General features: G+C 41.5%; 1 protein-coding gene across 3 annotated transcripts; it reads left to right on the forward strand.

Moving 5' to 3' along the window:
* The first annotated feature begins 82,407 nt into the window (after window positions 1–82,407).
* Window positions 82,408–220,256, forward strand: SATB2 (SATB homeobox 2). 3 transcript variants are annotated; one of them, XM_021555445.3, is made up of 12 exons: window positions 82,408–82,580; window positions 88,511–88,589; window positions 92,178–92,396; window positions 111,610–111,786; window positions 147,312–147,438; window positions 149,483–149,606; window positions 154,347–154,449; window positions 167,005–167,477; window positions 178,382–178,594; window positions 183,156–183,311; window positions 194,921–195,118; window positions 217,262–220,256. In XM_021555445.3, exons 3-12 carry the CDS (start codon window positions 92,228–92,230, stop codon window positions 217,715–217,717), a joined length of 2,196 nt encoding a protein of 731 aa, XP_021411120.1. In that variant the 5' UTR covers window positions 82,408–82,580; window positions 88,511–88,589; window positions 92,178–92,227; the 3' UTR covers window positions 217,718–220,256. The 3 variants fall into 3 exon arrangements, with proteins under 3 accessions (XP_021411120.1, XP_021411118.1, XP_021411122.1); XM_021555443.2 differs by lacking the exons at window positions 82,408–82,580; window positions 88,511–88,589 and adding an exon at window positions 91,592–91,698; XM_021555447.2 differs by lacking the exons at window positions 82,408–82,580; window positions 88,511–88,589; window positions 92,178–92,396 and adding an exon at window positions 93,453–93,674.
* Window positions 220,257–282,649: the final 62,393 nt, after the last annotated feature.

A 282,649-nucleotide genomic window follows, 5' to 3' on the forward strand; every position in this document is an offset into this window, starting at 1 on the left:
AGGTGGACTAATGAAACATTCTCACTTCTGTTCCCTACTAGGTACTCTACTGAAGAAATACTAGATAAGATCTACAAAATGCATATGCATAAGAAGAAACTAGTGCTCTGCTTTTCTCATAGGAAGCAGGTAATTTTTAAATAGAGGAAAATGTCTGTGCTCTGAAAATCTGTATATTTGGACCTTGATTGCTAAAGTTTGTTTGCACAGACACAGCTCTATTACGATTATTGATACCTGATGAAAAAAGCAGGGATCCACTGGAAAGAAGTGGTCAGGCAAAAGAAAGTTTTCAATTTAGTAATTATTGTTGAGAAACAGGAATAATTACTGTCAGAACTATGAAGAAAAATCGGTACTCTTCTCCTGTGGGCTGTATTCTCTCCAGTGGTTTCTGCAGATGAGAGATTAGCTTGCCCAGTAGGGTTTACAGGCATTATTCACATTGTGGGGACAGTTACAGTAACCAAAGGCGATGCTGGTACTTCTGCCCAGAAATACTTAACCTTAGTGTGTTTGTGATGCAACTGGGACCAAGTAATTAAAGCTAATACATAAGGTTGTAGACAGGCTTTCATCTTCATCCAAAATGCTCCATGAGCTTTATGGAAGAGTATGGAAATTAGTCCGTATCTTAGTCAGAATTCAGACACACACCATGACTAAAACTGGGGAATGGACTTTCTTTTGATTATAGGAAATAATGGTGTACATGATCTGTTTTCCCCACTTGAAATAGAAAGCACCAATTTATTCCTACTCTCAAAGAGATCCAAGAAATCTTCTGTGATATATTATAAATTTTAATGGTGACTGCTCTAAGTTTGCTTACAATCTTTGTCATGTGACTGTTGCAATATGCAAGTAGATTCAGTAACTGAGTGCATTAATCCTTACTCATATCACCCAATGGAAGCACAAAATACTGTATTTTTGAGAGGCCTTGTTAGCCGTCATGTTTGTCCTTTTCTCTGTGGGGCTTCATGTCTCCATTCTTCTATTTACTAATTCTTTGCTTGCTATGCTCTCTATTATTGGAAAAGGAAAGACCTTTTCTTTTTACATGCTGCTTCTTTTACTGCATCTGCTCTTCTTTCCCCACAGCAGCCCTCACAGTTTTCATACACAAGATCAGTCACAAGCTGACCTCTGAGTTGCCAGTAGAACAGCCTGTCCAGCATGTGCAGTTCACTGCTCATTTTTCCCTCCTGTAGGTAGGACAGGAAAGTGAAATGTATAGCATCTTTTCAGATTTTGTGGATGTTTGCTCATACATCTCAGGGGGTTTGGCAGAAAGAATGTGTATTATGGTTGATTAGCAGTGATGAGAGACACCCATATAAAAGCTAATTCCTCTGGAGAGAACTAATGGCTTATTCACCTCTTCAGAGACTGAGTTCCCATACAGACCCTTGGGGCTGCCTGCAGGGTGCTTAATTCAGTTAACCTGTTGGAGGCAGACAAATCTGCAGTTTCTGAGCAGGAAGGATACACAGCAGAAGTTGGTTTTACTATATGCAAAGCACTTTTTCTGAAATTGGCTATGTTCCATTGCCTTTATAGCATGTATACTAATCCTGATCTTCCATTCAGGGCATATATAAACAGCATAGAATATAATTCAGGCTGTATACATTTTTTTAGACCAAGAAAACAACCTGTAGTTTGTTTTAGTCATAGCACTTAAATGACAGCATTTTAATAGGCGTTTCACCAAAAGTCTAGGTAAAGAACAACTATCTGCTGATGTGATAGCTTTAGCCAAGTATTTAAGGTATTTGAATTTCTATGTCTTCATACATAGGAGATGTAATATTTCAGAAGAACATGCTATAGAAAAACATGCTTCCTGTCCAACTAATGTGCAGCGTATATGTACACATATTTGAATATCTGTGTATTATATTTTAGTTTCCTTTCAAACATTTTTCAATGCATATGTGTTGAAATTGCTAGTTTGCATTTTGGCAGAGGATCGGAATAGCTGTGAAAGCACCTGTTAATAGTGATGGGAAACTCCTTAGCAGTTGATATCCACCTGTGTCTTTCACTACAGAGAGAAAGTGCCAGGCCTGGCTTGTCGTTCTTTCAGGTACAATAACACTTTCAGGACTGAGATACCTGCATCTGTGGTGAAGTGTGCACAGAGGAATTCTCAGTGGCTGCACAGTGATGAATGCCTAGGTCTTGGCTTGTAGTTCTATTAATGGCAACAGTTCAAGTGAAATTACAGCTATTATGCTGCATTGTATGTAATAAACAGTTTACTTCTGCTGAAATTCCTACTGACAGCTCTGCCTGCCAGCATCCATCTTTTGTGTGGGTATAAGATATTCTGGAGATCATAGCGCAGAATAAATCACTCTCTGGGCAATTTACTGAGTTGTATGAAAGTGAGAATAAAAGAATAATTTACTTCTCAGCATGAGAAGTAAATCCATGTTTCTTTTATGTCAGCTGTGTGGAGAAGCTGCTGAAAAATAGGATATAGGATCTCAGCTTTTTTAGTACTAAAAAAATCAGAGTGTATAAAGTATTTGGAAATACTGTGCTGTTTAAAACACCTTTTTCTCTTTTCTGTTTCCCTGTGGAAATTTGTTTTGTTTAATCTTGATTCTATCTACCTTTCTAATACTTTTCTATCAGTCATTTTCAATACTCTGTTGGCTGTTGTAAGTGAAGAGTAGAACTTGCAGAGCAAGTAATGTGGAAAGGTTAGGAAAATTGAGGATTTACTAGATTAGGATTATTCAAATTAATGCCTCTACTTAATGAAAGCTGGGGGAATTCAGCTTTTATACAACATGTTTGAACATAATAGGCTGAAAGTTCAGTATGGTAACTCTGTGTGCAGAGTCACACTGGACCCTGTCTCTGTCCTGCTCCGGTGCTCAGAAGATACAGTGTGCAGAAAGAACTGGAATTACTTTAATAGAAAAATTATGAGCAAAGGGCAGGAGTCCCTAAAAAAATATTGGTAGTTCTGCTGTTCATGACAAGATGAACAATGACAAGTTTCTGTGCTTTGGAGTTTATCGAAGTGTACAAAAAACTTGGGATTTAAGGAAGCTCTGTGATGCCTGGTGTAAATCAATATAAATTAGGAAATCTGTTTGAGATTTAAAAGAATGCACAGTGGACCAAGAAGTGTAATAAAAGGGGATTTTTTTGTTTAAAGAATTGGACAAAGCTCAGTCCCCTAATCATTTCTGCAGTCTGAGGTTTGGCAGTGAAATTTTGGCATGTGTGTGCTTGTATCCCAATTTCCCTTCTTTCTTCTTTTCCTTAGAATATTCTGGGTTTGTAGATGGGTATATTGCAATGCAGTCAACATGAGCCTAACTTCTGCCATTCCTTTTTTTTAACTTGGACTGCCACATGCACAGAAATAAGGTCAGAATTTGGCTGAAGTCAGTATCCTTGCACCATGGGTTTCTGGAATTTATACTGTATCCAGTTTAGCTTTTCCTTCCAAAAATGGTTTGAGATGATGCTTTCATGTACCTTGCACAAATAGTAGGCAAGTAGGTTCTCAACTTGAAATTACTTGTTTGTTAGAGAACAGTATTTTCTTAGAAGAGTACTGCATAAGCTCAGGACTCTGTGCTAGCTCATTTGTTTATGGGATGCTGATCTAAAAAAAATATTACTCAAATAGAATATGTTTATATGAAACAAAGGACAGACTTAGCCATATGATACCCAGTGGATACAGATTCTACAGCTTCCAGTTATATTCTCCCATATGTAATGACAATGGAAAGTATGTGACAGGCAATGTTTGTTACTTTATAGTATCAGGGAATTCTTCATTGATCTTAATGCAAATAATCCTGTCACGGTCAGTGCTTCTGTGGATGAGGAATATCCCTTTTACTTGTAGATAGACTTGGAAGATTTTAGCACATGTAATACATATAAGGCTGTAAGAAAAAGTATCGCTAACTTAAATTATTTCTAATTGAAGCATTGAAGCACCTTCTTTTGTTCAGCTTTATCAAAATACTTATTTTTATATGCAGGCAGAAAATTATATATGTGCTTGTGCAATATGGTGAATTGAAATTTTTGCTATTTACTGCACACTAGAAATCTCAAATTTTTATTCCTCTAGAGCACAAAAGTTGTCAGGTGGCAGTGGTAAGTACATATCCAGATGATGCCTTTAACAATCTGTTTTAAGTACAGAAATTCCTTTTGATTTTTTAAGAATGTATCTATTTTTTTTTTAAATATTCCTATGGAGTTTTAATATTCCTCTTGTCCCAGAAGGAACTTCTGTGATTAGAAGGTGAGGCTTATTTCCCACTTGTCTTATGCACAGGAAGCTACAATTAAATAAAAGGAAATACTTATTTACTGTAAAGGTGGTGAAACACTGGGCCAGGTCTCCATAATTGGAGATATTCAGATATCCTGAGCCATCTGCCCAAGCTGAACCTGCTATCAGAAGGTGACTTGGTCCAGATGTCTCAGAATGTCTCTTCCAGCTTCAGCCATTCTGTAATTCTCTAATTCATCTCAACCAAGCACATGTGAAAGCTAAGACTGAAAAGCATATTGCAGGCCTTGTTGACCTGAAGCAAAATCTTCTCTAATCTTCTTACTTGTTGTTCTAAGGCCTTGTGATGTACATGCAGAATGATGTTTTGTTCTATTAGGAGGTTCCTGTAACTTCACTCAGCTGCATTTGGAATAAAAGTCCATCTTCAGAATTTCCAGTGACATTCAGCGTTTCTAACTGATATAGATTTGCCCTTTTGTGCTTTTCTGAGAAAGAGCCAAATAAACCCACAAATCAAACAAACATTAAAAAAATCCAATATCACCAAACCAAAAAAAACCCCAAAGAAACAAAAACTCTCCTTAACTGATTATCAATATTTACTTGGTGCTACCTTGGGAAAACTTGTTTGTGTTAAATCTACCAGTGGAAGCAATGTGACTGATTGCAATATGAATTGACAAATTTTGGCAGGATGCTTTGGCAGAAGTGGCTGCTGAAAACCCCCACACAGTGGAGACAATAACAGGGTGGATGTTTTCTGCCTACCTGGGTTGTGGTTTTTCAAAGCCTCTACTTTGGCTGTGTTTGGCCTTGTATGGTCTTAAAAGTTCAGAAAAATAATTGCCAGGATTTTTGTTTTGTGCATATCTCTGAAAAAAGACTAAGCTGTAGGATGGTTTTATACAGCAGTAGCAAACTACAGAACTCTTCAATAGGAACAGGTGAGAGGACAATTTCATATAGTCCTACTATAGCCACTTGCAACAGACAGCTGAAATCCATGGATCCTCAGTGAAAAAAACATACCTTCAGATACTGATTTAGAGCCAGAGATCATTTTGGAAGACTGTATAATAAATGGATGCCTCAGTTTAGTGTGAAATTCTTTAAACTGCAGACAGTTTTCATTGTGTCCCTTATTGAAGTTAAGAAGCCTCAATTCTGTGATGTGTTTTTTTAAGATAGGAATTCTTAAACCTGAGTTAATAAATAAAGCTATAAATGCATCTAAGTTCCTGGACCATTTAGTACCAATTTAGTTAACCTGAAAAATGCTTGAGGAAAATAAGCAACAAGGGTACTGAACTATATTTCTCCCTTTTAATAAAACAAGAATTCCCATGTCCTTTAAAAATATATCCTCTCAAAAATTTAGTTTTTATTGAGAATTGTCAGTGTTTGGATCCATTTTAAGAAATGTTATACATAAATAACTTTCTGAGAGGAGAATACATTATTTTCTTCTGTAATCACTGCTTTTAATTTTCTTAATGCACTTTTCACTGTTGCTTTGTCTGAATGCATTTTATTTTTGTTCCTCTAGGCAGAATTCTGCCACAAGCATTTTTAAATCAGACATTAATAGCATAGTTCACAGTTGTTACTGCCAGTGCTCAAACACAAATACTGCATTTGTGTTTGGAGGAAAAAGCAAACATCAGATCTTAATTATGTGCATTTGTGCTTCTGTGCTTAAGCAAGCTGGCATAAGGAGTTTACATCACTATCAGTTAACTGTAGTCTGTAGCTATCAGGATCACCAGCTGGATGGTTTGCAGTGGTGGGGGGATTTGTCCTATTTTTTTTCCTGTTTTTAAATGACAGGATTGCCAGGGAAACTTGAAGCTTTGTGTTTACTTTATCCATAAGGAAATTAGTAGTACTTCAGTACTGAATGACTAATGAAAATAATTCTATTTATTTGCAGACTGTTTTCAAACAGTTTTTGGGTTTCTCTGTGGGATTTATTAGGAGTGAGTAGGCCAAGCATTAGAGCAGAGATCAGAATTGTATCAATCTGTAATATAGTCTCTTGTGTTTTTCATGAACAGACAAATGATGAGTGAATTGTCAGCCCTTTGCAGCATGCATTAAGTTTGTCTGTCACTATAGGACTCTCCTCCTGGCATTTTTAGGCACATTTCTAGTGATGAACTTTAAAACTTGAAAAGTGTACTTTAGTCATTCAGGTTTTGGATTGCTGGTCAGTTATTAAAACCATTATTGTTGCTCATCAGTCTTTGATAGATCACTAGAATCACATAATAATTATTCTTCTATTTTGTAAGGTGTGGGAGGTGCTGAATGTCAACATAAGTAAACTGTCTTATAAAGACATTTATTCTTTGCAAAGCAATAGAAACACAATATTTATATGCTGAAAAAGATAAGTTACACAAAAGGTTCTATTGTAGATCTCAGCCGGATGGCATTTGTAGAAAAATAACAGAATTGGGCCTTGTAAGAGTTAAGTGCTGGGGAGTGCTTAGAGAACCTCCAACAAGGACCTCTGATCAAACCACTGCTCAGAACAAAAGAAATATCAGCTAAACCTAGGAAGGATTGCCTGCCATGCAGGACCACAGGCCTTTATCAATAGAATTCTGGCAAATAAATCAGGAATCTGTTACTTGAGGTTACAAGTATATTAAATTGTACCACTGAACAAATTAAAACTTCAGTGTATGCTTTTGGGTCTACATAATGCCACTTTGTCTGTCATTTTAAAATCTGATCTTCTAATGTACTAGTATTTTCGTTTGGATTGATACTGTAAACAGTTGAAAATATTTTAAATTTTTTATATATTTAACTAAGAATGTGAATTTGATGTAGTTGGCAGTGAACAGCAGAACATTTAAATTGGTTGACTTATCCTGCTTTTCATATAAATAGGAGTCAGCATTTATTCTTTCAGTTAGAAGCTTGATTATAATCTGGAGACTCTTGTTAAATGCTTGCTAAAAGGAATGTTACAAGCAAGATGTTTTCATTTTGTGTGCAGCTAGGAAAGTTTTGTTAAACGTGCTGTTGTCCCAAAGCCATAGGAATAGCTGGGGTTTTGTTCTGCAGAGTGAAGTCAAGTCCAGCAGACTGAACTTTTAACATCTTATTCTTGAGCAACAGGCATTGGTGACTTGGAGAGAGAAGTGCTCATTAATTGTATTTCAAAATTTTGGAGCTAGAATCTTGAATATGGATTCAGTTTTGATCATTCTAAAATACAATGATACATAAATTTTATTGTTCTTGCCCGAAGAAAAGTATATGCCAATCATTATTTGCTGCTGAAAGGAATTTGTGTAGTTATCTCTAAGGCTCCATTTTTGAGTAGTGGAAAGTTTAGTCTTTCTGAAATCAGCTCATTTTTCTTGCTCTTTCATGCGGAACACACAACAGGAAGGCCAAGAGGCCCATCTTTGGAACATGAATTATTATTTAGGTGTTACTTTGTAACATGGACAATGATGTGGGTGGATAAAAGGGGACTAATGAAGTACATCTTATCTGTTTTCAGTAAAGACTTTTGTATTTGTAAAAGGCCTTCATTTTTAGCAACTGCAATAAAGGAGTAGAAAAGGTAGCAAAGGAAAAGAAATTAAGCATATACATATTGGATAGTTGTGATTAAGAAGTCACCTGGAGACAAGGAACTTACACTGACTACGTATGAAGACTGAATATTTTTTATACTGTGCTCTTGAAAATACCTCCCATGTGTCTGTTCTCAGTCAGCAGAGGTGGATTTTAAAGAATTGGCCCCTGACCATGGAAAGAAGACTGGATGGCACTAGTTGGAATCACTCTGAAGGACTGTAAGCTTTGTGTGCCTTATAATGAAATGCACTAGGTAATTTTACAAACAGGAGAGCAATTTCCATCTCACTTTATAAGATGCATGTATGTGTAATCATATGTCTTAAACATATGGATTTTAAATCTTGGCATTGAAAGCTTTCCTTTATTGAATTGTGAGGTGTATGAACATAAATAGTCCTAAATTGCTGTGTTCGTGGAAGCACAAATGAACAGTGTGAATCTAGAATAATTTAATGTTAATTACTGTGTTTTATTTGAATGGTTTAATTAGGGAATGGTGTCACATATTGCCATAGAATATCACAATTTACCTGCCCCCATCTGACAATCTTTTGGCTTTAGTAAGAAAGGAAAACATAGTCCTTTTTGGAATGGCTTTGAAGATGAGATGAAAATCTTATTTAAAGATGGATAAAATTAATATATCCTTTTGGAAATTCACACAATGAAGTTAACTGACCTTCTCAAGATAGATTAGCAAAGTGTGTCAGTAGTCAAGAGCATTTAAATTCCTGACTGTGTCCCTCTTTTTAAATCATTCTTTCCAGATCAGTCTACAGAATGCTGCTATCACCAGTGACTGAGGCAGTCAGCAGAACTGAATTACTGGGTAGATGTTTTTTCCTACAATGAGCTTTCTTCTTGTAAGTAATCTACCTCCTTAGAGTTTTCTGGCTTTTTTTTTTTTTTTTTTTTTTTTCTGAGAGGAAGAGGAATGGGGTAGACAAAAAGGGTGGCAAGTTAAATCTGAAAGAAAATTGTTGCATTTCTTATTGATACTTCAGAAGGAAATGGACATCACTGCAAGTTAACAAAAGGGAAATGTATGTATATTAAAAGGATTTTTTTTATTGTTTTTGACAGGAATAGAGTGCCTTGACTAACCATAATTGGTTTAATGTCTTGGAATTTGGGTCAGTGGCCAGGAAGAATTCTTACAAAAGATTTGTAAGAAATGTAATATTTTTTCTAGGTGTCAAATAAGCTCCATTGCTGATTTACTTTGTGGGATGCAAGGTTGTCAGTCTGTGCCTTAAATCCATGCTTTTTGGAGGTGTTTCTAAACCTTTGTTAGTTACAGTTAGTGTAGCAGTGCTGAATTCTTTGCTGCACAGCAAATTCAAGTTGCCGTCTAAAAATTAAGCTTTGAATTCTGGATGAATATCTGTGCAAGTAGGCCTTGTATGACCTGAAGTTCTTTCAAAAGATCTTATTTGCCCAAAATTACATGCAATAATATGGTTTTGCTTTAGGGACTCTGTGCCGTGTTGCTGTCATTTAGCTATTGCAGGAGATGTTCTTGAATTTACTGCTGAAAAACATTTGTTATAAATAATCCTGTGGTTTGTAGACCTCTAAGCCAGAGAGGGATTACAATTAGTCAGGTGAACCGGATGATGTATTAGCAAGGATACAATGACCCAAATTACATTTTCTATTGAACTACTGTCAAGGATTACTGTTTTCATCTGTACAGCAAACTTCAGACTGATTCAGATTCCAGTACAAAAATGCTATTTGCAGCATGGCTGGGAATTCTGATGACTTTTCCTTTGAGTACCTGTTATGCTTTTTAGTACTCCTGCTATTGATTAGTTTCTTTTGGTTGTGAATGTTTAACCTATTTTTGTGTACTTGTTATATGTATTTTGATGTTAAACACATCCCTTTGCAGCTACTTTTTAGCAAGCATTCAGCAGACAAGCACCAAGTGGAGTTAGTCCTTGTAACTGCCATGTAGCAAACCTCCCAGCATACCTTGGTGTCTGGCAAAGTTGGTGCATGCCAAGGCACAGGCCCAGAATTCATTGATCCCACTCATACTGATCTCCATGATGCTGTACCTCATGTGGGCTACTCCAATTCCTTACCATTTCACAACAGTTGAGCTTACCTGCTTCAGTATTGTTTCTGTGCCACCGGTACTAACTCAATTTTGTTTTTTATATACTTGTCTGGGTGTTTGAAATAAGAACCAAATAAAGGCTAAAGTAAGAGGCATGTTTACTAAGCTGATTTTGACTTGCAGTTTGCTTTTGTTTTGTCAGATCTGATGCAAGTATTTTTCCTGAAGTCCATTCTGTTTAAATGTAGCCATTACTCATATTTTCCACTGTAAACTTGGATAGTCATTATGGAACAAGCCACAGAAAATGTGGGTTTCATGACAAAATTGTAGACCAAGAATTTTAAAGTTTAGAAGTCATCTTGAGTGCTTAACTAGCATTAATTGAGGAGCCGGATTTCCAAATATTACTCTATTGTCTGGTAACTCAGGCATTTCTCATACAACATTATATGTTTGCTCCAAAACTGATCTGTGAAAAAGCATCTGAAAAATTGAAAAGCTAGGGTTGTAAAATGGATCTAAGTCATGGACTTGAAGTTTTACTTAGAATTCAAAACTCATTGAGGCAAATATAATCTTCTCAGGACAAATAAACCTCTTACTGAAATAATGCTTTTTAGAAAAGCACTGCCTTGAACAATATTATGCAGCTTCATGTACTTCATGGGTTTCATCTCTATGTGTTTAATAGTTAACAAGCTAACACAGATGAGCAAAGGCTGATATGTGCTTTTTGACAACTTGGGATGAAGTGAGTGAAAATCAGCGTAATTCATATGAACAGCTTACAGGGAGACTTTGAGTATTGTCATAGCTGTTACCACTTGGCTGATCTCAAGAGTTAGATCACCCTAACTTCAAGGGCTGGATGCATTTTGTGTCAGACATTCCTATTCTAGAAGTAACGTGCAGGTTACTTGTGTTCTCAGAGGAAATGAAGTTAGTGTTAGGGAAGAGCAGAGGAGTTTTTGTTTATTATATTTGATGTACAGCTCCTAAATTTCCAATAATACAATTTGTTAAAGGACTGGTCCCTTCTGGTAGTGCTACATTTTCTGAATCTTTATTTCATGCATAAAAGTTGTCTTGTTTGCAGGTCATGTTAATTTCAGTCATTTTTTCAGTTTATACTTGGAGCATGGATCTCTTAATTGGTTATTAATCTCTTCTAAAACTAACCTGACCAGAAGCATAATTTGTTGCTGTGATCTCCTGAGCACTTAAGCTTTTCTGCATCTTCAGTAAGGGAAGCAGAACCTGGCTTTTACCCTCTTATTCCCTAGCTTAATCAAATATACAAAGAAAAGCGAAGGAAGTGGTTACACTCACCCTAAGTGTGTGCTGTTAACTGCTCCAGTACTTTCCCCTGTACTCTGGCCTGTGTGGTTTTCTTTAAAACTGCATTGTCAGAGTTTGATTCATCTAAAATTGCTGCTATTTTTTGCAGTTTCTACTGCAGGATGTGGTTCCTTAGCAATACCTAAGTTAAAGCTGGTATAGTCCTGTGCTCCTATTTCCATTATTTTACTCTTTCCTGCCAGTGCTTCTGACATTTGTGTGATTAAGGCCTCATTCTGCTCAAGATTAGTCACTCTTTTATTGGTTAGTTTTCTCCATTAAAATTGAGTATGTTTCTTGGGATGGTGAAATGTGTGGGGCAGCAGCAGTTGAGATTAAACTGCTCTGGGACCTCTCACTGAGAACCCACTGCTGTTATAGCCATGGGAGGGTCTGTTGCAGGATGGTATGGCTCAAACATTAGAAGATTTATAACAGCCTCTTTAACTTTCACTGAAAAGGACTCTATTAAATTTGTACTGAGTAATTTGGACCTCCCAAATTTTGCTCAAAGAGGACTAAAAAGAATAATATTCAAGATACACAGATGGCAAAGCTGCATTTTGGAGAAAGGAATTTAGCTGTTCCCTCTTGCCAGATTGTGAGAAATTCGCTTTCTATAGCTTAATATTCAGAACTGTTAATCAAATAGCTGTGGGCATTTGTTTGTGGTAGGTATTTTGCACATGGGCATTTGCATGCAATTGAGAACTCAGATTCCGAGCTGATATTTTTTGACTGGGTGTTTTGGTCACTCAGTGTATTTCCTTTCTCAGACTGAATGACTTTCATTTATTTTAAAGATTAAAGTTTCCTCAGTAGATGTTTGGTTATTAAATGATCTAGAAATAATTCTTTATACTTATAAAATTCCCTGTTAATCACTTGCTGAAAATTGAAATTACTGCTAAGTATCTACAAGCAATAGCCATGACTGACAGTCTGAGACAAATTTGAGCAAATTTGTGGGTGAAAAATTAAAACAGATTTTCACTTGTCTCCACATTAAAGTGTGCTCTAGTACCACAGTGCATTTTTATGCAAAAATTTGTTTTTCTGTCCGTGGAACATCTGTGGATTATAATAATTTCATCTGAACCTTTCAGCTCAGCATTGATTTAAGATGAGAATATTACTGTTGTGGCATATGGTATAAATCTTGCTGTTATGCAGCGTGTTACATATATGCCTTGTGCATCTGCACATCTGCCGCTGATAATACCAAGCTCAGATATGAAAGGTGAGGAATCTCCCCAGCTCCTCCCGACTTCAGCTGGAGCTAACAGTACTCATGCTTTTTTAGACCACTGCAGGAAGGGCAGTGCCAAGCAAATCACCATTCTGTGTCTCACTGAAAGTCATCACTGTTTCACTGACTTCATAGACTTCAAAGTAAAGAAAATTTCAGTAAAGCATATAACAATGTACTGACTTAAAAAAGAAAATCTAAATTTATATACAGCTTTCAATTTGATATCAGTGGGATAAATAATTTCTAAAAAGGAAGAAGTACCAAAATGTATACACAATATTCTGCAGAAGCTGTAACTACAGGCCTAATTTTTTACCTGTCTTGCAGAAGGAATTTTGCACTATTTAGTAAATGTTTAAAAACCAAAATTAAACTTTCAGTTTTATTATAACAGATGGATACATTCTCACATGTGTCTCCAAGCAGGAGAGAATGCAAGGTCTCCATCTTATGATGGAAATCTGGTCATACAAGCCATTACTGTGACTCTTTGTTTGAGAACATAGGAAACTGCTGCCATCTTATTTTCTACCATACGTGCACGAAAGCAGACACTTGTTTTTGTATGGTATTTGATTTTGCTTTAAATTTTACTGTATTTTGATATTGAACTGTTTGTAGTAGTACTTGCAGGGCTAACATGGCTTAAAGCAAAACACTTTGTGGTAAAAGGATCGCTGTGTATTCCCCATAAAATAGTACACTTCCATCTCCTTCAGGAAAGGGTTTTTTTTCTCATTTGTATCTTATCAGCACAGGATCAGATGCACCCAGCTTTGCAACTCTGCCTATTACTCTGATTTCTAATTTTGAGGTTTGTGGAGTAAGGAACAAAGAGATGAAAAGCACTGGGCACAGCCCTGTACTTTATGAAATCATTAGAATATTTCATGTGAATGAAGAGTTGGACCAAGAGTTGGAACAGTTTTGCAGATGTTAAAGGAAATGTAATGACAGTGTCTGAATTAAATATGGCTCTATTTGCTGTTGTTGTAGCAAGTTGTTTACCACATTGCACTGCAAACAATGCTTGAGCTTTATGGAAGAAATCAAGGGTTAAGGAACAAGAGGAATGCCAGTCATGTTTACATTCTATATACTGGTTACTTTGAGTACTACAGCCTGTGAGGGTAGTGCATCTAGCTTGAACTGCAAGAATTAAGCATTTTTCTAAGAGGAAGAAGTGGAAGAAGAGAAATATATGCCCAGCTTAAACATCTTATTTTAACACTGAATTGTAGCAAGAGGCTTGGTTATGATCAATCTTGTGTATAGGCACTCCTTTTATTGTTATTTAGTTTACAGGTCCTTCAGATTTTCTCTGCTGAATCTTTATTTTCTTTTGTAGATATTTAAGTCTCATCCACATGTTACTATGCATAATGGCATTGTAGAGCTGTTTCCAATGTTACAGTAGTGCAACTTGAATGATTTTTGCTTTACGGGTTTGTGCAGTGAGATCAGACCTGGGCCACTACTCAAAGTGTTGTTTCTCACTGTGCTGCCTGAATTCAGTACAGAATAAGATACTGCAAGTAGCTCTTTAGCATCTGTTTGGAGGGAGGTTCATCAATTTGCCTTCTTTGTTCTTCCATTCTATTTGCAGGTAAGCTTTGACAAAAGCATCTGAAACCCAATATAATTTACTTTTTGTGAAGGCTTTTTTTGGGTTTGTGACCTCCATTAGTTGTACCTTACAGAACAATGCTGGTAGCAGGGGTCTTGGAGTTAGTTTTTTGGTACAGTACTCTGTGGTTCTGGGAAGTGGAAGAATAGGTGAGGAGATAGCCCTCTAGACCAGAAACTTTGTATTTTAGAATTTTTTCTTAATTCCCAAAAAATATTAGTAAGAAATACCTTAAAGTTTTCAGTAGCAAGAGGAGTTTGGTTTTGTTTTTATTTTAGAACAGATACTCTCCTTTATAATGAAAATTAATCCTTGCTTATGTTTTATTTAAAATAGGAGCCCATGGTCATGGATTTCATATAAAATTCCACATTTTAGGATTAAGCATTTAGACAAGTTCAGCAAGGATTCTTTGGTGTTTTCTTATTTAACTTTATACTTTGGCTTCTGTTTTGTCATCTGTGTTTTATTTACCTGTCCTTGTTCCACTTCTGTAATTGAATTGATTTCAATGCCTCCTCATTTATATCTTTGTAAATGAATTTTGGGACAGACTTTGAAATATTTTTGCATATGTTAGACTTCCTTAAGATTCTAAAAATTAGGGTTTGCTCTCATTTTGCTCATTCGTTATGTCTTTTCTGGAGCTGAGTAGCACTGAACACTTAACTAGGTATGTGGGAAGATGAGTAGCGTGCAACTTCAATGGCAACACAGACTGCAGTGCTCGCTTTGTCAGTCATTTTATAAATTGGTTTGTAGAGCTATGTGAAACTGTAATTACTTTCAGCTTCTCAGCATTTAGTAAAACTAGCAAATGTCATTATTCTGGGGTCTCAGCATTTACGGAGCTGCCTCTCCTTTCGTTACAGCAAAAGGCGGCAGCTGGCTCCTCATGTGTGAGTCGCACGGGTTTAGCAATCCTGCCTCTCCCTGTCTCCTTGCCACCTGCTGGCAAAAGGTGGAAGCCTGCAGCATGTGGAATCAAACTTCCTGCTTTTAGGGAGAGCCTCTCCCCTACTTACATGGCGTGCGGTGGACCGAGTCCTACCTCTTTCCCAGCAAATCTAGGCTCTTTGTCTCAAAGTATAGTACCGAATTTAAAATCAGCAAGGATTTCCAAAGGGATTCAAAGCTGTTAAGCCTCTAGCTTGAAAGAAAAAAAAAAAAAGGTTTCCTACCTCTTTTCTCAATATCAGCTTAAAATGATTTTATGTTCTATGTTTGAGGGGTGAGTCTATTTGCTGAAATAGAGAGTAAGACTTATGCCTTTGTGCGATTTGCATGTATTAGAAGTAAATATAAAGTTTGCTTCTAACAACTTCAATGTGGTGCAGAAAAGTGGGCACATTAACTATTTTCTGTTCATTTTTTTAATATTATCACATGTAGAAAAGCATTGAAAGAGTTTCTGTGAATTGAAACAGACAACAGTGCTGTGTGTTGGATACTGTATGCTGAGTTTGGGAGTGGGTTTTTTAAAATGGCAACCACCATAATACTTTAATGCTCATAACTATTTCTAAACTATTCTTAAATGCAGCCTTCAGTTCACCTTCAGTTCTTTATAGAGTAGTAGTGAATTGGTTTCTTCACACAGTTGGAACAAGTTCTGTAAGTGTAGAATAACTGTTCGAATATATTGTGACATTAAAAAATATGTAAAAAAAGGATCATGTAATTTAAAAAACAAAAAACCACAAAATTTTACAAACATTAAGTTTTAACTGCTGTTGGTACAGGAAAATAAGCTATATTATTTTATTAATCTATTTGCTATACTACATAACTAACACAGGCCTTATCACTTCCCTAAGGATACTGTAACCAAGGCAATTATAGGATATTCATTAGTGATTGCCAGTAGTAAATATATACTTATCTGATGCAATGTAAAAATAAAGCATGATGCAGCATCTCAACACTTTGCCATAAGCAGGGCTGCATTCTTTGAAATTTTTAATATAATGAGATGTATGGTGTAATATAAGTAGAACTTTTGCATTCATGTGTATGCATAAATACAAAGCATATGGGTATGTATACAAATATTCAAGCATACCTCCTTCAGTAAAAACTATTACTTCATCATATGCTCAAAAATGCTGCCTTTAGTTAATGCTGTTTTGCTGTTGGCTCTGTTGTGATGCTTAATTTTTAATGAAATTTAAATGTAAGTTACTTTATTCTTGGACTATCTCACATTGAATTCCTCAAGGAACTGTGCAAGGGCAACATTAGGTTTGCATTAGTGTTATTTTTCAGATCATGCACATTTTGCAGTCATTGAGAGTTCAAAGCCCATGGCACTTTAAAGAAGGTGGCCATTTAAATTGTAGACCTGAGAGCTTTTCAATTTTTAATGTTTGGTTTCTGACTAAAGATGCTGATATAATTTGAGCTATTGGATGGAACACAGTGAACTGCTCATGATGAAGTAGGCTTCACTGAGGTAACCTTGGCAGTGGGGCTGATGGGATTCATGCCAGTCAACCAGTCTAAGTATATGAATTGGAATCCCCAGTTGTGTGCTGAAACCTGGACATTGGCTTTGTATAATTGTGTCCAAGATCAGATAACTGGATAACAATTATCAGATAGACAGGTTTTCTAATTACAAACAATTACTGCCAGAAGGACATTCATTCTTCCAAAGTATATAGCCATGCTGTTAATCTGTTGCATTTGTTTGAACAAGGCTTTGGTGGCTTCTCAAAGTACTAAAAACATCTTCAGCCTGCAAAGTAACTTCGTAATTCTACAAACTGCTTAAGCTGACAAGAAGCAATGCTGCTGCTCAGAGGTAATTATACTGTCATTCCAGTCATTTCTCTCTCCCTTGCTCTATTTCTACCAACTGTTTAGGCACGTAGTTCTCTCTGAACTGATTTACTATCTTCAGAAAGAGTGAACTGGCTGATCGTGGTATAAAAGGAGCTGGAGAATGTAGAGCTTGTAACATGAATGAGGAGTTGCTTTCATCATGTGAAAACAGTGATATGGCAAATTTTTGAGTCATTTGTGTAATCAACAACCTCCTAAGATGGTATGATGATAAAACAGTATTCATCATGCACTTGAGGAGACACTTATTAGATAAATCACCTTAATATGAGTTTTCAGTAAATGCATTCAATAACTGACAGTTCAGTTTAATGCTGCAACTATTTAGTTTTGATATAGCAGGTCAGAGCCCATTGAAGGCATGTGTTACACTCTGTCACCTTAATAATCTGACTCCTCACCAGCAAAGTTAAATTTTTCTTGGTCTCTGAAAAGCGCAAAGGCAAATAGAAGTTCTGGTTTTTTCTTTGTATTTGCTGAGAGTGGGATGAAAACAAACACACGTGGTATACTGCAAGCTTGTGAGCTGCACTTTCATTGGCCATATTTTTCCAATATCCTTTTAAGTAATTAAAACTGGTATAACACAAATTAAATGACAAAACTGTCTAGTTCACTAGAGGCCACTGAATCGAATACCTGTTAAAGGAATAGCTCTGCTGTTCATTTTCACTGTGATTGGTTGGAGAATGTTCCCTACTTTCATGCCAATATCAACCACTTATTGTGCTTTTTATGGGTGACAAGGCACTAAAACCCATCTTTAAATGTCTGAAACACTCTTGCAAGTCAGTCCAGTTTCAGCGTAGAGTAAATTTGAAAAGTGAGCTGAAACCTTGCTCATTGTTGAGTTGTATCCCACATAATAAAGAAAATGCTACATTTCACAGAGAGAACAGTATGTAAAGATTAAAATCACATTGTAGAAAACTAACACTTGCATTTATTTGAATTGCTGTGCTCTGGTCATTTTTTGCACAAGAAAACTTGTGGGTTCGGAGACAAAACAGTTCAAAACCACCACGTTGGAGACTAGAAAATAATGAAAATACTGTCTTTAGTTTCAAATATGGATGAATAAGAAAGTATGTGGTAGTCTGAAAAGAAATAACTGTGATAGATTGAGAAGATAGACTCTTGTTTCCCATCTCTCATATTGAGAGGAATCTACTTAGTGTTAAGTGATGGTCTTAAAATGTATAATAGCAAATTTATAATTAAATCTTGGACTTGTTACATGGTACTGAACAACCTGAGTGTCAAAATCTGCAGCTCTTCTGTGGCTGCCAGAATTATTGTTCTATTGCAATGGGTAGGGGTACAAAGAAGAAATCCCTAGTTTTCAGGACATGAAAGGGATTTAAACTTTTACTGTAATCACCTTTTCCTGAAGTACTTTGAGTTCCAGCTACTACTAAACATAATTGCCTATCGCAAACATGTTTGAATTATTCCTGTGACAGTTACACATATAAATATCTCATTTTCTGGCTATGTGCTATTTCATTGCAATTGATTGACTTTTATCTCGACCCAAGCAATGAAAATAATCTATAAAACTGCATTTTTTGTATTTGAAAATTCATATTTTTCTTTATTTACATAATGTGATTTGACCCAATCCCATTCCTTCATAATTATGGACATGTGTGTGAATATACACTTACATTTGTTACATATCTTTGTGAGTATATGTAGTGTATATATATATTTATGTTAGTGTGTATTTATTTTCTTGGAAGTTATTAATGATTTGTTTATCATATCAAAGAGGAAATGAAGAGAGCATGTGATAGCTTTTTATATGGAGAAACTAGAAATGGAATAAATACCAAAGGGGAAAAGTTATTTCAACTGACAGAAAATGTTGGTAAAGAACAATATGGAGACAAGGAAGTTCTGTCAGGTACTTTGCAGGCGGCTACAAACTACCAGTAGAGTGAGGCTTTGGAATGGCATTGTTAGAGTAGTGGGAGAAAGGAAACCCTGCTAATTTGAGTTGAGGACTTGATGAATTCAAGTAGGATAAGATTAAATCAGCCATAGATTGAACCTGTAACTTAAAAGGTCCTCACCCCAGTCCCGTGGCCCTAAATTAATAGCTTCAAGTGCTTCAATATGATGTGGATGTAACATTAAATTCACATTACATTTTACTCTTATTGCTACTCTTAAATAAGTTGATGCAACATATTGAAGTGATAATTTCTCTTGAGAGAACTTGAGAGAACTGCTAGAACCACTCTAAAACTTCTGTGCAAGTTGCCATAGCAATTAAATCAGAGTTCTATCGTATTCCTTTTTTAAGTCTTAATTTTATTTATGATTTAAAATAATAAGCCAGTATTTAATATTTATTCTCATTTTTCTGGCTTGTTAGAGAATAGATTCAGAAATTCTTGATTTATTGTGTTCCTTACTCTAAATGTGCTAAAATATAGCAACTTTTTAATTTGCACATAGTTTGGATTCTTTGTCTGCTTAGATTGCTGGACAGCTCAGGGCAGGGCCAATAATTTCCAAAGGTCTGTAACAATTTGGGGATCTGTTCCTGTACTTTTCACATTGTCCCTCAGCATGGCTCTATTTGGCAGCATTCTAAGCTGTATTTCTAATTTAAAATAATAATTGGCATGCCTTTTTTCACCCTTTACTGTTCATTCTAACAATTATGAACCTGGGAACAATTTGCTAACAAGGCTCTGCTTAGATCTTTACTTATTGTAGATTTTCCCATAGGCTAAAAATTAGCACAGGAAAAAAAAAAAAAAAAAAGATAACTTCTCTCCTGGAATGATTTTAAATCATCTGAAAGACTGAGGGAGGGAGAAGGGAGAATGGTAATGTCTGTGTTCAGTCTTTTTGCTGGAATGACCAAGGGGAAAAAAGGCTTCCTTAGTTCAAACCATCTCCTATCCTGAGTCATGTACCCTTGGTCATGGAGACATGGAGCTCTGTGCTATGTGGACAGTCACTGTGGTATGAATGGGACACAAGCTACAACTGAGCATGGGCAAAGAGACTGAAAGGAGAGATAGTGGGGAATGCAGACTTTTTGTTTGGGAAAAATCCCCAAGCATTTCAGGATGCTGCCGGAAGTTTTGCTATTTGGGAGGAGGGGAAAAAAAAAGATAATATAAACTGTGCACAGAAAGGGAATTTTAGAAAATTAATATTCTTGAAAGCCCTGAACATACAATTTGTTTTTTTTTTCTTGTTACTGAAATGGAGCAGACAGCTGTCCCTAACTCCTGTGAGGCATCTTGTGAAATCTCCTTGCATAAACAGAGCCTCATAGCAAAACTGATTCTGAGGATCCCATTCTTGTCAGGTGAGCTGGTGGGAGAGTTGCCAGTGTTACAGCAGAACTTTGTTGAACATACAGTATGTTTGAGGAAATTATTTTTATAAATCATATTCTCCAATGAAAATCCACTCAATAAGAAAATTTCAAGTTATAATTAATTCCCAGTTGTAATTAGAACTATCCCTAAAGGCCATTCAAGAAATTTCTGTCAAGGTTGAGAACTGAAAGAAAATCTTTTTGGGGTTCTTGCCTTATTAGCAAGAAAAATTCCAAATGGGAAGTGAGAAAATAGCTGCTTCTCTTTGTATTCATAAGGTGATTAGTGATGACCTTTGTTAGAAAATGTGTAGAAAACCTTTCCAATCTTGTGTGGTAGGAAAGGAATATTAGGTTTTTTCCAGTAATTTACTTTGTACTCAGTTTTATTGAGCAGTTGCCTATGATGCTCCTCAAAACATGAATGGGTTGTTCAATTTCTCGTCCCATAGGTTTTTGGTTGAGAGATTGCATCTTTATAAATAACAGAGCTCTAATCTTGTTTTCTAATAAGCTACTCTGTATTGAAAATAGAAAGTACTTAATTTTGGATTTTGATTTAGAAATTTTTCTTCCCATTGGAGTGAGAGCCTGTCTGGAGAAGAGGCTTCCTTGTCTTATATCTGACCTACATCTATTTTTGGAATAGGTCAGATGGAAGTTCCTCTGATTTCCTTAGTTACTGAAAATGGCCTATGTATTCTGGCATGTCTGTGGACCTCTTTTTGGCTGTGGAAAAATGATTGTACTTTGCTCTTTTCCTGAGCCAGGCAGAAATTACTTTTTTTTTTTTTTATTATTTCTCTGTTTTGCATCTCAGGAGCTTGACATGATTAAGGAGCTTTTGTGGTTTCTGGCTCAAATGTTTCCAGGTATGGGCCTTTGCTAATCAGTCATGTCAATTGGGCAGTGGAGTAGGAAAGATGTGTTTTTCTTGGATAATGTCTTTAGGAGGAAGAATAACTTGTACAAACATTGAATTCTAAGCAAGAGGGTATCACATGCCCCCTACCCCCCAACCTGAGAAAACAGGCAGGGAAAGGCACCATGTTTTGCTTTTTGGAGGGCCTTTTTACAAGGCTGTCAGCTGCAGCTGGGAATCTTGGAAACTAAGCTAAAGAAGAAAAAGTGTGGTGGTGTGGTTGACCTTTGTAAGGTTAAAAATAGAAACCCTTTTTAAGGTCTCAAATGGAAACCTTGCACACTTGCCTATTTCTATACTTGTTTGTTGTAGGGCTTTTTGGAGTTAATATGCATTTTATCTGTAAAAGTTATCTGCAGTGCACACTCAGTGCTTTTTCTGGAGGCTGATGGTACAGATGTGTAGTGTTGTAAATATCAGTAATATATAAAAATAAACAAGCAGGGAACAATTTCAGTAGAACTGTATGTACACTACTCTAGCAAGAATCACATATATAGGATGGGTCCTGTTTTTATTGATGACATTTAGGAGAGACATGGGCTCCAGCTGGAAGCATATGAGTAGTCATCTCAACAACTCATGTCTGACAATATTTGGTTTACAAATAAGGCACATGCTTCTTTTCTAGCATTGAGTGATGATCAACACCAAAAAAAAAGGGGAAATTCAATTACTGGTTTTTTTTTTAAGTCCATCATTCTGACAGAAAAAACTGCTTTTTTCTGTCAGAATGAAGACATTTCCCCATGGCAATGCCAGAGAGAAATTCTTTTCTGAAGCTTGGGAAGTGGCAGTCACCAGCTCAAAACTGTGCTTCCATCATGTGGCCTCTGCTTTTGCCATGCATCTCAGAAGTTCCTCTTGCTGACCTCTTCCAGAAAATGACTTAGCAGCTTCCCTCAGCTTGGCCTAAGCATAGCTGATGTTGCAGTCCCTGCCCTGGCAGGCCTTCAGCCAAGATACAAAACAGCAAAACTGGTCTGTAAAAGTGGAATACCCTGTTAGCAGAAAACAGAATATGTAGTTACAAGACATCAAAACAATGTTGTCTTTTAATAAAATATCTCTACTGAACAGAGAAAAAAATCTTTGCAGAAAGTTTGGTTTTGGGCAGGTCCTAGACAGCTGAGGAGCCCAGATGCCTGAGCACTGTATATTGCTTATGTGTACATGATTATACATAGACTTACACATGTGCCTATATATGCACATACATGCAAAACCAGATATAAATCACCATGTGTATGTACTTAGGCATCATCCCAATCTGTTTTCCCAGACTTTTCTGGGAAGGAGTGGGAACTGAGTATGATTCTGATACTGATGGTTTGGAGGAGCCATCTGTTGGCTCCGATCCATTTTGTAAACACTTTTGCATTGTTGCTGTGCCAAATGTAAACCATGTGTTAAGAGAGTGACAATTGATATATTTACAGTAAGGACATTCTTATGCATGAACTCTGCTTACAGTTAATTTGGAAATATAAGACAATGTCTCTGTAGTCATCCAGTATAATTTTCTTAATCCAAATGAGAAATCATGTACTCCTCTATTTACACAGACTGTCAAAGGGCAGCTGATATTGTAGCACAAAGCTGATGGAGATGAGACACGTTATACTGGCTGAAGACCTTGTCTTCAGTTTGATGCCATGCCAAATGCTTGGGTTGCTGCTCACGAAATAATTCTTGTGCAGAGATGCAAGCTCCAAGAAATGTTTCATAGAATAGTCTTATGTACTAACTTTTGAATTACTAAAGGAGCATTCAGAACTACTTGTGAGCTCACATTGTTTTATTTGTATTCAAATGATACAGTTTACTTTGGCACTGTAGAGAGAGTGTCAATAGTGCATTGGAAGTGACAATGAACATTGAATAATTTCCAAATAATTCTTCATTTAACAGGACAGAGACAAAAGATAATTTGGAAAATACAAAAAAAGAAAACCACCAAAAATCCTATTGCTATAATATCCTTTCAGAGGTAAGAGCAAGTCATGCTTTTCAGAACACAGGAGCAGGCAAACAACAGGAAGTCACTTCCTTGAGCTAAACAAACCTTCTTTCAGCTGCCACCTCAAAATCATGAAGCTAATGGTTATTGAAACTACACTTGTCTCTAGGACTCTTTCTTTTCCTCATTTTTCATACTTTCCTTGTCTTATACCTTTATTCACTATTCAAATTTTGGATCAATTTTTCACTTGGTCTTGCACAATATGGTACCATACACTAAAGTTTGAAAACAATTTTCAAAGTAAAATGTAAAGAAATTACATTTCAACTCAAATGTAAAGAAGCATTACAGTTTCATAGCATGAGAACAGCAGTCTTAATTTCAGCACTGTTGATATCTCTCACAATGGCAATGTATTTTTGCAGGAATTTCTCAGTACTGGTGTAACAGTAAAATGGGAGATCTGGTGTTTTTGAGGAGTTTGCCTTGACTCACTTCAGACTGCAATGCCCTTCTGTATATGAAGCCAGAGCTTTGTTTTAAGGAAAAGCCTGCTGAAGTCTGTGATTTGAGGCATGATCCAAAGCCACATATCTTGAAGAAGTAACATTTGTCTGCAGAAGGCTTTGGGTCATGCACTTTAATATCTTGGAAGGGTGAAACTTGGTGCAAATTTTTAATTTGGGATGTCTGGTTTTAACAGATTCTTAAGATCTCCTTGGTCCTTCCTTTGTGCTACTGTAACTAAGTTGTGCTTTTCAGCATGCATTTTGTATTTATAGCATTATTTTTCCAAATGGTAGCTTAACAGCCAGCCCGTGTTGCATCCTTCAATGCACAATACCATAATTATTAAGCATTTTCAAGTTTTTTTCTGTTACTGCACAGTTCAGTAATGTGAGGATAGAAATAGTTGTTGCTGGCTGTAGAATCTGTGGTGATATGCTACAGGCAGCAGTGCCTTCAGCACCATGTGCCTCTGAAGTGCCTTATTGTTAGACTGGAACTGTCATCTCCATCGAACAGCTATTTAACTGTGATTAACAGCCACTACTTGAGATGTCTTGTTCAACTATGTCCTGTTGGACTTGTGACTGGCACATTATTTATACTGAATAAGCAAGTCTATAGTAAAGCTGTCATGGCTGATTTATTAATTTTTCTCCCAGTGAAGCTTGTACTCTTTTCAGTGAGCAGTATCAGGTGTTTAATGATGTGGAATGTAGGAATGAGTAATTTGTAAAGCAAGTGACTTTGGATTGCTAAAATACCATGGGCTGCTAATGCTTTCAAAGTACTAGGGAGTTTTGTGGTGGTGTACTCTACATGGCTGGTTCACATGCTTGAAAGTCTTATTAGTAAGCTTTATGTCCACAGCAGAGTGAGAAGAGAATAGAAATGATATGAATGATGATGTACTCATAGCTGGTATTGAGAAGCAACTGAAGCGGTATCAATGGCCTGATCTGACAGTAGCTTCAGAAAGTGATAATGTGCTTGGTTGTTCTACTGCTTGGGCCAAAGGAAATCTTGATTTGTCAGTCTACAGCAACAGAAGTTAACTCCCAGTAACCTGTTTTCAGAGTTTTAGCTCAGATTTTTGAAATCCTATATTAGTAAAATAGATTGTATAATGACAGTCCTGAAGTGCTGAGAACTGAAGATAGAAATTAATATTGCCTTCTTTTTAAAGACAGTTGGTTTCGAAACAAAAGATATTATTTCTCCATTCATGTTGTTCAGAAAAAAGGCATGCCTGATCATTCTCCACTACCATATTTTGGCCCAGTTTGAACAGCTGAAGGACCTTCCACATAAAGAATTACTGTTTTCTATGAATTCTGAAGAGCAGTAGGTCTTACTATCTATGTGATGAAGGGTAATTTTCAAAGTTGGCTGGGAGATGGGAACACTATAGGAAACCCATTCATGTTGTCTGGTGCAATGTAGCTCTTCCTGTCACACAGGCCATCAGGCACTGGCCTCTGGTGGTTTCACATCAGCTGGCAGCTAAGTACTATGCAAGCAGTGGCCACCAGCCATGGGGAGGTGAATCAGGAAAAATGTATAACTTGTGGGTTATATAACGTTTAGTACCTGAAACAAAACTATTCCAAAGATAATAATTGCAATTAAAAGGAGAGAGAGAATAATAAAACCCAAATGAAACAAGTGACCCCAAACACAGTTGTTTACCATCTGCTGGCTGATGCCCAGCCCATCCCTGAGCAATGATCAGACCCTCTTGGCCAACTCCCACAGTTTCTATACCAGGCATGGTGTTTTATGATATGGAATATCCTATTGGCCAGTCAGCTGTCTCAGCCATGCTCCCTCCCAGCTTCTTGCACATCTCCTCACAGCCAAAGCACCAGGAACTGAAGTATCCTTGATTTGGGTAAGCACTACCTAGCAACAACCAAAACATCAGTGTTATCAGTGTTTTTGTCATACTGAGTTCAAAATACAGCTCTGTGCCAGCTAAGAAGAAAATTAACTCTCTTACAGCCCAAATCAGGATGCCTGTCCTAGTGGCTTGCCCTTCTAGGGACTGTTCTCTTTTTAATTTGTAAACTAAAATTGTAGCCTGCTTTTTCTCGATTCTTTCACACTGCAAGTAGGAATACTTCAGCAGGCCTGATCCTTGTACAGTATATGAGGTTGAAAACAAGTACTGTAATTGTAAATGGGTCTATTAACTTGTAGGTTGTAATCAGCTAATAATACAGTATTAACCTGTTCTTCTGCGTGTGTGTTATATAAGGGTTAACAGTGATCAAGAGCTGTAGAACTTTTTCCTTAGGGCCAGTAAAGTTTTCAGCATCTAAGCATTGCTTGGATGAAAGTGGCTCAGAACTGTCAAAAAGAAGTCCCTAAATAAACATCCTTGTAAGTAATTTTCATATAGAATTATTCACTTTCGAAGCATTATAAATAATGCAAATTTAGTATCCATCTGGACACTAGGTTTTTGCCAACTGCTACCAGACCAGATGCAAAATTCACTGACTACAAGCTTTGCAGCTGCCATGTGCTGTCAGTGCCAAGAAGGAGCACACTTCAAATTCTCCTTTGAGTGCTTGAACTGGTATGCTGGACTGGAAAACAGGTTAACAAGGAGTGAGACATTAAACAGGGGAAGTAACTGCTTTAGGTGTGGGCATTGACCTTTGTTTTAAGAAGGCTGCTTGCAGAGATAAGCTGGCTAAAACCTAACCACCTTTGTTTGCAGTGGTCTTAATGATTCTTCTTTACTTGTTTCCTAATGTAATGCATATTATATGCACTTTATGTGGCATGTTGTAATAACAGCTACAAAAATGCATAGAATCTCTGCATACCTATAATTTTGATGCCTACATCTAGATGCTTTTGGTTTTCTGGTTTTTTTTCAGTCTTCCCTGACTTGTAGGCTGCTTATCTGAATTAACTGGTAGACATTCTCTCTTAAGGACAATTTCTTGTCAACATGCTCAGGCTGTTTTGGCCTCTATGGTTTTGGATTTATGTGGCACTCTTAAATTTTGAGGAAAGCCCCTATTTCCTTGAGTAACTGGTCTTTGTTTGTCACTCAGGATTTGTTAATTCTGATTTGTTCTTCTAACTGCCCAGTATTTTGGAATGCATGTCCCAGTAGACCTGAAGATGCTGATGAGGAGCCTGGGGCTAATGCTCTGTAAATTGAAACCCAGAGCTCATAGCAAAGGCGATTGAAACTCGGACAACAGGGGAAAACACAAGGTCTAAATTGAAGATGGATCTAAGATTATTGCAAGTTTTTTTTTTCATTAAGAAGGTTTTCTTTACCTTCAGGGAGAGTCCATGCTTTTTGACCATTGATATTAAGTTGGCTAATATATTTAGATCTCTCCAAACACAAAGCTTATGATTTAGACAACCACTGTATATATCAGTTTTATAAAACAGTGTTCAGTTACTCAAGGAATAGAGCTGTCTAATAAAGAGGTTAGCTGGACAATGGTAAGTACTGTAAATTGAAGGCATCTGATATTCATCCATGTTCTCAAACTACTTTAAGGTTCAGAGCAGTTTTCAGCTGGCAAAAATCAATGTCAGCTTCTTCTACTGTATTGGATCTATGTAGGTTAACATGAGTCGAGAAGCAAAGCATTACTTTGTTCTCTTGAGGTGTGTGGTCTGGGTGATGGTGCTGTGGTTCAGCACCCCTAGCACATCACTTGGGAGTTTTCAAGAGCAGGAGAGGCAAGGATCTTGATTACTTATTATGTCTTCTTCTAGATCACAGTGCATGATCTGATGGGAATTAGTCTTCTCTGCTGCAGAAAAGAGCATTGTAGAACATTAGTGGGTAGGCTTGCATAAATAGATATACTTAACTGTGAAATTCATAACTAATTCTTCAGCACTAAACTGTTTTAAAAGTCTGGATTCTGGGAAATTGGTATGTTACTGATAAGTGATTCACAATTTTTCTTAATGTCAGTCACATATTCATGGAAAGAGGGAACTAGAATAGGCTAGTATAAAGCTCTGAACATGTCAGGTTTTGTGTTCATCTCTCAGTTGCAGTGCTCTGGCTTTTCATACACAGGTTATGGGGGCTACCCTGAATCCTAGACTTCAGAAAACACAGACCATTACCTCATGTTCATGACTTGCCTCATTTCCGCATTTTCTTTTTTCTTTAGAAGGGTATTAATACTTCATAATGTGAATGCTTTACTGTGCTGCATTACTATTAATCAAATAATTTGTGGTCTTATATGGGAAATTTGCCATATAATGAATCTGGGTTTATTAATTTTAAGGGACCTCTTATAGCTAGAATTGTATTCTGAATGTCTAATTGAATTAGATAAATATTTTATTTCACTCTGATTGCATATGTCACTCAGAAAGTTCAGGTGTTTATTCAGTGTCAGTTGATAAGCAGAGGTGTAGAACAAATCTGATTTTACCAATACACAGAGCAAGGGCAAACTATGGGAAGAGTTGAGCTGTGTCAGTGTGAGAGTCCATGGCTTTAAAATTCAGGGTGTTTTTGTCTGCTGTACTGAATGGGAGCCCCAATTCTGCCATGCAGCTCAGGCATGTTGACTTCTCATTTGTGCAAGCTCAGTGAGGAGACCATATGAAGCATAGTCTGGGTAATACAGAACATGCATATCAAAATGGAAACCAACAAGCACAAAGCAAAAGTGATCTGTTGATACTCCAAATAGTACAATATGGGAGTATTAAGAAATCATTTTAGTAAAGTCAAATCTTTCATTAACTCTCTATAAATATAACTGTAATGTTTATTTATGTGAGCAGAAAAAAGGCAGGTGGAAAAATTTCCTTTATGCAAACTAAATTAGACTGTTTCAGATGAACATATCTCCTGCAATATGTATTATATTTGCCTGTTGTTGTAACAGAAGTGACTATAGGGAAAATGTTACTTTCTAATTGAGATGTTATAAAATTTTAGTTCTTCTATTATAGTAATATTATGTTATAGTCAAGTGAAAGCACCATATAGAAAATCAACAGAATTCTTTCAAAACTGAACAGCTTGGAAGCATTTATCCCAAAAGATAGGTGCTGGAGCTGATTGCCTTTAAAGATTCAGAACTTCAGTTATCTCCAGTTTTATGGCATTCCTGCTTACCTGTCCAGTGTCTATGGAGAATGAAATGTACTTTGGGCTGGTCATTCAAGTAGTTTAACTGAAGTTCAGTAACAAAACTACTAAACCCTGGGATCTGTGCACACTGAGATTTTACATAAACTTCCTGTGTTTATGATGGACTCAGCTAGCCCTCAGAACTGAATTTCCCAGATGCATTCAGCTTGGCCCAATTTCTATTAAAATCCATTTTGTGAGAACAGGTGCTAATATCAGCTTGTTACTAGGTACAACTAATTAGTTGGAGACACCCATCATGATGATGGGTTGAGTGTTGAAGTCCAGTCATATGCCATTATGGCCTCTAATATGTACCCTAGAAGACATTATTGCAGCTGTAAAAATAGGACTTTTAAAATGTGAAGCTTATTTCTAAGAATTTACAATTAGTCAAGGATTGCTTTTGAAGAAAATACTGCAACATAAAATAGCTAATTGAGCAATATAAGTTATAAACACCTCAGGGAAGCTCTTAAAGGACACTTTTAAAGCTGACTTAAGAAATCTGCTGTGCTTTTTTAAAGTATTCCTCCCTCTAGCAACACTTCTTTGAAAACTTCACAGGCAATGAGGGGACTGGAGACAGAACTTTATTTCCATGAAAGGAAGTGGTAAATTCCCTCTGACTCCTACTGCCGGTCTGCTTTCATAAAAACAAGGAGGTAGGGAGAAGGACTGACTGATACTGATGGAGTGAGGAATAGCTTTGGGAGCCTCAGGAGATTTCCTTTTTATGACTTTGTAAAATGACTTTTATAAAGTTATTTTCACAAGTGGCATGGTGAGGACAAAGGATGTATTTTTTCACTCCTCATTTTTGGACCCAGGTCTGTATGGCAATAGGCCCAGAGATGGTAATGAGATTTATATATCAGTTTGAGGAAATCTTGCCTTCATTGGAGTCATTGATGAAACTGGCTTGTCATCTCTGTAGAGCCAAGTGTCACCTTTAATGTTTGTACCTTTTATCAACTTGCTCAATGTCTGCCTGCAGCACGTGCAAAATGGAACAATATTTATGAAGTTCCCATGAACTAGGCTTGCTGGCAACATTCTCTGCAATCAATAGGTTGAAGATGCGACATTGTTTGCATTGGGGAGGTTTTGCCAAACAGACCATTCATTAATCTGAATCAGTGAAGTCTAAAGCTGCTCCAGGTTACCTACTATTTTCCTCAGACTATCTCTTCAACAGAGTGTATTGCAAAAATGAATCCAAGTTTTTAACATGTTCTTGTTTTTAAAGTATTTCAGAGTTGACTTCATGACTTTTAAAATATGTTTGCTAAAATTTTGCACTGTTCTCACTGTGTTTTTATTACGTTAAAATTTCTTAATTTTATATATTCCTTAACTACAGTGGGCTTTTAAAGCATATTTGCGAAGCAGTTTTGAATACATTTAAGTTTGAGTTTGGTTAGCACTGAATGAATATTTTTGGATCAAATTTATTCTGTTTTTGTGTAATATATGAGAAAAATAGCACTTCTACATCAAATATTTTTTATGATACTGAAACATGATGGGCAAAAGCATATTTTGAAAATGTTGACTGATATTGCTCTTTTCATTGAAAATCTTGTTCACTGTAGTGTGCCAAAGTGGTCACTTTGACCTGACTGCTTTTCAGGTTCTCAGTGTGGCTCCTCACAGAGACTTGAAAGGTTGTGTCATTCCCTGGTGAAGCAATTCTTCCAATAGTGATTATTATCACTCTTAAGGTTGAGATGTGCAAATCACAGAACACCCAGTCTGTTTGCATTCTTCCAGTTTTCGCTTAGTACAGGAAGGCAAAGAACATGTCTATGGAAATCATTATTCACACTTTAACAGCTGCTATATGGGCATGTTCAGAACACCAATAGAAGCTACTGAAGACCCTGTGATATTCTGGCTCTGGTGTGGTGGTTAAATAATTCACCATCAGTTTAAAGACCTGATTTGATGAACTTGAGGAACTACAGGGAAATTGCCAGTGTAATTTGACCCATGTAGTAGGATCAATTATAAATCCCAATCAATGTCTCTTTGGAGAGGATGCAAGTTTCAAATGGGCCCAAAATGAGGATTTGGGCTGAGATTTCCAATGCTACTTAAAGTATTTGTGAATTGAAATCCCATTGAGAAGAATAGAAACTGGGTATCAAACACTGTAGGTGGCTTGCAAATCAGAGTCTTGAATATTAACAGTGATCTTTCAGTCCTATTAAGACTTATAATAGGAGGTATTATAAAGGAAATAAATGGGCTCTGACCCAAGTCTGGCATCTTTGTTAAAACAGGCTATGCCACAACACATGTGCAAAATTGCAGGCTTTGCAATCCACATACTCTGCCTAATGGGTCAGCCCTTTTGACTTCCAGTGATGTACTGTCTTTATTACAAAGTTACTGCTTGGGCAAGGAGCTTTTAGATATTAATAATCAGTGCCTTAGGCCAGGTTATCAGGTGGCTTTTATTATGGCAGTCTGTGTGGTCCCACATTTAACTCCATGGGTAAAGAAGCAGAGAAACCACTCTCACTTTCATTTATTTCTCATATCAGATAGCTGAACAATTTCAGATCTCTGCTCCATTTCTTTGGGTAAGCAATTCCCTTCTGCATTATTTTAACAAATTTCTGGCTGCAGATGGTTAACTATTTGAATGCATACAATCCTGTTGTTAGCGTCAAAGAATTGTAATTATTGTCTTTATTCTCTCTTTATTTAATCCCCAAAAGCAATTTAGCAATATTTGGTTTTAGTGCCTCTTAGCATTGGAGTGGACTTCAAGAATTTATATTAATTATTGCTACATATATCATGATGAATTTATAGCTTGAAGGAAGCAGATCCTTAATGAAGCAGAAGCTTCATCCTGAAATATTTAATTAGAAAAAATAGCAAATGAAATTAGAAATAAGGTTAATTTTTAAATTAATGCAAAACAGCACAAAGTGCTGACATACTCGACTGCATTGCTTAAGAACAAATTTTGTGATATGGGGCAAACAGGATATTAACACATTTAACATGATAGTAGCTCAGCACTAGTAAAATAAGAGCATTTTTAAGCAAGGCTATTTCCTTTTTATCTTTACTGGTCTGGACAGGCATTTGGCCACATGTGCTGCACTTTGCTGTTTTACTGCCCTAAAAATACAGTATTTCATTGGTGGCGGTGTAGTGGTCTGCTCCTCCAAGTGCTTGCTGTGAAGAAAGTGCTCCAAAGAGATCAGGAAGCATTGGGATTATGTGGGATTGGTGAGGCTGAGTCCACCAAAATAAAAACATTTGTGTGCTTGATGAATAGCTCCCATGACTATATAGCCCATGGCAGAAGAACCTTGGTGATTTTGGCATATTATCAGTTTGTTTACATCTGAAACCCAAAGCAAATTTTGGAGGGTGTGAACATAAAAAAACCCCTTCATAGTACTTTTTAGGGAAGAATGACAGACATTAACAATTACTTCTAAAAATGCATTTCTAATAAATGCTGATTAAATTTATGTGAGATTAAAAATTATGTGACATTAAAAAGGAAAAGATTTTTTGTTTTTTTCTTATTTGGAGATTGCTGCATAACTAATCACCTTCCTGACATTTTTGGGTAGTGAATGTCATGATCTGCTATGTTCAGAAGAGGGCAGCATCAACCTAAACAAGTGGGAACACATTTAACTTGAGGATTTCAACATAAACGGGAGAAGCTCCAAAAGGTGACACAAATACAGTTGTTAAGTTTAAAAGCAGAATTTAGTTTATATTCTGATATTATAACATATCATATCCTTAATTCATAATTATTTGAGCATTGTAGTGTCTCTGCAATAATATATTTGTTGTCTTCCAATAGTAACACATTTTTCGGAATATTGGTTATTTTGACACCTGCAGCCTTCTACTTACAGGTATTTTGAACGAAAAATGGAACAAAATGAAAAAAAGGATCAAAACTCTGAGCATTTTGTGACTGAAATGCTATTGAGGTCACAGCTTATACAAACTAGGTACCTATACAGGTGATGACACACTGGTCCTGAGGATCTCAGTTCATAGGAAAGCTCAAGGATGTCAGTTTGGCTTTGGGTCTAAGATGAGTCAGCTGCAAGATTTGGACCAAAATGGGAAGTACTTGTGTAATTATATTATGGCCTAAGGCTTAAGGGAATTTTCTTGAAGTTTTGACTGACCAAGGACTTCAGCAAGTGCATAGTTATTAGGTTAGCTATTCCTCATCTAGCTGCATGTGACTAAATTCTGTCCCAATGGAATAGGCCCATGTCAGATTTATCCATTGTATCACATGATTTTACTTAAACAAAATGCTTGCAAATTTATGCACAAGTCCCACTGATGTCAGTGATGCTCCTGTGAAAGCTGTCTTGTTTTGCTGAGAGGAGAACTGCAAAAGGAAGTCTAAATCATTAGGTCATCAGTACAGGCAGGCTGTCAGCCTGCAGAGTGGCAATAGGTGACCCAGGCAAAACATGTGCAGGGGCTTTTCATGTAAGAGTAAACAAATTGTGTTCTGAATCAGGACACCAGGAGATAAAAGTGGATATTACAAACACTTTTTTTTTTTTTTTTCCTGCTGACAACATTTTTAAAGTATCTAGGTGATTACAGCTTTTTTCCCTGAATGTATTTAGAGTTCCTTGGCTAAGGAAAGTGCATCATATTTCATTTTATTCCTTTCTTACAGGCTAAAATAACTAGAATATGTAAGCTCTTCTATTTTTTTGAATCTCAAGGTGGATAATTTAACCTTGTATTGTATCAAAAATCCTGTTTCAGCATAAAGTCTGTGTGTGCATACACTTAATGAATAAGACCCTAAAGATTTGTAAAGAGCCTAAGTTTATATACTCCATTAAATATGATCTTCACAGGCTAATTAGTTAGAAATTTTACCCTTGCTTATAGTATACAGCATTTTATGGTCAATAACAGTAAAATCTATGTAAACCATGCTCTCTATTAATAAACATTATATGCTTCTGGCTTTCAAATAAGGAAATTGATTACTTGTTTTTCTCCAGTGACTGGACTGCTGGCAGAGTAAAATCCAAGCAATTAACATTATGGATAGATTGCTTCATATGAGACATGAAGGCATTACACATAATTTTGCTTTCTATAAAAATAAGGATATTAGTACTGTGAAGAAAACTTAGATCAGCAATATCCAAACTTGGAGATTTCAGGGAGGGTCCAAGGTCTTTGGGGGCTGATATTGCATGGTATTATTTCCCCTGTATGTTACAGGTTTGTATCCAACCATGATTAGTACTAGTTAGAACTGGTTATTAGGTACTTGTAGTTGGATAGCTTCTGTCCTGTTTTTAGCAGTAATGTGGATACCCCTAAAATCTCCCCTGTAAATGGCACTGTTGACCTTTTTAAAGGAGGCATTGAAATCGAGTGATCCGGGATGTGCACCACCCTCCCCATCCCTGCAGGGGCCTCTCTGGGTTAGCATTTGAAATACAATGGCAGAATGAATGATCTCTATGGAGCTGTAAGCTTATGTGATAAACTGCTGTTCTGCCAACACACACAGACATAATCATCTTCCATTCCAGTCCAAGAGCTCCCCAGATGATGTGTACTTTGGGGATGTATATAAATGAGCAGCTCATTTTGACTTTTTGGCTAATAGGATTTGCAGTATAAGCCAGGAGAAAGTACCTGTGCTCAAACCTTTATACCTCTTACTTTCCCATAGAGGGGCATTGCTGAAACAAAACAGCCTCTCATCCTAGAGCGACATGTTTGATATGTGCACTGTTGCACATAGGAGCCTAAAAGCCTAGGACAGAGAACTAATATAATAAATAAAGGTCTGCTGTGATAGAGGTCTCTTCTTTGACCGCAGTCAATAAACAGATGCTGAAAATATTTTAGTAATTTAGTTAGAAAAATCAACCTACTGGATCTTTTGTTTATGAATAAGAATTTAGATTCCGTCTGTACTTTAAAAATGTAGTTGTTTGGCTCCAGAGGAAGACTTTGGACTGAATGAAGAATTGTTTTTTCACAAAGAATATGTCATATTGGTCCTGTCTGAAGAAAGCAGAGTTTTCAACTGATTTTGTTTAAAATAGCAAGGCTAGCACACAGTGCTGTTTCCCTTCTCCTTCCAAAGGTGCTCCCTGGGCACCAAATATTGTTCATAAATATATGAAAAATATCTGACCCAATATCCAGCTGAAAACTAGTAACTTCAATGCTTAGAAATGGAGCTGTTGCATATAGGAGACTTCCCTCTCTCCTGTGTTTTTTTCTTCCATTTTTGCCTTTATCAAGCACAAAGTATATTTAGAAGGATAGCAGTTCAGGAAGATTTTCCTGCCTTTTTCTGTCCTCTAGAAGTTCCTCCAAAATACCTATGCTGAATTTAATTGACAGGTCACAACTATTACTGATTTGAGAATTTTGATAAGCATTAACTTTTTCCATGAGTGCTTTTCCCTTAACAACTTTTCAGTCCCTGGAGCATCTGAGGATAATTTTTTGCATTATGTTTTTCTAGGCTGTACAGTGGTCCAACCAAGAACTGACTCAAGCAGAAATGAAGATTTCACTCCTGGGTACTTAGAGCAGTGCCTAGTCGTGAAACTAGAATCTGCTTCTTGTATGATCTGTTCTCAAATTGGAGTGAGTCATTAATCAAGCTGATTTGATGATGCTCATCAGTTTTAAAGGAAAGCTGTTGATTCTGAAAACATATTTCCATAAGTAAATCACTTTTTCTCTAGAGAAGCAAAGGGAGGTGTTCAGCTCATGGAGTTGAACTTCCATTGTAGATGGAAGTTCTCTCAGTGTGCTAAAACATGAGGGTTGGGAGCTTGAGGGAATGATTTTTTTTCTGAACGTGAAAACAAAATCCTGTTGCTACTTAGATGGTAGAGTTCCCTTAGTAGGTGGCCACCATCTTGTTTACAAGGAAATCTCAACCATTAGGGTTTGAGCATGGTTGTCTTTAGCAGAAATGACACAAAGAACAAATGAGGCATATATTGGATTGAGGTAAACAGTCTCTGTTACCACAACAGTACTACTAACTTATGTTTAATTATTCAGCATTTATGAAGTTCATAGTTTATTGTCTTTCTTGCCACACAATAGGTTGGGCAAGTTAAAAAAGCTCCAAGTTTCAAAGGCTAGAGTTTTGGGTGCTTGCCAGCACGGATCTGTTTAGCAAACAGGCAGCAGGGTGCTTATTAGTCGGTTGTGGCTGGCAAACCCTGAAGTCTGTGGAGCCAGATGCGCTGATCAAGTAGTGAATCTATAGATCAGTAAGTGCATTAGATGAAAACGGGGAGCACCACTCAGTATAAATATATTTTTCATAGGCTTCAATTAGCTACCATAAATTACTTTTCTTACTCTATTGACCCAGCAGTCTAAATATTAAACATTAGTTTAAGCAACATTTGTTCCAAATTGCTTCTCTTAGAATTTCCCAATTACTTATAATTATATGCTACTTCATAGTTTAAAAAAAGTGCCAAATTGCTCTTATTATTTCTATTTACTTCAGTGTAACAAATAGTGCCTACTTGTAACTCAAGGTGCTTATATATTATTAATAAAAGCACAATAAAAATGGGCAGTGAATCAACCGCTGTGTAAGATCAGGTGATTAGCTGGTTTGAATCTCTGTGGTCCAGTGGAAGATAAGATAAGCCTAGGAGTTGCCTGAAGTCACTGAAGTTATGAATATTTTCTAGTTGTTAGAGATCCTACAAAAAGACTCTGCAAATGGCATTTCACTCATTGAATTTTCCTGCTTCAGTTGGAACAAATGAAACATCAGTTGCTGTAACTTTAGCTTGAAGTTTCCAAGAGCAGACTTTACTATTTTAATTACTTGAACTTCCATGACTGATTTTTAAAAAAAAATGTTTCAGCCTGTGAGTCACTTGTTAATTTCCTGGGATGCCTACTTTTAAAAGTAGTTGAAATTTATGGTGTACCTCATCACTTAAATCATGTGGCAGGATTCCTTCTTCCTAACCATTTACCTGCTGAACCCTGGAGTGACTTGAGCATTCCTAGTCCTGTTGCTTTCTAGGAATGTTCTTGTGAACACAGTTTTACTGCTATAAATCTCTGCAAGGGAGAAGTGAAAGATACTGTAATGCCACTAAATCATCACTTCTGTTAGGAAAAATTACTTGTTTTTGTAGAGAGGATCCAAGTCTGGTCTCAGTTGCCTCCTCCATGAAAGATCAATAGGAAAAAAATACCTGCAAGAATACTTTTAAGCTCAGTCTGAGATTATTTACATAATAAATAGGAAAAAGAATTAATTTCTGCAGCTGAGAATCTTCTGTTGATAATTCTCAGAAACATAGAACAAAACCAAAGTACTTTCCTCTCAGCTTCTTTCCACACTGTTGTCAGCATCTTCTCTTTGTTTCTTTTCTGTTGAGTAACTCAATGCTGCTCTAAATTTTGAGGAAAAAAAAAAAAACACAAAAGAAAACATGATGACGATATTTTTTCAATTATTTTCTCAAGCTTTGCATGGTTGATGTGAATTTAGTTAGTTTGAAGGTACTAGTCACTGGCAAGAAAGTCTTCCTCATCTGTGCTTTCCATGTGGATAAAGTGATGTGCTGCACCAGTTTGTAAAGGAATTGTTATAAATTATGTTATTGGTAAGGTATTTGGTTTCAGGTGTTTGCACACTGTAAGGGAAACATATCCATGTAATAGAAAAAAGTAATCAGAACCCATGAATTGATTTTGCAACTTATCAGGTTGAATCCATTTAAAAGTCTGCAATGACTTTAGTTGCATGCAGTAATTTTGGGTCTTGCACTGGCAAGATGCTTAAGCACATGGCAAGTGTTATGTATTTCAGTAGTTCCATGCTGAGAAGCTGAAGTAAATGATGTGTATAAAATTCAGTGTGTCCTTATATTGCTTAGGCTAGTGCAAACTAAGGTTTTACACTAGTGAAAGTGAGAGCATGTTTAGCCCCAACTCAGCAAAATTTGGAAGAAAAAGTCAGGTTGGCATTTTCAGAGTGTGTGATTTATTTGAATGTTTCTTACCCTTCAGTTACAAGTCTACTTTAAGTCATATCATCTAAGGGCTACATTAGCTCTTTTTAGGTGGCAAACCAGAGTCTATTGTTCTGAAACTAAATTAGGACTAGAGGCCAGATTAATAAATAATATGATTCACTTTCTGGAATTCCTAAATGTCACTAGGCAAGCATACATCTGTGAGGTATATTAGCCTCATTATTCCTATGCAGAACTGACATCTAAGAGCACAGACAAGAACAAAGACTAACTGAAAAAGAGATAATGCTAATGCAGAAATATTACATACCATTGAATATAGGGCAATCTAAAACCCAGAATCTACATTACGAGCATCTTTATTTTTCAAGGAGTAGCATTCCAGGAAACACAATTACTTTGTGACCCTTACATGAAGCTGGTCCTTAATTTAGGATATTTTGATTCCCATTTCCTCCTTTTGAGGGCCAAGGTCTATAACCCAACCAAAGCAAGCACTCCCTCATCCATGTGCTTGAATGCTGACAATCCTGTTTCCCAGTCCATTTTACAAGAAATCTGTTTTCAAAGCCTGTGAAGTTTCATATGCATTGACTGGGAGAAGGGTAAGAGCCAATAGGCCTTACTATATGATATCCCTTCTTAAAATATTCCCAAACAGAACTGGAGGAAATGACATTCTCTTTTGTTTATATCAAAGAGTGTCTACAGATGGAGAGACTTTCTGCTTGTGCAGCTGGAGTAAGAGAAAATCCTTACAAAATGGCTCTGCAGGAGTTAATGTTTTTCAGTTATCCTGGCCCACTGAAAAGTATACCAAAGAAAAAGCAGCAGTAGTTTTTCTTTGCTAGAATGTCTCTTCAGAATGCACAGGAGAACTTTAATCCTACACCTCTTCAGGCTCATCTCTATACCTCTGGCTGTGGCCAGCAGTTACTCCAGTATGAGAACCTCCATTTCAGTAAGAAAGAAATCAACCCATAGTCTCTCTCCTAGCTCAGGCTTTGTTTGCAAGACCCCACACCAGAAAAGGAACATAACTATTATGAGTGTTTGGATAGAAAAATCTAACACACTAACACTTGTAAAATCTGCTGTAGCCTATGCTAATTCAGACTCAGCTAAGTAACAGCCTTGATTTAAAATGCCAGAGAAAGAAATCATCTTGGTTTTTATCTTGGGGCAGTGCTTGCTTTGAGTGGCTCAATTATTTGTAGTTTAACTGATAACCTCAGTTTAAATCTTCGTTGTCTTGTTTTTGCTGCTGTTGAAGTCTCAGGTAGGAAGAGACTATAGCCTCAAGAAGGAAGTTCCAGCAACCCCAGATAACAACCTTTTTTATTCCCCCAACCCCAAGGTTTTTGGTTTTTTTCTTTCTGGTTGGGCATATCATTTCAACCAAATTTGCTAAGGGGTAAGTGTTTGCAGCTCCCAGGCATTTTTGCTAATTTGGGGATGCACAGGATTTCTGAGCTTCAAATCTTTAATGATGCATGGGAAAACCAAGGAAAACATTGACACTCTAAGAATGCCACATGCTGCATGTCTATAGAGAAAGAAAGATGAAAACTCTTTTCTTCTACTAAACCAGTGGATTATAGCTAATGCCATGAAACTGGACCAATGTTTTCCTCAAAACAAGTATTCTTCTTTGAATTCACGCCATCTTGCTTTGCCTCAAATGCTCTGTTTGGCTGAAGTTCAGCAGGGGTATTAGGAACTGCTGCTAGCTGAATGCAGAGCAAACTATCACAGCCAAAATTAAGAACAGTGCTGTCTTCTGCAGGGTTTTTAAAACCTAATTAAAGTAAATACTTTGGAATGATTAAAAGGCACACACCATTTTAAGATAAAAGTTTATTATAGTTAAAAAAGGAAGCTCTGTAATTTAAAATGGAAAGTTTATGAAGCTTCAGGATAAACCTCAGCTTGGAAAAATAACAGGTTTCAGATGTTCCAAATATCATACGTTAACCCCAAATGATCGTTCTATAACACCAGTTTCCTTAGTCCATGCTGGTTGGAATTAGAACACCCACTCTGCTTAAAGGCACAATGCTCACTGCCATCAGCCATTAATCATCCTGTTTCTGCCCCATGTCAAGGCTCCAGGCATCATGATTTAAAAAATGGGTGACTGTGAATCTATCCCAACTAGATCTGATTTCATCATCTAGGCCTGCTTTGAGCAGGAGGTTGGAGTACAGACCTCCTGAAGTCCTTTCCAACCCAAATGATCCTAGAGTTCTAATAAAACAAATGGCTGCTAGAGTTGTATCTAGTGAGACCAAACAGCTAGGAAATGGCATGTTTTGCAAGGTTTTTAGTATTCCAAATAATGCTTATGTATGACAGAGAAAGAGGGAGAGGATATACAAATGTTATTCACTTAAGAGTAGCTGTTATTTAATCTACAGAATCAGATTTATTTGGAGAGTTGCTATAATTAAATTTCAACAGACTACTAGAAGCATTGAAAGTTAACAACTATGTAATAAACTTTCTAGGCAACAATTAAGTGTGTTGGGGAGACAAGTTTACAAATCTTTTAAAGGTACTATGAGAAAGGAGATGGAAAAATATCAGAAAGCAGTATAGTTTAAACTATGAATTCAATTCTAAAAATCAGCCCTTAGTTTGACAGTGCAGGAGGGTGGTAATGGATGAACCTGCAACCACTGTTTGAGGCATCTGTTGTGCTGGGATTGAAATCTTGTAACATGTATCATTACTTGCTGTTTACTTGCTGTAAACAAAAAGGCATAGTTAACAGCAAATTTCTATTAGGTAGCCTACTCAAGGTATATCCTGGCTCAGAATTTACTCCATTGGTTTTGACCAGTAATGCCTGGCACTTCAGGTTGCAGGAATGTGCACAAACCATTTCTCTTTCTCCCTCTCCTCTTTACACTGCTTGAGTGAAAACCACCTCTCTGCTTTTAGCATTCTACCTACAGTTCTGTGAGGCCTGAACTCTTCTGATTCTACAATGGCATGCGATCAAATCTCTAAGGAGGTTTTCTGGTGACAGCCATTTGGTTTACCTTGCTTTGAGAAGATCTGGTAAGATAAGTAATTTGTTTCTCTTCCCATATACTGCTGGGGTAACACTTGGCTGCCTAACTCACTTGGAAATTCTTGGTGTTTCTGTATGGTCTTATGATTACCACAAGTGGGTTTTTCTTCTACCTTTGAAGTGGAGAAAATTGCCTACGCTAACACAAGCTTTTGCAAGAGTGGGATTTTATGAGTGCATGCCAGCTTTCAGCAGTTTTTTGCACTCATCTTCATTGTCCCTCATCATTGGTCCTTCCACTGACTATTTAATCCTGTGGCTGCTTGGCATTAGTGATTGTACAAACTCTTGTGAGGGTCATCCTCACAGTAGTGAGGGTCTGTATGAGCTGGCCTTCAAAATGTGATGTCCTTGTGGCTGCAATGTCATTCCATCTTTTTCTTCACACACTGTGCTGCTTTTCAAAGGAGTAATTCACTGTAACCCTTTGCAGCTACAGAATTCAATAATACATTGTCAGTAATCAATTACAAAATATTCAAACTCACTATTTGTGTCATTATTAAAGTACAATAAGCTCTCTTGCTCAGGGGTTAGTAATAGTAATGGCGTCTTTTTAGTCCAGCCATTGCATTCCTACAGTAATTCTTCTGCGCTGCAGTTCCTGGAAAATATACTGCAAATCAATTATCTTGAAGAAAGGGTATGCACTGTGCCAATATGAACTTTATCCCAGGATCAGACCTTAGTCACCTGAAATTCCTCATTTAAACTTTTAATTAAATGACCCCATTTTTTCCACAGTTTTAAACAATCAGTTAAGATCCTTAAGCCAGTGTATCCTGACCTATTGTAGCCACCTCCCAACTGAACTTTATGATGAGCCATGGTAATTATTTATTAAATGTGGGTATCAACACTTTCCAGCATGTGGAACTTGTGTGATGAACCCTGGAGGTGATATAATCACTTCACAACACTCTCTTAACCTGGTGAAGTTACCTATTAAAAGAACATTGCTGTTTCTTGGCTAAAACTGATAAGAAGCTTGAGCATTTTAAAGTATATGACAATACAATTAACTGCTATAAAGGCAATTCTGTGATTATCCAATAAGGCTACTCATAATTTGCCACTGAAAATTATTCCTGCTCAGAAAAAAAAAAAAAAAAATCATATAAAGCGAAGGACCAAGCAGGCTATCTGAGGTTTCTTCATACCTTTATGGATTATTTATTTTACAAATAAAATTTTCTATTTTAAAAATATTTTATCATGGGAAGATGTTCTGATCATTGCTAGTATACATAGTGAATGGTATATTACTGTGTGAATGAATCTATATAAAAGAGTGAAAAAAAGATCATCTGCTTTAATTTCAACTTAGACAAGTTCCTTATCAGAGAACCCTGCAAATGTCTCATGTACTCTTGTTTCACAACTGGCATATTTATATTTAAATGTTACACATAGTATAGGGGAAGATTTAGTCCTCTGCTTTGCTGAAAAACATGCAATGTTATGACCTCCTGTTTTTTCTCTGCATAAAGGTTTTACTGGTATCACTGTTTGGATATGCCTCTCAGAAGAAATGACACCAAGGGAACTTTTATTATTCTGTTTTTTAACTTGACTGTTCTCGGTTAAAGTTGTGTCTTTGGAAAATTGCCTGCTTGTCACTCAGCTACATTTCTTAGGAGGCAGGAAGTTAATAATTTTCAAAACTGCTTTGTAAGCTCCACTCTGAGGCTGTGCATAAGCATGTTTAGAACAACTGGTAGGTTAGATGAAATTCGGAAGTAGCTTTCCATTTCTCCCATTCACAACAAAGCAGGAGGAATTCACATGGAAGCACTTTCCAGCTTATGAAATGTAATCAGTTTACTGTTCACTACCTATCACTGCATATTTCTGTAGGCTGCTGACTTGAATTCTAAAATCAGCCTCTTTATTTTTTTGTCCTAAAAAAAAAGTCAAACTTCTCTGTCTCTTGAAAATCCACTTACCAACAAAAGGTCTCTGATTTTTCTTTCAAGAGCAGCTGCTGTGATTTCTTTAGTACTCAAGGAAATAACTAAAAACTATCTAGTTAGCCTACTTTGACCTAACCAGACCCTTCCCACAACTGCTTGCTTAGCAAACAGTTTAGCTGTTTAGAATCTAGTTTAATGAAAATGTGATGAGTAGGGGTTCCTTACAAACCATTTTAGAAAGACATTATTGTTTGATGGAAAGTCAGTATAACCATTATAAATATCTCCACTTGCTGTTAATTTCCTGAAGTGTTTGTCTTGTTAATGGTAACTTCTGTGTTTGTAGTTGTTGGTATGAGATTTTTGGCTACAGCATTTTGTTTCAAGTAGATCATCTATCAGCAGATGCTGCATGAGGGCATCACCAGTCAGTTATGATTCTCTTAGGGATCATTAAATTTTGGTACTTTGACACTATAGTGCATCTTTGGTGAAACAACCTAATAAACAAGATATGAGCAAATAAATTGGAAATAAGAAGTATCCACATTCATGAAAACAGAACTTTTCTAGGTTTATTCTAATGCTTGCTGAAGATGAGCTGGGTTGGCTTTTTGGACTATAACAACCGTAGCATTCTTTATGAATTATCTTCCTGAGCAGTTTGACATCATTTATGCAGAATTAAATAATGAAGTGTAATTTTCTCTGCATGTAATTTTGTATAATCTGATAATAAGCATAGTTTTAAAAATTGGCACATGCATCATGATTTCAGGAGTTCAAGTAGTTTTAACAGCACTTCATGACCTACCGTGAATTCCTCTGTGTCTGAATGTGACTAAGGCCTGTTTTATTCACAGGATCTCAAAACACTCTACAGTGCAGCACATTTTTTTAAAGTAATTTGATATGAACTGGGAACAGAACTCTAATCAACAGGCTTCTGAGTGCTCAGCTTTATCCACTTGACTTCTGTGTCTCTCATGGCCTTAAGCATAAGGAGGTTTATTGATTTCCTGCTAACAGCTTTGACACAGTTTGTGTTATCAGTAGTGTTCACTGTCTTTGTAGTGAACAGCAAAGTATTGACCTGAAGCAGAATGAGTGGAAAAGTCACTTCCCCAACTCACAGATTCATAAAGAGAGTTGAGCTTAAGGTTAAAGCTTACAATGTCTTTCTTCCCTTCTTGTTGTAATCATGGGCTTTATTCTAGTGACAGAAAAAGAGACAGTATTTCTGTCTCAGGAAAAGATTCTAGGCAGATTCTCTGTTGGCTTTGCTTTGATACACAGTGTTGGACTAGGTGATATCCTAAGGTGCCTTCCAACCTCACCCATTCTGTCACCCCTTACCAGGGAGTAGGGCTGACCAGTCAAGAAAAAGAACTTTGAACAAGCAATGACCAGGCTTTTGAGAGAATGAGTCAAAGAGAACATTTTACTGCCTGCAGCCCTCAAGACTACCAGATGATGCAACAGGAATCCTTTCTTCAAACAAAATGCTGCTATTCTTCCACTCATTAATTTACTAGTTTTCTGGTGCAAGGTTTCTTAACATGTTTTAATTCCGTTTATACTACAAGGTACCAGAAGTTCATTTGAGATCTAATTAAACCTGAAGTAGCCTATATCAATCTGGCTAGAGAAAAGTGAACCCCAAAGGAGCAGCAATCTTATGTTGCTATTTTCTTCTCTATAGGAAGATAACTCTTGCAAAGGAGCCACAGGAGCACTAGAAGTAGAAAGCAGAAACTCTTGTCTGCTACTGCTGACAAGGCATATCAGCCATTATGATGATGTCTTGTGTATTAGAAGCTGTGTAGCAACAGTGAGATGGCAGCTTTTGTGCTTTGCTGCCACAGAAAACTCCATCTAAATACCCATAGTTATGTAGACCAGTGTCTGAAGGGTGTCATGAGTGGCTTGCCATTTCTGTACTGGTTTTATGAGCTAAATGTATGTCCTTTCATTATAAATCTGTGCATTTATTTCTACAGTGTATTTATCAGAAAACAATAAAACAAGTACCATAAAAGAGGTCAGAGAAGGAAAAGGAAGCATTCCTAATTCCAAGAGGAAAATAATTATGGTTTAAGAAAGTTTAGGTCATAAGCTAGTTATTTGTTTGGGGATGTTTTTCAGGGACTTCAAAGTTTGAGAGAATTCTGCTTCAAAATTTCATGTTCTTAGCATTTCTTGTTTCATAGCACAAATGTGACTATGGAAAATTTGAAAAACAAAATACCACATTTTTGGAGAGAGAGAATGAATATAAATATATTCAATATAATGAATATAAGGCAGAAATGACTGGAGCACTTTAACTAATTTACAGAAACGTAATGTCCTCAATTATGGGGAAGGGAAATTATGAAATTAATGGTGAGGAAGGCAATCTGAAATGCTGAAAAATCAACAATATTTACAAGTTTCCTTCTGTCTGTAGTCTTCTGATCCCTGTAATATTATAAAGGAATTCCTTAATAATTATTTATTTACCGCCAAACACTAACAGTAGAGGGACATGATCTATTCCAGACCAACTTCCCTTCTTATTTCCAAGTGGGATGACACAGCAGGAGATAGCAGCAGTGAAAGCGTATCCAGCTTGGCCTATAGAGTTGCACTGATGATTTTGATTTAAATAAGGGTTTGTTAATTGACCTTAAAAAATAGCCACAAAGTTACATCTATGGAAGCTTATGGTTTCTGCCTTAAAATACTGGTAATTACTGTTAGCTTATCGGTTATTGTTTTATTTTGGTTGTGAACCTGGGAGGTTGTGAAGTTTTAGAAGTGGACAGCTAGATCCTTGAAATTCCTTGAAGCAGGTTATTGTTTTCTTCTGTACCAGTTCAAGACCTAACACAACATAGATCTCATACTTTGAGATCCTTGGTGACATGGCTGTGCCAATGAATAGTTGACAACAGCTGGTTTGCTTGCATTTGGAATGAGCACTTGGACTTAGTGGCTGGGGAGTTAGTATGTATGTTTGTGTGAAAATACAGGGCAAGCAAGATGGACAGCTGCATTTGCAAGTATTTTTTTAATAATATTGGGTATGGAGTCAAAAGAAGACTGAGCAAAGCCATACATACAAATTTCTGATGCAAGGATGCATGAACCTTGCCTGTACTTTTTGTATGTAACAGCAATTAGATTTTCCATCTGCTAATGCTCTTAACTCATTTGAAGAAGTAGCTCTTAACTGTGCTGTTGTTGAAAAATGCAGGATTTTTTAAAGGAAAGGATATAGTTATGAGGCTGTGGTTAAAATCTTACTAAATACTAGTATAGAACTGTTTATTTGGATGGAAAGAGAACTGGGAGTACAAGCTATTTGTTCTCACTGGAAACCCTCTGAAATCCAGGGTCAACATTTTATGGCCTTGGGCCTATGTGCAGTCAGTGGACTTAGGCTAATATGGAGGTCATGTTTTTTGGCAGAATGGTTTTGTGCTGCTTCCTTGCTGTCACAGAACCTGTGTAGTTCCTCTGTAACTCAACTTAGCAGGAAAGAGAAAGTCACTGTGGTTTTAAAATACTTTCCAGTTAAGAGTTTTCTTACTGTATAAAGTGAGCCATTGGTAGCAGTGGCTATCAGCCACAAGAGCAGCTACAAAAGATGTAGCTGCAGTCTTTGGCCAGAATGCACCCAGTTCAGCCTCATTCACTCCTCCTTCTGTCAGTGAGGGGTTTATTGCAGGTCTGTGCTTATGCTTATCAGTGGACCCTTGTGGGGGGGTGGGGGTCTTTATATATATGGAAAAGACCCGCACAGATACCTTGGTCCACAAGCAAAAAAAACCCAAAAAAACCCAAAAAAACCCAAACAAACAAAAAACCAAAAAAAATTACATTGCAAAAGAGAGACAAAAAGTGAACCCTTTCCATTTTGTATTGCTTTGTAACCAGGAACAGGGTAACTTTATACTGGATGAGGCTTGCTATTCCCACGTCCTTGATCCAAGGGTTAGAAGATTTTGAGAAACCGTGTGCTAGAATTTGCTAGTATTTAAACATCTCTTTCCATCTACGCATACTTTGCCAGAGAGATGATACTTTAAAACTGGTGTACATATGCTAGAAGGCACTGAGATTGATATGATGAAGACCACCTTGCAATTCAGTGGCAGAGAGAGGTTTTCTAATGCTTGCCACTAACATGCCCCATTTTTCCAAAGAGGCTCTGCTGGGGCTCTGTCATTTGATTGATCACTCAGTAGGTCCTTAATCTCTCTTCAGACTGGACAGGTGAAGAAACTGGAGTTCTGTGCCTGTTTCAGCAAACAAAAGCATTTCCTTACCCACAGCATGCCCTTAACCCTAGTGTGGAGGGGCCATTAAGGGCAATTTAATCTACATTGTGGATTTGATTTTTGGTTTCTCAGATGAGGCTGCCAAAGCAGGGAACAGTTAATGCCAATTATAGTTAATGCCAATTAGAGTCGTGGCTTTTGTGTGAAGAACATTAGTCCGGTAAGAGCTGTTCCAGGACCACCAAGCTGTTTTACAAGCAAAACAAGCCACCCAGTGGAAATAGCTTTTAGTTTTGAAAGTACAGTATCTAACCAGACTCTTTGAAAAAGCTGTCAAAAGCAAGAAATTCCTTGGTAATGTCTCCACCTTGATTTTTTTTCCTTGTAATGCACTTCTGTTTTTTTACAAGTACTTTAACATGATCTTCTAAAATGTGATTAACTTGTGTACGTGCTTGAGGCTTTCATGAACAAAACATATTTTAAAGTGACTTTTCCTGTTAACATAAAATTACATATAACTAAGAGGCTGCCACAGCGTATTGTGTGAAACCTTCTGTGCCAGGTATGTTCACATTTCACCAGGGTAGCACTGATTCCTTTTCACTCCTCAGTTTACATTTCCAAATATATCAATACACAAGTATGGGAGGATTAACTTCAGATCTTGTAAAGGGGTTGGCATTGTTCATGATAATGCACAGCCTTTGGTATAATTACAGCAAGTCATGAGAAGATTCAACTGTTTCATTAGCTGACTGGAAACAACAAAGTCTTGTGTTTCATTAAAATCAGATGTAATACTTGTGTTCTAAGATCAGTTGGAAACTAATAGGAATAATCTATCCCAACTAAGGCTGAACTGTGCTAATCACATTTGGGATCATACCACAGTGATTTTGCATTAAAATATGTCATATCACAAGCTCAGCCTCTATATTTCATCTCCTGGAGATGTGAAGAGCGAATGCAGTATAATGTGGGCTTTGCTTATGAAAGCATGGATGTGGAGATCTTTCCTGCCTGACAGATTACCTGAAGATGCACCAGCAGTTTGAGGGCTCCTTAGTTTGGAGGCTGCACAGAACTGATGCAGGTTTAACCCCATGAGAGAGGGAATCTGTACATCAGATCTTTATGTTTGAAAGTCTGGACCTCGGTAGCAACTCCTGATGATAAAAAAGAGGATGAGGGGTCTGGTTACTGTTACCCAAAACAGACAGGGTCACTTGAACAGCAGCAGTGCTCAGCATTAAGCTGGTAGTTCCCTTTGCTGGACCTTTCTGGAAGTCATACCTTTCACAACAGCATAGGAAGAGGATGCACAATTAAATGGTTATGATGGACTTTTTCAGCTGGATTTCTCTTGTCAGTGTCTACTAAACTGAGTCAAGAAATATGGTTAGGGGTTAAGCCAAAAATTTAAAAAGGTAACCCTTAGCTGGTTGCTACAGAAGAGAGAGCAAGGTCCAGTTTTCCAATCCCCATAGTCCAAGCAATGTTTATGCTCCCTTATAGAAGGCTTGGCCTGTGAAAAGGCAAGATTTTAAAGTAAAGAAAGCAAAAAGTTGTGGTTTTATTCCTTATATTTAAAAAAAAAAGTTTTACCCAGCCTGAAGGCAAGGCTATAATTGTGAAATGAATAAAATAATTACATATAATCTAAGAGGAAAAAAGAAAGAGCCCTTTAAATGTTTTGCTTGAGGTTTTTTTGAATATTTATTTAGCTGTAGTAGCTAACACAGTGGAGAAAAGAAGCCCTTGTTAGAGAGTGGAGAATGATTATCTCTTGAGCTAAGTTGTAAAAGCTTTCATTTTATATGTTCTGAGGAAATTCAGAGAATTAAGGAATCCTAGAAAATATGAATTAAACCATAACATGTTCAAAACTAAAAGTCATTCTGATAGGAAACACAGCAGTAATAGTAACAATGCAATGACATTTGGAACACAACAAAAATCAAGAAGCTTATGACCAACTTTTAGCTGCTCCTCTCAAAAGGTTTGTATGATTTAAAGGTTTGGCCTTTACTATCTGTTTACCAAAAAGGTTTGGCCTTTACTATCTCTTTTCTACCAAGAAGTCTCAAACGCTGAAGCAATGGAGGACACAATAATCTATTGACTTTTTATAGAAATGGATTGAGAACTCAGAAAACTGTCTGAAATCAAGAGAAAAAATTCTGAGAAACTGCAGAGGCTTGAATCAGATGCAAAATCATTTGGGGTCTTTCTTCCCAAAATGTAGGAGCTGGAATCTTGTATTTTCCTTATCTCCTGCTAGGAAAAATGCTGCAGTGAAGTGGAATGAAACACAAGAACAGGCTGTGTCTGAGCTTCAGCCAGACACCTTCTTTTGGATCCCAAGGGAACTTTGATGTGCTGGTGCAAAACTGATTTGTTAGAAAGTGTGGCTGTGATAAACGTATTTATATAGTGAAAGAGGCCTGACTGGGTTAGGAGAGAGCTGAGAATATAAAAGCAATGCAATGTAACCTGTGTTTTGATTCAAGACTCCTCTCATGGAATGAGCTGGAGGAATTAAATTTCACAAAGTGTTACAGCCTTAGTTGTGTCTTGGTACCTTTCATCACACAAAATGGTATTCAACCCAGAACTAAAACATTAAATTGGGAGATATGAAATGAAAAAATAAGCAGCAGAAAACATGACTTTTGACTAAATGAATTGGCTGTGAAAACAGGGGTGAAAATGTGGCATAAAATTATCAAAGCTCTCTGCAATTTTTGCAGCACTTTCTCAGCCACAAATATGCTTTCCCACATAAGACACTAACTTGTTTCTTTGTAGAGCTATCATTAAGTACAGCAGAATGCCAAGTCAATGTCAAAGCTTTGAAAGCAGACTATTAGTGTTTTATTTCGTCCTTCCTTCTTTTGGAAAAAAATGAGATATTTGTTTCAATTATGCATTTTTAACAGATTCAGATTACAAAACAATATATTCTACACACATATGAAAATGAAGATGCCAATAATTTCTTTCAATAAGATCTTTCCAAAAGATCTGTTCTTTCCTTCATCATTTCCTTCAGAATATGAGACCTTTGGAAAGGTGAGGAATATTTTCAGCATACAGATGGCAGGTTGCTTTCTAATTCTATTTTGCCTGACTGGCCTGGCTGAGCTTTCTTACTGATCAGTATGACTGGATCATGCATGAAAGTGTGCTAATGCACAGTGCTGAAGCAATGGTAGCTGACTGAGAACAGGGATTGCAACTGTACATCTGAGGGGTGTTTCATTCTGTGATTTTTTGGCCTTGTCAGGTTTCTTCTTCATAATTAGATTGTTGTGAGCAGCATGATTGATGAAACGTAATCATCATAACTCCATGTAGGACTGAGGTTGCATTACCAGAAATGTGAGTTATGAGTATATGACACAGTGCAGCGTTGTGTAGCTATAGCAAGTTAGCTCTGAGGACCAGAACTGTGGCCTTGTGAGCTGCAAATATCCCCCTGGTGCTGTGCAGCAGGGAGGGCTCAGGAATGCAGGCTGGTGGCAAAGTAGCTAGAGGGGGCCATAGTGGGCACTCTGTGTAGCCATGACCTCCCTCCCTCCTGCTGCTTTGTTGACTTGCACAACGATTTACTTTGATGTTTACAATCAGAGACAATGGCAGATAAACGATAGTTGTTCTTTCCACACTAAAAGTAAACCCTAATGCCGGGCATGCACTGAAAAGAGGTCTTCAAAAAGGTTGTATGACATAGTGCTCAAGAAGACAATTTTCTGGATTCGTGGCCTCTGTTCCGCATGTGTACTTTGTGTTACCAGGCCTCTAGGAATTGGCCTGGTAATTGGTAATGAAACATTACCTCTTAAGCTCACTGAAAAGTTCAGTAAAGTATGAGGATTTAAGTGTCTGCTACTGTCATATCTTTAGGAAATACATAAGGTGAAATCTTTAATTAATGTACTATTGGAGCTGAAAAATCTAGCTGCTTTATTCACTGCTGCATGTATAGCTTCAGACCTTAGACAAGGAATTGCCCTGCTGTAGAGTAGCCACTTTGGAACTGGGGTTTTTTATGCGTCAGGTCTCATCTGGAATATTTTAGAAGAGGATTAATCACTTCCCAGTTTTGTTGAACCTGAAACAAGACTTTCTGACTAAAATTCACGTAACTTAATTTTCCTGTGGCTGCCTTTAAAAACCACCAAGAAATCATGCCATCCAGCAAGGATACTTTAATTTGGTTTTAGGGAGAAAGAGACACAGTTTGGCACAGAGTCATGGTGTAGTGGAAATACACAAAAATAATAGACTGACAATTTTTTCTATACCATATGCCCCTTATGCAGTAAGCTTTTTACTTTTGCATGGACACTCTCCTCGTCTGAGGGAAGGTGGAATCAGTTGGCAACAATAAGAATTTTGCTTTTTCAGTTCCATATTTATTGCAGAAGAAGAAAAACAAGACTGATTCAGCATTAGAGTGAAGTAAGTGATTTGAATATGAAAATGAGGTACAGAAAAGAGAAAATAATTATCTTAATTTGAGAGCAGAACCTGAGTAACATGACAAAATGCTGTGGGGAAAAGGATGGTTTTTTCCCAGATTATTTGCTGGAGCCTGTCCTATTGCATGTTCACTGAGGAAAATGAGGGCCTGCCTGAATATGCCATTAGTTGCTGTAATCCAGCTGCAGTGGAACTGATTTACCCTCCACCCCCTCCATGGAGATGCACCAGCACACACAATAAGTCACACACACCAAGAGGCACATTAATAAGTTGACTCTCACCTCTTGTTTTTCTGTAGTTAGGATTTTATTTCTTTGGGGGTGCAGGGCAGAGGCACAGCCTCTTCTAAGGTGTCTTTTAATGGCAGAGCACAATTAGTGCAGGTCACTGAAACCCAGTGTCCCATGTGTGTTGCCCGTGGAGTCATGGTGCAAGAGAGAGGAGCAGAGCTCTCCAATGTCTAAGGCTGGAGGCAAATATCAGACTGTACTCAAAAGGTGTACTGACTAATACAATGGCCTTTTTTCTGTTACGTGAACTAATGTGTCAGATGCAGTAATCAGTTCAACAGGATGTATCACTGTCTTGTGTTGGAAAAGAATTCACCTTCTTTCTAAAGAGGAATTCAAAATCTGCTCTTGTTAAGAGTCATCATCATTTCATCAGGTAAACAGTCTTATCTGTTTATTCCATATCTCCTCTTGTCCACTAGTCTTGTGATGCAAAGAGGAAAAGCATATCAGAAGCATCAAAACAATCTCTCATGGCTGAAATGCTCAACTTGAGGCAGAAATTATTGCTGAAATGTGCTGAGATACTCTTTATGCAATGAAGCACACTACAAAATTGCTGGCTGCTCTCAGGCAGCAAATTCTTCACAAATAAAGGATCAATAAACTTCTAGGAGTGGAATTGGCCAACAGTTTCCTGTCAAAAGATTTTTAAACCTAGTATGTTCTATTTTTTCTTAACAAGAATTTTCAGTTTCTGTTTTTTTTAACAAAGAGATGAGGGTTTAAGGGAAAAAAAAGATCCTTGTTTTTCTAAAACAAATGAGTACAGGATGTCAAAACCTTTTCAGTGGAAAAAATGAAATAAAAAAGACAATTTGGATACTTTGGTTTCCCCTAAAATATAGAAGTGAAAATCCTGAGAAAACTGATTCTTCAAGTAATGCAAAAAGTATTTTCCATATTTGAACTTTTTCTATTACTCTGTTTGAGAGCAAGTCTTTATTTCATCATAAAAATCATCAACAGCCACATGTATGATAACCCAAGTGCCTTAAAAGCAAATAATAGCTTTTATATCTGGATAATATGTCATTAACAAAATGGTATTTTAAAAATTAATTCTTTTCCAATAGTTTTCTGTAATGTACCTGCTTCCATAAAACCCCAATAACATGTCAGTAACTCAGTTTCCACCTCTTCAGCTGCTGGGACATTTGTGGTTTAGTGTTAATAGCTTTATAGGCATAGAATTCTGACTCAAGCAAAGTATCATGTTAAAGGATTTATGCATTTAGTGTACTATCAAGTGCAAATACTGGCATTTAAACTTAGTATTTTCCAGACTGTCAGCCAAACCTGTATTTAAGATGTCTGGATATAGTCATGTTAGGGTTTTCCTACTATTTTGTCACAGATTGGCTTCTTTGACTGCTTGGTATGTCAATATAAACATTGTTCTTTAATTTTGGAATATTTGACAGCTGGATTTTAGACACCTGAAATAGGTGGGTTCACAGTATGATGAATATGGTGTGATTCTGAGTGTCACAACATTAATGCCGAATCAGACAGAACTTAAAATGTTTCAGATTGTCAACCACAAAACTGAAACACTAAATTCACTTCATACAGTTTCCATATAAAACATTGCCTTGATCTACTATCCTTGCTTTGAAAAGTCCACCTGGAATGAAAAGATAAAAGTGAAGCTCTGACAGCTGAAGGGCACATTCCAAACATAAACTCCTGTGGCTCAGGATAATCATGGCTGAAATAAGAACAGTTGGAGAGAGCACTTCATGAGGAATCAGCCTGAAACACAGATATGTTAAGGATTATACATATGTAAATGTTATTCCTTGTGTGTGTCCCATTGGTGATGAGGGCCTTCCTAACTTTCATGGTGGTGATCCCTTTCCAGAAGTCCAGAATGTGGAGAGGAGGGGTGTCCTGTGAATCTATCTATGTTGATTACTGCATCATATCAACTGAAAATTCCTGCTTTTCATATGCCTGGTATTCAGATAGTTCCATCAGACTCCCATCTACCCTCTGACTTTGCATAGGATATTTGAGGTACAGATATAGATGTGAAAGTATGGTAAATATTGTTTTTAATTTCATGAAAACTTGTTTTTCTGCACAAAAATAAAAATATAAATTTCTGTGGGACGCACTATATGCTTATTTTGCTTCTGCCCAAGTCCCTGGACAAGGTTGACTTTATTAAAGAATGCAACAGATGATACTTGGAAAAAAAAAGTTATAGCAGTTTTAATACCCAAGGATCTCAGTATAAATGCAAATACACAGCACTTCGCTTGTTCTCTGCCCTTTTTCCAAATTTTATAAGAGCTGCTCTTTTAATAAGCATTCTGTTAGTTGTAAATGGAAACCAGCATTGCAGAAGAGGATTATTTGTCTCTTTATACAATATATAATGAACATGATTCTCAAATGCCTTGATGTAGAGCCATAGTGCGTGGCTTCTTTACTGTGTTACAACAAACCCCTTGCATTGCTACTCCATTGCAAAGATGAGCAGGAGCCAGTACTGTGGCACTGCCTAAACACTGATCACAGCCACCATAGGGAGGTAAGAAAGCACCTCTGCCGTGTTCTCAGCTGTAATAGCAGAAGTGTGAGTTTGCTCATCAAATTCCTTCTGCAGCTGGTTCCTCAGGGGTGAGTGTGCTCCCCATCAAGTTTGCTAGTATTGACACAGCTGCTTTGAAAGTGGCAAATTAAAATATCTGCATGGAGTGGAGCGGACTGCCACCAGGGCACATGGTCTGCATGTGATGTTGTGGTGGTCTTGGGACCCCAGAGCCTTCTTTACAAGGTGGTAGCATGGGCAGTCCTCTTTAGAGCTGATGCAAGCAGGAGTATCTAATGCTTGCCAGAGAGCTTAAAGGCTAGAGAGAAATAAAAATGTCTGTGGCTTCCTGGAAAGTTTTCTGCGTTGTCCCTAGCTGGTCTGACAGACCTCCAATTGCTCCCTGGGAGGAATGGCAATGTTGTCCTAGCATCCAGCCTGCCTCTATGCTTGTAAACTTTTGCTAGAGCCATTAGCCAAATAGGAGGCCTCTAGAAAGTGCCAAAACCATGATTTCAAAAAATCCCCTTGGTTGCAGATATTGCAGATGCTTCTTCCTGCTGGAGGGCATGAGACATTTGTGATACCAATTCAGTGACACAAAAATACTTTTAACACCTAGAAAATATCATTGTCAATTACTTGTTGGAAATGTGTTTAGTATCAAATTAACTGTTCATGACAGTTCACCACAGGTTATTATATGTTATTTGCTGTCACTGCTACATTGCAAAAGCCTCACTGGTGGCAGAGTAACATGAATTCATAGCATTTGATACATAGAGTCTTTCAGAAGAAAGACATACAAAGATTGCTAGCTTTAAATTATTTCATTCCTGTCATTTTCTTAAACAGATATGTGAGATGAATTAATCCATTGTTCCTCATCAAATAATTTCTTGCTTTTCAGCTGCGGAATTTCAGGATATTAAGAAGCTTGTGAGACAGGGGTGTTGATTGCCAAGCCAGCGGAAACTTTAGAAGTCTATGTCAAAACTAAGCTTGTTTGACATGGTGGACCAAAACATTTACAGTTGTATAATGATGAGAAGGCTTTGGCTTTTGTTTTTAGTTTGTTTTTAAGTAGTTCTGCATAGCAGTTGAAGTCCTGTTTTGTAAGGCACTAATATTAGAGGTCACTTTGATGTGGGGAGGAGACTGCACTATTTCTTGGGCTGAAACCCTAGAGGCTGTTGCTTCATGATAATGAACAAAAAGGAATGAAAACTGGAGCAATCAGTGTGCTGGGATGGAGGTGTCAGACATATACAGTTCACAAACCAGCATATGCTGCTTTGAACATTGCTTGTTATTGTATGTGCACTGACTCACACATTCCATGTCTGCAGAGCTGACACCTGGAGGGTGGAGCTGGCACTAACTGAAGGACATGTCAGTTCCTTAATGGGATTGCCTAGGCTGTAGGTTTTTAGTAAGCAGCCATGAGGTGTTTTTCAGTATGCTAAGTCATGAGGATTCCTAGTGACTGACATGGAAAACTAGAAACTAGTCTGGCAATGGCACAAGAAACTCTGGTTTTGGGAATTTTGGCCTACTTTATTCAATTTTAAAATGAGTGCTTTTTTAAAATTGTAAACAGTTATGAAATTGTCTATCATAGCAGCTACTTATGAGATGCTACCTGGATTCCTGCATCACAGGAAGGACATAAAACAATTGGAGTGAGTCCAGAGGAGGCCACCAAGATTAGAGAAACGGAGCATCTCTCTTTTGAGGAAAGGCTGAGAGAATTGGGTTTGTTCAGTCTGGAGAAGAGAAGGCTTTGGGGTGACCTAACTGCAGCCTTCCAGCACCTGAAGGGAGCCTACAAGAGAGCTGGAGAGGGACTTCTTTATGTGAGGATGTAGTGACAGAACAAGGGGAAATGGCTTCAAACTGAAAGACTATATGTTTGTGTTAAATACTGGGACGAATTTTTTTACTGTGAGGGTGGTGAAGCACTGGCACAGGTTGTCCAGAGAAGATGTGGATGCTCCACAGGGCTGTCCCTGAAAATGCTCAAGACCAAATTGGATGAGACTTTGGGCCACCTAGTCTAGTTGAAAGTGTCCTTGTCCAAGGTAGGGAAGTTGAAACTAGGCAATCTTTAAGATCCCTTCCAACTCTGATTCTACTATGGTATATGTTCCAACACTACCTGTAACAGCAATTAGACCTGACACTTATTCCAGGTGACTCATGTATTCCAAGGGGAAGATGTTCTGGGAAAAGGAGAGGAGTAGAGGTGGATGTTATCCTGTCTTCATTGTTTCAAACAATGCTATCTTCAGACATATGACTAGAGGGATTGTTCTGCTGTTTTATCTTCTGCATTACCCTGTCTCCCCTCCCTCTCACCTCCTAAGGAGCCTTCTCTTGGTGAGCAACTTATATGAGGAAGTAGGAAAATCTATACCCAGCATTTGTTCCCCTTAGCAGCAATAAGCTGTCAATCCAAAGAAGCCACAGGCTTCTCAGGGCTCTCTCCTTGATGATGCTAGGAATAGAAAATACTCTCTACAGTCTTTCAAACATCAGTCACAGATCCATGGCTTCTAGGGTTGAGCTCTGTCTTGTTCTGGGTAGGGGTAAATCTTATCACTGCTGGCATCAAACTGATTAAAACTGTACAAAACAGCATGGCAGAGAGGTCCCCAGAAATGGTATTTCATCCAGCAGAAAATATATGGTCTTATATAAGCGCTTTAGTTAGTTTGTAAAAGGATAAAAAGTCATGCTGGTTAAACTGCTTCTGATTGCTTAAACAGAAGAAAATCTTTGTAGTTAAGTTGCTGAGGTAGAATTCAGAAGATCTGTATCCATTTTGTTCCACTGCAGAATTCCTAGGTGACCTGAACATATTCTTTAATCTCTGTTCCCCTCTAAAAAGATACAGTGATAAGGCTCTCTTTAAGTTTTCACGTATGAGGTTTGACAGCAGGTATTTGCCTCACCCTACAGGGATACAAGGACGGATGACATTCCCTTAGGAGGGAATGTCATTTCAGCTGAGCCTTACAGCTCTCCTTCTTTCTTACACAGCTAATAATGGTGCCTCTGAAATACAGCTGTCCTATTATATAAGTTTAGTTTTAAAGGAAAAAGATACATACTGACCCAAGGCTTTTCACACTGGCACGGGATTTATTGCACAATTCAGAAACCTATATTTTTACAAAACTGGCCAAAGCCAGAGCCTGAGAACCTGGAACTGCCCAACAGGGAAAAGGGGAGAATAGATTCTTGGATTTGAATAAATCCCATCATCTTGTCTGTGGCAGAAGAAGGGAACTGCTGTGCACACCAGAGCAGGTGGGTTACTGAATTTGATGCACCAAGAGTGGAGATACTGCTGGAAAAAACAAGCTCCCTTTCATATTTTAGGTGGTAAATGCAGATGTAATTTGAGAGTCAATGTGTGGCTTTTGATTGAACACAAAAGGGCAGACAGGTCCACTTATTTCTGAAATGAGATGCAATCATATCTCTGGATTGCCTGGTGGCAAATCACAGTAATCTGCTTTACAATGCATCATGCTGCCAAAGTGCAGAGTCCTGCAGCAGTAATCCCTCCTCACTGCCCTGAACTGTGTCTCCCCAAGGCATAGTCTGTACTTAAGCAGCAACATACAAAAAGGAGCTCTTTCTGCCACAGCAAAGAGTGGTCTTACCAGAGTCAAATCTCACTAATCGAGGACTAGTATTGTTTTAATTAGTTTGCATGGCTGCATTTCTGAATAGTTATTGTTATTACTGTTGTTTTTCTAAAGCTACCCTGGCATTTCCTAAGTTGGCTGTTTGGACATTAGTGGTGTACACTTCCAGAGTAAATTGTGCTTCTCCTGTATTAGCTGCCACTTCTGATGTCTGGAGAGGCTATGAGAACAAATGGTTAATGAATCCTGTGTGATCAAGTAGGAATAGGAACAGAGAATACCCCTACAATTATCTTTTTAGCTCCTTCCTTTTCTCAGAGAATTTATTCTTATTTAAATCATCAAAATAGCTAATTGAAGTCCATTAAGCAGAATGTAACTAAAATGAAAGCCAAGAGATGGCTAATGAAGATGGCAACCCTAAATAAGTGCCCTTCTCACCACTTTCACTAACTCTTTTAAAACAGCAGAATGATATGTAAGTATTAGAGCACTGAAAGGAAAAGAACAGACTGGTCACTTGATTTCAAAATCTTGTGTATGCATATAGTGTGTATGCAAACCCGAATTTTCTTAATAAAAAATCTTTTTTTGAGTTTTTGAACAAAACACTTCATTGCGAGGTAACTACATAAATTTCTGATCCTGAAAGTAAAAACAAGGTGTGCCAAGCTTGGATGAGTTTTTGACATGTGCTCCTCAATCAGATCAGAGGAAGAGTCTGGGGCAAAGCCTTGTATAACTCTCTGAAGGTGCAGTGTTGGCTGCTGGTAGGAAAGTGGATGGAGAGTGGATGGCATTTACTACAGCTGATAGGCATTGAGGCTTTATGCTCTTGGAGTGCTTTACTGAAACACTGCAAACTCATACACAGTGGTGTCAGGCAAGGCATGTTCTGTACTGGTGGGGAGCATTCAGTGCTGTAGCTGCTGGAGTAGCATCCTGGTGTAGAGATGCTGTCAGCTGGGAGGGGTGCACACTCCCTCTGCTGAGAATTTTTCTATAACAAGGCAAGCAACTATTTTATCTGTTTAACTACACAATGCAAGTGCCTCTTGCCAAGAGCCTGTCTTCTCAGTTTAAAGATGTGTTAATTGAGTAATAGACAATATTTGTCATGAGGGAACTATATGTCTCAGGAATGTCTGCCACTGAAACACGACAAGTTCTGCAAAGCTATATTTTTTCAAGTAGCACATCCTTGCTGCACTGTGTGGGTTCTGCTGTGGCTATTGTTCCAGACAGGACCCGCCATAACCCCTGGAATAGATCAGCAGTGTGAGTTTTGTTTTCTTATTGTGGTAACCCTTGTAACCTAAGAAGTCAATAGCTGACTTTTTAATTTTAATTTATCTTATAATAAAGAAATGGCAATGTGCTTCTGGTAAAGAAACCCAATTCTGTTTATTTCTTCCAGTCCATAAAGAAACATTGTGTTCACCAGATCTCACTTTTGCAATAATTTTGAGACTACAGTCTTGAGATTATGCCCCTCAAAACTCCTATGAATTGTTGCCCTGTCTAAAAACACAAAGTAATTATAGTATGTTTTTAGTGCCTGTCTCCATCTAGTATATCAATTCACTAAGGTTCAAGAACTTTTGGAAATCAAATTACAAAAGACTGTCTTGAGATGTCTTAAACAAGTTTGCATCTCTGATGATAGATGCTAAAATATAATACAATCAGTCTCCTTTCAGTTATATCAGATATTCAAAATGACTAGTGAGTTTGAAAGCTAGAGACTCTCAGTGAGTGCTTTTCCATGATGTATCATGTTGAAATATTACTTTTTAAAGCTCATAATAATTTAAGACATCTAGAATTATATGAGCCAATAGTTCATAAAAATGTATTTTAAAAATTGAATTTAAATTAAAATCAGACTACTTTTGCTCCTAACATTATAAAAGTATTATACTGAATTTCTGTGAGCAAAAGTCTCAGCTGATTTTGATGTTAGCTTCCTATCTGCTGTCTGGAAACACTGAGGTGTGTTTGCTACTCACTAAAAAAACCTTGATTGGCCCATGTAGCAAACTACCAACAAGTTAGTAGGTTTCAAAACCAAGTTGGACACACACAGGCACAGTTCTGAAGACCTGTGAGGAGACAGAAACAGAAAGCAGACTTGGGTAGGCTTTGCCTACAGCAGGAGCATTTGGTCAAACTTCACATCTTTTGTCACTGTTTCAATCATGAGGAGCTCGACAGTGCTTTAATTTCTGCAGGGATGTATCACTTGACCTTGGGTAAAATTTGATGATAGGGACGTTGAAGTAGAATCTTGTTGCTGGAAACAATGAAGGAAAACTCTTTTGATTAGAATCCAGACATGCTTCTACATGGCTGATTGTAAAACTGATTTGTTATTATGTACCTTTGATTTTGCCTTTTACCTAATGATTATTGTCCTAGAGAATGTAAGGTATTCTCATCTCTGATTTCATGGTGTCTCTAAGTGAGGGAAAGTTTTTATGCAGATGTTTAAATGTGGTTTTACAGAGAAAAAAACCCACAGTGAATATCTTTTAAAAGTTGGGTCAGCCATGGAAATTATTCTTAAGAATTTCCCCAAATCACAAACTTAGAGGTTCACCCATCTCTAATATTAAAGCTCTGGCTGGTCCACGGCTGAGTGTGTTCCTGGTTTGTGTCCTGCTTGACAAATTGAGCAAGAGCTTCACAAAGAAACAGCTTTAACGTATGACAATACACAATGCACTTTAACACGGCATGTTTTATATCTCCTCTTTTTGAGACATCTATTTTTCTTAAGAGTTGTCCAAAGACAATGAATATTCAGTTAAAATAATTAAGTCTGGAATGTGCTGATTATTTCTAGACTGTTCATAGCTAGACCTCTCAGTTAAACAATTATAAATTTGAAAGTGTGTAACCTCTCCCATTTGGTTTACCTGAAAAATGTACATATTGGTCCTAGTAACAATATCTCCTTTTTGTTTACTTATACAAGCTTCTTGTCTTTCAAAGGAAATTTCCTGAAAATGTGAATTCAACTTTTTTTTTTGTGGGAATGCAAGCCAACAGATCTCATGGCAATGAACATAGCATCTCAAGTGAAGGGTTGGATTGGTTGACAGTGGTTGGGAATGCATTTTGTGAAAGGAAAAAATACAGGGAAGTAGTTTTGTGCCGAGTCAGCAAGGTGAATTAGCTCAGCAAGGAGTTCACCAAAGGGTCCTTGGGCAAGAGGGAGAAAAGTCTGTGTGGTCAAGAGCACTGGCAGAAAGAAGCCTGGTGGATGTAGGATGAACAGTAACTTTCCTTTTCAGAGATGCAGAGCAACTAGAATGGCACAGCTTTATACTGTAGCCCTTTACACTGGTAAAACATAAGAAAAATAATAACTGATGGGAATCAATCCTAATGGAAAAAACAGTGACTGGAAATGTTAAGATGCTGGGAGAGCAGCATTTCCTAAGTGGCCATGGAAGATTCTTCCTAGTTCAGAATGTGTAAGGTGCCTGAAAACAGTGAATGGAGACTGGATCCACAGCCACTTCTCCCTTGATGGGCTTTGTTACTGCCATATTGATTATAGATATGAAAAATTATGTGGTTACAGATACAAATCTGGCACATGGAGGAAGCAGATTTAACTCCCTCTTGCCTCACATAGTTCCAGTGCTGCCTCGAAGAATTCTCACTTGTTCTTTGCTCCTTCCTTTGACAAAGGGTCAATAGAAACCATAAAAATTCCATATTTTGTGGAGTGTTCTGAAAAGAAATGCAGGAAAAGCAAAAGGTTCTCAGATCCTGTGCAAACAGTGACCATACTAGGACAGTAGATAGCTGGCATTATGCAGAAAATTCTGCTCAGCAATGCTGAAGAGGATTTATTTCTCTAATCCTTTCAGTATTTTACTTAAGTGTTCTGTTGTCTCAAAAATATGCATTTCTTTCCATCAAGACTTTCTAAGCTAAATGATTCATGGAGAAGAGGAACAAAACCCATATTTTAATATGATTATAGATAATCCAATTTCCATGCTGGTGATCAGCAATTAATTAGTAGCTGAAAACATTAATCCAGTCTGTGAACCACAAAGCTACAGTCTATTCCAATGGCTCCAAGATAGAGCAAATCTTTGGAGCCACTTTAGTAATATAAGTAGACCATAAATCTGACCAAAGCGATCTAATGAAAAGTTCAAGCACGACGCAATGGTCTCTAAAAAGTTAGAATTCCAGAATAATTGAATTCAGAGTAATTTTATCCATTTGTGTGGGCTTCTCTGAAGTGGGAGATGGACAAGAGTTTTATTTCATTTTGGCTCTTCTAAAGAAATCTTAGACGTTTCCTTACTGATCAGATTACTTTCAGTTTTCTGTATGACATTTTATTAGAGTTTGTTGGGATGTCTGCTATTGTTCCTCACGTAAGCTTATGGAAATTCTGGGCAGCGGTAAGCACAATGGTTGTGCCACCATGATTGGTACACATTTTCCACACATGATAAATGCAAGTGATTTGCTAAATGCCTGCCAATTAAATACTGTAACTTTCCCTTTTTACACAATTATTCATATAAGCTAGAGACTTCAATCATCACTAGTTCACAATTCTGCCTTTATAACAATTAAACCAGTTATGGTATTGAAATGGGTTCTTGTATATTCTACTGACAGCAACAATCTTGGTTAAAAGGATGGCAAATATAATCTATAACAGTTCCAAAAGCAGGAAATACTTCAAGCAAATTCCAGTGTAGTTTTTTGTCTGGTTATTTGTGAAGTTCCCAGCAACTTCCATCTGTCTCCCCTGGCTTGCATGTAGTAAGTTAATAGTGCAATAATAGCTGATGAACGGAGAGGGAGCAGAGGAAACAGCAGAGTTGTGCTAAGAATGGAACGATGTGCCCTTATGATGATAAACTGATCCCATTCCATTAAATCACAAAGCTGTCTCCACTCTTCTCTTCATCCCACATGAGCGGCTGAAGAAAAAATCATGGAATTGCTATCGCTCACTGCAGCTGTCAGGAAACGATACTAATTAGTTTAATTTGCAATAACACAAGCACTTAACTCTCCAAATAATCTAAGTTAGTAAGTCAGTTTTTATATTATGACAATGACATGCTTAAGAGCCTCTGGAGCAGTGATTTCTTTAACCTCTGACTCAAATGTCTTTCAAAGGAACGCAACAAAACTCTTTGTCCTATGTTATTCCAGTACCTGCTTGTCAGGGCAATTACTTGATAGGAAATTGTGGCAGCATTGCTTAAAGAGGAGAAAACCTGACAACTGGTATACACTGGTATTTCGCAAGGCAGTGTAATGAAACATTATTGAAAAAAAATAGCCTGTCCTTTGGAATTAATTGCCAGAGGATGATAAGGTGTCAAAACTGCCTTGGTTTCCTCCTTTCATGGCTTTGTGATGTTCCTTGATTTGGTAATTCCTTGTTTGTTTTATTTTCTGGCTGGCATTCACACACTTTTCTGTTATTGTGTATGAGTTTCTAATGCTTCTGGACAAGGCAGAAAATGTTGATGAAACATTTGGAAATACTAGTCACTTGAAAAAAGAAGAAATATCAGTCTATTGGCTTGAAAGTAATGAAATTTAAAACCCTACATCTATAAATAAAGTTGGGTTTGCTTGCTTTCAACATCTCATATTTCACTTTGGACAGTCACAGGAGGTGGTTTGACCTTCTGAAATTCTCTGATACAATTAGAAATTTAATGTAACATCAACATGCTAACTTTAAAGTTGTGGAGTAATCAAACATTGGAAATGAATGGGGCATTTGTACCTCTTCAAGCTTGTGTTTCAGGCTTTGTGCAAACTCAAATACCTTAAGGCACTGCTTCTGATTTTGGTGATTATTTTGTATTGGCTTAATATATTGATGATAATTATGGTGTTGAGAAAGCCATGACAGTGTATGCCCTTTCCTCCTCTATCTTCATTTTTTAATAATAACTTACATTTTGAAGCAGAGCTTTTTACAAAGATAAAAATTCAGTGATAACTTCCTCAGTGATGGAATTATGGAAATAGGTGTTTCCTGAAACCAAGCAGATTAAGCTGACTTAGAAGGCTTTACTGAATTGTGTTTCAAAGGCTTCAGTCAGACCTTGGATTTTAAGACCTTTGTGTAATCCATACAGTTCCATTGTACAGAATCCATCAGCTCGGGATCTCTTCTGCTTCCTGGACTTTATTTCGAGACATCACTTAGAGGCATACTCATCCCAGAATTTACAGTTAGTGAGGTTCTGAAAATCCTGAATGCCAGGAACAATTGTAACAGTTTTAAATGTGTATTAGTCTAGTGAAAAGGGAAAAAAGTCTCTGTAATCAGGGCCAGGGAGGGGAAGCATGAAAACAAAAGCTTATTGACTTAAAGAAAAAAAAAAAAAATCCTAGAACTCCTTGTTTCTTCAAACCTCATAATAGACTTTATCAACTGTCAATAACCAAATGCATGTTTCTCTTTTCCCAAGAGCTGATTAAAGCTGTGGTTGCCTCCTGTAATTCAGGGCATTCCATTGTGTTTGTTTCTCCTGGAATTTTCAGGCTCTATTACTGTAGCTAATATACCACTAACTCTGTACTGCAAGAGCCCTGACCTTTTGAATCTCTGCTTCTTAGCAGAAAATTGGCATAGAAAATTTCAACACAATAAATGCTTTTAATATTTTACTTTATTTTGGTCCACAGATACATATACATTATCTTATTAAGTTAGTTTGCCAACATTTTCTGATTGGGTTGGAGAGTTCTAAAGGATAGGAGATGGAAAAATATGAACTATTCCATTTTCAGTGGATTAGCAATAACCAGGAAAAGACCAAAAAACTTATTTCTTTTGGCTTCACTCTGAAATGGGACCATACTTGTGTGCAAGTATCCATACACACTGATCACAAGTCCTCCCAGAAGTTCCTTCCCTTTGGAAATATTCAAATTTTCATGTATTCTTCAGAAATGGGGAGAAGGGTTTTGTAGCTTAAAAAATTATTACCTGAAATGTGTTCTGATTATTCTTTGAATTCAAATCATTACATTAGCTCATTAAACCCTGCACAAAATGAGAAAGTATTCAAGTGACAGATGCTAAATATCTTTACCAGGCATACAGATACCATCTTCTTGTGGTCACTGGTACCACATCAAGACTTCTGCTTATGGCAGAGCCTCAGCAACAAGATGCTTCATGATATGAAAATGAGGCACTGGAGGTTGCAGAGAGGAGACTCTGTGTGGTAACTGGAGGATTCTTAAATGACAATTATTACAGCATGCTCATGTGCTGGCTGAATCAGTTTAGGAAGTCCATGTTTCTTGAGGCTGCTTTCTTTTTTTTCCTAGGTGTGAGGAAATATTGGTATTTTTCAAGTAGTTCCATAGTACATTGCTTTTGTAGACACACCCCACACTGAGACAAACACAATAAACTTTTGATAAAGGTAGAAAATACACAAAATGAAATTTCCCTTGGCCAGGGACTTCTGTGTTTTTTCAGGCACAATGACACATATTTTCCTGTGACTTTTGAATAGACTGCAGGCATGGTGTGTGGAGGAATATCTGAATGATGTCTGTATGAAAAAGCAACAGCCAGATGACTCTGGCTCTCTGTGCCAGCATAGAACCACAAGATCCTGTCAAGAGTAAAACCTGGCTCAGTATGTTACTTGGAACTTTCACACTAAAGGTGAGTTGCTACTGGAGGACCTCACTGCACAAGACCAAGAATAACAATATGCCACATTATTCCTAAAGAAGTAATTTCTGACACTATCCTCTTCAAGCTGAAGCTAGTAATTTCACATAGTCATATGTATAGGATTGTTAGTTTTCCCTCAAATCTCTTCTTATCCATTGTTGCTGATCCTCATCCTCAATATACCTATTTGCCATTACTGGCTTCAATGTTATAAAATATTTAGCTTTTTGATGCTAGATCAAATAGAACAAATAAAACACAGCTACTTTACAGCTAGACTATACAACTTCCTGTATAGATGGATGTTATGAAAGTAAGCAGATAAATCACTCAACAAAATTAAAAATAATAAGATTGTTGATCAACAACAACAAAAAAATCACTATTTAAATACTGGATTTTCAAAATTCTACATTAAGCAGAGTTGGGTATTTCAAGGGAAAAGCATTTAGTAGCCTTTGCATTGTTTGTACATTTAGTTAGAACCAAAGTGAAAAGCAGATTTTTTTACTGCATCTGTTCTCTGAGGACAGCAATGCTGCTGAATTGAAATACCCACATTCTTTCTGCTGTTGTTTTTTTGTTTTTTTTTTAATAGGTTGTTATGTTCTAAAACCACAATGAAAAGTATCTTCTTCTAAAGTGTGTAATTACCCTCTGTCGCTCTCAAATCTCCTCTGGTTTCTGAGCTCATTTAATAATAGTGAACAGATGAGCAAAAGTTACAAATGAAGGTACTATCAATTCGATGCTCAGCACATAAATACCTATAATGATAGTGTGCTTGTCAGCACCCATTGTTTCCAGTTCTGCCCATTTTCTATTTCTACAGGGATTTCCATCCTCTTATGCAGACAGTAAGAGACAAATAGGGATTTCAGACTAGGCAAAAAGGGCCCCAAGAATCAAAGAGTGTGTATTTTAGTGTCTGTATTCCCCAAGGTTTTAGATTGCTAAATCAAAAAGTTTTACCTTGGAGATTCACATCTGCACAGATACAAGTCTGGCAAGTCCAGATTGATTTGCCTACTAACAAGAAGTTTGGTGAGTGAATTGGGGCAAAAAGTATGGGCTTACCTCTACTTTGTCAAAAGCACAAGTCCATTTTGTATGTCCCATTCCACTTAACCAGTTTTGTATCTAAATGGACATACTATGAGGAAATGTTTTTAGAAGTACAGTGGAAACCTCTGAGAAGGTAACAGTGGGAAGATTCATGGACAGCATTATGTTGTATGGGAGGGAGGGAGTGAAAATATTTAAGTCAAAGGGTATGAAACAATCCCTCATTATCTCCCTTACAGATGTTCTGACCTATGACTATTGCTTTGCTCTTGCCACCTCTCAAAGTCTCCTGGCAGCCACTATGCAATTGTAGCAGTCAATTGTAGATATTAGAATAGTGGTTTTGTTCTAGTAGGTTGCTCCTCTGATAACTGTGGGCATGTTTGGCTTGTTAAGTGCCATTACAAATTAAAAAGTTACATAGGCATATGGGGTTTTTCTGTATGCCCAGTGCAGGGCTGGGGCACTCTGTGATGGAGGGAACCATGCTGCCTTGCAGATTATATGTAGAAGTAATGCTTTAGCCAATAGATAGACCTGGAAGGTTTTGTCAGGACACAGTTTCCCATATCCCATTTCAAGTGTCTTGGTCTAAGAGGCAGGCCTGATGAGGATGTTGGCCTCTGGGATGTCATCCTGGGAGTGCTGTACAGCTTTGAGTTTATTCTCCTTTATACTAAATTTACATCCATATCCTGCAGTCTGTTCTAAGAGGAAGCCTTAAGCTGCATTCCAGCATTTGCTGGAAGTGAAAAGACATCACAGACCCAAACTTATTTTGCTCTTACACTTTAGATCCAGTGGGTTCTGTGACAGAGGCACCATGGAACACACATATGGGTGTGCCTGGACCCTACCATATCCTAGACTTCTCTTGCTGGAAATACTTCTTGTGCCAAACCTCAGATCTCCCTGCATCCGGTAAGGAAAAAGATGGGCCAGGCAGGGCAGAGTTATTGGCTGCAATTCTAGTAGAAGCTGTGTGGTTTGTGTGAGTATGTGCAAAGTATGCTCATAATTTCTCCTGTCAATTCCCTGTTTTCCTGAACCTTTCCCTTCAAATGAAGACAGGCTCTGAATCTTTGCTGATCTGGCCCTGCTACATTTTTATTGGTAAAACACCACGTTGTGCTCTGCTTTTAATATATTCATTTCTTAACATTTTAAGTGGGAAAAAAAATTGCCACTGTTCTGTGTAACATTTAAACATCACTATTTACAGCACAGGCTTCTCCAAATGGGTTGCACTGATGTTGCCCTGAAAAAGCACAGTACAGATGGGACAAGGCTAGGCTGTGACATTTTTTATGAGCAGTGGGAAAATCCCCTCAGGGCAATCATTTGCTTTGCTACACAAAGGCATTCCAGGGCAGACTCAACAGCAGTCTCTAGAATACCTTCCTCTGGAATACATCCTAGTTATTTGGATGTAAAACTGAGGGCTTCATCAGTGCTATATAGGCAGTACTTCCATAAAAATATCTATCCATTGTTTGTTTCTATGCATTTTGTTTCCCATGCATCTTTGTTCTCAAAGGAAATCCAGATTGTCTTGGGTTGTTTGCCCTATTGTGTTTTCCAGAATTGAAGGTACTTTTCTCTTGCTTTTAGTAGCCCCTTATATGTTTGCTATAAATCCAACATTCCTGGAAATTAAAAAAAGGGTATGCCTGCCTTCTGCTTGAACCTGATCTTTCCATTGAAACCTGCTCTTATTCCCTACCCATCCTTTCTCTGGGTGTCAGAACTTCAAGCTTCTGATTTATATTGCAGGATTAAAGAAGGGTGTCTCAAAGAATCAGGCTTTGAATAAATACTTGAATTTTGATAGAGTGAGGACAAGGGCGATCCCTGCCCAGTAGCAGTCCTGCTCGCAGCCCTTGCTTCTCCCCCTTCTCTGTGAGGGCTCCTGTGTGTGAGAATGTAGACCCTTGAACATACATGCCTGCACCTTCACAGGAAAGTGAAGCTGTTGTGTTCTTCATTCACTGTATTCTACCAACTTTAATTTCATGAGGTACACAGAACAGATACGAATAATAAACTCTTAAGTTATGGTCACAAAAGAGAAGGAGGAATAGCAGCCTTTTTTCTGTTTCGCTGTTTTTTATATCTTCTCTGATTTTGTATCTTTCTTCATTTTGTTCAGATCAGGTATACTTTGTAAAACCACCCTCTGCTTTTTTTCATGTGTTAGTTTTATAAGAGAATAAACTCTTTGGACACTTAAGTGAGTTGGAGTGCAGTTTAAAAAAATTTAGTACTCTGTTTGCCTAATTGCTCTTATCAGAATAATTTTTCATTCAGCATCTGTCCCTGCTGGTTAGCACAGCAGCACCAGTGGCACAGGTCAGAGTGTGGAAAGGGTGGTAGAACCACACTATTCTTTGTGTACTGAGTCATACCTGCTGCAAACAGCATAAGCTGCAGTATATTCAGATGTAATGTGTGGGACAGCAGACTCTGAGACTAGATGAAATAAAGGAATGGGTTATGGTTTTTTATTGATTGAATAAATGTTTAATCAATATCTACCTGAGGCCAGATTTGCGTTGTAGCTGAGCCCACTGATTAGTATCACGGCTGTGAATGCCACAATCAAATTCTCACTGATTTTAGACAGTCCTTAAAAATAACTTGCGAAACTACAAGGTGATATTAGCTTCCTATAGATCTTTCACCTTATTAGTTTTTAGGTTTAATTATATCCCTACTTGTTCTCTATCTCTCCCAGGCCTGCCTCCCCCATCTCACAAACATGTGTACAAATGATGTACACAGTATATTGAAGACCCAAAGGTGCTTTGCAAGTTGTGAATTTTATTCTCTCTTTTAAGCCATTACCTTCCTGTGAAGGAACGTGATGAGCCGGCTAAGCCAGTTGTCTGGCTGTGTCACATAACTGCAGCAGTTCAAGGCATTCCAACTCAAGGAAGGTTTGGAGCTTCAAATCTCAATATCCTTTTCTCCTGCAAAACATCTTTTCCATCCCTATCCCAGAAATATGCCTAAAGAAGCAGCTAGAGCCTTTATATATATGCACACGTGGGAAAACAGATGCCGGGTAAAAAAATAAAAAAGCAACTGTGATGGGGAAAGTCATCTGTTTCTTGTGACCTTCTAATTCTGCTATACTAGTCCTCCGGAGGACGTTACTGTCAGTGGCATTTACATCTTTGAACTGAAGGGGGTGTGTGGCTGTGATATGAGGGCGTTCATCTCTGAACTGAAAATGTTGGTGGACTCAATTCCCCCAGTTCCTGTTTGCAACAGAGAAATATTGGCTTCCCAGAGCTTTTGTTTCTTTTTAAGATCTAGCTTTTGTTTTCTGCAAAATATAAGTGTGTGAGAGACAATTGTCAGGCTTCACCGTGGTCTTACAATTAACAATTGACCAGCATTTCTGGGAGGAAAACAAATCAGTGCAAATGAGGGTGGGGAGAGCAGGACAAGCCTGTCCTGGCTGCATTGCATGACACATGCATGTCCCAGGCTGGCCAGTGCTCAGTGAGGAAAAAATCCTCATCTTTCCATTGATAAAACTGTTGTAAGGTCCTAGCCAAGACAATGTACAAGGAGATTTTCCATCATTCAGAAAGGAAAAGCAAAAGGTAGAATTACCTTTTACGTGCTGTTTCAGCAGTGAATTAAATCTCTTTCTACTGTTGTATTTTATTTTTATTATGATTATTCCACAGTTCTTATGTTATGTATCTCTGTCTCCTGTTGTGCCACAACAAATTCCTAATTACTTTTTGATAATTCTTTCAGAAATCGTATTTTCCCATATCAATAAATCAACATAGATGTCTTCTGAGGTGTAAAGGCCAAACTCGCTATACAACTCCAGGTAAGGTTTGCTTTGTAACAACGACCAGATTTTGCCAACTGAAGCTTGTGTGTGTTCAGTATATCTGAAAACAATGCTTGCTCTTCAGAGTTGATACTTTGACATCCCATTTTACTCCACAAAGAAAAATAGTTTAAGCTTTATTTGAAAAACTCTTGAAATGTGATTTATCAGCTAGGAGAGCACTCAGTTATAATTTGAGATTATAAGGTTTGTGCAAGTTTGCATATTAATAAATAATAATACATCTGCCATTCAGGTCTTGTTTCTGGGAGTTGGAGTGGAAGAGCAGATATTGTAACCTCTGCAGTTTTGCTTTTGCCTGAGGCAAGATCTTGGCTCCATGGAAAGCAGTGGCAAATCTTGCATGAGTTAGGGACACAGGATTTCATCTCAGTTTTTCAGTGTTATAGTGGGCACCATGCACCAATGACCAGTCTGTCTGAACCTCCATAGTATCTACAATTGTTATCTATTGGGATGAAGTTCCAGTGCTTACATTACCAAAGAAAATCCTTCAGGTAGATTTATTAACACTGAGGCTAAAGATAAATCATACGGTGCCTTTCAACCCAAGCACAGCATGTGTATGCATGTGTACTCCACATCTCACCTGATCTAAGCGCTCCATGAATGCAACAGTACACATTGTTTCCAGAACACCAAAATTTCTTTTTCAATTTTACTGTTCCATTTCTTTCCACAGTTTAGTGCTAGATCAATAATTGTCAGGGCCCTGAGTGCCAAAAAGGTCTAGGGACCATGATTAGTTTCACCTGGGGCTTCCCCTTACATGCCCTGCCCATGGAGACACAGAAGCACAGGCCAGGGACTCTATTTAATCTCAGCCCTTGTTAGTTCAGGCTGCTTCTTGAGAATAATAAATTTTGTGATTCAGGAAAAAAAAACTCCACCCTGGAAAAGAAGTGCTTAAGGTCAGATTAAAAGATTTTTGTGGTGGTTAAAGAAATAGAATAAAACTTATGGAGAATGTTAGCCTAATGTTTTACAAATGAGATATATACCAAAATAAAAGAGTAAATATTTTTGTGGGGTTTTTTGGCTTGGTTTGTTTGGTGGGTTTTTTCCTCTTTGTTTGTTTGTAGCTGTTGGCCTCGCTTTTAAATAATTTGTATTTTAATTTGGTAACATTTTAACTGAAAAAAAATCCCATCAGAATGAAAAGTGATGCCTACAATATATTGTGAAGAAACAGTTGTTTCTAGAATGGTATTTGTCTACAAATACATCATCTGGCTGGGGGAAAGGCCAGTAGTGATCTCTTTACCTTCCCTATTGTTCTTACCTACAGTAGGAGCTGTATGGGAACTTGATGGCTCCTGACCTGCACACTGCTGGTTACTGCCTTCTCTTTTTCAAGATTTGTTTTGACGGAAGGCTAGATTCAGCCCACTTCTTTATAAGTTCAAGAATACAGTGCATTATGCATTCTGAATAATGGTTTCTCTATGTGTGTTTTAGCTTCTTCTGTTATTCTTCCTATTTCTTCATACTGTTTTTTGTAAGAACAATACTTTGCAGTACTCTCATCCGTTGACTTCATAATTATTTTTTAATAATCTTCTTGACCTTTTTCACTAGCAACCAAGTATTTGTTAAAGACCCACTGAGAATGGAAAGAAGATGAGGGTATAAATACTTCCTTGAAGTAAGTATATTTCCATTTTTCACATGAAACTTCTTTAGCGGATGTTGTTCTTAAAATATACAACTGACATAAACCCAAAGCAGCTACAAGAAATAAATTTCTCACAAAGAATGCCAGCCTACAGAAACATTACAATGAGCTAGAGCATGTTTTTTTAATCACAAATACCCCAAGCAGCATACAATTGCCTTATTTTTGTACAATGCCTATAACTAATGCACTGTCAGGAAAAAGAATCCAAATTCCTAAAAATAATTTTGAATAATTAATTACAGCCACCTGTTTAAACGGAATGTCTCAAACACCTAAGGCATCAGGATCTGCAAGAGAATAATTCAACAAAACAATAACATCCAGGTAAATTCAAGGTGAACACATGCTGGAAACTTGCAAATGCTGGTGAGTTTATTCAAGATTTTCAGCTTGGCCAGTGGGATAAAAAAGAAAATTGATTATATTTTCAAGGCAAGTACCATGGTGAGACAATGCTGTCTGAATAGTGGGCTGAGTGGCTTCACTTATTACCCTACTGAATAGTCCAGGGGAATAAAACTCTGCATGTGTCTGCCAAAGAGCCACTCTTTTGAAGTCTTGGATCCCAGGCTATGTTCTTCCAGGCTGAGTTAATTCGTAGCTGAACATTATTCATCTTGAGGTAGAGACTGGTAAACAAGTGGGAGTTTCTTTGTGGTGTGGGAGATGCCCTTTCCTCCCCCCCTCCCCCCAGTACATAGTTAGGGTTACCTGATTTTTCTTTTTTATTGTCTATTGCAGTGATAGTTGTTGTTTGGTGTCTTTGTAGTTTATGAACTGAGGGAAGGAAGGAAGGATGGACACAGCAGTCAATATGCCTGCAAATGTTGCTTAAAACCTCTTCTCTTTGGTATTGGCTACTGCTATCCCCTGTGTAGAAGGGGGTGCAGATGATGATACCTACAGCTCATTAACTCCTTTGATTTAGTAACAGCAAAAGTACTTTTGTGTTAGATAGAAATAACTCATTGAGTTAAGGAGGCCTGATGGAGTAACCCAAAATAGAAAAGAAGGCAGAAAATTTGGGCAAAACTTTTTTGGTAGTGTTCCTTATTCTAAATTCTAGTTGACTTTATCAACAAGTTTGTTTTTGTTTGTATCAGGCTGCAAAAATTCCAGAATTTTGGAAACAGAATAGATGAGAAGGGAATCATCTGAATGCTTATTCAAAGTCTGAATGCTCTCTACAGTAACAATTGTCAATTGTTAAAAGGAAATACTTGTAGGAAAGGAAATACTACTATATTTATTGTTAATAAACCTTCAGTAAATTGGATCTTAAAATCATTGAAAAGCAAAGTTTAGCCTAGTTACGTGTGTAACAGTGCAGAAGTTACTCCTAATGCAACTGCAGGAATGGGACTTTTGGCACTGATACATGTAGGATTCAGCCCTGTTTTTGAAGCTTCTTTTCCATGTTGACTTGATTCAAACCAGGTGATGGGACAAAATTAATTTTTAAAATATTTGAAATGTGTGAAAGAAGATATAATAACTGTTTTTCCTTGGGAATTTCTATATGTTGTGCATTTTATCAGTCTCCTTTCATAGTAATCCAAGTATTGTGTCCCAAGTAACAGTTGAAAAGGATCCTAAATACAGAAAGTTTCCAGATCATTCAAAATGTTCTGAGAGTCTGAATTCTGCCCTGCATTTCGGAAATGTTCTCCCAGACTGGGAGGCAGACTGGTTTGGAAGAATGCACAGAACAGGGAATCAGGAATGACTGGTGAACTTCCAGAGACCCGCTGCATGGCCTTGGGCAGTCACTCTGCTCCTTGCCTCTTTTCCTTCTCACACTAAATGACCTTGGGTGCATGTCAGGGCAGGAAGGTGGGAAGAAGCATGGCAGGATCATTGGTGTCTTTCTCAAGTCTGCCTTTATGCAGAACAGAAGTGTGACTGTTCTGCAGGCACTTTGCTCCTCCTTAGGCAGGGAAAGGGTAAGAGCTGCCTTAGCAAGTTCAGTGTTAAGAACTACAATTTCCAGCAAACAGTTCCTCTCTGATTGCTAAATGGGTTAAGTTTGTTTCCTTTTACAGATGTAAAAAACAAGAGGTGACTTGAGAGGTTCTCAGTTGTGCTTTTGTGTCTTAGGAGGATGTGTCAGGTATACTATTAGTCAGTCTTGTTCTCTCATTTCAATAACATACTTCTAAAGTACCACACAAGAAATTTCTCTGTAGAAAGAGAACTAGAGCAAAACTATGTTTGTAGCCCAAGCTTCTAAATAGCCAGGCTGTACACTAACCTTTAGACCATATCTTTAAAATAGGAGCTAATGAGGCTTGAGCTTCACCAGACAATAATAAGTGCTCATGTGAAAGTTATCAAATATCGCTACTGCACCTCAGAGGATAAGTTCTGTTGTTTTGTAGCTTCATCCCTACTAAGCCATAACCCATATCTAGTTATCTAGTAAATGTTTCCCAGACCACTCTGGCTCTTCTTGTGTGGGACATATACAGCCCTTAATATCACTGCTCACTGGGTCATTCTTTATATCTTAAGGTCAGATTTTAGTTGGTGTGGGCTTGTTATCTTCAGTGACTTGTGCCAGAGAGGGTAAAAATAGGTCCAAACTTGGATGTGTGGAATACATTTCATCTACTTTTATAACATTGAAGGGAAAAATACATCTATCATATGTGTTGTTCCCAATTCTTACCCTATTTTGCTTTACTGAGAATCAGTGCTTTTAAGCATCAGAGATACCTTGAACCTCTTCTCTCCAACTCCCTTCTCATCCACCAAATTTTGGAATCCTTCTAATAAACTACAGAACAGAATTAACTGGATGTAGTCAAGACTCACAGCAAAGTTTCTACAGCAATCAGGCCCCAAGAATGTATATTAGTCTGTCTCTTCTGGTATGATAGAAGAAATAATAGATCAAAAGTCTCTGAGACAATTTCAGAATTGATCAGTTTATGAAAAAGGTCTGATTTTGTAAGTGGTTGACAGTGATTTCTGAATGGTGAGAGCATTGACAGAGCAGTGAAGACCAATGAAGCCTTTGTCTTGTCTACGTCTGATGGAAAATAGAAGTTTTAAGGTTTTACCTGTGTTCACAAAACTACTGAAATAGGTGTGTAATCTGCTTTCTCAAAACACACATAACTGCTGTACCTGAGAAAGAATAGATGTTGCAATGACATGAAGAACTAAACATTGATAGCAGAACAAAGACCAAAATTCTGACTTCATCTGCTTTGGTGCAGCCACACAGAAGCACATCACAGCCACACTGAGTGGCCATTTTTGTTAATCTTCAGCCAGTTTATATGCATGGCACTGTGCTGTGCATTTTTATATGCTGTACAGGAGCCTGGAGTTCAAAAACCAGCCCTGACATTTGCCTCGTTCTACTCTGCCTTTCTTATGCAGGACTGGCAGAAGCACTCATAGTCTGCTGGTACCAGAGTGGTTCTGTAACCTGCCCACAACAGCCTCCCAGTGACCCTGCTTTGCTGTCTTGCCCACAAAAATGATAGCCTCAAGTGAACTGCCTATTGACATTGAAGTCTAGCCTCAGACAGCTCTGGAGATATGCCCAAGAGTTGTTTCAGACAATGCTTGTTGGCTTACTCCAAACTCATTCAAAGAATCAGTTTCACTATCTGGTGGCACAGACCATTGTGTTCTGGGGCCTAAGAACATTCCTGAAAATGCAAGGTATTTCCCACATTGATGGATCTCAAGCTGCTACAGAATTTCTGCTGATAAAGATGCTTTAAAAGTATTTAAACAGTATTTAAAAATGTCAAACATTCAATAAATTTAGTTTTTATTACAGTGGAGATGGACAAGTGTAGCCAGAAATTTGAAATATGATGGTATCGAGACTAAGTAAAAACACTAAGAGCTTTCCTGTCACTCTAGAACTCAAATGGATATTGAAGCTTTTACCACCTGAGCTGATGGTGGGAATAACTGGATGTGCTGCTTTATCATAGTTGTGCACTGCTTTTGTGGGAGAGTCTTTGTTCTCTTTTCCTAAATTACAGGAAAAATTGAATGGAGTAGGAAAGACATGTAATTTGGAAAGGACTGGCAGTGAAAATTACTTTTCCCCCTTAAAATTATGAAGTACTCAAAATCTCAACTTTCTGTTCAGATTTGAAATGGAAATTTGGATTTTTTTTAATCCTAAAATTTTGTTAAATCAGGAAAGCATTTTCTGCCCAACTCTAAGCAAAGTATTGCAATAAACCTTCAAACAGAACATCACTAAAAAGCCGAAAGTGATTCTGAAACCCATCAGAAGTCCTAGAGAAAACTTGGTGGCACAGAAGAGGTTGGCTTCAATTTGCAAGAAAATAAAGTCTTCATAGCTTTAGAAGTGACAAAAAATAGCTGAGTAAAGGCTCAAGGAGTTGTGTCTGCAGCAAAGGAAGTGGGTGGACAGATCCCTGTATACTATAGTGCTGTGAGATGTGAAATTGCTAAAATAGCCCCTGCCTAATGTAATCACCTTTCAAAGAATATTTGAGAGGCATTTTGTCAGTGAAATATAAACAAAGGCTATGTTTGAAATTTGAAACTTGTCCAAAGTAATTTTTCTTTCAAAGGCTGTTTCCCCTGCTTGTGCTTGTTCTAGTGCTTTGAAAAGGCATGTTTTTAGAGGACAAGCTATTTTAATTGTTTATTAAAAAAAACCCCAACAAAACAACAACCAAACAAAAACCTTTTACAAAGCAGTAAGGAACACCAAATGCATCTCTGAACAACTTCACTTTTCTAGCACAATAGAAACTGCATTAAAGCAGCCGTTACCCAAGAACTTTTAGACACTTTCTCTAGAGCAGAGATCTCATGAGAATGTAGAGAGAACAGCAGGCATGGTTACAATATTTTTTTTGCCATTTACAAATAGGCTGTATCAGGACAATATCTTCTGATCTTAGAATGATTTCTCATTCTAAGACATTCCAGCTTGCATTACAAACTAGTAGCAGGATCCCTTAACTGTGCCTGTGTAAGACTTCAGGCTTCAAAGGCAGTGCTGTGTTTAGGCTGACATAGGATCATGACCTTGACCCAGAGACAAATTATTTACTGTGGTCACTTCAACTTGTGCTGAACAGGAACTATGGAGAGAAAAGGGAGCAAACTGCCTAATATCATCTATCTTAGCTGTTGCTTAGAGCAGGAAAATAAAAACCATAAACCACAAAAAACACCTTGCCTCTTTCTGGAACTAAAATTTTGTTGAGTGTTGAATTATGGAGGACATAAGTCAACACTTGAGCTAGGATTCTGAATACAGTTAACTCTAGAGTATTTCAAGTATCCTCTGATATCTCTTGCAATCACTAATGATCACTTTTTTCTTCTTGAACACTGAAGTTTATGAGCACCAGGAATAGTGACACATGGTTTCTCATGGCTTTTGTCTGGCATTGGACTAGGAGTCATGACAGGTTTTTTGCTGCAGGTGGCCCATTTATATCTGCTTTCTTTCTCAGTTGGTTCTTATCTAATGAGACAGTTAGTCTTGCAACTTTTCTTATGGCAGGTCACACTGGGGGAGAAATTACAGGAGTTCCCTCTTCTACCTTTCTCCTTACTCTTCACTGCTGGCAGGAACTTACTGATCCCTTTCACCTCTGTACTTCAGGTCTTTCTTGTGAATTTTAAATGATTGTTTGTTTGAACCATCGCCCACAGGTTTTTAGAGGGAGTTGTGAATGTGTCATGACTGTGTGAGATTTGATTTACAGGAAACTGAGGGGGCAGAAGAAGTCACTGGTGCTTTCTGCAGGCATTGGTGGAAATTATCTCAGAAAGAAACCTGTTCATTTGTGGGCACTAGCATAGTTTTTCTTTGTTGCAATGGGAATCACCGAAAAGTTTCTATTGTATATTCTACCCTTTTTGTGCTTGGAGAGTAAAAAAATGTAGGAGTCATATTCCCCCTGAGAGGGCACTCACCATAGATCTCCTCAGACCCTTTACCATCTTCCTAGGAAATCCTTGATTATACAGAACTGGGGGGCAGAGACTGAATTGCAAGCTACTAGGGACTCCCACTGCCATCTCCAAGAGAAAAGGCATGCCACTGCCACTTGATGGCTTTATCCTGCTCTACATGGCCACTCAGATGGCCAGCTGCAGCCTGAACTAAATCCTTAAGAACTTGTAGAAATTAGTTGTGTGTTACTCAGCAGTCATGAATATATGAAAGAGAAATACAGCCTAGCAGTTGCACAGTTACTTTACATGCCTGGTTTCCCATGAAGTCTACTTGCTCTTTTGATTATATCTTAGCTGTTGGTTCTAATTTTTGTAAAGGTTTCAGGAAGCTTGTTTTAGCTGGAGTGAGTGAATTGTCTTGGCAGAAATGAGGCAAAAGTTAAGAGGAAGGGTCTACTACATTTTGCAGGCATCGTACGTTGACTTAATTGAAATATGTTAATATAAATAGACTTTAGAATTCCTCTCCTCTCTCTTTCCAAGTTGAAAGCCACCCATGATCGCAGTGATGCCAAGGGCTGTTGGGTGTCAGAGGGGAGGTGGTGGAGCGCAGGGTGATGCCTTGAGAGGCTACCTAGAACAGAGGCTAGACAGTGTTAAAGGATTGAAGTAGGTTTTTATTAAAAAGGCCTTCAAAGAATACACCTTGAGCAGTACAAGAGCCTGGCCAAGGCCACAGGACTTTTTCACACTTTTATAGGTTTTGGTTCGTTTACATATTTGGGTTAATTGTCCAATTACAGCTTTAGGTATGAAGTCCCATCCTCCCAAATTGCTGTCCTCAATTTGCTGTTGTTTATGGTTTTGGGCCTGAAGCTGTAATGGTGTCCTTGTTTCTCAGGCTGGAAAAGGATTGTTTTGCCTAACAGAACAACTTGCTAACACTTTATATAAAGTTCAGAGTTGTATACTAATGCAATACAAAATCTGGAAAATATGACAGTTGAAAAAACTTAAGGCATCAAGGGTGCAGCCTGTAGGGTCGGGCTGGCCCGGCCCAGTGCTGCACTCCCCTGTTTGCTTTGTGGGAGTGGACAGGCGCTGGGAGTTCGTTGGGATTTTACTGTCGAAGCTTTCTAAAGCGGTGTAAATGTGTGTGCACAAGCTGCCGGGCAGGCCTATAAAAACAGGACCACATAATCAAGGTGAAAATTGAGAAAGTGATTTATTTGGTTCTTGTCCTCGTCAGTGAGGTCGAGAACCCCCTGACCCGGTCGTCTGGCCGGCGCTCGGCTTCTCACGGCCGTAGTGGGGCTGAGCGCTGGAGGAGGCGGGGGTCGGGAGCCTCTGTGCCGCTGCGGGCTCGGCCGAGGCACCCGAGCCCCGCGGGGCCGGCGCGCAGCAACCCGGGCTTCTACCGGTGTTCGGGCCCTGCCGCAAGTCTGCTTTGGTTCGTACGCTTCAGTAGTAACAAAGTAGTCCGCAAATATTTGTTTGTCTGTGGGCGCCCCACAGGCAAATGCGCCGGGAGGTGCTCCCAGGCGCTCGCTTCCCAGCCTTTGGCGAAGCCTGCGAGCCGGAGGGCTCCTGTTCCTTCGGCGCGGAGTCCCGCGGGAGAGCTGGACCACCCTCCTGCTGGAGGTGCCGTGGCTGCTGACAGCTCCCTGACACAGGCACGGGCCACGGCCTGACGACCTCTGGCGTGGGCACGGAGAGGACAAACGGGGGACACATGGTGGGTCTGGGTGGGTTGTGTAGCAGAGGCATCCATGCCTCCATCTTTCTTGAAGCCAGACTGGCAGTGCGATGCCCCTGCACCCCTCACCCCTTTCTCCAGCTGATATAGCTGCATATACTGCAGATCGGAGGAAAACACCCGGCGGTGAAAACCTGGGAAAACCCCTTCCACTTTTTGGTATACCGATGCTGTCATAGCCTCCCAGAGGCAGGCTGAGGAGGCCGAGGGCAACTGACGGCGCTAGCAATGTTGCTCGCACTCTCCCATCCAGTTACAAGCATCGGCCTTTGCAGGCAGAGTCGACACGCTATAAATAGTAGAGGCAACGTCTGGGGAGGCCAGGAAGAGTCCACACGAGGGAGAGGGAGTACACGGGGAGAGTGGGAAGGTCCCGTGCCCCGGGCACTTGACAGGATCGGTCCACCGGCCTGATGGCGCTCCGTAGTCGTGACCTGAGGAGTGCCAGGGGGAGGCTGCCTCGGTGCCCGGGTTCAGCCCTTCGGCCATACACAGGTGCAGTTGGGTACCTATCTGCAGGAGCTGGGGATGGACCCTCTCCCGTGGGCCGCGTTGTGGCGGCGTGCGAAGGGAAGGGTGCGGAAAGCCCGGCTCGTCCAAGGGAAACGATGGCGGGAACAAGCGGCGCTCAAGCGGGCCGTGTCTGCGCCCCGGCCCATACCCTTGGGCCACTCCTGACCCTCTCCTCCTGCCTGACGCCAAGTACAAGCGGGGCGGAGGGTCACTGCCGGCACCGAAAGGGCAAGAGTCGCCTCCAGCCCTGTGTATCGCTGGTGCTGGCCTCTGGCCGGGACGCGGACACGGCACCTGCCGCCCTGCCCTGGTCCGGTTCCCGCGGGCAGTCGTGTCGCGCCAGTGCCGCCGAGAGTCGCCGGATGCTACTAACACTTCCCTGCCGAAGTGACAGGAGCAGGTCCATCCTCTCCCCATATCGTAGGAGTCGAATCCCGGCTCCACCTGCGTGGAGGCTTCCCCGTCAGTCCGATGCCTGACGAAGCTCAGTGTCCCCTCCTTTCTTATTGCGGCAAGTCGGCGGGGCTGTGGGCTCCCGCCAGTAGGAGCAGCAGTGACTGCCTGGGAAGGGATCGCTGCCCGTCTCACCGCCAGGCTGGCGAGGACTCAGCTCGTCTTGAGACTGGCCCGCGTGGGTGCCTGGAGCTCTGGGAGTGGATCAAGCAGGGCTGGAGCCGCCGGGGCGCGGGGTGCCGTCAGCTCGCCCCTCCGAGGCGTGAGCTTCGCTCGCGTCTAGGCGCCCACTTGCGGTCCCTCAATCGGTCAGTCCTGTAAAATTACTCGGGGCTGACCGTCAGGGAGCCCGGGCTCTCTTGAAAGCGACTTAGGAAAAGCAGAGGACTGAGAAACTTTGAGAAAGTTGGGCGAATTCGTCCCTTTTCTGTGAGGGGAAACTAAAAAGCCGCACGCCATGACCCCCTCTTGAATGAGAGCACGCACGGGAACCGCTGCAACTCCGCCTTGTCCTGGCTGCGGAGGGAGATGCTGCAGACCGAGAAATCCCGCCGTATCTCGTTTAAAATAGGTTGATACAAAGTAAAGACGCTAACAAACAGGCTTTCCCCGGTAAACACGCGCAAAGACGCCTCAGAAATCGGGAGGCTGCCGTTGTTTATGTCCATCTTAGTGAAGAGGGTGTGCAGAACTATTCCCAGGGACAGAACAAATACCTGCTAAGAACCAAAGGCGCCAGGAGTTGTCGCACAAATTAATTGATTCCGTAATCGCTAGGGCTATAACACCTTATTTATGATAAAGCATGTGACACAATCTTCAAAATGTGGTAGCTCCATGTTACCACCTCTTTATTACTTATACAAGCTAATAGGTAAAGTGACTTTCACCTTCTTTACTTGAAGGAGACACAAAGAAGCAGACAGGTAATTCCGCGCTGCTAATTATTGTGATGTGATGGGTAGGGAAGGGAGAGGTTGTAGTGGAAAATGGAAGACCGATTATGAAATCTCGTAGTTTAGCTAGTAGTGACCATCTCAGACCTCATGATTATTTTTTCTTAAACTGCAGGTGCCAATATGTTAGAAAATCTGGCACCTTATCTACCAGCGAGTGAACCCGTTTATTCTGTCCGAAAGCATGATTTGATAACAGACAACCTTTTTTTTTTTTTTTTTTTTTTTTTTCCCTGTGACTGATTTGAATTCTCGCCTAAATGTTAGCGTTTAAAATTGACTGTTTAGCTGTTGCGCTTCAGGGTGTGGAGAGAGGGAAGCGGTAGCTCTCTCGCTCGCTCCTGGGTTCTGCGGTACCGAGAAAGATCGCACTCAGTGCCGACAGCGGAGCGCGGAATTTTGCCGTCTGCCGCGGTGAAGTTGCGGTAGTGTTGCAGTTCCGCTTGTGTGAGGCTTGCCAGGCGTAAGGCAAAAAGTGTCCCGTATACAAAACGATCAGAATATTTACAGGTAATTGTGACTGTCAAATACTTCGTTGCGTTGACAAAGCGCAGAGATCTTGGAGCGTTTCGTCTTTCGGGGGGTGGGAGGTTGCGGGGGATTGGGACCCCTGCGAGGGGCAGCGGCGCGGGCCCGTTCGGCCGGGGAACTGGGGGGCTTCTGGATCCCAGCGAAACGCGGGCAAGGAGGAAATAACAGTGTCTTCCCGCAGAGACGGTGTGGCTGAAGGGCTCTTCCTGGGGCAGAAGTGCAGCGGTTCATGGAACAGAGTAAGTGAGAGCTGCTGTCCCCACTGGGGACAAGCTCTCTTATTAGATGCTGATTTAGTTGGAGCGATTCCGTGACGGGGAGCACACGAGCATTGCGTCTGCTCTAGTTTTATAATGGGATTTCAAACGGTGGATAATTCTCACCCGTCCTTTTACAAACCTGAAATTTGTCACGGGAGCGCGCTGGCTGCGCGCAGGCCGGTGGCCCCTCCGGCGGAGGGGGGCGGGGGGAGAGGGGGCAGGGCGGCCGGGGGAGACCCAAGGGCTGGAGGAAGAAGAGACTTTCGGTGGAATTGCTCTCGCTGCTTGACAGCGGTGCTTGGCGACGGTGGTGCCTTGCCTGGGCACGGTGGCCGCACAGCTAGCGAGGCCGTACTGCAGGGCTGGGAGGTGGCAGTCCCCGCCGGCGGCCGAGCACTTGCTTCCGGCCCCTTCTGCGCCCTGCTTGCTTCTAAGGAACCGGGCAGGCGTGTCATGGAGACAGCCTCGTCAGAGACTGTGGAAGCAGAGGGGGATCAGCTCCGCGGACCGCAGAGGGCGAAAGGCGGGCAGGCTCAGGGTAGAGTCCCCAGTTCCCAGCTGCCCCATCGTATCTGCTTCATAGGCTTCTGCCTCGTTCCGCCGCATCGAGAAGACACGTCCAGGCTGAAGGACGCTGCCTTGGCAAGGCTACTGGGGCAGTCTCGGGCGGCGGGCCATGTCTTGGCCATCCTGTAAGGTGCTGGGAGCAGACGGACAGCCCCGAACCCCCGAAGGGGCTCTTTCATGGGCCAAGCAGGAACTCGAGCCCCCGAAACTCTTTTTAAATGTTGGCACATATTGCCTGGCAAAGTTTTGAGGTCGCAGGAAAAGACGATAGGATTGTTTGCAAGAGGAAAAGCGACAGGATTTGGCCCTTTCCTGCCCCTGGACCCCATGTGTGACCCCTCTTCAGAGAGCGCTTTGCTGAGCGCCTTAGGTAGCAGCACAGGGCTTGCGAAAGCCTAAAAAGACTGAGCGTTATTGTCAGCTTTTCATTTGCGGTGATTCCGCCAGGGACAAGCCAAGTTCGTGGCGGAGCTGGGAGAATCAGGGCTACCTTCTTTCAGAAGCCAGGCTACGGGGTATTTGCGGCTCGTGTGTGTTAGGATGGGTTTCCTCTATTTGTGCAACGGCGTTTTCAGCCTTTATAGTTCAGTAAACCACTGTTTATCCTCACTTGAAATCCCCTTCACTGTCTGCCCTTTTTTCCTAAGTAGATCCACAGCCTTCAGTTACTTGCAGAGAAAACTCTAAGTCTTCAGCCGGGCACCCCAGCTGCCGGCCGGGCTGTTTTGTCACAGGCTGCCCTGCCTTTGGTTTCAGCCTAACGGCGGGGAGCGAGGGTGAGAGTTGGGAGCTGGCACCGGGGCCCCGTGCGGTCCCGTCACGGCTCTGCTCCCTTGAGCACCATTTCGCATGGCAGGAGCCGGCGAGAGCTGCTGCCTTGTGCCGCAGAGCAGAGGGTTATCCCTAAGCATATACTGAAGTTTTAATTAAAACGGGCATACGCACATAAGAGTATCTGTTGAAAGGCAAAGTTTGGATTTAGGAGAAAATCGCACCCTGCCCTGTCCAAAGGACGGTCGCTAATGAGCACCGTGTCCCGAGCACGGCGGGGCTAGGGCTGAGCTCGGCCCCTTGGGAAGCTCACGGGCAGGGGGCTTCTGGTTCTGTTGAGGTCTTTACTCGCATCTGGTCTCCACCGGCCGTAGGAACTCGGGAGAGCGCTTGAGCCTTTGTGAGGCGATGGTGTCCAACCTGGCGGGTGATGTTTTGCTTCTAGGTTGGAGCCTGGCGGGGCAGCAAGAATGCTATCTAGCTAATTTACGTAAATCGTTGTAATTAAAACGATTCGTGCCTCGGGGTACGAGTCCTCAGCCCTGTACGCTCGGCAGGTCCTGCAGAGCTCTGCCATCACTCGTTCTCACTCCCGGCGAGAGGGCGGTTGGAAGGGAAGAGCGGGCTTCCCTGGCACCGTGCGTCCCGTAGGCACATTAGGGGTGTAAAGGCAGGCGCAGGGCTGCCTCCCGGGCCGAGGGTGGCGGCTCTGTGCTGCCGCACCTTCCCGCATTCGTTCACGCCGCAGCTCGGGCAGTGCGCGGCAGGCGGAACGCTCGTTTCCCGTCCTGGCGCCTCTCGGCGCTTCACCTCGGGGTGAAGCGGGGGACGCCGCCCGGCCCGGGGCTAACGGCACTGGAGTGGCCTGAGGCTGCGACCAAGGAGCAGCCGCAGTTGGTGCTCGGGTGGAGGGGCTTGTTGGTTACTTCTCTCTTGGATCTGGGGAACTTTCCTAAATTGCAACGAAGGTGGCAAAACTGTTCCTTCATTTCCAGCTATAAGCTGCTAATTTGAAGGAAAAGAGCCACAGAGCACAAACGCTTCGGTCTGTGCTCTCTGCTCCTGACAGTTTACAAATCTAAACAGAACTATTTTAAAGAAGCCATGTACTACTGAAGAATCTCGAAGTCTGCTAAGGTGAGGTGGGTCGATGAGCTTGATACGTGACGGAGGAAATCCCTTGCGGTTAGCATTGCAGCGTGTGATTGCGGGAAAGTGCAAGCTCAGGGCCAAAGGGAAAGCCAAGATCTGTAGACGTGTGCGAGGAACACGGGGAAGCTGCAGACCGTAGTGAGGAGCCGGAGGGCAGGATAGAGCCTAGCAAGACTCCGGCAGCGGCCGGCTCAACCCCGCACCAGGCATCCAGCCGGCCCGGCCTGCCGGTGAGCTCCGCTCCCTGCGCCCGCCTCCGCCGGGCTGCGCTGCCTCCTGGACACCGAAATACGATCTAATAGCGTATTACGTGCTACTCGGCTCCAGCAGTCTTTCCCTTCCCTGTATACGTCTAGCTGTAGCGATTGCTTCTCTGTTGTCCGCAGCTCCTTCTCCATATAAACCAGCGTTAACAGCAGAAGGCTCATTAATAAAACCACTGGGGGGAAGGATGGAAGCGCGGGTAGGTCTGCAGAGATACTGCTGTCCCGAAACCCTTTGGTCGGAGCTCGGACGCCATGAAGACGCTTTGGGTTTTTTAAAAATTATTTTTGTTAATCCAGTGGCACAGCACGAACGAGCCGCGTAGATCCCGAAGGGGTTGGAGGCAGCCGGCGGTGCTCAGGGGATGCAGAGCCGGCTCCCGCGGGGCCGAGGCGTTTGCCGCGGAGCCGAGGAACTTGCCAGGCTGCCCGGCAACCGCCGCGCTCCCCCTCTGCACAGCCGCCGTTTTAGGCTTGGGTTGCAAGGGGAAAGCAGCGGCTTGTGGCTGGGAAAGGACGATGGCCAGCGCCGTGCTCCCGCCGGCACTGTCGGCTGGAGCCAGATCTTTCCCCTCGAAGTGCTGCGGGCAGAGCTGGGCTCCTCCCGCCATTGGGCTCAAGGACATTTTCGTTTCATTTCGGCTTCTCGTGAACTTGACGCCGAAATCGCGGTAGTGCAGAGGGACGAGAACCCCTCCTTACGGCGGCAGGGTTAGATGGCTCGGCCCCGACAGCGAGCGCTCGATGGCGGAGCCACCCCGCAGAGGCGGCCTGGCTCCTCGGCTGCCCAGCGCCTTTCCCGGACTGCGAGGGGACGCGAAGAGGGCGCGGCTGGGCAGGAGGTCGGTCCTTACCCGCTGCCCATCGCCGGTTTGCCTGTGCCACCGCTCTGCCCGGGCCGGGCCGCGGGCTAGGAGAAGGTGTCGGAGCCTCGACGGCATGTGGTGCGGCGGGCAAGGTGGCAGGGCGGAGCGGCGCTGGAAGGGCCGAGGGCGCAGCGGAGGGCGGCGGGAGGGGCCCGCTCGGCCCCGCGGCAGGTGCTGCGCCGTGCCCGCACCGCCGGGGCCGCGGGCGGGAGAGAGCAGCGGCCGCCTCGAGCTGCGCCGGCGCCAGTGCCCGCGCGATGGCGCTGTGCAAAGGGAAGGCACCGGGACGGGTCGGGCGGGTGGTCCCGGCCGCGGTCCGCAGGAGCGGCCGTGGGCTCGGCTCCCGCCACGATGGAGCCCGGGACAAGCGGAGACACCGCAACCTTCGCCCGTGGGATCCGCTCGTCCCTCTCCTCCTGACCCGGCATCCTGGCAGTGCGGACTACAGCCGCCGCCCCGAAGGGACCCAGAGCTGCCTCGCCGGTGCTGGGGGCCATCCCGCTCTCAGTCCGCCGGCCGCTGTGGCCTCGTGGCAGCCCGGGACCTCTGCCCTTCGAGGCAGTGCCCGCGGGCGGTGGGCCGGTGTCCCCCGGGACCCTAGCGTGCGGCGCCGGGGACCTCACTTCGGCCCGGGCCTCAGCGCTCAGCCCCGGCCGAACCTCGCGGTGAGGCTGTCGTCCCGCGGGCGCCGCGGCCCCTGGGAAGTACCGAGTGGAAGGGGGAGAAAGCAGCAGGCGAGGAGAGCACGGCAGATCCTGCCACGGGGAGAGCCACGGGGGCCGGCTCTCGGCCCGGCCGTGGGGCGAGAACTGCCCCGGCCCGGGGGGCAGCATCGCGGGCAGCGGAGGCCCGGGAGGTCGCCACAGCCCCGGCTGTAGCCGCCCGCTTCTGAAGCCGTGTGAGCTGCGATCGCTTCCATGCGTTTTGGCTTTAAAAGCGGTAGTTAATCAAAACCAAACCTTTCCAAGGAGGTGTTTTTGTTCAAAATTTTTTGGTAATCAACGACTGAAGGGGTCCGCAAACTTCACTAACAAGGAGCACTGGGTACTCGGAGCGCATCCACTCCTGCTCCCATCAGAGTGAGAGAGTAGAAAATTCTCGTACCGGAGTTCGTGATAGAAAAAGAAAAATAGGTTATTAATATTATTGATATTTTTTAATAGTTGGTTTTTTAATTGTGACATTGAAGACGGGTGAGGAAAGCAATGGGAAATAATAATATTTTCTTTCCAGTGGAAATAAGGAAAGCGTTTGTAATTCGAAACAGAGAGAAAAGTCTTTTATTGGGAAAAATCTGTAGAAGAAAAACAAGCATCGTACTTCATAAAATCTGTATAAATTAAGTGATGTTTACAAAACAGAAGTTACCAAACAACATTTATACGAACTCGGTTACGTTTCCCTCGGTTTCACTAACAAGCCCCTTTGCTTCCGTGTCAAAATTTTCAAATTATTACGGCTCCCGATTTCAAAGTTATTTTCTCTGAGTATTTTATGTAAACATTCAGTTTATAAATACGGACTAAACACATATTCGGTAATCCTGATAATCCAGTGAACACGGAAATGAGAAACCAGCAGCCGGTGGAGAAAAAAACGAAAGCAACAGAAAGGTACAGGGGATTCATTGCAAATGAAGCAATCGCTACATATATATTTAAATGTATTTAATTGTATGCATTATTCAAATGCCCTTCTGACTAGTTCAATAATTTACAATCGATAGTTTTCCTAAAAACTTTATAAAATATTTACACTTAATAAAATATTAATCGATTAACAAGCCAGTTGTACTCTTATAGGAGCTTTACTAAAGTCCTGTAATCGTGCTGTCACCACACGTCTTCGCTGTTAAGGAAAGGATCACTGACAAAATGTAAATGAAGATCTTCAGACGGTGGTGTTTATAAAATACCTCATTAATGGGCTTGGATTGAGTCTCTCCATCCATCCACATCATCAGATATAATAATAGTAACGAATCAGACAGGGAAGATCCTGGCTAAACCATTGGCATTTTTTTTTTCCAGAAGTACTGAAGTCCTAAATCACCAATTCTTCTAACTTTCTGGCCAGTGATCCGCGGGCATTCGTAGTTCAACATCAAAGGTAAGAACAAAACATTATTCAGTTATTCAATAGCTGGCGGAAAACGTTAACTTCAATGTAAGAACGTTAACTTCCATACTGCTGAGCTTTATAAAATTTGGCGGGGGGCGGAAGGCGATGGGGGGGGGGGGGGGGGGGGGAAAGGGAGAAAAGTTAGATCGGGTTGTTTAAAAAGAAAACAGAGTTCTCCAAACTTTGAGGCTCGTTTGTGAGAGGGAAAGCAGACCTGGCTGGCGGCAGCCGCCGCGCTCCCTTCTCCGCTGCCGGCGCGTTCCCGGTACCGCCGCTCGCTTCTCCGACCGCTCCCGGGGTCCCGGCCCTGGCGGTATCCCGGCGCCCCCCCCCTCCTCCCCCGCTCTCGGCCTTCCGTTGTTCCCCGTATCTTCTCTGGCTACCCCCGACTTCAGCCGGCGATGGGACGCGGCTCCCACCCGCGTTCACGGTTTGCTGTCCCGGGGCAAGGCTGGCACCGCGTCCAGACTTCGCCGGCGGGCTCCCCTGCCCCTGCTGAGGCGGGGAGAGATACGAGTGCCTCGGCCGAGGCAGGGAAAGCCGCACTTGGCACTGCTTTTCGGGGCCGGCCCGGAGGTCGGATGTGGAACGAAGGGATGATTTCTCTTACCCTGCCCGGGAATCCGCTGCTTCTCCCGGCACTATTCTCAGGGGCGGTCCGGATCTCACCGGGACACCCGAGCGCTCGGCGGGCGGGTGGGCTGTCGCTGCCACTCGAAGGGAAGGAGGGGCGCAGCGGGACCGGCGGCAGCCGATCTCCTGTGAGGACCTGACCCTCCTCCAAACCCCGAGGCAGCACTGGGACGGCTGCATGCGGGCACGGGGCAACCACTGCTGCCCACCCTACTGTCTCCGGGCGCTTACGGGAAGAACGAAGATCCGTCACCAGGGCTGTCCGGTGGCCGTCACGCTCCCGCAGGTCCCCAGTGTCGCCGTGCCCGGGACAGGGGGCTCCGCTCCCCACTAACCCCCCTTTTTTTTGACCCTCCGGCGCCACCGTAAAAGACAGAGCTCTTAAGGGAGCACGGCGGGGAGGGCGGCGCCGCGCAGGGAGCCAGCCGCGGACGGGCGGCAGGGGAGGCGGAGGAGGAGGGTGTCGGGGCAATTTGGGTGCCCACCGCCGCCGCCTGTTTCCCCGCTGCCCGTCCGCCGCTCGCCCCCCGCGCCAGAAGGGATTCCCTCGATCCACCTTAACGTGGGTCTCGTTCCGCCGCCGGGCGGGCGGCGAGGGCTCGGCGGCGCGGGGCCGCCGGCTCATTCCCCCGCGCCCCCCGGGCCGGGCAGGGGGCGCTGCGGGTCCTCGGGGCGCCCGCGGGGCATGGCCCCGCCGGGAGACGCGCCCACACCGCCGCCGGCCACCGGGAGCGGCGCGGTGCACCTTGCATCAGAGAGAGAGAGGACTGCCTGCCTGCCGATGATCGCTCGCCGCCCCGGGACTGGTGAGGGGCTCGATCCCGCCCCGCTGCGACTTCCCGGCCGGAGCTTTGCCCGCACCGCTGGCTGCACTTAGATAGCGCTGTCATGCCCTACCCGGAGCTCCGCTATTAAATAATTTAGCGGCGGCAGCAGCGGCGCTTCCCTGCCCGCTCGTCACCTTCTCCCGGCCCCCGCCATCAATTATTCAGGACCACCCCGGTAACTGCCTGGAGCCGGGCGCAGAGAACAGGGCGACGGCGGGGCCCTACCTGGGGCCGGTCGCAGGCTCTTGGAGGCCTGGAGGAAGCGCGACCGGCCCTCGGGGCGGCAGCCCCCACCGCGCCGCGAAAAGTTACTGTCGCCTCGCCCCGGCGGAGAGAGGTTGCGGGAGGATCCCCGCCGTCGGTTGTTTCCCAGGGGAACGGGGGTGGGGGGCGGGTGGCAGGAGGCGGCGAGCCCGCACGGGCTGCATCGGACCAACCCGAGCGTCTGGACTGAATGCCGGTGGCAGCTTTGCTCCTCCTCGGTCGGTCCGGTGTCCCCAACTCCCACTTCCCCACCATCCGCCCCCCCGCCCTTCCCCTTCTTCCCGGCTCCTCCTCCTCTCCTTCCCTCTCAGCCCTCCTCCAGCCCGACTGCCCCTGCCCTTGCGCCTTTCTGCCCTGGGTCTCTCCTGTCACCACCGCGTCGCCTGCCACGCTTCCCCTTCCCCACCCAGCCTGCCCTACGCCCTCCCTTCGCGTGGCACTGCACTCCTTTTTCGCGTGCGAGATGTATTATTTATTTATTGGTGTTTAATTTCCTGCCAGGTGGGTTTCTGCCTCCCACCCGTGCGCGCAGCAGGGCCGGGGCTCTGCGGGGCGGGCCGGGCCGGGCCGGGAGGAGGTGGGCTGCTGCGTGCCCGTCTGTGCCCGATTCCGAGGTAGCAGCGAGACTTGATTTTTGCGGGGGAGCGGGGAGGGGGAGGGGTGTCAAGGCGAGGAGGGGTGGCGATGTTTGGGATGCACAGCCCTGGGACGGGAACGCCGCGCAGACAGACAGGCAGACACACACACACAGGCGTGCACATACACCAAACCCGAAAGCAAGGACAACCCCAAAAAGGAGTCACTTTGCCTCGATGACTCAACGCAACTAATAACCGTTTCTCTGCTCTCTGTGGCAAGTCCCTCCTGCCGCTGCTGTCGTTGGCAGAGGAGGGAGCGATTGAAAGTGACACACGGGGGGCCGCCGCCGCCACTTCTCCGCGCCGCAAGGCACTCGCCGCCGCCGCGGAGCCCGGGAGAGCGGCGCTCCCTCCTCTTCTCCTGCCCCTGTTTCTCCCGGTATTGATTTTCTCCGCTGAAGGTGTGAGAAGTCGTCTCCCTTTCCCTTCTCTTCTGCGCCGCAGCCGACGGCCCTACGCCTCCCCGCCCCCTCGTCCCGACCTCTCCGCTCCGCTCGCCACCCGGGACCCTCCGGGACGGGGCTCTACCCTTGCCGCCCCGCGGGAAACCGCCCCGGCCCCGCCGCCTCAGCACCCCCAGAGGAGGGCGAGGAAGGGGCTGGGGGTGGGGGGAAGGAGTAGAAGCGAAGAACGCAGCGTGGGAGAAGGAAACAAGAAAACTTTCCACCCTGGATTCTCTACTTCTGATCCATGGACAGAGCCCAACTCAGCCAACTTACAGACAGGCTATAAGCAGTAAGTACAGCGGCAGCTCGCGGCAGCCGCTCGCTGTAGGCTTTCTCGCCAGCAGCCGGCTACTCCGTGGCTGCACAGCTGGCCGGCGCGGGGGGGCCGTGCCAGCGGGGCCGTCTGGACTGGCAGCCTCTTCCCTGCGGCCCCCGGGGGAGGGCCGGGACTACAGCCGGACCCGGGGCGCAGCACCTGGCTGCAGCAGGCGGCTGGGCTGCTTGCCTGCTGAGCGCGATGGGAACCGGGGCGCAGCGCTGCTTGCCCCCGCCCGCGGCAGGTTGGCACCGGGCGGGTGAGGCGAACCGCTCGCCTCCAGCGGGGCCGGCTCTGGCGGCGGGAGCGGGGCGGCATCGCACCCGGCCGCTACTCGCCCGGCTTCACGGAGCTGAGCCGCTCCGGAGACGCGCATCGGGGGCCCGGCCGGGTGAGCGGGGCCCGGTAATGGCCCGCGGCCACTGAAGCGCTCCTTGTTTCTCTCGCCCTAGGTCCGTGCTCCTTCTACTGCGACCTCCCAGCGGGAGCAGCGTCCCCGAGCATGGAGCGGAGGAGCGAGAGCCCCTGCCTGCGGGACAGCCCCGACAGAGGCAGCGGCAGCCCCGATGTCAAAGGGCCTCCTCCCGGGAAGGTGGCCAGGCTGGAGCAGAACGGCAGCCCCATGGGCACCCGCGGGAGGCCCAACGGCGCCGTCACCAAGCCCGTGGGAGGTAACCGTGCGGCCGCGCTCGCGGCGGCCCCGCCGTCCGGGGCGCGCAGGGCGGCGGGGCCGGTGTGGCGGGTGGGCAGGCACCGTGCGTGGAGGGGCCGGCAGGTCCGAGTGGCAGCTGGAGGGCTGCTGCCCGCTTTCCCGGGCAAGCATTTGGCTGCTCGGCACCGCTGCGGTGATGGGGATCCGTGGAAAGGCTTGGACCGGGAGTGCGGCGCGCAGCCCTCCGGCTTTAGGAGGCCGCCTGCCGAAAGAGGCCACGCCGGGCCGGGCTCTGGCCGGGCAGCTCTCAAAAGGCGAGGGCTGATCCTGCCGGAGGGCAGCGGGATGAGAGCGTGTCCTGCGCTCGGCGCTTTTTTTGGTGCGGATTGCCCTGGGGCAGCCCGCGGGCATCCCCCTGCCCGCCGGCGCTCCCGCAGGGCACGGCAGCGGCCGGGCAGCGGGCCTGGGCAGCGCCTGTGGCTGCGTTGCGGACGGTCGGGCAGCCTGCACGGCTGCAGGTGACACCAGCTAGGTGCGTTAACACCCACCGTCGCAGCTTGAAGAATAGGGTCACCAGGGTGGGAGAAATGGTAGCGCTTATGGTTGTATTTTGGGATTTTATTTTTCTTTCGGTAAGTAGCATTTTGTAGCAGTTGTTGTAAAAGAGGATAGGGCATGTGTAAGGTTCAGCTCTTTCAGAAAATATATTGATCATTAGTTTTGCAGTTTTCCTGCATTTCTGTAGAATACTTAATATTTATTACTTTGCTATCAAGTTGCTGGTCAGTTTTGTATTAAGAGCATGTTAAGTGCGTGATTACTTTTTTCCCTCCTTTTGTTCCAAGCAGATAAACTTTCCAGTCACTTATTTTAAATGCCTTTTTTTCCTCTTAACTGTGATGCTGTCGTGTTTAAGACAGTGCAGCTGCATGTTAGGAAAAAAATATATTTAAAAATCTTGAAATTAACCAGATGTTGTGAGCAGAATACTGCAGGAAAGGCCACCAATAACTTTACCTTAAAAAAACCTCTGTATTTGTGTTTTAGAATGAGCAGAGCGGTAACACATAATTGTAGTTGTTTATACACAAGGAGTTTGTGTAACTGGGGTTTCGAGAGATGCATTGAAATGGTCGTCACATGACTCTGTATTGCGTGAGGTTTATTTAGCGATTTTACCATTAGATGCTTGTTTTAGACCTCTTTGGCTCAATAGGCTTCCTAATTGCTGAAGTTTGCTAAGGAGCTGCAGATTTTTCTTTAAAAGCGTAGGATTCATTTATATACCTAATGAAGGGTAAGAGAGCTCACTAGTTTTTTATGTTTCTATATATTTAGTTTTTAATCCTCTTCTCTGTGCTCTTCCAATGTATGGAAAAAGAAGAAACAGCTTTGCAGTGAAAGACTTGCAATACTACTCCACTTAGGTATTGGTGAAGAAATAATTTGTTGAATAGTTATTAAAAGGAACTAGTTAAATCACATAAAAAGTAGCATATGTAGTTTTACATACCTTTTTCAAGACTTGGGCATTAAAGCTTCTTGATTTTTAAAGGAATGTTAGAATTAGAGCTGAAGTATTTTTCCTTGGGGCTTTTATAGAAATATACTTTAAGAGAACTCTTTTAAATGTTTTGGAATATATGTTTGCTTTCTAGTTGCAGCTGTATTATCCAAGAGAAATTCAGGAGCTTTTATAGTTACATTGCTGGTTCAGCCTGAATCTGGCCTGTTAAGCTGTGGAAAATTTCTTCCACTTAAGAAAAAGACTTTAACTTCTGAAAGCAAACTTTTAAGACCCTCAGTTTTCATTCATTACTCTCCAGCTCATTTATAAAGGTATTGTAGACTGGAGTGTAGAAGTGTGGGGGAATAAGCAATGCAGGAGTAAATTTTTTTCCCCTTAGCTGGTGTTCTTTAAACAGTCTCTTTGGGTTTAGGCTGTTCATAATAAAGGTTATTAATTACTCCTTATTGATACTGAAACCAAGAAAAAAATATTCCTTTCTGAATACTTACCTAGGTTCTATAATACTCAATACTAAATTAGTTAAGGCAGATTTTTTTTTTTTAATAAGATAATGGTGCTGTTTAAAATTGATTTTTTTTTCTCCTGGAAATACTCTTAGAATAAATCAACACAGCTAATTTCCAGATATTTTTCTTCTGCTCTTTTTCAAGTTTAAGCTTTAAGAACCTGTTATGATCAAGTGGTCTTTTTCTGTATGCAGATCACACCTGTTTCAGGTATTTTTGGAAAGTCTGTATCTTTGCAGTGATTACTGTGGAATCAGTAATTTTTTCACTGTTTCGTGAAATGCATCTGTAGACATTTGTGGAAAGGCTTACTTTTAATTTACTGGCAAATTAGTATAAAAATTATTTGAAATAAATATTGATAGGGACTCTCCTACTATTGAGCCTAGAGTCTGACAAAAAGGAAACTATTGAAAGTCATAGTGAAGTGGCATCCAAGGCTTCAGTTGCCTGTGTTTCTGTTTATTCTTATTTCTTGGGTTTTAAGAAGTGCTAATACTTACTGAATGTGAATTGCATTTGGGACAAAAATGGAAGTACTTTACTGAAAACTACCAGAACATTTCAGGTTTTTTGTTATATTTTTAATTCCATGATGTGTATCTAAAGATTTTGAAAGCAAAGCCACATGCTAGCAATTCTTTTTCTCATCTCATTTTGGGCCTTAGATATGTAAATACTGAAATTTCTTCCTATTTGTCAAGTGGCTTTTTGTTGTAATATGAGTTTCTGAGGTTAGTTCGTGAGAACAGAGCAATAAGCTCTCAACTACCTGCAGCTATGATGAGTGTGATGACCTTTGGTAACCAGTTTTATAATCGTGCTGTTTGCTGCAATTATTTTTCTAGTGACTTCCCTGAGAAATAGAGAAATATAATGCTATCGGTGTTTCTAGCTTTCTCTCTAGTTTTATGAGTGAAAATGTGTTTTAAAATAAGCTTATGTAATGAAGACAGAAAATCAATTGTTCTCATGAGAAATTTTGTATTGTGACTTTCCTGGTGTTTTATTCCTAACATGAATGTACTTAATTCAGAGGGCCATTACAGCAGCTATAATAATCTAGTGAAGGTCACTAAAAAGATAAACAAGGTCTTAAAGGTTGTGTTTAATAGGGGATTTAAAAGTTTTGGTACTGTTTACAGTGTTGTTAGCGTCAGTCCAATGTATTAGAGTCCAGTTTTGGTTTGCCTGACTAACCCAGTGCTTCTAAAATATTTCAACAGTTATCTAAGCAGTCTGTTTTAAAACCTGTATGTAATAAAACATAAGTGCTCAGATTTTAAGGAGAGTAAGGTTCCTTGGAAAAAAAGACTAATATCGCTTTAAAAAACATATGAAGCCTGGGAGAGAGTTTAGAGCAAGCAAGAGCACTATGGTGTTGACAGCTTTATATCCCTGTTGGGTAACATTCACTTACTAGAATTGGCGTCTCCTCTCAGTTAGTAATTCACTCCATAAGGATTAAAAAAAAGAGGGATGATTAATGGCTAGGAAACTTATATTTACAGAATTGTTGATTGCAGTTCGTGAACCTGTTTGTGTAAGAGTGGATGTGTGCATATATATGTGTGTGTTGATTTGAAGAGCATAGAAAATAAGCGTCAAAAGTTTCTGAAAGCAACTTAAAATGCCACTATGCAGAATGAGGTGTTCTAAAGTTTGATTTTGCTGAAAAAGAAGCATAGAACCAAGGGAGCATGTTCAAATTTGGAACAGGAAATGATGGCAAAACATTTTTTGTTTAGATTAGTTTGATGCAGTCTGATAATATGTTCATATTCATTTAACTGTTAAAAAACTGTGATTCAATTTACAAAATATTAATGGAGGGAGAAGCTTTAAGGCAATTCAAACCAAAGTGTCTGATTAGGATGTTAATCAGTAGCTATAGTTACAGAGCTTGTACGAAGTTAGATGTAAGAGAAATGTGGATGCAGTGACTCTTCGTAGCGCTGCTGCTGATTGCTGTGAGCCCCCTAAAGTTCAGTGTATCCTGGTCGTGTCTGCTTAAGTGTAGTTAGAAATCAGTTTTAATATATCTCTGGAGTGACAGAAACATGGGCTGTTGCTTAAAGAGCTCTTTGTCAAAGTCCATTTTACATATTTCTGAAAAAATATTGTAGGGTTTGTACTGTCTTTTGTATCTTTACAAGGATTTAAGGCACTCGACTGAAGCAAAAAATCACTTCTGTACAGACGGAAGAATCCAGCCTGATCAGATTTGTTCCTCTCTTCTAAATGGTTAGTTAACATGGCGTCCTGAACGCAGTAAGGAAGTGTGTTTCACTTGTCCTTAGGAATCGAGCAAAGCAAAAGGTTAAGTTTTAGATTCCTGCCCAGATGCTAGATGAAGAATGCCTTCATGTTGCCTGAAAGAAATATGTAGTAGCTGTTCAAAAGAATTAAGCGCACTGAAAAACAGAAGCGTGAAAGCTGCAAATCCTTGTTAGTTTCAGGAACCAGCATAGATGTATTTTTATGTTTTACATTTGTTTTGTTTTATCTGTGGCTGCATAGCTAGAAAATGTTGCTTTTAATTTGATATAATTTAGTAGGGATTTGGAAGAAATGTAAAATCTTGCATTTTACATGTTTCTGATATATAATAAGGAAGAAACCTCTAACGGGAACACTAAGAAAAGAAAGTGATTTCTTTTTTGGGACTGATTGTTAAAAATGAGTTTCTGGTCTTTTTGCTGATCTTCGCCCCTCTCTTTCTTTTCCAATCAGGCTATATCATGTAAATAGAGCAACCAGAGCAGTCATTCCTAAAGGGTCATGCAGTGTATCAGTCGTATTTTTGCTGAGGTAGAAAAACAGTCTTTCTTTATGTGTTTTCAGTACTTGGTCTGTTATTAAAATAAAGACAGTTGGTTGAAGTATGTGTGCAATTGAACATACAAATTAAACAGAATATAGGGTATCCACCCATTCAATGACCTAGACATAATTTGATGTTTAGGGTAATTTTGGAACCCTTAAGTTGCATCTGCAGAAGGACACCAACAATTTTGAATTCAAGATTTAAGATTAGTGGTAGTAAGATTTTTTTCTTTCCCCTGCAACAGTTCCTAAGTGTTTCAAGTCATCTCCCTGCTTCTTTTCCACACCCATGGCCATGTTAGTTAACTGCATGCTGTTATTCTTATCGTAAACCAAAGGAAAGAAAAAGCAACCAACATAATTGAAATAATCTATATTAATTCTCTGTTTACTCCTCCCTTTTTAAGTTGGGTCTTGCCTTTTCTTGAGCTCGCTGGAATAGAACATAGTATATTTACTGTCAATTATTTATAGGGCAATTTTTTGACAAACGCACCTTAACGAGAGGTTTCAGTGACTCCTCAGAGCTGGTTTTGTGCCTAAAGAAGATGGCAAAATCATGTTAAAAACTATAAAGATGCCAATGAGCTAACATATTTTCAAGAAATGAAATAGTGACTTATCTTCCACTCAGAATTTAGATGAAGAGTTCGGACATCAAAGGAAGGCAAACAGTATTAACCTTTCATACTTATGAATAAACACTTAGAGGTGAAGTCTGAAGATGTCTTTCCCAAATACCTAATTTTGTGGAATCCTTATGTTCTATTTAAATACTCTTACAGTGCTGAACATTTTTTCTTGATTTAAAAATAGAAAAACCTGGCATAATGTAACTGTAATCAAGTAGTTATTTCAATAGACAGCTATGTCATATTGAAACTTTCTAGTAGGAGTGCCTGTAGCACAGACTTTCAGATGGTATCACTTACTTTAAGATTCCTTTAAAAATATTTGAGTTTAGTATTGTTCATGGAGAGGCTAGCCTGAATATTTATTTTTGCTGTTACTTTCTATTACTGATATTTTCTTTAGAGCTGTCTGTGTGGAATGGGGAGGAAGAGGGCCGCAACGGTGGTCTGGAGCTTAAGTAAAATACTTGAACCAGTAAGATTTTTGTCACTCGCATTGACACAGAACATGGTAATACAATATGACAACTATGGTGCTGTAAAATGAAGAGTTTTATGGCAGTCATGTATTTATATGCACCAAACATCTGTGTGACCTGTTTAGGAAAAGTCTTATTTTTGTGATTGAGCGGTCCTCAACCTGCTTTTAAATCTTATTTTTAAACTTTTCAAAATAGCTGAAAATCTGTAAAACTTGGGAAGATTTTCTTTTGAATCCCAAATTGCAAGGCATAGCTAAGTTAGGCCTTTAATTACTGCCCCTCATAATTTAGTTAAATTAGTAACTACTGCCGTGTTTTTAAGATTAAAGGCTCAGTTTTTCAAGGTATAAAGTATTACCAAGTCCCTTTGAATTGATAGGACAGGAGTTTGTTGGAGATAACCTGTGCCTCATTCAATACTCTGTAACTACCAAAGGAGCGTGCTCTCCTTTAGAAGCTCGGGGTGGCTTTGAAACCAGCCCGCTGTGTTGAACAAGGAGCCAGAGCTCCTTCTAGCTCTGAAAAAATCGCCTTGTGCTAATTGGTTCCTACTGTACCAAATGTCCAGGGTCAGCTGCATCAGTCCCCACGGTGGCATGTGTCACTAATGCAGATGTAAGAAATAGTCACAGCAGACAAAAGGCAGCTGAGTATTTGATGACTTTTGAGAAATGTTTTCTAGCCTCTAGCGATACTAAAAAAAATTGCCCTCCAAGAAGCTTTGCACTTGCTGCAGAATGCTCATCGACAGCATCTCTGCTGTGGGGCTACAGACAAATGAGTTTACATTGATAAGTGCTGTGAAAGACAAGAAATACTTTTTGCCATTTCATTTGGGGGCAGTTGCTAGCCCACCTAGTTGAAGTTCTCATGGCTGTTCCCAAGTGTTGACTGTGTTAATGTGTGATGTCTTCTCAGCCAGCAAGGCGTGTTGTCCATATTGTCACTATTCTATAGTTAGGGATTTTTTTTAATCCAGAGTCTCTGCGCTTTGTGTGAAAGCATGTACTGCATGGATCTGTTGAGTATATTTTGTCCCTGTCTTCATTTGCGCTGATCCAAATATTGGTAAGGGAAAAAATATTTTATATTTCCAGTGTTATTTCTTCTATTTCAGGGAACATGAGAAAAAAAAATGAAACAGTACTTTTAGTTGTTTGGTTTTTTTTCTTTTAAAATATATTTGCTAGCTCTGTGAGTGTCCCCTGAAGATTTAAAAATATACAAGGTTTTGTCATTTGTCTATTAGCAGTTTAGGGCTGCTGACATGAAAAAACTCTTACAAAAGATGTTTGAAAGGTTTTGTTTGTTTGTTTTATTGGTTGGTTAGCGCTGTGTTTTGCTTTGGGTTTTTTAAGTGTAATTCTTTCTCTGATTTTTAAAGGTGTGAATGTCGATGTTGCTAGTACTGAGGACTTATGTAAAACCACCTTCCAGAAGGCACTTCTGCTTAGACTAAAACTATGCAAATTGTTTAAAAAATGAAGTGCGAGCCCTGCATCGGTGTTATGGTAAACTGGATGCTAGGGCAGGAATACTGTGTCTGAGCTCAAGATATATTTTCAATTTCTTGTCAAATGCTGAATGATTATTGGCATTTCGTGCAGTGATGTTTGGAAAAAGAGAAGATTGTCGTTATTTGTAGAAGGGAACAGAAAGAACTTGAGCTGTGTGCAGGGAACAGAAGGAACTTGAAGAAATGGACAGGTAGCTCTAGATAAGGGTCTAAACATATGACTTGTTTTCTAAATAGAAAATTAACTGGCTAATTGTCTGGCTAAAAATGTTTAGTCATTGTGCTCTAACTGATGTCCTTGTATCAGATGGACATGCAATATTAAACAATTTAAGCACAACTGTACCTTGTTAGCAGCAATGTCAGCAAGGTAAAAAAGGTCAGAAAAATCTTAATACCTGTCAGACTATTTTATATGAAGCTGCAGCATCTCTTGGGATAACTATATACCCTCTCCGTTTTCAGAATGCAGTAGGAATGTCTTCCACTTAAACATGCTCCCTCATTTGTTCCCCAAAGACACACACTGAGATGAAAAGATGCACTACTGACAGCAGATCTTTTCAAAGGTACTAAACCTGGCATGAAATGTCAGGAGGGGAGTTTCTTGTATCAAAAGCAGGATTTGTATGGCTGCATACAGCCACAAGGTTACTCTGTCTCTCTCTCAGCTGTTACATTCTATTTGTAATGTTGAGAAGGGGCTGGATTAGTCTGTCTTTACTTGGGTATACCAACACTTCACTCTTGAGAAGCTGCTGACTTTTGTCAGCATTTGGACGGAAGCTTCAGATAAGTGAGGAAACTCACAAAGAGGTATTTACCATCTTGGTAATCTAAACTCATGGAGAATGTTCTGCCATAAATTTAACTGACAGGCGTATATTGGAAATGAAGCATGTTATTTTCCAAACTATAACCAGCCTATTTTTTGGAGAGTAATATAAATTCATATTTTGAGCATATTTTGGTTTATGTGCATTTCCATTATTTATATATTAAAATTAGATGTGTACAATTTCCAGCCTTATTATTTTGAATGGTTATTAAGAAATGTAGTTATAAATTATGAGTTAGACAATACTTTGGAGTAAAAGGTGATTTTCATAATGTCTTTTCCCAACTTACAAATAACTTCTTTGCCATAATACAAACATGTTAGCGGAGCAACATGATAGATGTCTCTTTAAGTATCGTAGTAAAAGAAAATGACTTGTATTCTGAGCCTGTGGATAGTTTATGTTGTTTTGGACCCATTTCCCAAGCAGTGATCGAAAACAGATTACAATAACAATTATACAGTCAGAAGATGCAATATCCATTTCTGTTTTAATTGAGTGAAAGAATAATAAAAACATCATTAAGAAAAATGAGGTGGACCTGTCATACATGCTACCAATTTTTAGACTTAGAGAAAATGCAGAGTAACAGAAGTGTGAGGGTTTTTTAAAAATTATTTTCCTTTTTAAAAAAAGTAGTTTGCTTCTCAAGCTAGAAGTCTGGAGAGTAGACTTCGTATAAGCTCCTGTGAGCATGTATGCAGTAAGTAGATGTATTGCTTGACAGTAGTGCTCAAGTTAGGCATTATCTGAATGTCTGGGTCTGGCATAATAATGAATGTATTGAGCCTTTGTGATGACATTATTATGATTACAGTGTCATATTGACCTGCCAGCTGCATGAGTTTTGCGAATGCCATGGACAGGTAGAAAGTAGTAAAAATTACTTCCTTATCTTTCAAAATGAAAAGCTGTGCTAATTTATGTAGGTGGAGTGTTTTGGTTTTTTGTGCCCTCCTCAAATCTGTGGACATGAATGCAAATAAGAGCACTTGGTCTCTTAAGCCATTGCTGCCTGGGACTCTCCTATGGCCCTTTAGCTACCTCGCCATCTCCAGGTTCAGTGAAAACCCAAAAGGCAGAAAGGCCCTGTGCCAAGGGGCTGTGCATCTGTGTGCCTCTTGCAAAGGGACCAAACTGTAGCTGAAGGCCTGAGGATGAGGGATCCTGGCTCTCCATTTTCTCTGACTCCTAGAGCTGTAAGCAGAAGTGTCCTTTCTCATGTACCATACATGGGAAGAGAAAGCCTTGCTACAGTAGCCTTGGCTCTAGTCCTATATCATACAGCTTTATAAATCAACATTTGAAATGGCATCCAAAAGTGAACTGGGAGCCAGTTCGGCCTTTGGAGCGCAGATGTAATCTGCTTTCTTTGGCTAACACCTCTCAGTGAGCACATGAATTTGCACTAGCAGAAGTATCTAATTCTTTCATGTAGTCTTGTGTACATAATAATGTAGCAGTTCAGCTTGTTGAGCCCCAAAAGCATTGCTGTCTCATCATGAGTGAATCCACACACAGAAGGTCAGCCTATAGGCAGGTTTCTTCCACCCTTGCCCCAAAATATTTGTAACTGGATGAAGTGTACTGTGCCTACCTGAGAAAGAGAATTTATCTAACTTTTGTTCCTTGACTTCATGACTTGTTTGATAAAGATCTGGTAGTTATTAAACCCATTAGAGCAATGTGACCTGCTGGCAGATAAATGTTAATATTCCTAAAGGACTAATGTTCAGACTGATAGCTGTTAGATGTGTGATCTTACCTTTGCAGAGTGGTACCCCACAACTCTGTGGTAAGACAATACAAGAGAAGGCCACTCAGAAGTTGTCCTCTGTCCGCAAGGGTGTGAAAGATTGGAGTTGTAAGTAAAGCCAAGCCCCAGAGGCCAGTTGCTGACCTTTAATGGGCTGTAGGTGCAGACTATCTGAAGACTCTGTATTGACTGGTGAAAAGGGAGGCAGAGGGCGTGCTGGCTGCTTTCTGGAGGACAGAATAGCTTCTACATTTTCTCATATGTGATTCTCTTCTCCACTTATTTTCTCACTGAAGATTTGATGAAGATTTCTGTGGTGTCCTTCTACCAGAAGAATACCATCTAGTAATGATACTACTGTAGCAATAGCCTTACCCTTGCTGAAAGTGAAGCAGGATGAAGAGCTTCATTAGTTACCATTGAGCTTGACAACATTTATTCAGTTTCATGTGGTTTGTCCTTTTGTGTGTGTACTTCTAACTTTTGCCCATAACCACTTCTGCCATATCTGTTGACGTTGTCACTTAGAAATTAGGTTTTCTAGTGCTGCCAGTATCTATAAGATACAAGGAAGGAGGCAGTGGTTGCAGATAATTCAGTTTGTCTCACTGTTGGAGCCTGCAAGCAGGATTGAAGGCAGAGATGTAGGTTGGCAGACATTTATCCTGTAACATGGGTAAGGGGTGATAAGATTTCTTGTTTTTCTTGCCAGGGAGTGGTTCACAGAGGAATGGACATGATGGAGAAAAGAACTTGCTGTTGGGTCCCAGTAGAGACCCCAGAATAGGCCCAAGTGTGGTCCGCAGCACTTCTCCAGAAATAAAACCTCAAATGAGCTATGAAGGCTTTTCTGTTACATTCCAGGGGACTTATCCTAGTACCAGGAGACTAGTTAATAGAACCTTCATTAAAATGCTTTTGCTAGAAGATGTTTTTTTGCTTCAAAAATTACATAATATGGTGGCATCTGCTAGCACCACTGAATTTAAGGGCTTATTAGTGGTTCCAGTTTTCAGGGTTTAAAAATGTTGGTCATTAAAAATAATTTTGAGTGGAACTTGGCATAGAGAGTCTTAACCCCTTAGGCGAGGTCTGTTACGTTTTCAAGAGAAAAGAAACAGAAAGTAGTTCCCCAAACTAAAAACCCCTCACAAACCCTAGACTTGTTTTTAAGTTAAAGAAACCAAAACCTAAAACTTACAGGAAATTAATGGCTTAAGATGATTTTTTAACAAAAAGTAATCTGATTTTAGAAGTGTTTATTCCACTGATTTTGAGTGAAAGGAGTATATTTTCCATTTAGTTAATATTATGAAGTATGGCTGTGGAGTATTTTTTCTTCTTTTATAACTGGGAAGCAAGTTGAAACAACTAAGCTGTTTTATTTAGGAAAAATGTAGCCATAGAGTCTTCACCTTTTTCATTTCAATGGGAATAGTTGGACTTAATTATTTTAAGTGTTTTTTTCCAACCTAACTGATTCTGTGATTCTGTTCCATGGATTGGAAGACTTGTTTGTGATCCTGGTGGACAGCATGGTGCTGGTCCCTGCTGGATTCCTTGCACGCTGTGGGTGCTGCTGCACAGCGGGGCTGAGCTTTCTGCTGGAGGAACCTAGACAGCCCTTTGTGCTGCCTTCTCACTCGGGCTCCCTCAAAGCAGTATTTGGAGCTCTGGGCTATCATTGCTCTCAGTTTTGCTTGTTTAATGAGAGAGGTGGAAGTGCTTTATTCTCCTGTTTAATTGCTCTTACCTCCTGGCTGCCCCATGTGTGGCTGTCCCTGGGCTAACAGGGTGGCACAAAACCCCAGTGGGGCTGCTCCTGTTCCTGCTCTGTGAACTCAACAGGTGGGACAGATTCAAACTTTGGGCTGAGTTAGTACAGCTGCTTTAGCAAAGGGGATTTCTTACCAGAAACAGCTGATTTGCTTTCACTAAGAAAAGGTCTCATCTCCTGCAAGCAGTGCTTCTGTCCCAGACACGCCGCAGGAGAGGCTGTGCCAGAGGTAAATGCTTCATGTTTTCTATTTCTCATTTCTTGTTTGTTACAGCACACACTCTAAATGTGGCTTTTCTTTTTTTACCAGTTTTTTAGAAATTTAAGCATTATTGAATCAAGTTATGAGTTTCATAATATGTTTCTGTGGTGGGATAGTGGCCTGAAATATTTTGTGTTAAACAGTAAGGCTGTTATTTCAGCTAGGAGAAGGATTCTTTGGGTAGTTAAGCTGTCAGAAGCAGAGGACATCTGCAGAGACGGTAGTGACTTATTTATAAGACTTTCTGAGATCTGGGATAGCTGCAATGGCTGGGAGACTGAAGCCACAGAAAGGACTGGAAGCTGAAGAAAGATGTAAATAATACCTTGTGGTTTGCATTCGCCATTGGCTAAAATATAAAATGTAGAAATGCATTTCCTGCCTACAGATTTATTGAATATGTAAAGCCAGAAAAAATAGCCGAGGAGGAGTAGAAAGATATTGTCCTTAGTTTTGCTTCCTCTGGCCCTCCTAAGAAGAAAAATTCTACAATGTAATATTATTTAACATGGTTTTGTTTCTTTGGCAAACATTGTATTAAAATCATCTGTGGACTGAGTTCTTCTTTACTAAATTGCATCCTGGAACAAATTATTTGCAGCGGGTTTATAAATCCATGAAGAGTAGGAGTTTAACAGCATCACATTACTGCTTATATGCAAAATCAGATATCTTGCATTCTGTCTAGAACACACTGGAGAGCAGAGGATTAGCAGAAAGTAGGGTCCTTGGTTTTAAACAGAACCTTCTGCTGTAATGAGGTGCTTGATGCTACATAGGATTGCACAGTGGCAAAGGTCTTGGTACAGTCTCCTGTATTTGACATAGCGATTTCCCGCTGGCCGCCTGTCAGTGTGTGCACACGGCTTTCTTCACATGGTTCCGAGTGGTTAGTGCCAAACAACTGCAAAGTCATTCCTTCAGTCCCTGTTAATAAAGATTTACAGTGAAAGAATTCTCAGCTTCTTAATAAGGGTGTTGTAAGCTGGTGCTTGATAAGTAAAAGGCTGGAACACAGTCCATTTACCCAAACCAAGCATTTATTGTAAATAAGTTAAGTGCCAACAACTTATATTCTGTCCGATTTAATTGTATTCGTAATTTATGGTGTAACTTGAAAGTGAGCCTTAATGGACATGCCTAAGGCTTGCTGAAATGAGGGAGCTCTGTCTCTTCCATTTTATCATGGAAATGCACTGCCACGGGCTGAACTTCAGATCTGCTTCAAGCCAGATCCTTCTTGAGTGTGAACAGTTGTGTATGTGTGGCCCTGTGGAAATGGTGTGATTGTGCTTGTTTAGCCTGTCCTTGTATCTCCTGCATCTGCAGTCCTCAGCTGGACTCTGCAGGATTTTCTGGACATCTCACATCACCATCAGCTATAGCTGTGCTGTGATCTAAACAGAAGTATTGTTGATATAAAAAAAAAAACACCTACCTTTATTTCCAGATACTGTTTGGTGAATTTCCTCTTGAAAAAGCCCCAGCCAACTGGACAAAATACCCTACATTTTGGAGTGCAGTTAATTTTTCTAATTAAGAATTTATCTTCTATTGTTACATTTGATCTTAAAGGTCTTTTCCAACCAAAATCATTCCCTGATTTTATGTTTGTTCAGGTATTCAAGTCTTTAGTAGAAACCTCCTGATTTATTAACATGTTAACTAGATTTTAATTTCTGATAACTTCAGGATTTGCAGTTTACACTGTTTAGAAGATGTGGCACACTGAGGCTTTAAAGCTTCCCTTTTTATTTTCCTTTTTTAAAATGAATTTAATGATGGGGTTAAGTTTTTTCAGAAGGGAAATAATGGATTTGTGCTACACTTCAGGTTGCAGGATGGTATCTTTGTGTAGAAATTCAGGTATTTCTGCATAATGAAAGCTGTCAAACTGAATTGACTTCTGCCTTTTCAATCAGAGCTGCAGGATGAGAAAAGGAGAACTGCAAACTGCTCCTGTGCCAATTTCTGCCTTTTAAAGCATTTTTCTCAGTTTAGGTTCTTTTTCAAATTTGTTTAGAAGAAAGGAAAAGACAGGTAAAATACCAAATCTGTATATGTAAGGTCAGCTCTATTGCAATGCTGAGATAAATAAATGGACTCTGCTTTCCCCATGACTTCTTAGTTTCTGTTGTAGAGTAAGGGTCTCATCTTAGAAGTCCAGCCAAAGTTGCTTGTACTTCAATGGCTTTTAAGTGTGCGTGGAAATAAGCATTTGTGGATTCTACTCTTGCTATTACCGAGATTTTTTTTTTCTCTGTGGTAGATAGGCCAGCCTAGAGAGTAGCCCTCATTGCAGTCTCTGCTAGGCAAAATGATTGCTACATAAAGTAATGAAGAATTTTCAGTAGTTTATGAATTTTCAAGTAGATGCCTTGGTTTCTGAACTCTAAACCATAGAAATTTGCTTTGTCATTGAGGGAGACTATTCTGCATGTGTGTCTATTCTGTTTAAAACAGAACAAAAAAATAATGAACAAACAAAACCTAAGAAACCCAAAGCACAAACAGCAACAGCAACAAAAACTTTATTTTCCACTTTCTTCACTTGATAAAAATCTCTCCACTACAGAATGATTTCCTTTGGGTTTGACACCACCATTTGATCTCAGTTTTTAATAATTTTGGTGGGTTTCACTCCCAGAAGAAAACATGCTTGTGCTGTGAAGTATTCCCACTAGAAATCTGGGAAGTCTTAAAACCTCATGTTACTCAGGGCAAAGAACTAGCTTCTTTATTAATTCCCTGCTAGACAACCCCTGTACAGTAAATCTTTCCATAACACCACGCTGTTGAAATTAATCAACGTGATGTTTGGAAATTGTTCAAATTAGATAAAATTAAAGAACACATAGATGGGACTCAAACTTGTCCTGATGGAAAGAGATTTTACTCTAAAAAGACATGAATTTTATTGGTGCTTTTTCTTTCTAGTTGATCTTCATTTTATTCTTATTAGGATGCACAAGCATCCATGCGCTGCTCCCTTTTTAATGGCTGGAGAAGTGGATGGCTGTAAGAGCTCTCAGCTTTCTGCTCTGCCTGTGATGCTTCTGTGCAAGCAGACCATGCATAGAAGTTAAGTGCAATAATATTATATCTATGACTTAAAAAAGCATGTGCTGAACCAATTATTATTTGCAAATAAACAAAAGAAACAGTGCAGGACTTTTTAATACCGAATTTATTCTCTTCCCTCTAGTTTGTCATTAGAAATCTGCAGCTTTTACTTGGCAGTCTTACAACTGAAAATGCTTCCCAGGAGCTATATGATTGCAGGTTGATAATACTTTTAACTAGCTCTAAGTTTTTTTTTGTAAAAATGGATGCTGTATGCAGCAGACTATCTTGGGTTTTCACTTCTTTAATTAAATACCTATTTCTCTTTTCTTCATTTTTAAATAATTGATTACTCCCCAGTGAAATAAAACTATAGATTAAAATGGGCAAGGAGGAGAAAAATGTGCATTTGGTCTCTTTGATACATATTTATTTTCTTCTTAATTTCTCTGGCCCTTAGAAGAATCGTGGCAAAAAGTGCAAGTATTTACAGAGACTCTCTGTACACTGCAGCTTTTCCATGAAAGCAACAGCAGAGCTTAAATCTCATCTCTGATTTGCTTTAAAAGGTGTATGTTATAGAGGTACCGGTTGCTGCTAACCATTCTCCTCTTCTGGGCAATGGTGGGAACAGTTTTGCACTGCTCTCTTTCATTGGTTAGATGGAATTCTTGCTGTGTATGGATGTCCTTATAAAAGCCTTTCTGTAGATCTTGGTTTATGCTCCCCTGACATTTTATGCAGATGCCATCTATATGGGGTCAAAGCTCTGCGGGAAGCATGAAAGAGCCGTTCATGAGTCAGTTACGTTAATCAAAATCGAGGAGTAAAAAGCCTTTAGAATGATTTGCAACTGCTGGTACTGTTTTGTGTGCATACTAGCATTGCGTTTGTCCTTTAAGGAAACAAACTCTTTCCTTTCTAGCCCTGGGAAAACTCCTTGTTTTCTCGCTGTGCAAAGCAGTGCCGTGTGTCGTGCACCGTGAGCGGTGCAGCATCGCTGCCTGCAGCCTCTCTCTAGAGCCGGGCGAGCGGGTGCGCTTCAGTTCAGTGCCGGGGGACCTCAGCCTGCGTGTGCACAGGCGAGGGAGGATGACAGGGATTCTGGCTGATGGCTCGTTAGGGAAAGAGCTGAGGAGTTCCAGGATTTATGAGTAAGGCTGGCTTGCACTGCAGTAGCATGTGAGACTATTATGGATGCTTGGTCTCCAGCTCGCTGAGTACTGCTCCAAGTTCTTCAGCTGGAATGACAGTGAGTAGTGACTAACTTGTATTGCTCTTCTCTAAGGGCCCTGTAGCGAGCTGGAGGTGTAATATATACATGTAGAAGCCAGCCATGGTGTTTATCAGCATGTAAAGAGCATGTTGGTGTCTGCAGAAGTTTTTCCTTTCGATTCCTATGTACTGAAATATATTTATTTTCAGATAACATTAAGAAATGGAGACGTTTGAGGTAGTAAGTTTGTTGGAGATACAACTCTCTCATGTGAAATAGAGAGCAAAGCAGTTGAAACTTCCTTGGAGTGAGATTGGCTTGGAAATAAGTTTGATTACTGTTGCTTTTTATTTTTAAAATCAGTATGAAGGTTCCAGGTGATATAGTGAGAGGCATGAGAATGGGTCAGTATCAGATCACATCAGACAGATGTGGTAACCTGCCCTTTGCTCTCTGTTTTTAAGGTACTAATAGCAGCTTATCATCAGTTACTCTGGGTCACTGAGTTCAGAGGTGTTTTTCCAAAAGCTATTTCTTCAGCAGGGATCCTGCAAACATAGGCTTGCAGGAAGGGGCAGGAAAGTCATCATGAGTGGAGTTGTGTGGGGTCCTTTGTGCTATCCATAAAGTATAAGGTATGGCATCTGTTCTAGCATTTGAGATCCTGTTTGTACTTGGACAGTAAAGGATGAGTGCAGAGAGTAGGTGCTTCTCCTGTGCTGAAAAGGAGAGACTGTTGTATGACAAGGAAAGCATCCAGCAGGAGCAGAAAAGACAGTGTGACATCCCTCTCATCAGTTTGCTTCACCACCTTTTCTGTCTTGCCAAAATGTAATTTACACAACTGATATTACAGCCTCAGCATTTGGCCAATTATCTTAATCTTTTGCTAAGACATTAATAGCCCCATCAAAAGTGATGTGACAGCCTGTATGCTCGACAGGATTGGAAGTTTGTCACTTAAGGAGACTTATTTTTGTTTTAACTAGTTAAATGGTGTATGGACAAATAGAATTCAAATTTTAACCTTTGATAGGAAAAGAAATTTTGTCACTTATTTCAGAGGAACATGATCACCCATGTGCTGTCTCTTCACAGAAGCACCTAGAGATTTTTTTTTTCACTGAGTTTTTTTTAGCACTATGTGTTAGAATTTGGCTGTTTGAACTTGCAAAATGCATCAGTTTAACCCAGAATCAAGCAGTGAAGAGGGAGCAGTATCAATGTGATGCTGTAACCTTCTTTCATGTTACTTTGAGGTGTGTTTTAAAACAAAGAACTGAAACACATCAAGTGGATATTGTAGTGTGTAGCGTGTGCAGTTCGAATGTCAAATTGAGAGCCACTCTGTGCTAGATAAGTCACTAAATGAGAATTGTGTATCTAAAATATATTTTAAAGTAGATCTAGTTTCTCGAAATTCAAGACAAGGAGTATTTAAGTTCCTTAGCAGATACTGTTATGACTGTATTTATTCCAGGGCAGGGTGACTCCCCTGAAGGAATATACAGCTATTGGTTCATAGAAACTAGGTTTTGAAGCTACTGACAGTAGCTCAAAAATATTTAATAGACTTTGTGAAGGAGAACTGAAATGTGGCTTTTTCTTCTTTGTCCCTTAAAGAAGTGTCTGGTCCAGGAATACATGATTTGTATCTGAAATTCATAAATACACTCAGATATTTTTTCTAGTTATTGTCCACTGGTTATATTTCATTCTGAAGAAGAGGATTTAGATGTGAACTTGCTGGTAACATTATGAGCCTTAGATGGCACATTTGGAAAACTGCTTTAGGCTGAGATTGCTCTCTGCACCAATATTTTCTCGTTTACCTAGGGACTAACAAGTGATATGTAACCATGTAAAAAATGTCTGTGACTAGAGGTAGACTGGCCTATAGCAGGTGGTGGAAATGGCCATGCAGTTCTGTAGGTTTTCAGTCTGTTCCCTCTTCCTTCTGGGAATGCACTGTGGGGCTTTCTGCAAATTGGCACATTTCTCTACTGCCTGTAGTTTTGAATCCCTTAAAGTTCATGCCTTACAATTTATCTAATGCCATAGATAACTTGATCCTGCAACCACAAAAGTAGATTTGCAATAAAACACAACAAAATTGAATCCAGACCACCCCCTGGGTTTTTCACTTCTGTGGTTCCTCCTCATCCTTGATTCTTTTTCCAAAAGAGTTGTTCTCACATTCCTCATGGGTGCAGCAGAAAGACAGCCTTTGGTCTCTCTGGGTGTCTGAGTGACCATCAGCTGCCAACACAAGATTATAATTTTCAACAAAATAAATCCAAAAGTATTTTCCTTGCACAGTGAGAAGACTGGCCATGGTCTGAAAACGCACAAATATCCCAGCCCCCCGCAAAGGGACCAGCCTCTGCTGATTTCTCCATATGCTCACTGTGTAGAGAAAAACAGAAATAGCATTTGTGGGTCAGGTTTTCATATGGCTGAACGTGGAGAACTTACCTGAAAGAAATAGAGACATTCATGGAACTGCAGAAAACTTCGGCAGTGTTGAAAAAGTCTTATTAGTAAGTCTTGTTCATCTTTGTGCTGGCTATGATTCTGTTCCTGAACTGTATTCTCTAGAGCTTTTAGTGTGGTTTTTAAATGAGTGAAGTGATGAGACTTCAGTATTTTCCTTGGAAAGAAAACAAAAGTTATCCTACAAGGAAGAAAGGCAGATTTCCACTTATGATGAGTCTTCTAGGAGGTGTGTTAATTTATAAGTTTAATTAGACATGTATGACACAGTTTATGTTCCTCTTATTGATGCTTTGTTGATTTTTTTTTTTTTGGTGTTTTTTTTCCATGTAGGTTTGATGATTCCAGTCTTTTGTGTGGTGGAGCAGTCAGACGCCTCTCTTGAATACGATAATCGAGAAGAGCATGCCGAGTTCGTTCTGGTTCGCAAAGATGTGCTCTTTAGCCAGCTGGTGGAGACAGCGCTCCTGGCTCTGGGGTATTCCCACAGTTCTGCAGCTCAGGCACAAGGTATTCAATAGTTTTTTCCCACTTCTCTGCACTGCAGAAGACAGCACCTGAGGTTGTTTGATGTAAGGAAAAAGTTAGAAAATTGGTAGCAAATCTTGGAAGTGTTTATATCAGTTGTGTTAATTGCTTAATCCTAAACTAGGTGTATAATAAGCCCTACATTTTTAGCCTGTCTAGAAAGCATTATCTAGATCTTGCTGAAGTGTGAAATCTGTTGATAATGATCAGTCAGGATATTCATGACACACTTGTTCTGCACCACGAGGCAGGTTACTGCTTCCAGGAAGTCAGCTCAGAAGATAGAACCTTTAGGTGTACAGCCAGCTGGTATCTAGTATTTCTCTTTGTATCAGGGTATTACTATATGACACGTGAAAATACCATGCAAGCTGCTGCTATTGTAAAGGTAACAAAGAGAGGCTTGATTTCTGATTCTAATATTTATACTTTTTTAAAGGTGACAGTGGATTGGAGGGTGAATATACTGCATTTCTAATGACACTGCTACTCGTACAGACTACTAGGGCAAACTGCTAGTACATTAATTTTTTCTGTTTTTATGAAGGAATGTAAAACAATAGGTTATTTACAGAAAGTTTTCTATAAGAATGTAAACTTAGAGCTTTAGAAAATCTTAAAACTTAGGGCGACATCAGGGCGGTTTTGAACAGCATATTGTAGTCTTTCATTTTTTAAATTATGCATTGTAGATAATGGTTTCATATATATGCATGCTGTCTTTATGGCAATTTGTTGTAGGACTAAATGTGCAAGCTGATTTCTGTTTTCACTTACCTAGTATATTGCTGCAAAACCCTTTGTAAAGCACTGTAGTCCCTTCCACTCAGAGATTATTCTTTGTTAGCAGCAAAATCTTAAAATAAACAAAGCTTTCCTCTCTCTACCCAAAATATAAGCTTAAAAAAACCGAAACCTAACATTGTAATGTTGAGCGAGATGGGCAGGAGGTGGTGGGTTGGGAAAAATCTTTCCAGAATGAACTTCAAATTTCAAGAGGCTTTATAATACCAAACAAGTTATTTCAGTGCTTATTCTTTTGGATGAGAAGCCTGTAAGTTTGTTTTCTCTCCATATCACCAATAAAACCCGTGCACATTTAGAGTAGTTTAAAAGCAATTTGCCTGGGGATTTGCATTTTCTCTGTTGATTTGAGTTGCTTTATAGTTAGGTATTTGGACATGGGAACAGAAGGAGCAATGCTGGTATTGAATCCAGGAGTTCCAGGCAGTGGTTGATCGCATGGGCTCCTTGTGCAAACTTGTGTCCAAGCAGGGTGATAATGATTCATTTCCTCTGTCAGACTCTGGTCTGTGAGAGAGGCTCAGGTTCTTCATATAGGCAGAGTTTATGTGCATGTGTTTATTTACACAATATGGTAGTAAAAGCCCTGCAAGAAGGTAGTTGTTTTTGTTTTAATATGAAATGCTTTGTGTCATCTTAGGAACTCTTTTTTCCTGAATGTAGAAGGTAATCATATCCCACTGTTTCCATCCTGGTGAGCCAGCTTTCTGTTTGACAGCACTATCCATCTCAGTTAACACAGTTGCTCAATGTGTTGCGAGCTAGCATGTGGAACATGCTGCATTAGGTGGCCAAGATTTGATTCTTGGCACTTCCGAAGGGGAACGGGCTTTGCAGAAAACCTGCTCCAGGGGGGCCATGTCATCCAGTGCAGTGACCCACACAGGCTGAGCATCTCACCTGGGGGAACCTTACTTTTGTGGCATCACTCTGTTGTGAGAATAGAGGGAAGGAGACAGATTGACTCATGAAGCAAATTAGTCACTGTGCAGGGAGGAAATGGCCACTGCGTTTTTGGGCTTTAACAATGAGCAGGTTCAGATGCTGGTCTGTCGCTTGGTGTGCTGCTTGAATAACTCCACTAGAAAATAGAAGCTGAATCTCTAATTATTGCAATTAGTCTAAAAGAAAAAACTAAGGTATTTTCATCTTAAAGGCAGCTATTACATTCCTCTAACATCACATGGTATAATATTTAGAATGACAGAAAATACCTTAAACATCCATCAGCTAACAAATCTCTTGGTAGGGTTATTTACATTCAAACTTAAGGGTCAGTCCACCATTATCTTTTAGACATCTTCAACAAATATATGCTGATCTTGAGATATGAAGCTGAAGTATGCAGCGTGTTCTGCAGTATCTTGCCTCTGTGCTAGCTGTCTGTAAGCTGAGGGGTGAGGTACAGGTGGAGACAGCCAATTGATTTGAGATTGTTCTGTTTAATGCAAAAATTTATAGACTGTAGGACCCTAATTTGTTAACTAGAGTTGACAGAAGCATGCTACTAAATTGCTAGTATAAGGATTTATTTGGGCCCACAACTTTCTGATATTAAAAAGGTGGGAAAGATAAAGCTATTTAGTTTATTCATTATGGCTGTAGGACAAATCTGCTTCTGTTCTAGTGCTTGAAATTGATTTCTGTTAGCAAAACATATTAATAAACAGTCACTTAGCTCTTTTTATGGTCAGCTGAATTACAGGATCTGCATGGGAGGTTGAAGGTCCCGCAGGTGCATTTTTCAAAATGCTCTGAGCATCATGCTCTGCAAAACAGTGATATGAGTAGGTGTCTCCATGTCCTCCAGGGACAAAGTAAGTGAGTTTGTCAAAGTTTTGGTATTTTGGTAAAAGCTGTCTAAGCTGTAACTTAGCCTGTAACAGTTATCACCTTTTGAGTTGTTTCAATTTGGCTGGATGACGAGGGTAATTCACTTCATCCTGCATGAAGCATCTTGTCTTTGCCTGTTCTTTTTAGAATAGGGACTTCTGTGGCAGATAGAAGAGCTGTGGCAGAAGAGAGAATTGCTGTAGGATTTCACTCTGCCTTTGCTGCAGCTCCCCTCCCCATGGCAGCCCTTCAGAGCTGCCGAGGCTCAAGTTGGCGTGTGCCTTGTGTGCGGGACCCTGCCTTGAGCTTCCCAGCTGTACAGCAGCACAGCAAAGCCTGGCTGGCAGAAAGGAGACATGGCACAGAGTGGTAGGTGGTATGTGTCTCCCTGAGGGGGCTGTGTGTCTGGAGAGGCCCTGCTGTAGGGCTGCCAGCCTGGGCTGCAGCTTGGAGCTGCGGAACTCCCCAAGGAGTGATGCTGCGTCTGAACATTTGAGCTGTAACACACACACACACAGTGGTCACCTGGCCTGAGCCTCGTGTACTGGCTTGTGGTCACTTGGCTTATTATGGATCATTTTTGTTCCTGGTTGCTTGGTAAATTGGTAAGTCTTAGTACAAACAGTGTTGGGACAAAAATATATCAGGGGGTATATATGAAGGAGGCCCCATTCCTCCCTGGAAGAAGCTCTTTATTCCCACACAGTTTGGGCAGAACACATTTATTCCACAAACAGCTGTTTGTGATTTCTTGTTGATGGTGGTGGGAGCAGAGACTTTTTCCAGCGAGTGCTGCCCTCGTGAAACTTCCCTTTTCTGACAGGAGCTGTGAAATGTCTTCTGGAACAGCATGGGAATTTGTTAACAGCTTGGCACTGGTGTGAAAGTTGGTGGTGTAAATGGCAACAGAGGTTTAATAAACATTTATGTATTTTTCTTTCATCACTCGAGTCTACACCTGACAGTAGGGAACCTGCTACATGTGCCTTTTAGAGAGGAAAAGAGTCATGTTTTAAAGGGACACCTGTTCTATATGCAGCTTAATAAAGTTTATGTGCCCTGATGAAAATTTTTTTCTTTTGGGTGAGGTATTCTACCAGGGCTATGTAAGAGAAGGCAACTGGTAGGAGGTACATAGAATACACAGTGCTGAGTGCTGGGACCAAAGTAGTATGAAAGTAGCTGAAATTTGATGTACCCTTTGTGCTCTCCTGTGGCTTTGGGACCTGCTGTGAAAGCTGATTCCCTCCTCTGTGGGGTGGAAGAACAACAGTGTTAGTTTGATGCATTTAGTATCTACTTTCTTAGAATCCACGTGAAAAAGAAAACAGTGTGATTTCCTGTGGATATGTGTTTTTTCTTTTGACAGGTTCCTTGTTAGCTCTTGTGAGTTTGTACATGGAACTGATGTGCTTTGTCTGCAGAAGTTAGCAGAGATGAATGGGTAATTGAAATGGAGTTTGCCTTCTCTTGTCAGGTACTTGAGCTCGGTGTGTTGGCCAGGGCAGTGTGGAGTGCCTGCCCTGACTGCTCTCTGGGGCAGCTTTAGTCAGGCACTGGCAGGATGGTTTGCTTGGGTTAGCTTGTGTGTGGCCATGGCAAGGAAAGGGGTGTACAGAAGAGTGAAATTGTCCTCAGATGTCAAGCTGAACAGGAGGAGGAGTGAGAAAACAGCGGAGGGAACTTAACACAGAGCAAGAGATCCTTCCCATCCTTGTCACTGTAGACAGCTATTGTCAAGCTCTGGTTCTTAAGCAATTCATTACCTTGAGCAGACCAATGCAAAAGAGGCAGTGCCTTGCATTTATGCCTCAGAGACCTCTCTTCTTGTGCCCAGTTTCTTCTAATGCTGTCTATAGACTGGAGAGGGGGGAAGACTTGTGCTTGCATAGAGCTGTGTGTGGGTGATTAGAGTGGAAGGCTGAAAGAAGAGGTTGGCAGTGGTCAGTGGGGAAGGTGTAGTACAAGAGCAAGAAAGGAAGAAAATTTTAAGTATCATACCTTGCCATGTGGAGTTGCAATAGCTAGATTCAGAGGTGAGTGATGCTCTCTGAGGATTGTGGCTTAGTGAACAGAGATCAGATATCTCAGCCCTGGTCAGCCTTACATCACTGGAGTGGAAAAGAGGAGAATTCTGTTGGGCTGTGCCCGGCCAGAGTAGCTGACATCCAGAGGTACCTCAGGACCTATTCCAGTCCTGCTTCAGCTGCCTGATTGTGAAGCTCTGATATTGCTTGCAGTCACAGGTCTGCTTGGCTTTGGTGCTTCTACAGAGAAATGTGTTCTGGAGCACTGATGGAGCTGTCTTTGCAGTCAGCTGCAGTAGGAGAGAAAGGGTGCTCTCCTGACTGTGTAGGAAGGAAACTAAAGCACAGACATGTTAAGAACTCTCCTCTGGATTGATAGTGCACATGGCTGGGGCAGGAAATAACCCAGACTGCAAGTGTGTTCGTTTCCTTCAAGAGTTTAAATGCGTGTGCTCAGCCCTGCTCTTTGCTGTCAATTGGAGGCCCCTTGCACTTGTGGCCTGCTTTTTAGTATTACTTCAAAGCACAGACCAGCTGTGTGTCACACGGTGTTCTTCAGCGAATCATTCCAAGCCCCAGGCTGCTGTGTGTAAGAATGTGGCAGCCCGAGTGCTGTGCTCCTTCACTCAGGCTAGCCTTTGTGAGGGCAGCATGACCATCTTGCCCCTTATGGGATTATAACCATGTGTACAAATATTTGAAGGGTGTAAATACCAATGAGAGAATGGATTTGCCTAAGCTGGTACAAGAGGGTAGGGCTCTGAGGCAATTGGAAGGACCTGAGCAGATGATTAGTAGGGAAAGATCCTCTGAAATACCCCCATCTGCACTGTCTCCAGAAGTGCAATAGCTTCCAGCTGAATGTCAGGTAAAGGGGAACATACCAGCTGGAGGCTGTATTGAACACACATGCACAAGCTGGTTTTATATTTCTGTATCAAGAAAGGTGCAGTAAAAGTGTGGCAAAACCCTGCTGAACTGTGCTTGATGTGTACAGCCAAGTTTGCTGTAGCTGGGAAGATCAGATATGCTATTTTCTACACAAGTGCAAGGTAGCAGTATGGGGAAAAAATGAGAGGAAACCTGAGTTCAGATTTCTTATGTGAGTAATGTGCAATAAATTACGAGGCTACTATAATCTGGGATTTTCTGACCCCTCAGCCCACTGTCAGTCATGTCTGTGTCATGGCTCCCTATTCAAGTGATCAAAGATTTTCTAGTGAGAAGAGTTTAATAAATAGGAGAGACATTGGGGATATAATATCTTAAATAACAAGATGATACAGTGATCAACCAGCTAAATATTGGGTCACTTCCTGACTGTCACTCCTTGCTGCCACTTTTTACCTTTACTTTATAATAGAGACAGCATGTTGGTCTCACCTAACACAGTTGTCAATCTATAGAAAGCTGCTGTATTTCTCTGAGCTCAAACTCTTTAGACATGGACTATTCTCACCCTGCTAAACCAGTATGATTTAAAACAAAACACCCCAAAACAAATGAAAGAAACTCACCCAATGCTCTTCATACTTCTTTTCATCAGTTCACTTTTACACCATCTCTAACAGCTCCCTACCTTTAGTAATCCCCTTTGTCCCTCTTGCCTCTACTGGGGATATTTATAATGGGTAAACTCTTCTTTCTTTTCTCCAGTTTTGCAGGTGGCATTATAAAAGGCCAAAATCAAATAATTTAACAGTAATATTTGTGAGGGGTACAGCTCATACTAACATCTTGCAGTAGACTGCTGTGCAAAATGACAATTTGTCTGAGATTGCTAAGTAGACTGGATTTCTTGCAGTGATTGATACTCAGCCATCCAGATCAAAGTTTTCCTTGTATAAAGCTGCTCCTTCTTGAACTGTTCATTGCTTGAGTTGTATTCTTTGTCTTTTCCCTGATGTTTGTCAAAAGAGGGCTTCTCAAATATTTATTTCTCTTCCTATATACATCATTTACCAGCAAATCGCTGTTTTGCCTACCCTACAAAACTTCATGACAACTGTAAGTGAAATTCAATTAGCTGGAACTATGAGACAAAGTCACATTTTAATGAGAATATTGAAAACCTCTTCATTCTTTGTGGGTTTTGATAGACATTTCTGTGCATAATGGACACAGGGATTGAAAGACACTGTTGTTAACGATTCAGCATCTCATGCCATTTCAATTAAAGCCCTAGAATTCTCTTTGAGAGTTCCTCAGAACTCTTAAGAAATCTTACGCAAAAAATAAAAGAAGGAACAAAGATTGAGACTCCTTGTATTTGTAGGCTTTGCTAAAATTAGTGTTGCATTTTTTATGGAAAATGTGACATATAAAGAAATGTTAGAATGTCATATTTATAGATACATAAATTGAATATATTTTAAGTTTTACTTTGGTTTATATATATGAACACATATATGATATAATTTAGTATACACACATTTTATACAGATACATGCATGCAAATACATATTTATATAAAAGTATAAGATATATGTGGAAGCAAAAGCTCAGAAATAATGAATTAATCTCAGATTACTTGTCATCCTTATTCTCCATTTGTGCTGTTATTTTAAATAACCTCATTATCCGAACAGCATAATCTCCAGTGAGCACTTGAGTTTTTGATAATCTCTCTTTGAAGGTTCTTAACGTCTGACTACTGGTCAGGAAATGTCTGTCTTTCCTTTTCTTCCCTGCCAACCCCCTCCAAACTGGTGTACAAAAGTTAGCGTGTGGTATTGGCATTCTGATCCCAATATATTATTTACAAGATTCTTGAGATGGAACAAAACCTTCTACAAATAATGATTTATTTTTCTAGATGGCAAACATCTGGGTAGTATAAGTAAATGGGTAATTTATTAGTGTTTGAACAGCTTAAAGGAGGGTATGTAAAGGTAGTCCTGAACAGCTCAGCACTTCTGACGCTGCTTTCTGTCTCATTTGTGGTCTGTGACTGAGCACAGCAGGCTTGTAAGCAGGGGAGAGGGTGGGGGAAAAGAGGGAGCAGAGTGGACACAATGGGCTTTGGTTGTTGCAGTCAGACACCCTTTCATCCCGCTCTGAGATCCCACATATACCTGCAAAGGGACTTTGCTGTTGGGAGCTTTGGGGCACATCATGTTTTGGTGACAGCTGCGTGGGTTCCAGTGAACCTGTTGCAGTGCTGTGTGTGTCATTTGTTTGTTCCATGGTGACAGTGGATCAAACTCTACTGTGCTCTGGGAAGAAATCATTAAACCTTTTGTTCTTGCCTCGTCTCTGTTTCTGAGCAATATTGCTCAGGCTGTAACAGCGAATCAGTGCTTTAGTTTGGTGAGGGCCACGTTCTTTAATACTTTCCATTCACTGTATGTTGCAGGCTGTGTGCAAAAAGGTAACACTGCAGGACAGAGGTTCATTGAATCTTTGTACTCTTCAGGGAAAGGTTTGCCTGTACTCTGCCAGTGTTACAAACCAGTGAAGAAATGCTGGGGAAATGGAGCCACAGGCTTTTTTGTGTCACAGCAACCATTACAGTAGTTTGGGGTGAAATGAAAATCAAGTTCACTCTGAAAGGCCTGTGTGTACTTGATTAAAAACTTATACTAGTATAGAATAAATTTAGATTTTTTCCTATTTCCCTTCTCAACCACTCAGCTAAAAACCCATCCTCTTCTAGTCTGAGAAACACTGGTGGTTTTGAATAAAACTGAGAAATAGTCTTTATTAGTTTTAATTAAAAATAAAATTTTGTTGTCTCTTTTTTTTTTATTTCTTCATGCATCTGATAATGAAGCAATGCTCTGTTTAAAAGTGGAAATAAATTAGGTTAGGCTAGGTCTTCCCGTGTCCAGAGAAGGAAAATGAGGTGCAGTTAACAGCCTGTTAGCTAACAAGCTAAATATTTAAACATTCAGTAGGATGAGAAAAGCTTGGTGCTGGTTAACATGTTAGAGTAGCTCTTTTTTTTTCCTTCCTTCCTTGTTTTTTCTCTTTTCTTTTTTAGATTTTTAAAAATACTCTTATCTACTGAATTTTTTTTCCATCCCCTCCTCTAGCTAAAGGAAGCAGCATTTTAACCCACTGGCATGAAGAGTTTGCTTTTTTGTTCCAGCTGCAGATTGCCCTGCCCTTCTGCCTTCCCCACAGGCACACAAAACCGAGCCCACCCCCAGCTACTTCCTTCTTTAACCTAACAGAGGTAGGGCACATCCCTTAGATTGGCTTCTGCTTATTTAGAAGAAAACCCCACCTTTCAAAATCCCTGGTTTGCCCTGGGTGTAGGTTCCCTGTGCAGCACTTAGAATGGCTGTGCTGCTGGAGAGAAAACAGAGCACTTTCTGCCAGCTGCTCTGTCTGAAGTCCATTTATCATCAGTGTCCCGTTCTGAATCTTGCTGCTCGTGTTTGGGGGAATTGCTTTGGGCATGTGGAGAGCAAAGGTGCTTGGCTCCAGGGAACCTTATGGTGTAAAGCAATACTTACCAGTCCCCTTTAACCATGAAGACAAATTAAGTATGAAAACCATTTTGTTTTTAAACTGAAAACCTAACAAAGTAGGTGTAGAAAATCTGAGGGGCATAAACAGAAAGTGTTTCCTGGTTTAAAAGGGCAAAAGAGAGGCCATCACACTGACCCCCTGTTCGGTGTCCTCTGTTTCTTCAGGAGAGATCCTCCTGACAGTGACAGCAAAGGATCAATTCAGATGATTTCTCACTGCTGTTCATGAGCATTGTGGAAAGGACCTGGCCTTAATCCTCCTGGTCCTTACTGGAATATAAATGAAGCTGTCAGTCAGCAGCTGTGTTTGATGTTTGGGTCCTTTCATACGGGTTGGATTTTACAAGGGCAATCTGCCCTCCTGCATTCTTTGTCATCGGGGGTCTGCAGCAGATTAAATGGCTACATTTAATGGAATGGGAAAGGATGAGCTAAAGACAATGCTATTAGTAACCTCCTTTTACCTACTATCCTGCTCACTGGAAACCCACTCTGAGAGTACTGATGAAGGTTCAAATTCAAGCTGTGTCTGAGGGAAGTGGGTGTGTGTACTCTTCTCCCATCCACTGAGCTACCTGGTTGTTCAGGATACATACACGTATCTTCCCTTACTGGTGGAGGGCTTGTGGAGGATTGCTCATACTCTTATCTTTTGGCCAGTAAACACCTTTGATTTATCCAGACAATTTAAAGTAATATATGTTTATACAGGTGTGATTAAAAAAAAGGCATTGCATGAGGTTAGATGAGATGAGGTTGGGGCATTTTTCACTGTGTATTTATGGGCAATTTTACTTTTAACCTTATTCCAAATGAAAAATAATTCTTCTAGAATGAAGTAAATGTCAATAAAGCTAGAATAACCCTGGGATCTGGGGTATGTATTTTATTCTGTTTTTACTTCCCATACTGTTTTCTATGTATAGCACCTTTGTCTTTACCTGGCTGTTTCAAAGTTACCAACAAAGAGTTAAATTCAAACAAGCTAGAGGGAGGATGCATGTGCCAGTCAGGATTCGCAGCTAAATTGCTTTCATACTTTGTTTTTATAATATATTTACTGCTTAGCCACATTTTGGCCTTTTTCCTTTTTCTAACAAAAATCATTATGTGGTGTAGCTAGTAGATAATTCCTACTTTTACAGAGACAACACCATGCTAAAAATGTCCCTTGGCATAGGGATTGTTAACTGATGGCAAATTGTCTGCCTTTCTGAGTATGTTTTTCTTCAGTACCAGCTATAGAATCTATGAAATAATCTGTGGGGGAAAATGTGTTTATCTTGTGTTGAAACTGAGGCTGGACCAAATGCTTGAGGAAAAAATTCTATCAAATAATGTGCTATAGATAATACTGTATTTTTTCAAGATCCTAGGAGGAGATGCTTAGGCAGTATTATGTGGCAGTCAGCATAAGAAGGTTGGTATTTCATGAAATGCTACCATAGAACATGCTTCAAACGTGTATCATGTATATAGATAAGATCAATTACATATTTTTAAGTGTTGGTGGTGCGTCTAAAAGCTGCATGCATTACAAACATAAGTTTTCTTTTCTGTGGCATAATCGTGGAGAATAAGTCTTACTTTTCTCAGTCTGAAAGCTGTATTTGTTTGAATAATAAAATGAAGAGTGGTAGTTTGTTCGTAATATTAATAGAGATTTATTAATATTTTATTGTGGTCCTTTCAAATAAAGGACTACACGTTACTAGGGTTCTTTTAGGGGGTGAGGTTGTTTACTTTTTTGATATATGTATTAAAAGAGCTGAGCAACACCATATATTTGCATTTTCTGATCACTAAAAATCCTCCCTACCATAAATGCATGTTGAAATTGAGAACCTAATTAAAAGATTAACAGCATGTACAGTAACTTACCCAAAAGGCATGTGTTAATTTGTTAAAACACCAAAGATCTTTATGCTTTCTTTTTTGATGCTATCAAAATATTTTCCGTGGAACTGGTTGAACCTGGTCTCTTCATTATAAATTCTTCTGCAGAGTAAGACAACTTAATTTCATATCTAATTGCATAAGGGATTATAAATTATCTTTTCTAAAAGACCTATGACACTAAAACACAGAATGAACAAATAAAATGGATTTGTTCTAGTACAAATGAAGATATATAGCAGTATTTTTATTACAGACAACATTTGTTTGGGCTGAGTGTATGAATATTTTACAATAACATGCAAAGTGCTATTTGTTGAGCAGTCATTCTAGCAATGCATCTTATGGTGTTTTTCAGCTAATTGCCATGAAGAAACCCAAATCAACAAAACCCAGGCCCATCCATAAAATAAAACCCTATGCAGAACGAGATAAATCTGTTCCAAGGGAAATACATTTTATGTGCATTTATAGAAGTGGGATCTGCTTCTTGGATCAAACGTAAAACTTTTGTTCACAGAGGAAAGACCTGTTGATTCCAAAAGTGTGCTTTAGCTCAACAAAAAGGTGACTTGCTGCATGTAAAATGATTTCCAGCTAGGTAAGAGGTGCTGCAGTGTAGACGAGCACACAGGTGGAGGATTTAATGTCTGGTTCCTCTTGGGCATGATGTACAGAACAGTTTACTGGATGTGGGGCATTTCCCTGATGCAAAGGGAAATGTGAGTCCTGTCCTGGCTCCATTGGTGTCACACAACCTGAGGGGGATGTCATTCTGCTGCACAGTTAGGATATCCCTCCTTCCCAGTGACTTGCAGTGGAATCCTGAACAACTCTGCCTTCCTGCCTTGAAAACACAGGAGGCTGTCCTTTGGAACCAGCGGGTGTCAAACAGTACCAAGTGACATAGTAATCTGAGAAGTGAATATTAACCTTATGGCAGAATTTGGTAGGAATTGGCATTTATTAAAGATTTGTCTTTTGTAGCCTCTTACAGATTTGTATTCTTGCATTGAAAGTTTAAAATACGTTATAGTACATTTACTATTTTTTACTGCACTGTGTCAGTGTTGGTGCCAAGGCTGTTTGAATGTTGCTGAATGTCTGTTTAACCAGCTTAGATTAAACACTAATACATATTTAGTGCAAGGAACAAATTAATGTTATACTGACCTTTGGAGGGTTGAATTAATACATTTATCAGAAGGATTAGTTTGAAATTGCATAACAGAGATGTTCTTTTATTTATTTATCCCAAAGTACTTTTATTATGAAGTTTACTAATATAAAGCTGCTTCTCTTAAGCTGATTGTTATCCCTATATACTAAAAGATCAATGCCAAATTGTGTAGATCCCAATGTATAGATGGATTTCTGAATTTTTCTATAAGGGGGCAAAAAGGGTAGCATGTCACTTCATAAAGGCGAGTAGGAAAGAAATGTAATAATTTTAGCTAGAGAGCTTCTGTGGTCTCATTTGAGTGATGTGAGACAAAAAAATTCAGCGTTTATGGTGAAATGTGGATTGCCCTTTTAAAAAAAATATGCCTTATAATCCAAAGTGATTTTAATAACAAGGTTAAGGAACACTTTTGTAATTATACAAATATGAGATTTTTTTTTTCCCCTCAGCTTTCTGTAGCTCTGTATTAAAACTTTATTTTGTAAGAACTTCATATGCTTCACAGTTTTGAGTTTGTATCAGTACAGGAAAGTAGGGAGAGAGAAAGCAAATAAAAGGGAAACAGAGAAGTTTTTCTAAACTGTGTATAATAGCAGTGTCATGACTTTGTGAGGGACAGCAGTGTGATTTTTTTGGTAGTGTAGTAAGCACCAGCACCAGGTCACTGGGGTCCAACAAATCCCTGTCCCAGTCTTCTCCTTGCTGACCAAAGCTGGGATGCAGTTGAAGGTACAGCTGTAGCACTGGCATGGCACTGTGATGCCCCAGGGTTGCAACATTAATTTTGTAGAAGGAGGGGCTGTTACAGAACAAAATTGCCATAATACATCTTCAAGGCTTCTCCTGAATCTTTATCTTTTTTTATCAGGGTCTCTTGTGTACAAATTCATATTTTGCATGTAAATGTGAAGATGAAGAAATCTTAGCTGCAGATGGGAAAAAAATAAAAGCCTCCAGTGTCTTCATATTTTAAAAAGATCCAGAATTAGAAGGAGATAAATTTATGTAACCTTTGCACCATAATAATATGGCAAGACCTGACACAAAGCCATAAGGCTTTTTTCACAGATTCAGTTGTCTGGAAATTGTGCAATGCTGTTTAAATAGAATGTCTTTTAATAGCTCACAAGAAATTAAAAAAATACATTTTAAAAGTCATGTTTTCACCAAGGATTGCATGATGGCAGTGTTAACTCCAGTGCAATTAATAGACAGCATGTACTTTGTTTTCCTTTGAGTGCTTAGCATTTTCTCTAGATTTTATCTGGTCACGTATCCAGGAACTGGGTATGGGTGCAAGCTGCTGTTAATTGAATTGTAGTTAGGACTATTAAAACCCCTGTATGTGCAGTATGGCAAGATGTTTATCTAAATGTGCATTTGCAGCAATGTTGCCGTGGCATGCATATCCTGTAGTAGATAGGCAGCCCCTTGTCCACATATTTTTAGATACAAAACCTAATTGGTTTATGACAAAATAAGTTCTTATATTGGCATAGCATTTATCTTTTACAAAATCTGCAGTTAATTTCCCAGAGCAGTTGGGAGGTGCCGTTTGTCACTTAACCGGGAGAAAGATGGAATATGTTCTAATTTTATTGTGGAGCATAGGCCCATTGAGTCAGGCTTTGTATCGTAAGAATTTCTCTATATAAAGGGAGGCTGGTCCTGGTTTCCCCTATCTCATACACCTACTGAATGTCTTTTTACATCCAGATAGTTGTGTGATGTAGTATTTTGGGGGGAAATTTGCTGTTTTATCCGAGGAGTGATCAGTTCACGTCTGGAAGCAAAAAAAAATCCCTTACTTCTGTGCTTGATGGATTAAGTCTTTTGTATAACATGTTTTATAGCCAAAGGGCTATGTTTGTACAGAAGGAGGTGCCAGAATGCTAATAGAAGTATACTAGCTCATCTGATGGGTGGGACAGATTTCTGTGTGCTATTTGGAAAAAAAATTAACCCTGTGTGGGAGTGTAATATTTGGCGTTGTTAATTCTTGACATTTTGTTTCCCATACTTCTGGGCCTCTTGATGAGGGGAGCTTCATCTTCTCTGTAAAAATTTAATTTGTAAAGATAAAAAAAAATTCTTAGAGGATTCCATCAGAAGCTTGTTAGCATGATCCTGTCTTTGGCATGAGAATATGGAATAGAAAAGAATCCAAGCATTTTAATTTGCTGGGAACAAAAAGAAGCTGGTTGGTAACTTTGGGATGCAGTCTTGCTCTCTGAAGCACATTACTTTGCGGGCATGCAGGCATGTGGCAGTGTGATCCTACATGGGGCTTGGTTGGTTTAAAACATGCCTGGGGCCTCCTGTGGCCCTTTTGTTATTTCTCAGCCTTTGGCACTGAGTGCTGGTGGGGGATGTGTGGAGATGGGGAAATGAGAGAAATGGATATTAGAATTCAGTAGCAGATTTAAATTAAGCAGAAACCTCAGTATGTTATAAACTTGTAAGGCTATATATACACTATGGCATGTGGCTGGACCATAGTTATGCTCAGCAAACCACTGAATATTGTAGGACAGTTCATACATTTTCTACTTCTTCCCAGAAAAAAAGAGAATTTCAGTACTAAGTAATACCTTGTTATCGTATTCCTAGCTGTTGGCAGAAAGCAATTTGAACTTTCAAAAATAGCAGATTAGATATTTCCCTAAAACTATACATACCATTTAGCATCTTACAGATGTTCTGGCAGAACAACACAGGGACTGACAGAAATTGGGGCTGGAAGTGACTTAAGGGAGCTAAGTTTTTAGTGAACGTTATGGAAAAGCAGTGCTTTCCAGTAGATGTCCTGGGAAGAGAGATGGGAAAGGACCAGGGATGCCAAAGCAAGAACCACTCATCACAAATGTGACATTTTCAGCAAGAGGAGCCCAGGCTGACAATGTAATTTGGAACTTTGCATCCTTAGTAGGAAGAGTTAAGAACTGGAGTGAAAAAGCTGGTAGTAGTAGAGATGATGTCCTGACCTCTTAAAAATATAATGTCCTGATGTCTTAAAACATAAGCATGGTGCATATCTCAGAGAAAAATATTCCTTGCAATGGTAGAAACTGAAATCAGGGTTCTGTTACTATCATTATAAAGCCAAAAATGAAACTAGAAAGTTTTGACTTGGTGTGAATGCTAAGTGAAATAGAAAAATTAAATGGCATCCAGTGCTGTAGGGTCCAAAATCAGCTCACACGTTGCTGTTAGTGTTCATAGTTGTTGATGCTGCAGATTTGATAAAGGATTCTTTACCAGAAAATTAAGCCATGTTTTCAGTTACAGAACTGTAAATAAAATCAAATGCTTCTGAAGTCAGTGGAATTTTTGATTTCCACTGATGCAATTGAGAGCAGAGGTTGAAACACGATTTTTATTTCCAGTTGTATTTCAAACTTGTTTCTTATGAAGAAGTAAATAATGTGTTGTGAGGTGGGTTGGGGTCACAGGCAACCCAGATTGACATAATTTCATGTATATTAATTAGTATGTGGCTGCTGATCCTATACTCAATTGTTTGCAAAGAGCTTCTTTGAGGTGTTCCATCAATGTAACTTTTCATCTGCATCCTAATATGGACCAAACTCAACAGAGCTATTCTTGAGTGAGTTATTTAGCTACAGGAGATACAGGCCAAAGCCATTTTACTATAGAATGTTTTTCCTTATATGAAAGCCATCCTTTTGCAGGATACTTTCTTTAATTATGTTCAGAGTAATTTGATATCATCAAAGTTTGGGTTTGGGTTCTTGCTTGCTTATGTGACTATCTGAGACACAGTGACTAAGACTGGGATAACAAAATAGGGATTGCCTGTAGGAATCCTCTTACCACTTCGGAGTCATGGAGAAAGACAACCTATGTCTTCAGAGGTTAGAAGTGTGGGAACTCCAAGTCTGGAAGTAAGGAGCTATATGTGTGTGTTAATATATGTAAGATTTGACTTGGTTTCAAGTACTTTGCTTAAGACTGGATGAAGGAAAAAGCTGCAGAGGGTAGGGAGACACTTGAAGCCTGGGATTAAAGAGCCTTAAAGTAGAGTGAGGTGTTGCTTTAGCTGTGTGTGTGCATCTGTGTTTGATTGAAGGTGGGGATAGCAAATATCCACTGTTTTGGCAAAGACTGAGAAGCTGGTCTTTAACTTGACTAATATGTATGTGCATGTAGGAAGGTTTTATAAGAAGGGGAAAATAGCTGTTAATTTGGACTATTTTTGGTTGAGACATGAAGACTTGGTTGTAATAAGGAGAAATGCAGTAACTTTTTGTTTTCAGAGATCTTTTAAAAAATATTAAATTAAAATTCATATATTTTTGTGAGGTTTTCATGTAGGGTGGAAAGCAGGGTACCCTGTTTGACTGCATCTATAAATCAAGATGGTGCCTTCTTTTCTGTGAAGGTTAAGGTAAAAGAGTTTTAGTTTTAAAGCCCAAGGTGGTTAGTACTTGTCTGTAGACTTCTAAGTAATATACAAATGCAAAAGATTTTTATTTTATGAACTCTTTTAAAAAGAAATTATTAATAAGGTGCTTATGGAGAAACATTCATCAGAAGCTTTAGAAATTGTGGGAGATTTATGATGTCATATGATGTCATTACAGCAATATGCTGCATTGTAAAACTTCAGAACAACCACTGCTATACCACCAGGGTGAATAACGGAGCATTCATTCACTCCTACCAAATCCCAACATCAAATATTCCACAGGCTCTCTTAAAACAGAATTTGTGCCTGTAGGGACGTGTACTGAGAAGTAATGTTTCAGAGGGTATAATCAGAGTACCTCAAAAAGAATGGTAGGTGTTTTAATTCCCAGAAGTTGTTGTTTTAAAAGGGTAGAAAAGAGATTCTTAGAGGTAAATGCTCTTCATATGGAAGTGGCTGAAAAAAATCTGGCTATCTGTGAGGAACTGGTGAGAAGGAGCACTGGAGGCCAAATGCTGCTCAGTTACACCATCCTATGCTTGGAGAAGTGCCAAAGATGAGTGCTTTCCCTGCTGTGACTGGACTGGGGCGAGTGCAGCTCTGAGGAGTCTGAGCAACCAGTGTCTACTCTAAACCACACATACACCAGTTTAGCAATCTTGGACTGTTAAACAATGATTCATTTTATAATATAACCACAAAATGTAGCTGTGTTGGTAATGATTACTTCAAACAGCTCAAGAAGCTGAATGAGCAAGGAGGAGTTGGGATTACCCTTAGCCCTACTAAGTGTCCTTGTTGGGCCGGAGGTCAAGGCTTCCCGGTATAGCTTTTGCCCTGGGCTGCACAGGCAGGCAAAGCAGAGCTCTGCTTGCACTGGACAGACAAAGGTCTCATTCTTTAGTGGTAAATGTGCTCTAATAGCCACCACTATATACTAATACTTAAAATGAAAGGAAATGTTAAGTCTGCTGCATGTTACATTTTCAGGATGTTAACAGCTGTATGGCAAATACATCTAGAGTAGAGGAGGGAGAGGAAGATACAAGCAACTTTCATAGCCATCCTTTCATATCTGTAATTACATCCAGACTTAGCAGCAGTGTCATTTCATTTTGCAAAGGAGTGTGGCAGCCCTTGAAGTGAGATTTGCTGGTGTTCAATCCCACACGGTAGAAAAGGTCCATTGTGCTCTGACCTGCTTTAAAACAAACCATACTAAACCATGCATGCATACTCAAAGAGTCCCTCCTTTTTATAGACAACTGCCATTTGTTGCAAGGGTTGCTATGGCAAACCAGGGCAGAAAATCCTGTCTTGATGTTAAAGTGAAATACTCAGAAATTGTAAGAAGACAGATTTTGAGAATATAAATTAATTAAATGACAGTAATTGCATTATTGCACTATCTTGCCAGCGAAATAGCTATTCCTGTGAGAGTCTACTACTGTGTTAAGTCTTGGAGCAGAGTGTAATTTTTTGAATGTGCTCTAGGTTTTCAAAATCTGTCTTTGTGCTTTTGTATAATTCTAACTAATGATAAATAGCAGCTTAGCCTTGCAGAGGTGGTCATCATCCAGCGTGCTTGAGTTGTTAAATCTGAAGGAAGACTGAGTAAGCATTTGCAGTTTGGGCTTTAAACTGACAGAAATGGCTAACTATAACCTCACCAATCTGGCCTATACAGTTGCTGGATATTTGCCGGGTTGGGATCATTGTGTTTGGATTTGGACAGGAAACGTTGTGTTTATTCCAGATAGAAGTCCTAATGTGCCTTTTGCCCCTTGGCTACTGGAGGTGCAGTGTCAGGCAAGAAGGAGACTTCTATGGTACATTACTTCATTTGAGAGAAAAAGGAAAAACCCAAGGTTGTTTTTTACTGCTTGTCTTCAACCCCTCATATACTTACCAGGTCTGACCTTACTGCAGTTGTGCCCTTCTTCAAATCAGCAATGAAATGATGAAGAATAAGCATCAGAAACAGAGCTGATAAAATGGATGCTGCCTAGTGTCTTTTTAGTGCCATTAGAAAAGTTGCTTGGACTTTTTTTTTGCTTTAAATGCTGAAAAAAACCAATTTTGTCTCCTTACATCTGTAACAGTTATTCACTAAAGTATTTCCTTACATTTTTAAGTGGGACTGTGTTGTTGTCCTTTGATAACATTTGGGGACAAATGAAGATTAAAATGCTTGTTTCCCACATCTGACACAGGAGATGCAGATTTAAAAGGAGAAAGAAAACAAACCACTATATAGAAAAATAAATGAGCAGTGTTTTTTGTAAATGCATTACCTTGGACCATGAAGAACCTTACTCAGGTGCTCTGGTGAGTGAAGTCCTTTCTGCAGGAGTTCTCCAAGCATCTCTGATCTTCACTCTGTTGATCTCAGTTGATCAATCAGCCTCTGCTTGGCTGAATGTGGGCACAGGCTGGTGACTCCGTGTTGATTATGCCAATATTGCCAGTCTTATGAATTGACCATCTGCTGTTTGCTTTTGTATGCACTTAAGAATTGGGCAGGAAGAGCACTGGCAGTAGCCTGGGATTAGTACCTACGTCAAAGTTCAGGAGCTGTAGAATCTTCTCAGTTTTGCCACTGCCTGTTTGTCTTCAAAAAGTCATCTTTAGTTGTACTATTAGCACAGCTTGCTGCAGGTGGTTCTGCTGGTTAAAAGAGGTAAATATGTGCTTCTGTCAAACTTCCAGAGTTCATTTTAGAACACTGAAAGTGTCATTTTGTATGTTCCCCTTGGAATGCCTTGGTCCCCCTGGGTTCCTGAGTAGGCAGTAGACTGGCCAATGCATCCGAGGAATGGAATGTGACAAAGCTTCTATGCTGTGGATTGAATTTTATAAGTTTGGAAGAGGGACCAGCAGGTTCCCAAATGGGAATTTATAAAAAGAGAAATGTAAAAATGTTTCTAACTAGTTCATGTCAGCATCTTAATCTGGAACTGGCTGTGTCTAATGCAAGATGCTTTCCATGCCATCGTGTTTGCCAGCTACCTCTTAGACTAAGGCATCTGTAGTGATTCAAGAGTTCAACTTTGTGTTAGAAAAAGAAAGGCACTTGTGCAATATCATTAAAAGCTGAGCCAAATTTTTTTTTAATATTACTTACTTGAATCCACTGTCTTTCCTAGTATTTTGTGAGGCATTTTTCTTTCTTGTTGCATTTAATGTTACTCAATTGAGAGGTTTTTCACTGCATTACCTACCTTAAAATGATCTCATGGTCAAGGCTAAAATTTATGAGTTCTGAAAATCTGGATACTCTGATGGTCACTAGTGCAGAGATTAAGTATAGATGACTGTGTGCTTTGAAAAGGAGTTTTTTATCCACTTACCAGCTTTTCTTAAAAATGACAACTGGCTAATTTTAAAAATAAAAAAAAAGGTTAATTGAAAATGACTTTTTCATACTTGTTGCAATCATTCCTTATGGGTATATATATGCATAAAACATTGGAGATACAACCACAGCATTCATGTTTATTAGATACTTTTTTATACTAACTCTGTATTGTAAATTAATAATATTTATCTTAAATGCTACGTTTTTCCTCTATGGTTACAACCACTATTAAACAGATTCCTTGTGGAATTATATCCCCAACTACTTCCTCCCAAGGTATTTTTAAACATTTTGCCTGAATGACGTGCATTATTTTAATTACAGCATATAATAATTATCTGGAAGGTATTGGTTACTATGTCAGTCCGAGGTGGCACTTAAGTCTTTTTATTCTCACAATTAACAGAATAATATTTGTTTCAAAGGTGGGCAGGGATATGAACCCCAGTTAAATCCTAGCAGACATGTCATTATTGTAGCTGGGAAAGCAAAGGAGCAGGTCCCTCCCTGGGTGAAAGCATTGGGAACAAACGGGTGGCTATATTTGTTTTGGCAGGCTGAAGCTGTTATGAGCCCGGAGTCCCAGCCAAAACCAAGTGAGCTTGGAGTTGACTTGAGCTGTTTCTCAAATGTTTTTGTGAACTCTCACTTTTTTTTTTTTTTTTAATTCCCCATGTTGTTTTAATTATATTTCTCAGTGCTGGGAACATCACACTAGATCTTCCGTGTTTCGGGATTATTTGTAAGATTTCTAATCAGCTAATAGCAATTGTTTAACAAAAAAATCTTCATTGGTTAGGGTAAAATCTGAGCTCAGATGTGTGATCACATAAGGGAAAATTCCACTGAGACTTGGAGGGGAATGAAGCCCCCTCCTTAATACTTTTGTCTAACATATGTCACTGTATTAAAAATAATTACTTTGGTTCCTTTGAGGGGAAGAAGGTTTTTTTTAAAACCTGGAATTCTATATTGAGTAGGCAAATAAACTCTTGAGATTGCTTTCATTGGAAAAGGATATTTTAAATGATACCTTTTACTTGAATGTTGGCCAGTTTAATTTGGATTATTGCTTCTGACAATTAACCTCGTGTTGAGCTGCACTTGTCTCATTAGCAATGTGGCGAGTGATGAACTTGGATCCATGAGGGCTCAGCTCTCACCTGGGAAACTCTCCCGCCAAGACCGTGCCACTGCTTATTAACCAAGTATTAACAATTTATTAACAAATCCACCTAAAAGCCCTCTCTGGAGGGCTGGGACTGGGGGATTAAACAAATATATTGGTAGTCTTATAAAATTATTAGAATGTTCTTGCCAAGAGAGAAAGTCAAACAGCAGAGGAAGCATGGACATAAGTGTTAAAAATACGTTTTGAGATAATTTGGTTTTGATGTTTTCCTTTTCAAACTTTTTGTAGTTTGAGGCAGATTTCCTCCTTCAAAATTTATTTGCTTTAAAAATAAGTTTTTGAATAAAAAGGGAATATAGTAAGAATATAGCTAAATAATTAAAGACTAAAATTCTTAAATTCTGTTTGAATGTAATGCTTCATCTGCCAGGAAATGATCAGTTGATTTGTTTTTCATTTAAGTAAAACCAGTTATGTAAGTTGTGGTTTTATGAACTGATTCTCTCTCTTTTTCTCCCCTGATTTATATCCACTAAAGTAAGATATTTGTTACTTCCACAATCTGCTGCTCTGCAGTATACAGGGAATATTCTGAAATAATGTCATCTTCTGGTGATGGTTTGGCAAAAAAAGATTGAAAATACTTTTGTGCAATAGGAATAATGACTACCAATTTTGTATAGCTTGAAAGTTTCTCACATAAATATTGTCAGAGAGTGACTACTAATGTCCATACCACAAGATGAAATAAAAATAATTTTCTGGTATTTCTTGGGGAAATAGCTGAAAAAGATTTGTTTGCTTTTCATTTTTTTTTCTTTTACTTTTCATGTACTTTATTTCTTAGTTATAACAACAAACTGTGTACTTGTCTCTAATTTTACGTATGTACATATCAAATGTATAGTGTCCAGAGTTAACACAGCTACACGTGTTTACGTGCTGAAGGGGGAAAAGTGTTAGTCCCTGAAGTAACTTGTTTTTTTTTTTTTTTTTTCTTTTAATGTTAAATCACTTTGTGTTACATTGTCTCAGCTCCCTACAGATACTTTACTAGTTCTACTGTGAAAATCAGTAAAGGAAGCAATATTTAAACTGATTGCTGTGTTTTCTCCCTTTACTGTGGCTATGCACATAATATTTGAATTCACTTAGAAGATACCACACCTGCTATTTAGAAATACTTATTCCATTGAATATCTAATAATGCATACGTGACAGCAGATCCAAAGAGAATAAAAGAGTTCTTGTGGCAGTAAAGTGGGTCATTTTAGTGGAAGAGTGCAATGTTTTCCTCTCCTTGGCTGCAGCGAGGGGGGTGTTGCAGCTGGCCAGTTGGCTGCACAGCCCATACGTGCACAGCGAAGAGAGCTAATGCGGAGGTGCGAATTGATGGCAGCCAGCACCACGCCTGCCTGCCTGCCGTGCTCCTTCCTCATCTACCTCTGCAGCTTCCCCTGCCCTGGCAACAGCACTGTGGTGTTTTCTGGGCTGCCCCGCTCTGTATGGGCTGAGCGAGCACCCTTGGGCATGGCTCTTGTGGAGCAGGCATCCCTGGCTCATGCCTCTTGTGGCACCTCTAGTGCTCTCTTCCTCTGTTTATAAATTTGAGTAAAATGCATGGGAAGAAGACGGAGAGAAAAGTTGTGACTCAAGCCAAACAGTGTAGCTCATTGCTTTGGGGGTAGGAGGGAGGGATATTTGGGGTTTGTGGTCTGGAGATTTATTCCTGTAGAGCTGGGAAGTGCTGGCCATCATTCAGAGAGCAGCGAGGCGTGAGTGGGAGGATGAAGGTGACAGTGATGTGGCCCTGGGTGGATGAGTGAGCAGGCACTGACCAGCAGAGTAGCTTGCCACGAGGGATTCTCAGACAGGGTTGTTTCATCTTATCCACTATGACAAATCTGAGGTCTATTTTAGCAGGAAAGAAAACCTCTTTGTTGATTTGCAAGCTCAAAATTGAATTTTTTTTTTTTTTGTACACAAGAAGGGCCTAAAATCTGTTAACAAGCTTGAGACCGTTTTCTGGCCAGGGGCAGTTGCTGGTGAAGAGTTCTGCTGTCTCACTGAGGCTGAGAAAGAGTGTGCATCGTTCTTGCCCATCAACCTGTCAAGCCTTCCTGTCTTTTGTGAGACACAGCACTGCAAATTCCCTTTCCTCTACTGGTAGAAAACTCCTCAGCCTTAATAATAGCATAATTTTTCAGTTCTGCCAAGATTGCTCAAAATACTTAATTACATTGGCTAATATTTTCTTTCAAGATAAAAATTACTCAAAAGCTGCTTCGGGTATGACATTCCTTTTGTTTATGTAGGGCTTATGGATGTACTCACCACAGTTAATGAAATATGAAGCTTTTTGTACACTACATACCTGGCTAAAAGATGGCTTAATTCCTTAAATGCCCCCATTTCATTTGTAAAGAGCTTGTTAGCTTAGCCTTAACACAGAGCATTTTGATTTCAAACTCTTACCTTACTTTAGACATCTCCAGATATGAGGCCACTGTATCTTCAGTTTACTTCTTTGAGCATGTGACAAAAAACATTTCATCTGAGAAGTAGGTAAAGCAGGTAACAAAGAGGCCACTGTTTTGGGCCTCCAGCAATAAAATTATTCCTGGTTATGAAGATTGGGTGGACCTTAATTTTCAATATGGCTTGCCTGGACAATCTCTTGAATTTCATCAGTGCAACATGTTTACTCTAGAGCAGTTTGCCTAGACTAAGCCATTTCTCACAAAATCGTATAGATTCATCTCTAATTTATCAATTTTGTTTAATATCTAATTTTATTCTCCTAGACTGCAATTTTAATGGTGTGGCTGTGATCTTTTCCATCTACACTGCAGTGATGACTGGTCACACTGTTTGGGACCCTTACTGCATGAGCTTTTCAAATGAGTTAATTTGTGATAAACTGTAAACTAGGGCCATCACCTGGGGAAAATGAGGGCTGTTTTAGTGCTGATAGGCTCCCCTGATTGGATTTTCATCCACCATGAACTCAGATGTGAAATGAAGAAAAGAAGGTTTGTTTTTTTTTTTTTTTTTGCTGATTAGAAGGAATTACTAATAGTTTTAAGCCTCAATTACGATAGTATTTTAGGCAGCTCAGATTTTTAGGATAATTCTTTAATTCCAAAGTTTTTTCTTACTCGGAAAGTCTTTATTTCTTTGGTGTGCACACCTGTATTAAGACCTTCAATATGAAACAATCAGTAACACTCCATGCCTCCAAATGAACAATAGGCTTTGGGGGAGTAAAATAGACTTCCATTAAGATGCAGATACCCACAGTGCAACCCACGTCCCACCACCTGAGTGAGTGCCAAGAGCAGAGAATAGATACTGGCTGTGGGAAGTGGTTGTGTCGGCAGGAACCAGATTGAGCCTTTTTCTCCAGGGTGACCTTTGAAATCAATCAGATTGTGAAAATGATAAACTTCCCAAAGCTGCCTTGGTGTGTTGGGCTAGTAATGCTCCGTCAGTGCTGGAAGTCTGCTCTTGTTCCCTGTGCCAGTAAGGAGAAGAGAATATATCTGGGTTATATGAGGGCTGCTCTGCCTATTCTTTGAGAAGATGTATGCAGTGTCTTCATCTTCCTACGTAAGACTTTGTGAAGTAGTTGTTTATCTTTTTTTCTCCTATAGCATGATACTATTAGTTGAAATCCCTAGTCAGATACTCTGTATTTGTGGTACAGAAGAGAATGCTGGCAGCAGTATAGGTTGTGCCTTATGGTGAAATGGTATCTCTGGTAGATTCCAGGGATTTTCCAGTGTTGGTGCCATGTTCTGAATAAATCATAATCTCACTGTATCTTTCTTTAATTATATTCCCCCAAACTGGGAATGGGCTTCCAGATTCCTTTTCTGCTTTCACACATAGAAGCTGTGCATATGTGGGCCTAAGACACCTGGGGCTTTGAGAGATGATTAGAAATGACAGTCTTCCCTCCCTTTTCTCTTGAAATATCACCCTGCAGCATTTTTTATCTCTTTGATTTGAGCATGAGATAGAGTTTAGGAAAGAGAAAGAAGTGGTGAGAGGAAGTACCATCTCACAAGGGTGTTCACAGTGCCACCAGTGCTTGAGGCTTGGAGAGTCTGTCCATTGGAAACACTGGTTTTAGCTGGGATAGAGTTACTTTTCTTCACAGCAGCTCCACAATTTCTATATGTGGTGATTACGTGACAATCTTAGCTGCCACTAAAGAAGTGGGGAATGGAAATGTTTCTGAGCATGATGTGTGTGTGCTGCAAACGTCCAGATCCAAAATGTGAATAACTCTTTCCAGTCTCTACCATGTACACAGAAATTTATCATTTAAGTTAAAAAAATAGTTATTTTTGTCTTTCTATTTTTTGGTCTCTTCTTCACAAAATGACTAACGTGAAGTTAAAATGCTAACAGCATCCAGAAAGGATCTGTTGGCTTTGTAAGAAAATAGGTTCAGTTCTAGGAAGATGTGGGCTAAGAAAACAAATCTAGGTTCATCTCACCATTAATGTGGGCTCATCAACGGCACGAGGGAAAACTGTTTTTTCTGAGTCTGGTAACAGTTCCTGCTTGCTCTGAGTCATCTCCTCTAGTGGTGAACTAGTCTTTTTTTTTCTGCTTTTGTTTTCTGTTGATAGGAAATGTAGCATAGTTCAGTAACCAGCAAAGCTTTATTTAGATTTGTCAGAAATGCAGAATATTTTGCTCTTCCTGGGAATAGAAGGGCGAGATGTGGAACTTGAGATCAGAATATCAACTGAAATAAGTGTCAATAAAGGAAAAATTCTTATTTAATTTAATCAAATTCACCTGAATTTGCAGTGCTGTGCAAATTAAGAACTAAGATTATTAAAATGCCTTTTGAAAAGAAATATTACAGCCTTAAAGATACTATTCTGTCTCTCTAGTTGATCAATCTGTAAGGCAAGGGTGAAGTTTAGTCCCTTACCTTTTCTCTGTTTGTACTATGAGTGAGACCTGAGCCTGAGTATCAACAAATGATTTTAGGTCTCTTGCCTGTTCTTAAATATACATGTGCATGCAGATTTTCATGGATACTTCTGCATCCATAAAAAAATTTAATATATAAATGCTAAAATACAAGTGTTACCTCCCTTGTTAATTGCTTTGTGGTGGAATTAGCTCTTAACTGAATGTCATTAGAGATACTGGCATCAAGCTTGAGGATATTTTTTGATCCTGTATGGATCTGGCTATACTCTTACAGTAGGCAGCTACCAAGAGCAGAGGGCTTCAAAGTTAAATGGCAAAAATTGCAGCAGCTGTGTCTTCACTTAATGCATTCATATTGAATTAGTGGAAGCAGTCATTTGAGATTATCAGTAAAGTCCTCAATCCCTCTATTTCCTCAGCAATACTTGCTTTTCTGTCCTGATAGTTAGATGCTGTCCTACTAGTTTTTCAGTTGTGTTGTTTTTTTTTCTCATGGAAGTCAAGAACTGAATGTCTGGTGGGAGGAAAGAAAAGACAGAAGGCAAACCAAAAGTAGTAATTTAGTGAAAAAAACCCATTCTGCTAGTCTTTATACAGTGTAAGGAAAACCCCAAGACACAAATCTTAGACTAAAGAGATTAAGCTGTTAAACTACATAGGCCAGAATATGAAACTGCATTAGTTTAGGGGTTTGTTTGTGCAGCACAGCATGCTGTATGCCTTTATTTTTTGTTGGACTTGAGACCCATGAATTTTCAAATCTATTTGTAGTTGACTCAACACAAAGATAGCTGGCTACTGTATGTTTGCAGTCTGAGCCAGACTTTCTGTGTTCTCTGTAGCTGTTGGTGTGAGTGGGCAGGATATTCAGATTCATATAAGGCCAGACAATGTCTGTAGGCTTAATTCTAAGCCTAAGCTATTTATTTATTTAAGTCTATTAAATTTAAGTCTATTTATTTATTTATTTATTTAAGTCTAAGCTTATTATCCTCTACAATGTACTGTTAGCAATGCTCTTTTATAACGTTTAAAAAGTGTTTTATGTATTTGGCTGCAATGCCATGTTATTGTGCTGTTTCTTCTGCTCAGTAGACTGACTTTCCATGTGAAGCTTATAGGCAAGCGTTGAAGCTGGGTGAATTGAGGGAGTTTGGGGCATTGGCATCCTTTTAAAAACAGATGCAGGGTTTTCCCCAAAGAGGGAGAATGTCTTCTACCTCTCCCCTTCTCCATTGGGAAATACCCTTTAAAATTCAAGAAAGGCTTCAGGGAGGTAAGGACCAAAGGCTGTCTGCCCAGATTCCCTATTTTTGCTGAACGTGTCATGAGGCAGATTGTGTTGGTGGCAATGGGCTGGCAGAAAGCTGACAAAAATGTTGGACAGCAAATGTTTGTGTTAAGCTCTGGTCCTTTTACTCATGTGCAGCCCTTTATAGGTGGTGAGGTGGCAATATGGTCACCGGGTCCAGAATTTGTGGCCAGATGATCCCAGCACTCTTTATGGCTGTTCAGGAACATGTGCAGTGGAGAAAAGCACCACCTGTTGAGTAGCCTTGCATTCATGTTTCTTAGCAACTGAGGCAACTGCACTAAGGCCCCACTTCTCAGTCTATAAGGCTGAGCTGGGAGCCCATTGCAGCTCCCCATTGCCTCTATCTGCTTATGTTGGCTCTCTGGGAGGCCCTAAATTAGAGACAGGTCCTGGTGCCATGTTGGGATGGCAGAGTACATTTTGTCAAGGACCCTGGCACTCAAGGAGAGACAGCTGATGCCCCAAGCAAGGGGGACAGCTGTGATTTTAAGATGGCAAAGCAAACCTCTACTCATGGCAGCAGCTAAGAAGCTCTTTGATCAAGAAATAAGCTGAGTTGTGATGCTTTGGATTTCAGTGCCTGGATTTCAGCAGGCACTGCTCCCTGGGAGGAGGCACAGCCTGTGTTCCTGGTGTCCCAGGGCTAAGCTGGGAATGATCTTTCCATAAGAGCACAGATTGCCCAAAAAGCAGTAATTTAATGCAGAACTAGGTGGAGTGCCCCCATAATGCTTTTGGGCATTATGTGGGGATGATGTTAGTGGCATACAGTAGGTGTACAGTCCTATGGGCATTGGGTCTATTGAATAATACCAGTGAGACAGCCCTGGTGTGAGGGTGCCTCTCAGGAAGGAGGGTAAAGCTGAACTCCAGACTGGTAGGGTTATGAAAGACACCTGGATGCAGTAGCCTTTCTGTCATGAGTTGTCATAATTTGAAAGACATTGTATATTCTGCCATGGAAATTATATTTAGAGGAGTGGTTCTCTGTCTCAGATGAGAGAAGTAGACTTCTCTCTCTTTATGCATATTCTTGCTGTCCAAGGCAACTGCACACTTAACCCAAAAATGACAGAAGACAAAAATTATGCAGGACTGAATGTGGTTTTCCTCAGTGAAGGTGATAGTTTTATAAGTAATACAGGAAATGTAAAAAATACTTCAGAATCAGAGAATATTCTGAGTTGGAAGAGACCCACAAGGATCATTGAATCTGCTCTGGAAACTTAAGTGAATGGTGCATTGTCTTGTTTTTTTAATAGTGCTTCCTTTACTTCCTTGCCCTTCTATTTATTTGTGGTATTCCTGTTCTATCATATAACAGTTTTAAAAATAATCCCCTGAAGTAAATAACATCAAGGTTTTTTTTTTCCTGTTTCCTCACCAATTATTTTTTCAACTGTTTTTTCAAACTGAATAGAGGTTGGAAAATTAAATAAAGACTTCCAAAATAACAAGCTCCAGAAAATTTTATTTAATTTGTGGGTTCATTCTGTTCACTGTTTCTCTCCCCCCACTTAATTTTTTTCTTTTTTTAAGAAGATCTTTATTAATTTAGTCTAGTAACTTAGTGCCTATGTTAAATTAATCTAATAAAAGTCAGGGTCCTCACATAACGTTTCCCAAATGTGAAGCAGCATCTATTACATGAGGCACAATCTTTTTACTGTAAAATGTAAACCCGATATGTGGAATTACAAGCCATTAAACTGTTTAGTGTATGTTATTTAAGTCAAATACTTCAATACACTCATGCTGGAGGAAAAGAAGGGGCAATGCTAGCATTCAAAAAAATAAAAACACAAAACCAAACTTCATGTATCAAAATGATTTTCATCTATGGAAGTACTCTGAAGTTTGGCATTAACCCTTGTAACACTAACAGTCTTTCTATTGATAGTTACATCCATAATTCCATAAGATTTTTAATATATTATATAAATATCATATGTAATCATGCAATTGCATAGTCTATATTAAAGTCAGTGTACTAATACAGATGTGCAAGCCAGAAAGTGCTTAAATTGACTGGCTCATAGACGTGTTGTTTTGTGCTCTAAACCATCACTGGTATGCAGAGTTTGAGAGCATTTTTAAACAGCAAGAGCAAAGACTTCCAGCAGCAGTTCAAGGGGCTTTGTGCTTCCAGAGCTTTGTGTGGCTTGGCTGTGTTTTCCCCTTGGGTGAAGGTCACCCTTTTGTGCAGAGCCCTGAAGTTGCACAAGTCTCATGAGCTGGGGTGGAGCATTCGTCATTCAGGGATTGTGGGTGTTCCTGTTGATTTGTGGATGTGTACATCACAGTGTAATCGCATAGTTTATTCCTGTTCTCTCACTGAATTATTTATTATGGACTGAAATGAGGAAGGAGGGGGATTCTTTTGTATTGGCATAAGCATAGGATTATGTTCATTGTGTGCTTTCAATCACTACATCACCAATATGTCAGTTGGCGGAATACAGTCTACCTCACATGTCAGGATATTGTAAAGTTAAATTAATTAATGTTTTTAAAGTGCATTGAGGCTCTCTGATGAAAAATGCTTTAGAACTATGGGGGGGAGTATTCTGCTGATAATTTTTTCTCATCTATTACCACAATGTGTCATTGATTGAAATTCAATAGAATAATATAGGTACCCTTATAACAATGGGCAAAGGCAGTATAGTATTTTCTTAGATTTTCCAAAAAGCTAGAAAAAACGGCTCAGTAATGTAATACAAAAATTAATATAATCAGTTTATTTTCTGGTCATTTTTCCCACTGCTTTTTCATCCTTTCTGCCTGAAAAGTCGTTCACTTTGCTGGATTAACAGTAATAACTACAAATTATAGCTTTAAGTTAGAGTATGATGATATACTACAGCCAGTGTAGAGGTAAGAAACACAGGTTGTTATGTACTGCAGGGTAGTGATTTTCTCCAAGCTGATTTATGAATAAATAATTCTTTGTACTTATTACATGGGACAGGCAGTTTTCAATTTCTGTAACAAAATACAGCTCAACAAAGGATAATTTCATGACAAAGCATAGGAACAAGCTGCCTTTGAAGGGGACAGTTGCAGTCACTGTCACAGGAGCTTATCCATCTTGGAGAGAGGTCCTGTGATAGTGGCTGATAGAGAAATGGCTTGGTGGTCCCAGTAGTGGGGCTTTTACTGGGTATCTCTTTGAGGTCTTTAATTTGGATGTGTAAAAGAAATCAGAAGTGCTCGGGTGTTAATGCTAACCTGCAATTTCTCCTGAGTGTCTGTTGTTTTGATATGAGCTGCTCTTAAAAAGCACAGTGTTCACTCAAAACTACTTGATTGAATTCACAAGTCAGCAGCAGATGTTGGCTGTGTTCTTAAACAGCCGAGTGTTTTCAGTCCACAATCCTCATGCTGTGGTCCTGGGATGCAAGGAAATGAATTCTAGGACACATGACTACCTTTTGACCCTGGCAGATTAGCATGTAAAATAAATTACATTAGTGCTGCATATGCATTCACATTAATACTATGACTATCCATTTAAGATGTAATTCAGGTATGCTCATCATTTGTGAAGGTGAAATCAAGAGTATATCCATGGTGGGAGCAGGGGATGGTTTGAAGGGAGCCAGTGACAGGGTGAAGAATTTTCTGCTCCTATTTGCTCTGTTTAGCCACAGAAAGGAATTTGGAAAATGCCCCATTTGAAGAGTTTAATTTTACAGCAGTGATGTATTGGAAGGTACCCGAGATGCTCCAGTAATTGTTATGGGGCTATCCAGATTCAAAGTTACCTGTGCAGGTGAGTGGGAGGTGCAGGACCTGGTTTTCATTCCATTTATGACTGTTCCATAGTCATAGCTACACTATGATAGGTATGTTCTAAAGCCCAGATGTGGCATTCTTAGGATGAGTGTGCCGTGTGGCTATCTTTCCATTTGCAATGACAAATGAGGTTTCCAGTCTATAGAGATAAATAATTTTCATGGAACAGTGTGTACTACATAATACTATAAAGGGTTGGCCAGCTTAGCTGTGTTTTTCTAGAAAGCAGCTTTCTGCCTTTTGTCATTTTATGCTCTGATCAAAGTAGTTATTCTGGAAGTCTGCTTTAGCCCCAGCCTTGTATCCATCCAGTTCACATCTCAATAGGATGGCATCCTAGGAATAATCCCGGTGCTTTAGGTGCATAATTTTTCAAGTGATAAAATAAAGCTCATGAGGATCCTGTGATGAGTTCTGCTGGATATAGAATGGGTCAGCTGTGATGTAGCAGGGCAATAGTGTAGTTCAGTGTAGTGTTCTGCTCTCACTTGTGTAGTTATCACTTTCTTCTCCAAAGGAGCTGCTTTTTGAATGAAGCTCAATTGGAAACATGCTGGCAGGATGACACATCATTGGCCTGAGTGGAGTGACAGCAATAAATTCAGTGGTTCTTATGCCAAACCTGACACTCGAGCTCACAGAAGTTTGCCTCTGGTGTCTTCTGCCATTCTTGTGGGTAAAGAGAGTTACACACATTTTACACAAAGTTACTCCATCTTTTTTCCCTATCTGCATTTCGATGAAGCTGAGACTTAAAGTTAATAAAAGACCTGACTACAGAAGTACTTGCCATTCAAGAACCAGCAGCCAGTGTGGATAGAGAATCTCATCTAAAATAGTCTTTAAAAACAAATCTTTTGAGAAAGCTGGTGCCTTTATTGTCTTTAATTGCCAAACTGGCCTGGACTGCATTCAGTAATTTCTTGGTGAGTTGAGAGCTGTTCTAGTGTATGGATGTTTCTTGAGTGTGTGCAAGCATTGAAATCTGTTAACTCTCCCTTCAAAAAACTTTCGCAGGAAAAAAGATCCAATAGATACAGGAAAGTGAACCAGATTTGTTAACAGAACAGTTTTGGGAACTCAAGGAAGACATATTTTTGTATTTCCTGAACTTTCTGATCTATTATGCATTATCCACACATAATTTTGAGAAGGTCTGGAGCTGACAGAGAAGTGATATTCCCAGAGAAGAAGTATATTCATTAATAACACAGTGACCTTCCTCATTCCTGTCCCCCATCCCAAGTCTCAGTTGTGGTAGGATAAAAGCTCAGCCAGACCAGTTAAAGTGATTTCTCTAAAGGCCTGAGCTGTACCATTTGAAGGCAATGAGAGGAACAATAAAAAATGTGTAAGTGACCACTTGCTGCCAGGCTGTTTTCATCTCAGCGTTGCTGTTATGCTAGAAACACCCAATCTGGATAAGAAGGGACCTTTTTAGGGGGAAAATTTTGGCCTGCTCAGTTTTCACTGAGTAGTGATTCAGAGATGTCTTAGTATGGAGAGAAGACATTTGCTCAAGAAGCTGGCATCATCTTCCCAAACATAGCCCAAGAGTCACCTTAAGTACAGTGTTGGTGCCATGAAATAAACACCTGTGAAGTCTGCTGAGGAGCTGAATGGAAACCATGGCTTCTGGCTATCGTTTGGACCAGCTTAATGTGCTCTGGAAAAAAATATTTCACACGTCATATCACACCGGCTGAAAAAATAGCGTGCATCAGCAGTGCTGTAACACAGAGTAAAGGACTCTCAGCAGGTGTTAATGTGCAGAGGCACTGAGCATTATGGTAACACCTGTGTTTGTTTAAATCCAGCCAAAACAATTTCCTCTCCAGTTTTAGAGGAGGATTTAAAAAAAAAAAAATTCCCTAACTTCCAGTAGTAGCAGACATTCCTGTAAAAGAATTTGCATAGTATTTCCTATGGTGTTCTCTGTCTGCACTGAATTTTTTTTCTTTAAACCCTTTCAGTCTGGGGACACCTTTAGTAACTTCAGTGCTTCCCAACCATCTCTTTGTCCTTTGCCAGCATTGCCAGGCCCAAGCAGTTGCAGATGGTGTGCTCTCTGAGTGCTTTCCTTAATTGAATGAAAAATAAAGCCTCTTGTAAAATATTACCAATTTAGATGTGACTTATGGGGCACATATGATGCTTATTTTTTCAATTACATGAAAACTTGGCGAGGTTAAACATAGGAAGCCAAGTGTTCTGTGAAGCCAGTATAGATTTCTGGATTTTTAGGTGATTTTGCTTTAAATTATTATACAGCAGGAGGAGGTGAAGAAGTCAGCAGCTAAACTGTGTTTTTCCAGCATGTATTTTACTCAGTGGACCCTTGATGCTCATTTCATGACTAATATATGCTGTACTATATGCATTTCTTGTTGTCACCAGAGATAACATTAAGTAAACTATCCCCTTAAGAAAAACAGCTTTTCTTGGCAAGTGGAATATGACTCAAGGAGCCAGCACTGGAGACATACGGTGCTGTGAATGAGTGCTGTGTGTTACTCTACTGGATCTGAGTCCAGGCACTATTTATACTGCAGCATATTCAGCACCAGATTGTTAAATCTTAATACTGAAACAGTGCATCATTGAAATGTTTTTGTTCTGTTTATGTCCCATTTTCAAGCATTGGATATCAAGCAACACTTACTAACTTTTTGTTTCGTTTGGACAATATCTCTCTATGCTAAAAGCTTTCTAATCTGCTGTTGAAGTATTAGCCTGCCTGTACCAGTATGTTACTGTGAAACTTTGTGCCACTGAGGATGAACTAGGTCACTTTCAGCTTTTTTCAGTGTGTGGTGACAGAATGCCTTGCAAAGCAGTACGTTGGTGGTAAATGCAAAGATTTAAGTGCTACAGAAAAGGAGTAGTACTAAAATTATTTCCTCTTCAATCTGTGTAGGAATGGGGAAAAATCCTCTTTAGCAGGTACTTCATGGGCTCCTTGTATTCTGTTATTGTCGCTTTGATAAGTTTTGTTTCACTGTTTCAGTGTGGTATTTATCCTATGATCATTTTAGGGGGATCAGGATAAAAGGTTTTTGTCATTTACTGCAGTTCAATTAGTTCCAGAGCTAGTGAATTGCTAGGAGTAGAAAGTGAGAAGGAGACAGTTGAAGTTTCTTGGCATCACAACATCCTTCCAGATACCCAAGAGGAGTTCTTGGCATGTCTGTTATCTCAGAAGAAGTAGTCTTCTCATGTATTTAGTGTATTATTTTTTTTTTTCTGGCAGTTGAATTTATGGATGTCTTTTCAAAGACCACATAGTATATAAAGAAACCTCAGAAGGCATCAGTTTGAATGGAGAATGGTGTCTTGTAGGGCTGAGCTGAGGAGAGTTAAGTGAGCGGAACAGTGGGGCAATAGGAACACAATGCAGAAGGGAATAAAAGCAGCAGTGGCGATAGTGCAGAACAAGACTGAACTGCTTTGCTGTCATGTAAGATGGCACTGTGGCTTTCTTTGTTTGGTGTCTTCCTGGAAGTCATTCCTGGGATTAGTCATTGTTTTTGGTGTGGGTGGGCCCTCTGTAATTGTCTACACAGAAATAATACCTCTACACCAAATGGTTTACCATCCAAGTTTACAGTCTTTGTGAGAAGCTCATACAGAAGAGGTGATGATCTCTATTAAAGAATGAACAGAAGTAGAAATAGAACATACAGCATTCTCCCCCGCCTCCAAAAAGCTATTTTGGATCTGCGGTCAGCAGCTTGCAGTTGTTTGTTTTTGTTTTGTTTTTTTTCTTTCCCCCACAAAGAAAAGCAGCCATCTGCATAGTGCAACTTGTATCTGGGCATGAACTTGTCCTGCTTGGTGGGTTTCCAGTGGCATCAATCCACACTGGGAATTGTACCATGTTTAGATGGTAACAGTTCTGAAACCCCACACATAGGAATTTTCCTGTTCAAGTCAAAAGTAATGCATTTATTTACTGAAAAGCTTTTGTAGACTGCAAAATCGGGACTAGAAAGCACTTAAAGCTTATTCTGACTTAAAGAATTAGGTTTTAGAGCTATGATCAAAGATGTGAAGGAAGCGTCCTGTGTTTCCTTGCAGTAATTTAAGAGTCAGGAACATGTCAGCAACTGTCTGATTAAAATTTTGAATCTGTTCCTGCTCTTCTCCACTGTTTCCTCAGGAGTCAGTAGAGAACAGGTCTTTCTGGGCAGGACTGCAATAAACCTCAAGGCAGATCTTGGATCTTGGAACAATCAACCTTGCTGAAGGGTTTAATAAATGGCTGATAAAATATAAAGTATGGATTTTTGTTTTCTTTTCAGGAATAATCAAGCTTGGGAGGTGGAATCCCCTCCCTCTCAGTTATGTGACTGATGCACCAGATGCGACAGTAGCCGACATGCTACAAGATGTCTATCATGTTGTGACATTGAAAATCCAATTACAAAGGTGGGTGTTTCTGAACATCTGTCCTTCCCTATTCTCTGAGCTGCTCTGTTGGTTACAGCATTACTACAGAGATTAGCACATCCTGTCTTCATTAATTTCTGGGCTTTTGATGAAATGAAAAAGAAAATGGAGAGAAGGGTGGGTCACCTGGCAGCTTTTTGGTGCATGTTCCAGCTGATATTGTATGTCTTCTACAGTAGCAATATGGTAACAGAGAGGGAAAGGGCAGAAACCCAATCACATAAAGATACGGGGCTTTTAGAGGCAGACCTTTCTACAGTCCATAATTTAATGGATTCTAAAGTTCTAGTTTTATCAAATAATAAACTCCTTGCCTTTTTCTAGGGGCTGCATTGTGAAAATCCAGGTCTTCTGCAGCCAGTTGCTGAGATGTGGAGGAGGGGAGCTTTTTTTTTTTTTACTTTTCTGTTTTTCTCCAGTGGTCTTTCCAGCAAACAGAAGACAAGGAAGGAAAGTGTCACTGCAGCTCCATTTGGCATTTGGAAAATACTTTCCTTCCCTGAGGGCTAGTTCTGATTAGCAAAGCAAAAGCTCCCAATATTTTTACACTTATTTACCCTCCTTTCCTCCCACTCTTCCCTCCTTTTTTCTTCTCCTTTCTCTCTTGGACTTCTGAAGAGTCCTCAAGTGTAAGGTTGCTGGCAGTGCATGGCATTCACCAGAGCTGCAGACAAGCAGTATGGCCAGAACATGACAGAGGAAAGAGTAAAAAGTAACAGACAGTCCAGAATAACTTGCTGACAATTCCTTGAAGCTTTGGCTTGAATAGAAGAGGGGCCCACAGGGATATGTGCATGGCCCTTGGTGACAGATGCATACCCTCTGACTGTTCAGTTCAGTTTAGAATTTGGAAATACTTGATGCTTCACTGACATTAAACTTCCAAACAGCAACATTTCTTTTTTGTTGAATCTCTGATGGTGCTTGGGTTTTCTAACTTCCATGAACAGGTCTTTGCTTGGTTTTATATACTGTTAAAATTTTTCTGCTGGGCTGCATCACTGCTATGTAGCTGTAAAAGAGTGTCTAGACCCTATAGCTGCTATAGAGGTACCAGGAGTTCATGTAGTCTGTTGTCACATCTGTATTAGCAAAGGGTGTGAACCTGAGATTAAGATCCCATTCTTTATCTTCAAAGTGCCTGAATGCCTGGATGCCACATAAATGAAAGACAGTCCATGACTTTGAGATAAAGATGATCACTGACTACTTGAACTCCTCAAGCACAGCTGAAGGGTCAGCTCTGAGGGAAAAGCCAGGCTGTAAGGGCAGAAGGCAGAACCACCTTCTGGGGCCATTGGAGAGCATGCTTTAAGGCTCTGCAGTATGAAATGGCAGTGACAAGCTTCTCCCACTTTTTTGATGTGCTTCTTGGGTCTGTCCCCATGCATGTAGACACAATCCATAAGCTTGTTAAATTAAAAGAGGCACTAGTCATGTGAAGACAAAAGCTTACTACATATGCAGTTCTTGTGGAATGAAAGTGAGAATGAACTGCACGTGACAGATGTTTGGCATATGGCTTAATGTGTTTCTGAAAGGCTCTCAGATACTTCAGTGATAAGGGCAGTATAAGAACCTGTATAAAATTAAACTAATTTTTCAAAGTCTTGCTTCCACACAATGGGGGCCCTCACTGTTCAGGGATTTTGTTAGTAGCAGTGCAGCATATATGTTTATTTTTCTACTCCAGCAGGAGTATCTTTGTCTGGAGAGGATGGCTTTACTCAGCCATTCCTGGGGCTCATTTTATGCAGTTTCTTTGCTCTCCATCAGGCCCCAGCAGGAATGGTTATGCACACATAAGCCATAGGAGAATCAACAGCTGCATGTTGAACTGCCCATCTTCTGGTAATTGTGCTTGGAGGGAGAGGGATAGAGGGGAGAAATGCCTTGATGGGCTGGCCAAGCAGGAAACTCCAGGGTTGTGCTTGTTGCTTAAAGGTCTATAGGACTTGCACACAAAAAGTAAGCATCTGTGAAGGTGATGTTTCTATCTGCTTTTTGCTTTCTGTTTTAACAGTTGTTCAAAGTTGGAAGACTTGCCAGCAGAGCAGTGGAACCATGCCACAGTTCGCAATGCCTTAAAGGAACTGCTCAAAGAGATGAATCAGAGCACATTAGCCAAAGAATGCCCTCTCTCACAGGTCAGTGCTTTCAGCAGGCTTAGGAAAGAAAGATTTGTAAGAACTAAAGCTCATATTTTTTTCTGTAAAGAGCCTACACTAAACACTTCCATAAATACCAAATAAATTTATTGTTTTCTTTGGAAAGGAGAAATACTATTTAATATGTTAAATAGTATCTTTACACCATGTTTTCTTAGTGGGTTGCCAGGTAAAAGTTATTAATTAATTGATTTGTTTTCATAGAGATGTAAATCCATTATTTAGATTTTTATTTGAACCTATTGCAATAGGAATAATGATACTCAAATACAAGATTTGAGTGGCTTCTTCCCACTAGCAGAGGCTTCACTTCTTCCCTAACCCATGGGTAGCTCTCATCAGCCTGCAGCCATGATAAAAAGTATGCAGTTTTAACAGTTGTGCCCCAATTTCTAGGAAACAGCAACAAAGAAATGTATATGTAATTATGTTAAAAAAAGAACAAAAACTTGGCCTCATTCTCCATGACTGCTTTTTAAACGGCAGTGATGTCATGTCTAAGACACAGGTTCCTACAGATGTCATAAGCTCTATTTGTACTTCAGATTGTCACAATGAGACATTCATAAAATTTTTATGACTTACTTCTCCTTGCCTCTCAGAAAAAACAGAATAACACTTTAGCACCCAGATCAGGTAACTTTGCCAGGCATGAAAAATGTGTACTTCTAAAATGTGTACTACAGTCAGGTTAATCTGTCCATTGTATCTTTTAAAAGTCAAAACATGGGTAATTCCAGCTTCCTAAAATTCCAATCCAACATTTTTTCTCCTGTGATTGTCTGTCTTTCACTGCACTGTATGTTCATCCTGCAATTCATGATCCAAAGCCTCCATGAACCAAGAGAATTCTCTCTGTTCACCACAAATTTGCCTTGCTGTGTTATGATTACAACTCCAGGGAATGCACAGAGGTAAAATATGGAGCTGGTAGGAATCCCATTCTTCACCTTATTTAGCTATGCTGGATGTGCAGAGCTACCAAGAATGGAAGGATTTTGTAAGGGAAAGCCATTGAACTTGCTGGTTTAGTAAAGGAGTAACAGACACTGTAGATATGCACAGTGTAGAATCCACATTGAATATGAAAGTGTTTTCCTTTTCACACAGTTTAAGTGTAATTTTTTAAAATAGAATTATCTGTGGAATCTGGTCAGCTAATGATGATTGCAGCATATGGTTGTCTCTACCCAGTCTTCTTCAATATCCAGCATAACTAAACTATGCATCATTTCACATGCAGAATTCATTTGTTGTCTGGGTCTGTTTCCTCCCACTTCAGTTTCAAAGCTTACCAGGTGGAAACACTGCAGTTGGTTTACTCCTTCTATAGCCTCAGTCTGACATATATTACAAAATTACTGATGGCAGAAGCATAGCAGCCAGAATCCTTGCCCCAGTATTTATTTGGCAGAAAAAGCTAAGAGGAGATCCTTCTGTAGGAAATTGAGCTTGCTTACTTTTAAGCACAGGTATAAATGACCTTGGCTAGTAACTAACTCTTGAACTGAGACTACAGAATGCAGCTTGTATTATTATTATTATTGCCATAAAAAGTTTCAGTCTCTTTTGGTTTAGCTCACAAAATGCAGAAGATACAATGGAAGGTTGTATAGAAGCTGTCTATTACCATCATCTGAATATGCCTCTAATACAATTCCTTCTCCCAAATCAGTTTTAAAAAAATATCGTGCCAAATGTGAAATGTCATTACAACCCCCTTGTGGTTAATATATTATTGACAGCAGCAAATTGCAGAGTGGTCTCTTAGGAGTGAAACTGCAGAGTAAATGCTGCTGTTTATTAATGTGTTCACAGTGCCTCAAGTACAGGAGCGGAGAGGGGCAGCATGGGGAGCTCCCACTCCCACCAGCGACAGTGCTCCTTCTCTGGCTCTCAGTGCCCGAGCTCTCCAAGCAGCCCAGATGGGGATTCTGATTGCTGCTAATGGGAAATGTAATCATTCACTTTGATTTAAAATTGTCCTGGTTTTTTTCTGCTAGGTGTATTACATGTCTGCAGCTTAGCTACCCTTAGCATACGGCTCCTGTTCAAACAAATAAATCCCAGTTAACTAAGCTGGGGGGAAGGAGGGTAGGTAGGGTGTGTGTGTGTGTGGCAGAAAGAAATCCAATTATTTCAGTATTTCCATATTTTCATAGAGATCTCTGCCTTTCCTGTGTCGTATCTCTCATTTCAGCACTGACCATGTATTTTGTCTCTTTGCTGGAGCAAGCTTTATTAGGACATGAGTGTGTCCCATGTTTTTCTCCTTGAACTTACTGCACCAGGTTTTCTTTGTGTATATCTTAGCTTCTGGTCTAAGTAGTTTTTGTTCCACATGGCTGTCATGGCCGCACACATACCAAACATATCTGCTGCTTTATTCCTTCATTAAGTATTTTTCCAGAAATATTATGCATTATTTAGAAATTTGAAACTACTGATTAGTATTTTTCCCCACTCTCTTTTAAATGGATATTTTCTTTCTCCAGACTTATCAAGATTCCTAAGAGAAATACCCCTAGTGTTCCTTTACATATAACGGCGAGGATATGTGGTCTGAAAATTGTTATAGTTCTTTCCCCTGCAAAAGAGAATCTGTCCTGGGATTTTTTCACCAATGGTTGTTTTACTCTCTGATTTTACTTTGTTTATTTAGTTATGTTTTGCTTTCTCAAATAAAAGGTAATGGGTTAATATATTTTGTGATATTTAATAGCCTCATTATTTCATTGGTGTTGATTTCTTGTAGAGCTAGATGACTTGGAGAAGGAACCTTGTACCCCCCCCCCCCCCCCCAAAAAAAAAAATAATTAAGAGAACCAAATTGATATGTAGATGGAGTTCAACAATTTCCTTCTTTAGTGAATGGAGGTTTAACTGAAGTGATGCAAAAAAAACCCAGGTTTGCTCAACTTTGTTCAAAAACCCTCTTCAGCAGAGGCTATTGCCATGGCAGGCTTTCAGAATTCCATTGCTTGTTAAAATGCTGTAGAGCAAGGGAAGATTTATGGGCAGGGAATTGCTGCTGACTCCCACAATGCTAGGTTTATGTCTCAAAATATTGATTTTAATTAGAAAATTGAATCTCAGTTTTAGAAATTGGAGCTGCTACTTAAGGTTCTTACTTCATAGCATGCAAACTTTACTGCAGTGCACCATAGCACTCTTTGATGCCCCATAGCACTCTGAGTAGAAAGACAGAGTGAAAAGGCAGAAGGGCCTCTTCAGTGAAAGTGAAATTACCTGTTGAAGACTGAAAGTAATCTATATCACCCAGTTATCTTAAATTTCTCAGTTTTGCTGACATTTTTTAAGTTCCTAAAACTCAAGAGTTAGGGACAGAGTCCTGTAATATTGCAGTAAACAGAACAGGAGGCTGAGTAAATCTGGCAGAGGCAGGGATGATTTTGTTTTTAAAGCATTGTTACATTCAGTGAGCCAGTGATTAAGCCTTGTAGCTTTCCAGAGATGGCCAAGAGCCTGCAGGAGCTTGTAGGCCAGAGCTTGAAGCCATGGTTTAAGCTGTGAGATCATCCTTGCTCTCTCCTCTCAGTGCAGAAAGGTTGCACAAGGTGCTACAGCTTTCTCTGAGCTTTGATGTAAGTGCAGAAGGAGAGCATGAGGAAAATAAAATACAGTCTGTGGAGAAGATGCATTGACTCCTATGTCTTGGTGCTGTTGGATTGCCTTTCCTTGCTGACAGTGTACACGTGCTGGCAAAGTTTGATCCTGGAAGGGTTCAGAAAGGGGAAAATAAGAGAAAAATGCTGTTAAAAGGATGCCTCCTCTATAGGATGGAGGAAGTAAAGAAAAAATAGAATGGAAGAACTACCAGTAATGAGGCTGTTTGCCACCCTATGGGCAGAAGCACCCCAGATATAAAATACTCTTTTTATTGGTTATCAGATGCTGGAAAATCAGTCTGCAGCCATCTCTTCAGTCACCTTGTATGGAGTTGCTTAGGGGGAATTTGCAGAGTAGGGAAGGGTTCTGGTTAGGCAAGTGGCATTTCAGCTTTGTTGAGCTTTCTTGTGGGTTTTGACTGCTCTGTGTTGTAGTATGTGTAGTTCCCTGTGCTCTGAATGGCACTGCTAATTTCTCTTCTGGGTGATTCTTCACACAAGGGCTAATCACACGTTTCTATAAATTATATTAATTTAACTTATTTGCCTAACTGTTGTTCTGCACCAAGTAGCACGGATGTTCTCCAGTTCTTGGCTGTGCGGTCTTGCTGCATTTGGAAGCAGAACAAAGACATCTGAAAAGCATTATTTGGATTATGCATGCTGGAGCATCTAATCTTACCTTTAGGATCTGGTTCCTAAATTGTGCTTGGTGCAGTGAGCGTGTGTTCCTCAGCACGGCACTGCCTGTTATGCAACTAAAGTTTGGCTATTGCAGTATCACAAGTACAAAGCAAAGTAGAACTTCCCCCCCAGCCTGAGCTGCAGGTCTCAGTGTAGGTTTGTATTACTTTTTTTTTTTTTTTTTTACATAATTGTGCGAAATAATTATTTTGTGATTTTGTTCATGGATGGGCATATAGACTGGAGAATAAAACCAATCTTTTGTACTCATCAGATGGTTCTTTTGGATTTAAAGTCGCACATGGATGATCATTATGCACTCACGTGTCATTTGCTTTCCCTGGAAAAGATTTCTAATTGTGGAAGATCTTTTAAATAATTTTTTTTTTTCTTTCTATACTTCCAGAGTATGATTTCATCCATTGTAAATAGTACATACTATGCCAATGTGTCAGCAACCAAGTGCCAGGAGTTTGGGAGATGGTACAAAAAGTACAAGAAGATTAAAGGTAAATTGATTATTTTTTTTTGCTTTCCAAGTTCTTGAAATTCTGCTGACAGTTTGGAATTATTTGCTCTAAATAAAAGTAATAATAAGCAATAATAATATTTGTGAATTTGTCTACAAAGAGGACACAGTCACAGCATATTTGAAATTAAATCTGATACTTTACAAACAAGGCTGGCATGAAAACACAGGACACAAAACATGCTTAAAATATCCCATTTAGCTGTGCTGAAAGATCAGCTGTGTTTTGAATTAAGCAAAAACATTTTGGAAAGAAAACGTTGTAGTATCTCAGTGTTTAAAAGTTAAATTGCTATGTAAGTTGCCCTCATTTAGTTTTGTTCCTGAAAGCTAAAATCCTGACTTTTTAAGTCACATGTGCCCTTGTTCTCTGTTTTCAATACTGCAAAGTGTACTGGCATTCCTGCTGTATTTTATTCTGTGGAATCTGGATACAGAACATTTAATATTGATTGTTGGGAGACACTTATAAATAGCAAGGTGCTGTGCCCACTGAAGTTACGAGAAAAATAGCTCATTGTATGTATTTTTTTCTATAGTGAAATTGTATTAGTAGGTCCATAGTGCCTGAGACAGTAAAATTATTCTAAGTAAGTTAATCCCATTCTCACCACTGAACTGTCTGATCACCTGTCAGTGGTGCACAAAATGATGGAAGTGGTGCACATAATGGATGCTTCCATTATGTGTGATTTATTCTTTTATTGTTCCTTTCCTTTGACAAGGAACTTAGGTGTGCACCAGACTTAGTAGGTTTTTGGTTTTTTGGGTTTTTTTAACACTCATGTGCTTTAAATGCTCAGGACTTAGAGGATAGTGAAAAGCTTTTTCATAATTCTACCTGGGACCTCTCTTCCCAAATCTGCATCACCCGTGGAGAATAGCTGTATGCTGGGATAGGGTTTTCCATAGTTTTTCTCCCTCTTACACCACTGAATGGAAGATTCATTGTCTGAAAGGAGGCATAGACTGTTATTGTTGTTTCTGTCTGTGATCCTTTCAGTGGCCAGGAAATTCATAACAGAATTCACAAACATTACGAAAAAATAGGGTAATGTCATGCCCTTCCTGAAAAACCATTGTATTTTCAGTTGTGTGAAGATTAGCACCTTTCAAACAGAATGTGCTGTCTTTTCCTCATAAAAGGCTGGGAAGCATAAGCTATGGAAGGTTACTTGTTTTGTTTCCTTAGGACAGACTAGAAATCTGCATAATAATATCATAAAAAGTCTGCTGCTTGAGTTAGGAGCACATGAAACAAAATTGCATGAAACATCAGAACAAGTTCTGAGGCATCTGTTTTTTCTCTGCACATCTGGCTTGTGCAGAGCATACCTGTAAGACACTCATGGCTGGGCTCTGCAATTATTAGATTTTCAGTAGGGGAAAAAAGAAAGAATGTTCTGTGGTGAAATTATTTGTGTCTAGAAGGACAATTGTCCAGGCAGGTTTGGAGTAACAATGCAGTCAAGGAAATGGAGATGTTGCTTTTCACCTATTAAAATGGTTTAGGCTAGAAGTAAAAATGTTGATTGGACATTTTAGTATGTGGTTACCCTCATGCCAAATAAACTGGATATTTTCTTTTCTTTGTAAATTGCCATTGTGTGACTCAGAACTTTTTCTTTTCTCTAAATGGTGTCTCTTAATAACAGAATTTTATTCAAAGTACTTTAACATATCCTCTTGGTTAAAAAGCAATCAAAAGAATCAAACAGCTTCGAGGTCATCACCATTCATTTTTACTTGCTGTTCTGGGAGAACAGAAATAGGCTTTTTTTTTTTCTTTTTTTTATTTTTTTCAAAACTGGGCAAGGGTACCAGTTGCAGAGGCACCAGAGGCCCTTAACTGTAGTGTTCTTAACTGTAAAGACACTACTATAGCTTCTGAGTATTTCTAGTACACTGTTGTCTTCTACTTTCTTCCACTCTTAGAGCTTATGCTTTTAATTTTTCTTTACTTAGTAAGTGCACAGTTAAATTTTTAAGTGCAGTAAAAGCAGAATGAAACCTCAATCAAAAGGTCAAGGATCCAAACCCAAAGAGTTTGCCAGATAACTCAGTATCTGTGCTATTCAGAGGCACAGCCAGTCGTTGCTGCTTGGAAGTCTATGTGTGTGTTAGTAGGAGGAGAAAAAGGAAGGTTAAGGTATGTGTGAAGTAAACACAAGCTGCTATAAAGCAGTTCAAGTAGTGTTGATTCATCAACCATATGAGTGGGAGAGAAAACAAAGTGTCTATGGCAGGTACAGTGGTGCATGGAGAATAAACAGCAACTTCAGAGCAGTAATCTTAAATGCCTGCAAACAGGAAGACTTCTGCACTTTAGGTGGTTTAAATTTCTCATCATCTCTCATTTAATGTTGCTTTGTTTCTTTTCTATAGCCATATAGTTCTGCAGGACAGCTCAGTTAGTGTGCAAAATCAGCGACTCAAGTTACATGCATCAGTCATCATGTACTCTTTAATAGTATTTTAAAAAAGGACTTCCATGAAGGTGAATGGATGGTGCAGTGGTTTGTTTTTTGGGCTGGGCAGATTAGGTAAAATGATGATTTAGAGTTCTTGGAACCAGCACCCGTATCCCTGTGTAACTCTAGAGGTGGTTACTAGAAAGTAAAAGCAAAAAACAATTCACATGAGCTGTGGTAAATACAAAATAGGAAGGGGCTTCAAAATAACTTTATTGACGTTGCAAACTAAATGCAGCCTACAGTGTTAAATGTGTTTCCTATTATCTGCTAATGTCTGTTTTAATAAAACAGTGGGAACTAAATGGTTGCTTCTTAATCAAAACCATGATTTCCTAAACATAAGCTATGCGATTCTGTTACAAATTGCCACATATAGATCTACTAGGTCAAACTTTTTTCCTTTCTCATAGAAATAAATAAACAGTAAATTAATTATACTTTCTGGAAGATCAAAGTAATTACAACCAAAGACAGAAATAAAAAGTTCTCTGGAAAAAAAAAAGGAAAAAAAAGAAAAGCATCAGGTTGCTGAGTGCATAGTTAATGTTTAAATAATATAAGAAAGTGAACAATCAATAATTTGGTATCATTAGCAACAGATGTAAAAGTTGTACACACATGGAATTATATCAAATCTCAAGTAAACATTCTCAGTGTGCATTCTGTGGAACTCACTGAAAAGACAGCAAAACTACTTATGTTCATAATTCTAAAAAAGTTTTCAGTTAGTTCAGCTCAGCATGACAATTTTGCCTTGTGTCAGATGATGCTAGAATAAAATTCTGCTTTAATTTTTTTTCTCCCACCCTGGCCCATCCCCTTAAGATTTTAAGATGTTCACAGTTTACTCAGCAGCATGAGAGTTAGTGTGCAGCCGGATTTGGGAAGTGGCAGGTATGAGGATAGAGGCATTTTGTCTCCTTCTGGCCCTGGGTTTGCCACTTGGGATGCATGTGAAGCTGGAAGGGAGATTATAATGGGATGTCTGCTCTTTGCAGTCTCTCTGGGATACACGTATATATTTGAAGGAGAGCTTATATTAAAACAGTTGGAATCCAATGTGTGCAGTGGTCGGGAAGCAAAAGGCTTAACAGTTCTGCTGTGGGCTTTTTGGCCTCATGGGTGTCTGTAATCACTTGAGGTGGTAATTAAGCTATTTAGTATGTTTTGTAATTTTGTTCAAAATATGCACCATGAATTAATCTAAGATTACCGTGTGAAGCCTCTTTTTTCCTTTTTTATTTAATTCTTTCTTTTTTTCTTTGAGGAATGCAAGGCCTCTTAGTACAAAGTTGCGCATAAACGACAAAGCTTAATTATGTTTAAACCTGCCTCAATGAAGAATCAGATATTCCCCTTTTTTACTAAAGAATACATACTAATAAATGACAATTATAGACCAATGGCTTATTCCAGTAGTTCTCAAGCTGCCTTTCTCCTGGCTGGTCCCACACAGATGCTTTTCTCAGTCTGAGAAATGCTCGTCTGATTTCTCTAGAAGCTGAAATTGCTGAAGCTGGGAGAAGGCATTTAACATTGTTGAAATGCAGGATTTTAATAATTACTTGAAAGGTTTGCATTGATTTGAAATTTGATTAACAGGTAGATACAGGAATACAAACAACACTTTATTACTAAGTATATACATGCATATACATAGGTATGTATGGAGAGAGGTATTTCAGAATTTAACCATGCAATTCAGGTAATTGTCAAGGGATCAGACTCGTACCAGTTACCTACTTGTGTCCCAGTATTTTGGGTTCATAGCATTTAGAATATTTTTTAGCTCTCTTTCTCAATAGATATTTCACTTCAAAGTGTCATGCTTTCTATTTTTATCAGAAGGACTATCACTGTATCACAATTCTTTCACAACTGAAAATCTTAACTGGTGTGAATATTTTCTTTTTGCCTGATGACACAACTTAGCTCAGTGGGAGGAAGTTAGGAAGGCAGGGGGAAGAAATAAATACATAGTGGACTTAAAAATAAAAATACATACTTTTTTTGTCTGCGTATGAAGAACACGTCATCTTTGCTCCTGCCATCAGTGTCTGTCAAAATATAGCTTTCTGTGGATGTGAGTTTTGAGACTGTGGCTGTCTCAAAGTTCTTGTGGAATGATGAGGCTTTTCAGTTTAAAGGAGGAGGCCTCAATTATTTGTGTTTCAACAGATCAAGAATGTAAGAAAAAGTTTTCATAGCTTCCTTAAATTGAGAATCTGCTTTGGCTCCTCTTTGATTTTTCCGATATTACTGATTTGTTGTTTATGTGCTCTTTTATTCTTGAAAGTTTGTTTGCTTACTTCCAGTAATGGATAGACTGAGCAATCTGTTTCTCTTTTAATGTGTTCCTAGAGGCCAATGTAGGTTCAGAGAGGTTAGAAACATGACTCAGAGGAGCTCCCAGCTTTCTTATTTCCAGGCTGAAGGAACTGAGGATTGCAGCATAGTGATAATACCTAGGGAAAACTGTCATATGCTTTGCAGAAGAGTTTTTAATTGTTCCTTTGAAGCAGATGTTGTAGAAGCCTCATGAAAAGGCACACCAGATCTTTCCCAAACAGTGTTTCTGACTTAGAAAATACCCTCTTTACTGATACATGCATGTGTATTTACCTCTCTCTATGTAAGTAGAGGGGTTATATATATATTATGTATTTATATGAATATATCTTGACCTTTTGTAGGAATGTTAAGTTTTTAAAGGAAGTACATTTCATATCTTGCTTGAATATTAGTTGTGACTCTGGCACTAAAACATTTAGGGTCTGCTGTGGGGCTCTTGACATTACTGTAACTTCTCCTTTACTTACTTTTGCACTCCTTACTGTATATTAATTTCATTAAAAACAGGACTTTCCTCGCTTTCTTAAATAAGAAGGAAGGAAAATAACATCAATCGCAGCAAACTTGTCAGCATCTAGGTAACATACATGACCTGAAGATCATCTCTTGACTTGAGGACATCCTCTTAGTGGCTTGCTCTGCTATTTTATGAGGAGAGCTGTTCATCAGTAGTCACTAATGGTGAAGAAAAAGTGGTCTCTCTCTTTAAATATAAGTTAAAAGTGTCAAGATTCAGCAAGAATTATAGGCCTTTGATTGCTGTTTTCCCCACCCACATTAGCATTTTGCACTTCAGCATTGTCTGTGATGTTAAGTGCCAGTTTGGGGGATTTGTACATGTGTACTGTTAAAAACCAATTTAGCTGCTGCCGTGTGTTTCAGGGGTGTATGAGTTGTGGCCCTCTTGGCTGTTCCTCTCTGTAAAGAGAATAAGGCACACCCTTTGGGGTTTTTTTTGGTTTTTTTTTGTTTCTGTTTTTCTTTTTTTTTTTTTTTGATTAAGAGTAATTTTTATCTAAGGTAAATAGATATATGAATCTCAGCTTTGCAGAATGTCTTCTCTGGCTTTGTGGCTGTTTTGGGGCAGTGGCTCTCACTGCTCACAGTGCCTGTGCTGTGGCAGAGGATACATGAGATTTGCTGAGTGGCACCTCCTGTGCCTCTGTGTGGCTGGAGCTGCAGCCAGTGCTGCTTTAGGCAACGTAGGCCACACAGTAAAGATTGTAAACCCTTCTGTGGAGAAGCTGTCCAGCCACTTGTCCCATGTCTTGCTCAAATGATGTCACTGAACTTTTTTTCAAAAATGTCTCCTGTTCCAATATTGTGCTTTTCTCAGTGAGGATCAGTTGTGTGCTGCAGCTGGGACTTCTGCCCTTCTGAATTCTTGGTAAAGAATGATAATCTTCATTTTCTAGAAAGAAAACATGTTTTTGTTTTAGCCTTTGGAATCTCAAAATTAATTTTGTTTCATGTTTTAAAAAATGGTGTGCTGCCAAACAGCGATGTGTTAGCTCAGAAGAAAATTTATTTTTACAAAGTAAGCATTAGTGGAGATTAGTTTGAAACAGGAGAATAGCTTGAAGCTTAGGTACAGGCATAAGCTTTCCTATGTGAAAAGCTGCAAAGTGTGTCTGTGACCCCATGTATTTCATAGAATATGTAACTGCAAGAGCAGAATGGCATTCTGTTCACTTGAAATATATGAAGAGTTTGTAACTCTGACTTAGTGATGCTTGTGTTCTGTCTCCCTCCCTTCACCATCTCTGATGCTGTGAATCAGGAATACACATATATGTATTTCCCAGAGGGATTGCACAATTGTCTGGCTCATCTAGGAGGTTTGTACCTCTCACAAAAGATTGGGTCTACTGTTACAATAGTTTGACAGGAAGGGAGATACTTTTATATCAGATGATAACATCAGTTCATCTAAACCAGTACTGCCTGTGTTTCTGTTGGACAGTTCTAACTAATGATTCCACTGCTTCTCCTTTTCCATTTCACCTGACCAATATTCATGGGTTAGAACAGTTGGTCACTAGAATGCCTTCAGTATAATTGTTTTCTCTGCCAGATGGATCTGGCATGTCCTTTTGACAAACAGTGTTAACATGATTATGAAGAACTGAATTCATACTCCTGCGTGCCTCTTGAACCTATACACAAACCCAAAAATAAAATAAATCTAAAAATTATGATGCTTGTCTTCTGACAGGCATCTTTGGAAACAGTGCAGTCCAGGGGCAGCCCGTGTAAAGAATATGACTTCCTATTCTTAAGCACTGGCAGAAGACATTTTAGCATCCCTGTGTTCCAAGGGATGACTTAGAGCTAAGATGATGACTCTTCAGTCTAAGAGGTGAGAAGGTCAGCTGCACAAAGAGACTCAGCAGTGCTAGTACACTCTGCTTAGTTTACCTCAGATTGGTGATTGGTGGTTAAAGGCCCACTTTTAATGATGATTCTAAGAAAAAAAAAAGTGATTTGTGCTTTGGTGGGAACTGAATGGTTTGCAACTCAACAAAGAACAGACAATGGCCTTTCCTGTCTGTTTTCCATTAGGCTTGGATAAAGGCCTTTGCTACCCACAGCCAGCGGCCAAACAATGTCTGTATGTGCTCTATAGCTATTTTGAGGTTCTGTGCTGTCCTGCAGGAACAGGGAGAAAGGTTCTAAAAGTTACAGCTTCTTGTCATATCTGCCTTTCTGGTCAACCTGCTTTTCCTCCAGTCCTGAGTGCAGGAACAAGTGGCTTAGGCAGAGATCCAGCACTGAAGCCAGTGAATGACTGTGGGTAAATACAAAGATTAGATGCTGACTGAAAATGAGACTCCTCAGATCAGCCCTTTGCACTGAAGTGGTTAAGTGGGCTGTGATTAAAAGAAATAAGTAATTATCCCAATTACAGATAAAAGATACGGAATTACCACTTTAAAAGCACCTCCTGTGCTCTGGAGTGGTTCTGTTATTTACAAAGTGGTAGCTCATAATTATGTAGCAGAAGGAAGAGGGCACCCTCTGGGTGTAGTGCAGCAGCCCTGTCTCTCCAAGGTGGAGCTGATGCTGTGCTTTGTCCCCCAAGCACGGCTTCAAAGTTCAAGTCTTGCTCCAGTGAGCAGGATGGTGCTAAGCCAGGAGAAATTGTGGGAATCTTTCTGTCTCAAGCTTAGTGCAGGGTATACCAGAGTTCACAGAGCTCTCCCAGCTTGGCCATGACCACTGCTAGAAATGGCTTTTATGATCACCAGGTTTTAAATAATAAATAAAACAAAGAAGCAAACTGAAGTGCTGGAGAACAGCCCTGGGTGGTGACATCCTGTCACAATTGAAGCATGGCAATTCTGCCGGCTAGTAACTTATTACAAAACGTTTCTTTACCAGCTTCTTCATACTCTGGGGCAAAGGGCCTGTGTGCCTGTGGGACTGAAAAGTTCCGGACACGCTGGGTCATGGACACTGGCGGGTCCTCTGTGTCCCCGCTTGCGGTGCAGTGCTGGGAGACGTGTTACACTCTTGCTCTCCCTGCTGCATCCCTTATTGTGCATCGGAATTTGGTTTCCAGTGCTGTCAGTCAATTCAGTGCCACGCATAAGCCCTAAATGCCCCACGGGCTGTTTGTCAGAATGTTCCTATTAACAACTCAGTGCAAATAAAGTGTGAGGGGAAGGGAAGGTGGAGAAATAAATCTTATTTTAAATCTTTTGAGCTGGTTTTATTTTAAATGGAAAGTTGCATGCAGACCACCCCAAGCTATTGTGCTGTGGTCTGCGTCAGCTGCTTGACTGTGCAAGGAAGATTGGGCTAGAGGTTAAGAGCATCACACAGGGGAAGGGTGCACTGAATTCCTTTTGTGCCGAATCCAGGAAGTTTTAACTCAGTATGGAGTTGAAATACATTGACACACGTGGTAATCATTATAGGATGAGAACGGAATATTCAAATAAAATAATTTGCTGCTCCCATTATGGGGATTATGTTGGTTTCTGAGTCTTGTAGAGGTAGTGACATATTGTAGGGAGGTATAGAAAAATGAAGGGCAGATGCTATTCTAGAGCCCTCTCGGGGCTAATTGCTGAGCTTTGCACAGTACCTGTTGTCCAGACACAAGTCTCTGCCTGCCTAGCGATGGGCTTCAGAAGAGTGGGTGGCTCTGCAATATGACAGTGCTGTTGTACTTGGTTTAAATGAGCTCTTCAAGGAAAGAACTGCAGAATTGTATACCAAGTGAGCGATGCAGAGAGAAAATGAAAACACTGCAATGTCTTTTGCTGTGGTCACACCACAGATGGAGGTAGGTAACAACCTCCCGAACCAGCTTTTATTTAATTACCACATTAGGCATTGCTAGCAGAAGTAGTTTATCAGCAGTACTTGAATGTAGACAGCACATATCCATGAAACCCCTTCCCAGTGTAAGGTTCTGCTGCACTGTCCTCAGATATTTATATTCCAATCAGTACAGCTTTATATTCCAATCAGTACAGGACTACAGGAGCTCTGAAGGTATCCCCAGTTTGAGTAGAGCAATTGCAAACGAGGGAAAGACTGTAATCAGGTATGAACATGGAAAACGGAGGCTGCAAAGGCAAAAGCCTTGTCTTGGAAGATCTAAGGCAAAATGCTGGTGGCATTATCTAAGGTAAATACATATAGGAATCTCAGCTTTGCAGAATGCCTTCCTTGGCTTTGAGGCTGTTTTGGGGCAGTGGCTCTCACTGCTCACAGTGCCTGTGGCAGAGGATACGTGAGATTTGCTGAGTGGCAAATCTCAAAAGAAGCTTTGTGGCTCCTGTATCCCTTTCTTAGAGCACTGCTGGCAAGCTGGCCTGTGTCTCAGGACAGTGCCAGTCTCCATTTCCAGACTCGCTCAGTCTTGATCCTGTTCAACCCTGCAGATTTGGTAGCCAATCCATAGTTACCAAAGAACAACAGGGAATCAGATATGGGCAATGTGTTAGAGAAGGAAAGAATCTTGAAGAGTTGAGTAATGCACATTTTTTCCATCCAGCGTAACTGCTAATGGTAACCTTTTATTACTAAAGTGGTCAAAGTGACTAGAATCTGGTTGGTTTATAGGGAGCACTTGCATGGCTGTGTAGTCTAATGTGATCAAAAAAGGAAACTGATAATGAGGGAAAAATATACCTATGGAAGTAAGTCAGGTGATGTTTCTGTGTAATTCCAAGTAGCACTGCAAAGATTAACAGCCTGGCAAGCTTTTCATCTTAAACTTTATTTTTATAGGGGTTTATAACTTGGCATTGAAGTCAAGAGTGGGTGGAAACTTGGCAAATGTGGTTCAGCCCAGAAAGTGAATGTTATTTATATTTATTTCTCACCAAGTTTTCAAAAACACTTGGTTACTGTTTTTATGTTCTAACAAGTAATAATTTGTTGGTTTCAGTGACTTATTCTCTGTGTGCTCCTCAAACTACAAATAGTTCAGAACTTTTTCAGCTCTTCTGAAACTCCTAGCGGAAGGACTCTTTATTTTTAGGGTTATCAGTGATGTAGCAGGATGCTCCAAGTATTTCATTATACTGAGCATCAGCTTTATTCTGCTTACACCTGCCAAGTAGCTATTGTACCTTTGCAATAATTGCATTTGGCTAGCAACAGTGTGTATTTAATGGCATTACTCAGGTGCAGGCTTCGTGCAGAGAGGCTGAGGAGGCGATGGTATGGCCATGTTGGCTCTGAATCATCTGGGTTGCAGAATGTGCTCTGAGGCTGTGACAAAGCAGCCCCTCCTCACTCCCCTGCCTGCACCTCTGTATTGGTTATGGGTCCATCCGTGGACTTGGCACTACTCCTGTTGCATGTTTCACATTAATTTTGTGTCTGTTCCTGAAGTGGTGTAGAGCTTTCTGCTCCTCATTTCAGGGAGGCCTACTGACATCATGAGAAGCAGCTTTTGAATAGGGATTTTTAGTATTTTCAGCAAGATGAAATACTGCATTATGTATCTGACAACCTGTGAGTAACACAAAAAAAAATGGTCATTTGCTGACAATAATATTTGTGTATCACACATTTTGCATTGCCTTTCATAGTTGAAATACTTACTTAGAAATTCAGTTGGGTTGAAACATTAGGTTGTGTGGAAAAGTGGAATTTGTAGTTTTCTTAGAAATTAATTTTTATTTTGATTTTTAAAAAACAATTCTTCAATAGAAGGCTAAAGATGATACAGAATTTTCCTTTTAAAGAATGGGAAGAGAGAGTTAAAATTTCTTACAAGGAAATTCTGGGTATTAATTCACTAGTTGTAAAATTCAGTACTTGTGATATTCCACAGTTCTAAAAAATAGTGACTGTGTGTATGTATGTGTTCAGGGCATAACCCTCTCTGCCTTATATTAACTCTGGAAGGTGAAAAATGATGTCTTTTAATTCAGAAGAAAAGAGAGCAAGTCATCGGTAGGCTGTCATTCTGAGCATAAAGCTTCAAAGCTTTATATAGATTAGGTTTTTGAAAACAGTTCAAAACCTCATACAGTTGTTAATCATTACACAAGTTATAGCAGTATTTTGACCTTTCTGAAATAAATCCTATCTTGTTATTTGCTGAGACCAATACAGGGATGAAGTAGTGGTTTTCTATGATAATATGTTTCTAAACACTTATATATCAGATCATTATAAAAATGCCTATTTAAATTACACATAGGGAGGCTTATGGAATCTGCAACTTACTGTAAAATGACTTCTGATTACTTAAAATTACCTAGGTAGGAGTTATATTTATGCACTTGCTAAACTTCATTTTCTATTTCAAACAGTGTTTTTAGAGAAAATTTAATTTTGTAATGTGTGTATTTAGTTTTGCAGTTACCTGAAAAAATACTGTGATATTGCAGACATAAGATATTTAACAGGGACAATGCACATCAGTATATGAAACTAGAGTATATGCATTTAGTGTGTACTGTTTAATTTTTTGTAACATGATCTCACTTAGAGATCACTGTTGTGCTACACAAAGTTTTTTTTTAAGAGAGTGAAGGCACTCGCTTTCAGGTGGGCATTTGTGCAAAGTGCTTTAAAGTTTCTGGACAAACTCATGGCAATGAGGCTTTGGCTATAGGAACCATAGCTTCAAACATTTCTCATGTGTGAATTTCGCTGTTTTGTAATATGCTTTCATACAACCAACATGAGTCTGCTGTGGTGCACCTGGGTGAGCTGATTATACCAGAAAGGTTTATCCACACACAGTGTGAGGCAGAGTTTATGTGGAAAAGATAATACTTGCCAAATCTGTAATGAGAAGCAGTGCCATGAGCTGCACAGGGAATGGCCTTGTTTCCATTTGCTTTGTATGAGTGGATACCAATTTGAGTTTTTTTCTTTACCTAGATGCCAGTGATTCTGAAACACTGATCGCTTTTTAAGGTTAATCAATTTGCTGTGACTGATTCAAATGTTAGTAACAGTATAAATGGAAGTGTCCAAGTTTTTTCTTTAAGAAAGGAGGCTGCTGTTGGTTTATAAGGAATCTTCATGGATGAAGCCTGGGAAGTCCTAAAGAATTATTATGAATTATTCTTGTTGCTTTTGCTTTGTGTTTCTTTTGTTTATGTTTCTGTGATACTTCTGTGTAGACTTACACAGTCAAGTAGGTGCTGTTGTGTGCAGTCACCTGCAATATAATACTTGCCCTAAATGCAAACTGAAATGACAGCAAGCTAATTTTTCTCTTTTAACAGTGGAAAGAGTGGAAAGAGAAAACCTTTCAGACTATTGTGTTCTTGGTCAACGTCCCATGCACTTACCAAATATCAACCAGCTGGCAACTTTGGGAAAATCTAATGAACAATCTCCTCATGGCCAAATTCACCACAGTACTCCAATCCGAAACCAAGTGCCAACGATGCAAACCATGATAAACCCTGGGCTCCTGTCTCCTCAGCTCAGTCCACAACTGGTGAGGCAGCAGATAGCGATGGCCCATCTGATAAACCAGCAGATTGCTGTCAGCCGACTCTTGGCTCACCAGCACCCACAGGCTATCAACCAGCAGTTCTTGAATCATCCACCCATCCCTAGAGCTGTCAAACCAGAGCCATCAAATTCATCGGTGGAAGTCTCTCCAGATATTTACCAGCAAGTCAGAGATGAGCTGAAGAGAGCCAGTGTGTCTCAAGCTGTCTTTGCAAGAGTAGCATTCAACCGCACACAGGTATCAATTTCTATTCTGTAACCAAGAAGGGGCAAAGATGTGGCTTTTGTGGGGCTGTACGGTTGTGGCAGGTCAGAGCAGGGGGCATGCCATAGAAACAGGTCAAACCACTCTGAGTCTTTTCTCCAGTCTCTTTGTCAGTTTTGAACAAGGCTGTTTCTTCCAGGAGCAGCTGGTTGTTTGCATTTGGCCACTCCTGCACCATTACCTGAGCTTTGTTCTCTAGCAGTCATTCTGCTCATGGGAGTTCTTCCCTGAGCTCCTCTATGTGGTTATAAACTTCCACATTTGCCCCTGCCTGATTGCCAAGAAGAGGTAATAAGAGACTGAGAGTCAGAGGTGTTTTTGGGATTCCTTCTGATGCTTCCTCATTCCTTCCTGGGGTACAACTGATGCCACAACTAGTGCCAGAGGCTGTTCCCACAAGAAATGTGTAAGGCAAGTGTGCTGGGAAAAGTGTCTGCCTTCTGTAGCAGACTGTGTTTGCTTTCATACATCTGACACAGGTTTTCTCACTCACCTAGTGAAGGCAGATGTTGAAATGATTGCATGATAGTATCAGCTTAAGCCTGGCACCTGGAGTACCCAGGGTGAATGTGTGCTTGGAAAGATGGGCCATTTACATTTATCCTGCAGGATACAACATGTGATCTCTCAATTGTGATACTCTAACAAGACTTAGGAAATGGAAAGTGGCTTTAATATTCAGTATTGGTTATGAACTCCTTTTGTGTAGCTGGAGTTTTTATTTGAGGTGAGATTCACCAGCAAGAGCAGAAAAGGGGGAGAGTATATCTCTAGGAGGTCTGTCCCTTGCCCCATACAGTGCCTTCGTCTGTTCTCCTAGATTAATGATTTTCTTTGGCACTGCCATTTTGGAAATGCCATGTTATGAGGGAACTAATTAAAGTATGGAGCACCTTTTATTACTTCCTTCTTCCATTAAATTCATAAGATGGCTGCACTCAGAGAAAAACACTTGAGTTCTGGGATTAGCCTTGAGGATATCAAATGAAAACTACATAGGAATGTATGAGTTAAAAATGCTCTCTTTAAATGCTGCTTTTAATTTGGAAAAGCTTTTCATCCCTCTGGGATCATAACCTGTTGTATACAAAGCCTGGTATAATCAAGGTGGATGGTATTGACAGAATGACATATTCTGAACTGGAGCGAGAGGTCAGCAATAACATTGCCAGTGAGGGTTTTGTCACTGTCAAGGAACGTGAAGTTCTCCTTTAGCCACACTGGGAGATCTGGGCTGGTAATGCCCAAGTCTGCCATTAAATCAGAAGCTCATTCCCCAACAAGAAAGATACTACCTGCTTCTTAGCCCTCCATCATAAGTAATACAATGATTCCAGAACAGGCAAGTCTTACAGCATCCATAAAAGATTTGGTCATCTCACAACAGTGTTTTGTTAGTCAACAGTGCCCTAGTACAGAAGACCAGTGGTCTTACATGCATACATCATGTCCCCAGGAGCCATCACTGTAGCGAGAGTGTTGATACACACTGACGTTTCCTTGTCCTCAGCTGGTAATTCCAACTCAAATCAAGCTCCCCTCACTGACATTTCCTTGTCCTCAGCTGGTAATTCCAACTCAAATGAAGCTCCCCTCACATCAGGGACTGTTCAGGATATTAAGAAGAGGGGCTCAGGCAGTCAGTATTGCACTGCACAATAGGTGTGGGATATTCCCACATATCTGTGGTGGAGAAGCAAACTCTGTAAAAGGCACTTGGAGTGGAAATTTAAGTTTACTCTCACCTCCTTGCAACCCCCTGCTGCCTCCAAGGTACAGAGAGGCATGTGTTTCTCTCTGGAAAGCTTTGGGTTTGTTACATTTTACAGAAGTGCCAGCATTGGAAACTGGAAGTCTTTTGTTTCTCCTGATGGTACCAAATAATAGATGCTGTGTGCCAGCCAGCTAATAATGGCATTAATCACTGCATTATGGGCCACTGCTTAATCTTTCTTCATGGTAGCTCTGTGGTGCACATTAGCCTATAATTAAGTATAGCTTCATGAAATATGTACTGTGAGGCTTGTTTAATAGATAAACTATTCTCTAATTTATTTTAAAGTCCAATGACCTACATACTCAATGCTGAAAAGCCCCTTCTTACTAACATTAATTCTCCCCTGAGACTTTCCATCTCAGCAAATCTGTTAAATGAAGTAGAGGAAGCTTTGATCCAAACTAGGCTAAATCCATCGGAACAAGTGGCTGACACTTGTATGTGTGCATGTGTGTGTGGGAGGGAGAACGTGAGGAGGGTCAGAAGATGAAGAGATGAAATTGTATGGTTTGTGAAACATCCAAATCTTCCTCTTGAAGTTGGAAATACGTCAATGAAGACAGCGATATTTGCTTATACCTGTGGCCATGTTGTTTGCACACTTGAAAACAAAGGACTCCAGGCTGTGTGACAAGTTCTGTACACTTCCTACATACACAGACTGCAGAGGGTGGGGAGGTTTTAGTGCACAGAGGGAGATGACATCTTCCTTGGTCTCAAAGAGTGCAGTGAAGTCAAAAGTAGGTCCCGTGCAGGCTGCAGTTCTCAAAAAATGCCTGCCTCTTTGCAGCCTGCATTGTCTTTACATCAGGATGACTTCTATGTGATGGGTGGCCCCTGAAAGCATACGTTGGCCAGTGGAGATACTCTGAAATGGGAGGCAGGACAAGGGGCCAAGGCTGTGAACTTCTTCCTGAAGGAGAATACACACATAGAGTTTGGCCCATCTTCGGGGCAGAGTCCTTGTGTTTCCTAATATAGCATTCAGATTGCAACCAAAAGGTTATAATGACCAGAACGTGCTTATTGCAGGTTGTAATATTTTGATAAATCGGTAGGTGATGTTTCTTACAGGAAAAAGTAGAACTAAGAGAACTATTTTAAAGGAAATTCATTAAAATGCACCTTGTGCTTTGCTGGAGAGCTTTTCAGCATATCTGGAGGGGCTGAAGTGATGCCACTCTTCAAAATGCAAACTGGAAAATAGGTAATTTGAATCCTGTTCTGCATAAGGAAAATGAACATATTATTCTTGTCCTCATTTGCTTAGCATTCCTCTTTGCTGCAGGCTCTTGGAGCTGTAGTCAGGACAGTTTATTGGTCTCTTTGTAATGAGTCCAGACAATTCGAATCCCTTGATCAGTGAACTGCTGCTCTCCTTGGGAGTGCCCAGTGGACTGCAAAGACTACAGACTGAAGGAGTGTTTCAGTTGGTATCTTTCTTTTTTTTCAAGCTTCTTCTTTTTTGCCAATGTTGTGATACAATAGCCAAAACTAGTAAAATGTTTGGGCAAGTGGCCAGTGCTTGTTTAACTGAACAGCCTCCGAAACTGGAAATATCCTTGAATCTGAGGCTTTTTAAATCAAGTCATTGTGGGGCCAGATACCAAGAGATCTGGATAAAAACACCATAATGTTCAGGCTGCTTGTAATTTTCTTCCCAAAGAGCACTGCTCCCTCCTTCCTGCCCTGCGTAGCTCCACGTGGGAGTGTTGGCTTCCCAGCCTGCAGATGGGAAAGCCACACACACCCAGCTCAGCTCCTGCCTGGGTAGCTGGTGCCAGCCTCTTCTCTTTGGATTAAAGGAATTAACAGCCTGAGGAGGAGGAAACTGCACCAGCTTCATATGCAATGAAGTTTATGATGAAATAAGCTGTACTGATCCTTCTTGGTCAAGGGATTTAATCACACCTTGGTCAAGGGATTTAATCACACCTTGTCTGCAGATGTGGATTGAAGCTGGGTGTTGTCCTAACTTCTGATGCATCTGCAGGCTAGTCTAGGGTTCTGCAGTGAGGAAGAGGGAAATAACACTTGTTGGCATATAAAGGTGGCACTGGTCACCTATAAGAAAGTTTGGGGGCTCTGACAGCAGAAGTGTGGTTGCTAAGGAAATAAGGCCGTGGGTTGTGACTCCTTGTTTTAATTCTGCTTTCTTTGGCAAATTTCCCCCAGACAGAAGTGGGCTTAGAAAAGAGTCCTCTACAAAGCATTAAGATCAGAAATATAGTTTGTTGAAATAACTGACTCTTTCACCTCTATTTGCTTGTGAGACAAATCCTGGACAGAATTCCTTTTGCAAATAATTTTCCCTTTAACTCAAATGAGAGGAACACAAGGAGCTTTAATTCTCTGCCTGGTATCTAGCGAGACAGTCATGCTGCATTCATTGCTATGGTGTCTGCCCCATTGTGCACAGACTTTCAATTAGCCAGGCTTCTGGTTTGGGTTTTTGGGGGGAGTTTTTGTTGATTTTTACCCTCATAGAAAACTCTCTCTTATAGCATGAAACCCTTTCATGCTGCCTGCTTGTTTTATTCTTGGGTGTAATGTGGCACAAGCAGTGTTCTGTTGTTCTCACAGGAAAGAAGGCAGTCTGTAAGGGAATTGCTTACTTTAATAAATTACAGATTTTTGGTACATGGGATATTTGTTCCAACAGTGGGTTTTGCACTGCCCAAAATTTCAGTTTCAATTAACTTAATTGTATTCAATAGGCTGAATGAAAAGATCTTAAGTAGCATGTGAGTCAGGCTTTCAGAATGAGTACTTGTAGGAGGTGGCTGCTGCATGCTCAGCTGATGCACAGGAGTCCTGAGCCTTGGAAGCAAAGGCACAAATCCACAGTGTGTATAAGCAGTGTGTCTTTGCTCGTTTTCCAGCATGTTTCAGGATAAAGGTCTGACATGCATATCATATAAATGGTGGCACTTTGTGGCTGCAGGTGGTTGGTCTTTCTCTGCCTCCTTTTCTGCATGCATCCACATTCAGATCCACATGCACATCCTGTCTTCCCTCATAAAAACAGATACCATAATAAAAAAGAGGCTTTATTAAACTAATGCAATAAAGCCGTTTTCTTTGAGGATTTAAACACTTCATTTTTAATAATAAAAATCCAATTGTCATTGTTGCACCCTGTATAAGTTTTATTCAAATCAGCCTCTAAATGCTTTGTGCCTAAGCAGCTCTCTCCTGAGATGTATGTATTTTAGCATTAGTTAAATGAGTTTAAGAACAAGGCTCATACTCTGGCTGTAGGCATTGAATCTGAAGATCTAAATGAAGGACTGATGTGCACTGAAGGGTACTGGGTGACCATTCATGGAGAGTTAGTCTCAGTCAGAGTCCTTCAGGTTCTGAGGTTTGTAAATCTGATACAAATGTTGCACCACACATTTTGACTATTGCGAAAGAAGAACTGGTCAGGGAACAGGATACAAAAACACTTTTGCCTGATGGAAACGGTGACAGAATGGATATGAAGGTGCTTGGTTTGGCTAACCACTCAAAATTTTCCACTGGTTATCTAAAGCAATTTTGTTCAGCAAAATTGGACTGGACACATTGCCAGGATAAACATTTCTGATAGACTTCCAATTCTTCTGCTTCATATCCTAGCTGGAATTAGGAAGAGATGCAAGGGAATGGAAACAAATGGTGAGCATTTGAAAATGAACTTGTCCCAAGAAGCCTACAAGTGCTTCATATAGAGGTTCTTGGCGAGTGCTGTATACTTAGAGGCAAAGAGAAGTATTTCAGAATTGTTGAATGTATCTGGTTCAGCCCAGAGTACAATACTGAAGGTGATACCTGGAGTAAACTGAGAGAGATTTCATGGTAAATCCTGCCTTGATGTGAGAAAGACACAATGGGTGGAAATGCTTTATTCCTTGAAGGATTGTGAGAAATCAGTACTTCTGCTGCAGAGCTCCTGGACTGACCTGCTGTCTCCAGCTTGCAACTGCAAGCAGCAGACAACTGTAAATATAAATGGTCATTTTAGCCTGGCAAATTCAAGTTTGTTGTTGTATGCTCAAGGTACAATTACGATGTAGTTTGGTAGAAAGCTAGCCAGGGCTTCCTTGGGTGTTGCCTTCTGTGCCTTGTGTGCTGAGAGGGTTGGTTGACATCACTGACCTTTAAGATCCAGATATTGAAATAGAATAAATCTCTACATTTTCTCATCCTGCTCAGGGTCACATCTATCCCTGATGGAAAGCAGAATAACTTCTCTATTGAGACTTGTCTGTACAAGTGCAGGGCTTAAAAGTACTTGGAACTTTAAGCACTGCAGAGGCAATATTTTTCTGGTATTTCAGCATTTTCTCTGTTGCTCTTGGCCATAGCTGAAGTATGGAGAGGCACAAATAGACTGAAAGTCTGAAAAAGTGTTTATGCTTTTTCAGTCCTTCATATATATAATTTCCTTATACAGAACATATAAACTGAGGTTTAGCACATTAGTTGGGTTTACTTAAATTTTTGCCTTGGCCAGTGTTTTGATTGTCCAAAGCCTATTCTGAACGTCTTTAGAGTTAGTGCCTGGTTTTGTAGTCAAATGGCTTAGGTCAGTAAGGGGGAGAACATGACTTCCATCCAAGTCATCGAACGTGATGTGTGTGAGGCCCTGTCCAGTGCCTGGGAGTCTCCTGCTGCCCCGTGGCCCTCAGCATCGAGGACACGAGTGCCTGGGCTGCACTCCAGCAGCACCGCCTCGGCCCCATCCCGATTGCTTTTCAAAAGTGCTGCTTGCAAAATTGTCCTGCCTTTGGTCACTGGTCGTGCAGTCTGCTGCCCCACTGAGGTCTCACTGACACCCTTGCCAGGCCTGAGCAGCAGCCCTTTGGCAAGAGGGCACAGAGGCTTTGCTCAGCTTCTGTGTGCTTTGGCCAAGCCTGTGTTTGCCTCAGAGGCTGGTCAGTTGGTCCACTGCATGTTGGAGTCACATGGAATAACATTTGCTCTACATTGTACCGTATCATCTCTCAGAAGCTGCTTAAAAACAGATTAGGTGCCAGTGAGGTTTGGGTTGTTTGTCCTGGAAATCCTGTAGTTAATAAAAGTAAAAGAAGTTCACAAATGGGGTTTCATAGAAAAAATGCAAAGCAAACCCCCGTGACAGTGACTTTGCTGGCCTGAAGGGACTGCATTTCACCTAGTTTGAAGAAACACAGTCAAAATTACTCCCGCCTTAAATAGATTCAATGACTTTTTTGTTTTGATTGGGCATGTGCTTTTTTCTCCACCACAGGTATTATTTTCTTAAAGTCAATTACAGATCCAGTGTGTAATTGTAAAAATAGTGCAAGTTCTAAGGGTAAACCAGGCTCTGCAGAGCCCTTGTCTTAGGGTGATCACACCCCTCATTTGCAAGCACAGTCTGTGTGAACATTAGACTTCATCAGTTGCCTCTTCAGCAGCCGGTTTAAAAATGATGCAGAGGAGTTGAAAAGCAAATATATTATCAAGCTACATGTCCTAAAATGTATCCTGGGAGCTGTGTTCTATGTAGATCTGTTTGGCTATTTAAAATCATACTGAGACTTTCTAGTCTCTGAAGATGATCTTTTAGGTTTGCAGAATTGGTTATTCTGCAAACTGCCAATTTTTATTTTTTTTTTTTTTAATATGTGAGATTTAAGTAAGTCGGAATGAGCTAATTTAGCCAATGGAATTTTATAAGAAATCTATGAATGCTGTGAGTTTCCCTCCCTCACCCCCTCCAGTAGAAACATAATTTGCAGAAATAAAAACAGTCTCTGGCTGGCTTTAGGGCTTTCTCAAAAATAGAAACAGTAGGGTTTGTCTGGTTGGGCCAGTTTCCTCACCAAACACCTGGTGTATATCACTTTAAAAAATACATTATGCCTCATTAAATTACAATTAAATGAAATCATGATCATTTGTTTTTCTGGAAGGAAGATGTTTTGCATATTGAAAGCCTAATTTGTTGCAGGTGACAAAAAGGCTGAACAGATTATTTAATATCACTTTATTTTTTTAAATGCTGCTCACTGGTTAGTTTGCGTATTCTTCGGTAGCTCAGAATTATATTATTGTCAATGTTATTGCTCTCAAGACACTTTATTTTATTATCCTCCCCTATCACTCAGCTATCTGCTGCTGCTGTTTACCGCTGTTGTTGTTTATCTTCAGTTGCAGGAGGACACGAGATTTGTCCCTCATGAGTCAGTTTTCTTATTAGCTCTCCTGCTGTTTACATGGTTTCTAAGCTGCCAAAGCACTTAGAGGAGCTGCAGAAAAACCCTCTTGGCAGCCAGATTTCCAACCTGTGGGCCTGGAGCAGGGCACGGGGAGCAGGGCTCGCCCCTGCCAGCGGCTGCTGTGTCCTGGTGCTGGGGAAGCAGCAAGTCCCCCCTGGAGCAGGTGCCTGCCTTAGGGGAGAGGCTGCCAGCCTGCCCATGGAACACGGTGCTGCAAACACCGCTGCGTCCCCGCAGCAGCGCAGGCACCGAACCCACCGCATGAAAAGATGCTTGTGGTGATAAATCAGAGCCTGCGAGCACCAGGGTCGGTAGCTCAGGCAGTGAGATACATCTTAGTGCTATGAGCAAGCCACTCATATCTGTGAGCCTCTGATTTACATACAGAGTCAATGACTGCATGGAAAAGTAATTGCTGGCATGCTTTCACGTATGTTTCTGCTCTCCATTTTTGAAATTGGACCATAAATTTAGTGAGGCTAAAATGGGAGGGAGAAAAAAAACTCTCTTAGAGTCTGCTCCACTAGCTTTCAGGTCCCTTTCTTTCATACTAAACTCATTAATTTTTGAAGTTGAGTTTTTCATTTAAAAACAAGTTTTATATACATATCACTTCAAAGACAAAGGGAATTAGAAATTTAGTGAATCGGTGGAACCAATATTTCCCTTACTTACTGCATTTAAAAAATTCTTCACTGACTTTAGCGGAAGTTGTAATAAGGACTTGCATTGGTCTTGGAATCATGCAGGTTGTGGCTTCAAGCTCCTGTATGTACTTTTTTGGTTAACCTCTCCCAGCCTATGAGCCTTTCAAACTTTAGAAAGGTTTTCAAAATGTTCTTAGCTTCTCTGAGAGGTGGTTAAACCCTGAAGAAGAAGCCAGGTACAAGTATGCAGTTATGTTGAGGCCACACAAAATACCAGAGGGCAGCCCAGCACTGCTTGTTCCCAAAGAGCAGACCTTTTTCACGCCAGCTTCTCTCTCGCATCCCACTTCTGAGTGGTGCTAACCATGCTTCCATTCCCAGCTCCAGTCCTTCTGGTGCCCACACTGATCATTGCAGAAAAATGTAACTGGGAGTGTCTCAGCTTGGTTATGTAGATGAGGAGCTGAAAAGTGGAGCCTACCTTCAGGTTGTGTGTGGGGCTTGCTTAGAGCACTTGAGGTATAAACTCTGCTGAAGTAGTGGTTTTACATGTGTATTTTAGTGTAGATGTTGAATAGCAGATAAATGCAGGTACAGGTACGTCATTTGTTAGTCAGATGGTTTTGTCAGGAAGACTAGTAAATAAAGGTTAATATATATTAAAGATGTTGGCATTTGGTTACTTGGCCAACTGTATTGACAGTCATTTTAGCACGTCTTTTTAGTAAGTGCTTTTTTGAAGGAGGCTGTCTGATATGGAAGAAAATAAATGAAAACTAAATATTGCAGGGCTTGAGGTATGTGGTTGCTTTCCAGTAACATTTTTCTGACAAGAAGGGAGTAAGCTGTGCCTGTCCTTGGGAAGCAGCTTGCCTGGGTCATGGCTGTGAAGTAACTGCAAAACACTCATGTCAACAGCCACAGCGGGGCCTGCAGGTCCCTGTGCTGCTGAGCTGCTCCTCTCCCAGAGCAGGCCAAGGTGAGCCCTCCCAGCTCCAACTGGGATTTCACACGGCTTCTGTGGCCGGCATTCCTGGGAGCAGCGGTGCAGCCTCTGGGTTGTGACAGGAGGGGAGCAGGAACAGTGTCAGATGGCTCAGGGAAGCATATTGGCAGAATAGCCTTTTGAAATAATGAACCTATAGAATTGCATATTAACGGTAAGGTATCATTTTGATATCATAAAGATATGTTACATTAAGGTGTTATATTACATAGCCTTGATGGACAGAAATGCTTCCTCTCTGCTTCCTTGCATGCCAGTACATTAAAACAGGTATAGTTCAGAAATTTGCTGTTCCTGTATTTGGAATGAAGTCCCAGTTTGTGAAGTGTTGGATGGGGTGCCTGGGTGAAGCTGGTGGCACATGCTGTGTCCTTGGTGCTTTCTGTAGGCCCTGATCCAGACTTGTGTACTGTGCCTTTAACTTTTAGATAATCTGTGGAACTGTTGAGTGTGAGTGTGTACTCTTACACATAAATTTAATCCCATCATTAGATTTAAGCCTCTTTTAATGACATTTTCACTTCTCCAATTCTTTTATTTTTTACTGTTTATTTTTTAGAAATCCTGTGTAATGGCTTTTGTAAAAACTAGATTAATATGGTGTTCATTCACAGTTGCAATGTGAAGACCATGGTATTTTTAAATGAGGCAGGAAAGAATGAGTTAAATCCCTAAAGCTAGATTCTAAGGTTTTGTTATTGCTTCATTTTTCTCCTTTCAGAAATGACTGTCCAAACTGAAATGAGCGGACTGTAACATCAAAACCCAGCCAAACATTTTTCTTTATAAACCTCCTGCACTGTTTAAATGTCGAAACTAAATTTACCAACCTTGGCAGATTTGTCAAAGATGAACAGGATTGCCAAGCGTTCCCATCTTCAAGTAAAAAGAGAGAGAATCTAACAGCTCCTAAAATATTTGCAGCAAGCACCTGGTGATAAATGCAATTTCTTCTAACCAGTGCACCTAACTTCCTATCCAGTATCTCCATACTCAGAAGCTTATTACTGTGCCGGAATAGGACAGTCCCAAAATAAACCCCAGCCCCCAGAAGACAAACACTTTCCTACAAAATATCCCCTCAGGGAGAGCCCATGAGATTCTGATGTAGTTTCTCAGTATTGCAACCCAGCTGGTTAAACTAAACAAATTTTTAAAAACCAAAGAAACTCATCACGCATGACTGGCTTTTTTTTTTTTTTTTTTTTTTTTTTAACCAGGGTTTGTTGTCAGAGATCCTGCGTAAAGAAGAAGACCCTAGGACAGCTTCCCAGTCCCTCCTGGTAAACTTACGGGCGATGCAGAATTTCCTCAACTTGCCTGACTCGGAGCGGGATCGTATATATCAGGATGAGAGAGAGAGAAGTATGAACCCAAACGTGAGCATGGTGTCTTCAGCTGCCAGCAGCCCAAGCTCTTCCAGAACACCCCAGGTAAGATGCAATCCCTTGCTACCTGTTTTTTGTCCAGATAATTCCAGGAAAGGAGTTTCTTTCCCCCCTACCCCTATTTGTTGCTCCCCTTGCCCAGATGAGTTGTGGAAAATATTTTGTAAGGTTTTGGAGTGGCCGTTAAGAGATATTTAGTGGATGTCAGCAAGATACATTGATGATCATTCTACCTTTAATCAATGCCATAAGGCAAAAGAATATGTAATGTTAGTGCCTGAAAGAGTGCATGTGGGCATTACATACAGGCTGTTGATATATGCTCACTAAATGGCTGTTGTAGAATATATTATGGAAAGACAGTGTATGTAGCTTTTTACTGTGTTCATTACATTCTTCAGAGCACAGGGAATTTCTGGGCTTCTGGTTCATCATATATGTTGCCATAAAAGTGTTTAGTGATCAGAGGTTGATGGTGCATTAGATAGATGCTGTTAGAAAATACTGTGCTCCATATTCTGCATAGGAAATCACAGTCCTTGCGTTAGAGGTTTTTACAAGTAAATGTTTGAGGTACAGAAAGTGGAGATGGACAGCATGCTGGGAAGGAAGATGATGCTTACAGCTCCCAAGCAGCTATTATCTCATTCACTTAACTGCATGTGTTTATTAGCGTGCTGTTGCTGCCCACTCTTCTCTGGGTAAGTTGTTCTTTGCACTAAGAGAGAACATCCACAATAGTCATGCCCTCCCTTGTACCAGGCTGATGCAGTCCCACATGTGTATTCTGCAAAGTGAGGGTGCTTGCACAGGGCTGCTGATGAATTCCTGCCATGACATTTGCCTGACTTGAGTCTGAACTTTCTAACAGTACAGACGTGATGTGTCAGTTCTAGCACTTTACTGATCTTTAGTAAATGGGCCTGTGTAATCCTTCTAATAATATCAATGATCACTTCTCATTGAATTCTGTAGTCACAGCTGCTAAAAGTAAGTAAGTGAGCACTGTTGGGGAAGTGAAGTTTTACATTCAAACTGACCATCCTTAGAGAAGGTCTGTTGATTTTGTAGAAACTGTTGAGGTTGTTCAGTTTAACCCAGACGTGTAGGTGCACTTCACCGAATATGTGATGTAAAGAACTATTTTCATTGAAAGCAAGCTTATCCTGCCAAACCAAATTTGACACTGGATTTTCATTACACGGGAAACTCACTGTATCCTTATCTTTTTTAGGTACCTTTAGGTGAAAATAAAAGTACATAGGGATTTTAATAGTGGGTACACTATTTTACTATTTAAGTAGTGTAGCCACTTTCTGCACTGGTATTGATTCATTAAAGAATTAGCTTACTCCTGCTTACATTTATTGCAATAGGTTTTGTACTATAATCAAGCACTGAAATGAGATTACGAGTTTAGATGCAATCTGGTGAGAAAAAAAATTGGATCTCTTGCCCCATTGCGTTCCTGTGCTGAAATATGCCATTTTCCTGTGCTCTAGCCACAGCTAGAACATGATTTAAAATAATGGAATTTTTTGCCCGCCTTTGTAAGAGCTAAATGTTGCTAGAAAACTGTAGTCTAGAAGTATAAACCATCACATATTTGCCTTATTTCAGCTTGAAGAGTCCAATAGAATTTTGTGAGATTTTTGATAAGCAAAAGCAGCACACAAAGGTTTGTGTACCAATGCCTGCCTTGTGCCCGCTGTGTAACATTTCCCCAGCCCTCAGAGGGCCAGCACCAGTCAGCACAGGTGCTGTTTTGACAACTTGGACACCTCTGCAAATGAGGCTCTGCCCAGCTCCCGGGCAGGCAGCACGGCTACTGTACTTCCCATATGCCTGGTATTAGTTGTGAGGAGACAAATGCCGTCCTCGCAGGCAGCGCGGCGATTCCGGCAGCGTCAGCTCCCCGGGCTGCTCTTCCCTACCCTGGAGCGGGGCGCTTTGGGGCAGCAGGGGTAGGAGCTGTGCCAGCCTTGCAGGAACTGTGTCAGTGGGGCAGAGAAGGTGGTGGAATGGCAATTGGAAACACGGTTTCCATAGATACCAATATCCTGCAGCAAGGTTTTTGGGATTGAGGGTGCTGGGTAAGAGAGGAGTAACCAATCCACTGTGGAAATGTTCCTGCTGGGGCTGTCACGCAGGCAGGTGTAAGGGCATGCAGAGTAACCCAGCTCAGGTCTCCTTGACTCTGAGCCAGCCCCAAGCCACCCTTTTGTGAACTGAGGCTCTGGACCTGCCTCAAGGTGAGAACGAGAGATTGATCCAGAAAATGGGGTACAGCTGATGTGGGGAAGATGCTCTGAGCTGTTGGGAGTTGTTGTGTGCTCACAGAACCCTAGCAGTAAGGGGCTAGTTGCAGTGCTCTGGCATTGTGGTTGCAAACACTTTTTCTTTTTTCCCCCCACTGTTGGCAATAAGATGTTTCAATAGTGGTAGACTCCTTAATATCAAAACCAGCTTTGAATCTAGACTTTTAACATTAAATACTTTATTTTAGTATTGGTTGGTATTTGCCCTTCCTATTTTGGTGATTAAATAAAAAATGGTGCAGCTTTCACGGTGTGCAGGGCAGGCTTTTTCCTGACCTATGACTGTGACCTAGAAGTGTAGGAGAACCATGCAGGATGGACTTATATTTTAAAATTTTTTTACGTGCTAATTTTTTTCTTCTCAGGATCTCAGACATCCATAGCAGCCTTTGAGGCCATGGTGACCTCAGCTGCTGTGCTAGCCAAAGGCTCCAATGCCTGAGAAGACTTTTTTTATACCAAACAAATCTCCATTAAATCACTTCTGACAGACTTGGACAGCCCTTTTCCTTTTCATAAACTCCTTGTTGTTTTCTTACATTTCCCACAATTTCCCTGACTCTCATCTACCTGTAAACATTGAATTTCAGAGCGGGGTGTCCCTGTCAGTCAGTGTAGCACTGTGCCCAGCTCATGGCCTGTGCATGGCAGTGGTTTAGCCCTGGCCTCCTGGGCCATGGTGCCTGTACTCTGCCCCAGCTGCTGTCCAGCTGCCTCTGCCTGCACGTGGGGCTGGCATCAGGGAACAGGAAAATCTTACACCCTTTCTGCACATGTCCTGCCTGTGACAGGCAGGGAGCAAGCCCAGAGCCTGCTGAGCCTCGAAAGGGAGAAGACAGAGGTTGGTTAAGGCTTTATCTGGAAATTGTAAGGAAGAGTGATTAGTCTAGTGTGTTGTCTTGACTGTTTGGCTCCATTATTAACGTGGCTTCCGTACAGAAGAGATGTCAGGAAAAAGATTTGGAGGACAACAAAACAGAAGAAGTTCAGAAGGTTTGGTTTTGCCTAGTTAACCTTCCTATTAACTAATAAACATTGGAGCATATCTGCCTAGTTAAAAATTAACATTTGATGTACTCTAGCAGACTTCAACTCTGACACAAAAATGGGATCCAGCTGAAAAGGTTTGTAATTGGGCCAAATATCAGTGTCACTGGGGTGTATGGGTGGTTTGGGTCTGTTTGGAACTGTGAGCTTTGCCATTTAGGTTGTATTCTTTCCTAAGACCTTTATGTCTCAAGACAAAACAGATTTTCTATCAGTATCCCACGTTTCCTTTCAAAGGTCTAAGGGATGCAATGATCAGCCCTGGTATGTCTCCTCTTTGAGCCCAGGAAAGTAAATGAGATCTGTCTCCAAGGGGCAGCTGGTGCTGGGGGCACTCAGTGAGCATCCCGCTGTCCTCCCTCCCTCTCCTGCCAGTGCATTCTGGGGTCCAGCAGTCCAAGGGGCTTTGAAACAGATATCCTGTAGCAGTCTTCTGAACTGTATTGATAGAAGCCTTGCAGGGTTAGTCCAGCCCAGGGAAAGCACTGGCAGCGTCCGTTATTGTCCTTCATTTGTCACAGAAGCTGATGGGAAATCATTCAATTAAAAGGAGTGCAGTGGAATACACAAAATCTCAATATGAGTTTAGGAGAATGAGGGCAGCACATCTAAGGCATGCCAAAGCCCGGCTTTATGAAATGATTTTTTTTTTCATTTCCACTGATTTCCTAGGTGAAATTAGGTGACTGTCTGGCTAGCATAATGATGATAAGGCTGGGAAACCATACATACTCAAGTGACATACGTATAGTTTTAATAAAGGATGAGGGAGACTTGAGGGAGTGCATTAAATTGAGTAATAATTTATTATTTAGAGACCTCTACCCATTTACTCATTTTTTCTGGGAGAATTGGCTCTTCCTCTAAGGTGTAGGACACTTTTAGAGAGAGGGGGAGAAGGTAGAGCCTGGTGGCTGTGCTGCAGTAGCTGGCTGGCAAAGCCAATGTCAGCGTGTGCCTGCAGCCCAGTGCCCCAGCTACCTATCCTGTTGTTGAGCTGCTCAATAAACATGCTGGGAGAGGGAGAGGGGGAGACTTGACAGGGCCTTGCATGTCCTATAGGAATGCACTGCAATTATTTCCAATCACAATTAACCTGATTAGAATAATGGACAGGAAGTGTCCCTCTGTAGCTAATGCAGTTTGGCATCAGCTGACTGAAATCCTTTGATAATTTCTGCACAGATGGCTGGGCTGAAAGCAGCACTTTTTTAATTATTATTTTCATGGTCTCTTGGTAGGCCAAAACCTCGACACCAACAACAGACCTCCCCATTAAGGCGGACAGCGCCAACGTCAACATCACAGCTGCCATTTATGATGAGATCCAACAAGAGATGAAAAGGGCCAAGGTATCTCAAGCTCTATTTGCCAAAGTGGCTGCCAATAAAAGTCAGGTGAGTGGTATAGGGGATTTCATTGTTGTGGGGCATTCTGGGGTTTTGTTTTTAAAGCAAGCTCTGGGTTTGGGACTAGATCCATCTCTTCCTCCCACCAATAAAATTACATCTGTTCCTACAATAATAATAATTTTCATCTCTGGGGAGCCTGTCATGTTTGGCTTTTGCCTGCTTAAGTGGTTTCCTTTTCCCTTTTAAAAGAGGCTGAGGAAAGGGTCAGTTCACAGCCAAGCTTTTTCTCCCCTTTTGGACAAACACATCTGTCTTTTCCCACATGTGGTATATAACTTACACCTCTGCTAGTAGGACAAGGAACTTCCAAAATGGTGGTATCCTACTCATTCAGCAGGTAATGAAATTGCTTTCTCAAGTGGTTAACTGATGGAAGGCAATGGGAAACAGCATATTAGGCAGGTGTTTCCTTTTTAGCATGTTGTATGTGCTGCATACGGTATTTCCATGTGAATAATTCACATCGGATCCAATCATATTTACAAAAAGGCATCAGAAGACACTGCAGTGAGTTCTGCTGGATTAATTTCTACCTCGGGTGTAAAAAATACATGTGAGAAAACCTAGGTTGGGGTGAAATTCTTGAAGAGAATCCATTAATTTAAAAATTTCATCCAGCTCTTTAAAAAAATATAATGCACCAGAAGGGATTTTGTAGAAAGGAGGACAGACAGATTTTTTTTGAAGGGCAGCAAGTAGATTGGAGATTGTTGGAAGGAATTGTTTACTGAATGAAAAGAGCTGCTTCTGATCCTGGATGAAATTATTCAGTTCAGCTAGGAGAGGGCATCAATATGCACACAAAAATGCACAAATGTGCACGTGACAATGAGAGAGTGGGATAGAAATATCTAGGTGTATGCACTCTGCAAAACACACACTTCCCTCTGTGCAAGGGAACAACATTTTAGTCATTAAAGCAGATGTAAAATAAGCAGTTGAAAGGCATATAAAGAAAGCATCAAAGGCTATCAAAGCTATCGGAAAGCCTTGTCCTTCTTACAGGTATTTGTGTCCTGACAGATGGAGATCTGATTAATTTTTCCTTCTTAATGTAATCATTAATTTTCTTTGTGTTTTGCTTTTGCTTGTCAGGGTAAAGGGGTTGCAGTCCTGCTACCCCCCAAACTAAATCCCAGGCTCAGTATGAAATACATAAAAGGAAAATACCATGGAACCCTCTTAAACTGTTAAATGCATAAAAATCTCATGTACCACATGGCAAAATATAATGAGAACTGGAGCTGTTAAACGAATAAAGCTGTTAAAAGCATAATGCCACTTGGCACAACTACTGTGCATTTAACGGTTTTCCACTGTGTAATAAATGACATATGTGGTAAACGTGCAGTAAATATAAAAACTGCACAATTGATTTTGCAAACGTGCCCCTTATTCTTTGCTCCATGCAGATATCAAAGTTCCACCCAGAATCCAGACTGGACAGCTTTTAATAAGGAGTGTTTTAACACAGACCGAATGCCAGCCTCTCTGAGGTTTGGCTTAAAATTGCCTGCAAGCTTCCTGTCATTATACCCAGAGGCTTCTTGAAATAGAGAGGGGCTGAACCACCCAACAATAATTTGGGTGGCTCACCAGTTTTGGTCTGTGCCAGCTTGAGTGCACTTCTTTGGCAGCGTTGCACACCAGCGCCAAAACAAAAATAAGATCTGTAGTCTTTCACGTGGAAAAAAAGCAGGGCATATTTTGAACACCAGATGCAAAAGGTTAAGATCCACAAATGTTACTGTTTAAGGCAAAGTTACTGCACATAAAGGTTTTGTTTCTTCAGCAGCGGCGAATAAAGAAGCGTTTTTGAGGCTGATGTTTCTTTTGTTTCGCAGCCTTGCCAAAGCAGTTCTGGCTCCCTGGGATGGCCCAGCATTCGCCATGCTGAGATGTCATAGCGCTCTGCTGGAGCATGAAAGTGGTTTATGGGGGCAGTGGAAGGCAGGGACAGAGGAAGCCACAGCCAAGAACCACAGTGGTACGGGCGTCCCCCTGTCTCAGAGCCCACCTGTGTGCCTGCCCGTAGCCTGACTTGGTGTGCCTGTGGTGTCCTGCCACTGGCTGGGGAGCTCTGGCGTGGAGGAGTGCCAAAAAGCAAGGACACAGCTGCCTGCATGGGGGAGAGCCACGGTGGCATGGTCAGCCTTAGGTCTAGCTTGTCTGAAAACTAGCAGTTGGGTGTTCCCAGGCTTTGCGCAGGCCAGCTGTGCCAATTGTGGGAATTTCTGGTGAAAATGCTGCTGATTTCAGCAGCTGAGTTACATGGTGGGAAGCGCTCATTGAAAACTGCCCATGTTTGCAGAAGAGTTTGAAAGGGGGGAAAAAAGAGCTAGTCTGAGGCTTTGCTTGGACTCTCCGCCAAGGTTCGTTCACTTGCTATTCTCCACAGGCCTGGCTTGTGTTGTGTTGGCTTCCTCTATTATTCCCTCACCCCAGACTACTGAGAGGCTTCCAGTTTGCTAACAAGGCATGTGTTATGTTGGGCGCTGCTGTTCTGTCAACAGCAATCCACGGTGCTGTGAGATCTTCACAGTTTTAGCAGGCAGTGAGTCTCCGACAGGGATGTTTTGACATTTTATACGCAGGGCTGTGTGTCGTGTACCCGAGAGAACATCCAGAGGCAATGGAGGCCTCATTTCTTCTTCTGTCTCTGTACAGGAAGAGTGGTACCCACTGAGAACAGTTATTGCAAGAGGCATCATCTACTGGTGGGGTTAATTGACCTCTAATTTAACAAGTAACCATCTTCATTCTTAAGTCATGGCAGTGGCTCAGCAGCTGAAGAGAAGGGCAGTTTCTAGAAACTGAGGCTGCAAATCACAGAGCTCACAAGTCAACATAAAGGCAAGTTTCAGGGCCTTATGGAGGTGCTAAGGTAGTATGGTGAGAATTCTTTAAGGGAATCTACCTTCATAAAGATTTCAAGCCATTCAATTTAGATATTGAGTTATTCATCAGTTATTCACCTCAATATGCATTTTATTCCTTGCAACTTATATTTAGATATTTTCAGCCTTTGTGAAGTGCTGTGCATCCCCCCTTTGTATTTTTTAATCCAGCAGGAGCTGAGAACTCAGTGCCCTCACAACACAGCCTCCAAAGCTGCCATCCTATTTTAGTTGTCAGCTGTTAGGGATGTACCCAATGCACAGCAGGATTGTCTGGGGATACTGCCTGCTAGTGCCCTTTTAGTGGCTAAATCTGGGACCTGTATTAGCACATTGGGAATGTGTGACTGGAACACCAGGGTTTGGTTTCCAGTCTATGCTTCAGGCTCCCCTGGTTATATTTTATTCACAAGAAGACAAGTTTCTGGTGTGCTCTTTCAGAGAGGTTTGGGTGGCCTGTGTGTATGCAGAGTTGGACAGGCAGAGACTTTGGATTGTGTTTGGATTGTTGGTTTTACAACTGGCTTCTACAGTCAATTCTTCGACTGCTCTACAGGACAACTTCAGGAAAGCCATTTCCCCATGACCATGTGACTTTAATGCTGTGCAGCAGCATCACGCATTTGACCTCTGCTAGTGAGAGTCCTGTCAGAGGCTGTACTGTGCTCAGCAGATATTTTTTTCTTAGTCTTTGCAAAGTGGTTTTAGGAATGTAATTCTGTTTGTAATAAACAATGACTATCAAAATAAATAGTGGGCACCGCTGGCCGGAGACATTGTTGACAGTCTGAGGGAGGGCAGAGTTTGTATGAACATGGAGACCAAACTTCCCACAGTTCTACCAGGGCAAGAGACTCTTAATCAGCCTGAGGTGGCATGGGAAAACATGTTGCTGGGGATCAGCCCTGGGAAAGGCAAATGGAACCTTCACCAGTCCAGTGAAAAAAAAAGCATAATCTTGAAACTGAAGTTCTTTTCAAGAGACTGGAGCTTATTCCAGTTGCACCACAGTAAAGCAAGAGAGACCTCTTGGAGCAACATTTGAAAAAATGTTAAGGATTAGTCTTAAGGATCAGTCTCTGTGTTGTATTTTTACTGTGTTGAAAAGTAAGCAAACAAACAATAAACTTGATGAGGGTTTGAGTTTGGGGGCAGAAAAGCCCTTCAGTTGAGGCTCTTGTGGTGAAAAAAGCCCCCAGGCCTATGGATGAAAATCACTATGACAGTTCCTTGTCTTTCATCTGACTTTCCTTTTTCATGTCAAGATCCCGTCCTCATTTCCAGTTGTCTGGTCAAGGAGGGTGTTTAGCCCTCAGCAGGATCCCATGCTAGGTGGGACTCCACACCATGGCCACCTTCCCATGCCCTTACCTCCTGCCTGTCCTCCAAAAAGGAACTACAGGCACTACAAGAGGAATTAGCAGTGTCACTTTGAGGAAGGATTAGCTATAGAAACCCTTAATTTCATCCCTTCCTCTGTGTCCTTCCCAACTTACATTCCTTTGTATTCATTTGATATGATGGGACGCCTTCTCTCTCCCATTTAGCTTATAATAGGTGTTTTCTGTGGCCTTAAACTACTTAGCTTCCAGTGATGATGAAAAGCAGCTAGAAAAAAGCAGCTAGTGGTGAAGATGTGGAGTATGTATAGTGTGTGCATACAGGGCACTTCTTACAGCCTTATCTCAGTGCCTTCTTTATGATGATTTGGATCCCTACAGCTGGGGCATATCTGTTGTGCTGATATTTCGATGTTCTTGTCACATACGGAGGAAATGCAAAAAGACATTTCTGTCCTTGGCTAAACTTAGAATTTCTTTTATGCACCTTTGGACTAGAACTTCTTTTCACAGACTCGTATATTACAGTGTGACCCCACCAGGACAAGAGAAGTGGGCCCATATGAAACTCATGGGGTTTAACAAGGCCAAGTACAGTGTCCTGCACCTGGGTCAGGGCAACCCCAGTATCAGCACAGGCTGATGGATTAAGGGATTGAGAACAGCCCTCCCAAGAAAGACTTGGGGATGCTGGTAGGTGAAAAGCTGGTCAAGAGCTGTTGAAGTGCACTCTTAGCCCAAAAGGCCAACTCTATCCTGGGCTACAGTCAAAGCAGCATGACCAGCAGGTTGAGGAAGGTGATACTGACCCTCTGCTCTGCTCTGCTGAGACCCCACCTGGAGCACTGCATCCAGCTCTGGGGTCCCCAGCCCAGAAGGGACTTCAACTTGTTGAGTCAAGTCCAGAGTGAGACACAAAATTGATCAAATGGCTGAAGCACCTCTCCTGTGAAGTCAGGCAGAGAGAGTTGGGGCTGTTCAGCCTGAACATGGAAGGGTCCAGGGAGTCTTCACTGCAGCCTTTCAGTACTTAAATGGGGCTTATTTAGCCAGGCCTGTTGTGACAGGATAAGGGGTAATGGTTTGAAAATAAAATAGAATAAATTCAAAGTAGATATTATAAGGAAGAAACTTTTTACATTGTGGGTGGTGAAACATTGAAACAGGCTGCCCACAGAAGTGGCAGATGCCCCATCCCTTGAAATAGTCAGGTTGCTTGGAGTCCAACCTGATCTATTGAAGATGTCCCTGCTCATTGCAGGGGTGTTTGGCTAGAGCCCTTTAAAGGTCCTTTCCAAGCTAAACTATTCTGTGACTCTATGGCAGCATCTGGAGCAGTGCATTGGCCTCTCAGCAGCTGAATGAATAAGGGACAGTTGTGGAGCTGGGACTTTGCTCACAAAGTCCTTGGCAGACCCAGGAGCTGATGGTGGGCTGCTTGCCCAAACCACAAGCCCACACTTCCTCTCTAGTGTGGGGAAAAGCTAGTTTGAACTTGGAATGCTGGAAATATCCTCAATGCACAGCATCCTTCCGTCTGAGGCCAAGAGCTCTAAACAGACTTGGCGTTCCCATGAATCTAAGGTACTTCAGGGCTCATGTATCTTATTCTTTTTTTATATATATTTTCATGCTTTATGAGGCTAGTGAGAAACTGGCCCTCATGAAAGTGCTTTGCATTTTCTGGGGAGGAAAAGTACCAAGCACTTCAGAAAATCCAGACTGATGAGTGATTAACCTTGAACTATATCAAAATTCTCCAAGTAAAGCTTCTCAGGTTCAGTCCCCCTCCCCCGGCCCTCATCAAGAATTCATTGAAGCCATGACAGAGCTCTCCATTACAGTTAGTCTTTTATCCATTTCAGCTTTCTTGATTAGGTTATCTTGAATCATTAGGGGCTTTATTTATTTTAATAGGCACTTATTGGATTCATGGTAAGAGAGTTTGGCGACTAAGGAACAAGAGCTGAATATTATCTAGCTCATTTTGCACTGTAGAGTCCCAAACTAAGCAGAGATAAGAGATGCTGAGGAAGTTTGTCCAGAGGACTCCTGTGATCCCATGTGGGAAGGGAGCCTTCTCTGAAGAGTGCATTTCTTTACTAATCTTTCAAGACTTGCGTCAATCATTGCTGCTTTTTTTTCCTTTTGTCACATATGTTGACATTTTCTGCACTGATGATGTGGGTGAGGAAATGGCCTTTTACATTTATTTTTGAGATTTATTCCTGAATCACTCTTACTAAAAACCTCTTCATTTGCCTACTCATGCTTTCACTGGAGACCCTAGAAAATGTCAGCACAGACAACTAAGTGTATTGTTGTTATTATTGTTGTTGTTGTTATTAATTTTAATGTAAGTGCAGGGAAACACAAGGTCAGTTAAGCTGCAGGTTTATCCATGCTCGAAGCAGAACAGCTGCCTGTGACTAAGTCACCGTGGACACCCAACTGCCAGCTCCTGCAGTGGCTTTTGGCAAAGTGTAAACATGGGCCTGTACCCCAGCATGACTGTGAGCCTGAGCTCTTCCCATGTGCCTTCTTTGTCCTTGGTCAGAAATTTGGTCCTTGGCAGGCTGTAGGGCAGCAGATCTGCAGGAAGCAGTTTTGGGGGTCAGTGTGTTTGTGCACACCTGTACTGAGTGCTGGAAAAATGGGCCTTAATGTAGCCTGGTGCGTCTGACTGCTCTGCTCCAGGGTAAGCCCAGCAAAAGTGAAAGGGGTCAAGCTGTTAAACAGGGCTCTGGGATAAGTGACAGAGATAGGGCTCAGGATTGCTGCACCAGCTCGCTGTCCTTGGGGTTTGAGGGCACCAAGCCTCACCTTTGGGTTCTAAGCATGCTTTTTCTTTAACAACATAAAAGCACAATAGGAATGGCTGGATTTCTTGCAGATTTTTGTTGTTGTTTGCTTAGCTGTGTCAAAATGTATTTGATTGGAAGATAGAGAGGTTAAAAATAGGACATTATATGATAGTATTTTTTAATCAAACAAAATGCTTAGAAAATGTTCATCTTGTCTCATAAGAACAACAAAAATAGAGGCCAGCACTTCTCTGCAGGTCTCTTTAATGAGCTAAATTGGGCTGCATTCTCAATGTCTCTAGAAGTTTTGGGGTGAAATGAAGGAAGTTCTAAGCAGAATTCCTTGTAACCACAAGCGCTGGGTGTGCCTGAATGTAGAGCCAAGAGCATCCTTTAATTGTGCTGTTTTTCCTCCTCTTATTTTTAATGGAAGACATTCCTATTTGAGGACCTTAGAAGCTGACATTAAGGGCTGGATTCTGCCACCCATATTGACACTGGTGTGTATCAAGCTCACTGGTAACTCTGGCAGCCAAGGGGGCTGTTTGTGTGCTGGAGCGAGACCTGTGATGTGCAGGGAGGCAGGACCAGAAACACAGCGTATTATGGGTCTGGGGAGGGGTGTGTTATTAGTTAGATTTTTCAGAATATGTTCACAGAAGTTGTATTTACTTGTAATGCAGTGAGCTCAGATGCTGTGGATGTGTGGGGGAAAAGGTGGTGAGATAGTGTCACTTTCTCTTTTCCTTCTTCATGCCAATAAATGTAGCTATAGATGAAAATTCACTGTGAATGGCTGTAGCTCCAAAAGTTTTTGTATGTTAGTATTTCTTAAATGAAGTAATTCTCCTGGAAAGCTCTGTGTAATATACACAGACCCCAAAGAAATAAATAAAACAAAATTTAAAAATTGTAACCAAAAAAAACGCCAAGTTGAAATTTTTAACAGAAAAGGAGATTTTGTGTATTAATAATTCATGAGTTCTCATTGAACATGCACGAAGAAACAGTGCTATTCAATAGAGAATACTGTCATCTGTCACTGTTTTATTTGACATTTACACTTTTTTTTTTTTTTGCCTGGTACTGCAAAACTTTCTTGGATGGCATGCTAAGATTATTTAAATAAATAATTAAAAAAAGCCAATGCAGACTTTTCATCTGTGCCTGGGGAAGGCGGTTACTTGCAGCCATAAAGAACATGTGAGTAAGCTGCGGCACGCTGTGTTTTCTCACGTATTAGTCAAAGCTATTGCCTAATAAACAGCTCCATAGATGGATAGAGAGGGTCTTGAATGAGTGCTTGAATAAAGAGATGGAAGGATAGAAAGAGTAGTGAAAGGACAGACTTGATGCAGATAAGTGTACACATGCACACAGTGGGTTTGTGTGTGTATGTGTGGGGGTGAGCGAATAATGGCTCTTGTGAAGAAAGCTGACACAAATACATTGCAAAAATAAATATTTATAAATGGCATTGGGGAAGACGCAGTCTCACAATGTGAGAGAAGACAGGGCATTTAGCACAATGACAATTCAGTTAGGCGCACCTTGCAATTTCTTGCTAATATTAGGCTCATGGAAATCTTTCTGGTCTGTAGGTTAGTTATTATTTATAAAAATCACAGAACCAGCTGATACATTCATAAGCTAATTATTGTAGCAGCTGGGTACACATGGTGCAATATGTCTGAGGCTGTGAAGTATCACAGATTTCTTGGGGCCTGCTGTGGTGGGGGTGTGCTGTTGAAGGCTAGATCCCTTAATCTGATCAGCCAAGCAAATACTTTGTGGGGAAACTGGATTAATATCTCTCTAAATACCACGGATGTGCTTCACCTTCAGAACCAGGCTCCTTTAAACGTGCCATTAGCTTATCTCCTTTGGGGAATGGAGAAGTTCTCAGGTGTCCTCGGGATGGCAGGGTCCTTGCCTGGTGCCTCCCTTTGCCAGAAATTAATTTGGTTTGCTCATGTCTGCACACATGGTCACACTGCAGTCTAATCTTTTCCCTAATAGCTCCAAGGTCAGGACCTCGCATGTTGCCAGGCAAATTGAGCGCTATCCTTCTTAAAGACTAATGGCAGTGAGTGCCTAGTCTGTAATGAGGCCTGTAGTGTTGCTCTAAGTGATTGTAATGAGCTCTGATTATAACGGGACAGATAAATCAAAGTGCGGCAGTCACCATCGGGCTGCCCGGTCCAGCCCTGGGAAGGGGAGGTGGCTCTGCCAAGCTGGGCCTGAGTTCTGCCAGAGGCAGAGCATCCTCCCACAGGTCTGCCCAGCAATGGGCTCCAGCTCCACCAGGTGCAGGGCTTATCCTCTATTTTCTGCTACATAATGGGTCTTCATGCTGCAGCATCCCCCAGGAGGTGTTAATCATACCTGCTTGAAGCATCTTAAAAGAGTTCAGTTGGAGACTTACTCAGATCACTGAAAACAGGGAACAACAGGAGTTGACTTTTTCTACAGATGGGTTATTTTCCATTTCAAAAAGTATTTCCTTGGTATGGAGGAACCCCCGAGAAAACATTGCAGATGTAGGAGATTTTCTTCCTATATTTTCTCTGAAAGAGACAAAGTTTTGGGGGATTTCTGAGCAGTGGAAGGACAGTTGAGGGTAAGGGATGTGGCTAAACCACATTAAAATGCAGACTTCACCTGGCCGAGAGATTGCCCACATACCAGTCAAAACACTTTGAAAATGCAACTCAGAGGTTTTTTTCCCTAAGTAAATTATTATGTATCTTGTTTTCATCCTTGCCCCCCTACCCCCAGCCCTCCAAGTTTATTGCAAGAAAAGATCAGGTCTGCACAAATGTGGCCTCTCACTTGTAAAAACAAGGCAGTGTTGTGTTACAGATTAGTTTATAAATCCCTGGTGGCTTCACAGTTCAGTGCCTACAGCTGCTGCAGATGGGCCTGGGTTTTTGTCTCTTTGCTGTGCTGCAGCCGGCAGTTGAAGGAGAAAATGGAATGATCAGGTTATTAACATGTAGGCCGTGAGGAAGAGGCTGCACAATGAGAACAGCTGGTGTTGCTGTCTTGGCTGATGCAGCGGAGATAATCAAATCTTGCCTTTTTTGGGGGGGTGAAGGCAGAAGACACAGTGGAGAGTAATACAAACAACGGCTTATGATATTATACATGGGGTTTAGAGTGCACGGTAGAAGTTGTCAATGGCTTACAAGTTGTTACACAAAAAAGAAATACCAAAAAGCCCCCCTGTGGGCTGATAATGAACCTGGCTGTTCAGCCTGCTCTGGTCACTGTTCAGAAAAACACAATTTTGGCTACTTCTTGCACCAAACATTTTTAACATTGATCGAGCTATCTTTTAGGTATTGTAAGGTGCCTGTCAAAATGGTGTCAGAATGCTGAGCTGTAGCTTGAAAATGATGGGTTATAAAGCTACTAGGTAAAATATTTTGACAGGAGTCAGTAAGGCGCGTTGACAGCATCCTCGGCATTATCTTCTCGTCTTCTGTCATTTGCATTACGTCTCCTGTGCAGGCACAGGAGGGGAGCCACTGTCCCCAGCCCCAAGCGGGCCAGCTGCTGGCAGGCAGGACGGGGCTGGCTGTGTCCCCACGCCGCGCAGGAGCGGCAGCAGCCCCCACGATCACCTGCTGGGATCTCTGGGTCACGCTCTGCACACGCAGGGCTGTCCTCACCCCAACAGCTCTTGCCCTTGGGCTCTCCATGTCCTTGGGGTTCAGGCTCGATTCCCCTTCCTGGAGTGCTGAGGCTTTCACCTCAGAGGTCCCTGTGGAGTGGTCCTACAGCTCCTTACATGTAGCAACCTTTTAAAGGCATTTCAAACTAACCTTGAAACAAGACAGCACAAAAGCACAAACAAAATATGCTCTTACTACAATCTGTAGTTGGGTTTAGAGTTACCTCTGCCTAGTGTCTTGCTGTCTCTAGTAACTTCTGCATGATCCTGTTTTCTGTTTTTGTGCTAGGTGCTCAAGGGTTCCCTTTATGCAAGGCTGCATCTTCTCTTAGATTTTATTATTTAAAGATGTAAATTTTTAGTGGGGCTCAGAGCTGGGGGAGTCAGTGCAACATAGTGTCAGCAAATCAGTAGTCTTGCTAGTATATTCTACTAGACATTTGGAGTGGTGTTGAATTTTTGGTTCTGTGGCTGCAGGTTGCAGTAAGGATTGTTAGCAAGTCTCAGGAATTATGTCTCCTTTCTCTTGCTTGGATGAAGAAACAAAGGGGCTCTGAAATGGAAGTGAAGATGCATCTCTGTTTCAACTTTGCTTTTCTGTAGGAAAAATAATTATATCTGAGCCTTTTGAACATGGTGTGAATATTATGAGGACAAGACACTGGTTTTTGCTAAGCACTGCTGCTTGTTTCAGTTTTTCCAACTTGCAGAAAATAGAATATATCACGGATTTGTCGAGACCAAATGGCAGTTTGGGGGTTTATGTGTGAGCTGAGACCAGCAAAACTTCCAGCACAGAGCTTTAAGTCTAGCTGACCTGCTTACATCTGGTTCCTTGGTGCTTGGTGAATTGACTATGCTGACTCTACCATTGCAGGGCTGGCTGTGTGAACTGCTGCGCTGGAAAGAAAACCCAAGCCCGGAAAACCGCACCCTTTGGGAGAACCTCTGCACCATTCGCCGCTTCCTGAACCTTCCCCAGCACGAGAGGGATGTGATCTATGAGGAGGAGTCCAGACACCACCACAGCGAGCGTATGCAGCACGTGGTCCAGCTCACGCCCGAGCCTGTGCAGGTCAGAGCACTTCTGCCTCCTCAGGGTGACTGTGTGGGAGGACTGGGGTAACACAGGGGTTTCAAGAGTGTAACATGGAGATGGGCTTTTTATGTATTGACTGAAACTTAAAAGTACTTCTGAAATGACCATGCTGAGCCTTTTGTGAGGAAAGGGCCTTCATTTCACAGCCTCATTGGGATTGTTTCACTCCTCTATACATTTCTGACTAGTATAAATTTTTGGTTGTACACCCTTGTTCTACTCTTGTCTCAGGTATTAGTAGAATGAGTAAAAAATACAAATATGTGTACAGAAAACCAAGTGAAAACACAGACCGTCTTCTTTGCAATTCCAGCTTCAGTCAGAAGAAAAAATCAGTTTAATGTGTATTCCTAATAACTAGTAATGTGTGCCACAAACATCTACACATCAAACATCTACAGATGGTCAAGAGAGACTTAGGAGACATTTCTTCAATCTAAAAAGCTGAGGCAACACTTTCCACAGCATCCCTTCTTCCCTTCAGCCCTCCAATTCAGCCCCTGGCACTCGGTACCATTCACTTGCCACCCGATTATGTGACCATTGGGGGTGGTTTGTAGTGTGCGTTTCTCTGATGATCTTACAGTTCCTCCTCCCACCTTCACTCTCCCCACTGTTTGATGGTGGGCTGCACTGCATCACTGCTCTTGCTTTGAACCTTGGCATTCAGCCTCTATTCTTTGTTGCTGCTCTTATGCTGCTACCACTGCTACCAGCTATCTTGACCCCTTTTTTCCAAAGGCAAGAGGTTTCTCTGTCTTGTCCTGCCCATCTCAAACATGCAGGTCTCACTCAGATTAATTATTGCCTAGTTCAGTCCCTTTTGTCTCTTCTGCTAACTTCTTTGTCCTTTCTTTCCTTTAGGTCTTTGCCTAAAAGAAAAAAAACCCCGTTTCCTTGGGTTCAGGTTCTCAGGGCTGTAAAGAAGGGGAAGCATTCTAAGTAATTAATTTAGCAACTTTTATCTTCCATGTCCCAAAATGTTTATGGGATCTTGGAAGCAAGAAGCTACAAACAGGTAAAGAAAGGGCCAAGGTAACATGTGGGAAGACAGCTAGACCTCTGTTGACTTGAACATATTAACCCAGTTCTGATGCCCACAGCAAGCAGGAATGTCCTCTGAGAGACAGAAAAAGTTTCCTTGGTATCTTGTGAGTGACCCTAATGATTAGCCTACTTTCCAAAGCCTTCTGCACATCACTTTTTCTGCATCATGCAGGTTGGCTCTTGTGAGTGACATGGTACACTGTGTTGGAATGCTGTGCATTTGTATTTGTCAGCAAGTTACAAAGCCATGGATTAATTATTTATTGCAGTCAAAATATGAAAAATGAAGAAAAATAAATGGAACCAGCTGGCAACTTCATACAACAAAACTCTGGAGACTGGTATGCAGTTGATACAGTGGGCTTGTGTTTTGGGGGTGCTGCATTTTAAAGCTATGCTTGCCCATCCAAAAACCCCAGTAGGTTTCTGAGTGACACGCTACCAGTGCCAGGCACAGGAGGTCTGCTGTCCACCTGCTCCCTGCTGTCAAAAGATACCCAACACTAAGTAATTTTTGCATAGTTTTCAGTCTCTGGGACTTGAATTGTTTCGAGAGCAAGGTTTGTTTTTTAGCTTTGCTGCAAGGGTCACTATTAGGTAATTAGCCATGAAGAACCAATGACAGCAGCCAGAGATGTAAAGCTGAGGTCCTCACACGTGCAGTCATTGGAGATTTTGTGACACTTTACATAAGGGTAGGGGTCTTGGGCCCTGCTCCTGGCTGAACTCCAGGCCAAGTAATTACATTCTGCCTATCTGAAATTCCCCCTGTAGTGTCAAGTGGGAAAGCAGCTCTCATTTCCTTCTCAAAGCAGTGGCGGGTGCAGAATGTCTGCCACAGTGCCTGGCTGCATTTTAGCAGGGGGTGAAAACATCCAAGAGCTGCAGTTACCGACCTACTTTGCTTTGCAGGTTTGTTGGTGAGAAGTGTACTGTAAGTCAAGCCCTTACTTGCAGCCTTGATAGAAAAATGACAGCCTTTTGAAGAAGATACAAGCAGCAGTGCTGTAAATAACAGCAGGTAGAGACCTGTAACATGGAAGCAGGCAGGATCTTACCTCTGTTCTCTCTCTCTGCCCAGCCCATCTTTCTCTTTGCTCTGATGGCTTAGCTGTGTGTATGGTAGCATCTCTCTGATGCTTGAGTCTCTTGCTCCTTCAGCTGAGACACTTGGAGAGCCTGAAAACAGGCTGTCCCACACTGCTGCCAGACTTCTCAGCCACCGTGACTTAACCCTGTCTGGGTTGGGGACATCCCCCTGTCAGACTTGGAAGAATATCCTAGCTGTCATCACAAGAGGCATGACCAGGCAGAAGATGTGGCTATATTGCAGCCTTTTCCTCAATATGGCTTCTTGGAAATGGCAAAGATATCATTGTGATGTGTTTTGCTGCTCGCAGGGTTGGGGACACTTCAAGTGAGGGAATTATCCCAAAGCCAGGTATGGTTTCTGTCTTCTAAAAGGCAAGGTGTGCTCAGTGGGGCAGTTGTGCTGTAGGAGATCAGCTGGACAGAGGCTGGTTCTTCATGTTTTAAGGGATTGTTGGTTCCTTTGTGAGAGATTCTTGCTCTCACTGGTTTGGTATTACTAGCCTGCACCTCACTGTTTAGCTTTAGGTTCAGGGTTTTAAAACCCAAACATGTTTATTTTTCTCTCTTCCATTAGATTTTTCCCATCAGCCATATATTAATCCATTTAATCAATTATTTTACTGTTTCTGAAATGAATAATGTCTATAGTGGAAGCTGAGTGTTTAAAAGATTCCTCCCTGTATACTTGTTTTGTTTGTTATTGTGTTGAAGAGTCATAAAATGTGAGCCCTGTGGAGCTCTGTGACATGGCTGTGTTCTCTGGCAGCACTGGGGTGTGACCATAGGACGTGTCAGAGTGTGGATTTTCCTTCACACTCTGGTTTTGGGGCATCCATGCTACACCTACATGTTGCTTTGCATGCATGCTGAGCTTGGCACAGCCTCTCCTTTGGTTTTTAAGGAAATTGAGGTGTCCATTAAGAGGCTCTCCCTCCATTCCATGCAGTGTGGTGTAATAGCAAAGTGCTGGCAGGAAGAAGAGCAGTGAGGTACCATAAGGACATCAGAATTACACAGTGCCTGAGCCACCAGTTCCTGGAGGGTGGGAGGGTATCCTGGATAGCATTACTACATTTTTGCTGTGTTCTCATCCTCTTCCACCTCTAGCAGCAGGAGTGAGATCCTGGCTGGCCCTTTGATCTGGCCTGGCCTGGCCCTTAGTGGTGTGCAAAGTAGTCACTTTGCAGCAGGCAGTCCTCCTGCTTCTGTGTTTAGCTCCCTGCTCTGCAGAGGTGAGCCTTCCTTCCCTGTCTTAACTTTCCATCCCTTGCTAAATCCCACTATTCCCTGTCTGCTGGCATTGGACCTTTCTGGAGTGTTAATGCTGACAAGTGCCTACAGCTGCTTCCCACTGCCAGCCAGGAATTCCGTGTTTGTTACAGACATGCTGGGACACAGTAAATCTAATTTCTCTCCCTTCTCCCACTATTTGTCTGCTGTGTCCAAGGTGACCACTCCAGAGAGTAACCATCTTGCCTGGCACTTTAATGTAGTGCTAATTCATTGTTAATTGCTGGGGCAGAGAAACCTGACTCCATTGGGAAGGCCATGAATCAGGCTGTTGTCTCTGGAGTGTCCGGGTGGGTAAGACAGTTCTCTGGAGTAATGAGCCACTACTGCAGCAAAGTACTTCTATTCAGAGAATGTGGGAACCTTGCCTCTCATTTTCTCTAAGTTGACAAGTAGATCTGAAGCTAGTAGGTACACACTTATTTAAGAGCAATCAAACATTGCTTTCTGATACACTGTTACTTTTTGTCACTCTTTAGAAATGACATCTCTCCACCCTTTTATTTCTCAGAAGCTTTGATTTAGACAAATCTGGCAATACATAATTGTTCAGATCATAAATCATGGAGGAACATTAGTAAATAAAAGAAGGCATAGTAAAAAGCTCTAGGAAAGCTCTTCTGTATTGTGTGTTTGCTGCAAACATTGTAATCTCTCTTTAAATGTGCAGAAAATAACATATCATAGAAGTAAATTAAATACTGATTTTATAATTTTGTGAGGAATAGAAGGGAACGAGTATTTTAGAAATGACAATGAAATACAAAAGGGCAGAACGTGGAGCCCTCGTAAAAATGGGTCAAGGCAAGTGGTGATGGCAATCCAATGAAACTAATTTCATATTCTCTTTCTAGAAGTAATAAAGAGGGGGATGAACACCACAGTAGTGCATCCTAATGAAATATCTGATTCTAAATAATGTCTTGGAGTTCATGGGTCACAAAATGCATAGCACACAGATGGAAAAAACAGTGAGACTTGAAATTTCTTAAAAGATAATATTAATTAATAATACTTAGGAAATCTTACATGATAAGTGAAGCAAAGCTGTGTTATTTCATAGGGGAACATGGTATACTTAATGATCCATAGGATGATGTGCACAATGAGGTTTTGCTGTGTTTGTGTGAGTTACACCAGGGGATTTTGCATACTGGAAATTAGGACTGAGTTGCTCTGAGACTTGGACAAAAATTACTTTCCCAAACTGTGCTAGCTCTCTGAGTCTGGTCCTTACTGTTTTGATACACATTTTTTGTGGGGATGCTGTGCCCTGTGATTCATTCTTAATGGCTGCACTGTAATGGTTTTGCTTTTTGATCAATTCTCTGCACCCAAAAGACAGACCATAGATTGATACCCACTGCTTTTTGACTCCCCAGTTCTTTAATCCATGGCTGGATGTGATGTCTGCTCAGACAGGAGTGGTCAAGACTGGTGACACAGCTTGTACTCAGCAAAACCAGATGGACTTCAAGAGAAACTTGTATTGTAGGTTATTCATTACACTCAAAATGCTCAGAGCTTTGGTTTGGGAGGGTTGCGATTGGATTAATTTTTTTCTTAGATTTAGAATTACAGAGGGAAATGTGTGTCAGAATGATGTCTGTGAATTTTGTGAGTGGAGACTGCCTCTTTTTAGTTGTTAGTTACCTAGAGTTTTATTCTTTCTCTTATCAGAATTAGAAACAGTCCATTTCAGTATCTCTTTTCAGTCAAAACTATTAAAAACCACTGAAAAAAGTCTCAAACTATGTAACTTCTATTTCTATGCAGTGTTAAAGCTGAAAGCAATATTTATTGCAAATGCCACTCACACTGCATTTATCTTTACTCTGTGTGTGACTGTCTTTGGGTTGGGGTAAAGGAACTGTCTTCAAAGCATGTAGAAGACATGCAAAAAAAAAAAAGAATCTCAGCCATTTTCACTTCTGAGCTTATTTCTCAAGTTACCTGTGCCCCATGGCCAGAGATGGTGCATTTTGGAACGCCAGCTGTGCCAGCATTCTCTGGTTCTCCATTCTCTTTGTGCACACCATTTTTCTGATGGATCACAGTAGTTCAGGAGCCTTGAACAAGTTTGACAAAGGCAAAAGAGGTCCAAATCAGACAACAGCCCCCTTATATTTGACCCTGAAGTATCCAATAAATGATCTTGTTATTGATAGTTGCCAGAATTGCAGGGAACGGCGCTGAGCTGTGACTGCTACAGCCAAACCTGCCTACTGCACCATCTCAGCTGTTTCTGTTTAGTGTAGATATCTAATGTGGCTGGAAATGCTGCTGATTTTTATTAACATTAGGCCTGTTATTCCCCTTGAATGATAGCTGGGAGTGTACTTGCAATTAAAGCCAAACTGCTGTTCTGAAATTAGTTTGGGTTTAGTACTGTTCCATTTAGCCCTAGAAATGGGAGATCAAGTAAACTGTAGAGTTTCAAGTTTTCCTGTGGTGGCAAGTTTAGTCTTGTCAGAATAGTACATTCTTTTCACATTTGTACAGAACCCGAAACCATGAGGTCACTTCAGTGACACCTGTTCCCAGACAGCTTTTGTTTAGTTCAGGATCAGCTGGGGACAGGGCAGGAATGAGGTGGGACTCTTACGTGAAGGAGCCCTGAAAACATGACTAAGTGCTTTTCTTGAGCAGCATCTTACAGTAAAGATGACTCTGAGGGTACATCTTGTGTGAGGCTGCCCCAGAGCAGCTCTGCTTGGGCTGTTCTGGCTCCCATGGCAAAATGCTCCAGGCAGAAGCTTCCCTTGTAATCGGAATGTGCAGATTTAGCACCTCTGAGACTTGCCAGCGAGCAGCAGGGTGGTGGTTTGTGTTGGTGTTGCTCTGACAAGTTGTCGTTTTAGCAAATTACATCACTGTAGCTCTGGCCCCTGTTGTCTCACCCTTTTGCCTTTCACACACAGTTTGACCAGATTTAGTCCTCATTTCTTACAGTCCTGGCCCCGTTGTAAATGCTAAGCTGCTAGTGTTGTAAGGAGCCATAGGAGGTTGAGGATGAGCAAACAAATAGAGCAATACCACTAAATAGAGCTCCTTAAATTCATGTAACCTTTGAAGCTTGCCAGCAGGCAAACCTTGAAGGCTGAAAAGGCACTAGATGAGCCTCTGTTCCATTTACATTTGAAAATTTTTACAGTTAAAAATATCGCTCTTTTAAATTTAATTTTAATGCTCCCTAATTACTCTATGTCCCCCACACTTGTTCATAAATTATAGTATCAGGCATCAGAGATGTGTAAATGTTTATAGGTTATTGGCTGTATGCAACATTTTTTTTTTTTTAGGCTCTCTACAGAAATCTTAGGATAAAGTTAGACCCTGGATCATTGCAGCTGTCTTTTTCTGCAGATAGGCAACTATAAAAACTATATGGGGAGGGGAACCATTGAGAATAGTGCTACCAGAGCACATTGCACTGCTTGACCCTCAGAGAGCAAGGAGCTACTCTTCCTTCTGTGTTGCACAGCATCCTCCAGGGAAACGGTGCAGCTTCTGTGCAAGTGCTGGGAGTTAGGCTGTGACAGAGCAGGACATAGATGGTCAGTCTCCTTGCCCAGGGCCAGTCTTTTTTTGGAAATTCTTTGGTATATTCCTTTTTTTTTTCCTTTTTTTTTTTTTTTTCTCTTTTTTTTTTTAATTAGTCCTCAGAATGGTTGGAAATACTCAGACACTGTAATGGGTGCAGAGATAAGGTTTTTTCAGGGTCAGTATATTGTGTATGTTGTTCCATGTTTGTATGGACTTTTATAGGAATTGCAGATTGAAAGGAGAAGTGTTTTTGTGTGCATGCACTATTCTCACGCATGAAGTATCCAGAAGTACAGTAGCACATATTTTTTCTCACAGTCATCTATGCTTACAGAGTTTCAAAGAATATTCCAAAATATCTTGGCACAGAAAAAGTGAAGCTGTTTGCAAGATCCCTAGCTGTGGAGCAACAAAGGCTACATTCTCAACACACATCCCACATGATTTTTATTAAAGTCTTAAATAAAAATCAGATAATGTATTTAGAAAATTAAACTTCACCATTTATGATGATACATTGTGAAAGGAGAAAGGAAGTTGGTATCCCCTTGTGCCTCCTTTCCAATGACTTCTCTCCCAATTCTACTCACTTCTTCATGTTGCAAATAAGAAAATGAAAATCTTAACGACAAATAAGTACATTGAAAAACCAGTAATTTAGGAGTAACTCCCATTGTGGTGCCTAACTTAAAAAGAGTTTGGTGTTCAGAAACAAAGGATTACAAGGATGTATAAGGTGCCTTTTGTGGAACATTTGGAAGTTTGAATAATCTAAAATCATTATTAACCTTTTACCATTACATATGACAAAAAGGATGTGGTAAATCACAGAACACATCCTGGATATTACAAAATTAAATTAAATTTGTGTTAAAAACATTCTTCTGTTTCCAGTGGAGGCTAAATATAGTTTTACACTATTGTGCCATTGTAGTCCAAAATAATGTTGACACCCTTGAATTTTCTAGCTTTTTTCCTCAGATTATTAGGCCATGCCCATTTGATGTGCCACACTTGAATCCAAGGCACATGGGCACAGAGAGTTGTGAAGAGCCCCTTCCTTCCTGCTACAAATTCTGTCACGTGGATGTTGAGGAAGGTGAGCGCATTGTGCACAAAGTCTTAATGCAGAGCCATAATTGTTCTGGGTTTTTATGAGCAACTTGTGGCTAAGTCTCATGGTTGTGTCTGGAAAACCTTGGTATTCTCAGTCTTGCAAAAGCTTTGCAGCTAGGATTTTTTTTGTTGGGATTTTGGTAGTTCTTAGAGTTGAACCATGCAGGGTATCGCAGAAGTCCCTTGTACCCGCAAGAAGGAAGAGCTGTCTCCTCTTTCTGTGCTGTGTTGGGGGAAGCTGTGTTAGCAACTGCAAATCCATCCAGTTGTAGCAGAAAGAAGGTGATGCACTGAAATTTCAGGACTCAACAAGCCCCATAAAAAGATCTGTCTGGACAGCACTTTACTAGTTAAGTGCTAAGTTATTATTATTATTTATTATTTATTTCCTCTACTATTTTTCCTCTTACTGAACAAGGAGGAAATATCTTCGTTCTTTCATTTGAGAAGTGAAATAAATGTATTCCCTGCATCATTTGAAATTTTAATAATCCATAATAAATAAAATCATATCTAATAACATAACTGCTTTCAGTTGGCAACACGATCTTCTAGATGCATTGCAATGGCAGAAACATAAATAGTTGCAGCCTCTGAAAGCCTACTTCCTATTTGCTAAATATACTTGGCTTGCTTTAAATTCCTTTGTGTGCAGTCATTAATACAATCCTCTTTGACAGCATTTAATTAAAGTGCTTTTCTCTATTAAATTCATTAAAACTTTTTTTTATATACAACTGTTTCCCAGACACTGAATGTTAAGGACCTGTAGGCCTGTCTTTAAATAACTTCTCTCTCCTTGTTGTAAATTGTTAATTAAATTTAACTTAGACTGTTTAAAGATGGCTTGAAAAAGAAAGCCAGATTTCAGGATATGGTCTCAATCATGGCTGATTTTTTTTAACACAATTTTTTCCATGTAGTTATAGACTGCGTGTTATATTGTTTATGAATGTTGCTGTACTTTCAGCTGGAACCAAGCAAAGAAATACCCTAAAAAGCTAATTTCCATCTCACTTCAAAAATTTCCATCTTTTTAGTGCAGTTTCTTAGCCTAAGAGGATTTGCAAGGGGGGAGTAAGGAGGGAGGAGCTGTTTAGTATTAATAGATTATTGACAGCTTAATGTCTTGGCACCTAGACAGCCCATAAGGTATAATAAACAGGAAGCTGTCTGATGTGAGCGCAGTCAATAGCGTATTCAATCAGAACCTTTCAGTTAATTGCTGGTTGACCTCAGACATTTCCTTTAAGTGAAACTGTCCTTCGCTCAGATCTCATCTGGGTTTCAGGGTTTAATTTGAGAATGCCCTTTCCATATGGCAGCTTGTGCATACATTCCTGGTGGAATTTTGCTTTGCTCCCATGCACAGCATTACGAGAGCCAGTGCGTGCCCGGAGCTGTGCAAATCTTGTAGCCGTGTGCTGGACTGCCCGTGGGGCTGGGAATGATTCCTCCATGGAGCGGGGCTAGGAATGCTCCATGGGGCTGGGCTGGGAATGCTCCACGGAGCGGGGCTGGGAATGCTCCACGGAGCGGGGCTGGGAATACACCACGGAGCGGGGCTGGGAATACACCACGGAGCTGGGCTGGGAATGCTCCACGGAGCTGGGGTGGGGAATGCTCCACGGAGCTGGGCTGGGAATACACCACGGAGCTGGGCTGGGAATACACCACGGAGCTGGGCTGGGAATGCTCCACGGAGCTGGGGTGGGGAATGCTCCACGGAGCTGGGCTGGGGAATGCTCCACGGAGCTGGGGTGGGGAATGCTCCACGGAGCTGGGGTGGGAATGCTCCACGGAGCTGGGCTGGGGAATGCTCCACGGAGCTGGAGTGGGAATGCTCCACGGAGCGGGGCTGGGAATACACCACGGAGCTGGGGTGGGAATGCTCCACGGGGCTGGGCTAGGAATGCTCCATGGAGCTGGGGTGGGAATGCTCCACGGAGCTGGGCTGGGAATGCTCCACGGAGCTGGGGTGGGAATGCTCCACGGAGCTGGGCTGGGAATGCTCCACGGAACTGGGCTGGGGAATGCTCCACGGAGCGGGGCTAGGAATGCTCCACGGGGCTGGGCTGGGAATGCTCCACGGAGCTGGGGTGGGAATACACCACGGAGCGGGGCTGCCGCCGGGCAGTGGCAGCACGGTTTAAGCAGGCAGGGTTGCACACTGACGTCAGGGGTACTTTCAGTGTCTGGGCTGTTGCCGAGGGTGTTTTGTTCGGAGTCAGGCACGGCTTTGGTGCCTGGAGAGGCACCGCGGCATTAACGAGACCCGAGCCGGCCGCTGCGGATGCGCGGTGCTGCGGCCCAGCGTGGCTGCCCCGGCACGGGGGTCGGCACCGCCGCCTCCATCCCACCCGCGGGCAGATTCCCCTGCTCCTCTGCACAAGTGCCGACCAGAGCTCATTTGTATTTAGTTTCCCTAATTCCTGTACTTAGCTATTCTAATTTTTTCGGACTGTGTATCTTGATGAGGCCCAGATAAGCTACAAAGGCAAGCAGGCAGGAAACCACACGGGCAGTCCCTGACCCTGACTAACTGGAAACCATCTGCTTATTTGGGGAGGAAACCTCCATGGAAATCTCTTCTAGCAAGTCTGCCGCATTTGGGTTTTTCTTCTTTCCCTCCAACTGCTGACTCGGAGCGTGTGTGTTTTCCACAGGCGGGACTGGGGAGGGTCAGCTGTGGCAGCTCTCGTTTGCAGCAAATGGGTCTGGATTTCCTGATGGCAGAAAACTGCCTGTGAAGGAAATGCTTCTGTATCAGAGCAAGTTTAGTTTACACTTCATGCAGTCAGGAGACATTTTTTTGTCTCTTGATCTGCAGTGATTTTGTCTTTTACCCACTTATCATGCATTCAGATTGTGGTTTGCTGGAAGGAGTATTATTACTTTTAATCTCTAATTTTTCCCTGGTTTTGATTAATTTCTGTGGTTTTCTTTGTCCCTCTGTGTCAAACAAACTGCTTATGCCTTTTTAATGGCCTGATTAGCACCAGGGAAGCACTGCTGACTTGGGAGTAATGTTATTCTTGGTGTTCCCTTGTTTAAGTGAGATGAAGAGTAAGAATGCTGTATTGCTATGTTTGGGATCCATTAAAGTCCAGTCTGGACCCCTGCCTGAAGCAAGTTGTGAATCTTCTGTCTTCATTCATGCATGTTGGAAAGGTGAGGAGGAATAGTTTTGAGATTATGCTCCCTTTTTAGGAAGCATAATTAAAAGCTAAGTGGGGTTTGGATTAGTTATTTCTGAAGAGACTGGAACAAAACCATGGCCAGACAGAACAAAACAAGTGAAAAAATTCCAGGGTACCTGTGTAACCCTGGGGCCAATCAGCTGCAACACTCACACTTTGCTCCCAGGTGTCTCTGGCCAGAATATATTCAGAAGTACTTTCTGGTTTTATCAGACTTACTGGCCAAGCTGCTAATCGGTACTACATTGACCAAAGGACTCCCACACGCAATAAAGATCATAAGCTTTATTGGATTTTGAGATAGAAAATATTCACATCCATCACCTTTTATAAACTGCATTACATTTTGTTCTTTCAGAGCTCCCATCAGTACAACCCTTAGTAAATACAATGGTGAAGGAGGTAGGTTGGTAGATAGATGGCTGTGAGCTGCTCTTTCTTGGGTGGTACAGCCTAGAGCTACAGAACTGTTTCAGCTGAGTTAAAGGGGTTGCTGACATTTCTGAAATGCTGGAAGAAAAAAATATGTTAGTCCTTTCAAAATTATTATTTTTCAGTTCAAATTTAAAAAAAAAAAAAGGTTTGTGGCAGTTTAGAGCAACAAGCAACATAATGCTTTGAAGGAAAATAGGAAGAATTTGAAGAGCAAAAGTTGTTCTGAATAAAAGCAACCAGAATATGCTGTTTCATGAAAAATGCCTAAACAACTTCTTGCGCTTTGTCAGAATATTCACCCTGTGCTGCCCCAGGCAAACAGTTTGGCAAAGTAGATTTTACTTAGTCAGTACTTTGATGCCACTCAGTTGACATGACGAAAAGATTTTTGACTGAAAAATGCCACACAGTCCCAGCCTTATTGAAGCAGACAGTAGTAGTTTTGCATTTCTAGCAAAAGCCTGTGGCTCCTTGCACACAGTAGCTTCATGCTTGTGTTAAGTGTGAGCTTTACCCCCATGGTTACGTGTGTGCAGCCAGTCCATGGAGTTCCCCACAGCAGCCAGCAGCAAAGCTGGATGAATCCCAGGGCCGTAACTGCTTCTGCTTTGTCCTAATACTGCCTCTCTGGCCTTGCATTAAACTTTTTTATTAAAAATGAACTGAAAAACTGTGAATATAAACTGCACATGCTGTTGACTTTCCATAGAGTAATTTTCTACCAGGATCCGGCTTCTGTAAAATAGGTACAGGTCACAGTAGTGAGACATGGAGCTCAATAGCATGGGAATGAGATACCAGGGTACCTTCCTCTGTTTTCTGCACATGCCCAACTTTTCTAGAGTTTAGTCAGGAAGACAAAGGACATCAAATCTAATTCTCTGAGGCGTCCTGTCTTCGATGACCTAATCTGTGCAGGAGACTGTACTTTGGTCATTTGATTTTTATTTACCCAGTTTCAAGCTAAGGGTATAATAAAGCACATTATGCCAGTTGCGTGTGTGGTAATACTGGATATTTTGCTTTTACCATGGTAGTTGATTATAATGCACTTTTTAAGACTTGCTTTCTAAAAAAAGGAATATTTATACTTTTATGTGTTTGATTCACACAGTATAGTTTGCACAAGTCCTGTTATTAAGTGCATTGGTGGTTACATCTCAAAAGCCAAAAAACATGCTGAGTAGTGTTTTATCAGCACAAATCTGCTATTTTCACTAACCATAACAGTCAGGTTCTCCTGACTTCTAACTGCTCCCATTGTAAAAATTAGCAGTACAGTTGGGTATTCGTGAAACCCCAAATAGCCATCTGTAAGGACGTAAAACAGTTTGATGGGTCAAATAATTACCCCCCACCAGAATCCAGTGTCTAATCCAAACATATCCATCCTGAGATAATGCAGTGCCTACTCCTGGTCTGAGTAACTGGAAAACAACATGATTATAGTGGCGCCATTTGTGCCACCATAGTTAGGGGTTTAGAGCTTGACCTTAAGCATGGCTCTAGGCTGGGGCTTGTCAGGGAAGATCTTGCTCACACTGCCCACAAATACTCTTCTGATTTTCAAAAGAAAGGAGAACATGTGTAGTGTTAATTAAACAAGAAAGCATAGAGGACACCCAAAGAGTTTTGTCTGCAGAAAATCAAACCAAAAACCCTTTTGTTGCCTTCTTACTTCCTGTGGCATTCTTCCAGCTCCTCATTAGGATTATCAGGGCTGGGATGGGGAAATGCAGAACTGAACTGAAATCTTTCGCAGACACTCCCTTTAGCCACAACCAAGCTCAAACTCTATATAGAAAGGGCTAAGCAAAGCTCTGCATACCATAGCACCCCAGAGAGCCTTGCTAGGGCTGTGAGAGAAAGCACAGAAGAGGCAAGTCAAAGCTTATGGTCTTGTTTTGGAGAAGGTGAGTGTTAACTGGAAGGTTTGTGGCCCTCAAGGTGCACACAGATGTTCAAGTCCCACTTAAGGGGGCTCTACTTATCACCATGAAGAAGGGCAGTGTTTCCAGGGCTGTTGCTGTTGCTTTTTCCCTTGTGGATCAGGTTGCCTCACTACTGCAGCTTACAGGCAAGAGAGACTTGCATGGCTTCTCCAAGGCTGGCAGAGTCCTGCCTGCCTGCCAGGGGTGCAGCAAACTGGCCCCCGTGCCAGCTGTGCTGGCTGTGCCCCATCCCCAGACAATGGAGCCATCCATCACCAATGCCTTCAGGAGAGAGTCTGCAGCGAGGTTGTGCAACACTTCCTGACCACATCGGCCACTCTGTCACCAGTGCCCTGGTTTGTGCCAGCAGCAGCCAGAATGGATCTGGCCGGTCACGTATGGGCACAGGAGGGATGTGCCAGCTCCACCTGAGGGCTGGGCAGGAGCTGCTGGCAGCTCTCCCAGGCTGCAGACAGGTATTAGAGAAAGAGGTGTCCTGTGCTGGTTGCAGTTACTCTGCAGTGAAACTAAGGATCTGGCTTGAACCAGCCCAAGATGGGAAATTCAGGGCTAATACATGAATGTTCACCAGCATGAGCTCATTTATGCTGCCCCATAAAATCAGCCAGTTCTCAGGCACTTGCACAGCAATGAAAGTTGTGCCTGTGCTTTTGTGGGAAGAGTTGAGTTAGCATTCGAGGGAGAGCAGTTACCCCAGGAAACACCGGGACACTGTTCTGCATTGTCAGAGTTTTCTGATTTATTTTTTTAACATTATACAGACAAAATAGTGGCTATTGTGTAGGCACGTGCTGTCTATTAACAGAGATCAGGAAAGGGAAATAAACCACGCATTACTGAAGAATAAGATCATGATTGTGGTCAAGTGGTGGCAGAAGTTTTTTTTCTCTTTGTCAAGCTGATTTGTAAACATTCTTCAAACAACTGTGCAGACAGCAGTGCCACAGCTTCTTGAAAGGAAAGCAAAGACAAGGAGAGATTCCTCTGCACAGATGTTTTACAGTAACCTCTTAGACTTGTCCCAAAGTTATCTGGTCATCTGAAGTTGTCATTGCCAGCTATGCTGCACATGTTAGCAGCTCAGTGTAATCACGCTGTAATTTATATTTTATCTCCAGTGATGATAGCACTTAAAAATGTTTTGTGGTGGATTTGCTCTTTGATGCATGGTAAGCTCCTGTTAGCATTAATGGGAGCAGTGTGTGTGCTGGGAAGGGGGAGAGACACCTTCCCTCTGCCTTCAAGTCAAGATTAATTTTGTTTTGCTTATGCTTATCACTGTGTGGGATGCCAAAAGCAATTTACAACTGAAAATATTGTTGGGGGTTTTTTTTAAGCTCCTGTTGCCTTTTTTGTCACCTTTTTGACCATTTTTGATAGTTTGGTCCTGGAGAATTGCAGGATGGGGCTGCTGTTTCAGAGGCTGTGTGTTCAGTGTCTTGCCATGCTTTCAAATCCCTGCCTGTTTCCTGCCCTTGAGCAAGCAAAGGGAAGCATGTGGCGAGTGTGCTCCAAAGATGTTGAAATGAATCACTTCAACCAGCTTACATTCCAGCCTGGAAACCAAACTTGCCTTTGACTTTGGGTTCCCTGTGGAACTCATTTCTCTCCTCAAGAGTCCTCTCTAAGTCCCTTTCTGTGTAGCTCGGCGTGACTTGTACCTCAGAGCCTATAGTTTTAGGATACAGAGTTTGTTTGATCCAATATTCTGGCTCCACTGGTGGCAAGGAGCAGATGAAGAGTGATAGGAAATGGGTTTGGGGCTTTTTTTTAGCATGTGCCTGCTTTGTCTTTGCAGACAAAATGAATAGCACCCAGGGCTGCTGGCTTACAAAGTGGTGTGTGGCCACCAGTTCTTGTTGGCTGGTTTGATCTGGCGTTCATGAGATGGGGTACATCACATCACAGACAAGTATTGTAATTATCTCTAATAAGGGTGTTTGCTCTCGTGAAGCAATTACTAAGCTGCACTGGAAAATGCACAGAATGCGCAGCCAGCTTCAAGCTACAAAATTAAAAGAAGCTCAGACTGAAGTTAGATGAAAGTGAACATATTTATCCATGTCAGACTTCCTACCATTTTGCACGCTCATATTGATTTCTTTTGACACGGTCTTCTTTTATTGAGTACCATATATTTTTTTAAATCCCTTACCGATAACAGTACCTGCTAAGGGCAATTGTAAAAGGAAACTAAAGTATATTAAACCTGCCTGGAGTCAAAATGTAATCTAACACCTGTAGTCTGCAATTTGTCATCACTTCATAGATACTTTTTCTTTTTTAATAACAGTTTTGGATTTCCCTGAGTTTTGACCTTAGGATACTGTATAATCCAAGAAAAGCAAGGAAACGAAACCACAGTCTTTAACACAGCTTTATGGTGTCAAGGTGTGAAGTCACTCTGAGAATGAGCCCAAGGAAAATACTTCCTTTGGTGCTGCGACTAGTGCTGCAGTGTTTACCCAAATGAATGTATTTTTGCAAGGGAAAAAAAGAGTAGTCTTAAGAATCACATTTTTAATAGGAAAGAAATGAACACAGGTGCAAATTGTAACTTCTGCTACAATTTCTTGTACAGACATTCCTAGAAACCTGTAAAGAGTCTTGGCTGTGTAATTAATGCTCTTACCCATGCGAGCCCCAGCATGGGAGGCTGTCAGGGTGGAGGCCCAGTTATGGCAGCTGCTGCCTCTTCTTGAACATTTCTATATGTGAAGACAGACCAGGGCTAGGGAGTGTAAGGCTGTTTGTTTGAATAGATAATCTCCTGCAGATTATTCCTGGAAGCTCTGGTAAGAGAGACAGCATCTCCTCGGGATAAGATTCTGTTGCAACAAAAGGGAGTTTGTCTCTTCAGTAGACTGTTACCAGGATAGCTGGGCACTGCCTGGGGGCTCTCAGCTTACAGAGGTGAGGTGTTGCTCAGTAAAATGCAGCTGAAGACCTTGTTTAGGCCTCTCTTCTGCCCTGCCTTTGAGTTCAGTTGGCCATGGGGAAGGAGCTTTTCCTGTGGCTTGCTGACAGGAGGGACGTGGTGAATTGTTTTTGCATGGAGTCAGACTGGTGGCAACTCCTGCTGATGAGCCATGAATGCTTGTAAGGGCAGTAATAGATCACCGTGTTAGGTACATGAAATGATGGACCTATGTTTTGAAGTATGTATCTGTTCTCTCTGCCTATATTTTGAGGTCCTTAAGCAGGCTAAAATCTTGCTGTCTTTGGCATAGAAGTCCTTGATGTGATACAGTGTTATGGTTGGCTATGAGAACAGTGTAAAGATGAAGAAAAGCCAAAAGGTGAGACACCTTCCCACCACTGAGAACAGATGGGTAGAATTATTTGGTTTGGAAAAAGATCTGTAAGATTATAGAGTCCGACCATTAATCCACCAATGCCAAGTCCACCAATGCCAAGTCCACCACTAAACCATGTCTCTAAGTGCCACATCTACACATATTTTAAGTATCTCTAGGGATGGTGACTCCACCATTTCCCTGAGTAGCTTGTTCCAATTCTTTGCAACCCTTTTACTAATATCAAATCCAAACCTCCTCTGGCAAAGAGAAGGTCCATTCAGCTTTGCTTCTTGTGAGTTCAGGATATCAAAATTGGTATTGACTAACACATACCATCAAGGTACCTGTCAGTGCTCATGCTGACTGTGCAAAGAGGCAGGTGGTGTCTGTTCAGCAAGGGCAGTTTCTGTTGCAAATGCACAGTCTTACAAGCACGTAACATTTTTGGTGTTTCTCTTAGCAAGGGGCACCTCATCATCTCAGCAAATTCCAGCAGAAGGGAGCTCTCTGCAAAGGGAAGGGCAGAATCACACCAGGAAACAAAAGAGCTTGGTGTTTTCACATAGAAATGCAGTTCCTGATTCCAGTGTGCTCAAAAGGCTGTCCAGGCAAGGGAGGGTGAGGTGTCCCAGAGCCAGTGTTTTCAGCTGGTGCCTCACTGCTGGTGGTGCCTGAGTGTGTGTGTGTGTTCCCCACTCGAGCATCCTGCTTGGCTCCCTTAGCCTCTCACCAATGTCACGTGTGTAGTTCTAGCTAGAAAGTGGGTGGAAATGGAAACAAACATCAGTGGCATAGTGAATCCAGCCAAAATTAAATGCAGTACAGGCACAGACTGCAATTACTTGACGTTCATCTTACAGTTGGGTTCGCTCACCTCTCTTTTCTGTGGGAACGCTGAAATCAGGTTTCTCCTGTGGGAGCACATGGAGACATGGGGAGTAGATACGTGTAAAACAGTGCAACAGTCCCTTCCCCCTGATAATTCCTGGCTTTGGATTTTAGATAGACCACAAACCCTTAGCTTATTACAAATAATCCTGATCACTCCCGTAATGATACACTAAATTATATACTCTCCTAAATTTAATCATTCAATATCTCACTTCCTTCCCTGTAGGCATGTACTATTATATTTTACACATGGCTTCCAGCTGCTTTTCATTGTGGCCTTCAAATCATATTTCAGTACAGTGTGATCTAAGACCAGTCACTTTATCATTTAAAGTCAACTTCCATCACAGTCATTTTCTTGTAAGTTTTCTACCAGGGCTGGTGAATTTGTTTCAGAAAGGTAAGTTTGTCTGTGAGAAGAAAGTCTACCTTAATGAACCTTCATGAAGCAGCATCTGCCAGAGGTACTTTGTTCTGAAACGTTGAAAGACAGCCATGCCTGTCTGTAGAGTTCAAGCATTAAATCTCTTGAAGGAATGAAAATAATAAATCCTCTGGGCATGGAAGGAAATCTGTATCTTCATATTTGATTTGAAAGTAGATGAGAAGTCAGGAAGGGGAAGGGAAGTCAGCTCCAGATGGTGCTGGCTGTGGAGGAGGAGGAGGCTGCCCCACCTGTGGCTGGGGAGCAATGCAGAAGGGCATGTGGGATGGAAATGGGAGTGGAGAAGGGGGGTGTGGGGCATCTTTGCCACAAAGTGCACCCTTCTGAGCTCAGCACCAGCTTTCCTGGGAAAAGGAAAGCTGAGTGGGGCCATTGGTGTTATCTCTTATCTCAGAAGCCCATCATGTACATGGTGCTTTGTGGTAGGTCCAGCCACCGCTGGCGGTTCACCTGTGCTGGGGAATGCACTGCGCCCTGTGCACGGAGGATCAGGGATCTGGCAGTGCAGAGGCAGAGCAGCACTGACCAGAAACCCAAAGAGATGTGGCAGGGTGTGCACAGCAGTGTGTGAAACTGCTGGAAATTTTACCTGCAGATGTAGGAGCTTAATAATGACTGAAGAACTGAAAATCTGGAACTCCAAGAATGGTCCATTTCCTCTATGAGGCTGTGGCATGCAGAGCCAGACATGAAGTAAGCCAATCACTCAAACTGGCCAGCATTCTCATGAATCAAGTGTAATTTAAAGCAAATAGTTAACATAAAGGTAATTTAGACTTCATATTGTACCGTGTGCTCAGCAGTTGATCTGGTTTGCATAGAAGAGTGTTCTCTTTTGTGCTAAATAGCCTGTCCTGTCAGAAGGAACTGCAAAACTGACCACAGCCCAGGTCTGAAGGACATCCTGTGCATTTATCCATCTCTCTGTATATGGCTAAAGTTCTATTGCTGAAAAATACAGTGTGGCTGGAATCCTTTGTTAGTGCTACTGCAATTCAGAGGAGAACCCCCAGAAGTTAGTTACATAATGAAATTTATCTGTTATAAGAGTAGATTTAGTTTTTTTCATTACCTAGGATAACAGGAGGTGAAATAAAATACAACCTTTTTCTAGTATGTTACACTGATAACCCCCATTTCTCCTTCTGGAGAAGGTGGAGAGGTCACTCTGGAAAAGGAAGGGTTAATTGAAATTATTCTTCCCTCCCGCACTCAGCCCTCTCTTTGGTTGATTGCTTTATAGATGCTGTAGGCATCTCTTCATCTCCTTCAAATTAAACATTTTACTGCTGCTGATCCCGTATTGTTGGATTTTTTTCATCATTATATTTGATTGGAAGTCTTGTAGCATTTTTCAAGCTGGATCATTTCTCATGCTATTTGTCAACTGAAAAGGGAAAAAAAGCCCCCTTCCAACTCCAACAAGGATTAACTGAGTAATTCGCACCCTTTCTGGATGTGTTTCTATCTCTGTTAGATGCTACTTGAATCCAGCTTCTGATTAGCAATGCTACTTGCAGCTTTTCTGTGTGACGCTATCTGCAAGTTCCCTGGCAGCTTATTTGCAGTGGTAAATCTTTTTGATTTTGGCTGCTCTGGGCCTTACTTTGTCAGGGGACAGGAACAGAAGCCACAACAGGGGAGACTAGGTGGGGTCTGTGCGACAAATTTATGGGGCTTGGTCCCTGGCTAGAGCCAGCGATCCTGGCTCTGCTGCTTTCAGTGCTCCCTGCTGACGTAGGTACGGATCCCACCCTCATCTGTAACCCTCTATTTGGAAACGTCAGCCCTTCTCTTTGAAAGCAATCCATGGACAAAAAAGAAATCCTCAAAGAGCAGCTGAGCGATTCAATTCATTGGAACATTATGCTCTTTTATTGCAAGAGATGTAATAAAACATAAACCAGATTATCTGTCATTTCCATTTGAGCTCCCCCTTTTCCCCCGCTCCTTGGTTAGCCATTTCTATGGCACCCTCAGTATTTACGTGCTTAGGAGAAAAACGTTCGTGCTGGCACCGCAAGAAGTTTGCAGTGTTTCTGCCCAGCCTCGGCTCTTGCCCGTGGGCGGCAAGTCGTGTGCTGGCACCTGCTCTGGGCTGTCGGCGTGGAGCTGCTGTTGCTGGGCCGCTGCTGCCGCTGTCCTGGCGCGGCCGTGCCCCGGCAGCGGGCAGCGGCGTGTGCCGCGCTCCGCGGGGCCGGGCGCTGCCTCCCGCCCGGCGCGGAGCCCCGGCAGCGGCCCCGCCGGGCCCTCACCGCAGCCCCGCGGGCTCCGCGCCATGGGCAGCGCTGGGGACTGCCATCCGCCTCCCGACAGCTGTGACTGGGGATCGCTGCTGTTACAGATTGGCATGGCAGGAACATCTGATGGAGGAAATTAATAAAGGGCTCTCGGCACAGAGCCTTTTCATCTATTTGCATAACAGGCTGATATTCCACAGTGGACTTCCCTCTTGCGGTAATAACTTGACTAGTGTAGTATTTTACTGGGGGCTTGGTATGTGTGTAAAATTTAGTGCAAGTTCTCAGCACATTTCCATTATTTATCCTTGTTTTGCTGTCTTTATTTCTTTTTGTTTGTTTGTTTGTTTGGTTTTTTTTGTTTTGTTTTAAGAGAGCTTTAATGTCGGCTTGAATCTCTGGATGTTACAGTTTGCAACAAAGACGTTTTCTTCTTGGATAAAGAGCCAGAATTCCCTCTTACTTGTGAGAGAAAATAGTTATCCATATTGATTTTGTTAGCTTTGAGTGTCAAGCTCTAATAATTATTTCCCTTCATCTGAAGAAACCTCTGGGCAAATACAGCCCTCAATCCTGTAGGGGATTTTTTCTGTTAATCTCCCTTGTATAGATTTGGTTTTAAAGGAAGCGTATGGAGCTCCTCTGTGTTTTGAACAATTCAGAGCAGGTATTTTTTTCCCCTGGAATAAGGGCTGCACGAGGTCCTTTCTCAGTCATTTTAAGTGGCTGTTAGGAAGATTAAGAGCTACATATGCTTTCTTTAAACTTGCCGAAACGGAGATACTGTGGGTGAAAATCTGTTACAAGACTGCAAAGTGTGTTTGCCCGAGGGTGTCTCAGAATGGAGGGCTATTATTATTTGAACTCAGAACTCCTCAACTAGTGAAATTACTACAGATGTAATACAGAGAAATCTGTTCAGGAGACACATTAAAGCCACCTATGTCAAGCAACTGAATTGACTTTGCTGTCTTTCTTGAGAGAAGGGAAATCTTAACAAATCTCTGCACTTCTACTATTATTTTTTCTTCCATAAAGTAGCTGTGATGGATTTTAATGCAAAATCATTATTCATAAAGTAGCACCTGACAATCCCACATGTGCATAGACCTTTGTAGTACTTGAAATCTTGAAGAAATGGTCAAAGTGTCTAGCCTGAAAAGATAAGAGGAAGCAAGGATGGGGAGAAGAGGAGCAAAGCAGGAGAATGACTTTTCTGAGATGGGACAACTGGCCAATCATATAGACAATGAGACTATAATACCTTTTGACCTAATTTTTATTTTGGCTACTTTAGATTCCTTTTTATTATTTATATTTTGTATTTCGTATTTGTTTTGTAGATTTATTTTACATCATTTGCCTTTTATATCACTTCCTCCTTTCAGTCTGTAGCTGTACAGACAGGTGTAGCTGTCGTACAGGTGAGAAGGGCAGTGGACAATGAATATTGTACTGTTCTTGACCAAAACAAAGTAGATCCTGTGTACAGATCTGTGTAAGTGCCCTTTATGTCAAGCACCGAGGGGGTCAGCATGTGAAGTGTGTGTCTGTTTGATCTTATAGGTGCTGCACAGACAGCAGTCCCAGCCTGCCAAGGAGAATTCCCCACCTAGAGAAGAGGCTCCTCCTCCACCTGCTGAGGACAGTTGTGCCAAAAAGCCAAGATCCCGTACCAAGATCTCCTTGGAAGCTCTAGGTATCCTTCAAAGCTTTATTCACGACGTGGGTCTGTACCCCGATCAGGAAGCCATCCACACCCTGTCTGCTCAGCTGGATCTCCCCAAACACACCATCATCAAATTCTTCCAGAACCAGCGTTACCACGTAAAGCACCACGGGAAGCTAAAGGAGCACTTGGGAACAGTGGTTGACGTGGCAGAGTATAAGGATGAGGAGCTGCTGACGGAGTCGGAGGAGAACGACAGTGAGGAAGGCTCTGAGGAAATGTACAAAGTGGAGGCTGAGGAGGAGAATCCCGACAAAAGCAAGGGGGCTCCAGCAGACATCGACCAGAGATAATGTGAGATAGGAGTGCAGAAAGCAATACATTGATCCAAGGATTTTCTGGTTTTATTTTTGATTTTTTTTCCCCTCGTTTTACTTTTTGTTTGTTTGTTTCTGTTGCGCATGATCCATGTGCAAACCGAATGAATTCAGCGTTGCCCGATCAGACATCGCCTTGACACAGACACTTGAGTGTTACACTTTCTACATCTGACTGAAGCAATTGTAGTCACATAGGATTATGCCTTCATCAATCTTGCACTTACAAAAGGGACAGCTAGCAAGTAAAGGGGAAGAAAAAGTCCTATGAAATCAGTGAAGGGAAATTTAAAACTTTGTGTGTGTATATATATATTTACATAATATATATATATATTAAATTGCATGGGACTGAACTTTACAACCTGAAAGTATAGACTGTGAAATGAGTTCTTTAAAGATGAGACTTGTTTATGTTTTAAAACCACTTCACAATGAGTTGCTTTGGCTTTTTGATAAATGGCCGCCTGCTCTCAGGGTGTGGTGACTATTTTTTAATTCCTATTTATTTTCTATGTTTATCCCTGATTTTTTTTTTTTTTTTCATTATTATATGGCTTCCTATCTGGCAACTTGATGGGTAATATTTGAGGTATTTAAAGATGTAAATCAACACTGCCAAAAAAAGAAAAGAGGAAAAAAAGAGAGAAAATAGAAAAACAAATCAGGGCACCTTAAAAAGAAAACTAGTAAGTTAAAAGTACTTTGAACACAATGCACACTTGGATGCAGCATGTTCCACTCTCCAGATAGTCCTTTCTGTAGTGAACAGATGAGTTTTCATGGGATTCAGAATGACTTGAGCTGAAATGCAGTGCACAGAAGACTTGTCCATTAACGAGGTCTTTATAGGAAGAGAAAAAAGATAAATGTGTTGAGATTTGATGTATGGAATTCATACTATCAGCCACATTTTACCGTGGATTTTATTTACCTGTTCTCTGTTTCAGATCTTAAAATTTATAAGCTTTCTTCTTGTTGTTGCTTTTTGTTCATACTGAAGTGAAACACACACACACACACACACACACACAAACACACACACAATTCCATCGCGACACCAAATGCCACAATCCCGAGAATCCTGGCCAGGTAAATTGCTGACGGCCCGAGGGTTTGCATTGCTGGCCTCCCGCTCGCCCTGCTCGCAGCCTCGCCGTGTGTGCGCTGTGGCTGCGCTTCCTCGCGTTCAGTGAAGAGCTCCAGCCGCGCTCCGTCCTGCGGGCCGGGCCAGCCCTGCGCGGAGCGGAGCCGGCCCCGACTCTGCCGCGGCCCGAGCGCCAAAGCCGCGATCTGCCATAGCACCCACCCGCCCCGAGGCACCCTGTGACAGCCACGCCAAGGAGCATTTACTCTTCACTTCCGTGCAATGATTTCCGAGACAAAGACCTCACCTTGCAGCTGGATTGATTTCAGACGCCTGTAAACTGCAGCCATAATGGTACCAACGAGGCTTCTGGCTTTTTTCTTCCTTTTTTCACATGGGCTTTTCATGTAATCTTAACAAAGACCTCATGCAATATCACTTTGAAAGTTACTTTCTGTTTACTACACCAGGCAATGTAATATAACTGTTAATACTATTTATATATTTGAAAGGTATAAAAGGTAGGAGTTAAAAATGAAAAACAAACCTCTACGTGTAGATATTTACTCAGAACAGACAATATACAGGGAGAAGACGTTGCAATACAAGCTAATTCTAGCTGCTCAGTAACCTCTGGAGTTTTTATGAGATTTTTTCAGAGCTAATGTTTGAAACATGAGTATCTCTGCATAAATTTCATATACCTTTGCAAAATTATGGTGGGTTGCTTACTTAATGCCCCTTTTGCTCTTCATCCTTTAGTTCTGTAGTATGCTGCAGCTTTAATCAGAATTTCGATGGTTGCTGCTTTATGTTTCTCTCAGAGCTACGCTTTCAAAACTGTCTTCTTATCCTGTAGCTGAAGTCACTCCATACATTTGAAAGGAAACTGAATTTTGCCAAGCTATGTAAGTTGTTCATCTGATGATGGCATCGACATTTGGTATCTTTTACACTTCAACCAAAAATTTTATTAGGTATTTTTTCAATGCTGAGTCTTGCCTTTTTATTTTTAATTTCACTGCCAATTTTGCAGTGGTTCTAAGTGAATCTGTGGGCATTTTAGCCTGTGGTCTTGCCAGAACTTTGCGAATTACAATGCATATATGTCTATTTATTCAATATCCATCATATAATATCTATTTGGAGAAAGAAAATTTTCTTGTAGTGCCTCTTAACAAAGCACAATTTTCCGCCTTTTTTGTGAAATAAAAAATAAAAAAAACAAATTGTGTTTTATTGCGGTATCAACAATGTGAATAAGGATTAACATATTGTAAATGTTCATTTTTCCATGTAAATCAACTTTATCTTCGTTATCACTAAGTGATAATTAATTTTTAACTTATGTGCATTGTTAGGCTGTTAGAATTTTTTGGTTGTTGAAATAAAACGCATTCAATAAATATGACTTAATTTGTCAAGTAATTTACTGGGCCTTTTTTCTTTTCTCCTGAGTTCAAGTGGAACAAGGTCTGCAAGATGCAGGGAACATATTTTTGCCTGCTGAAAAAAGGTTTTATTGGTATTGTGGGGTCTTGAAAACCTGCGTAAGTGCCCTGGAGCTGGCACAGGTGACAAACATGTACGACCAGGACTAACCTGTTGCGTTAGTGGCTTTCTCTGCACACATAGGTGCCTGCACAGGGCATTTCTGGTGGGGTCAGAAGGAGGGTGGGGTGCCTTCAGCCTGTCAGAGAATATACTCAAAACACACACATAAAGATCCACTTCCAGTCTGCTGTCTTCTTTCACTAGTAGATTTTTTTCTGTTTATAATTAAAAAGCCACAAATGACTGCGTGTCAGGAAACTTTTGGAGCACACATGTCCATGGTTAATGGACATAATAAAAGGCTTTATTATATTTATAGCAGGGCATCCTACTGAGTGCGTAGAGGAATGCCGGAAGGATTGATGTATCTGAGAAATGTGTGAAATGTTTTTTGGGAGAATACAGATAAATGGAAAAAATTGCTCAAAATTCTTAAGCTAACAAAGTGGTAAGTGTCTGGATTCAATCCTAGCAGACAAATCATACACTGCACGTCAGACTTGAGTTGTCTAGGAATTGAGGTAGAGCAATTTTTAATTTTTTTCTACAGTTCCAATACAATAGTTCCTCCTTTTTTGGTGGCTTATTTTTATCCCATATAAAATATCTATGTGCTGTCTTGAGAAAAAAAATAAGGGGCAGTTCAGGAATAGCCACATCTTTGTGTACCCAGCCACCTGCGTGCCCTTGTGTTTAATCTGACACCAGGTAAAACCAAGCATCTTTCTGTGTGCTCGGGAATGTCCAGGCACCTGAAGCTGTGCACAGCAGCCTTTGTGGAGTGCTGTTCACTGGGCTGCACAGCTGCTGTCCCTGCACTCACATCTGAGGGGTCCTGCCTGGGCTGCCTGTGCCCTTCCCACGGAGTGCTTGGCTGGCACGGCCAGATCTGGTGCCTGGCTCTGCTGCCTCTGCTCTGAACTCTGGACTCTTTTGCTGGTAGATGGCCTGAGGCTGGGGCTCCGCTGGCCTTCACGGGCATGGGAGGTGACAGAGGGCACAAACTGGCCTTGAAAACTGCTCCTGCAGGTGCTGTGAAGGTGCTGATGGTGTTGGATTGGGTGTCTGTCCCTTCTGCCTGACAGTAGGACAAGAAACTAAAGAAGAAGGAGCTCTCACTTCACTGGGAGAGAATTTTATACGTGAGGCCCTGTGTGGGTGGAGATAAATAATATTTAGAGAAAGACACACTCATACACAAATATTTTAATTGGGGGAAAAAATCCTATAAACATATGGGTTCTTCTTCCAAACTGTAAAAAAAAAATTAATTAATAGCTGCTATAGCGGTAATATTTCTATTAATGCATCTATTTCTCTATACTTTACATGCTGCTGCTCCTATTTGTTGTTTGTGTTTTAGTCATCCAGACATATGTATTTCCAATTTCAAACCTGTGTCAGTGAAAAATAAACATATTAAGATTAGTTTAAAATGTTTTAAGATGATGAACATACTGACTAGTGTCTCAAGTTCATTGTTGCTTAGATAAAAGTATTCACTCAATCTCTTTCCACTTACTTAATTACCAATTATTTGCTCTAGACTAAATGGATTCAATACCTCAATGGTGATTTTTTTTTCTATCCCAAACTTGTTAAACATAGAAGAAAAGCTGGACACATTTGACAGTGAGCAAATGGCATCTTAAAATCATAAAAGAATCATTACAAAAAATCTCCACTTACAATATAAAGTGCAGTGATTAATTAAAGATGCATTTTTAACTTATTTATAGCCATTAAAAAAACATATCGGTTTTAACACAAAATAACACAAGCCAAGTCATCCAGGGGAGAGACACTGGCAGCCTGAGACTTGGGGAGCAGGCAATGTGACAAAGCCAACAGAACAGCAGCAGATGCAGGCCACCCTTGAAACCTTTGGGAAAGTTCACAGAAGCAAGGATGGACAGAGGTGGCTCTGGCAGCCCGTGTTTGTTGCTGGCATGCAGACAGTGCAGGAGCGCAAGGGCCGCACGCTGCCATGGCAGAGACCTGCGTGCTCCTCCGGGGTGGCGGTGCAGGCCCTGGGGAGCTTGCCAGCTGCAGAGCCTGCTCAGCCTACCTCAGGCAAAGAGAGGAGAACAGCAGCAGTTCAAGTGCAGATTTCTGCAGGCTTTCCCCTCCTGCCAAAATTTTTGAAGCTCACCTGCTGAGCTGTGAGTTGTGGCTGCTGCTCCCGGGCAGGTCTGTCTTTGGAAGGCTCTCCTGAGCACTCCTCTCTGCCAGGCTCAGGGACACACACCATGCTCCCAGCCCGCAACTGCTGGCTCTGGCTGCAAGGCAGCGCTCGCTCAGGGCTGGAGTCATCCCCTCTGTCCTGTGGTACAGTTTCAGGAGCTACAGCTGGTTCCTCCTAAGAGGAGTGGTGTAATTTACCCTTCAGAAGGGATCTGGTCTTGATTTGAAGACCTCAGGAGCTGGAAAATCACTGTTGCCCTCAGTAGTTTGTTTGAATGGTGGTTTCTCTCCCTGCTAAATCTTTACCATATTCTAAGGGGAATTTGGCTTTCCCTTCCTGGTTTTGTCTTTTGTCAGGCTTTTCTCTTCTGGGTCAAAGTCCCTGGTAATGAAGGATATTTTTTTCCCTCAGAAGTAGGTGTCCTGATCAAATAAATTTTCCTGAACGGCGGCCTTATTGTTCAGCTGTGGCTGTTTCAAGGAAAAAATTGCTTTGGCTAGTGAGTGAATATCCCCCTTGTACGCTTTTTGAGAGTCCATCGAGATAATGACAGAAAGAAAAGCTTTAGAAAAAAAAAAAAGGCTATTTGCTGCTAGTGAGCCTGGAATGCTCACAGATATTATCTGTCACATCTAAGGTATCCATAGTTCTATTCTGCATAAATGCTACATAATTGTAGACTTTCATCTCATAGCCATGAGGAATGGCATTCCTTGGCATGAGGTGAAGATTTCCAATGAAATGTTCTCAGAAAAGAGACTTTATTTTTTTGACCAATCTTAACAGTTTTGATTTGCAAGAGCAGAAATTCAGGTGATGTTCACTGCTCCTGTTACAACACCAGACTAAATGTGCCACCAGCCAATGTCTACTCCCTGAGTGACTCTGGGCACGACTTTCAGCCTGGGGCTTTCTGGGGAACTGACTTCCTTCAGGGTGGGAAGGGCCAGCCAAAAACAAACCAAGTGCACATGCATGAACCACAGACCTTCTGAGACAGAAAGTTAATGTCCCCTGTGTCGACCCCTCCAGAGGTCGACATCAGTCTGAGCCCTGTTTGAGGTGGTGTCAGCAGGCCTGTGCCTGCCTGTTTCGAAACACTTGTGCTGCAGGTCTGTGGTCCCATGTTTAAATGGATGTGCTTCATGCCGTGATAGGACTGCAAGTACAAAGGTAACTGCTGCCATTGCCCCAAAGCACAACCAGTCACACAGAAGCTGTATCCTTTTGCAGTGTTCAGCTGTTTCCTGTCACACTTCTCTGTGCACTGCAGAGCTGTTGAGGTAGCAGGACACAGTGCTGGAGGTGATGCTGCACCTTCCCAAGACACCCAAAAGTCAGCTGAGCCATTTTGTCCACAGTCATGGGGAGATGGCAGCCCCTCTGTCCTGCTTTGATGCTGTGCTCTTCTTTACAAGGATGGCAGTAGGAAAAAGTGGAAGGACCCCACAGGAGCTTGCATGGGCTGGAAGGATGCTGAAAGCAACAGAGCTCCTCTGTCACAGCCTCGGGATGAAATAACTGAGCAACCTGAGCATCAGCCATTGTGCCTGAGCAGCAACAACCACCATGATGTCTCCTAACAGCTTCCTTACAAGTACACTTAGGAGGTGACATTTCCATCGCCCAAGTTTGACCAGGTCAGTGGGACTACATTCCCTTGGCCTTCAGAGGGGAGAGAGAGAGAGCACTCTTTCATGCCTTAGCAGACTTTTCCCTGCTTGTGCAGCCTTGGTCCCTCTTTACCATATGATGAAGTACATGCTACATTCATCACAGATTCAGCAATTTCTGATCAGAGATGACCAGAGAAGTGTTTGGAATGTGTTAGCTCTTGAGAGGAAAACATACAGCAGATTGGTCTCATTGACATGAGGGAGACTTTTGCAAGGGAAGTGGAGCAGGACATGACCAGCAAATGCAGTCATTCACCACAGGGTTCAGCCTTTGGTTTCTCAAACCGACCAAATCTCCTCTGTTTGTATTTAAAGGCCATTTGTCTCCCCTATTTGTATTTAAAGACTGTTGCAGAATATCATTCCCTTAATGGATCTATTTTCACAAGCCATTTAGCATCATTTGTTCTGTGTCAACATTGTCCTTTCATTTAATTTCTCCCACCCGGCGTCCCTTCCTGACCTCTGGCCACCCACCACCCAATATATTCATAGACAGCAACTGCACCCCCTGCAAGCTGGGTGTCCCAACCCCGGCTCGGCACGGACAAGCAAGCCAGCACCGAGCTGCTGGGGGCTGCCCGCGGCCGGAGCCTGCCGGGCCCCGGGTGGCGTCCCACCGAGAGCCCTGAGGAGCACGGACAGCGCCCTGAGGAGGAGATGCTCAGCCCCGGGAGAAAGAGAAGTGCTTGCAGCTGTCCCGGTAATGAATGGCTGGGACACGGTCCAGGCAAGCCCGTATTCTGGCAACCCCCTCAGTACACAAGGGAAAAGCCGGCAGTGCCCCCCACCATGCGAGAGAGGTAATGAAAGAGCACAGCAAGAGAGGCACATGAATTGACCACAACCAACTGGGAAGGTAGCTGGAGCCATTAGCTTCTCTCTAAATGCAGGGAGATGAGAAAACCATGGGCTGTGAGCATACAGAATGCAGAGCATGGCACAGTTCCCCAGTGGAAGCTGCTCTGGGAGGAAATGAGCCCCAGTGTAATGCAGGCAAATGAACAGCATCGCTCAGCCCTACATGACCAGGGCTGCTGGGTGCCCTGCCCAGGCAGTTGTGGTTCCCACAGAAGTGAGCCTGGAGCTAAGGAGTTTCCATGCTGGCGAGTGAGCAGGACTGCAGGGCTGAGAGAAATAATTGGGATCTTTTCCTCTTTCTTCTTGTCTTTCAAAACACTTGCATGGCAGCTGGGTGGATGCTGGTTTCATAATTGATGGACATGGTCTTGGCAATCTCCTTTTGAAGAGCCGTTCCTTGTCACATAAATATCATCTATCAGTGCCCATTGTCTTTATAGTGATCTTGAGCAAACAGTTTTATTTTCAATCAGGACATCACACATTGATCTAAACACTCATCTGTAATGGATCAATTTACATTAGGAGAGCAGTATTGTAGCATTGTTGTTCATTATATTGAAAGAAGTATATGTTTAGTTACAGGCTAAAATCAATTAAACAGCCTTGTGCCTTTTGCTGTGAGAAAGTCAACAAGCCAGTCTATCTTGGACAATTATCCAGCTACAGCTCCTCTAAAAAAGGGCTCCAGCATCATTCCCTTCCTCCTGAGTTCTCAGTTTCTCCTTCAGAGACTTACTTTACAATGTTTTTCTTCTTGTGCAGTCTAGTAAAACACTCTCAGCTAAAATGCATGTGAGAGAAATGAGAGCAGTCTTGCTCTGCTGTTGTGGAGGGGACTTTCCCAGTGCCATGCAAAGTCACATATCCAAAAGGGAAATCTGCATTCTCACCAGACGGCTGCCTGGTAACACACAATGGAATATGCTGGAGATGCTGAAAAATGTATATGATGCTGTTTGTATCTTTGTAGGTGAGATAATTATCTCCAAGAGTCCCTGATTTCACTGGAGGAAAAAAGGAGGGAGCAGGAGGCAGGGGAGGAATTTGTACACTGGGCTACTTTTTCTTGCCTTACTGCAAGAGAGGAGACTGCATTGAGTGCTGGAGACTTTCTGATAAAGGGAACATGATTTGAGCTGGTGGTGTAGCTGCAGAGAGAACTGGATCCTGCAGTTTCAAAAGCAAAACACATAGGGGAACTGCAGGGCAACACAATGATGGGATTTGAGGAGCACATTTCCTGGGGCTCTGGTGGAGGCGATGGAAACAGAGGAAGGTATTACCTGCCCCAGCCCCCTGTCAGAGGCCTGTGGCAGAAGGGAGCATGTCCTTGTGCCCTGCCTGCTGTGCTCTGTCACCACCACAGGGCCAGGAGCAGCTGGACTCTGGGCTGCCATGCAATTCCCAACTGGCTCCCACTGCTTTCTGCCTGCTGGCAGCAGCTGATCAAGCCCATGGTACAATGCAGCAGTGCCCGGAGGGCCAGGCTAAGCCATGACACTGCAACACTTGATGAATTAATCAAGGTTTTTGCTTTTCCTTGTGCAAAACCTGATGAACTGGCAAAAGTTATCGGTAGGGGTAGATTCTTATTTTGTGGTTGGAATTCCCTCATGACCTGGCCTACTCTATGAAGGGCTTGTACAGCATTCCTGGTTTATATATATATATGTGTGGATGTGTATGTTTTTTTGGCTTGAACCTTCGCCCACTCCTTTCCTACCACTGAGGCCACTCCAACTCAATTCACTCTTTCATTATATGCACAGAACACTGCTGCAAAGCTAATAATAATAATGAGAAGGAATAGCAGATATTACAAAGCTTATTAGGAAATTGATCTTTGATTTGCTCTTGAATAAAAAGGCAGACCTCAAAACTGCTGGGGCCATTCAGTTAATTGGTTATTGGCTCTCCTGAATGATTATATCCACCCTAGTTCCACCAAGTTCAGCAGGTCTCGTGCTGGTCAATTAGCTTTTGGCATCCATGAAGGGAAAGGCTTCATTCAGGTTTTCTTAGGCACTGTTTGTGTAGCATAAGGTGGACTGAGCAGGGGAGGTTCCCCATGGTCTGAGTCCTGCTCTTGAACTGGCACCAGAAGGGTATTTTTGCTATACCCCAGCCCTCTGAAAAGGTGGATGCTGTTAAGTGGGAGACTCTGCCCCAGGGACTGCTCTGCAGAAGGCCAGCAAAAGGCAGAGGGTTTTGGGAGGAGCACAGCAGTTTCCTCCAGATTGACCTTCACCCTGTGTGCCCGGGGTCTCTCTCCTGCGGGTTGAGCAGTGCCGGCGCACCAGTGCTGTCATGGCTGTGCAGATGGATGCCCTGTTGCTGGGTCACAGTGGGACTGCAAACTCACTAATCACTACTGCTCTGATTCCTTCAGCATTTCCAGGGCTGTGCAGAGCCACACAGCTGACGCCATTTAGTGGCTTTTGCTTCAGAGTGCTCCATCCTGCCCTCAGTGCTATGGCTTGCCAAAGGGCTCCAGCACTTGCATTGCTACGATGCAGACCCTGTAATAATAGTTGGTTACATCCAGAGAATTCAGTTCAGATTTTAAAACCTCATCAAATAGTTAATGACTGACTATTTCAACACAGCAGCTCCTGCAAAGAGGAGAGAGAGGGAGAGGGAAAAGTTATTCATGTCCCATCTGTCTGGAATGCTTGTCCCCTCCCTCCCACCCACTGAGTCACTTCCTCCCTTTATATATCACTTAAAATTTTTCCTTTCCCCTTTAGCTTATGATTAACAGGCATTTACCCTCTGCAAATCATTCTTTTTTTATGATGCATGATCAATGTTAGTTAAGGCTCTATGGATAAAAAGAACGTATTGTCTTGTGAATGCAAGTATGTGGTAAAATGCAGCATATATTGCATGTATGGCATGTAAAGGAACACATCAACCACTCCTATGTCCAGCTGCTGATCCAGCCTTCCCAGCTGAGCTGAAGAACTTGCAGTGTAGTGTCCTGGCTATTTAGTCCCCCAGCCCAAAGAACAGCAGTGTGCAGGGAGAGGTACATTGCTTGAACTGTGGGGTGGAGGTGTGATAAAGCAGGAGCTCAGCCCAGGGAGGGGTCCACTCAGCTCTAGGACCTGACCCAGGTGGGTGTGTGGGATGGGGCCACTTAAATGCCTCAAGGTGTGTTGTGAGGAGGCTTGGCTAACTCAGCCCACTGCCTTGCTGCCAGGGCTCGAGGCAGCTCTTTTACTTAGTAGGTGGTGAAGGGTTCAGAGGAGGCAGGCAAGAGAAAGAGGTGGTCTCCTGGGATCTCTGCAGCCTGTGGGTATGTGCTGACCTGCCACCCCAAGCAGAGAACACTCGGCGACCTACAGCATTTTGATGGAGGAGCGGGAAGGACTACAGAAGGTGAGAATGCTGGCGGGTTCATCCTGAAAGCAAACAGGATAAAGAGGAGGAGCCTGGATGCCTACTCAGCACGGATGGGAGATGGTGGGGGTGACTCTCTCAGCTGTGAAATAGATGTCCAGCTGTCAGTTGTTGTTCTCTTTCTATGACCACCTGCAATAAGGTTCCACCATCTTTTTTGCTTCCTGTCAAGTGTCCATAAGCTGATGGTTGATGCAGTAACCTAGGTAGTACATCCACTCTGGGATTAACTGAAGGATGGGGCACAGATGTGTCACAGACCCTCTGTAAAGAGCCAGCTTGGCTCCTGCTGGAGGCTTTAGCTGTGTGTGGATCCTGCTGGTTCTGCTCCCCTGCTCCCGCCTCCCACTTTGAGAAGCTCCCTGCAGGGGTGCCTCCATGCTGGGCTGGCACGATCCTTCAGTACCATTTTTTTTTTTTTTTGGCTCTAATTCTGTGTCCTGTGAAAGTAGCTGTCCTGGCCCCAGACCTGTGTGTTCTGTGGTGCTGGGACTGGGCTCATAAACTCTGAATATTTGGTATCTGAGAAGTGACTTTATTTTCTACACATGGATGATGTTGCAGGTGGCCCGAGGCAGGCCGAGGATCAGAGGGTGGACCTGCATTTGCTGTAACTTCACAAATCATGAGCTGAGTGCACTGAAACCCCAGCAGTTTCCTTTGAACAGCAGCAGCTGAGAGGAATACATGGGTCTTGTAGCTTTTATGACACCTAATAGATTGTAAAATGGCCATTGAATTTTATTGCATTTGTGGGAGACTTGATGAGTCCAAGGATGGTGTACTGTGTTACTGGAAATCAAATAACCACTGATGCTCCTTTTGCTGAGTGACTTTTTAAAAGGGAACTTTGTTCGTTTATTCTCCCATCCCTTTGCTCCACTGAGTAGCTATACATTTTCAGAAATTTTGTCTTCCATTTTATCTATTCTTTTTCTATTTTTGGAAACAGTTTTATATGTATGAATGTGGGGACACCATAGCTACCCTTTTATTATGTGGCAAATTAATTATTTCATTAGCCCCAGGGCAACCTTTGGAAATAAGACAATAACCTCAGCTGTTTATTTCCCTGAGAGATGTTAATGATTAACTCTGAAAAGTAATTCTTCTATCTGGCCTACATAAACTTTCATAGTTCTATGCAACAGCAAGATACCTTTAGGTAGTATATGGCATGCAAAAAGCTAAGCTCTGTAATGTTACTGTGCAGATAGGTTTGGCTCCTGGAGAATAACTTTAGCCTAAGACTTTAGTGCTGCCAGCTGGCAGAAGTTATCATATATGTGAAACTTTAGGTTGAGCCAGAAAAACCTGAGTTCAAATCTCTTGCCAGGGATTGTAGGATGGAATGATTAACCTGATTTTATATTTTTGGATAACTATCAAGTGCCCGAATATTTATAGCAATAAATGTCTTCCATATGTGCTGATACTGCACCCGTGGAGTGCAATAGCATGATACAGTTGTTGTCTTAGTTGAAGACACTAATTATAACTAATCCTATAGGCATGTGAATCATGAAACACTGGCCCAATTTCTGCCAGCTTCTGTGAGATGCATCTGATTTTGTTCATGTGAGCAATGCAGGTCAGCAGAGAGCTCAAGGCAAAATTCCAAGAGTGCTGGGGATCCTGAGGTCTCTTTTCAGAAGAAATATATGCACTCGATATTTAAGCACTTAAAGCTGCAGGTGGCTACTTTACCATCTTATACCTTCTGAGACTTCCTTGTAGGTGTCATAAAGTCTCAAGATGCCACTGAAAATAAAATCCTCATCCTACAAGCCACTGTTATGTAGTCCTGTGATCTGCCAAGTCAAAACTGGCAAGGGGATCTCAGGTTCCTGAATTTGTTTGGTGCCTGCTAGACCAGCACAATAACCAGGCTTGGAGCCCATTGGGTTTTGTGGTACTGAGGATGCTCAACTACTGCAAGGGACAGTGCTTCTCCAGGGATGTGATGTCTTCCCAGGTCAAGCTCTGAAACACACCTTAATGTAAAAACCTCTCTGTGGATGACTTTAGAGCTATTTCTGATTGGTAAGAAAAAGCAACAGAGGAACTGTATGAAGGTTATAATGTTGTAATAAGAAGGCTATAAAAACAGAGAGACTACACTAGTGTTCCAGTAGTTTTCCCCTGAAAGAGGTAAGCCCGCCCAGACGTCTTGTTTTTAAATACTGGCTACTGTATACATTTTAAACCAAAAATAATACCTTTTGATTGGAAACGTTTCAATAACATCATTTGTGCATTTTATTGAGGTGGAGGTTACAATTATTAGAGTCACCAGGAATTTCAGGCATTTAAACATAGCCTCTGTTTCTCCAGAGTAAACCACATCCCTATGCGATTTTTCTTCTATCTAAATGCCTTCAAACCAGCTCTTAAACTAGATCTGACATTTGTTGCTGGTGGTCCCTCATACAGATTGGCCCTTGAAATGAACATGTGGGGTTAAACAAATGCCAAAGAGATGGGACTGGATGCTGAGGGATCCCTTTGGGTGCTGAGGGAGGCAGAGCCTGTGCAGGACGCAGCAGGCAGCCCTGGGTAGATCATGTGGCTCTGAGCAAGCTGCTGCCAGTCTGGTCAGGTACTGTACTCTGGACCCTGAAGACTTTGCAAGAATAAGGAGAAGGGTTTGTCTGGTCATGGAAACTGCTCCTTCAGTCATGCAATCTCTTTGTGGCTTTTCTTTCAGCTGGCTTCTCCCCTGGAAGCCAGAAACTGCATCTGTGGCAGAGAAGGGACTTGGCTCAACAACCAGAATGTCCCACCCAGCAGCAGCTCTGTGTTTCCTCCTAATCTTTTCAGCAAAAGTTTTTGGAACTTTAGTTTAAAAACTGAGACTTTTAAGTGGTCTCTAAGGCCTGAATCATCTTTGTTTTCTGGCCTTTCTACATCCTGTATTGGCAGCAGGGAGGCAGGCATTTAAGCACTTTCAGTTTCAGTTTTTTGATGCTTCCAGGAGAGCACAAATAAGAATGTGGGTCTAAAAGACCATTAAAATTCTGATATCAATGACGACAAACTTTGAAGCCAAAGGAAGTGTCCCGCTTACAACTTGGGTTGGGACATAAGGAGGTGAGAGTTTGTTCAGGAGGTGACTTGAGACAGCGGTAATAAGAGGAATCCTCTTCACCTGGCCAAGAAAGTTTCAGCACCTCACTGTTTAAATCTATAGCAAATGCTTGTTGATCTGGAGGGAGTAGGATTAGGCTCATGGTGGAGTGCAAGGATGACACTTATGCTTTCGGTCCTCCGCTATCTCTATTGTCTGGATGTGGTTTTCCCTGTGTACTCTATAAGAAAAGATACTGAGAAACCTGAATTGAGATGTTGGTATCCCCAGACAGAGAGTTGCCATCTCACTCCAAGGGTCTTGTCCTACAGTGCTCTGATACTGGTTGTGCACTTCAGCATCCGGGCTTTCTGATGCTGTCTGAAGTGTGTGTGTGTGTCTCCTTTTCCCCAGTACAGTAGCACATTGCTCAATCCCTACCCTTCTCTTCCTCCATAAACCCCCAACATGTTTTTAGGAGAAACATTATTCTTGCTTATTGTGGTGCTGATGAGCCTGCAATAATGAAGGAGCAGAGCAAAATACAGAGCTCTTGCTCTAGTGAAAAAGGTGGGTCTGTAGCCATTGCTCATCCAAGGACAAGCAGGTTTCTGGCAAGACTGTGTGTGTACTAGTACTTAGAGTTTTGTCTACATAGTGGGCCAGGTCTTGAGTGCACTGTCAATTAAGGGCAGCAATTCAAAGTGATTCACAGCTGATTGCAGCAGCCTGTCTCTTGATGGAGCACACTCTGGTCCTGCGCCTGCAGGTGCTGCACAGACTGCCAGGCCTGGAGCTAGCCTGCAGTTATGCTGTCAGCCTTGCTTAGATCTAATGCTTTATGACAACTGTCTACCTGTAATGTGATAATGGGCTGAAAACCTCTGCAAAATTGATAGGGTCTCTTGCAAAGAAGGAGAAACTTATAATGTGGCAGGCCTGATCCCTTTCTTAAGGTCCACATGAACTGCAAAGATTTCTTTGCAGCTGGCAAGTCTGATTGCTCTTCTGTTCCTGACAAGGAGATGATGGTGTTGCTGTCTGTGAAGCTGCTGACCTCCTACTTACTCCCAGTCCAGGGGGAATTGACCTGTTGCATTTTCGGGTGCTTTAAATCTATTTTTAACTTTGAATCCTGAAATATTGTTGGCATCTGCCTGTTAGGGCTTCATCTATTCTGTACCTCTACTTTTCATATTCTAGATAAAATAGTCTTCTGCCTGCAAAATGTTTCCAGGGTATATACAATAAATCCATCATGTTTAATCCCTAAAATACAAGTCATTATCAAGGACAATTAACAAGCAGTGCTCTAAAAGAAGCTGTGCTTAACATGATGTAGCACAGTCTTTATGGAAGAGGCCTGATTCCTACCTTTTTCTGGTGTGATCTAGGAATTGCAGCTGTGACTTTGTGCTAGATCAGTGCTAAGTGAGAGTTGGGCCTAAAACATCCTGATGCAGTTTCAAACCCTCCAAACTTGCTAACCAGGTGAAAGCACTGCAGCTGGGAAGCTGCAGGCATGGGAGAGGTTGTCCTCCTGGCTCTGGAGATGCCCAGGTGTGTTCCCTGTGAGCTGTGCAGCCGACGACCAAGAGAGTGACAACACCGCCTAGTTCCTTGTGCAGGGCAACCAAAAGTTCTTTACGTAGCCGAAGGGCTGTCATTTTAGCTGGTATAAACAGCTGCAGCCGGTCCTGCTCCAGCTGCCCAGCTTCCACCCCAGCCCAAACAGGCCCAGAGCTGGCACGAGGCCCTGGCAAGGTGCTTGTGTGAGGGGAGAACACCGCGCTCTCCTGAGCCGGCGGCGTGTGGGGCATGGCCAGCACGGGGGGGCGGCTAACGGGGTACATGCCAGGGCTCCGGGGAGGATGAGGGCTCCGGGCGAGGATCAGGGCTCCGGGCGGGATCAGGGCTCCGGGCGGGATCAGGGCTCCGGGCGGGATCAGGGCTCCGGGCGGGATCAGGGCTCCGGATGGGGTCAACACTGCGGGCGCTGAGGGCTCTCCCCGCAGCAGCCCTCTGGCCTATCCCTGGGTGCTGCAAAGCCGGGAAGTGGCTCTCGAGGCTGTGGACTGTGCTCAGATCAGAGTCCCCTCCAGAGAAAACAGGGATGTTTACACAGAACACAGCTATCCTAACGGCCATGTGATAATTAAGAGGCTGGAGGCTGCTGGATAAACCCTTCCCTATGACCTCCTCATCCTCCAGAGTGTAGGCCCCCACGGTGGCTCCGACCCCCGTGCCATTCCCTGCCACATCTGTGGGCTTATCATCCTTCTTAAAGAGCCCGTAAACCCATTAGCTCTGGGTAAATGATCCCTGGGCTGTCTTTAGAATAATTAAAACCACAAGGCAAACAATTACTCTGGACTATCAGCAGCATATCAACAAAACTTGTGTCTTGAAATGTGTGTTCAATTTCTGTTATTAAAAGGCACAGAGGCATATGTGAAACATTATCATGCATCTTTGTGAAATTAGCAGAAGTATTTGAACAACCATTTTGTCTCTATCAAAACAGTGCCTTATTATTTTTTCGTACTGTGTAGGAAGGTGAGAGAGCCTTATGAAGGCAGGAGGGCTCAGGCAGGCAAGCCGACTTCAGTAGCCCCGACCACGTCTGTTTGCTGTGCAGAGGCACACGCTGTCTGAGGAGCCCAGATGGTGCTGGCCGTGAATGGGGAAGAGGAACAACATGAAGAGTCCTATGCTGCCTTTAATCCTGAAACCCAGGACTGCAGGTTTTGTCAAACTCCTTAACTGCTTTACTTTGAGTGAGGCTTTTACAGTATTTCCTGAAGTTAGTTGCCATTAGGGTCAATAGAAGTTTGTTGATTCAGTTGGAAAAGAAAAAAGAACAATGCTGAACGCGCTTTGAAATTCCCACTACTTATGCTTAAGAACATATGTTAGAAAAGTGATGTCACTTCTGATTGTTTATAAACTTTCAAAATAGCACTAGACCTTAAAAAAAAAAATCTAGTGCTTAGTTTTTGAACTCTCTCTCTGAAAATGGCACCAAAACTGCTTGAGAGCAAGGTTTCCTGAATGAAGGGGAAAAATAAGAGAAGCTGTTTCTGATTAATAGTGACCAATAACTGTGGGCAACATCAACATATGTCATACACCCAGGCTCGAAGGAAAACATGGTGTGAAGTGTTTTTGCATTTAATGAACACTTTAAAAACACTTCTGAAACAGAAAACTCCCAAATTATTGATCTGTTTGGCAGTGCATTTCACAACTGACACAAGCATACAAGTCGTTCCTGTGGACCAAGTGTCTTTAACATAAAGTTTTGGCATAAAGAGGACATAGTTGGAGTCTTTCTTGCACATGTCTGGTTTCAAGGGTCGTGAAGACAAGCAAGATCAGATTTGGAGAAGATGCTCTTTAAAGAGAATGCTGGTGCTTCTTGTCAGGCCTAGTTATCAGCCAGATGGGTTGAGATAAGGCAAACAAAACTCTCTGCTTAGTCAGATTGAGCAACAACATCCCTTGATTGTCAGAGCTGAATCAGCAAATACAAAAAAGCTAAATACAGCCAACCCTACACTTACAGCCCACTTGTGGTTTTCACACTGACAACCTAGTCACTAAGTATAAATGGTCTTCCCACTACTGGTTTGTCTGCATCTCAGGTTATATTCAGGGATATGACTGCATCTCTAGCCTTGCAATCTTAACTAGTTTTTTTTAAACTGAATGAGTATGTTGGAGCTTTCTAACAGTGCCAAGTATTTCTGCTAGAATATATTCTGGAGGATTCATGTAATAACAAGCATGTGAAGGATTTCTGATATGAAAGACTCTTGCCTATAATAATTTTTTAGCTCATTAGTGGAATTAGTTTTGTTCTATAAATGCTTACAATCTAAACCTATATATCATCAAACATGCAGGGGCCAGAACTACAGGCTCTTGATACATCTATATTATAGACAGTAGGTTAAACATACATGGTATTATGTGATATGAGCCCTGATTACACAAACTCAGCTCTCCTCCTTACTAATGTCAAGCAGTGGCTTTTGTCCTTTCTCTGGAGAGCTGTGAGTTCTGACTGAAATTTGACACTTTGCTTTTCTGAGAGAACATTTTGTGAATCCTTATTGAGCAGCTCACAAATGCATAGGATTTAGTGGACCAAAGTGAACCAAGAGAACAGAGATAGGCTTCAGAATTAGAAATTTAGCTATATTTGTGTATTAACTGCTGTTAATATGCAATTTTCACTGGTAAATGAATATATAGTCATATATTTGGGCATTAGGATTCAGTCTCTGACACATTATGCAGCACCAAATGCAGAGAATTTAGAATTTCTGCTATCTGGAAAGGCAGCTGAACAAAAATGTTTTCAGAAACACCTTGTGAGTCCACTGCAAATACCACCTGAAGCTTATATGAAATTATACAATCAGCTGCCAATATCTCTCTAAACATCACTGTTAGCAAAAGGTAGACATGTTTTAGGGTGTAGAGAGAAATCCACACTTTGTGTAAATTCTGGAGGCTCAACAGCCATTAGAAAAAACTCCTGTACATTCCCTTGTGTGACATCAGGCTAACTTGCAAAATGCAGCAAGATTCCTGCTCCCACAGAAAGACCTTTTCTCTGGTGCTGCCACTACAGAATTGAGGAAAGGCAAACACAATCAAGGCTGTTGCAGCTGTCCACCAACCTGAAGATACCATGGCATGAAACATGTTTTGGTTTTTACCAAACAGGACTCAGCTCAAATAGTGTGCCTTGCCCAATGTCCTTGGGCTGCTCTCAGGTATTTTTTGTGCTGCTTACCAATGAGTGCTGTACTGCAGCCCATGCTTTCTCCAGCTCAGCCATGAGAATCCCTCATCATCCATCCTGTAATGTAACTGACTGGTAATTAATTAGCAGGGGTTGTACAGGAAAACTGACTGAACAGCAGCTCAGAAATGGAGTCTAGGCATAACACCATGTTTCCAGCCATGGGAAAATGTGGGGAGAAGAATCAGGAGAGAGAAAGGGAAAAATCCACTGAAGTCTTATAGGGTAAACTCTACCTTCCTTTTCTTCTGGATGCCTAGGTGATGGAACTGTAAATAGTTGCAGAAGAACAAATTATTTGGGAGAAATAACATGCATGCAAGGTGTGTGTTTCCAGCAGCTAATGCTGCAGTTGACGGTGAGCTCTTTCATAGGACTACCAAGCAGGAAGGGGACAGAGCTAAGGCCTAAAGAAGCAACTCTTATGTTTTGCACCTACATCAGTCACCAGTCTCTGCAGCTGTTCTGGCTTCTTTTGCCTTATCTATGGCAGAATATTTCCATGCCAAAAGTTGGCAACTGCAAATTGTCTGAATGCTCCTGCAGCTGCGAGATGGCCCACCTGGGTTTCGGCACCCCTTGCCCCAAATGCAGGCACTCTGAACTGCATGATCACCTTGGTGTATTGGCACTACTGATGTGGTTTCTGTTGCTCATTTAGCCTCTTCAAGAAGAGTTTTGCTCTGGTGAGCATCCAGAAGGAGCAATAAATTCATCAGTTTATCCATTATAGAACTTAAATGCCTGAAGTATAAAAATATTATAGTTCCCTAGAACTGAAGCTGAGGTGTCTAAACATCTCCAGCTGGGACAAAGTGAACAGTCTGATAAGCTGCAGTTTGGCTCTGTTTGCAGTGGAGATACCAGTCTGGAAAACTGCCCAGTGTGCCATTGTAAGAGACCTGCAATTAGTACATGACCGCCATTTGTAGCCTGAGGGTAAAAAGAACACGACAATCCTTATCTCTCTTCATTTTTTGCAAGCTCTTGATCTTTAGCTCTTTATGAAGTTGTGGGTAGTCTTTTAATTAAAACTCCCAATTATGCATTTGACAGAAATTCTGAAGGCCAACAAGTTGTAATGTTGGATACCAATTGATTATGGAATGTCTCTGCAAATATACAGCCCTGTGATCCACCCTGTATCAATGTTATAGTTGGATGTCTCCAGCAGCTGTGTATAATCAGCATCTTAGAAATCCACAGTGTCCCTACATGCTGTGTGTAACGGTTTCTAGAGAGCTGGATCACAGTATAAGTGCTGCATGTCTGGGGGGGATTGGAGGTGACTTTTACTGGCACCATCTACAAAAGGGGTTAATCCTCACAAGGGGACACCAGGGAATCTCTCAAGCAAACAAATCCTTTGAGATGCTCTAGCTGGAACAGCTCTTCTGCAGCAGGCCTGTGTTTAGTAGGAGTGGTTAACCAGGGATTACAGTGGTGCAATGAAAACACCGTTTTCAACACAAATCAAAAACATAGCATGATAAAGCTATGATGGAGAAAATTAACCCTATCCCCCAGTACAGTCTTCTGAAGGGAGAACTTGCAGTTGTTGCCTCTGTGTTTTGTAGTGTTTTTTGTGTGCTGTAGTTACAGCCCAGCTGACCTGCAGGCTGGCTGGGGTTTGAACAGATGCACGGAGCAGCCCACTGGACCAAGATAGGAGCAGGAGAGCAGCTGAGCTGCCTTGGTCTTTTGCAGACCAAATAATTAGCCTGGGCAGAGCACCCTGCTGGACTTCAGGTCCCCAGTGATCTTCAGTGTCTGCCCTGAACTGAATTGTATGATTCAGACTTTTGCCACCTTTGCCAAATGCAGATGGGGGATGGAGAATCAAAATTAGAAGTGTTCTGTATTTCTCTGTTTAGAGTAGCTGTATATTCTGCTTTGTATTTACAATATAGCCACTTGGAAGTAAAGGTCAGAGAGGCTTTCTCTGCTTTTCCTAACAAAGGGAATTTGCAGGTTCTACCAGCCAAACCTCAGTATGAGGCAGGAGAGCTTGGTAATGTTGCAGCTGTATCAATTTGCCTCATTTAGAACAAATCACAAAAAGTTTGGGGTTTAGAAAGAAAAGATGTGTCTAGAAATTATCTCTTCATTTGTGTATATTATGATATAGTGTCAAATGCATGCTCAATTGCTGCTGAATTGTTATAATTAATTACATTATACCTTGAACAACTGGAAGAAATGTATGCATGTTAGAGCTGGACCTGGAACTTCCTGTCTGAGGGTGCTTGTGTTGTCCAGGAATTCAGGCAAGGCTTTGAAGCACCAAGTGCTTTGCAGTAAAATATCCTTTGAAAGAATTTGGACTTCAGCAAAGGAGCTAATACACACCACCACCACCCTCAAAAACACCCAAAACCCATATTGAGTGTCAGTCAGTGCTGTCAGGAATGCACTAGCAGGAGCTCTGATTTTTTGTTGTTACTCAAACCCAGATGTATTTGTAGCTTTGTTTAAAGTTCTTTCATATATTTGAAGGTCTTCCATCAACTATTGACAAGAGAACCGTATCTCTGCTGAAATCCTAGCCAGAATGTGTTTTCTCCTCCTACACTTGTTTCTTTGGGGGTTTGGCTTGTGCCAGCCTGCACAGTGATATTCCTCTGGAAGCCAAGGCTTGCACGTAGTGTCACAGTCAGCCTGGCTCTGAGTTGGGTTCAGGCTTTGGGAGAGAAGGGAAATTGCAACTTATGCCCTCTTCTGCTTCATGTTCCAGTTGGCCTTGGATCTCTTATTTAGCAGAATAGGTACTTTTAATGTGGTTTCAAATTGAGGGTCACAAATTACTTGTCAAGCGATTTGCTCATATAATGTAGCACTTTGGACTTTCATTCTCAAAGGTGAACACTGGTATATTTACAATCTTCTGAGGGAGAAAACCAGAATTTAATAGGACTTGCTAAATAGAGCAAATGAGGCTGCAGTGCACTTTCCCTCTGTTATATATTAAGCTGATGTTATTAAGTGTTAACTTAACAATGTATTGTATGGACGGCTAAAAGGGGCCAGGAAAAGTCTTTGTGTAAAACATGTAAACAGCTAGTTTTTTTGGGTTTTTTATTGGAATCATTAACTGCACTGTAGTTAAATCCTTTGTTTTCACGGCTGGTTTAAATTAAATTAGCAACATCGTGTTTTTTTTTAATATGGTGGCTTTAATTCATATAAAAAGATTTAACAGAATAATTTATCTATGTATATTTTAAAGGTTTTAAAAAAAAAAAATTACTGAAATTTTTTCTGGCAAAAAGCTGGGATTGTCCAAGGCCAGTTCAGGACAAGCATGATGAATATGTCAATTTCAGTGATACTGGTAATATGATCCAGTGGTATTTGCCCATTTTAAGTACACACATAAAGGTGGAGATGTGTAGGAATTGAGAAGAAGCTCTTGAGATGAGTCCTGTGGGATTTAAAGGACCAATGTCCATTAAATTTTGAATATTTGGGTGTGTAATGCCACAGATTTTCCAGGGGAATGCTCAGCTAGTCTGCACCTTAGCATCTGTACCTAAGCAAAGCTCAGATTTAACAACACAAGGATATTGATCATTGAAGTATAGGGCACTACACTAAGTCCGGAGGGCATTTGCTGTGGTTTTCATCCAGAACAGACTCCAGGCATTGAGGATTTATGGATTCTGTCTCAGTGCAGCTTTCCTTTTCAAGAGGAGGGGTTTTCTGCTCTGGTGTAGCCCTGCTGCCCTTGAGCACCTATCATCTTGTCTTCCTGGCCAGAGCTGAGGATGTCACCTTGGAAGTTCTAACTTTCTACTTCAGCTTTAGCATGTTTCAAAAAACCTATTTCAAACTGAAATGGCATATCTAAGTCAAACTCATGAAGTATGCTGGGGACTCTGTCCCAGCTGGTGTTCCCAGAGAAGTCTGGGGTCTGGCCACTCTCAGGGCTACTATAAATCTTTCTATGAACAGGCCACTTGCATGTCAGCAGATAGCAGGAGGTGCACCAGGATTTTTGGATAGTTTTTTTTTTTTTAATCTTTTCCTTCTTTTTCCACTCTTTCAGACCCCTGTTCATTCCCAGTGAAATGCTATGGTCATCACAGCATAGGAAGCCCTATGGGGCTGCCAGACACACAGGTGAATGCCAGGTTTGCCAAGACCCAGCATGTTGCAGAGAGCCCTTGAGGAATGAAGCTTGATGATGGTAGGATTGCAGGATCCCCACCCACAGCCCTGGAATTGCCTTTCCACATCAGCTTCAGCAGTAGTGACACGTGTCAGCCCCATCTGTGGCTAAGACACAAGAGACTCTATCTTCTTTCCTTCTCTGTACATCCTCATGTTGCACTCAGCTCTTGTTCCTGTTTTTTCCTCCTTGCTTCATCCTTCCTTTCTCCTACGCGTGCACCTGGCCGTTGCTGTCTTCCCCATGTGCAGATGGGGCTGTTCAATAGCCTATGTTTGTGGAATGAGCTAATTTAAACACACACATTTGTCTCTTATATAAATGTGTTTATATTGTTTTTTATGTGCTTTTGCATAAAAGCTGGATCAAATAAACCTGAGCCTGCATCAAATAAACCTAGGAAGGGTAGTAGCATCTGCTGAATAGAACAAGGATCCAGTCACTGGGGCTAGAGTAGAAGCTCCTCACTGAACAGTTGCTGACCATGCAGTAAAGTACCTGCACAGCCTTGTCAAAATGCTCTTAAATGTAGGTTGACCTGGTGAAACACTTTTTGAGATTGCTTAAACACTGAAGGCTGCGTTGTACAGGCAGCTGAGGATCTCAGAGCAGTTTTGTGGCAGGAGTTTTAAATGAGTGATGGTGTAAAAGGTGGCTTGTGGCTCCTTCTAGAAGCATTGGTGTGAGTTACTTCTGCCAGTAACTGCTGCTCCTGAGCATCCCCCTAAAACTGCTGCCAGGGAGCAGTAAAGGCAGTGGTGGCAGCAAGAGCCAGAGAGTGAGAGAGTGAACATCCTCTTTCACTTGGAGAGGATATTTGAACACCTATAGAACATTGTTATACAAGTGGAGGAAAGACCATATTAAAAAATGTCCCTGTCCTTTCCCTGCCTTTCTGGAAACACTTCAAAAGGAATGAAATGGGCAATCAGTAAATGTTTCTGCAAAATACATTCCTGATCTATCAGCAAAATCAAATCAAATTACCTAAACAATTTAGAGATTAGGAACATTGCAGAGCTCAAATCCTTCCTTTAAGGGGGTAGACCCACAGTTTGTATTTACTGGAGCATGAAAATAAAATTTATTTCAGTAGGAGAGGGTAGGACCTTCCAGGCAGGGCTGGGTTCCCTTCAGGAGGGTCTGAGATTTCTACAGAAGGTGTTTGATGGGTAAAGTCAGTGTTTCAAAGGTTGTGCTAAAGAAGGAGCCAGGACAATGGCAGTAATGGGTACCACACACAATTTTAGGGACTTGCTGAAAAATATCTCCCTCACAGAGCTGTTTGCTGGGTTCCCTAGACTTTAAACAGACTTCATTTCATGCTAGAAACAACAGGATTCTTTGTCTTCTGTGTTTCTTTGATGTTGGGACCGTCTTTCTAGCATGTAGCTTGAGGTTCAGAAATTTACCTAAGGCTATTCTCTTCCCATGCAGTAATTAATCACGAAGGAACTGTTTAGATAACAGACTCCTCAGTGCCTTCCTTCAGTACTGGAGATTGTGGAAACATAACTTGGAGCTCAGGCAGGCCCTGATTCCTGCAGCAGGACATTGCAGGCAAAGCATTCATGCATATCCTCGCTATTGAGAAGGAGCTGTCCTGGAGCAAATCTGCTCTTAGTTTTGGTGTTCAGAGCCTTCAGTGAGGTTCATTTGCTCCTGCTGCAGACACAGCAAGTGAAACTTTGTGGTAAGCGGGACAGGCATTCAAAAGACACTGTGGGCACTTGCAAAGCCTGAAGAATAAAAAGTTCAAATATTTGTGATTGGCTGGGGGATACCCCTATTGCCTGTGCACCAGTGCCCCTTTAATTTTTTTTCTGAAGTTGGCTCTAAAACTGGTGGAAGAAAATATCTGAAGGTACTAGTAAATATGGTGGTAGCAATGTTCTGCTTTTTAAATTACTTTAAGAGTAACATTGAGGTACTACAGAGATATATTTAGTGAATTGTGCTGCTCTGGCCAAGAACCTCAGTGTTTTAAATGTTTCTTCCCTTATAGTGTGTGCAAAAGCCTTTGTCAGCCTGTGCAGGGGGACTAAATGAAACAAATATTTCCCTATTTTAATTCCCCAATACTTTTCCTACACAGACAAAATTTCCTGCCTTCCTCTATTCTCTCTAAGGGCTATCTATAAAAATTTTATTGAGAGATACTTGAAGAGAAACACAGAATTCAGAATATCCTCTGCTTTGTGGATATCCTAGACTGATTTGGTTTTACCTTCTTGCCTTTTTTTAATTTTTTTTTTTTTTTTTTTGTGGGGGGCAGGGGTAATATTGGGGATGGAGGGAACTTTGTGTTTATTTTTCCCGCTGCAGTTAGTATTTTGTTGTATGTCTTGGAGAGTAGAAGTTCTTGCATACAGGAAGTGTCCTTTTTTTTTGATGGACATGGAGACAAATACAAAAATATTATTTTCTGCTTTAAATTGGGGTGAATTTTATTCCCCCCTAGAGACACTCAGTAACTTTTATCAGCTACATGAGAAAAGTGAATCAAAGCAATGTGTCTCAGCAAATCCTGGCTGCTGTGCTTGTCCTGTCACTCCTTGCCTCTTGGCCACAGGGAGTGTTGGGTCTCTTCAAGAGTGGTCCTGAGCAGGCCGGTGAGGTGCTGCACTTCCATCCTCTGCCTGTTGGCCATAAGCATGGGCTGAGGCCAGTTGGTAGACAAGGATTTTATGGCTGCTTCCATCCAGCTAAGGGCTGGAAGGATGGGGTGGTTATTTCATGGAACTGCAATCCTCTTGCACCATGCAAGGTCAAATTCTCCTCTTGGGCGCACAATGTCCATGGAGTTAATCCCAACCTACAGTGGTGCTGGAAAACTCTGACCTCTACAGCTAATTTCCAATTGTAGTCCTAAAAGAAGAATGGTTGGCTAGTTTTGTTTTTCTGCCCGTGCTTAAGTGCTTTTTGCTTTCATTATGGGGTGTCAAGTTGTTAGTATTTATGGAGGACACAAAAGAATGAAAATTCTGTTTTGTGTTCAATCTGACATCTTTTGGCACCAAAACCCTCTAGTCATGCTAGTAGTTCAGTTTCAATTCGGCAGAGCTCTTTCTAGATGAAGTGCTTTAGAGTGTGGTTTGGCTCTGAGGAAGGATTCTATGCAAATAGTATTTAGGGGGTCTGCCTTTATTGTCTCAAATATTAATAATTTCCAGATCAAATGCAGTTTGCCTTGAGTTTGTTTCTTTGTTCTTTCTTCCTATTTTGTCAACTTGGTTAAATACATTGTCACACTTTTAAAGTCAACCTGCTTCTTTCCTGGGCGCGTGTGCCCCTGGACAGTGAGGTTCTGCAGGCCTCCTCCAGTTCTGTTACCCCTTTCACTCTGCCAAAGGCAGAAGCATCAAGAAGTGGCTCCTGGGAGCTGTAGCAGAGGAATGAGCTCACCCAAGTGGGTGCACTGAGGCTCCAGGGCCACGCTCTGTTCCGTGAGTCTTTGGTGGGATATTCTGCCTTGCTCCTGGAAAGCTCTGCCTGACCACACACCAGCATCTGTCCAGATCTGCTCAGCCCAATCCAAACTTATGAGGTTCTTCAAGGGTTCACTGAGAGATGATGTCATTGCTGGCATCATGCTGACATGCCAAGCTCTGGAGGCTTTCTCTGCAGCTCCAGCAGCACAGCCATGCATACTAACATGAGAGAAGTGACATTGCCTTGGAGGTTCTTGGGTCAGTGAAGCTTGTTCTGTGGAAAACAAAAGCTGCCTTATACAGCTCTGTGTGCGTTTGGCAGCAAAAATAATTTAAAAACAACAAAAAAATTCACAAGAAGGCTGTGGGGAAGGAGAGATTATTACTGAAAAGGGTATTTAATTCTCTTGTTAAAACAGCCCACAGATTCTTAGGACATTAAGGAATGTTGAATAGTGCAAACTGTGCCTGCAAGCACAGGTACAGAACTTGTATTCAGAGAATATATGTTTACAGATAAGCTGCTTGTTCATGAGCAGGTATCATTTGTGATGTGTGCTTTGCACGCAGTGCTGAATCTGTGAAGTATATCAAGCATGCACTATGAAGAAATGTTGACTTTTGAAGTATTTTATAATTCTAATGTTGAAATCACAGTTGTCTGGTAAAACCTTCTTCCAGTAAATGGCCTATGTTCCTGCTAAGACTTCATTCATTATTTGCTATACTATCTTAGGCATACATTGCATATCCATAAGCCATGTGGAATACTCATTTAGCCCAGACATCTCTGGAATAAAACCCTTTAGGACAGCATGATAGCTCTCTGAGTACATGCTGGATAGTTTCAAATTCTCATTAATACTTTTTTATAATTTATGACTGTACTATATTCTACTATTGATCAGATACTTCAATTTAAATAGGTTTCTTACTAAGGATTTGTGTATGAAGAAAGAAACACATGTTAGTAGTAGGATGTAAGCACAGATACAAATTAAATAGCAACCTTTGAGCTGGAGGCTTGGTTTGTCAGTCACTTAGATAACCACTGCTATTGCCAGTGACCCTGTAAGTACAGCTGTTCATATTAAATGTTCGCCATCCTGTACCCTCTCTGACACACTCCATGGTAGCATTTAATGCACTTCACACCAGCCGAATGGGGTGGAACATAAAAGTTAATTTGCAAACTTTCACATTTTCTGCCATATTTCAAAGTCCATCCAGACACTTTAGCTGAGGTTATTGTGCCAATGGATAGTGCCCTTTGATCCAAAGGAAACCAGGCTTAGCTTCTGTCACACTCTCCTCCTGCTGCAGTCTGTGTGAGCCACTAAGGGCTGTGCCTCTTGTCCAGGAAAAGAGAAACTGTGTCTTGATTTAGCTCAGTATTAGAATCCTGGTATAATGCCTGTGCTGACGTGGGATGATTACACAGCCTAGTTGCCTCTCCACATTTTAGTGACCAAATGAAATGGCAGCCTGAAGGGTCTGTCTACCAGTGGACAGGATGCCAGTCTTCCCACCCCTCAACAAAACTATCAAGAATTTAATGGATCTTAGCACAATCTTTCTTCTGCTCTCTGACATTTGTGATTTTTAAGTGTGTAATCAATGCTTGGTTTGCTGCATGGGAATGGTTATAATTTGAGGGGTGTTTAGGGGATACTTTATGAGCTATTAAGTAACTCATTAACTGGCAGGCTGCGTACTTGATACCAGAATCCCAGGTAGGCTAAGGTGTTTTCTGACACAGTGTACCAGAGTTCAAAAATGCAGCAAATAAATGTTCATCTAATAGCTGTCATCTCCTCTCCTGTGGATAGCATGCCATTTTAAGTGGCAGAGACACAAATTGCCTTTGCTGCTGGACCTCTCCTAGGAAGAGCACCAGTTTCCTGTATCACTGACATTAATGCTAGATAAAACTCTGTGGAAGTGGAAAATCTGTTAGAAGATGGTGTTGTTCCAGAAGCATGAACATCATATTTTCTTCGTATTTTATTCCTGTTATTTTTTTTTTTTAGTCTAAAGCAATTGGTCTGATATAAGGTACTTCTTTCAATAAGTGGTGGTTCACACCTTTACCTGGAGTTCCTGAGTCAGCTGTAGCACATCTCATTGCTGTACTTCTACACCCCTCATGTTCTGCTGTCTCAGCACCTTTCAGCTGTAAAAAAGGTATAGGGAAATATTATTAGATAGGCTATATTTACAGATAAACTGAGGCACAGGGCATCTCAGGGTATTTCTATGCTGCAGCTGAAGGAAGAGATGAGTGTACATACTCTTATTATGAGCAGCTTCTTAGGACCCTTAAAATAGTGGTGGCACATGGGAGCACAGACAGCAGGTTAACCTGAATACAGCAATTGCTTCTTCTTTCTTGTGGAAAGTTGTGCCCCCTGGACTGGAGCTCCTGGCAGGAAGTCCATGCAAAGCCCCTTGGTTGCATGCTCTGCTGTCTTCAGTCCAGAGCTGGCAGAAGAATCAGCAGCACCTCATTTAAGTCTTCCCTTTTTCATTTGCCATGTTAAGGAATTCTTTCTGTTCCTCTGCTCAAGCCAAGCCCTGCCCCCCTCCCCCAAATGGCACAGGAGTAACTGTGAGGTCAAGGTCATAGAGGACTAGCAACAACAGAAGTGTGGAGTTCATAACCATGGCAGGCCAGGGTGAGCTGCCTGAACAAGGGTGCAAAACCTTTGCTCCATCCCACACAAACAATGCCATGCATCTTCCTGGGGGAAAAGAAAACCTAAGTGCTGCTTAACAGGTGAGCAGAAGCAAGAAAAGTCCAAGCACAGTGCAGCTCAATTCACCAAGTGGATGCTGGGTGAAGCCATGTCAGTGTCTGAGGTGCTCCTTCTGCTACCTGTGGTAACTCACTGCCTCTAATCCCTGCCATTGCATCCCATGGCTTCCCATGGATGCTGGCAGGGAGCAAACTAGAGTGGGCAGCTGTGCACTGGACGGCACCAGGTGGGAAGTACAGACCATATTCAAGTAACAGAGCTGTCAGGCAAAGATGCATTTGAAGTATTAAGGCCTGCTTCCTTGTAGATTATTGTGGTTCATGGGAAGTGCAGAGGGAAAGGAAAATAATGTGCAATATGATTTCATAGTCAGTGTAGGGTGTTGCAAAAAAATTCTCTTGATAAACTGACAACCTTACTGAACCCACAAGCAGCAGGGATACCAAGGAAGGCATCTATACTGCCTGTAAGAGAACTGTTGTTTTCAGAAGCGTCTAAGGTGGCATGGAGGTATTTGCAGAGTAAAAAAGATAAACCAAAAGTATTCTTTTCATTCCTCCCCTGAATAAAATCTCAGCAGAGACAAACAAAGCAGCATTTGGAAAAACCTGGAAGTTGTTAAGCTTCACCATGGCCAAAGCAGAATTGGAATTATACATATACAGTTTGGTCAGAAATCCCCTCTAGGGTACTAAATTTGTGGCATCTCAGCATGGTCACAGTCCTTTGGTGAAGCAAGAGAAAAGAGAAAAGAAGTTGCTCAAATTACCCTGCAAATACCAGGAAGTTACCTGCATCTTATTTGGCCTCTGTTGAATCTTAGGTTTCCTAATCCAGCTGAAAGATTTTATAATGTATAGTGCATGCAATTCACAAAAATGACAGTTATGATTATCAGATATTATGATGTTCAAAAACATTCTCAGTTGATAATATAAATATTCTCAAGCCTGGCTATTGGTTGACTCAGGCACATTGAATAGAATAAATTTATGAGAGTTTAGCATGAAAGGCCCTCAACTGCTTCCCAGTTTCTGGTTGGTTTTTTTTTTTTTTTTTTTTTCAGGTGCACTGAACTTCTGTTTTAAGCATGCATAACCCACTCCAGTAAGTGGGACAGCTTTCCAATGTGTGGTTTAAACAAATGCAAGTTAAAATTCTCCCAGATTCACCTGACTTATAGTTGATGCTGTAAGATGCTTGACAAATATTGCAAGACACCTGTTAAATATTTTGGCAAGGCTCCCAGTTGCATCTAGCTGATAGATAATGCATCAGGTTTCAACTGTATGAAGTATTGGGAGGTATTCTAGAAAAGGCTTCAGGTTGTGAATGAAGCAGGAAGAGCAGAGTGTTTTTCTTTGGAAGTAACAATGTTTTATGGTTCAGATTTTTCTGCCACATTGGTTTGGTTTTGTTGTGAAGAACAGCAGGTAAGGCTGGAAGGGCCCTCTTGAGACCATGAGCTCCATGTGCAAAGCTAACCAAAAGTTAGAGCATTTCTGATGAAAAATGAGGCTGGTTATACCAGGCAGTGCACTTGGCATTTCAGAAAATTGCCAGAAGGCAAGGAAGAGGAAGAAAGGGTGATGGGATAGGAGAAAAGAAAATGTGGCTGGCTTCAACAACTACTCTAAATGTGCTTTAAATGCCTCTGATTAAGCACCTTTCCATGCCCACCATTAAGGGAGAAAACAGATACTTCTGGGATGTTGTATTTTGCTAGGCTAAGTGATGACAATGGAGACAAATGTAGTCTTTAGTTGTAAAGTCTATAGTTGTATGGACTTTATATAGCTAGAGATAAGCTTAAGTGAATGCTGTACTTAAAAAAGGTAGATGGCAGCTCTGCAAAACATTCTGAAACCTTTCCTTCAGGCAGACTTCTTTAATGACACATGGGTACAATTGTGGTGCACAACAACAAGTTCCCTATCTGGGGAGCATCATTTGCAGGAACTTCAGCTGCAGAGCAATCACAACAAATGAGCAGCAGATTAAACAAGTGTCACACATGGTGGGTGTAACACACTCAGAGGTGGTGGCTGCCACCAGGCTCCCGGCCTGTGCAGCTCAGATTGGGACCTAACGTGGTTCTTTGAATGATGGATTTCCCAGTGCACTTGGGTGAAATGAGACTGTTTTAATAATGTGTGTAACACATGCAAGATGGAGATCACTGGCTGTTCAGCAGTTAGAAGGAAATACTAATACCTTCAGGGACAGACTGAGGGGCTGACAAGCTGCAGCAAGAGATGAAAAAATTGCGGTGGTCAAATACATGTCTCCAGTTGCCTCTTCATGATGAGAGGCCATTTAGCATACCCTTGGGGGAGAATGTTCTAGGAGCTGCTCTAGCCAGTTGTGCTGTCTTTGCCTTTTCACTTGTGCTAAGTGTGTCAGCGCTGTGCTGCAGCATCTTTGCCCTGTGACAACATATTTGGTGTACCACCTCCCAGTGGCTCCTGCAGGAGCAAGAGGCTGGAGGTGTATCAGCAACTCTAGTGAACTACTCTGACCTTGGGCTGTTGGTGGTGAGGAGCCAAAGTTCCTATCTGGCAGGAAGTCTGAGTGTTTAAAAATTAAAATTCACTCGTAATTGAAGTGAAAAATTAAAATCTCAGCATCTTGTGTTAAGCAAATTCAGGGAAATGGTGATTATTTCCCCAGAAATTGTTCTATTCATTTTAATGTTAAATGTAATAGTCATATTAAATATCGAATGCATAGCTACAAAGGGTCAGTGTAAATATTTACTGTAGCATTAACTATATGATATGATTGCAGTGGAATGTTTGGACTCTTTTCCCCATTACAGCTTTATCATAATCGACATGTTTCCCCAAACATTTTGGTTTGAACAAAATGTTATTGATCTTTTTCGAGAAAAACTGTTTTAGTGTTTTCCAGGCAGCTGTGGACCATGGGGTAAGAAGTCAGGCTGACCTTGTCCCTTCCATCATCCTGCAAACAGCTTTTCTGTTGGGCTGCTCTTTCCGAGTAGAGTTTTTGATAAGGCTGGGGAGGCATTGTGCTCCAGGGGTGCTTGGATTGAATCAAATATTGTGAAGGGAATCTGGGGCTGCTTAGCAGGAGAAAGGAGAGCAAAATGCTTTTGCTATGGGCATATTAATAGCAGAAAGAGGAGATGCTAGACCCCACTATTGACAGATATTCACACTGTGGTTTTGGAGTTAAATCAATGGGAGTAGGCCCCATGTGCCTTTAGGGATCAATCCCTCAATGTGTTGCAGTCTTGCATGTCTGCAACATGCTGGAGTGGGGTTGCAAGCATGCTGGAAAATCTGAGACAGTGGCTCAAAAATGCTGAAGTGCCTGTTTGCCTGAAGCTCAGGTTGCTGGATCCAAGTTGCTCTGATGGGGTGGGCTGGTCGTGCCTCAGCAGTCACTGAGCACCCTTGCTGCCAGGGCTCTGTGACGGGCTTGATGGAATCTTGTAGGAATGCTGGAGCCCTCCTGCTCCTGCCTCTTCCCTGTGCACTTCAAGGCTGCTCTTCCTGCATGTCCCTGCCTGGTGGCACCTTCCCATAGGTGCAGGTGTACCTCTCTTGTCCTCTTGGGGTCTTGCCCGCCTCACAGGCAGCCTCTGGGCTCGCTTGCATCCTTAGCTAGTCCTGGATGCTTATCCTGCCAAGCAGCTCTCTGGCTGAAGCAGCTGCCAGAGGAGGAGGTATAGGCAAAGCTGCTTTGTACCAGTTTAGGGTGGGCTTAATAATTTTCCACTTCTCAAAGAGACAAGGTTTTCCTACTGCTCCTGCTGCCTGTGTGTGGTGGAATAAACATCTGTTGGGCAGTTCTAGTTTGCAGGTGAGGGCAATTACCCATGGCACAGGTGTGTTATCCTCTGAAAGATTTTATTTCTCTCAAATACACAGACATGTCTGCAAATAATTTGAGGTATTGTTATCATATAGCCTTACACCCTATGTAGGATAATTACTGAGCTTTTTTTCCTTCACCTTACTGTATCTTTCTTTTATTCACCAGAGGAAAACTCCCACTTACAGCCCTCCCAGTTGCCACATAAAAACTCTCTTTGAAGTGGGAATACAAGTCACAATAAGTTTATTGTTAAAGTAAATTAGCACTGAATGAGAACACAGTGTATCTTTATAAGCCAATAAGGTTTTTGGAGAATGAGCCATTAAATTCCAGTAGTTTGGCTCCTGTTTGTGGTTCACTGCCGGCTTGTGTGAGTGCCTGATAAGAATCAGTGGGAGAATGAGCTGACCATCTCCTGCAAACAAAACACCTTTTTTGACCTCTCTGTCTGCAAAATACAGAGCCTTTAGGGTTCTGTTTCGTTTCATTGCATCTGCATCTGCAGATGATTGGAAACATACCTATAAGTCCCAGGATGTTCAGATAGAAAGCCTTGGAAGTTCAGTTCTACATCAAACCCTTTGAAGTTCATTCCCATCTCTGCAAATGACTGATGGAAATGACTGATCATCTGAAACTTGTTAAGAATGTAATCCATTAACTCCCTAGTGGCTTTTGGATCAGGCCCTTGCAGTGGGCTCTCCTGAAATAAGGGACATTAATCTTCCATCTCAGTTTTTGTCCATTATAGATTGGTAGAATATGAAATGGGACAAAATCTAATTTAAATTTTATTTTCCTACAGTAATTTAAATAGCCTTTAAATGGCATTCTGGCACAAAGTGATGCCTAAAATAGGGAAAAATAACAAAAAAAAAAAAAAAAAAATTGTGGGCTTGAAAATTCCAAAGGAAGTTGGCGTTTTTGAAACATGGGCTGGATTGCAGTGCTAGTTTACTCATCTAATTATTTTCTGGATCCTGGGGCTCATCCTTGAATGTGGTAGCAAGTTTTCCTGAACAGAGGGCAAAGAGAGCATGGAATGCAATTGCTAGCTCCATTCTTTCTGGCCCAGGCTCCACTTGTTTGGCATGTCTTTAGACTGTGCTTTCAGAGCACTCAGCAGAGATGGATATGAAATCTCCTTACCACAGGACATTCCTATATTTCCCAGCTTCCCCACGATATTTGCAGGAGATGAACAAATTCTCACTGCCTGCTGTCCCTGGCTCAGGAGTGAGCAGTTGAGGGAATTTGCTGACCTGGCTAAACATACTGGTATGCAAAAAGCAGTGCCAGGATCTGGTCAGCATGGCAGCATCTTAAAATGGCCTTGTGTGCATCTTCAGTGAAAGCTTAGGAAAAAAATTACAACTTTACTACTTCTCTTTCTATGGGCTGTTTAAAGCTGGCACAGGAAAAAACTAGAGAGTTTGTCTTTTTATTGGTTTGGACTCTGAACTCTTTACATGTGCACAAATGTCTCTTGGTAGGGCTGTTACACACAGGGTGGAAGAAACTTGGCTTTGCCTATCAAGACCTCTGGTTGCTGTGGAAGAACAGATTTCCAATTTTTTACAGTTTTCCCTGAGGTGGCACACTGGAGATGGTATGAACACAGAGTCCTCTTAAAATAATTGTGTAAATTTACAGTCTAGACTAGGATACATTGATCTTGATGGATGAAAAAACCTCCAAACCCCATCAGACTATTTATGTGTTAAGAAAAAAAACCTTCTGAAGTGAAATATTGACTTGCTATGAGCAGTGTTGAAGCCAATGCCTAGAGATGATAATGTGAGTATTCTTCTGAGCTACGAAAGCATCAGCCCACTTGGTGTGTTGGAGCAAGGGTCCAGTACCAGTACTGGAGCTTGGAATCCAGAACTGGACAATGTGAGCTGGATTTTCTTGGACTGTGACAGTTTCTTAGGGCTGCAGTAGCCCACGGCAACAGTCAGACATTGCTGCAGCCCTGAGGTTGCCCTGATTAGCAGTGGGAGATCCATGCAGTGAAATATTTCATGCTGTAGGAACTGAAGTGCTAAATGCAATCCACTTGGGAGCACAAGGCCAAGTAAAGCATTAACACCAGAGTTAAGACAAACTAATTCAGGAATAACTAATAATGTTGACTTTGCTTGCACAAAATGTCACTTTCTTTGAGCTTTTATTTTCTCTCCCAAGAGCAGGTTTAAAGGCAAACACAAATATTAGTCATCTTTCTCCTATTAATTATTGTTAAAGATTTAAAGGATCATAGAGTTTGAAGTTAATGCCCCATTCAATGTGGGAAAAGGCAAAGCTGTACATCCCCAGTGGTGTTGTTCTTTCTGGCTGGCTGGTTGATCACAGACTGACTGTCCTGCCTTGCGACATCAGCAGCACATGGTGCTACTTAGGGGCAGTTCTTGGGAGAAGAAGGGGGTTTCAGATGAACAGAGCAAGAGAGTGAGCGAGGCTGTAAGTGTGCAGCACACGTGCACATGTGTGCACTTCTGCACACGTAGGGGAATGAATGTAGCACAGCCCTGGTGTGCCAAGGCCTGCTTTCCTGCCCTTGTGCAAGATTTTATCTTTGCTCATCCTGTACAATGATCTCTTTCATGTCATATATACAAAAGGACTTCTGAAATCCTGGATTAACTTTGGAATAAAATTTTGATTTCTGTCAATTGTGTGTGGTTTCCATGCCCTGCTCCACTCTCAAAGTGACTCTTGTCCAAATGGCATTGCAGGACTACTGGATTCACATTTGTCAGTTCCAGGTCAGATTTATTAGTTTTACAAAAGTGAAGATGTTTCATAACCCTCTGCCCACTTCCTTGGATAAAGATGAGTGGAGCTATTCCTTTCTCAGAAATCTCTTCTTTTGCCTGTATGATTGACTTTTATCAACCCTACACAGATATTATGAGGGAAGGAGTTCAGACTCGTATGTAGAGATATTAATGGGGATATATGTAAGGAAAAATGGACCCAACCCTGCTAACAAGATTTCAGGAAGATTTGAAGAATGGAACACCTTTTATGAATTTAGTATGTTTGTAATACAACATTGAATTTAAACCCATGAAGAGACTAACAACTTGGCTAAAAAATTGATTCTTTTTATCTAATCAGTTTCATTTGCCACAAATGCAACTTTGAAGCAATCAAAGAGAGCTATTACTTTGGATCAAATTTGATGAATAGTTTTGGCTAGAAGTGTTGAAATATTCTGTATTATATCCATATAGCTATACCTGTATAAAAAAAAGCCCACTCTGTACTTCTCAAAGCATTTCAGTTTCGGGCATTTGTAAAGCAGAGATGGAGAATTTTTTCTGCAGTGACAACTCAAGCTGCAAAACTCAGATTTATAAATGGATGTATCTTTTCCTGCTGTCTAAAGAAAAAGGATAGAATATTTAGATTTTTTTTTTTTTCTTCTAAACCTAGGTGATTTTTCTCAAAGGGTTAAAAAAGGAAATATTTCATCAGGAGCAGATCTTCTTAAGTGTCTTCCTATTTATTGTAAAATTTAATTTTTTAATATTGCTGCCGAGCCACTGAAAGCAGTTCTATTTGTAGTAAAAGCCAGGGAAATTACTGCCTAGAAGTGGGATTTGTTCCACATTGCCTCTGTGCTCTGATTACCATTCTCCAGGACATTCTAGGGTGCCTGATGCTCTACCTGCCTGGACTTGATTAAACATTATAAGAAGGGAAGGTAAGGATTCACTCTGTAGCCTGGCCCTCCTTTCTAGTACATAAGTGTCCACAATACAAGTCTTTCCCCTTACTGAGAAGGTCTGTAAAAAAACCAAAACCCCCAAATCAAAATAAAACCCCCTCCTCAACTTTGTGCAGTTTGAATGGATATCCACAACTCTGTGCAGCAATATTTGTAAAACTGGAAAAGCACTTCTCACTCATTTCTGAACTCATCTGCCTCTTCTATGACAGTGACGGGCTCAGAAATGACTGCTGATTACCATAGGTGGAAATCATGAATACAGAGGGACTGGGAGGAAAATTGCATTGCAATCTGCCATCCATCCTAGAAAGCAGAAGGCAGATGATGCCATGCCAGCATGTCCTCTGTACATGCTGTTCAAGGACAAAAGGGGAGCTGGACTCTCCCAGGGGTCAATGCTGAGCTTTTGCACCTTTCAGAAATCAGCTCATGAAGCAAACGAGGGAACAGGGTGAAGGCAGCACTGGTTCCCCAGCAGGGCCTGGGGCAGCAGGATACCATCACCTGGCAGTGGGCAGGTTGAGGCAGCACTGGAGAGAACCACTTGGCACCGGGCAGGTGGACCAGGCAGTGGGAGTGCAGCACCATGTGCTCCACGACTTGGCATTAATGAGACCCCTATTGGAATTCTGCACACTCTTTAAAGACCTTCTGTGTGGAAAATCATTACGTTTACCCTAATCCTTTGCAAGTGAAAAAGCAAACTGGAATCTTCCCTGCTGTACTTATTTGTGGACTTCCTAGGAAGCTTTTGGAGCTGTGGAAGTCACCTTGCAGTCTGGAAAGAGGTGCTGAGAGGTAGACAGCTGCTGCAAGCAATGCACTAACTGGAGAGTCTGGTGCGCAAGGTGAGGAGGGTTCAGCATTAAGGTCTGCTATTTGACTTGACAGTTCAGAGTTGAGTTTTTCCAAGCAGTTTCCCTGTGTGTGTGCACACTCTGAAGAGCACTGTTGATGTACATGCAGAAAAGAGCTGACACACCATGGATGGAAGCATGCAGTGGAGAACAGCACTTAGAAATGCAGCCCCCCAAGAAGATTAGGGCTCTATTTTGAAGGATCTTAAATATCTAGCATGTTGAGCTTTACCCAAAAGACTTGGTATAGGATTAGCAGTGAAGACTGAGCCATTCCAGGCTGTGTTTAGAAGTGCTTTTTGCTAGACCAGCTTAAAAGCTGTTGGCTTCCTCAGTGGCAGTAACTTGCAGTCTGTGGAAGTAAGCTCTGTATTAGGAGCACAGTGTTCTCTGACTTATGATGCATCTAGACTGGCAGGAAGGGTTCACTTAGGGGGCTTTATTGTTTTCTTCCCAAAGAGACATCAACTGCACATATGCTTTTGTAGTAAATGGCTGCTCTCCTGCTCTAATCCTTTGCCTTCACTGCCATTTTATGATCATAGCCCTGATCTACAACCCCTGATGTTTCAAATTTGAAACTCTGGCTCAGTAGCTAGGTGATTTAAGTGTTGCTCCTGGACCCCTGCCCCAGAGAGCTGACCCTTTCTGAGGCAGAACTAGGAGCTCTCTCCTGATTTAATGTAAGCTTCACTGGTTTGCACCCTCAGCCATGGCACTGCTTTCTTAGACCTGCCTAGAGTGAAGGATGGGGAAGAGAGCAAAATCAGAAAGGCAGAGGAACTATTCTTTGTTGGGGGTTGGGATGCCCTACTATTTACTGTAGCTGAGAATAAGCATAGCATCCTCTGTAGTACCAGAGACAGGAGGCAACAAGAGAAACGTATAATCTTGTGCCTGGTGTGGTAGGGGGAGGGGAAAATGCCTTTTAAAGTGTAATAACACCTAGGTTTTATAATCCTGCCCAGCTCAGGCTTGACAATTCTTCTGATAGCCCAAATACTATAAATTTAGTTGAAGATAACAGAACAGATGGGCAAAACATATGGTTTGTAGGTAGTGTGTGGTGGTTGATATTTGTGGTACATTAGGGGAATTTATTTTATTCTCTCTCTTTCCTTGTATAACTTTTTTGATACTTTCTTGAGTTCTTTGTGCCTTTAGGTGAGCTTGGGGCTTCGCAAATGTCTTATAACTTAGCTTTGTTCAGACAAATTATCTGTTGCTTTGTAAATCTTCTTTAGAGAGTTTATTGCCTATACATGTTAACTTCAGGCTCCAGTTTGAGCCAGTAGAAGCTGGACCTGTCCATTAGTATTTGTGGAGAACTTGAATGGAAAAGTGATAGAGTATTGACACTGCCCTTAGTTTGGCTGTTTTCTCAGCCCTCACTGTGTGCACTGGTGTCCTGGGTTGTAAGATAAGCTTGTATTCCATTTGCCATCTGTCGAAGGCGAACCGGTTGGACAGGTTTTTTGTTATCTCTCTCAGAGACAATGGTTTGTGTATACACCTTCGACTGATTCAATGAAGGGGGTCCCACCCAGAGGGGGGAAGCAGCTCTCTCCCTCTTCTTCGCGGGACTCCGAGAGAAGCAGCTCTCTCTCTCGCTCTGCGCGGGATTCCCGGGGAAAGCAGCTCTCTCCCTCTTCTTCGCGGGACTCCGAGAGAAGCAGCTCTCTCTCTCTCTCTGCGCGGGATTCCCGGGGAAAGCAGCTCTCTCTCTCTTTCTTCGCGGGATTCCTGGGGAAGCAGCTCTCTCTCGCTCTCTCTTCGGCGGCACTCGCAGCGAAGCAGCCGGCGCGTTGAGCCGACGGCGGCGGAGCTCAGAGGCAACCCCGGCGCAGAGGAAGACCGGCCCCACTGCCACCAGATCTGCAGAGGGAAACTATACCCTTCTAGAGATCACCACTGCAGCTACAATTCACCAGCCACTGCAAGGGAAGCAAATTGTCCCAGTAGAACTGATACTGACACCCCGCAGGTTCTGGACTTTTTTTTTCTTTCACTGGTTTTGTTTGTACCGATTGCATTTGCCTTTTTAAATTGTTGTCTAGTTTTCTCCTAGTAAAGAATTGTTACTCCCACTCCCATATCTTTGCCTGAGAGCCTTTTAATTTAAAGATCCTCGTAATTCAGAGGGAGGGGGGTTTGCCGTTCTCCATTGCACAGGAGGCTTTGCCCTCTTTCACAGACTCCTGTCTTGTCGAACCAAGACAGAATTTGGCGCATCAACGTGAGGCCCGAGGGCATTGAGAGGGAAAAAGGATTAACAGTTCTTAAGTAATTTGGTTTTGTTGTGTGTAAAAACATCTTCAGCATCACCATGTGGTCTAGTTTACCTTGGTTTGGGTGGCATGTGATCGTAGCTATACTTTTCCCATTTGCAGACCCTTATCTAAAAATGGGTCCTATAACTAAGGCTACGGTGTCTGTTATCAAGTTTGGCTTCTGGGTTAATTGGGTGAGGAATTCATGGATCTTTAATTTCCTCTGGAAGGCAGGTACATGGATTCATAGCTATCACACGTTAACTGTATGTTTTTGGGGTTACTTTAATAACGGTACCTACTGCGAGGAAATAGCACCTGGGCAAACTTTCTCTCAACCTTTTAACCATCTTTTTGGGTCTGCTCCACCAGTTCTCAAAGGGTTAAGATCCTTTATAAGTGCTAATGATACCATACAATGGGTGGTGTTGCTGATAGTCCTGTTATATTTAGCATTCAGAGATAAGGGAAGATTAACCTGGATAACTACCCTCACACCTACACCACAGACTCGAGATGCTGCTGCTCCAGAGCCTGACCCTGCCCCACAGCCCACCTCAGAAATGAACCGCCCAGATTGGGTGAGGGTTCTGGTTAAGGAGATACGAGAGATGCTGAAGGAGTGCATTTCCCCAGCTGGTGAGAAACCGGCCCTTTGCCTTGAGGAGGGACAGTCTAATAGTACAGCTGTGGAACCCACAGATGTTACAACTGTCCAGGTTCCAGCTGAACCACAAAGGCAGTCACGGTCAGCAGCAGTGGCCCCGGTAGAAACAAGGAAGTCTAAGGTGAAAGCAGAGCACCCTGCAGATAGGGACAGGAATGGAGGAACCTCACAACCCACAGGGGAGCCAGAGATTGCTATCATCACCGAGTCCCTGACGTACGAAAGTCTTCGCAATCTGCATAAAGACATTGTGCGACGAGGGCGTGAGGCTTATGCTACCTGGCTACTCCGGGTTTGGGATCTTATGGGTACAGGCGTGCAGCTGGACGGTGGTGAGGCAAGGAACTTGGGACCCTTGACCCAGGACTCAGGTATAAATCAGGTTTTTGTAAGGGAACCAGGGTCCCTTTCTCTCTGGGAGCGGCTCTTAATGAGTGTCAGGGAGAGGTTTATCCACAGAGAGAGAATGCAAGAGCACCATCATAGAATGCGCTGGAAGACCCTCGAGGAAGGGATCCAACAGCTGAGAGAAGTGGCAGTATTGGAGGTACTCTTTGGGAGGGATGGACGACACAATAATGATCCTGACAAGGTCAGGTGTACGGGACAAATGCTGTGGAGTCTGGCAAATCTTGGGCCATCTCAATACGCCACCTTCATTGCAACGATCAATGCTGACACCCACCGGGAGACAATAGGTTCTGTTGCCAACAAACTTAGGAATTATGAGAGTATGATTAATGGGCCAATGCAGGCTCATATCTCAGCTGTGATTAAGGAGTTTAAAGAGGAGATGAGGGAGGAGATAAGGAAGGTTAATACAGCACCCGTGAGAGTCACAGGCCCCAGAATCAGCACCCAACAATCCCCAGCTAGAGAGAGAGGGTACACCCCAAGGGCTAATCTGTGGTTCTTCCTGCGTGACCATGGGGAAGACATGGGGAGGTGGGATGGGAAACCCACTTCTGTCCTGGCAGCACGGGTCCGTCAACTCAAGGAGGGAAACTCTAACCGGGGGAGTTCCACCAAAGTGAAGGTAGCCTCAACCTCCCGTGACCAAGCTTGTGGGTACGATCTGTCAGACCCCCTTGAAGGGACCTCTAGTATGTATGCCCAGGGAAGGAATGATAACCAGTGTTAGAGGGGCCCTGTCTCTAGCCAGGGAGAGGCACGGGAAAACCGGATCTTCTGGACAGTGTGGATCCGATGGCCTGGCACATCAGAGCCACAAAAATATGATGCTTTAGTTGATACTGGTGCACAGTGTACTCTGATACCATCGGGACATGTGGGGGCAGAGCCTGTTTCCATTGCTGGTGTGACAGGGGGATCACAACAATTGACTCTGGTGGAAGCTGAGGTGAGCCTGACTGGGAAGGAGTGGAAGAAACACCCTATAGTGACTGGCCCAGATGCTCCGTGTATCCTAGGCATAGACTTCCTCCGGAACGGATATTACAAAGACCCAAAGGGACTCAGGTGGGCTTTTGGAATAGCCGCTGTAGAGGCAGAAGACATTAAGCAATTGAACACCTTGCCTGGACTGTCAGAAAACCCCTCTGCAGTAGGACTCCTAAGGGTGGAAGAACAACGCGTGCCAATTGCGACCTCGACAGTGCACCGCCGGCAGTATCGGACGGATCGAGATGCCGTGATCCCCATCCACAAAATGATTCGGGAGCTGGAGAGCCAAGGGGTGGTCAGCAAAACCCACTCACCCTTCAACAGCCCCATCTGGCCTGTGCGCAAATCTGACAAAGAATGGAGATTGACTGTGGACTATCGTGGCTTAAATGAAGTGACTCCACCGCTGAGCGCTGCTGTGCCGGACATGCTGGAACTCCAGTACGAGCTGGAGACCAAGGCAGCAAAGTGGTATGCCACCATTGATATTGCTAATGCGTTTTTCTCCATTCCTCTGGCAGCAGAATGCAGGCCTCAGTTTGCTTTCACCTGGAGGGGCGTGCAGTACACCTGGAACCGACTGCCCCAGGGGTGGAAACACAGCCCCACCATCTGCCATGGACTGATCCAGGCTGCACTGGAAAAGGGTGAGGCTCCAGAACACCTGCAATACATTGATGACATCATTGTGTGGGGGAGCACAGCGGCAGAAGTGTTTGAGAAAGGTGAGAGGATCATCCAGATACTACTAGAAGCTGGCTTTGCCATCAAGAAGAGCAAAGTCAAGGGACCTGCCCGAGAGATCCAGTTCCTGGGAGTGAAATGGCAAGATGGACGGCGCCAGATTCCCACTGAGGTCATCAACAAGATCACAGCTATGTCCCCACCAACCAGCAAAAAGGAAACACAAGCTTTCCTGGGTGCCATAGGTTTCTGGAGAATGCACATTCCTGAGTATAGCCAGATTGTGAGCCCTCTTTATCTGGTTACCCGAAAGAAGAATGATTTCCACTGGGGCCCTGAGCAGCAACAAGCCTTCACCCAGATCAAGCAGGAGATCGCTCATGCTGTAGCCCTTGGCCCAGTCAGAACGGGACCAGAGGTCAAGAATGTGCTCTACTCTGCAGCCGGGAACCATGGGTTGTCCTGGAGCCTTTGGCAGAAAGTGCCTGGGGAGACTCGAGGCCGACCACTGGGATTCTGGAGCCGAAGTTACAGAGGGTCTGAAGCCAACTACACTCCCACAGAGAAGGAAATCTTGGCTGCCTTTGAAGGAGTTCAAGCCGCCTCGGAGGTAATTGGCACAGAAACACAACTCCTCCTGGCACCCCGACTACCGGTGCTGGGGTGGATGTTTAAAGGAAAGGTTCCTACTACCCACCATGCCACTGACGCCACATGGAGCAAATGGATTGCCCTCATCACTCAACGCGCCCGTATTGGAAACCTGAATCGCCCTGGGATTTTGGAGATAATTACGAACTGGCCAGAAGGTGAAAACTTTGGTCTCACTGATGATGAGGAGCAGGTACAAGTGACAAGGGCTGAAGAGGCTCCACCATACAACCAACTACCAGCAGAAGAGACCTGCTACGCTCTTTTCACTGATGGTTCCTGTCGCATTGTAGGGATGAACCGGAAGTGGAAAGCAGCCGTATGGAGCCCCACACGCCAAGTTGCACAAGCTACCGAAGGAGAAGGTGGATCGAGCCAACTCGCCGAACTCAAGGCCGTTCAGCTGGCTCTGGACATTGCTGAAAGGGAGAAGTGGCCAAAGCTCTACCTTTATACTGATTCATGGATGGTAGCCAATGCTCTGTGGGGCTGGCTGGGAAGGTGGAGGAAGGCCAACTGGCAACGTAGAGGAAAGCCAATCTGGGCTGCTGATATATGGAAAGACATTGCCTCTCGGGTGGAAAAGCTGACGGTGAAAGTCCGTCATGTAGATGCCCATGTCCCCAAAAGTCGGGCTAATGAGGAGCACCGAAACAACGAGCAGGTAGATCAGGCAGCAAAAATAGAGGTGTCAAAGATAGACTTAGATTGGCACCATAAGGGGGAGTTGTTCCTGGCTCGATGGGCTCATGATGCCTCAGGTCATCAGGGCAGAGATGCCACCTACAAGTGGGCACGAGACCGAGGAGTGGATCTAACCATGGACAGTGTTTCCCAGGTTATCCATGACTGTGAGACGTGTGCTGCCATCAAACAGGCCAAGAGAGTGAAGCCCCTATGGTATGGTGGGCGGTGGTCCAAGTACAAGTATGGGGAGGCCTGGCAGATTGACTATATCACACTGCCCCAGACACGCCAAGGCAAGCGCTACGTGCTGACCATGGTGGAAGCCACCACTGGATGGCTGGAGACTTTCCCTGTACCTCATGCCACTGCCCGGAACACCATCTTAGGCTTGGAAAAGCAAGTCCTGTGGAGACACGGCACCCCTGAGAGAATTGAGTCTGACAACGGCACCCATTTCAAGAACAGCCTTATCAACACCTGGGCCAGAGAACATGGTATCGAATGGATATATCATATTCCCTATCATGCTCCAGCTGCCGGCAAAGTTGAACGGTGCAACGGACTCCTTAAGACTACCCTGAAGGCACTTGGTGGGGGAACATTTAGAAACTGGGAAATTAACCTGGCAAAAGCAACCTGGATGGTCAACACCCGGGGGTCTGTCAATCGAGCTGGCCCTGCTCAGTCAGAACCCTTACACGCAGTAGATGGAGATAAGGTCCCTGTAGTACATATGAAAGGTATTTTAGGGAAAACTGTTTGGATTAATCCCACCTCAGGCAAAGACCAACCCATTCGTGGGATTGTCTTTGCTCAAGGACCTGGTTACACTTGGTGGGTAATGCAGGAAGATGGGGAGACCCGCTGTGTACCACAGGGAAACTTGGTCTTAAGAGAGAACTGGGTGTAAGATTTCATGGTGTGCAGATGGAAATAGAATAAGGGGTGGATAATGTCCTGGGTTGTAAGATAAGCTTGTATTCCATTTGCCATCTGTCGAAGGCGAACCGGTTGGACAGGTTTTTTGTTATCTCTCTCAGAGACAATGGTTTGTGTATACACCTTCGACTGATTCAATGAAGGGGGTCCCACCCAGAGGGGGGAAGCAGCTCTCTCCCTCTTCTTCGCGGGACTCCGAGAGAAGCAGCTCTCTCTCTCGCTCTGCGCGGGATTCCCGGGGAAAGCAGCTCTCTCCCTCTTCTTCGCGGGACTCCGAGAGAAGCAGCTCTCTCTCTCTCTCTGCGCGGGATTCCCGGGGAAAGCAGCTCTCTCTCTCTTTCTTCGCGGGATTCCTGGGGAAGCAGCTCTCTCTCGCTCTCTCTTCGGCGGCACTCGCAGCGAAGCAGCCGGCGCGTTGAGCCGACGGCGGCGGAGCTCAGAGGCAACCCCGGCGCAGAGGAAGACCGGCCCCACTGCCACCAGATCTGCAGAGGGAAACTATACCCTTCTAGAGATCACCACTGCAGCTACAATTCACCAGCCACTGCAAGGGAAGCAAATTGTCCCAGTAGAACTGATACTGACACCCCGCAGGTTCTGGACTTTTTTTTTTCTTTCACTGGTTTTGTTTGTACCGATTGCATTTGCCTTTTTAAATTGTTGTCTAGTTTTCTCCTAGTAAAGAATTGTTACTCCCACTCCCATATCTTTGCCTGAGAGCCTTTTAATTTAAAGATCCTCGTAATTCAGAGGGAGGGGGGTTTGCCGTTCTCCATTGCACAGGAGGCTTTGCCCTCTTTCACAGACTCCTGTCTTGTCGAACCAAGACAACTGGACACTGAGAGTTTGCCACGGATGCAGAGTGTGACTGAGAGCAGCGTGTGACCAGCTGGGCAGAGGCCACATTCCCACCTGTGCTGGACTTTCCTTTCGGGGACACAGCTCCCCACCAGCTCTGTCTGCAGGAGGGGACACCTCAAGCAGTGTGTGCTGCTGCCAGCAGCATGGATGGCTTCCCTTCTGGTTTTGTTTAGAGAAAGCCTGCCTGTTCTGCAGGGGACTGCTGGAAAAACACCAGAATATTAACCCCCTGATTTACCTGCCAATCTCCTCCTCGGCAAATCTGAGTGTTATGCCAGAGCTAGATACAAATCCTGAGCTTTTTATATGATGTTAGATCTAGGCAAGTAAGGTTATGCTCAGTGCACAAATATGCAAATACTTCAAGTGTTTGCTTATAGAAATCTGAGAAAAGCTGAGTAAGAATGAGTCATGGTTACAGCACAGATTTACATTTAAGGGAAAGGAATGTCAGAGAAATGTAGAGGACACAATACATTTGCCCATAACTTTATGCTGCTTGAGAAGAGCCTTTTTTTCTCTTGCAAAAGACATTTTAAATCTAGTCTTTCTATGTGGCCATGTTTTGAAAGGAAGGTGCATGTTTTTGCCATACTGAATGAGCAGGATAAAGTCTAGCTTCTAATAATGAGATCAGGCTTGAACCAAACTCAGCTTCAACTATCAGAATTTTATGTCCCTGAATCTTATCTTAGTGCTGTGAGTTTTGAGAGAGGATGCTGACTCACCCTAAAGTGTCTGCCTTGTTTTTTGAGTGTACTCTTGTGATGTAGGGACAGTGTGTTGGACCAGAGCTTCTGAATACATTTAAGCCTTTGTTTGTTATCCACTGATCCACCTTGATTCATCACCTGTATGCCTGCCTTCCTGTAAGGCCAGAAACTGCAGGCATCTAACTCTCTCTCACATTCAGTGACAAAATCTCCTGCAGTAGTATTCTTCATGTATTGCTGACCTAATGCATTCGACTTTAGTGAATCTATCTGTCAGACCATCTCTAGGTTTTTGACCTCAGTTTAATCCAAGGCTCTTCCCTATTATCTCAGACTCCTTAAAGCAGCCTGGTGGTGCATGATCTGTCATTAGAGATGTCACTGATCAGGGCACCCTGAACAAATGAATAAGGTAAATATTTTCTGTTTTGCAAACACTGTAAATATGCTGCCCTGTGCTATAGATGATGTGAAGTGAATGGCAGCAAGTTTATCCTGATGAGAAAGCCAAATGTGCCATGGGGAACCAGATGAAGCTGCGAGTTTAGATCAGTTTAACTGAGCCAGGCTTGGATTGATGTCCATGCTGCTGAGAGCAGGATACTGAATAACTGTGGAAAATTGAGCATTACTACTTTAGCTGTCTGGAGAGATGCAGTGCAAATTAATAGAAAATAAGGATGTAATCCTGCAACACTTTTGGCATTCCTATAATCAGTGTATGCTTGATGCATAAATCTGCTCCAACCAATGGGGTCAGTTCTGGGCTCCCATTGACAAGAATGGATTTCAGGATTGGCTTCTGAAATTGACTCACTGATGTGGATTTGTATTTCAGGAGCAGTAGCCAGCTTCCAGCTGGCAGAAGGTCGGTGTGAGTTGTCACTGAAAGCACAGCTCAAAAGCTAAGGGAAATTGTAGGAGAACGATTATCTTGGCAATGCAATTTGGGCCTTCCTGAATTTTAGGATTACTGCAATATGCACATGCTTGCTGATCAATGAAGATCCTTAACTCTGGCATCTCCCCCTTGAGGTCGGACTTTAAAATTACAAAATTCTAAAAATCAAAGGAAACTTCAGAACCTCATTGAAGACCCAAAGCTGGAGTTCCTTGTGCAGGCTTGTGACTCCCATGTTAGCTGGGTGCATTATGGCTTCCTGGGCAACCTAGAATATGTGGGAGTAAAGTAGTGGAGAAGGAGTTTTGTATTAGTATCTGTTGATACCAAAGTGAGCAGAACTGGGATCCAGAACTTGAAAAGGTGAAGGTTAAATAATGGGTCTGATATTAGTGGAGGATGAATGTTGTGCCATCTTGCTTACTCCATCTCTGAAGGTTTATGTAGAGATGCTGTGGTTGGGGGCAGGATGACTGTCCCTGGGGAGCTCTACAGATTGGTCTTGTTCTTTTGCTTGGCTGGAGAACGCTTCTGCTCCAACACACAGCCTTTGTAAAATCATCATGTATTTACAAAGTCACTTTGTAAACCTAGAGTACATTCTTAGGAAGGAATTCCTGCATGGGTCAGAAGTTTTAAAAGAATTGTTACTGAGCTTCTGATGGTATTTTATGTATATATGTATAAGAAATGTTTCTTTTGGAAGGTTGCAGGAAGCATAACTATTCCCTTGGTCTTTAAGTGAGGTGTTTTTTCAGCTGTAATAGTGTCTTTTATTCTTAAACTTACCCCTATAATTAAAAGAGCATGACAAACTTCTGCATTCCTAAATGCTGACCCATTTAAGGTGATTGGTTGTTCTTGATGCATTTTTCCACTTTTCTCTTCCATGAGTTCCTAGTTCCCAGGTAGACAAAATTATCTGTTTGCTACTAATAGCTTTTCCACCCCCTGCCCCACCTAGTTAGAGGTTCAGCAATGCAGCACTTTAAAATTAGCCAGAACCTGATTTTGCTTGGGCTTACACTGGCTATGTGGCTGCAGCTCCAGCAGGGAGGATGGAATCAGTCACAATCTATAAACATTAGCTCTCTGAAATATTTGGCAGTGACTTCTTTTAATCTTATTGCCGAAATTTCCTTTGCAGGACCATGAAAAATGTATTTTACATCTGATAGGGCATTTAATGAATCTTTGGTTTACTCAGAGTTTCAATAAATGTGTCTTGCTGAAAACTTTATAGGCAGGCCCTTTGGCAAGGGAATGGGACAGAGCAAAGCTGCAGCCTTTAAAGGCCTGAGGCTGGAATCACCATTGCACCACATCTGGCTGAGTGGGGGTGGATGCCTGCAGTGCAGCAAGGTACCAAACGCCATCCTGATCCTGAAGCAATTTTCATCTCCTGTGCACTGGTGTGAGTGACTGCACGTAGCCTGTGCACACTTTTCTGGGTGGCAGGGAAAACTGCAACTGAGAAGAGAGTTACCAGCACCGAAGGAAACAAAGAAGGAGAATAATGAATGCTTGTTGTCATTGCTGTGGAGAAACAATTAAATCGTTAGTAACAAAAACTGCAGTGAAAGAGGATTTAGCTACTGGCTTCCCAGACGGCTCTGGGTCTCGGAGCCCTTTACTCTGATGAGTGTTTAGTAGCAGGAGTGCCCAGGGCTGCAGCTGTCCCTGGTGTCCCCAGTGTACCTCTGCTGAGTTCACCTCTCCCCAAAATCTTTCATAGAGCTGCTACCTCACAAACTGTAGGCAAGTTTGCTTCTTCCTTCCTTGGATGTGTGACTGTGATTAGCTAATAAAGGGGCTCCATTGTGAGAGAAATGTGAGCTAGTGAATGGAAGGAACATGTTGACTTTCAATTCCATAGCAGTTATAATCTGTTCAAGACCAAAAATGTAATTTGTTATTAAAGGCTTGTGATTTTGCTGTTCTTGGTATTGTTGCAAAGGCAGTCTAATTATGTCTTTATTTGGACTTGCTTGTACACAGGCATCTCTATCCTGTTCTTTTAAAACAGGAAAGGTCAGGAGAATCTGGTAGCAGTGGGGCTGTTTCTGTCTCTGGGGAGACAGCACATGGGGCAACCTGTGCTCCCCGCAGATACCCTGCCAGCAATGCCATTCTCTCTGTATTAGCAAGAATGTGTCACTGGCCCAAGGTGAGGATGGGCCTTGTTTACTGTCAGACCTGTCTTGGCTTATTTTGGCCCACAAATTATTTTCTTTTTCTCATAAATTTATTCTATAGCTTGAATTTAGGCAACAAAAAGTGAATGGGAAAAGGGCATTCAATAAAGGGAGGAGAAAGTTGTAGGGAACATGGTGTTAATGGCTGACACTCCGAGTGAATGGAAATTAGGTGAATAAAGTAAATTGTCAGTACCTGGCTGATGCAGAATTTAGGGCATTTAATTTAATATTTGGAGAAGGATCCCAAGTGGGGCTGAGGCACAAGGTAAACTCATTGAGGCCATCTTTAGGTTCTCATTGTATTAGCATCAGGAGCCATAGTTCTGTTGTTACTGGATTTCTGTATTAAAGTGAGTCTAAACTGGGTGTTTCTGTCCACCTTGAATAAAATGAAGGCATAATAAATAAGTCAATAAAATCTGTCTTTGTGAGGAAGTAAAACAGTCCCTTTGTGTGTGTACATGCCAACGCCCAGAGCACCCTTGTAAAGCTGAAGCGGCAGCTCTTCTCCCAGTCTCTTCCTGGTGTGAATGTGACAGTAGGTGCGATCTGCACCAGGCCTTTCTGCTCCTGCAGAGCACCAGGAGAGTAAAACAAAGAGCCAAACATTCTTGAAAATTAAGAGGCAGCAGGAGTTTGGCATCTGTTTTGAGAAAGGGGGAAGTATGAGTAAATATTTGAGGGGAACAACCGTTTTAGTCTTTTCAGGGGCCCTGTCTATTGGATTTTGCTGAGGCCAGAAGGATGAAGCCCTGTGTTTATTAAGACTAGGTACACACAGTTCCATGGATTTTGTACTTTACAGCTGCTCTGGGATAATTTAAGAGAAGAAAATAATCCTTTATGGTCCTTGATTATCAGGTTACAGTTTATTAGAGATATAAATGCCAGCTATTTAAATGACTCTGTATTAGATTGTCCTTGAAAAAATAAAATCTCTAACTAAAAGGACAGTGCAATGGACTTTTAATGAAATAATAATGCCATTTTAGATGGAACAAGTACTTTATATTTTTACAGTTTAAATCATTGAGTACTTCTAAGCAAAGTATTTGTGCACTGTTTATCTTCCTTCTTTATGAACAAAAATATTTTATTGCTAGCTATTATGAACTCCAATCTCTGTGTAGAGATTATAAAGGACTAGATACAGGGCGCTATCAATAATCTTTGTTAAGGTTTCAGTTCTATTACCTTACTACACTGATAGCATTCACCATGAATTGAATGACAGCCAAAAGCATGCAACAAGATAACCGGACAACATTTACCTGTATGAAGAATTATTCTACAGGGCAGTATATATCACACTGATTTCTGAAAGTATGGCTGCTCTTTATATTGTAGTTTGCTGCTGCCATTTCACTGTGCAAACGATTGTAAAGCTGGAGGGTTACAGAAGGACGCTTGTGTGAAGCTGCATTGAGTGCTGGCTGCAGTGGCTTGTCTGTACTTGATTGTCTTCCAGATCTCTGGGGTTGTGCTCCACCTGTGCCAAAGAGTGTGTCGTCTAGTGGTTCCCATCCTTTCTGGAGCCAAGCCTCATGTTCGAACCCTGGCAGTATCCCATGCTTCCTTGGATTGAGCTCCAAGTGGATCATGGCTTGGAGTCCTGCTTTGCTGCTTGCGCATGTAAGCGTGCACCTGCTTTTCGATGTGAAGTGTTAGCAAGTACAGTTTGGTGTGTTAATGCAAAATCTGTCGGAGCAGGTTGCCCACCTGAAGTCAGTTTCCTAAATGTACAGCAACCGCATTTCTGCTGTGGTTTCTGGAAACCCTGCTGCAGTTTAAAAGGGAGAAATAGTACTATTTCCAGCTCTTTAGACTCATAACTGGACTGTTTTTTGAACTATTTTTCCCCTTTAGACTGGTAATTGGGCTGGTTTGTGAACTGCACCCTCTATACCCTGACTCAATTCATGAATATATGGGGTGTACTTCAGAATAGTCTGGGGCTTCAGTACACTTACTACTGTCTTCAGAGGTATTCCGGTAGAAATCTCTGTCCCTCAGATCCCTGAGCAGGGAGAAAGGTTTATCCTGTCAGCAGCTGCAGCATGAGGTGTTAGTTGTAGGCCTGTCTCTGGAAAGCAAGTTTGAACTCTGGTTTCTGGATAGTAGTGATGGGGGAAGCTGTGATGTGTATCTGGGCTTCTAGCAGAATATTGCAAGTCTAAGGTCCCACTTTTATTCTAATGTTCAAAGGAATGTAGAAAATATTGCCATGCAAATTATGAATATCTCGTTTTCTTTCACACTTGCTTTATTAGCATTGTTTTTCTGTGCCAAATTCTAGCTTGAGTTGAGACCATGCTGCAGAAAGGCAAATTATCTTGTGTTTGCTTTAGCCCAAAAGAGTACACAAAGCACTGGAGCTCTCCAAACCCACATCAAAGATGAACTTACCCTCCATTACTCCCAACACATCTATCAAAAAGCGTAAGCATTTGCCACTGCATGGAGAGATACTTCCTGCTAATGTAGCAAATTACTTTCCCCCTTCTTGCTTGGAAAAGACACTTGAAAATTAAACCTGTGTGGCCTGGGCAAAATGCAGAACAAACCTGGGTGGCAAAAAGCTTAATGGAGAATATCAGAGCAAAAGGATGTAAGAGAGAAATGTTCAGAAGTTACTAGTTTGTGGCAGTGTCTTCAAACTTGCAATGAAAGAGGATCAGCTCAGCAGGGAATTTTCTCTGCTGCTACTTACTCTATCTGTGAAGGAACAAAGTGTGGAGGCATTCTAAGTAGTGCACAAAGCAGGAATTTGTTTTGCCCAAAATGTGTCCCACTCAATTACTGTCGGGCTGAGAACTGGACTTTGCTCAGTTTGTACCACTCTAGCCTTGGGCTCCTGTCAATTACTTTGATCTACATGGATCCCTGAGGATCTCTTAACTTGCAGGTTGGGGTCCTCAGCCTGTTCCATGAGATGGGAAATCATGCCTTACTGGCAGGGGTCTTGCTGCCCCTTCTGACAGCAGCAGTCTGATTCACACTCAAAATCATAGCTCCTGGTGCTTCTCTGAAAAGTGGCTTTCCAACAGCGTAACTACAATTAACTATGCACTGTAAAGGCCATAGATTAAGCCAAATTATTTAGTTAAATAAAAAAAAATCATATTATTACTTAAAAAAAAAAAAAGTATTTTCTTTTTAAAATCATTGCCCCAGATAATGTCTAAGGCATTTCTGCAAATTATGATCAGCTGGGGTTAATAGCCATTCATTGTACCCGAGGTTATAATTTCTCAGCAGGGTTTTTAATTTTTTTTTCTATCAGAAATTTCCTGTCTTTAGGTCTGTATTGCCTAAATGATACTGATCCTCAAATGTCAGCTGGCATACAGGAGTGCTCCTCTGGCTTACTCAGATTTTTCTGCAAGCAGAGTGGGAAGCTTTCTGTCAGTTTTTTTTTTCTCATAGAAAATATACTTTTCACTACATATATTGGCCTCTGTCAGGGAAATATTGACTTCAGAGGTTTTTGGTTTAAAGTTTGTTGGCATTTTTTGTTTATTTTTTAGTTACCTTAAAGCTTAGAGCCAAACGTTTATATTTGGTTTTTTGTATGGCAAATAATAGTTATTTTTCAGGTTCCCTACCTCACATTTTTTCACTAGGGAAAATATTATATTGTAAAAATTGATGGAGAAAAGGGAGATTAGCAAGCCCCATTGTTTTCTGCAGAGATACAGTCAATTTTTCTGTAGCTGAAATGTGTATTCTCTATGGTTGGACTATTTTTTCTGGTGTAACTTCCTCTGGGGGAATGTGACATTTTCTTGGGCCCAAGTGATCTCTTGGTGTCCTTTGGGACTTCAGATCTTCAGTCCATTTATCCAAGGCCAGTGCTAACCCTGGATTTGTTGTGCCTTCACAAACAGCTTCTACCACCAGCAGCTTTCCTCCACTAGTGATGTGCTTCAGGATTTTATGGAAAACTCAGGTGAGCCAAGCAGGCAAATGAGTTCTTTGGCTCCTGAAGCAGTTCATAGCTTGAACTGTTTTAACTGTTTTGTAATGCAACATTTTTGCTTTTCTGAATAGAGGAATTTGATGCCAATTATTCCGCAGGTGTTTTCTGTAGGCCAACTTGCAAAAAAAAAGAGTGATTTCTGTATGCTAGTTTAGCAACATACATTATGAGTACTGTCATTTTTCTTAGGATTAAGACTGTGCTTTTCAGTTAAGGGAAGAGCCCAGGTTTACACGATGGAGTATTTGTGGTTTAGCTTCCTGGTTCCACTGCTGAGGATTTATAGTACGGTAAATCTGGACTAAGGTAATCTAAATCCATAGTAATGTAACTATATTTATGTCCCTCCATGGGACTGTCCAGGTTTATACCAGTGAGAATAAGAACAGTATTTGGTCCTTTAATATCTATCGCCAGATAATAAAAGTCATATGAGGGTTTCACTAAATATTTGGCAAACCTACTAAAACAAGCCCAACAAACTATGCAGGACGTAGATTAATTTCCTCCACCAAGCATCTGGGTTCAGCATTATAATTAGCAGCAGATCTAGTGATATGCCAAACAAAGATGTTTATGTCAAATAGCTATTTCTGAGAAGGAAAAAAAAAAGGCAGAGAGAAAGGGGAGCTTAAATTAATTGAATGTCATCAAATGAGTCCACATTGCTAGCTTGAGTGATAAGCAGTTACTGCCAGAGGTGTTTACAAATGGCAGCTAGCAAAATTTTCAGTTACATTATTCAGTTTGGTTAATGACTGTATAGGCATTGCAGGGGCGTGTGGGACTTTAATTTGTCTTCACTTTCTTACCTCTCTTAATGTCTGCTTTTCCTACTTGAAATTTCTTTTGATCTCTTGACATGCGAATCACACTTGTTCACTTGGATTCACTTAGACTTTAAATCAGCTCTGCATGCTGAGTGCACCTCACGTGGGTGACAGGCAGTGCTTAGAAAAGTTGGCATGGAAGTTTCCTCAACATGTAGCTAAAGCAGGCATATGCACAGCCCATTGAAGTTTCTGCATCTCCTGAACTGCCACAGCAATGCTCTACATAAGAAGAGAATAAAGTTCCTGTTGGTACGTTGGAACCTGCAAGCCCCAGTTGCTGCTTGAAACCTGGGGAGGAGAAAAGAATTACTTATTCAGACCTTCAAAGAAGTTTGACTTGAGTTCTGCTTTAGAAAGAATTATAGGTCTTTCTGTGGATTTGATAAAGGAAGCTCTGAGCTTCTTGAGATTAGGTAGTCACTCTATAACAGCAGCAGAACTGCAAAGAGTTTGGGTAATGTGAAGGAATTATATTAATTTCTAGAATGACTTAATGAAATTCCTGTCCAAAATAATAAAGAGTAGTCCAAAGACAGATTTGGCAACTCTTCTAGACTGTTTTACCAGTGACCTTGGGTTTATAGCTGTGTCATGATAATGTTTGAGCCTTCAGTTTGTGTGCGAGGGCTGTACTCCACCACTGGCGAAGGATGCTTTCCCTCATTTATAATCTAGAGATATTAGACATCATAAAAAGTTCAATATACCAGTGTGATGATAATATATCTGCTGTCTGCACTACAAACTTCCCAGCTAGCATTCCGGGATTATTTGTCAGGCAGTAATTAGAATGATGCGTTTTAAATCTTCTGAAACCGAGCCAGGAAGAGAATTGCTTTGTTTTGAGCAGTGTTAGTAGTGCAGCTGGAAATGCTGCTAATAAAAATACTTTTAAATATCTCTTGGTCTGTATTTGTTCATAACTTGCCCAAAGAATACAGGCAATCTCTTATGTTCATTTTGCTAGGTTGAAGAAGAATTATTTAACAGGTAGTCAGTATTGAAGTGGGAAACACATAGGGAAGAGTCCAGATTTTAAATAACACTGAAGTGAACTGCAAGGAAACCAAAATGGTACCGAAGAACCAAATACTCAAAATATTCAGAGGGATTTGTAATTCTGCCTGATTGTCAGGATGATACACATTCCCCTGACTTCCAAAGACACCCGGTGGATTTGGGACCCAATTCTGGATCCTAATTTAAAGGATCCTAATTTAAAGTCATATCAGAACTGTAGTGCAGCATGTTAAAAAAAAGAGATCTATTCTTTCATATCTGCGGTTTCTAAGTATCAATGCAGAGATATGACCAGAAGATTGGTTGACTTGTCTGGATTCAAACTCTGGCAGAATAGAGATAAAAATTAAGTATTAAATTTTGAAACAAAACTTAAAAAGGTAGGTTTCCTAATATTGTGTATTTAACTTTTCATAAGGAGCTCTAGTAATTTGTGATCAAAACTGTTATATCTACAATGAAAGAAATATTTATTTCACTTCACCGGGGAGTGAAGGCTCTGCTCAGGTCATGCTTCTGTGACTGGGGCATTAAGTTACACTGAAGTTAGACTCTAGCAATATTATCTCCTGCTTAGGCTTCATAGTAGTAGTAGTCTATTAATCCTGGGATTTGGAGAAAGTTGATGAATTAACAGATCCCTACATGTCCTGTCTCCTGCCCAAATCAGTGAGACAAACACTTGGTAAAGTAGAATAGAAATAAGTTTATAAGTTTAAAATATTCAGATGTTATCTTTTGGTCACCCTAGCATTTCTCAGAGTGAAAGTCAAATTTATGTGTGGCTGTGTTCTCCACTAGACTAATCTTGAGATTTCTGCCTTTCCAATAACCGGTTTTTGGGAACATTGTAAAGGTTTGTCACACATCCTTTATATTGAATGCACGTTCTCAGCTAATGTAAACTAGCACAGCAAAGCCAATTTTTGCTCATTTACTGCAACCCTGGGCAAGACTGAAGGAGATTAAGAGGAAGTCATTGTCCTATAGAGTAGAACCAAACATATTCATGTTGGAAATGGTTTCAATTCTTAGCCCAGTTTCGTTGTTCTACTCTGGAGTCTGTGTGCATGGGTGTCTCCAAAGGTGAGGATCCATGTGCTGCACTATGAAACTTGCTGTCACTAAGAAGCATTTGCAAGATAAATCCATCTGCAGTCACTCTTTGGCTCTTGATCTGGAGCTGGCACACTGTTTAGATTCTTAAATGTGGCTTTTGCCCTAACACTGAAATCTTTCTTGGGGATACACTTCCCACTTTCACTTTGGGTTATGTGATCTCTATGATACCTAAAATTGTTTCTGTGCTTTTCCACTTCTTTCAAACCAGTTCCACAGAAATCCTGCTGGAATCACAGTGAGGATATCCACATGTTTTTTGCCCTCAAACTATGGGAAAGAAGCAACAGGCTCTGCTAGGGCCAAGGCTGTTACTGGCTGTTGATGGATGAAGGTCCTCTCCCATTGCCTGTTCCTGCACTAATGGGTTTTCATGCTCCCATCTTGGCCTTCAGCCTTGCAGCTTCTTAGAGGCCAGTGCTACCTGCTGGAGTGAGGTGTGGCAGCTCAGACATGTCTCCTCAGGATCCTGAAAAGCAACAGCATTGCTGGAAGACCAGGATGATATTCATCCCTGTGCTCAGAGAGAGACCTTGTCTCTGTGTCTTTGAAAAGTAAAGGGGAGAGGTGTCTCCTCTTTGTCTTTCTTCTATAGGGTAAGATAAGTCCCAGTTTGCTAGCTGGAATGCAACTTCATTCCTTCTATTTTTTTTTTTTTGTTTTTTTTTTTTTTTTAATTCTCATTTTCTCTCTGTAGTGCAAAAATAGTATCAGTAACACATTTATATCCTCCAGGAAAGGTAACATGTGGACAATGTTGCAAAACTCCAGGTGGGAGCTGTGGCTGTCATACAGAAATGACATATGTACAAGTTACCAAATATACACAGAAGATTTGAAGGAGAAAGGTGTGATTTCAGAGAATATTATTTCATGATTCCTGAGAAAAATGGGAAACCAGGTTCATTGCCCCTCATGGGAGTTTCAGTGGTACTGAATTACTTAGTTAGCTCTGAAAGTCCTTATATGAGGTGAAGGACACCTTGATTATGTCTTCCCTTAGTAGATGTGCATATTGGAATGCATCTAGGTACAAGTGAAGATTAGTTTTAGTGGTAGCACAAGAGAAAGACAAGACTGTCTTGAGAGAACTCGCTGTGCTCCCAGCCCTGGGATAGCTCTGAGTCAGTTCCTGCCCTGCAGAACTGCTTCTTCTGATCCAAGAGCCACCATCTCCTGCCTGCGTGGCTCAGCCCTGCTGGCTGCTGAGCCTCCTAGTCCCTGTGAATTCTTGCCTTCAATATGTGATGTAAGAGTGGCATGGAATGACCAAGGCTGGAGTGACACAGTACATCACTCTAGTACACCTGACCTCTCACTAGCTGTGTGATCTCCTTTTGCTGCAGAGCTTCCACACAGGCAGGGACAGCTGCATGAGACAACGAGGAGCTTGTCTTTCCAATGCCACTTCTCTCCAGGGCTCCTGAGGCAGCAAGAGCCTGCAAATCTGACCTTGTCTCCTTTAAAGCTTGTCTCCTCTAAAGGTCTGAGCATATGTCTTGGCAGTGCCTTAGTTTGGGGACAAAGCCAAAGGTGTGTTTGGGTCAGGACAGGGCAACTTGTACCTCAGTTTGTTGACAAGTTACTTGTGTGCAGAATTATACATGGGAGAATTGGCTGCTCAGCAGATTGCTCTGAACACTGCTCCATTGCTCCTAAGACTTTTGACATGCTTGCCCTAAAGCCTCTAAGGAATGCCATCTCCTTTCCTGATTCCTGACAAGCCAGGGCTATGGGGCTGGGCAGACTTGTGTATGTCCAGCCCTGCTTATCTGCTGACTGACAGTAGGGGCATATTGGAGCTGAACTGTTGAGAAAATGCAAATGCTTTTGTGAAAACCTTTTTTACTTTTTGTGAAAAAATTTAATGGAAGCGTTTTGTATGGATAGAAAATCCTAATTATTTTTAAAAATTCACAGCCAAAATGTTTCATCCTAAACCAGAAATATTCCTGTTGGAGCCAGTGTCTGTCTTCTTTATGGGAACTGTAGCTATATTCTCATCCTTTTATGTACTTAGAACTTTGTAATTGTTCTATACCTTCTCTGATGAACTGCAGCCAGGGATTCTAGCAGTGATAAGCTCCTCTTTTTCACAGGCAGAGTTCTATGATGAAATACGGGCAGCTAACCCATGGAGGAGGTGGGATATCCTCCAAACCCCAGTTCTGGTATGAATAATAAAAAAAAAATCTTCCTTATTTTTTATTCCTTACCCACCCTCCACCCATCTGGAAAAAATCCATTTCAAGAAAAAAACCAAAATTTTCTCCAGAAGAGAAGAAAGCAGTTGATAAGGAGGAAACATAATAATTATACGGAGCCAGTTATACAAGATTGTCCATCTGTTGGCTCTTGTTCTGTTAATGGCTCCCTGGTAGTGTCCATCACTTGTCTGTCATTCAACAGAGTAACCCCCACTTTCAATAGACGTGGCAGTGAATTTCAGGCTCACAGCAGGAACTGGTGTCTCTTCACTTCAGCGGGAACAGGGCCCAGCCCTGAGCTCGTCCCACTCAGCCAGATACTCTCCAAAAGTTGTGATCTTTTCAGCACAGATTTTGGCTTCTTTCAGCTCATTCTGCATATACACATTGGAGCATAAGCTAGCTCCTTAAATAAAAATCAAAGCAAAGCACTTGACTTCAGAAGAATAGGAGACCCAAAAAAAAAAGAAAAAAAGAGAAAGAAAAAAGGCTGCTTAGGTAGTTGGCTGAGCAGATGCTGTAGGTTGTTATAGCAACTTGAGTTCTAAAAACAGGAGAGAATACCCACATGCTGCCACATCTACTGAAGAACCCACACTCTAGATTTCAAAATTCAGGCATTGAGGAAACACTTATTTCCTATTATTAAAAAAAAAACCAAAACAACAACAACAAAAAAAAAACCAACCCCAAAAAAACCCCACACACGCACACACAAAAAACTGCCAAAACGCCAAAAACCCCAAGCACAAAACAACCATCTCCCACCCCCAAACTGACAAGAAATCAACCAAACCAGCCAACTAAAAAACAATGTGTAAATCATCCTCAGAAAAATCCACATAGATTAATCTGTGAAAGAGAAGAGCTCTTTTAGATGCTTTGGAAAGGCTTATGGTATCATTTGTTATGATATTTAAAGCAGAGTGTGTGCATGATTGTGTGCCCACGTGTGATGTGGATTTCAGCTCTCAAAGAGAACTTGAAAGCCTTCCAGCAAAAACGTACACTCTGACAAAGACTTTTGTGGAGGGAATAACTGTCAGCAGCAGATACCAAGATGACAGTGAGCAGTTGTAACATCAAACCTAAAACACCAGTTTTGTGTCCTTGTATGAGAAATAATGACTCCTCAGACAGTACCTGTCTCTTAGTGCAGGGAAAAAGCACTGACCAGTAGTAAATCTAGGAGATAAAGCTTCAGACAGGCATAATAGAAAGTTTTCATGGTAAAATATCAAGTTATATGTGAAAATATGTAAATCAGACACCATGTTACTATGGCCTAGAGAGGCAAATAGGTGTCTTTTGACTCAGCTGAGCACTGGACCAGATGTCCTGCTTGCACTTGACATATTTCTTGACTTGGGATCTTTATCTGTTCAAATTTTATCTGAGTAATTTGTGTGGGAATATAACAGCCTGAGATGATCCTCTGGAAAAGGCATGGAACTTGAAATGCCACATTTGGTTATTATTTCTTAATTTTATGTTGTGGGGTTTTTTTTTGTGTCAGACTATTTGTGCTAAAAGTCATCTGTGAATTCATGCTTTGGGTAACCCATCCTCCAGCTGACTTCACACAGTAAAAGCAGCTCACAGCATCGTGCTGAGATCAAAGCCAGGGCTTGAACAAAGCTGGCTGCTGGGAAGGGGGCAAAGAGAGAATGGACTGTCCTTGACACACTGAGACCAACATCTGAACAGGTAGGAGCGTTTCCAACAGAAAGGCAATAGAAAGACAGGACAGATCCATGAGTCTCTACTCTGTTGAGACGCAGCAGCTCCACTCCAGGCTGGCATCCAAGGGTGGTGTTCCTGGGGCATTGTGTGTGTGCTCTTTCCTCAGCTGGTATGGCCTGAGAGCCTGAGGAGCAAATCTCAGCAGCTGCTCCAGTGCTGCCTTCCCTTCTCCCAGGCACAAGACTGCACAGGAGGATTTTGAGGGCAGATTAGTCAAGACAAAAGGTATGAGTCACCCAGGTGTGGCAGCAAGGAAGCTCTTGTGTGTGTCCTAGCACAAATCTGCAAAGGGATGAATCCTTTCTTGCCTGCAAATGAAAGCAGTAACTCTTACATGAGGCACAAAAGTTACTCCTGAAGGTCTTTTGAACTTTTCTCTCCTAGCTTACTCTTTTCTAGAGGTATAATTTTCAGTAGAAGCTGGCTCAGGCCAGCTGTTTTCTGTAGTCATCTTCCAAAAATACTGTATGTGGTCAGAATTTTTCTTCTTTTTCTCTTTAATTCAAATAAGTCTGAAAGATATTGCCCAAACATACCTCCAGTAGTAATAATATTTAAAGATACATCTTCAGACAGAAAAGAATATGGAAGCTATTAAACCCAGAGGCAAATATTTTCTGAGTTATGAGTGTCAGAAAACTGAGTTATAGGTAGAATGTGAATGGTTTTGCAATCTCCATAGCAGGTGTTAAAACCATTATGCTAAAATAATTATTTATTCATCTTGAAAGTGTAACCTCAGATTTTTAAAGCTGCCCTGGAAGAAGTATAGAGGAATATATTTTCATCTGTCAATAAATTAAGCAGGAGTTTCTGTAGATAGGGTGTGAAGGAGAGTTAGTAGAATTAGTATAGGGAGGAGGTCTGGTTTTAAAAATTATAATTTAAAAAAAAAAACACAACAGAAAAATCAAATTACGTGTTGCATTTTTTTTGTTTGTTTGTTGGTAAATGTCCAACCACCAGTGGAGAGTAGTCCGAGGTACAAGCTCAGGCACAGATAAAGCACCTGTATGTTATGCAACAGCTGTTAAATTTAAATCTGATATTTTTGAGACAAAATAACCTTTAAGAAAGATTTCTTCCAGCAAACTGGTATGAGTGCTGTGTTAGACATGATGCAGTTACTGTGTGAGATAACTCACAGCTCCTGCAAAGTCCGTAAGTGAAAATTACCATGTAGCACTTGCTCTCGTTTTACTTCATGGATTTGTCAGAGAAGTTTTTCTAAGTGGTCTGTCACACTGGATGTGAAACATCAGGGCTTCAAGCAGAGTAAAAGAAACACAGGTTCATGGTTACACAAACCCAACACAGCATAAACAGGTGTCAGCAGCCACAGGTGTACCTCATGGAGTGAGGACAGCTGCTGGGCAAAGGAGCTGTGCCCTCCCAGGTGTGCTTGGGTCTCAGCAGAGCACCCTTTTTTGGGGACACAGGTTCCCAGGGCCTCAAATGGGAAGGTACCACTCTGCCCGTGGCCTGTGCTGTGCTGCAGTGGAAATTGCTGCAGGTGCCTGAGCAACAGCTCTGCTGTCTGTAGCACAGGAGCCCCCATAGCCAAGTGTAAATGCTCTGGCAGTGGAGATTGAAGCAGTGTCAGGTGGGAAGCTGCAGATTCCTGTCTCAAATTGTGTTTCTAAAATAGAGATTATGGAGGCCAATTAAAGTTTCATTCTGGGAAAGACAAAGCAGACCAAAGAGTGCTCATGCAAAGGCAAATTTCTGTTCTGTGGATGAAACCTCAAGATTTTTTGATGAACTACCCATTGCATTGTTTCCCTCTCAAGATTTCTAAGTTAGACAGTCTTATTAGGCTTGAAGAATAGCACAGGATGGAGAGTCTATGTTTAAAAGCCAAAGAGGTTTGTACTCCTGTTTCACCTCTAGTGAAGGCAAGAAGATTTAATTGCTGAGTTTCAACTAGCAAGATGGATGTAGTCTTCATTCTTCTGTTGGGTGATGGAGTGGGGAAGGAATAAAAGACCAGATTTTGTCCTTGAGCTTACTGAAAACCCTTATGAGCCTTCTTTGAAAATAATTTCTGGCACAATCAGCTTTAAACCTAAGTTTGACTTTTTTTTTCCTCTCCCTATACCAAACATGATTAGAACATAGTATGGATTAATTGCTCTGCCAAATGTCATTCCTATAAATCAAATCTGTTTTCTGACATATGAGTGAGTGTCTGAATACTCCAAAGCCATTAAAAATATCTGCATAATTTTAAAACCTGCTAAATGTTGTTGTTTTCTCTCTCTCTCTCTTTTCATTCTTGGTACAGTATGGTGTTTTACTCTGATGATGAGAAGTTGAATGGCAAGTTTCAGTCAAATGCTTTTTTTTTTTTTTTTTTTTTTTTGCGATCCAATCCTAAAATCTTGACAATGGCACTTACAGTGGAAATGCCACCAACTGTAAATTTACACACGGACAAAACTTGGCATTCCTTGTCAGCTCTTCTTCAAGCATAACTTATGGGATCCCTGCCCACATTCTCTCTGCAGGAACTGGTGTTATCCCACTACTGAAGTATTCATGTGTTAGCACCCCAGGTGTAGAACAGTGTGAGGGACCAAGTCTCCAGCACTTATCCTTCTAGTAGTAGAAGCAAAAAAAAATTAAAACTATTTCAAGAGACCATTAGGTCTGCTAAAATAATCTGAATGGCCTGAAAGAATCATCATTTTCCAGTTCAATGTGGCTTATTTAAATGATCAAGAGCAATTAAAGCAGTGCAAGAGAGAGTGATACAGCAAAGGGTGGTGGATGGAGTGGAACTGGTTTTGTAGCATCATTGGTCTTGGGCAAGAGGTTTTACATTTCTTTTCTGCTCCCACACTATGCCTTGTGTTGTTTAATCTGTGTATTTAGGCTGTGAACTGTGTAGCTGAAACTACTTTGTACTACGTAAGAAACACATGTATATGGTTTCTGGGGTAATAAGAACAGGGCTGTTTCTATGGAATATATATAAGGGGAACCACTGAATTTTGAGAGCTTCTGGTGAAAAGGCTGTGTAAGTGCAAAAGTACAAAGTGAAGGCATTTCCATATGGGTGATGTAAAACATTCAAGTCTGGGCTTATGCAGTCACTAAACCAGAGTTCATGTTATGGGTAGATGGAACAGGCAGAGGACAAAATAACCCATGTGAAATCTGGCTGTTCCTCGGTGAACTGCACAGTGTTATTTCTCTCCTTCCACCTCTGAGATGCTCCCAGGATGCTGGGGAGGATGTGCTGGGGGCCATCACCCTGCCCCTTCTCTCTGAGAGCGAGGTAGAGCCCAGAAAATAGGCTGCTAAGTGTTCTTGTCATAGGAACAAAATATATTATTAGCCTGAATATGAGCTCAAGAAAGGTGAGGGATTTGCCTGGAAATGACAATGCAAACCACATTTAAAATTGGTCCCACTGAATCATTTTTCCTCTCAGCCTATCCTGTGGAGAAGCTGTGGGACACAGCTCATCCTGAAGCCTTCAGTAGCACAATCCAACTCCTCCTGGGTGGAAGTCAAAGGCCAAAAGCCTCTTTGTACTTCCTTCATTTGTCCTGCCCACGCAGCCAAGGCAATAGAAGATTTGAGAAAGGCTTTATTAGCATCAACTGTCAAAACCATTTGCATTTGTAACTCAGCAGTGTATTTTCCTCATTATCATGCCTTGTTTTATACAGCATATTCTTCCCACATCTTTTCAGTTCAAATCCCTGGCAATAGCCTGGGAAGCCAAAACAGGTAGAATAGCTTTTTGAGCAAATTCCTCTTTTTGTTGAAGTTGTCCAAGAAAAGGTAATTAAGATAGAAAATAATGTTTTTATTAGCTTTTTGTCTCTAACTTACTCCCAGCATCTGGAATCATTACAGAAGGTAAGTTTCAACCTGAAGCAAAAGTAAATATTTTCTGGTCTTCTGCAATAACCAGCACTGGAGCTATATGTATTTGGGAAGTGGGGAGAAAAAAGAAAAAAAGGAAGCTTGGTAAGAAAGCAATTGTACTAAGTTGCATGGCTAGAAAGTGTATGTTTCAGACAACTAAGGGCAAGTGAAAGTCAAGTATAGAAATCCCCACAATTTTAAAATTATCTGAGGGAAATGCAAACAGTGGCTTCAAGATTCTAAAATTTGCACAAGAAAAATAAAGATTTCTGAGCTGGAGAGGTTTGTCTTAAATTTAGTTTGATGAAATCATTTCACCTCTTCTGCGTGGAGTTAACCATATCCCTGGGTAGTATTTTGCCGCACCAAAATAGGTAGAATACTCTGATACTCATCCTGTTAACACCTGCGAACTTTTAAATTCACTGCTAATGGGCTGGCTAGAGCCTGATAGGAGTTAGGCAGGGGAGAAGCACCTGTTTGGAGCACAGCGTGGTAATGCACGTTTATCTGCCTGAGGCAAGACCTTTTGTCTTAGTGTGGAAATGTCTTTTGATTTGTTTGTGTACTTTTGTATATTTATTGTATGTCCTGGGTGCCGGTAGTGCCTCTTTGGGAGAAAGAGGAGAAGTAGTAGGTCTTTTGTGCTCTGGATTAGGTAGAATAACCTGGAAGACTGCACTGTATTTGAGGAGAAACTGTAGGATAACA

This window comes from Lonchura striata, chromosome 8 (genome assembly GCF_046129695.1).
Source record: "Lonchura striata isolate bLonStr1 chromosome 8, bLonStr1.mat, whole genome shotgun sequence".
NCBI lineage: Eukaryota > Metazoa > Chordata > Aves > Passeriformes > Estrildidae > Lonchura > Lonchura striata.

What these genes read in the sequence shown, in the direction of transcription:
- SATB2 (XM_021555445.3), top strand. Translation starts at nt 92,228, where the DNA reads ATGGAGCGGAGGAGCGAGAGCCCCTGCCTGCGGGACAGCCCCGACAGA. An exon ending in TGGCTGCCAATAAAAGTCAG is followed by an intron (nt 183,312 to 194,920) that starts GTGAGTGGTATA and finishes CTACCATTGCAG; the next exon opens with GGCTGGCTGTGTGAACTGCT. An exon ending in TCACGCCCGAGCCTGTGCAG is followed by an intron (nt 195,119 to 217,261) that starts GTCAGAGCACTT and finishes TTGATCTTATAG; the next exon opens with GTGCTGCACAGACAGCAGTC.